General features: G+C 46.7%; 2 protein-coding genes across 12 annotated transcripts; one reads left to right on the forward strand and one right to left on the reverse strand.

Annotated features, from left to right (window-relative positions):
- The first annotated feature begins 4,429 nt into the window (after positions 1 to 4,429).
- Positions 4,430 to 22,728, forward strand: IGF2 (insulin like growth factor 2). Its single transcript, XM_072865664.1, has 4 exons — positions 4,430 to 4,909; positions 12,645 to 12,807; positions 19,916 to 20,082; positions 20,538 to 22,728. Exons 1-4 carry the CDS (start codon positions 4,805 to 4,807, stop codon positions 20,778 to 20,780), a joined length of 678 nt encoding a protein of 225 aa, XP_072721765.1. The 5' UTR covers positions 4,430 to 4,804; the 3' UTR covers positions 20,781 to 22,728.
- Positions 22,729 to 22,869: 141 nt separating this feature from the next.
- On the reverse strand, positions 22,870 to 238,599 carry LOC140653512 (uncharacterized). 11 transcript variants are annotated; one of them, XR_012043139.1, is made up of 6 exons: positions 238,182 to 238,598; positions 237,779 to 237,838; positions 148,323 to 148,421; positions 128,452 to 128,533; positions 123,575 to 123,668; positions 81,090 to 81,568 (listed from the first exon to the last, which is right to left on the reverse strand). XR_012043139.1 is itself a non-coding variant. In XM_072865660.1 (6 exons), exons 1-6 carry the CDS (start codon positions 238,234 to 238,236, stop codon positions 81,424 to 81,426), a joined length of 900 nt encoding a protein of 299 aa, XP_072721761.1. In that variant the 5' UTR covers positions 238,237 to 238,598; the 3' UTR covers positions 81,090 to 81,423. The 11 variants fall into 11 exon arrangements, 3 of the variants coding, with proteins under 3 accessions (XP_072721761.1, XP_072721762.1, XP_072721763.1); XM_072865660.1 differs by lacking the exon at positions 128,452 to 128,533 and adding an exon at positions 161,146 to 161,592; XR_012043142.1 differs by lacking the exon at positions 148,323 to 148,421.
- Positions 238,600 to 256,254: the final 17,655 nt, after the last annotated feature.

Below are 256,254 nucleotides of genomic sequence, written 5' to 3' on the forward strand. Positions count from 1 at the left end.
GTCCCTCTTTGGCTCTGAACATGCCAAAAAAAGTCCTCTGATGATGCCTAAGGGCATCCCGCTTTTCCCCTGCCCATATAACAATACTGCAGCAGAAACTCTCTGGGCTGGGAGCACAGCCCTGAAATGCTTTCCCCACCCAGGGGTGCCAGAATCCCAGAGCAGACCTGCCCAGCCTCTGCTCTTGTTTGCTCCTTGTTGACCAGGGGCCCCAGGTGAATTATTTCTCCCACTTCTTTGACACAGGGACCTTCCATATATCACATCCCCTTTTGCAAATTAATCTCTCCTGTTCCAACAATTTAGTGTGCCCCAGGATCAATATATTTTAGCAGCACGCAAGGACACAGTGTTATTGCCAGGTTCCTGGGTTGTACAAAACAAAAGGTATCACTTTCTTCAAGCCGCTGAAAAATGCTCTGGGCCAACTACGATTATTCCTCTGCCATTAAACAGCTGTGTATAGGATTCTGGCTAATCACTCTCCATTCTCACTAGGGATGACTTTTTCTCCTAGTCTTCAACGACAGGAGACCCAAACCCATGGCCCACCCTCACCCTCCTTTTGTCTCATTTTGGACATCTCAACCTGCAGTGCCCAGATCTGCTGGGCATGTCAGTAAAGCCGTCTGATTTCTCCTGGTTGTCCTCACTCTTGACATATGAGAATATAAGGTGCTTTACAAACTGGGGTACCTTTGTAATGCTGTAGGCACAGCACCTGAACCATGCACCTCAGATCCCCATTCTGCTCACCTTGTCATTTGTGGTATAATTGTGAAATAAGCCAAATGAGCATCTCAGGGTGTCTTGGTTGGGCTGGGATTAGGTGACCTCTCCCCTCTTTGGATTATAGGTAGAGAGGAAGGGAAAAGTCACCTAAATGTCCCCTTCCCTGAAGGTATCTGCTTGGCTCAGCTCACCGGCAGCATCGCTAACATCCACCCTGGCCCGTGACCACTGCATCTCTGCAGCTATTTACATTCCTCTGCCTTTGCTGAAGCTCACATCCCTGCCTGCAAGGTCCAGGCTGGCCCAAGCTTTCCTGTTCTTCCCCCTTTCCCTGGAAAGCTTTCCGGCCCATTGCCACGTGTTGGTGGCCACCCACGAGCCGCTTTGATCAGCTCAGATGGGCAGTGCCGTCAGGGGCCTTTGCAGCCTGCCCAGACGCTTCCACAGCCGCTGCAGCAGCAGAGGTTTTCTCCCCGAGTCCCGGGCATCCCCTGGTTGTTTCAGGCCACCTTTCAGATGTCGCTTTTATTCCAGCTCCTGCTTAGATTCATTTAGTTTCAGCTCGCTTTGGCTGACTTTGCTTTGCAAACGCCGTCCTTGCTCCTTGTGAATTTAACGGGAACCCATGACCACTATTTCTCTCCCGAACCGTGCCAATGACCACGGAGGTCAGACAAATGCAAGACGCGGTGGGCTATTTTTATTGCATTTCCAATGGTTTCAGGTGATGCTTTGCTGCAGCCCCATCCACTTTCAAACCAAAATGCCTCCTGGGATGCTGTGTTTTTGCAAGCCCCTTGGCGGTCAGTGCTGTGGTCTAGAGACCCTCCTCTCCCTCTCTTTCTGCCTCCCCGTCGTCAGGTTAGCTGCGTCCTTGGCTTTACCGGTCCTCCTGCTCTCCTTCGCAGGCCCTCCTTGCAGGCAATGCCAGGGGCTGGAGGCTGGGGTGGAGGCAGCTATTGTTCCAGCTATCTGCAGTGTAATGTTCCTTATGACTGTATTAAATGAAGGGCGGAGGTCACACATCCCCAGTTTAAATTAGGTTTAGGCTGACCTTTAACAATATTACACTCGTGGATCCTCTCATAACTCACCGAATAAACTCCCAGAGGGTTTTACCACCTCCCTCTTTTCTTCCTACTGTAAGGATGCCCGAGGCTTAATGTGCTTCTCTCCAATTTCGCTTTGATTTCTAATCCTATCCCCTTCTCCCCCGCCAAATACAGATATATTCACTCCTTTAAAGGTGGGGGGAAAGAACCTGTTCCTTTTCTCTTCTGGGCGACAGCTCTTTCTTTTGTGTCTCTTTCTTCGCTTCCCCGCCCCCCTCCTCTTTCTTGACACAATGCACTATTTATTTGCACTGAAGGATAACTAAGAAGCAATTAAAAGATCAAAAGGCACAAACACAAGTAGATCCAGTGGCAACTTGTGGGGTTTATTTTGCTGCTGCTGCTGAAGCTTCACCAAACTGCTGCCTTGTTTTTCCCCCAGCCGGAGAGACACCTCTCTTACTGGGTCGCCTCTTCCTCCGAGCAGACTTTTTTATGATCGCTATTTTTCACCCCCATTGTTTGCTATTGCAGTTGTTTACTGGAAAATCACTTGTTTTTCTCAGGGAGATTAACCCTCCAAGCTTTCTTTTGTCTACTCTCAGGAGGTCCTTGTGGTGAGCTGGGGGAAGGGAAGGGAGCTGGGCTCCTTCAGCTATTAGCAGTAGCTTACAGCCCTGCTTACCCCCCTGCCAAGGTTGGGTCCTTTCCTTTGATGGGCTTTTGCTTTTGCAGTGAGGAAAGGTGGTTGCTCTTTGTTAAGGAGAGCAGCTCTGCTGAGTGGTTTGCAAGGACCCACGATTGGGATTTACTAAGTCCTGGGCATCTAGGAGAAACTCCTAAAGCCAAAGGTAAGCATCGATGGAGATGCCTCTTTTGAGGAGAAGCCTGGAGCCCTGACACATACCGGCAGATGCTGTCTCTCTGACGGCCAGGCCACTTCTTTACATGCTTAAATACCGAGGTAGGAGCTGAGATTTGATGCTTGTTTGATTGTTTGAGTCTGGTGCGCACAGAACTGCTTTCTCAGCATCACGTCTCTCTCCCGGGTGTGCCCGATGCTTCGGTTGAAGCCCGCAGCCCCAGCACCAGGTCTGCTGGGTGGGATACGCAGCGACACAGCCCAGAGAAGCGCAGCGCAGAGGACAGCCCAGAGAACAGAAGGATGCTGGGGCGAGAAGGATGTCCAAAGCCTAATGAGAAAGGACCAGTCCTGCTCACATTGTCTTGGGCGTGTTGAGAGCAATTCCGACTGTTCAGAGCTGCACCGAGCCCCCCATCCTTGAAAGAAAAAAGTGCACACTCGAAAAAAAGAGAAAAAAAGTTTTCTTTATTGCATGTTGGGGTGAGGGCTGCTGCATCCTTACCTACGGCACCGCATCCACTACCTACGGCAAGCGCTGCCCGAGACGGACCAACCTACTGCCCGATCTCAGGCTGCCCCTCTCCACTCCGAGGAGGGTGCGTGCCCGTGGCGCAACCTGGGCTGCGCACCCCTGCAAGGGGGCACCCACCCGGGCAGCGGTGAGGGTGCGGGCACCTGGGGGCTGGCTGGGGCTGCCTTTGCCGCTGGTGGAAAGCGAGTGGGGTCCCTTCTCCTGGGGCAGCCGCTTCCCCGGCAGGGCAGACTCGGCGGGCAGGTCTTTGGCGAGTTTTGCTTAATGCAGCAGAACGCGACTGCCGTGCGGCACCGGCGGAGCAGCGGGAGCGCGTTCAGCCCGCGCGCTGCTGTAGAGGCACGGCGAAGCCTGGGGAAAGTCCCTTTGGCTTAAAGGCGACCGTGCGGGCTTGCAGAAGCCCGCGGGAAGCAGAGGCGACCTAGTGAGCAGGAACCGCTCCGGGAAGGTGCTCTGCGGGGTGCAAAATCTGAGTGCCGCTGCCCTGTGGAGGGGGAGCGTCCATGTTGTCTGTCCACGCGGACGTGCGCGGGTGGACGCGGGGACTCGCTTCTGCTGAGGCGGGGGCTTGCCTGCCCGCGCCGGGGCACGTAACACGGGGCAGGGCTCCGGGACAGGCGTGCGAGCCCAGGGGGGCCGTCCGGCCGGCACCCCTGAATGCCCGTGCCTCCGCCGTGGAGCCCGTCGGAGCAGTTTGGGGGCTGGCGCGGGGCAAGGCGGGCGGCGCGGACACCTGTGCCCTGCGCGCACCTAGGGAGAGCCCCGAAAGCGGGGCGGGCAAGGCAATCTCCCGCTGCCCCCTCTCGCCCCCCCGGGCTTGGGGCTCGCCATCCGGCAGCGAGAGGCGCTCAGGGGGTGCCCCCCAGCATTCTGGGCAGGGGTTCGGGGCGCGGACCCCCACCTCCTCCTCTCACCTGCGGGGGCGGCGGGGGATGCGCGCAGCCCCCTACCCCCGGGGCCGGTCGGGGTGGGTCAAAGCCCCCACCCGGGAGCAGCCCGCGAAGAAACCGTGCGGCAGAAACTTTCTGTCCCTTCTTCCCTCCCCGAGCTGGACTCCGGAGGGTTACGAGGGAGAAGGAGGGAAGAAAGGAAGGGAGGGAGGGAAGAGAGGGGGTTAGACCGCTCTGCAACATTATTGGCTGCGTGGCCGGGCTGGTGCTCGTTGGGGAAGTCAGAGCATGCCCATTGGGGGGGTATAAAAGGGGGGCAGCCGGAGCGCCCTGCCTGTCTCCTCGCTCGTGGGGCAGCCAGCCGGGAGCAGCGGGCAGTCAGGCAGCCGGCCCCTCCGCCCCGGCCAGGGGGACGCAGTCAGTAAACACAAAAGTGAGAGCCACCCAAGGGGCAGCCAAAGCAGGAGGAGAGAAAGAGAAGGAAAAAAAAAAGGGGGGGGGAGAAAGCCAGAAAAAAAGGAAAAAACAAGGGGAAAAAAAAGAAAGAGAAGGAACGCGCTCGCTCGCTCGCTCGCTCTCTAGCATAACAAAATACCTGATCGTAACAAAATAACATCCTTCAGACAAAATCAAGCAGGGACTTGACATACCAAAAAGGCAAGGCGAGGAGAGCGAGCCAGGGCGCGGGGAAGGCGAGCCAAAGCCGCGATCGCTGCCAGGGCAGGAGAGCAGCATGTCAAGCGCCGGGGCACACACGGATGAGCGCTGCCGGCAGCCTGCCTTCCTCCCCGGCCCGCCGCCGCCGCCAGAAGTTGAGAGTAGCAGCGGCAGCGCCAAGGTAAGGGCCGCGCCGCGCCGCGCCGCGCCGCTCCGCGCCGCGCCTCCGCGGGCAGAGGCAGGAGGGCTGCCCCGTGCCGGGCCGCGCCGTGCCCCGCCGGGCAGAGCCGTGCCATGCCGCGCTGTGCCATGCCGAGCCGCGCCGCGCCGCGCCGGCCCCGCTGGCCGCCGTCCCCACGCGTGTCACTAGAGGGACCCCGAGAGCCGGCCCAGCCGCGGGCCGGCGGGGCGGCCCGCCGCGGTGGGGTGCGCGGGGTATCCCCGGGGGGCACCCCGCGTCCCGGCGGCAGGGGCAGCCCGCCGGCGGCCTGCGCCTGCGGCCCCCGCGCCTTGCGGGGGGGATGCTGGCAGCGGGACCGCTTGCGCGCGGTTTGCGCGCCCGGGCGGCGCGGGGAGCCGGCGCGGCGCGGGGCGGTCCCGCGTGGGCAGCCGCGGAGGGGCGTGCGGGGCCGGCTGGCAGCAGCGCGCGTGTGCGGGAGCCGCGGCCGTGCGGGGGCCGGGCCGGGCCGGCGGCGGGGCCGGGGCTATGCGAGGTCACGCAGGGCTGCGCGGCCCCTGGCTGCCCGCGGCGCTCCCGCTGCTCGCGGGGTCGTTTTGGGAGCGGGAGACGCTCGTAGCGGCGCGGCGCGGGGAAGGGACCGAGAGTTCTCCGGCTTCGGAGACCGGGGAGATTATTAAACTCTCTTCTGCAAAACACTGCGGCGCGTTCGGTCTCGGAGGGATAAAAATACGGAGAGGAAAAACAAGAACGCGAAGCCAAAATGGAGTGAGAGTTTATGGTTGGCATGCAGCCTTCGACTTTGTGTGATTTTTTTTTCTTCTTCTTCTTCCTTCCCAATTGCTTTTCCCTACAGTAATTGTTTTAAGAGCGCAACTTGGAAAAGTTTTAGCACTCTGTGGCGCGGTAGGGAATTGGGGCACATGAGGAAACTCAGATTTAGCGTAACTGTACCAGCAGATGTGGCTGCCTTGCCTCGAGCCAGTGGTACTTTAGCAGGGTTTCGGATACGCCAGGTCTTGCTCAGGCGGCGTGGAGCAATCAAGTGTAAAAACAAGGTTTGTGTGGGTGGTTTTAAATAGACACCTCGGGAGAACCGCTGCTTTCAACCCTCGAGTCGAGGTTTCCTATATAAAGTCTGTAGTTTTCGTCCAAATGCTGGGATGTGCTTGGGAGGCCAAGGCCTGCTTTTCTTTGGGTTTATTTGTTGTCAGGTTGCATGCACACGTGTGTGTGTTTTTTCCTTTTACTTCACAGGGTTCAGCGTGTTGGGTTTTTTATTCCTCCTCTTGTCTTCATTCAGAGTGCAGTTGAGGAGCCTGGGTTGTGGGGTTTTGTGAGGGTGACTTTGTGCTAAGGACATCTGGAGGAATAAAACTGACTGACACTTCTGATTTGAGCTTCACTGAGCTGTTTTGGACCCAACTTGACAATTTTGGTGGGGGTGAATGGGTCAGAGCTGTAAATCTTTCTCCATGTTGTCGACACCCACACAAGTTCACTCAGCCTTTCAAAGGGGCTATCCCAGCTCCTGTGAAAATTCATTAAGGGATAAAAGATTTGACACCGCGGGTCCCCTCCCACTGCCACATGAAATTTGAGAGCGAAAATGTGTCTGCGTGTGTGTCCCAGTGCTTTTTCTGACAGGTGATCCTTTTTGCAGCCCGGCTGGAGGGCTGCTGCTTTGACCAGGCAACCCAGAGGTGTCAGTGCGTGTCTTCCCATTGATTCCTATAGGCTTCAGAGCGAGCCCAGCTTGCCTCGTGGAGCACAGAGAACAGCATTTCTGTACTTTTCTTTTTTTAAATAAAGCAAACACAGCAGGTGAGGTCTTATTTTTAGAGGGACCGAGGAGTTGGTGTGTTTCCAGCAGTGCGTACGAGCACTGTAAGTGGCCCACCCTCTCCCTGCTCGTGTCCTGGGACTGACCTCCCTGATCCTTCTTTGGGTTGTCTTTGCTTTTAAAGGCTGCTGCGTGTCTTAACAGGGCAAAGAGATACTGGCCTCCCTTGACACGTTTGCGTGAGGAGTAAGGAGAGAGAGGTGCAGGGCACTGGGCGAAGAAATCTGCCGTGGCATTGCAGCCTGGCTCTGAAAGGGTTAAAGCTGCTCTGCCAAGACATAAAGCAAGTTCAACGTGTTGTGGGAATATCACTTGCCAGTAGACTCCAGTCACCACAATTTCTGGTTTAACAGCTTAACTTGCTGTTAACTTTCCCTGATATACTCCAGGTTTTGGATGGGAATGCAGAAAGGAGAGAGGAACAATAAAGAAAGGAGTTAAGTGAGGCTACTAAAATGGACTTAAATCCCTTCCCTGGGTCCTGCCAGCTGTCTTTAGAAGAGTTAAGCAAGATTGCATTTCCTTTTTTTTATGCAATAAATCAAATGTTTCTGGGCTGCATACCAAAATTTGTGCAATACATTCTTACTCCCCAGTGGGGTGAGTAAATGGTACTGAATACCCCATTCACCTTTTTCAGCTTGATTTTTCCACAGCTACGGTAGTCCTTGCTGCAGCACCAATAGATGCGGGGTGCAGGCAGCGCTCCCCTGCCTGCACCAGCCCCTGTCCCACAGGCAGAGGAGGCAGGCGTCTCTCCCCACTCGCAGGATGGGAGGCAGAAAGGTGACCCCCAGCATGGGGCGGAGTGGGCTGCTGATGGGGACAAGCAGCGAAGACAAAAAGTGAGGGCTAAAAATAGCAGCAGCATTGCCAACCTCAGCCATATAACTGTCATGCGAGCCAGGTGCCAAGAATCAGGAGTTTCTTTTTTTTTCAAGCCTGAGCTAAACAGCAAACTCCTGGTCCTGGGTTGGTTTTATTTGCCCGACAGCTCGATGGTCAAAAGTTTTGTGTTTTAAAGCTTGTTTCTTCCAAGCTGTGGGTTGGAAGTCCTTTCTCTTTTAGATTAAAAGGGAAGCTCTTCTGCAGCACAGCATGCGGTGGCTCCTCTCTCTTCGGGTACCGCTGGGCGCCTCATCCCGGTGCGTCTTCCTAAGATGCAGCCCCAGGGTGGTTTTTGGCTGCCAAGGCACCTGCCTCTCCCCACCAGCCTCCGCTAGCCCTTTGTTACTTGGCACCTCGGGGCGTCGTGGCCCTACGCCCTGTGTGAGGTTGCCCGTGGGCAGGGCGGCACTCGCTTGGCACGTGCAAGGTTGGCGTGTGCCTGCGTCCTGCCCCTTTGGGAGAGCCACGCTCGAAACCGGGTCAGCTCCCTGCTCTCCTGGGGCTGCCCTCCGAGAGGAGTAATGCAGCGAGACGCTCAGCATCTCTCGCAGGCAGTCATCAGAGCAGCGAAACATCAGTCTGCCCGCTTTTTTTTGGAGGGGTGGAGGGTGATGGAGTCTGGGATGTGCAAGCTGGGGTTTTTCCCTCCTGCACATGCCACTGGGTTTGGGCCCATGACTTTTTGCTGTGCTCCTTTTTAAACGCTGCACTGCTCCACAAAGAGGCAAGATTTTTTTTTTCTTTTTGCTGTCCAAATCCAAATTTTGCAGACTGGGCCATCTGTCAATTCCCTCCTACGTTGTTCTGTTCATATTAAATTGTAATGAAGGCCAGACTGAAGAAGGAATTAGGTCAGACAGGAGGTTTAGTCTCCATTTTTGGGGAGATGTTTGTTGCCCAAGAGAGGCACCGTGGTTTGGTTGGCTCAGCACAAGCCTGGATGCAAGGGATGCCTGAGCTGTCCTCTGAGATTTGGCAACAGAGCCTTGCAGCACATTGTGGCCTCTTGGCCCTCGACTCCCCAGCAGCTGGACAGAAATTGTCGATCCAACTGATTGTGCAGCAAATCCTGAAAAAATCCTTTAACGGCCTCAGGCGGGAGGGTGGCTCCTCTGTAGACCTGCCCTTGGGCTCGCTCCCGGCACACTGCAGCCGCTCTGAGAGGACCCTGTCTGTTGGCGTGTCCCTGTTGGCTGGGGGCTGCCAAGAGGTTTTTGGGGGTCCCCGGCCATGGGTGCAGCAGCCTGTGCTGCGAAGGGGGGAATATGCAGGAGTCCCAAGGCAGCCAGGAGCATCCTGAGCACAGAAGCTCGCGGCTGAGCTGGCTCCAGCAGCAGCCTGGCTTCGTGCGGGGATCTAGGGATGTGGGGGAAGGCAGGAGAGGGACATGAAGGATGGAGAGCAAAACAAACCCTCTCCAGGCAAGGAGAGGCCAGCATTGTGCTCTGATGGCTTCTCTGAGCCAATCCTGCATGGAGAAGGCTGCTCTCAGGTGCAATTCCCAGGATGGTACAGGACACCTGTGCAACCAAGAAATTCCTTGCATCACCCTCTTGCACGCCACATGGGGTCCGAGCCCTTGTTAGGAGGAATTCGGCACTCAGGTTGTTGGGCACCCGGCATGTCTCACACTGCCGTTCCCACCACCCCTGGTTAAAACCGCATCCTGAAGCGTTTGAGCTCTCTGTGGGCACATGAGGGGGAATGGCAGCCAGCACGGCTGATTCAACCCGCTTTGGCAAGAATGAAACTTTGGTGGGCGTAAACTCTCTCCTAGCAGAGACGGGACCTTGTCCTTTAGGAAAGTTCCCCGCTTACCTCTCGCTGCCTTATTTCTGTTACATCTCGTGTGAGAGAGGCTTTCTAATAAAAACTGAAGGTTTTGTCCAGCCGTTGGTGTGAATTTACTCCTGTCCCACAGCTGAGGGGGCCATCCCCGTCCTAATGCTTGGACTAGAAAACAAAAGCAGTGCTGTCCCATGTTTCCAGTGGAGAATGAAGGCTTGAAGGGCTTCGACTCATGATGCTGAGCAGTATTTGGCCATGATGACTGAAGCTACATGCAACCTGTGCAGCTGGCATGGTGCTTGTGCCAGGTCGTGGGCTGTGGGTACCCAGCTGTGCCGTGCTGCCCTATTTTGGGAAGCAGCGCCTGCTCCGGCAGCCATGGCGGGGCAGGTGCGAGCTCTCCTGCATGGGTGCTGCTCATCCCTGCTAAGGAGGAGCGGGAGCAGGCAAGGATCGATTGAAAGGTCATTGGGATGCACTGAGCTGGTGACGGCACCCTGGGAGCCTGTCTAGCCCTTGGGTGAAGCCTGGGACTTTTCCTCTGCAGGGTCAGTAGGGCCAAAGCAAGAGGGAAGGGCGTACAGGGCTGGGTTGGGTTGCGGCTCTATCAAGCTGGAGAGAAGCTGCAGCACCGGGTAGTAAATAAAGGTGCTTTTTGCTTTGCTGCCTGGTTTCTCATTACATGGCTGCTGGAGGGAGCAGGGAGATGGCAAGGTGACAGCGGTGGAAAGAGCTGGAGGTTGATGCATGGGCAAAGGGGGACTTCATCGCATTGCACACCTCCACGTTAGCCCGGCTCTGGCTGACAGCGTCGGGGCCATTCCTGTCCTCATGGCTTCAGGGGGGCTTCCTGGCTGGAGTTATGGGCTGCGTGGGCACCCTAAAAGAGCTCGCAGTGGAGACAGGGAAGGCTGCCTTGCGCTTGTGGTGCAGGTTGCGCAGGAGTGGGTATTTTCCGAGGAGCACAAGTTTTTTTCCACAGAAGGTATCAGGTCTCCCCAGCATCAGATATCGCCCCACTGACAAAATCTCACTCTCCCCCTGCTTCAGAGCATCTCACCCCTTTCTTTGGACTGAATGTGGAGGGAAAACTGTGTTTGTCACCCGTGCCACCAAGCAAGCCCCTTCTGGGGGGCCAGCTCTGGCTTGGGGGAGGCTGGTACGCAGGCTGCTCGTTAGCCTCAGTGCTCGCAGCCAGCATCAGCTTAATTGGGGACAGGGGATTATTTGGGTGTCCTGAAGTCCCGTGTCAGCAACTTTGACGGCGGCACTGGCTAGCACACATCTGCCGCTGCCGGCTCTACCTGCGCCCCAGGGACACCAGCAATCAGGAGCTGCACGTAAAAAAAGAGGAAAAAGGGAAAAAAAAAAAGGAAAGGGAGCAGGATCATTGCTGTCTTGTCGGTCGGAGATCTGGCTGCCGATGGTCCCACACCAGGGGCATGACTCAAGCAGTGCAGGTGATGCTGCGGTCATGCTGGGGAGGTCCAGTAAACACCCATTGGCCACTTGATAAAAAAATCAAGGTGAAAATGTATGGGTGGCAAAACGCTGCAGCTTGGCAGCGTGGTGCAATCACAGCCCGGTGCCATTCCTCTGCTCGTAGTGTAATATAGACCAAAGCCCCCTAGGTGGGCCAAAGGGACCAGTGCTACTGCAAAAGCTGGTCCCGGTCCCATCGTTTGCTGGTTTGAGCCCATTTTGTTCCCAGGGCAGCTGCCTTTCTTGTCCAGAGCCCTGGAGGGGTTTTGCCAGCCTTGCTGGTCTCTGCCAGCACAGGCTGAGCAATATGATGGGCATCGAAGCTTATGTGTGTGGGATGCCCCCCTCAGCCCACCCAAACCTTGCAGCCTCCGTTTTGGCTTTTCTTGCTGCTGATCCCTGTCCTCCTGCTGCTCAGAAGAGCTCGCAACTTGTAAGCATGGCGCGTTTCTAGCAGCAATGATTTGAGCTACGTGCTAGTAAAAAATTGGTAGCAAGGGTGGCTTTATTGCTGGCAGGACCGTAGCGGGGCCCCAGGGGAGCTGGGCTAATTTCCTGGCTGCACTGCAGACTTCCCCCGTGACCTTGGGCGAGTCATTTAATCTATCCTGGGCTTCAGCTCCATCTCTGAGCATCCCGGGGGGGTGAGGTAATATTCATTAACTGATATTATTCTCGAGTTGCTCAGATGCTATGGTGATGAAGGCTGGATGTGAAACCCAGCGTCTTGGCTGAGCGTTAGCAGGGAGAGGAGATGCTCCACTTGAGATTTAGCATTGCCCCACGCTGGCTGCTATTTTGCCACACTTCCCCTCTTCATTTTGAGCTGACCTGTCTGGCCACCATCATTATTTAGCTGTATATGTACAGTGATGCTCATCACTGAGGGACTACAATGCTTGGAACCATCCATGGGTTTTGCCTTATCCGGTGAGGCAATAGCACCCTCACTTTACACCTGCAGAAGCTGACACGGAGGTAAAGCTGTTTGCTGGAGCTGAGTCAGGGGAAATCTTTGGGTTAGTTAGCAAATATCCAGGGAGTTTCTTTATTAATCCTCCATGCCGGCTGATACCCCCTTGGCCCTCCTTGGTGATGCCTCAGGCGTGTTTCCTGTGGGACCGCTCTGCTCCTGAGGGATGTCTTCTCGGTCCTGGCTCTCGTCAGCAAATACAGCTTGTGCAATCAGCCCCTCAATTGCCTGAGCCTCGGCCATGTGGGTCTCTCACATGCCTGGGGTGAAGGCTGCCGCTCCCTGGCAAAACCCAGCTTTCCTCAAAAGCGGTTCTAGGACAGGTTGAAACTTCATTTGTTTCTGCTTTGGGGGAACATGCGTTCAGGTAGGGTATGAAAACCTGTCATCAGAACTGAAAAAAAAAATACCTCCCGGTAATGATTTGAATGATTTCCCATGTAAAGGAGGGAAAAAATAAAAAATCATGCTGTTGAAAGAGCAGGGGGAATAAAAGCCCTTCAGAGGTAGGCTGAAGTGGGATTTTCCAATGGAAAAACTGCTTCAATGCAAACCTTGTCTGGCTGGAGTGGCTGACCGGCGGGGTGAGCGCAGGGAGCCAGCCTTGCACCAGCAGCCGGCTCAGCACTGCCAGTCCTTCCCTGCAGCATCCCGACATGTCCGGACATCAAACCCCAGGCGTGCTGTGGGCGGGGGGCATGGCCCGGGGGAGGTGGCAGAGAGGGGTCTCTCACGCCATGTTAACGCTGTGCCTCTGTCCCCAGGTGCAGAGGATGTGTGCGGTGAGGCGGATGCTGCTGCTGCTGCTGGCTTTCCTGGCCTACGCGCTGGATTCGGCCGCGGCGTACGGCACGGCGGAGACCCTCTGTGGCGGGGAGCTGGTGGACACGCTGCAGTTCGTCTGTGGGGACAGGGGCTTCTACTTCAGTAAGTGCCAGGCAGCCACCGGCAGCTGGCAGGATGCTGCTCCCACCTGCGCCTTGCTTCGGTGGAGCCAGTGCGGGAGGGAAAGGAGGGGTTTCCCAGCCTGGTGCTTTTTGTGATTGCCTTGTACATGGCGGTAGGCCAGGAAAGGAACGAGAAAAGTGACGTGTTAAGGGTGACATGCACCCACCTTGCGCTGGTTTTGGGGACTGTCTAGTCCCATGGGGAAACTGGGTCCTGTATTTGATGCTCGGGAAAGTTAAATATCACTGGGGAGCCATAGGTGGTTGGCTCACCGGCAATGCAGGCAAGTCATTAAAATAACGAGGATGTCTGCAGCCAGCTCTCTGCTGAGCTTGGGCCCTGGCTTATTTTTAAAGCTTGCTGCCTAATTGCTGCATCCTGAGAGCAGGCAGGGAGCTGAGAGCTCCCCCTTTCTGGGCAGGCTTTGCTTGGGTATAGCAGCAGCTTCTAGGCTGCTCCCAAAATATGCTTTGCGGCCTCCCGGCTACCTGCTGGTGAACCTGTCACTGAAGAGTGATGTCTTACCCTTTTGCAGCACAGCTAGTGCCAAAAAATGCAGCGTTGCTGTTGTCCGCAGAGTGCAGGTGGCTTCAGGACCTGCCACTTGCAGTTGGCTGGAACAGGCTTTCCACCAGGATGCTTTGGGGGTTTGGACCATTGGCATTAGCAGTACAACGGCTTAGCTGGTAAACGAGGAGGAGGAGGAGTAAACCAGTAGCAATGGATGCTCAGCAATCTATGGGCGGAGGTTTCTCGAGTGTGACACCTTGTTCTGGTGTTTCCGTCCCCTGCTCTGCTTGGGAGAGGGAAGACCCTGTGTCTTGCTGCCCACTGAGGACTGAACCGCAGTGACTGACTGCGGAAAAGAGGCAAAGCCAAACTGGGGGGAAGAAGATGGAGATACCAGTTGCACATGGCGCCGTGCATTTGGCAGTCTTGCCTCTGCCTTGGGAAAAGGAATTAAAAAGTTGCTTTCAAGTAACAGGGTGTTGTTTGGAGTAATGGAGTAGAGAGCCAGCCTCCCTCTCCTCCCAGTTTGCCTGTGCAGGGAGCGGGATGCTGCAAAGTTAGGAGACGACCCTGGATGTCTCTTCCCAACCTGGATGTCCCTTCCCGTCCTAGATGTTCAGCCAGACTTGGCTGACGCTGCCTGCTGAGGTTGGGCAGGGAGAGGCGCAGGGATCCCGCATCCAGCAGCAGCCAGGGTTCGGGCTGTGTAATTTTGGGCAGGCAGTTGGGCTGCAGGTGGCTTTGCAGCTATCGGGAGGTGATCGCCCTGCCTCTTCCCAGCTGAGCAGCGGGATGTTTTCACGGCCCCCCGGGTCTTGTGGGCAGGCAGTGCTTTTGGGGATGCCCTGGGTGCGCTTCCTTCCTCTCGCCGAGCCCAGCGGCGAGGGTTTGCATGTCAGCTGTCCTTCCCCTTCTCATCTCCCCCTTCCACCCTTCCTCCGCCAACGAGCTCCGGCACAGCTCAGCCTAGGCAACGCGTCCGGGGCTGGCCTTACTGGCCCGGCAAGGAGGCAAGCTCCTCTCCCGCTCTCAGACCTCTTCCTCTCCCTCTATATATAGAGGAGCATCCGTCTCCCTCCCATGGTTTCTCTTCCCTCCTCCCCTTCTCTGGGGAAGAAAGGGAATGGGGCTTTTGTTTTATGGACAAACTGACCTCCTTTCACCTCAAATAACCCAGCCGCCCAGGCCAAAATAAAAACACTTTTGAAGGCAGACAAATTGCTTGGTGCCAAGTGGCCAGTCTGGTGCTTGCAAGGGGATTCTTGCTTTTTTTTTTGTCCTCTCCTGTTCCCCCTTCTTCTTTTTGAATATTTCTGGAGAGCCCAGGTGCTGGGGGATGAAGCAAAGTCCCCCCAGTCCCATATTTTAACCCCTTCAGCATCTGACCAGCCTGTGCTGTGCAGGGCTGAAGACATTTGGGTGATGGCTCTACTTGATGGAGGGTTTGGACATCCCCAGCTCGACTCATTTTTTCCCTCTACCTCCAACAGCTGGCTTCATAAAGTAATTAATTCTCCTGACCATATTCATCTTCACTCCTAAACCCTCATGGCTACACTATTGTCACCATATAGGCTCAATAGGGCATGGTTATGTTGCACGATTGCGGGTTTATGTCTTAAAACCAGGCCTGGGTTTGTCATAAGCATGTCTTAGCACAGGACGTGCGACCTGATGAGCAGCCCGTACTAACAACGCAGTCGTTCGTACAGGAGGTAAATGACTTAGGCAGCCTTGTCCTGCAGGTACAGGTAGGCCCTGCTTGCTAGACGGGGCTTGTTGCAAGCATCTGACTGGTAATCTTGGAAAAAACAAAAATGGTATGAAAATCCATTATTGGTTTTCTGCTGCAGCAGTGATTTAAGTACTTAAATGATGCTCTGCATTCTTACAAGGGAGCACTTATCTAGCGAAGCTAGCTCTGAAATACAGCGCTGTTTGCATCCATGCAAGGGGATGCCGCGTACTGACGGTGTTTCAGCCCCCCGGCATCTGGTGATGGGGAAATATGCAGCCTAGACTGAGGAGGGTGCACCCCCCGATAACCGGGATGCCCATCTGTCCACTGGTGTGGGGAGCTGCCCTTAGAGGCATTGTGGCTGGCAGGTGCTTGGGGCTGAGGATGTTGAAGCTGCCCCTGAGAGCTGGGGCTGCAAAAGAGCTGCACCAACAGGGGCAGAAGCCAGCAGCGCCGGGGTTACCCGGCCACGGGACGCAGGGTGGGCATGGCGATGTGCACCACGCCAGCCCCGCGCCGCATCCTGGGGGTGCCTGGGCAAGCTGCAGCTGGAGCCGTGCATGCTTTGCTCTCCGCCTCTGCCGTGATTCCTCCCCTCCGTGACTTTTAAAGCTTTTGGGGCTGGCCCGCAGGTGCCGGCAAGGTGGTGGCATCCCGCTGGGGTGGCAGGGTCGGGACGCCCTCTCCCTGCTCTCCGGCACCCACCCCGGGGACGGCGGCACGGCCCGTGGAGGGATGCTGAGCACAGCCCTGAGTGAAAAAAGCGGGGCAGGTCGAGAGGAAGCCCCGTCTGCAAAGTTGCTGTCATGCAATGCTGGCAGGGAGGGGAGAAGGGGCTGCAGGGGAAGAGGCGTCCGACTTTTCTGTAAACAACAGCTCCTGTTTCCTCCTTTCCAACAGCTGATAAGAATTTAGCTCTTTGCAGCCGCTTGTGCTGACGGGGCACATTCTTGCGCACCCGCCGCTCCTCAGAATAATACTAGGAAAAAGCAGGGGGGAAAGTGCGGTGCCGGGGTGGGGGAGGGCCAGGCCGGGGGCACTGGGACGGGGCCGGTGCCGCACAAAGGCCCCCTTGTTGCTCCCAACATTCCTGCGACAGGGGCGCGGGGACTGTTTACACCCAAAGTCCCCTTCCACTTGGCTTGCCGCCTGATTGACCGGAGGAGAGGGGACCCGGCCAGGGTGGCACCGTCCGGCCCCCGTGAGGGTGGGGAGCCCAGAGCAGCAGGGTGGCGATTGCCAGGGAAGAGACCCTCCTGTCCCCCCGTGGCCATGGCCATGCCACCGCCTCCAGCGCGGAGGCACCGCTAAGCTGCAGGTACGCGGCCTCTGGGGAGCAGGTTTGGCTTTGCAGCACTGCCGGGATGCCCACCTCTCCCTGCGAGGATAGCCCACTGCCGGACAGGCATAACCCCGGGCAGCCGGAGGGCTTTGCACCACTGGGCGTTGAGTCGCTGGGCTTTGCATAGCAGGGCTCAGCCCCTCAGTAGAGCTGTGGGAGGTTTTGGAGGAGCACAATTTGGGGAAAAAGAGAGCATAGCCATTCATTGAAGGCCGAGAGGAAGCGCACTTCCTTGGGAGGAGGCGGTCATCGCTGCAATGGGAAGTGGCTCTCACGCCCCGGCGGTGCCACAGCCCTCTGCCCGCACAGCTCTCCCCTGCGGGCAAGGGACGGAGCGGCAAAACCCTCCCTGGGCTTGGCAGTGGCAGTAAAGCGAGATGCCATCCATGGAAAAAATCCAGGAAATTCCACCTTTAGTCCGTGCGTAAATCGTGTTATGGAACAAACGCTTTTCCCATTCCAGGTCAGCAGCAATATTGCTGTTAACCAGCAATGTCCTGGCATCTCTTCCCTGGGTTATTGTCTCCAGGTACTTTCTGGGACTACTTCCCTGTTTGTTATGTTTGCCTATTTTTTTTCCTAAAGTAACTCTCCCACAGAGGATTGTATTGGCATTTGGCGAGATCTGTACGGACAATTATGTAATGGGAAATGCGCCCTATCGGACTGTCGCAGCGGAGCTGGCAGCGACACCAGCAAGGGGAACGGCATGCAGCAGCTTTATGCAAGAGACGAGGAGCAGCGTGTCGGGGCCGGGGGCCACGCGTGTGCCCGCCTGCTGGGCAGGGGCAGCGAGTGGGGAGGAAGGGACTGTGCTGCCGTGATAGTCCCTGCCGGGAGCTCACCCTGGCAGTGCCACACCTGGGCATTTGCAAACACATGCTGCCGTGATCTTCCCGCACGTTCCCATGCCAGAAAGTGCCCTTGATGGCAAGACAGTGAAAATGGTCCTGCTTTGCTGCTTGTTTTTTCCCCCCCCCTCTTCTTTCCAAACAAACACATAGCTGCAAGGGGGCAACTTCTGTTTTTGAGAGGAGACATGTAACCTTTCAAAAACCTCAACTTCTCCCGAACTGTGCGTGTTGTCACTTGTGCAACCTTCTGTTCAGCGGGAGTGTGAATGCAGCCCTCTGGGGATGTGCTAGCAAGAGGGGGTGACTTGAATTTTTTCTCTTTTCCTTCCAAACTCTCCTTCTGCCTGTGCTCAGGATGCCTTTCTGGAGCAGCCTAATGCTTCAGCAACCTGCCGCGCACATTTTTGTCGATAGGTGCTGAGCAGGGACCATATGCGGTGCGGAATGTTCGTGGCAGTGCATGTCTCCCGTGGACCTTGCTGGGCACCGCATGCATATAGAAGAATACATGCACCTGGCCCCAAGCTGGCTCCTCTCCCCTGTCTCCCTAGGGCATTGCCACTCGGATTGCCTGCACCGGCATTGCTCATATGGCTGCAGGCACCCAGCACACCTGCCCTGCCTTTAAAGGGAGGGCCCAATCCAGCATGCTTGTTGTCCACAAGCATTTATATAGAGAAAATTAAACTCCTAACAGTGCTCCCTTCGCTGAGCCTTTACCAAGAAGGAACCATCCTTCTCACCTTCCCACAGGGGTGGCTAAAGGTCATGCCTGAAATTTTTCCAGAGAAAAAGAAAAAGAAAAGGAGGGTGGTGGCGTGGGGGGGACAAATGTGGAAAATAGAGCATTTGAAATGACTCCCGAAGGCAGGCTGCATGGTATGAGTCAGCTGCCCCATCACCCTGTGCTCCGACGCCGTGTTTGCTCTCACAACCTCCGAGTGCGGCGGCAATGCACCAGCGTGGAGCAGAAGGCTCCCCGCCGATGGGGGCATGGCTGATTTTAACAGAGAGCGGGTGCCCTGCTGCCAGTGGCTTCGCTATTGCAGAGCCCATGGTGAGGTACGGTCATGGGATTTTGCATGCCAGCATCGCACACACGGGGCTGCATTGTGCATGCAGGGCTGCGTTGAACATGCATGTCTGCATTGCACCCATGGGGCTGCATTGAATGCACAGGGCTGTGTTGCACATGCATATCTGCATTGCACATGCAAGGCTGCATTGCACATGCATGTTTGCATTGCATATATGGGACTGCTTTTCACATGTGGGGTTGCACTGCATGCACAGAAAACTCCTGTGCTTTGCACTTTGTTCTGAGGCACTTTGGGTTGGCACCCAGATGGGGTACCTCCCGGGGAAATGGGTCAGCACCTTGCAAGCCAGGGCCCTTAAATCTTCACCAAGGCCAAATACTTAAGCGCCTGCTTCATCTGGAGCGTGTGAGGGGATTGTGGGTTGTGTATGGGGCCAACGTGGGCCATTTTGTGCGTTCCCGCAGGCCTGCTGGAAGGCGGGCGCTCGGCTGAGCGCAGCACAGTGAGCAGCGTTAGGCATCGCGCCTCCACCACTCACTCTCAGTTTTTCCCGTGCCCAAATCCTCCCAGACGGGATGCAGTACCGGATCCTGTTTGCAAGCCCCGCTGGTGCCAGCTTCTGCTCCCCTCCCTCAGAGCACCTTTGGCTGGGAAGAGGTGCTCATGGCAGCATGCAGAGCCCCTGCTGCAAACCCCACAACAGCACAAGCACATAACACGCCACGTACGAAGGCCCGGAGGGAGTCCTTTCGTTTTGGGCCGGTTTACATTTTGGAAGTCGCAATTCCCAAGCAAATTTGTTTTGCATCAGAAATTCAAATTTGCCTATCTCTTATTTCAAGATGGGGAGGAAAACCAGTAAAACTGATGTAAGCTTTTCCTCTGGAGACTTTTGGCCACCATTAAGTGGTGACATGAAATGCACTCAGTTGTTGCTGCACCGGACATGGGCTTTTGCATCCTTCTGCAGGCAGGAATGGGAGAGGAACCCTTATTAAAAGATAAAACCCTTATTAAAAGTTTAATAGCTATTCTTGGCGGGTGCGGGAGCCTGTATTCTTTCTGCAGCTGTCTCAGAGCTGTCCCATCTGGTAAAATTTAGCTGCCTTGGTTCGTTTCACCTGCCTGAACATCGACCCGACAGAGGGAGATTGGCAGCCGCAACACCATGCTGCTTCTTTCTAATAAAACTCACTTGCCAGGATCAACATCAGAGACGGTCACAGTAATCAGCGCAGCACTGGTGGCCGGGCTGGGCTCGGCCTTCCTCGCTTTAGCTGCGCCCAGAAACGCTGCCCGTGCCGGAACTATAGGAGGGGAATAAATCACCACCATATAAAGCACCTTTAATTAGTGCCACGTGCACGCAGGGAGCCCTGTTGGCATCAACAGCATTTGTCTGGGAAAGTCTTAACGTGAAACTCACCGGTTTGTGGGCGCGTGTCAGCTGGTCTGGGAGAAGCACTGCTGTTTTTGAAGTGTGTGGGACCCACCGGTCTCTGGTGGCTGGTGGAGGGATGCCTGCAAGGGGACGGGTGCTGTGGAGAGGGGAAGAGGGTCCAGTCCAGGTTGGTGGCTAACACTGGGGTCTCTGCCATTGCAGGTAGACCGGTGGGACGAAATAACCGGCGGATCAACCGGGGGATCGTGGAGGAGTGCTGCTTTCGGAGCTGCGACCTGGCTCTGCTGGAAACCTACTGCGCCAAGTCCGTCAAGTCCGAGCGCGACCTCTCCGCCACCTCCCTGGCGGGCCTGCCGGCGCTCAACAAGGTAGCGGGGCTGCGCCGGGATGGCGGCTCTTCTCCAAAATAAATAGCAAGAGAAAATATGGGAAGGCCATGGGTGGAAGAGGGCAAATCCCAGCTGCAAGGTCTGCTGCTTCTGCAGAGCCTTCAAGAGCTGGCAACTGTTGGCATCTCATGCCAAACACCCTGCAGAAAGTCAGCTTTTAATAAGGTGGAGGACCAGAGGTAGGCTGGATCACAGAATCATAGAATAGTTTGGGTTGGAAGCCTTAAGGGTCATCTAGTCCAACCCCCCTGCAATGAGCAGGGACATCTTCAACTAGATCGAGTTGCTCGGAGCCCCGTCCAGCCTGACCTTGAATGCTTCCAGGGATGGGGCAATGTTTCCATGGGATGGGTGGAGCTCAGGGAGGGGCACCCCCATCCGGAGGGCGGGCAGGCTTGCAGCAAGGCTGATGTTGCTATCCTGTCCCCTTGCAGGAGAGCTTCCAGAAGCCCTCGCACACCAAGTACTCCAAGTACGACGTGTGGCAGAAGAAGAGCTCCCAGCGGCTGCAGCGGGAGGTGCCCGGCATCCTGCGGGCTCGCCAGTACCGGTGGCAGGCGGAGGGGCTGCAAGCAGCTGAGGAAGCCAAGGCGCTGCACCGTCCCCTCATCTCCCTGCCCAGCCAGAGGCCCCCGGCGGCACGAGCCTCCCCCGAAACGGCTGGCCCCCAGAAATGAACCCTAACCAGCCGTCTCGATTTTTGATCTCCCGGGGGAGGGCGGGAGGACTGGCGAGACCCGGCCCCCGAGCCCCTCCGTCCCCGGGGCCACCGAGCCGAGGAGTGGGGCGGCGGGGCACCCTCACGCCGCTCCGGCCCCAACCAAACAACTGACACAGCAAGGAGGGGATGGCGGCGGCGGCAGCGGTGGCAGTGAGCAGCGCTGCTCCTGCGGCATCGTCCTTTCGGGGTGGGGGGGAGGGTTGTTTCGTTTCCCAGGCCTGTTTCGTTCCCCGCACCCCCAGTATTTCCAAGCCTGTACTTGCAAAGGGACAGTTTGGCACTTGAACTTTTTTGCTGCCGGGCGCTGCGTGACATCCCTGGTGCCAACGCCAGAAGACAAAAGAAAGAGCAAGAGGGAAAAAGGATATGAAGTTAAAATTTTTTAAATCTTTTTTTTCTCGAGAAGAAGAGTCCATTCCGTGTCTTTCTTGACAATAAAGTGAAAAAAAAAATAAAATGGGGAGAAATATTGAGGGATATAATTTTTTTGCCTCATTCCCACCCCACTATTTTCTTCTTCTTTTTTTTTTCTTTTGGTTTTCTTATTTTTATAACTTTCTTTTGCACCTTTAAAAGAAAAACGTACCTGAGAAGAAGTTCTGAGGAGCCCCCATTTGCATTTTTGTGTGTGTGCTTCATTACAAGATTCCAAATCGACTTGCACCTTTTTGAAATCATCGATGACGTGAGAAAGAGAGGAAGACGAGAGAGAGAGCGAGAAAGAGAGAAGAAAAAGGAAAGGGGAAAGAAGAAAAAAAAAGAAAAAAGTGAGCTGATGCTCACTTTAAATGGAGGAGGCGTCTGCATTGCACATTTGCCACGGATTTAGTTGATTTATATATATAATATATTATATAACTTTTTTGGCAAAAAAAGCACTATTTTTATGGGACATTTTGTGTAGTATCTGAAGAGGGATTGTAATGTTTAAAATGTGTTATGGTGCTAAAGTAAGTTGGAAGGGAAAAAACCCAGAAATAGCAAGGGAGGGTGGGGAGGGAAGGACAAGATAGCGAATACTGAACTTGAAATTTTAGCTTTTCGTTTTAGGAAAAGTGTGATAAATGTGTTTCTTTTCTCTTCTGAAATATAGCTTGGTCATGACCATATGAGCTAGTTGGCTGTTACTCATGTACACAGATGCACGCACACACAGAAATACATCGACACGCATCCTTTTTTAAAAAAAAAACAACAAAACCACCACAATTTAGACTAAAAGGGAACTGTTCTAGAGACAAACTATTTTGAATGGTGAAGGTGTTGCCAGTTACAACTCGAGGCCCTGCTTCTGCACGGACCCCCGGTGGAGGTTGGCTTCCTGAGCCACGGGGGACCTACCGCTTTCTCCCCATCCTGACAGCTTGCTCGCGTGCTGATGCTCCGGCGAGCAGGCAGGCAGGCAGGCAGGCGGCAGCCGGCCCTCGCCACTGAGCCCCTGCAGAAGCACCAGCTCCGCGCCCCACCATCTCCTTTTCCTTCTCTTGCCCTTTGTGTCCTTCTCGCCAGACCCCCCCTCCCTGCCCCGTGCCCCCCGCTCTCCTCCCCTTGCCCCCCCCCGGGGCTGCGGAGGAGGAGGGCTGCACCGGGTGGCTGCAGGGCTGGGACTGCTGCACGGGACTGGGGGGGGTAAAAGGCAAGTCTCTGACTTGAGGCTCAGGACTCGGTGAGCGGATGGGTTTGAGAGGTGGGCAGAGGGCTGTAAAATAGGTTGGTTTTAAAATAATATATATTATCTGTCTAGGAACCGTAAAAAGGGGGGAATCAATTACATCTCCCTATGATATACTCTCACTTGCTAATAAAATGGGGACACTCTGTTAACCAGTTCTGTACTTGCTTTGTCTTATATATCCATACATTTAAAACATAAAAAAAAAAAGACTACTTGAATTGTATTCTATTTCGTGGTTTGGAGGGGAGGGCTAGGGGGCGTCTTGAGAGGGGGAGGATTTTAATGTATAATCCTTTTGTTTGTTATTACCTTGCAATGTTGAGCCATGAAGCCTTTGTTTAAAAAAAAATGGCACTGCAATACACGACAAAGAAAATCCTTTATTTATTTTATTAAATATCTATGGAAAAGAATGAAAATTGGTCCAAATTAAGAGGGGGGGAAGGGAAGTGGGTGGGGTGGGGAAGGCAGAATAAAACCAGAGCAATTGCAAACAATTGACTTTTTTTTTTCCTTTTCATGTGTCTTTTTTTAAAAGAAACCTAGTTTTTATTTTTTAAAAAGAGAAGTAAAAGCTTTCCTGGATGCTTTGTACCAAAAAAGAAAAATTAAAAAAAAAAAGAAAATCTGTTAAGCAAATAAATATCCATCCAGAATATGAAGCCTGACTTTTTCTTTTAATTTATTTTTTCTCCTGGGGTGAGAGTTGGGTGGGAAGAAGGCCATGCCAAGCGCCACTCTTCATGGAGGAACAGAGTGCACTGCAGCTCCTCTTTTCGGGGCTCAAACCTGCAAGAGAGGGTGAGGTGCCCTTAAACACAACCCTGAAACCTCAATCCCATGTGGATGCCCTCCAAACCCGCCGAGATAAATACGTGCCCAGTGATTCTTGGCGAGATTTGGGGGTGTTTCCCAGTGGCCATTGGGATTTGCTTAACTTTTACCGGTTTGGGCTGTTCCCAGAGACCTGAAAGCTGGATGGGAGCTGAAGATGCACCAAAGGCAAAAAGGAGAAAAAAAAATGTTCTATCTAGGTTAGGTTTCCTGGTACATGGTGCTTCTCTGGTTTCTCGGGGTAGTTATAGCCTCCCTTAAGTTTATAGGGAGCCCGATAAGCTGCTTTTCATCACATATAATCATCGTGCACCAGTGCAAATGGGCGGTAAAATATTGCAGTTCCAGTGGTAGTAGAGCAGCTCCTGGGCAAAACAGTGCCCAAGCATCCCTAATCCCCCAAATCAGCCAGACACTGCATTGTCTACACAGTCCCGCTGGCATGGCCAAGACCTGTCTCACTGTGGGCTAAGGGACTTGAGTAACGACCTCACCAAGCCCAACCTCCTGCCCCAGACCACTTGGGCTGGAAAAGATTTTCCACCTCAGAAGTGGAGTTGCGGATTTAGGCACTTAAAATTACACGTTCTAAACCAGCTTCTTTTTAAATTTTGCAGTAAGCAAAAAAAAAAATTAATTTTTTTCTCAGAGAGTTTTTCTTCTTGGGATTTTTGTGGTTGGTCAGGAGGGTTTTTGTACAGATGCAAGGCTGGCTGCTTCCTTTGGACATGTACATTATTGCAGGTGGAGAAAGGATGTGTCTGCCTTCCTGTCCCCATCCCGCCACCTGCTGCAGACCTCTGGTTTTCTTTGCTGTAAAAGGTGTCCCTATGAAGGTTGAGGACTGACTTCGTCGAGGCTTCTGGTTGGCACTGCTGGAAATTTTGCCTTTGGGAGCTTTGGTCCCTTTCTGCTCTTCGCTGTGTAAAAATTGTCATGGGGGACATTTAGACATGATTAAAAACCAAGCAAAACTTCAGCTAAATCTCTTGCCTGCATCCCCCAGGCAGCAAAGCAGCGATGCTGGAAGCAGCATAAGGGTGATGATGCTGTTTCCAAGCACAGCTCATCTTTAACCCTCCTTTCTGCCTTATCCTGTTGTGGGTCACCATGGGGCCAGACCAGAGCAGCTCATTTTTTTGGATGCCAGGAGACTGTTCAAAACGTGCCATCCTGCCTTTTGGCTTGGCAAGGACTGCCTTCACTTGCAAGGAGAGACCCAAGCAGCCACAGGGACCTCTGAGCCTGGTCCTGGCCAGTGAGTGGGAGACTAAGTGAAACTGGACCTTTGCTTCAGCTCAAGTTTCTTCTGTTACCTGCAAAGCCTCTTTGCAGGTCGGCAGAGAAATCACGGGCTTAGCTTGGAAATCCCAGACTGCAGGCTTGGATATCCCAAGATGCCATGTTTGCTCAGATGGATGGGCAGAATTGACTCCAATTTTTGTTACGATGCCTCTACATGCAGACACAGCTCTAAGTACTTAGCTGCTGGATCACAGAAGCATGGGAGGCTGCAGCAGCGATTGGCAGTGATCGCTGGGGAGGGACAACTGGCAGGTCTGGGCACCCAACGCACCTCCAAGTCCAGCCCAGATTGTCCAGGGACCTCCACCCGCTGCCCTACTGACATGCAAAGAGGGTGGGGAGGCAAAGGATAATTTCAGCAGAGAAGTCTGAAATGCTGTCTAGTGCCTCAGGAAGGACTGGGAAAGTCACCCCGTTGTCCTAGCCCAGCCCCAGCTCTGGCCCCTGGGTCTCAGTATTATCATGTAGCTCTGCAGGAAGCAAAGGGCAAATGTTTTTTGCATAAAGCATCTCTTCAGAGGGCATTTTCCCAGTATGAAACACACAGGAATACTGGGGAAGAGGGAAGGTGCAACTTGTACAGAAGTGGCCACAGTCTTTGCAAGGTATGTAAATCAGTGTCTCTGGCTTTGTCCGGATAGAGGGAGATACAGGGGAAAAAACCCCGCCAACCAACACATACTTTTCCCTTTTTTCACGCTTCTACATTATTTCTTAGCTTTTTTAATCCAGAAAGTAGCTGAGCTGTTTTCCTAGCTTTCAGTGAGTTGTACTAGTGCCATCAGGACGGACTGAGCCTCCACACTGGTTCCTCTACCTCTGTATCTCATAGCAGCTTCATCCCTTTCATTCTGCCTGCTCTCAAAAGCTCAGTCTTTCAGTGATGTACCTAGCTGCACTAAAGGAAGGGAAGAACTATATTGGTTCTTTTTAAAAATATACCTGATTTCCTTATTGTATGTATTATTGTCCACTGATGTTTTACGTGGCTGTGGGGAGGCCTGGGAAAGGTGTTGATGTATCATGGATTATTTCACTTGCATGCACTCAGCGGTACGCAAGACTCAGATGGTTTCTGCACCTGTTGCACTTCTCATTTGCAATGCAGTACCAATAAAGCAAAGCAGTTACAATAACGTTCTGGCATGTGATATCTTTATTTTTCCCCCACTTTATTTATTTTTTAAAGAGCAGGTAGCTGTAAAACACCCCAAGGCTGGGGTAGCACAGCAATTCCATGGCTCCCAGTGCAGGCGAAGGGGGAACCCCGGTTTGCAAAGACAAAGAGACCCCATGTCCTAGGAGGGGTTCGTCATTGCCACCAAGGGGCTGGGGGTGGCTCTCACCCCCCAGGGCACTGAAGGATGCTCTGGCTGTCAGTGGGCAGCACGCTGCAGCAGACATGACTTCAACCTGCTGGAAAAGCAGGTCCTCGCAGGAATCTTGGCCTGCTTCGCTGCTGCGCTCCCAGCTGTGCATGTCCCGAGGAATGCACTTGCTCATTAAAATCATGTCAGCATTTGCAGAGAGCCCTGTGAGAGCCTCCTTCCCTGGCTTCTCCTTGTATCTGCCAACAGTGGACTGAAAGCTGAGGTTTCCAGCCTGCCAGGCTCTGGCTCAGTGACCAGCAATAGTCTGGAGACAGGAAATTTCTGAATGAGGGTGTTTTTAGTTTGGGCAGAGTGGGAGGTCAAACTTGACGCTCAAAATGGGCCGTTCTGGTCGTAAGCCGGCTGTTTGCAGCTCTAGGTTTGGGTTTCCAGGACAGGCACAGCATCCAGCAGTGATCGGAGGTAAACACCACGGTAGAGCATCCATCTCTGTGTGTGTTCTCCAAAGAGCAACATGGCAAGCAGCATTGGCTGGAAAGCATTAAGCATAGCACCGTTTCGGATGGAAAAAAGACACTGTTCAAATATCTGAGTAATTCACAGGTAGCAGCAGCAGCAGAGACAAGTGCAGAACTTGCATACTGTCACCAGCAATAAAATACCTGCTTCACTTTACAAAATTACTAGAGATAAATTCATCTTGTACTGACTTTTCAAAGCTCTTGCATCTGTTTCATGGACAGGTTTGTGCTTCTTTGTTGGCCAGCTTTAGAAAGAGCATAGCTCACAATTTTAGGACAGTGAGATGAAATAATGCCAACGATTATAATGTAAAGCAAAGTATTTGCATGCTTTTCCATGGGAGAAGTGCTGGGACAATATCTTTGCCTCCCTGTCGTCCCACCAGTTTGTTTAGATGAAGGCCATGCTCCTTCTGTACAAGACCATATCCTTCAGCTGTGTCAAACTCAAAATAACTGATTTAGGAAGGCAGTCAAGACCTGGGTGTCTTGTTATAAAGCTTCTTATTGCAAACAAACATTAAAAGAAAATTTAAATCATTTATTAATAGAGATCTTCCCCCAAAGCACCCCAGTTTCTTGTCTCATTGCTTCTACTGGCAGGTCAAAGGTGTCATATCACTTCTGGTGGCAAGAAACCATCTCCTAATGACCAGACGAAGCCACCCATTATGATATCTGTTCTAATGACAGCCCTATCTTTTGTCTTCTCTCCCTGGATGGAGGAACCATCTCCTTCATTTCACTAACGTGCTAATCCAAGCTCTGCCAGCATTTTGGGTACAATTTTCTTAAGCTCCATGTGAGGAGTACAGGGACCTCTGAGGGTAACCCTCCAACTTCTAGGACAGAGTATCTCCCCATCATTCCCCCTCACTAAAAAAAAATCACCAGGAACAAGAATTTTGGATGCTTGATTTTCCTGTCTCAAGCCAGAAGGGCACACCGATAATGGTAATCTTTGTTTTCTTCACAGCTGGGGCATAGCTGCAAAGGAAGGGAGGCGATTAAGAGAATATTAAGACTTCATCTTCCAAGATGTTGTTGCTTCTGTTCCTCCTCCCTCTCCCCTCCGTTCCTCATGCTTAGCAAAGAAAGCGGCAGGAGTATTATTTCTCAAGGCCTACACTGACGTCAATACGCAGGGTATTTATTTATGAAATTGAATCTAACAGTGGGGGAGAGAGGAGCGGAGGAAGATGGACGCACAGAGCTAGCAGCTGCCAAGTTATAACAGAGCAGCAACCTCCCAATATTTTTCTACCCTCTTTCTGGGGGAGGGGTGCAGTGCCCAGAGCTTCGGAGGCCCAGGGAAAGCAAGACAGAAGAGAGAAACGGATAAGGCAGGCTTAGTATTGAGAGCAGAGGAAAGGTTCGGTAAGGGGAAGACCTAAACAAGGTAAATAGCACCATTTCTGGTGCTGGGATATTCAGGTTCAGTCTTTATGCAGCGAGGGTAAGCACTGCAGACACTTGCCTTCAGGCAGACTCTGACCAGGCTCTAGGAGCCCTTTTCTCTCAACCTCTTTGGTCTTTACACAGAAAAATCAGAGGGCAATTCCAGACCATGAAAGAATTTATCCTTTTGAATCCCCATCCTTGCTCTCTGTTTCAGTCTCAGGCAGCAAAATGGCTCTCTGGGAACCCCAGCACCGAAGCTAACATGAAGATTAAGTTGTCCCCTGCAGTCAATGAGAAACAGTTTTCCAGAGTAGAAATTTTGTCCATTGATGTTACCATGTGCAGAAGCACAGAAAGATGAAACACAGAAAGGGAGAGTAGTTTCTTTTCTTTCCCAAGGAGGATACAAGCCCCAGCGCAGAGCATCCCCAGTGGGGAGGAAAGCCCGAGGAGCCTGAGGAGCACAGATGACCATGACAACATGGTGCCTTCAGCTTCAACTCTGGCAAGTGTTGGGAGAAGATGCCTTTGGGCACTCCTCACCAGCCTGGAAGTCATGCATGGAAATGCGCGCCCTCAGGGATGGAAGTAGAGGAGGACAGTTTTTGCCTTTCCCTCACTAGCAGGTTAGCATAGGGTAGGGCTGGGCAGGGGGAGGAGGGAAAGTGAGCATGGAAATCAAATTCCTCCTCTTTAACCCTCTGGGCTCTTCCAGGCTTGTTGCTCGAAAGCTTTCACTGCACAGCTCCTCTCCTAGCTCAAGGGAAGCCCACTGCATAGCACGACATGCAGCAGAAGGAGCCCTGCATGCCTCCAGGTTTGTTGTTAAAGCCCCTGCCTTTCCCGGGATTCCCCTGCTGACTTCCCATTGCCACGCACAAAGAGGAGGTGATGCCCTGGACGAATCCCTCCCTGCAAAGGCTTGGTTCGTACCCTTGCAAACAGCGTCAAGGTGTCAGCCAGCCCCTAGCTTATTGTTTCTCCAAAATAAGGGAAGAGACATGTTCTGGAGATCTGTTTACAAGTCAGACTATCTCTAGTTATATAATGACACAAGCCTGGCTGCCAGCAAATTGTTGCTCTGAGACGGGGAAGACAATTAGATCGCCTCTCAGGGCAGCGAGCGTGCACAATGCAGGCTTTGTGCCACCCTGCCACCAGCCCCGGCATGTGTGAGTGAGCCTGGCTCACCCGTCATCTTTGGAGGAAGAGGTGGCGGAGGGAAAGGAAAAGCCCCGGGCCATGGAGAGGCAGCGCCAGCACCTCGGTGGGTGTGCCCGCGCCGGGGCGGGCATTGCCGCCAAGGGCTGGGGGGTGCCGGGGATGGAGCCCGTCTGCCAGCACTTTCCTGTCCTGGCATCGAAGGGATGACGGTAAATTGGTCGTCGTGCCACAGGACAGAGACGGCTCTGACCCCTCCACTGAAAATGGGATGGGAAGTTTCAGTGTTTGGCTTCCTGCACTTCCTGGTGCGTTGACGGATTTAGGCTCTCGCTGAAACTCCTGGCACTGCCTGCAGAGTCAGTGGAAAAAATGTGGTATCTAGAGATGGGAAATACCAAACCCGCTCAGAAATGCACTCACTTAAAAGGGAAAGGTGGTTTCCGGGTGAACTTGCATTCCTGTCCTCAATGGATGTGGATGGGAGCAGGGCTTTGGAAAATTCAGAGTCTGGACTGCTGCAATGCAGCCTGTGATGAACGATAGCTGGGTCCCGCTCAGAAACGCACCTGGGCCTCAACGTGCTTCTAGTAGGGTTATCCTGCCAAAACTGCATGCCTGGCCAAGGGGAAAGGACCTGGCACTGCTGTCCCCTCGGCACAGTGGGGCTGGGGCATGCCATGGAGCTGCACGTGAAAAGCATCTCCCAGCTCTCCTATATGCAACAGTGGCCCTGGTTTCAGCAGGCAATGACGCATGGAGAGGAAAGATGGTCTGAAATAAAATACCCAATGCCGTCAACAGCCACAGATTAATTCAGTGAAATTACTCGTTGCTGCAAGGAGTTAGTGAAAGAAAAACACTGGGAAGAGAATGCTGTCTCTGTGATGAATAAGGGTACACATAGCTGCATTTCACAGGGGAAGTGTTGATAAACATCGCTAAACCCTCATGCTTCGGAGGAGCTGAGTGCTGATAGCCCGGGGGGCAGAGGAGACTTCTGCTGTCAGCTTGCTAGGGCACGGCTGCCCACGCTGAGCACTTTTACCTCGTCCCCTGCAGTGTTGCCACTGACTTCATGGGAAGCTGAGTGTTTAAATACACCACTGCTCTGAACCAGTCAGGAGCTTCCTACTTGCCTGGACAAAGGTGCCTTGTAGACTTTTTTCTGTCGAGAGCATGGCAAGCATCCTTATGTTAGTGAGACTGGTTGCAAAAGCTATGTGTAAATCCACACTGCAGATAAACAGGTGCATCCTCTGGTTGCAGAGGTCCCTCAGTGTTCATGAAGCACACCTGCTCTGCATGCCCATCATAGAGTTTACTGGATGTCCAACCCGTCCACGCGGATGTCAGTAAAGCCCTAATGGCAACCATGTACCTGCCTAAGACACAATACTACCCTCAGCCCAGCCCAGCAAAAACAGTTCCTTCTGGAAGTGAGTCATATTTCTTCATCTTTCGAACCACTTCAAGCAATTTGTCTTGCAGACTTTCTGACTACATTTACATAAAATGCATCCTTCCTTTCTTTCTATTCCTGGTTCCATGCATGAGGTTATTTTAGATGGTGTGCTCAGAGGTCACTGTGACACACACACACACACACACACAGAGCAGCGAGCACGCTATGCTTTCGGTAGGTACTCAGCAACATTTATGCAGGTGGCAGGCTTTTGGTTTCCCTGGGCACTTGCAACAAATTTACATGCCAGCACAATGAGAGAAAAGGCTAAGCTGCTGGTCACTGCCAGAAACTCCATGAGTTTGTCTACAAAGTGCAGCTTGTAGGCATGAATAACCTCACAAGACCCCTGGAAGCAAAGCTGGGAGTATGGGTTACTGGCAAAGTTGGGGAGGTGTAAGGGAGTATGGGAGCATGAAGAGGCTTCCAGGAATGGCCTGTGCATGTGTACGGCATGGTTGGGAACTGTTCCTCCCTGGGATTTGAGTGCAAGCTATTATTTATATCCCATAGCTCTGCCAACGCGTGACGCTTGCAGCGTTAGAGCTGGAACTCAAGCTCTGAGCAAGCTGAAGGCTTTCATTCACAACTGCAAGACGCAACAAGACCCTTTGGAGTCTGAGGGCAAGTGAGGCCATACATAAAAATAGCCCAAGTCCTTCACAAGTTCCACCTTACAGCTTAGTTTCCATACCAACTAAAACAGGTATCTTCAGATTGGAAAATAAATGACTGGGAGGTATATGAGAGAGGTTTCTGAGCTTGTGAGTGGCATGGGAGCAGGGATGGGGCAGGCTTTGCTGTCTCTTCCTGTACAAGAGCAGGCAATGTTACATGAAGTTAGTAGGAGCCAGGCTGAAAAACAAACAGAAGGAGATGGCTCTTCATGCAACAGGTAGCAGATCTGTGGGTCTTCTTACCAAAGGATGTTGTGGATATGAGAAGTTTACATGGATTCAAGGAGAGTTCACGGAAGAGAAATCCACTGAGAGTTACTAAATACATAGAAACTGTATCTGGCTCAGGAAGTTCCTGAGCTGAAAATAGTCGGAGGCTGGGAGAGCACTGGGGGGAAGTATTGTATACGTTTGCCCTTGTTCTTACTTCTCCCTAGGCTTCCACTCATGGGCTCTGTTGGGGTCCGGATGTTAGGTTAGACAGACCTTTGGTCTGACCCAGTAGAACTGTTTTTATGTCCTTATGTACCTTCATATTCACGAGGGATGGCTTTATCCTGTTCTTGCATGGTTACTTCCAAAGGGTCACCATCTTCAAGCATCCTCACCCACTCTACGTTCACCGCAGCTCAGGCACTGCACACACCTTTTTCCATGTTGCAGTTGAATGAGCAGCTTAAGATCCTGACAGGTGGTAGACAAATCTGTTGAACAACTTAAGGTTTGCGATGCCTGCCTTATACATCATCCCCAAGTAGTCCATCACTCTCAGGTTTTGATGTTAGCAAATGTTTGGCAATAATATTGATGTCAGCCACTGCTACTCCTCTTGCCTCCTTGTTGTCCCACCTCAGCAAACAAGGTCAAAACTGTTGTGAACCAGCTGTTTGCAGTAAATGATAATTCTGCTCTGGTCACCAGTTTGGCCACTTGGTTCTGAGTTTGGCTATGGAAATTGAGTCCTTATTGGCATCTGTGTTAAAAAATGCTGAAGCTGCTGAGACAGTGCATATATCAGATGAACTGCTTTGGAACTTTATTCATCCTACTTGGGATATGTTTTAAAGGGTTTATTTGTAGCGATAACAGACAGAGCCTTTCTCACCCCTCTCTTCCCTGGAAAATAGTATTTGAAAGATGACTCTGAATAACAACCAAGCAGCCTTGTTAGCCTTCCATTCACATCTTCCCAGCTGCTCCTTTGAGGTCTCCTGTCCTGGGTCTCTCACTATGACTTTGAGAAACTGCTGTAAAGCAAAAGCAATCAGGATGGCAGTGACCCACGAAGGGGAATTAGGAAAAAATTGTCTGGAAAAAAAAGGAGAAAAAAGGTATACCTGGAGCCCATTGATCCTGTTCTCTCTCCCAGACAGTTAAGGGGCAAAGCATGCATGGCTACAACAAGAGCTATCTTCTGAGATAAATACATCAGTTCAAGATTTTGGGGACTTCATAGCAAGCCATCTGTTGTGGAAACAAAACACCTAGCTCTGTCACAGTTCAAAACTCGCTGGGGTTGATGATGTCTGAATATCAACATGTTTGCAGTACTGCAGGGATTACTTGATGCAGAATGATTGCCCTAACTTTGCTATCCCTTTTGTCACACCAACTGTGGATCCCACTGAGGAAGCTTCAAAATTAGCCAAGCGCCACCCAGGGATTTCCAAAAGTGGACTGCTGTCGCGACGGGTGGAGTGGGATTTTTACCTCCGGTGACATTCACATTGTTGATACTCTTTTTACTTTTTGCTGCTGCTCCCATAACGGCAGAAGCTATTCTTAGCCACGGGGAGCCTAATCTTTAAGGAAAAAAAAAAAAAACACCACCCTTCTGTGAGCCATTTCCACAACAATAACTTGTAGCAGGGAGGAAAGAGGGTAAGCCAAAATATGTAGCCCTCTTCACCAAATAAGGACCCTTGTAAAGGCAGCCCCGAGTGCTGCAAGGCTTAGGAAGGACAGGGAGGGCTTTGGAGTGGAAGAGTGAATCAGCACAGCCATCAGGTCACACCCACATGAATAATACCTCTCACTTCCCTTGAATTGTACATTGTGATAAAGACCTAGCTGCCTTTTTCGGTATTCTAGTGTCTGCCCGAGAAGAGTTCAGATGTGAAATTAGGTTTCCTGTACCTTAATAGATTAATTTAGTTTGAACTAAAAATGAGGGCACATGTACTGTTGGGAGCCAAAAGGCCTCAAACGACATATGCCTCCCTTTTAATCCTTTTTCTGTGTGTGCTTTGTGAGTCTAAACATCAATTAAAATGTGTTTTCTCCAAAGTTTCAAGTTTACCACTACAAGCAACCCCTCTGATCGCATGCAAGTGCACGCAAAACCGAAGGTGATGTCCACATTGCCATCTGCTCAGTTTCTTGAGACCCTGTGGAGGCGTTTCTGTACCACTGGAGAAATATTAACTCCTTCTTTTGTTGTCCTTGAAGTTTTCTGTCTTAATAGCTGGGCTTGCCCAGAATACATCAGCTCTCCTGACTTCCCTCTGAGCATGTGAAGGAGAACCCCGTGGCTAGTGTTATCCTTCCAATGTGCCTCATGGCAGGAAAGATGCAGACTCTACATCTTATCTGCTAATGGATATTACAGCATAGATCCTGGGTGAGAACAGGCAAATGAAGCCAGGGACAAAACTGTACTTCCGTTAGGGAATCGCAAAATCCTTGTTGAAATGTTATGTTTTCTTTCAGAGACCTATAACAGGTTTCCCTCTCACAGAGGGGACATGGATGGGAATTTCCATGGTGACTGTGAAGACATCATCTTTATCTGAAGGTAACTCAAGATAAACTTTTCCATGGAAAAGTTTTGCATGAGACCTGGTGAAGGCTGCTAAGCATCTTGGACAGTCCTGACTGAACTTTCTTACACTTTTAAGCTCTGTGCTGCGTAAAGCAGCATTTGCAGTTTTACCATGAGATTAGCTCTGTCCCTTTAGAGTTACAGATATAGGACTGGCAGGAGACTCCTGTGCCCAGTTAAAAATGAACATGTATTACTGCTCACTTCACTCAGAGGACACCAACTTGAGCTTTTAGGACAAGATATAACAAGAAAAAGATGGAAGAAAGCTTGTATAGATAATAGGGTCACTGAGTGCAGAGTGAAGGGACCATGTCAAAATCTTCTTCAGGTCCAGATGCCTTATTGTCTTCCCATCTTAAAAGCAACCAGTTGTAGAAAATTTTAAGTCAATGTTGGTGCCAGCTCTGATTCATGGACAAGAGTCTACAGCATTACGTCTTTCTGGAGTTTCCAAACCTTAAAGGATATAGAAACTGGTATCTATGATAGTCTGACGATACCTTCAAATATCAGAAGGAGTCATAAGGCTTGTCACCAGTTCTTCTGCCATCTCCTTTTTCACCTGTAAATCCCTGCCACATTCAGCAACTCAGTGATATGTTTGGGAGTGGACAGAAGGCTCTTTTCCTGCCAAGTAGAGTCTCAAAATCTTACAAATAAAACATAAAACTTGTTTATCCCACCCACTCTATATTTTTGGAGGTGGCACTGGCTAACCCACTGGTTTTATGGCACAGGTTTTTCTGCACTGGTTCTCTGGTTGCAGTTATAAAAACTTCCATTAAGCCACTCCTGTTACAATCAGCACCACCAGCCACCCCGTATCACCTACTCAAGCAAATGGCAGAGCACCAACTGAGGGTGCATCCCAAGTCTTCTCTCAGGGCCATGTAATACGGTTACATATTGACATTGTCTCCTGAGACGGAGCAAACTCAAACCTAATTTTTAATAAAGTGTTATTTCACACTGTTAAGAAATGCACCTTCCCCAGTGCACTGCCACGCTGTATCAACTTACTGCTTCACCCAATTGCAATAAAAGATAAAAACTCCTAGCTCTTGTGCTGCTTGTGGCTTTTGCTGGCCGTGGTTATCTCCCCTGGCTTCCTTGCCTCTGACCAATATGTTTTTGTGGTCACCCACAGGCTCAGCTGCTAAGCCCACAGGGGCGAGGTCCCTCCACCTCTGGAAGCCCTGAGCAGACCAAGCCCCGGGGCCACCACAGGAGCCCCTGCGTGGTACCACACTCATTGCCACCACCTCCTCCTCCCAGCCGCCTGGAAGGAGCCGAGAGTTTCCAGCTCTCTTGCCCTTCTTCCTTCTTAAAGTGGAATTTCAAGGAACTGTGTCAAGTCAACAGCCTGGGACAAAGACAAAAAAAAAAATCAGGAACACTCTGGAATTTCCTAGTGATGGCTGATAGCAGATGAAAGCCACTGAAGAACAGCATCAATGATTATGATGATTAATGTTTCTTTCCATGTGAATACTACTGAAGGAGGAGAGCTTGTGTGCCTTGAGAGAGCAGCATTCCTTTGTCTTGCTCATCTGCCCCTCACACAGACCTTTCTCTGTTTTTTAAATCCAAAAATGGCTCATAAGAAAATAAGTCCTCCCAGCCTCACAGCTTGTGTCGCTATTCTAAGCCTGTCCTCTGAAGGCTGGTCAAAGTTAAACCGACTATATTTCAGGTCTTTTCCCTCCCCTTTATTCCCCCCTCTGCTAAGGGGACCCCATTTTAATTATTATTTAGGAAAAGACAGCTGCTTCCTGTTTGTATCATTAATTTATTTTGTTTCCTGAAGGGAAGCTTCGGTGAAAAGAATCTGTGGATAGCTGGAACGTCTCACAAAATATCACTGGCTGCACGAGCCAAGGTTAAATACAATAGCTAGGTTTATTTTTAAATGATTATTATTTTTCTAAGTCCATGCCAAAGCAGAGACTAAAATTCTAGCACACATAACTAAGCTTTTACAGTAAATTCTGCCTTTCCTACATAACTCCCCAGAAGGGAGACAGGCATTCTTAGTTACAACAAAAGCTAAAACACCAATTTCCCTCCAACTATTATGAAAACTAAGGCTGAAGGGAGACAAGGTGCGGTTCCCTTTCTCCAGTTTCTCAAAACCTCACACTCTGGTGAATTTGATATGCTGAAATCATGCCTGGCCATCGTGATAGCCTACAATAAGATGAGTGGCTTGGTGGATGAGGAGTGTGCAGTGATGTTGTTTATGCCAATTTTAACAAGGCTTTCAACACTATCTCCCATAACATCCTTACAGACAAACTGATGAAATATGGATGACATAAATGGACTGTGAGGTGGCTTGAAAGCTGGCCGAACTGCCAGGATCAAAGGGTTGTGATCAGTGGCATGAAGCCCGTCTGGATGCCAGTCACTAGTGGTGCACCCCAGGAGCTGATACTGAAGTCAGCACTGTTTAATGTCTTAATTAATAACCTGGATGATGGGACTGAGGACACCCTTGACAAGTTTGCAGGTGATACAAAAATGGGAGGAACGGTTGATAGAGCAGATGGTTGTGGTGCCATTCAGAGCAACTTCAGGAGGCTGGAGGTATGGGTCAACAGGAATGTCACAATGTTTAAAGGGAAATGTGATGTCCTGCATGTGGAAAGGAATAACCTCAGACACCAGTATGAACCAGGAGCTGACCAGCTAGCTGGAAAGCTGCTCCGCAGAAAAGGACCTTAAGGTCCTGGTGCATGACAAGCTGTCCGTGAACCAGCAATATGGCCTCATGGCAAATATGCCAAGAGCATCCTGGGCTCCATTAGGAAGAGCATTGCCAGCAGGTCAAGGGAGATGATCCAACACTGGAGAGCTGGGTTCAGTTCTGGGTGCCCCAGTACAAAACATGGATGTGCTGGAACAAGTCCAGCAAAGAGCCCCAAAGATTATTAAGATATTGCAGCATCTGTCATAGGAGGAGGGGCTGAGAGAGCTGGGACTGCTCAGCCTGGAGAAGAGAAGGCTCAGGGGGGATCTTATCACTATGTATAAATATCTGATGGGGGGAAGGAAAGATGGAGCCAGACTCTTCCCAGTGATGCCCAGTGGCAGGATGAGAGGCCATGGCACAAGCTGAAAGACAGGAAATTCCATTTAAACATAAAAAAATAAGTTGGTTTTTTTTTTAGCTGTCTGGGTGGTTGTAGACTGGCACAGGTTGCCCAGAAAGGTTGTAGAGTCTCAATTCTTGGAGATACTCAAACCCCAACTGGTCACGGTTTTGGACCTGCTCTAGCTGACCCTGCTTCAGCTGGGGAGTTGGAGTATATGATCTCATGAGGTGCCTTCCAACCTCAGCTACTCTGTGATCTTGTGAACCCAAGACTGCGACAAGAGGACCAGGAGCAAATGAGGTACTAAAGCTGTTCCAGACCGGCGGTGAGACACGAGTCATCCCACCGAAGCCATCATTGACTATGCGAGGAGCTGCGAGCTCCACTTCGCATGCAGCCAGGTCTGTTACAGCATTTTTGAAAGCTATTAACACTGTGTGTTTCCAAGCCCTCCACTCAGCCCCTGTTCAACGTCTCACTGTTTTGGCAGCCTTGTCCTTTCCATTCATTTCAGCTGAGAGGCGCCCACCAGCCCCAGCAGCCTCACTGCTGTCCAGTCTTCCTGCTGCAAGGAGTTATTTGGCACCAGCACTATTGACCTTTTCACAAGACCAAAGATTATGGGAGGTTTTATTTATTGCACATGAAGTAACCTCTCGCCCCCTGCCCTGTTTTTCCTGGTTTCCTTTCTTATGTTTGGGTCTCTCCTTCACTAGGGGCTTTCACATGCCAAGTTGCTTTGATGGAAACCACTACTTGAGAAAGAAAAATTGTACAAGCCCTTTCTTCTACTCCCTCTTCCTATACTGAGTATAGCTTAAAATTGAATAATGAGTATTTGTTTCCTTAGAAGAGTATTTAACACTGCAAATTCAGCCATGAGAGGTAGGATATGCTAAGATATACTCCAAAGAATGGGGTTGTAAAGGCTTAATAACAAAGTGGGTGAGGTTTTATATATAGGGAAAGCTACACATTATTCCTTGCACATCCAATGACTAAAATGACTGAAGGTTTGCTGCACCCTTCCCTTGGAAAATAACTTCATCTTGAAGTGAACACTTAGTTTGGCAAAGTTAAAAACTACTGAAAATCAACCATTTAACAAAAGTACCAGATAACTTTTGGTCTAAACTAACATTGCTGACAGCAAGGTGGTGCAGAATTTTCAGCAAAAAGTGATTGCTGCACATGGGCTTGTGTAAAGAAAGAAAGGTAGGGTGAGCAATGTGCTTGATAAGGCATGTCCTACGCCACAGAAATGTGGCACCCTTCAGCTGCACATGATGAGCAGAATGAATGAATGAGTACTGCAACTGCACGCAGAATTAATTTCTGTCACATCCCAGGAAATGGTTCTTTCCCCAGGAAAGAAATAATATTACAATGTGCATTAACGAGCATTCAGTGCGGGCAAGAACCGTTGTTTAAAATTGTGACTGAATTTGAGGTTCGACCCCTGGGGCTAACTGCAACCGATTGAGATGGTTTCCAGCGTTGTCTGCAGCAGGCGCTGGGTCGCGGCTTGTGCCCCACCAGTTAACACATGCAATGCTGCTAAGCCATTTCCCAATAGTGCTGGTGTTGAAGGCTGGGCTCCCACTGCACTGCCGCGGCTGGGTGAGGCAGAGCCCTTGAATTATAAAAGGCTTGAACTTCTTTTTATCCGGGAGATGGGTGGGAGTCTTTTGATGGTACTATTTCCTGCTGGAGGGACAGAATCAAGAAGAAAAACAAAACTTTAACCTCTTCACTCAACTATGAAGAAGAGAGTCTCGCCATTGGGCAAGGTTTATTCTGCTGGGAAGCTTGGGCTATTCCCATCCTGGGTATAACACAAGGTCAACAGCAGCAGTCTCCAGGAATACTCATCTTTCACCCCTCAGACCGTGCCACGGGTAATTAATCACTTGATTGCATAACTTCTTGTAAGACAGGAAAAATAAGCTGCCTTTGCCAGCTTTTTGGACAAGTTATTTCACATACATTTGAACTTTCTTCCAGTACTTGCTGGGTTTTGATTGCAATTAATGAATTGCATCTAAACCCTTTCCCAGCCGCAGAGGAGCCAAACAGCATGGAGGTGCACGATGTCCCAACGCAACACTGGGGAGTGGGTCACTGTGCTGTTTTGGGGAGGATGCCTCCAGCCTCCCAATGGCATCCAACATCCAACAGAGCAGCTCAGCCCAGGGGGCATAGCAGACCACCGCGTTACCCTATGTTTTACATCTATATGTAACTGAAAGCAGGATCTGGCCAAGTTGCTGTTGACTCCAGAGAGCTGGAACTTGCTTAAGAGAAAGGAAATCCTGGAGTTTAATCCTAGAAAGTGAAGTTTTGTTTTGCTATGATCACCTGGGACGTACTGCTGTGATGGGCCCAGCTGCAGGAGACCTTCAGGCCCTGGAGATCACATAAAGCTACAAGGGGTGTTGAGCCAAGTGCATTGCTGGAGTGGCTGAGTATCAGCTAACCCCATCTCCCCAACATGCTGCAGGACTCGCTCTTCCTTTCTACAGCTTTATTAGATGGCAGTTCAAAAGCAAGATTTTCTTTAAAAACATTTTATATCATATGGTAATTAAATGGGAAGCAACGCCCAGAAGCTACCTCATGCCTTGTGCTCGTGGACACCAACCAGCCCACTTCCAACACCGAGTCTCCAGCTTTGGCTGGAGGAGAAGGCATCCCTGTGTGCCTCAACACTGGTGCACCCTTCAGCAGCCCTGAGCATCTCACCACCTCACTTCTGCCTCCCAAAGCAGGTGGTGGCCATCCTTTGGCTCTTTGGATTGTCCCAGCTAAATATTCAGTGAAGCTTCACCCTCACCTTTGAGTGGCTCAGACCACTTTCTCCCTGTTCAGCCTGAGGCTAGTGGTGATACAAAGGGGCTAAACCATGGAAGAAGTAAAGAGTTAAGTGTCCTCCTGAGTCCTAAAGTGGAGAGCCCTTGGTGACGCACTGAGAGGGAAGCTGAAAAAAATTTAGTGGCCACAAGAATCAGAACTGGACCGCGCAGATGGATGAAAGCACTATTCTTTAGCAGCTCCTGGAAAAGCAGTCAGGAAGCTTGGTTTGAAAGTGTTCCTGTGAAGATCACTTTATCCTTTGGCTCAAGGTAGCTCTTTGGTAAAACTGAGAGAAACAGTTCCCTGTATTAAGTGTTTTGAGATCCTTGCAGGAAAGATGCTAACAAAGTTGCTTAGCTATTAAGGGTTACTGCATGTTACAGGTGTTATGGGTGACACATGGGGAACCAGCATGGTGAAATGCAGTTTTCTAAAGCCACAATGAGCGGGGATAAGAGAGCAGAGCAGAAATCCCATGAACACGCAGGCATGCTGCACCCACTGCTGTACAGGGTTGTGCTTGCACCTTGTCTGCTTAACCTAAGGCTTCTTGGTGCCCCCTCACCCCAACCTCATTGCCCCTAAACGTCTCTGGAAAGAAGGAGACAGAGAGCAGCTCCTCACCTGTCCAGGGCGCTGGAGACCTCCAAGAAACACCCTACGCCTTTTTAGCTGGTTGCTCTGGCTTATGCTTCACGGAGGAAAACCATCTATCAAGTGAGCTGTGATGAGAGCTCTGACATCTTCCCAGCCATGCACATTAACATGTGCTCCTCACCATGCAATGTGTGGCCACAAGTGGCTCACACTCCATCTGGCCATAGTTAAAGGGCTATCAAGAATAGGCCATCCACATGCATTTCCTCCAAATCTGGTATTGCACCAATGTAATGACATGACGCTGCTGAAATACAGACAAATTAAAACCAAGACCAGGCGCAGCTATTCCCCAGGTACCATTCATATGAATAAACAAGATAAAGCCTGGGAAGAAAAGCACAGGAAATGGTTCTATTTACAGCTTGATCACACATCTTCCAAAAGCAACTGAGCCAGCTGGACAACTTACTATCTTCAACCACTCTCCTGCTGCAGGATGCTGTCCCTCCAGATTGGTTGGCAATGAACTGAAAGTAGCTTAGAAAGCAACCGCCCAGGCAGTTCAGACAGCATATCAAAAAAGATAATAAGTTCCAACAGAGGATGGTGAGATGCAGGTAAGGACAGAATAGAGGGGCTGATGCCTTCAGCCAAAAGGCAAGTAACACAGCAGGCAACTAGGTGATTTTGAGGCAGCAGAAGAAGAACCAGTAGGAACCAGTTCACCTGAATATCTCATGGCTCATGGACCATGAAGCATTCCAGTTTCCATCTGTGGAAACCCTGCTGCCAGCTCAGTTTCCTGGAAGGAGAATCTGCTTAAACCAAGGTTTAGCTACTCCCATGACAGGCAATGCAGAACCAGCTTAGGACAGAACTTAGGCGGCTCAAAGCAACTATAAAACTTCTCAAGAAATAATATTTCATGTTCACTTGATCAGTGCAAGAAAGCTTTACCCATCCTCTTCCTCGCTTTCTCTACAACTAATGGAGGAGAATGAAAGAGGAACAGCATAGTCTAATCAGCTGGGGGATCGCCTTATCATAACCAGCTACAGAGGCTTTGGGACAATAATATGCAATAGATGGGTGCAAATCAGCTAAGCTACATTAAAAATAAAGTCATTTTCAGCAGACTGAATCAGGAGACAGCCATTTCAGTTCACACAGTTACAGCACTTGCACTTGGAGCATCCAAGCTGAGCAAGCCAAGGATTGTGTTTTCCTGAGCAAAATTAAAATAGACAGCTGAAGGTGTGGTTGCTGGTCACTGCTGAGTGGCACCCTTACCTTGACTTTTGACCAGTGGTGAACAAAGGTGGCTTTCAGCAAGGTGTCCACCAGCACCAAGTCCCTGTGCCTCTTCTCCAAGAGCCTGAATGTCAAAGTCCCATGATCTAGGTTTGAAGGAATTGCCTTGCTAATGTCAGGAACTATTATTTTTTTTTCCTAGCTGATTGCAAACCAAACGTTCCATTTTGATAAAGTAAAGGTTAAATAACCCTGGATTTTGTAATGTACACACTTGTGAGAGTGTGTGGACATGTGAATGTAGGCAGGAATTGTTGAGGACAGCATAATTAGGAAAGCTTCAGGTTGCATAATGTCTGGAGCCTGTGAGTTAATATGGGACTGCTGCTGCCGCATGCATTACAAATTTTCCTGAGCAACTTTGTAAAGCATTGGTGGGGTAGAGGAAGATTTTGCTTTTCTTATTTACAGAACAGTTTAGCCAATGAGGCAACTGAATTAGTGGCTTTGGTCGGACACCCACTGCCCATAGCAGTGTCCCAGAAATAAAAATATCTCTGAAGTCCATTTTGGAAGTGAGAAGAGAGAGCTGTGAGTGCACTGTAATGCTTGTGTCTGAAGATGCTGACATCTTCACAATTCTGTGAAGTTAGCAATACAATGCTGACTTTACTGATTGTTTTTTCTTCACTCCCCTCTCCCCTCCAAGATGGTTGCAAAGAAATTCCAAACTCCTTAGGTTATTATTGTCTAAATGCCTGCCAAACATTTTCATTGCTACCTGTTTACTAGGGAATGGAGAAGAAATATCTCAAGATTATTTCCAACTCAGACAACATGAAGTTGGATATCCCCTATAGAGGACGCTGTTTTAGTTGGGCCTTCAGATTGTATTTACGTTCTACTCTTATTTGTTTGCTTTGTTTGAGCTTCTAACAAGTATTTTTCCCATTCCTACTAGAATTTTGCTGTTTGTATGAAGGTTTTGACACAGAAACTAGGAAGGATGTGAAGACTTATCAGTAACCTGCTAGTACTAGACTGCATGGCATTATAAGGCTTTTCCTCTCCCATGGTTTGCACAGAAGTGGAGAAGGGTCTTACATGGCTGGGCAGTGAAGACTTCAAGAAAGTGAATGTCCCCATCAAACCAACATGCACATCATTTAAAAGAGCAAAATAAATAGTTCCTTGAGCAAGACCTTCAAGGGTGTTACTATACAAGCAAAGGGGTGTTTGGGTCATGATTGTCACTGCTAGCTTCCTTTCTTCAGGCAAAACTTATTGCTAGCAATGGAATTCATGAAGGTAGAAGAGGCTTTCCAGGAACACATATAACTTTCCAGGGATACCCATTAATTATCTTACCTCCTATATATTCTAGGCCAAACAGTTGAAAATAATAAAAAATAAACCCTCAGCGAACTTTGCTCAGAATGAGCCAGTTGCTGCGAAGACGTCAATGCACTGGGTTGAATGGGTGTGCTGTGAATTTGGGTTCAGTAACCAAGAAGAATCGATATTTTGGTTGGGAAATATTCAAGTTGCTGCTTTGGTTGGAAACACTAGACATCCAGTTTTTCTGCTAGGTGCCATTAACCCTCTCACCCTCCACACCCCAGTCTATGCCCATTTGAACTGGAGGTCCAGTATGCAAGTTGGATGGGGCACAGCTGTGCAACAACATGGTGGGTTGGCCAGGGTGGAGAGTCCTCTGCTAGCTTGGCCATGTGGTCACCATTTGGGTGTCTCGGGGTCTTTAAGTGACTCCACTGGTTTTGGTGGCATGGTATTCTGCAAAAGAAAATGTATTTAGCCCACCAACCTGACCTTTACAGAGCAGCTGCTTCCTGCCTCCACTCCTGGCTGCTCACTAATGGGCTCTGAAATGTAAAAAAAAAACCCCTGTCTCTTGGCCCAGAGCTTTGGGTATTCATAAGACAAGGTCATAAAATTGTTGCGATGTCAATCAAGGGGAGTCTAGGATCTAACCATAACCTTGGCACTGTGCTCCCTCTGTAATGTCCCCCACCACTCCAGGGTGCGGTGCCTTTGCTTCCAGCCCTTTGCGTGCCAGGAAAAACGGAGGCAAGAAGAGTAAAAATAGGCATTAAACATAGGACAATTGTTGCCATTGCATGATAGCAACCTCGCCTCCCTGCTGCTGCGGAGATGGCACATGGAGGAGACTTGGGCTGTCCCACAGCCTTTCTTGGATCACTTCATAGGTGGCTATATTTTCTGTGGAGTGATACACATGCTTTTTCAAGGAGAGAGTTTTTGTTTGCCAAAATGCTTCTGGAGCCTGTGCAAACCTTCCTGTCAACCCAAGTGCTCACATACATGCTCACATTGCTATTCATACCACCTTGCAGTCAACACAGCTCCTGTAGCACCAAGGAGAGCTTGGTGTGCCAGGCTTTCAAACATGAAACCCATCATGAGCGGCTTGTCTGCCAGCAATTCATCTTTGACAAAAACGTCCATAGGTTGTCCTATGTAGTCATTCATCCTGTCATCCTCTGGCTATCAGACCACAATCAATGTATCTGCAACCACACATGAAAAAAAAGAAGCTTTTAGTTCTTTTTGGCACCCACAAATTGCTGAAAAGTGACCAGCAAAAGAAGAAAACAACTCCACTTGGCCAGTAATTTTTTTTTTTTTTCTTTTTACAAACCATGTGTTAAAAATGCTTTCCTGCCCAAGGAGACTCCATACAAGGCAAAAGTAAGGCTAAGTTACAACTTCTTAAAAATAGGACATAGCGGTTTATAATTCCTTCCCTCCCCCCATTACTGTGCAGAGCCACCCCACCCACATGAAACTGCCATCTGACTCACTCCTGTGTCTCGCTTGGAGAGAAAGGCTTCCCACCAATGGGGGCACCTGGTCAAGAACATCACATTCAGGGTGGTGTTGCCTCTTTACACTTCAAATCATTTTAAATAACTTTATATCTATGACTACAGGGACCTTCGCATAGACATAAGCATTACCAATGGAAGAGACATGTTGTCATATCCTTGCAGTAAGTAAAGAGATCAGATCTTCTGGAAAATTAGTCTTCTTGGGCCAAGCTGACTCAATGGCTTGGACAATAAGACATCTCTTCTGTATCAGTTCATTTGCAGTGTTACGCTCCTCAGGCAGCGAGTTACCCTCTGCTATTCTGGGAACACACATTTGACCTCTGTTACAAGGGTTTATTGTCAATATGTGTCCACTGGGAGCCTCAGCAACTTCTCCCATTGTCTATTGTCTTATAAACAGGCTTATAAAAGCACTGCAGGAAAGCCAATAATGCACCAAAGTGGAAATTGCTGGTAACTCAAAAACTGAACTTTCAACTTCTACATCTTGCAGTGGTAGGAGAGGTGAGGCAAGGAGGAGGAACACGCAGCTTGCTCTCCTTGGTGCCCCTATGCCTTCACATGTAGCTGTGTTGGGATGCAGAGCTGTCATGCTGCTGCAAGCTTGCTCGGTGCATGGTGAGGAGGAGTCCACTGACACCAAAAGCACTGTGTGAACTGGGGTTACTGCTCTCCCATGGCTTCAAGGGGTAAAACTTAAAAAAGAGAGAAAAGCTGGTGGCAAAGAAACTTTGCTGGCTGACCCTAAAGCAAAGTGTAATTTCTTCTTTACCAAAACTCCCAGTTTGTGGTTGGGCTATTGTAGTAAGCACAGAAAAGCTGGGTTTTTACAGTTAACAACACTGAAGTTACTCAGCTTAATGCATGAATGAAACAAACCCTTGGGAGCATGTTCACCCAAGGGAAGGCAGCATCCTTAGGAAATATCCCAGTGAGATCAGTTTAGTCATCTTCTGTTTCATAACATTCAACCTCCAAATTGTGATGTGCAGAGGCAGAATCCCCTCTGATTTTTGAGATGGTCCCACCACTTCCAATTTGCTGCTGTGGCCAGGCAAAGACATTTGTAGGCATTTTTGGGAAAGAGAGCCAAGTTCTTCCCCACACAGAGCAGAGCAGCATCCGGCACCCAAGCAACAGGCAGGGACGAGCCAGCAGCTAACTGTTTTTCCTCGGCCACCAGACCTGACAGAGGGGGCAGGAAAGGAGAAAATGGGACAACCAAAGACATCGGCATTGCTGCCAGAGGCATCCTATCCCCTCTGGTGGCAGGGAAGGGGACACTGCATCCCTCGACAGCCATCGGTAGGTTCCAGGGCTAACCAGACACCAGCTAGTGGGACATGCTGCGCTGTCAACCCGTAATGCTCAGCCAGAGCAAGGGGAAGCCATCAGTGTGACCAGGGCTACACAAGCATGAAAAGAGCAGAATAAAAAAAAAAAAATCACTTAACAAAGAGGAAAACAGAGAGGAAACCCTAAAGAGACAGGCAAGCCCCTGTGGACTCCACTGGCCATCTCTCCTGCATCTCTTCTCACATGCCACCAAGGATGGTGAGGTCAAGGAAGAGTTTTGAGCCTCTTTTTGTATTTTTAATGCACCTGGTGCTCTCCTGCCCTTGGTGAAACCTTTGCCTTCCTCTGAGTGCTGTTAATGCTGACACAACATCCGATGCTGCAGTAAGCACCCTCACTGGGTCCGCCCCTGAACCGGGCCTAGTGGCGCCATGGTTTGGGAGAGCAGGACTGGGGTGCAGCCCTGGGTAGCTCTCCCGCCTACACTGTGCCCTCTCCACTGTCCCTGAGCTGTTTACTGCCCATGGTCATGCCTCTCACCAGGAAAGCAAAGGTTCCCATCCCAACAGGGACCATTTAAAAGTTGCTCAAGAGCCTGCAATGGTTATGTTGCCTTGCTCTCTGAAGGCAAAGCAGTTTTAGCTGGAAAAGAAAGAAAAACACCCGACAGCAGCAGCAACAACAAATAAAGAACAACCCATGGTGTTTGTTTACAAGAGCATATTCATTGGTGTCTGGAGGGTTGACTCAGTCTAAAATGAAAAGGGGTGGCACCAAGCAAGCTGTGCTGATAAACAAGTCCACCTCCCATTGTGGGGTGGTCTGAGAGCTGGCTTTCCTCATCTCACCAGGCAGCCCCAGACTCCTCCTTCAACGGACCCTTCCCACCCATGAAACCCTGGGGAAGCATGGCTTTGGGGTACTGATGGGTGAGCAGCTTCCACCCTTCACCATGCAGCCCCCACAGGGTGGAGAAGGGTCTTGGCGTGAAGCACTGGGTTGGTGTCTGCTTGGGCATTCCCATGGAGGAAACAGGGGGCTTCACACCCCGTCTGCTTTGCTTTGCAGGGCTGTGCCCCTCCTTGGTGCCTTGCATGCCTGACTGCGTGAAGGAGACCTAAGCTAAGCTTGCTTGGCATGGAGCAGAGCAGAAACTCCCACGAAGCATGCCAGACCTCATCCGACTCTGTTTGTAGCCATTTCACCAACCACAACCGTACAGGCAAGACAGAAAGGTTGTGCTTCGGCTGCTCCTGGTGCTTTAAGGCATCATCACATTGTGCAGTGATCAAAGGGACACGGAAATACTGTCAGGACGTGCTAAGATGGGTACAGCATATGTATAAGGAAGGCTAAATAAAAGCATTTGAGGGCTCTTGAAGTCTCAGAAATAGCATCTGTGATTGACTGTCCATCCCAACATACAGTTATACTCAAGTACAACTCACCCAGCCAATGTACAATTACTTCTACATTCAAAACACATCCGAAAGATTAACACCAGGCACTGTCTAAAGTGCCTCTTTTAGCTGTGATTAATATCTGAATTTTGGAGTTACTAATGACCTGTTATTTACCTGTCAAAATACTATGTTGCTTCTCAAAAGCAGGGTCAACTTCCTTAAATTGGGGCAAATGCAGATTTGCCTTAAGCAGTGAAAAGAAACACTTTTAAAATTGCAGAGTTGTAATGTTGCAAAAAAAAAATCCCATAAAAGGATAGAATTTCTAGAGCCATCAGTATTTTCACACCTCACTGTACCTACAAAGAGAGAGGAATCCATTTTCTCCCTAAGTCTGGGCAGCGGGAGTGTACCTTGCTGATATGCCTTCCTCTAGAAAAATGTCTTCTTCACATCCAGCCCAACAGAATCTATGTCCATGTCATGACACGGGTGACGAGGAGGGGTATGGGCTTTTGGAGGGGAGATATTGCCTGGCTTCAGGACTACTCCCATCTTCATGACCACCATATCACTCTCTGGTAAGTGGGTATCCAGCTTTGGTCCTACAACTGCATTATTCAGCCGATCCTCTCTCATCTCTGATTTCACTTCTCCTTAAAACTGCTTTGCTATTAAACCATGGAAGTAAAGCAGCCGTTTGGACCCTAAAACTTAAAAACCTCAAGAGTCACAAATCTTCCATTTATGCCTTTCTTATGTGGTCCAGACACATTTTTTAGGCTTGTAGCATCGTCTGAACCCTGTTTTCCTTTATTTTGCCTCTGAAATTGGCACTGAAGTCTGTTTGCACTATGTAATCAAAAGGTATATTTGTCACCACAGCACTACATCTCGCATGGAAAATGGTCTCTCTCATTTCTTCCCCCTGTAATTCTCGGAGTGGCTTGGCACTGTCAGGGACAGGTGCTTAAGAAATGCTGATATATGGCAATTTTATATTATTGCATGAAGCTGAAATTTGTTTGCAATACTGATATAACAGAGGACTACTGCTGTGCTTCAACTAAACCTTGGATTTATTAACAGCACGCAGGCTGGGAACGTGAATGGCTGGCAAACCTGCATCCTCTAGCATCTGTAGAAAGACATTATGAATTAAAAACCCCTTATTCCATTAAGAAATGATTTCAGAAATCCAGAGCACAAGTGGCAACTGCTGGTTGGCTATCGGTGACGTCAGACACATGTCAATAATATTACTTAATGGGTTTTCCTGGTCTTTATTCATAAGTTCCATTTCATGCAGCCGTTGCCCTGAAGGGTAATTATTACACTTTTTGGGTGATTTTGCTCTTTTGGCCTTTGGCCTCATGCCTCAGAAAACCACCCAGGGTATCCAATCTCATAGAAAGGCTTTGTGGCCAGTTGTGCTTTCTGGAGTAAGTTGGTTTTTTTTTTTCCCCTCCTAACTTAAATCATGTAAATGTTTCAAAATATCCTTGGTTTCCATCGGTCCTACGATGTCATTGCCCACCCCAATGAAAAGCTACGCCCTGCGTCTCTGGCCAGCTGAGGAAAACAGCACCGGTAGGATGCTCATTTTTCTTGGAGAGGAATAACAGATACGAGAGCATGTTTTATGCGAAAGGACGTTTTGGAGCGACTGTTTTACTTAACATTGCATATTTACACAGTTCTAGTGTCTTCAAACATATGACACAGTTAGGAGCCTGAGAGTTGATATTTTCCTGTTTTAATACATGTCAGTATATATTTGGGGTTTTTTATTGAAGTTGAGTGATAAGACTCTTTACCCGTGCACTTTCAGTTTGCTTCAAATTTGAAGTTGATTTTTATACCATATTATAACCATATTTATTTAAGTTCCCACATTCTGTCAAAGTCTGTTTACACAAAGAACATTTGTTTTCACTACTGCTTGCGAGGAATGAATATAATAAGTGCCAAGGGATTTTAAGAAGTTGAGAGAATTAGTATTTGGAAACAATACATTCGGCTGTTTCTTAGGGGAAGATTCACGGAGCACAGATTCTCCACTAAATCTATCAGGATGAAGTAGTTCTCACGGAAACAAAGTATATCCAGTCTCTTCTCGAGTTTCAAACATTTTATAAAATCAAGAGAGTTTCTGGAAAACACAACGGCTTTTTTTTTCCAGAGAAAAATGGATAAAGTAGGCTAAGATAATTTTGCTTGTTGAAATTGAAATCTGGAGTCTGGCACTGAAAACTAGTGTCCACTGCTGCCCAACAGCATCCCTTTCCACTTGCACTGCTTCGCCATGATGTGTGCTGAAATAAGAGTTACGACCAAATTATTTGTCAGAGGTTGTTTGTCGTAGCTTTAATGCATCTCTGTAAATTTCAGCATGTACTAGACTGGGTAATTCTGATTTTAAGACTATCATAAAGAATATTTTAGCTCATTGAATACTGCTTGCATCTCTGAACATGTAGGGATTTGCTTCAACATTTCTGTGTCTCAAAGGCTGATGTTACAAAATATCAGGGGTAATTTTGAAGCTTTGGTTTGTGTCCTGGTTTTGGCTGGGATAGAGTTAATTTTCTTCCCAGTAGCTGGTATAGTGCTGTGTTTTGGATTTAGTATGAGAATAATGTTGATAACACGCTGATGTTTTAGTTGTTGCTGAGTAATGTTTCCACTGGTCAAGGACCTTTCAGCTTCCCATGCTCTGCCGAGTGCACAAGAAGCTGGGAGGTGGAACAGCCAGGACAGCCGACACCAACTGGCCAAAGGGCTATTCCATACCATATGACGTCATGCTCAGTATATAAACTGGGGGGGGCTGGCCGGGGGGTAGCTAGCGCTGCTTGGGGACTGGCTGGGCATCGGTTGGCAGGTGGTGAGCGGTTGCATCACTTGTTTTTTTTTTTCCTGGGTTTTGTTCCTCTTTCTCTCTTTTGTTGTTTTCCTTTTCATTACTATTATTATTATTATTATTATTATTATTTATTATTTATTATTATTATTATTATTATTTTCCCCCCCTCTTTTTCCCAATTATTAAACTGTTCTTATCTCAACACACACATTTTTTTACTTTTGCTCTTCTGATTCTCCCCCCCATCCCAACAGGGGTGGGGGGAGGGTGAGAGAGTGACTGTGTGGTGCTTAGTTGCCGACTGAAGCTAAACCAGGACAGTTTGCAAATAAGGAAAGGTAAAAAAGAGGGTTCTAGCTATGCCTTATGTTGTGGTATTATTTAGAAAATGAACAGAGCAACTGCTTGTAAACCAATCCTCATCTCATTTGCTACTGAGGTACAGATGGAGTAATTGCTCCCCAAAAATCAGCATTAGCATTACCAGTTGCAAATGCTGACACATCATCAAAATTCATGTCATTTGATTTTAGATATTATAATACCCTTTACATTTCAAATATTCCTAGGAGATTTCCTCTGCTATCTGGAAAATAATGAAGCATGTAATGGGTTATTCCCTTCTTGACTGTGTCCTAACAAGCTAGAAACATAGGGATATTTCCATTGAAGCATTAAAAAAAAAAAGAAAAAAGAAGAAAAGCCCTTTTTACCAAGCCTTCGATTATGGATTTATTCTCATGCAAATATACAGTTGAACTGATGTATTTAAGCTATGTGTGAATACTGGACAATAGCCCCATATTCTGTACTCTATATGAATGTCTTTAAACATGACTGTATTATACTGTGATCCATTTGCATGCCTTCTATAAGGGGGATCTCAGTTATTTTGTCTTTTAAAGTCCCTAAGCACCAACCAACCACAAGCTGTTCCTGGAGGTTTGTTGTTAGAGGCTAAGCTAGAATATATTTATGATCCATTTCGTTTCCCTGCCACCTTAAACCTGTCTGTCCATCACGAGCCAATGATGTTTTCCTGCAGAAAAAGCTTTGTGGCAATTATCGTTTTCTTTACTGCTCAATAACAAATGGTTTAATGGTTTATCTACTTACCCCAAGCCCCACAGCCCTCTCCTGTCCTGCAGTACACTAATTCCTACCACCCCATCCTGTGCCAGGCTCCTCACTAACACACTTTTAGCTTGAACTGCATTGACTGTAAAGCACGAGAGGTTGCAGGAGACAGGCAATGCCTCCCAACAAAAGCACCTGCAGAAGACTAAATAATTATCTTTTATCCATGGCCTTTCTTGGTTGGAGAAGCAACGTGACTCGTCTCCTGCTTTTCCCAGAGCAGCCCCCAAACACCTGTAATTACTGTCAGTCTTTACCCATGGAAAAATGAAAGTCATCCCCACTGGGAAGCCTGCAGGAACATAGGCATCACAAAGGATGTTTGCAATGTAGGATGGCAACAAGAGACCTCAGTGGTCCAGAGAAAGTCACCAGAGAGAGGGCCAAGTCCCCAGATCTTCCCCTTTGAGGTGTGCTATGATGCTTGACATCATATTAAATATTCAGAGATAATTTCTATTGCTGGAGGACAGTTTCTCTCTGCACTCAATACTTGGCCTCTCTCCTAATCAAATTTGCTCAGGCAATAATTAGTGACAGTGCATATGTCTCATTTTTAATATATAAAGAACATAGAAATTTAAAAGGTTTCCTCCTTGAGTTGCAGGGTAAGAAGCCAGGTAGGTCCTGCTAATGCCTTGGCCAGGGTGTCTTATGAAGCTTGGAGACGAGCTTGCTCCATCATGGCTGTGCTCATGCCCAGAAGGGCTTTTGGTCTGCAGCTTATTTGCTCTTCATTTCTGGAAATCAGTTCCTAAGAGGTCTGAGCAGGTATCTCTGATATTTTCCACCACATATTCAGCACAAAACCCATGAGGCAGGAAGCCTTTCAAGATTACAGATGGTGCACAGAAAAATAATGCAACTTGCATGAAGCGTCAACTGAATTGAAACTTGCTGAGTCCCGGTCCCTAACCAAAAGCGCTCACCACCTCTCGGAAAGCCAGCGGAGAGCCCCGTCATTTAAGCCAAATCACACAAGATATTTGTCTCATGACTAGATTGACATGAGCCCAATTCAGGGATGCTTTTTCTAGGCCACAAGCTGGTGCAAAGCAAATTTAATTGTTCTATGAACAGTCTCCTGCATTTGTTTAGGGTTTGTTGTTTCCACGGGCCTCTCATTAATAAATGAGTATGCAGGAATATTCGCGTAACATTAATAGCCAGAGGGCATTTGCTGGAAGATTTGAAGCGACTGGTCACAGAAAAATCATGTGAAGTCTTTCCATGGGTTAAGCAATGAGCCTGCTGGCTCCATGAGGCTGCTCCGGTTTGCTTTGCTATTGTGCAGGTTTGTAGAGAGGTTGCACTGCCTGGCAGCGCCTTGCGCTTGAAACTGACAGCCACGCTTAACCACAACAGTCGCGGAAATAAAGCTGGACAGATGCTGCACAGCTTCCCTGTGGCCCTGGCTCCAGGGACCATACTCCGGGAGGTTGCATTGGGAAAGTGCCCAGCGCCAGCCAAGGCTCCTGCCACCCTCTCCCAGCCCCATGCACCCATCCCTGCCCTTCCTGATACCCACGGCCCCCTCTCAGCTGCTGTTTATTTATCTATCTGAGCTATAGCTTAAAAGCTATAGAATAAATAGCCTGGGTGGCAGGAAAGAGAAGCACCAAGCTAAAATAAGAAAACTAGTCTCAACAAGGAAGGGAGAGAGGCAGAATTCTGCAGCTGGGCCTAGAATAATTCTCAGCATGGCCTAGAATAAGCTAAATCAGGGCCATCAGGAGGTGTCCCCGGGGGTCTGTGCTGCCTGGCTCTCCAGGCGTGAAGAGAGGCAGGAGGAGCAGCCGAAGAGCTTGTCTAGCTGGACAGATCCCATCCACCGCTTCGTTGAAGGGCAAGACCCCTCACTGCCAGAGATTCTGCGTTAAAAAAGGGAAAGAGATTTGGGAAATCCTCTAGTGGTGTGTGCTCCAGCCTTTCGGCATCTGCTTCACGGCAGCACTGGCTTCAGGACCTCTGGCAACCCAAAACAGGGCAGACACAGCAGAGGAGCGGATTTCCCTGCGCTCAGCATCCCCACCCCTACCTGCCACCTTTCAGGAGCTGCAGCCCTCTCCCCTGAGATGTCTGTCTCTGCAGGGGCCAATCCTGGTTGCGATCCCTTTGGTTATTTGGGTAGGAAGTGAAAAAAAGGGCAATAGTGCTGGAGGACGCCGAGGAGAAAGCATTCTGGGACCAGGGCTGCTCATGACACTGGTGTTCCTCGAAATTGGAGGCAGCCACACCTCTTCCCGCATGTGGCTGGACCCCATGGCAGGCAGTGCACCACTTCCTGTTATTAGAAAACCTCGGTACGTTCTCACAAGAGGTGAGCTTATTAGCGAGCGAGTCAGGAAAAAAGAAAAGAGCATTGCCCTGCGCAGCCCCAGCAGTGGGGCAGCGGGCTGAGGCCACCCAACTCATCTCACTTGTGGGCTCATGCCTAAGGAGCAGGGGGGAAGAGAGAGAGCAGGCGCACAGTGCTGGAACCACAGTGGCCAAGCGTGGCGAATATCTAGCTGCACGAATCCATCCAAAATTCACAAGAATAACAGGAAATCCAGATGCTAATTTTCCATCTTGCTTGCTTTGGGGCAGGCACACACCCCGCAAGGCCCGGAGCCGGGGAGCCCCACAGAGCCTTGGGGTGGGGGACACGCAGACAAGATAACCATGCAATCCTGAGTCACAAGAGAACAAAATAATAACGATAATTAAAAAAAGAAGTGGCTGCCCTGGCAAACAATAGTGGGGAGGCTGAGCACCCGCACAGCCACCCCGGGGAGGGACGACCCCAGCCCTGTCACCCCTGGAGGGGACCGGGGAAGCAAGAAGCACCTCGGCTGCTGCTGCACTCGCTCGCTGCACGCTAGCTGTGCTCGCTTCTCCCCATGGCTGTGCATTATCATCATTTATTCATTCCATGACCTTGAAATCCCTCTCCCTTACCAGCAAAACAACGAATCCCCATCAGAAAAGTGGGGTCTACAAAAGAGAGGAAAAAAGAAAAAAAAACACACCCTAAAAAAAATAAAAATCATGCAACCTCCCATGTTGCTTGTATTAGGTCAGATGGGAGAACTTATTTAATTAGTGACTTTTATAGGGCTTTATTTTTCGATGCCCAGTGGAGTAGTTAAGATTGGTAATAAGAAAGAAGTCTGGTCCCGCGCCAGCCCTCCTAAGACAATGGTGCAGGGAGGAAAGAGCCGAGCAATATATTTGAATGTTTTCAATGCCTTGGGTTTTTGGTTTTTTTTAAACTTTATTTTTCAGTGCCATATTCTAAAACTGTTTGAAGGGTGTACATGGAGGGGAAGGAAATTGTTCAGGGTGGCCTGAGGGGAGGATAATGATGAATAATGGAATGAACCCAGGGAAACCACTTCTTGCTCCGGTTTCTCCACGGCCGGGGAAATTTCCCCCGAAAAAGACCTGCTCCAGCACAGAAAGAGGATGGCTGGCGGGTGGCCAAGCACCAGATTTTCAGTGTAGATGAAGGTGGATGGGTCAGATGCATAACCATGATGGATAACTGGGAGGACAGGGCATAAGAAAAGTGCCAATTCCCGCTCTCTTCATGCTACTGTCCCTTCTCATGACCCGTTTCTGCTGCTCATCCCCATCATAAAAAAATTCTGCAGGCTTTTTCCCTCCGTACTTTCCACTGAAGCAATAGGGAAAGAGGGTTCAGATTTACAAATTTCCCACCATGGGACTGTGCATTTCTCAGCATGTGGAACCCGCTGCGGATGCTGGGAAGTGGGGCACATTCCCCAACAGCCCTGGACCACGCAGCACACATCCCGAGTGGCTTGGGACCACTCTCCCGGGATGAAATACAGCACATAGAGCATAAATCAAACCAGATGCTGTGTTAGAGATTTTACGGCAGTGGGGTTTTGCTCTCTTTGGGCCCAAGAGCTATGCTACCTGCTCACCACCCATTGACAGGGGAACTTCCACAGGCTGACAGCAAAGCTATTCAACGCCAAGTGTTTGAAAGACGTTCATAGGCCACCATCTAAGACAGTAGCCTCATCGGTGGCCAAAAAGCCCCATGCAGCCTAGTTGCTCAGTAGCCAAACTTTGCTACTTGGGAGGGGAGTCAGCCTGTTTCCTGACAGCAAGAAGAATAATGTAACAGTGTTCAATAAATTCCTAGCAAATGCAACCAAAAAAAAAAGCCAAAAAAGAAAAAAAAATGAAGCCCTGTTGAGCTTTGTCCTTTGCAAAATGAAAAATATGGTTGTTTTGCTCCACGGGAGGAACAGCGGAATTGGCTTTAAAATTGACAGTGGATTTGGCCAGATGCCACAGCCCTTTTGGCTTCAGCTTCATTCAAATAGTCATCTCCCTGCCAGTTTGGAGTGCACAGGACACAGCTACACACCTGATGATATGCTGAGTAATGGCCTTGGCTTGCAGCTATCTGGTCCATACAGCAGGGAAGTGGGAGGGTGACCATTTATCAAAGGCGTTCATCTGAGCGGTTGTGGCTTCCCCATGGCTGCAGCTCCCTGGCGCGGGGGCCGGCGCTGCATCATGCCAGAAGGGATGTAACTGTTGGTACTTGAAGGATGTGCAGTGGTCCCTGGGGCTCAGCAGGTGACTAGTTGCAGAGAGATAAGCTCACAAATCACCGATGGCTCTACCAGCATCTTGCGACTTCAAAGGAAAGCAAAATAGACATCCTGGCACTTAAAAGTTAGGTGAATTCGTACTGTAGGGATGGTGTTTGGAGGGCATGCGGGAGTTCATCCTTCTTCTGGACCTGTCCTTGGTGTAGGTGCTTGCATCACTACAAGCTCCTGGTCTGCTCACTGCGATGTGCTGACATCCCGCTGTTAATGAGTTTCTCCCCCTACCATGTTAGGGATCCCGCTGTAACATTGGGTGGCTTAGGCTTCCCCACTGCGAAGCGCACGCAGCATGGGGGTTGCTTCAGCCCGAGCACTGCATGGTGCCTGTGCTCCTTCCCAGCACCCAGCCTGCCTCTTGCCGGCACTTCACAAACTCTTGCCTTCTCCTACCTACCTCTTGCTCCATCCTCACCAACTGTGGCACTGTTGCAAAGCAGCACCCTCAACACCATTTTCTGGTCCACGGGGGAAGGATTTGCTTGGGAGACACATGGGAAAGTCAAGAGCACTGCACTGCCACAGCAGCTGAGAGGCCAGAAGGGCTCTTGTGCAATGACAGAAACTTTAGGAGCATGTCCTGGTATCTATACGGTTATTTGTATCAGAGCGCTGACAAGAAGGAGCTTTCAGCACCACAGCTTGGGTGACAATATTTCTTTCCTCACTATTCCTGCCTTGACATCAGCCAGAGAGTTGGGGCTCTACAAGGGCATCATAAGATAGAAAAGACAATTAGAAGTTAGAAATGGGAAAGGACATGTCGTAAAAGTCATTATCAAGCCTTCCTTTCATTCCCTCCACTGCTTTTTCATGGGGAAAAATGTTCCCTCTGCAAAAAGAAATTTGGAAAATTTCCACCCATTCTACTGGCTGCATCCATGAGAGTATTTCTGCCTCTGGCAATAGCTTCTGCTCGAGTCTTGCTGTGCCGATGAGGCATACAGCTCCGACGTATGGCTCCAGTATCTTTCTTGAGCAAGGGCTGGTGTGAGCAATACAGCAGGAGGTGCTACAAATAGGCAGAAAGTTTTGCAAAAACACAGAGTGGGAAGAGTGTGCTCTTGCAGCTGAAACCTGTGCTTGCTACATCTAATGCAAACAGTCCTGTGCTTCCAAAATTGCACAAAGCTAGCAGCTAAAATAACTGCTTTTTGACCTTTTTATCTTCTCCCATCTCTCTGAGCCTTGCCATTCTCCTTTTGCCTGCCCCAGCCACCTGCCTTTGTCATTAGCAATAATCAGCAGCAATAAATAGGCAGCATTTCATTGCTGCGGAAGCAGCCTGAGATATTTTGGGCCAAGCCAGCTGGGCTGGGGCACACAGAGCCTGCTGGCCAGTGAGAAAAGACACCGCTAAAGTCACCTTGCCACCCATCCTGGAGTTACAATGTCTGCTGAGAGCAACGTGCCGGTGGACAGCAGCTGGGAGGCTCGAGGATGTCCTAGCTGGAAGCTGGCTGGGCTGGAGAGGAGTTACCACCTGGCAGTGGCTTCTGGATCAGCAAAGAAAAGAAGGGGGAAAAAAAAAAAGGGCAGCATGGCTGGGAGCAAAACCTAAGTATGAAGCAGCTCTGGTGGGACTGGTGGAAGGAAAGAAAGGAGATCTCCACTGGGGACAGATGCTCAACAGCAGTCTGCACAGGTCCCTGCAGGACTTGCAGAAGAGGCAACCATGAACTCACCGAGAAAAGCACAAATAAAAAAAAAAAGGGCAAATAACAAATAGTTGAACTGCAGTCAGGCTGCATAGTTTACAAGCAACCCAAAGACTGAGAAATGGACAGAGAAACCATTCACGTAATAACAGCGTGTCAAACATCTGTAAAGTTCCTGCAGCATTTGCAAGCAGAGGCCTAAGTTCAACAGGATTTACTTGGAGCAGTTCATATGAGCCCATATGGGCCCGTATGCTTCTTGTTGGGCATTGGGGGATGAACCGATGTGACCGAGAGGGGAGGAGACCCCAGACTGGTGGGGAGGATGGGTCACCAGGGCAGTGGGATGGAGGTGCTCTGCTCTTTTAGGTGCCCAGCTCCACAGGAGCTATCTGTAGAGGTACCTTTAAGGCTCTGGGCCTTGCGTGCTTCAGTCACGTTTTAAAAATAGGACGGGAGGCTTCTACATCACTTAGGTATTTTGGAAAATTTTACTCAGCCTTTCTGCAGCTCCTGTCAATACTTTTCAGCACGGTGCCGAGACACATACATGGCATGTACACAAATAGCATGCTTTCCTGGCCCCTCTCAGCCACAGCTGGAGACACCTCGAAGGACTTCTCCAGCCCTCCTCCACACCTCAGCAAGAAGGGTTTTGGGGGATGAAGCCTCTGGCTCTCCTGGCAGCAGTGCCCTCATGTCCCCGTGATGTCAAATGGGACACCAAAAAGCCCACAGCACCACAGCACCAGGATGAAGGGCATCTCAGCAAGGAGATGCTTTTACCTCCAGTGCGGATGCAATGTTTGGGTGCAACCTCCTCCAGGTCTCCAGGGATGTTCCCACCACGGCAGGTGCTGATCCAACGCAGAGCCTCTGAGGTCTTTGCTGCAACCCAGTGGAAAGATGACAGTACGTGATGTTGTGTGGGTCCCTTCACCTGCCCTGCGGTCACTGCTGGACAAGAGTATCAATGTGTGACCGTAGAGAAGTGGATTAGGGCAAGTGCGCTGCCCGGTACACTGCCAACCAAAGGGATTTAGCAGTGGGGAAGGATGTTTCCTATTTGGGCTTTTTCAGATCAGAAAAATCCACAAAGTTCAGCTCAGATAGTCCTATCCAGATTGTAGGGACTGTTTGTTCCCAGTTTTGGCAGGGTTGTGAATGATGCATGAGTAACAGCATCCCTTAATTAGTGTAATATGCTGTACCAGGTTAGAAAGCACTCTCTGATTTTATTTTTCCTGCGCGCGCGTGTGTGTATTTCTCTTTAAAGGAGAAGGGATTGAACAGAAAACATTGCAGTTGTGTTTTTGTTGGGGCACCGATGAACCCTGTTCCGATTGGGCTGGTTATGAATCACTGGAGAGCCATATCCACACCAAACAGCGTTGCAGCCAACCTGATGTCTGCTTGGCAGTTGTACTGAGCAAAAGCTCCTTAATTATTGTTTTTGCTGCCTGAATCTCAGTGGAATAAAGATATAAAAAAAACCCTTTGAATTTATGAGACTGGGTGCGTAGGAGGGTGTGCGTGTGTGTGCACCTGCGTGTGTACACATGTACCGACACACACACGGTTTGCTTTGACTCTTGGGATAAAGGAGAAAGCTCCATCACCGGTTTTATTTTCCTTTGTCTATCTGACTCCCTTTCTTCGCTCCCTAGCTGTTTTTGTTTGGGGTGTTTGCAATGTGCCCAACACGTCCCAGCCATCAGAAATGATGATTTCATTACTGTGACCACAAAGGACATTGCCTGCCCTCCCACCCTTCCTCCCACAGTGCGTTCCCCCAGCGCTGCTGTACCCAGGAGCTGCCCTGCCAGTCCCCGGCCACCGCCTCTGCCCGCTCTTTGGGGAGGAACCCTTCGCCACGTGCCACCGGTGCCTGTCTTCCACCCCAAGCATCTCTCCCGCTCCCGCGCCAAGAGGAGCGCTGCTGCCTGCCCCGAAATCCTGGGCTTAGCCCCTTCTCCTCTGACTCATGCTTTTTCCAGGAAGGGATACCTCGAAATCTCCCTCCTTTTTCTCCTTTCCTCCAGGGCTTGCCAGAGCCACCGGAAAGGTGCCGCTGGACGATGCCAAGCCTTGGCTCGGGTTGGCACCACCGCTGTTTTTTCCCATGGGACCTCCTCGGCCTCTCCTTGCACAGGGACCAGGGCGGCAGGGGGAAATCGCCAGCACTGAAGGCTGCAGAGCAGAGCAGCACCAGGGTCTCGGACCGGTGCGGAAAGAGAAAGCTCTCTCCCACTGGGTAACCCGGCAGCAACTGCTATTTCAGTAAACATATCATTTTGTGCTCAGTAAACACACATTCCAGAGGAATGCTCTCATTGTTTTTTTGCTCTGTAATGCATTAATGAAGAAATAAAGTTTAGGTTGTGTAATGGTGACAGCTTGAAGTCATTTTGCCTAGTGTTATTTCTCAGCAAAGGCTCAGCTCTCCCTGGAATGGGAGGAAGAAAAGAAGACCAGATTTTGCTTCAAACTCACCAACATGTGCAAAAAAAATCAAAACACGACAGCAATTAACTCCCCTCCACATGCCCCAATAAAACTACCTCTCTCACTTGCTCCGAGCTTTGTCACGTATGGGGCTGTTTATGGAGGAGACAATACAAGTGGGTTTATACAAGGCTCTTGTTTTAATTTTTGTTTTATATCCACTGGAACCCTCAAGTAGTGAATTCATTTCCTGATATAGTAAACATTTCTGATGGCCAGGATTCTTTCTCTTTTCCCAAATGAACACAAACCCCTGGTCTAACTCACCAGCAGTGCAGTCTATACAAACAGACCCATCAGCTACATTTTCAAAGAATGCATCTCAAGCATGCAGCTAGGAAAATAAACAAACATCAACGCCTTCATGAGAGCCCGGTGGACCCCACCACAAGCAGGAAGCTTTTCTCCCCTGAATTTGCTCAAGCCCTCAATTGCATGTGGAAAAACTATCAGCTTTTCCCCATATTCCAGAAAACAATCTTGTTCTCGCAGTTGCACACCGATGGCTGCCGGCTTGCTCTTAAATGATCCACGCAGTCCCTCTGATTTGTGACCCTATTTGCACTATGCAAATGTCTTCTGACAGCTCTCTTTTCCTGTCATTAAAACAAACAATGGCCCCTGTAACCAAAAAGGAAATCAGTAACAGGCGAAAGCTGTTCTCTCTTTTTTGCCTTTTTTTTTTTTTTTTCTGGTTCTGGGACTAACTGTTAGTAATTACTTTGAAATATTCACAAACCTTTTCCTCTCCCAAACTGTTTTACTCATCCTAGTGGCCAACCCAACATGTCTAATATAATTGCTCTTCTGAAAGACCTAAAAATGAAAAAAACCCCAATGATCAACCAGGTAAAAAATACCTCCTGTCTTTTTTTTTGATATACGTATTTGTCTATCCATATACATATAGAAAAAAACACATTATATTGACTGATTTGAGGAGCTTTTAAAATAGTTCCTAGTCTGCCAGGAATAATTTAAATATTGTTCTGAAAAATGGAGAAACATGATTGGTGGCTGAGGGAGGATGTGCATAGGGAGGAAGACACACCTTTCTCTGTAGTCATCTCTCCATTCTGCAGAGCATCCATCCTGTTCTAAACTATGCATCCAGCCCAAAAAAGTGCATTGCTGGTGGCCATGCCTTCCAAATGGTAGGTAGGGGACACCTGATTTCAGCCCCTCCCAGTACACGGATGCTCTGCCTTTGATTTCAGTGGGAAAATGGCTACATTCAGAGACTTCAGGGTACTTACACACTCCTGGGATTTGCTTCTTTGTCTTTTAAATAATACGGTATACATAATCCTGAACCGGGCCAGTTTTCCACCCCATCACACAAGCTTTGTGCCTGTAGGGCTCAGCTGAAGTCAATGGTGTTAATGGTGACATAAAATCATGATGACCAAGTGGGAAATTAGTCCCGTAACACTTGATTGTCTTTTGCAAAAATCGTCTAAATGGTCTTAATGGTTTTGTTTGTGGTACGTGTTGCTCACTCCTGATTGTACTTCTGCCAAGTTGTATTTTTAACTGTAAACACTGGCCTCTCAGAAAATTTGAAGGAAAGCAAACCAGAAAAGATGTTCAAAATAATGTTACAAACTAATTTAATTTATCCCTTGGTAATTGCATTTGTAGGAAATGAACAACGCAAACAAAACAGAACCCAAGCCTTTCCAGCCATTGCAATTGCTTTCACATGCGGACGCATTGGTTACAGCCAGCATACGGTTAAGTCACCGACTGCATCAGAAGTGTTTGGAAGCTTCTGGGGTGAGGGGTGACACCTGCCTTGGGTCCCTGCTCGTAGGTGCCACCTATTGAACATCAGCCCATCTGCCCACCTTGGTGAGCCAGCCTGGTCAGCTCTCTCATTGCCCTTCCTTTTCCTGCAATTCCCATCCTTAATTCTTCCAGTACCAATCAATCCATTCCACGCGTCAATCCCAGAGGAAATATAGCTGGACGACTACTCGCCAAACTCAATTAACCATGCAACTGTAGTCCAGTCTCCTGGCCCTGTTCCAGTAAGATATTTACATGCTCGCCTAATTTTAATCGTATGAACTGCTCTGAGTAAATCCTGTTGAACTTAGGCCTCTGTTTGCAAATGCTGCAGGAACTTTACAGATGTGTTTGACATGCTGTTATTACGTGAATGGTTTCTCTGGCCATTTCTCAGTCTTTGGGTTGCTTGTAAACTATGCAGCCTGACTGCAGTTCAACTATTTGTTATTTGCCCTTTTTTTTTTTAATTTGTGCTTTTCTCGGTGAGTTCATGCGTGTGTCCCTGTTTACCTCCGTCATGTGGCAGATCTTCTCCACTTTGATTCCAGGAGTCCTGAACCCACAAGCAGCTCTCAAAACCAGTTATGCAAACCCCTCACTGCACAGACCCGTGTGAACACAGATTTGCACAAGCGTTTGTCTGATGGTTTATATTTATACAAGTTCTGCAACATGTCCCCGTCCTCTGAATATTTCAGCAAGTTTTGTTGTACCTGCCTGATCGCTTGCCAGAAGCAATCACTAGGAGAATCACTGTCAGTGCCAAAATAAACTCATGTTTTTTATTTGAAGGAGGACTTGTAAATAGTATTTTTCTAGCGTTCACACAGTTCTAAGTGGAACTCCCTGTGTGATGAATGCTGTTTACAGTGCAGCTCTGTTTGTTGTGAAACAGGGAAAAAAGGCAGTTTCTTGCACTTGCTGGCAGCATGCCAATGAGGTGGAGGAAGGTACATCCCCTCCTGCTGTCACTTTTGCACGAAAAGCCAATGCCCCATTTCTTGCTCTGCTTCACACTAAAAGCCCACGTGGATACACAGGATTTTCATGCTCTCAGAGTGGCAAATTGTAAGACAGATGAATGGGAAAGTCCTAAACTGGGTGGAGAAATTTTGACATTTTCCCTACAAGTCTTGCCATGGCTTCACTGCTCAAAGAGCCATTAATAGAAAGACATGATACACTCTCCAAGGAATGATGAGCCGCATGTGTTAGTAGATTCAAAGGCAGGGAAAGTTCATCCCCAAATAGGGGAAATGCAGGTAGTAGGTGAATTTCTGAAAAGCAGCTCTTCCTGGGCCAGCATAAAGCTGTGGGGACACAAGGGGCTCAGGAATGGGGCAGGACCTGGTATAGCACAGGAAGAAGGTGGACCAGAGAGCCAGAAGCCCCATCTCCACCACTTTGTCTCTCCAGGTAATTGTGGCTTCTCCTACACACCCAAGAAACCCACACTTTGCAATGATGAAATCACACTTTTCTCCCGCAAGGGAACAGGGAGTATTTTTCTTTCTGCTTTCTCCCATTTTCACTGTGTTCAAAGTGAAAGGGAACTCTCTTTGCAGATGGAGCGTAGGAACGGGAGCATTGCGGTGTCTCTGCAAATGCCACGTAGTCCTTCTGAAACCCTGCATCTTCAAGCATTCAAGACCTGCCATTTTCCTCTCTGTACCATTCTCAGGGAGGAGGAAGAAACATCTGGAAGCTACTGGTGGCTCCAGGGTGGTTTGTAAAGCTGAAGGATGTTGAGGATTATACAGGAATGCCAGCTCCATTAAGGCCAATGCTGTTAGAAATCAAGAGCTACTCTAGCAGTGCAAATGGCATCACTCCAGATTTCTGAGACCTGAAGCTGCTTTTGCTCCTGTCTTTGACACAGCCCCAAGGTCTGATCACTACCCCCCTCAACGCTCAAGTCTTAAATGAGAGCTGGGTGCAAGCTCCTACTGCTCCGGGGAGTCCTTTGGTCCCCAGGCTGGAAAGTGGTTGCCAGCTTTAGAGACACTTTAACCCTCTTTTTCCATTTGAGGCATGTCCTCTCTCCCCCTTCACTTTTTTACTTTTTTTTTTTTTATTCCCATATTTAAAGCTGATTACTTTTCCTGCTACATTAGCCATTCACCTGTTCCTGAGACTGAGGAATGGCTTAAACACGCTTTTGACGCAGTCCCTTGAAAATGGGTTGCTCTGCTTCGGTCAATGAACATAGCGTGGGAAAAATGCATTAATACTTTCATTGGTAACACTGAGGGTGGCTATAAATAAACCCTTCATTACAGTATTTATATATTATTACATCACATAGCCACTTAAAACAGAGTGCAATTGGAAGTGTTGAATAATGTAAGGATAATCGCCTCTACATTAGTTCCACTGTCATTGGCATTATGTATTGCTTGGTGATATTGCCACGCTCGTTGCTTCGCCCAGTGTTGCGTGACATTGGTGGTGACGTTAGAGTATCAGCAGGCCCTCTGCAAATGACATATGGTACTTTGCACAACACATGTAGCTCGGTATTATATAATAAGGGTGCTTCACTGGAGAATTTTGGCAGCACATGCTTTTTTTCTGACTGTTTCATTCAAATGAGGTGTCCATTTCTTGAAGGTTTGCTTTAAAGCAGCCATCTGAACATGCCCATTGTGCAAGGCTCCAGCACCCTCATGCATGGAGGAGGGAGGTTTGCATCATGGTGGCCAACTGTGCATCTTAGGAATGACCCCATGTTGTGTTGATGAGGCATGTGGGGTCCAAGGTGGCTCCTGCCTGCTCCGATACCTTCTCCAGCCAGAGACATAGCTGAGAGACATGGTGAGGGCACAAAACTGAGATGCTCAGAGCTTGGCAAGAAGGCATTTCAGTGGTGAGACTCAAACTTATGTAGCCTGAATCCCATTCTGGGGCATATGGAGGACTTCCTCCCAAAACAAATCAGAATACTTAAAAGTGCTATTAGATGATACAAAAGTGTCATAATTCTTTTGGGTTTTTTTCTTGTTGCTGCTATTCTTCCTTTTTCAGAGGAGGGGAGTGGGTGGATACATGCTTGGTGTGACCGTGCTTAGACCATGGCTGAGTAGCTTTCTTGCTGACTATGGATTTCAATTTCCTCAGTTTTGACAAGCTTCCCCTTAAGGAAGTCCAATAAAACAAATCCCCTTTCTCTTGACTTGAATGTCTCACTGCTGGTTTTCATGGCAGGGATGCCCATCTCAATTACACTGTGGTCAACAGTGTTCAGTGCCTCATTGATCGTCACTTGTCAAGCAAGCTCCTGTGTGGCCTTGAGGACCAAGTCTGGAGGAGGATCTCCACCACAGTGCTTGGAAGGGGATGCTCCAAAAACCCAGTCATTTCAGATGTTGAGAAATCACTTCTCTGAACCTTGTCCTCACATGACATATGACCAATTTCTGCACAAAGATCTGCAGTCGACTTTTATTACAGCTCTGATTTAGCTGCTTCTTTGATTTATCGCAACAATGCACATTCAATATCTTTCTTCTGATCTGGAGGCCAGAAATATAACTCTACTCATATGTTTGTATTCTTAGGACTTGGGATTTCACAGATTCAGAAACTCATTCATAGATTCACAGGGTTTAAGGCCAGAAGGAACCATGAGAACATCTGGTATGACTTCCTATATTTCAAAGCCATTCAGTTGCAGCCAATTAGCCCAGTACTGAGCCCAGTAGCTTTGCTGCATCTTCCAGAAAAACATCCAGCTCCGGACATACCAAGATATGGGAATGTGAACACATCAGAAGTTGGAGACTCACCACCTTACTTGATTTTGAAGCTCACATTAATGAAAAAAAATGTGCCTCGTTTCTAACACACTTTTGTTTGGCTTCACATCTAGCTATCAGATTTGCACCTTTCTCCACTTTATAACTGAGCAGCATTGCCTGGCGTTCTTCAAACTTTGGAGTTGGGGTTTTTTTTGCCCGACATCTGGACAAAAGACTGATGTATCAGAAGTATTTGTAAGTCAACTTTACTGCAGTTTTGGCTATTTAAAAAACTTTTTGCACTGTTGCTTGCATTATTATTTGTTCTTAAATAATACAGAGAAAATCCACTTGGGACATTTAAAAAATATTTTTCAAAATACTTTTATTTAGAAAAATGAACAGAAATTGAACTTGCTGATACGAAAAACAAACTGACATTTCTTGCTGAAACAAGGGCTGTGACCAGCCTTGTCAAAGGGCTTCTGAACACCTCACCCATCTCGCTGCATAGATGCATTGTACGTTATTACTCTCTCCCCATCCCCTTTTGACATGGAGATGGAGATAGATCTGTGTCTCACACCATCAAGCCATATTTGCCAACTTTGAAATTAGTTGTGCAATCTTATTCTGCGTTCTTTCTATTTTTCAGTAGCTATACCATTTGCTGAGACTCTTGAACCTGAAGGGCTTGATTGCTGCCGTGGTTTGTCCTTCCAGCTATTTGTCAAGGGCATACTTTTCTCACTGTTGCCGATTTACACCAAAAGCTTTTAAGTTTTGTTCAGTTCTTCTTTCTGAGTGGGCAGAAATTTTAATGCTAGATGAATGGCCTTCTGAAAAAGGCTCATTTCAATTTCATTTTCTGAACTCCTCCTGACTTTCTCCCCTCCATCCAAAAGTCATTGGTTTTCATTATTTTTAGTGCACTTAATGAATAGCAGTGGAAGAGCTGGGAGGAATCAGATGATACTTGTCTCACATGGATTTCTCCATCTTTTGCAGTATATGAAATTCAAGAAAAAAAGCTGCTGTTTAGTCTGAGGAATGCAATAGCTGCACGCTGGCAGGCAGAAATGCCAGTGATGCTAGTGGCTGGAATGTGGGTACCACCTAGCCTCTGTGTTGCTAATACTTCTAGCTTTTACCTCTGGGCCTGAAGAACCATCTGTCTAGCTGGAAGTCATGCTCTGAACATGTTTTGGAGAGCTGGTGCGTGATTGTAAAGACTTACAGCTAAGGAATGTGGCTGTGTCTCATATAGCACCGCGTAAAAGTATCCAGACTGGGGCAGGAGGGACTGTTAGCCTCCCAGCAACCAGAGTGTGGAAGGAGAAGAAAATAATTAATATTAATAGCACCGGCCTTGGAGGAGCACCCCTGGGCTCCGTCAGCGAGCGCAACCCCAGCATGCAAGGTGCAGAGCAAACAAGAATACTGTCCCTTTGCTCGACGACGATCATGAGACCTGAACACTACAGGCACGGCCAGTTACTGCATGTTTGTAGGCTTCTGGAAATGAGCTATCACCGGCCCCTTCTGCAGGTTAATTTCATCAATTGAAGGTATCCAAATACAAGGCTACGAAAAACAAGTCTTTGCCTGAGACCACATTTTTGCTGGTAGGAGGAGAGCGTTTGGACAGAGGCAGCCTGCCTGCTTGTAAAAAAAGAAAAAAGGATGTAAAGTCTATGGCAAATCTTGTCATTTCTGGAAAATTCTGACTTCCTTCTTTCTGGGTATTTCTACAGATCCATCACTTATGAAATAGTTGCACATCCCATGCTGCTAATATATGATCCCCACATGGCTTCTACCAGTTTTACAGGCGAGGAGCTGAGGTACAAAAGAAAACAAGAGGAGCTGAAGGATTGAGCCACAGGGGAAGCCTCTGGTGAAGGAAGGAGTTAGCCTGCTTTCCCCTGGACACACTCACTCTCTCTTCCAGTCTTGCAACAGCCATGGGAGAGAAATAGCCAAGCCAGGCAGAGCTGCGACCCACTCCTGGGGATCTAGGCTCAGAGGCCTCCAAATGGCGAAAGCATTTTGGTGTGGGTGTGCAGGCTCAACCTCTTCTTCATAGGAAAAAGAAAGAAAAAAAGATATAAAACTGCTGTGAGGGAGCCAAAGGGGATTTTTCTTTTTTTCTTGGCCCTCTCTCTACTTCTGTGGGAACCCAGCAGTATTGTTTCCAGAAGGCTTGGTCTCTGTCACCCAAGTCTTTGGCATGTTTGGGGACACCCTTACTACTTCCCTTTCCTCCCCAGCAGAAGAGTCCAACGCAGCTTTGACCACAAAGCCCAGGAGGCCTTGGAGTTTGTCTGAAACAAAAGAAAAAGATTGCGAAAGGCGGTGGTGTCAAATAATGCTTCCATTTAGTAGGAATTTTGCTCCCCTTGCATTCCCAGGCAGCACCTGCTGTGTGAGGCTCTTGGCCAGCTCCTCTGAGCCTCTGTGGTAAAACAAACAAAAACAGCAGGGGAAAAAAATTCCTCTTTATAACGCCTGTTATCCTCAGGCTACCTTCCAACACTGCCTCGCCTCCCCATGTCAACGGTACTCTCCAGGGAAACAGGCTACTACGGGGCCAGAAAGCCTTGTGCAAATGGGCAGTTGAGCAATGGAGGAAGAGACCCTGTCTTATTGAAAACAAGACTGTTTTCCTTCTCTTCCTTCATGTCTAAATGCAGAAGAGTCCTTATTGATGTCCCAGCCAAAAAAAAAAAAAAGGAAAAAAAAATGACACATTGTTACTTCCATGGCAAGAGCAATTAGGAGTTACCCTGCATTAGAGGAAAGCATGGTTGGGAAGGAAATGGATCAGTAGTCTGTTTGGAGGGGCTGGGGGACATGGTCTTTGGACCATGAGAGTTTGTAACTCTCTGCTCAGCCCTTGTCATCCACACGCTCATTCTCACGTGTCTTACCATTTCAGGGTAGTTTTGAAGTCATTTTGTGTTTCAGAGCATGGTGGAACCAGCTGTGCTGGAGGTTGTTCATGTTTATCTGGTGTCTGGCCCAAATGGCCCACCTGCCTTTTACCTGCTCAGCCCCCAGCGCTGCTGCACCACCAGCGATGCTGGTGGGGACTTGTGCTGCCTTCGGGAAACAGGCTAACCTCTCACAGGGGTTTAACAACATCTTTCTCACCTCATGCTCACCCTGTGACCCCTGCCTGCTCTGCACACGCTTGATCGAGGAAGAAAAAGACTTTCAGGACCTTGTTTTTGATCCTATCTTTAGGCAACACCTTCCAGATAGCTCTTCCTAGGCCAAATAGCCCTGCGTTTGATATGGACAGAGATTCACAGGATGTTGTGATCACCTGGCCTGACCGTTGTAGCACAGGCTATTGAATAACTGCAGGCATCCAAAGCAGATACAAGGAGCCTGTAACCTTTGCTCTGTTCACCCACATTGCCTTGATCTCACCTCAGATAGAGTTCCAAGTCAAATGTTCTCAGGAAACCTTCGGGTCTACACTTTGACCAGTCTCTCTCCCTTCCTTTCCTGTTATTGCATACCTGATTGAGGGTAAAGAGAAGAGCAAAGATGCAGGAAGATGGAGGTACATGCTGGGGAAAATACAGAGTTTGTGGAAGTGATGGGAGAAGTACATAGACCTTCCACTTTCCTCCTCATCAGAGCTTTCCCAAGGTGTGGGCCAACACCTGTGTACAACCCACCAGGGATCACATTCGGGAGAAACAGCTCAGCTCTTAATTTTGCTGGAAGCAGTGTTTTAGCTCTGTAGGCTACCAGTGTGTCTGCCAAGACGTCTCTGCACCCTTCAAATGAAAGATGCTCTACAAAGGGCTCCCATTCCTTCTGTGGACTCCAGTTCTGAGCAGCTGTGCTTGGTGTCCAATGTGCATGTCCTTATTTTCAAATGTGCTACTAAAAACATCACAGAAGAAATGCAGGTGCCACCTAGAGACTCTACATGGTCCAAGAGTGAGGTCTTGCTTCACTGTCTGTAAGACTCTGCCTCAGGAGATAGCTTCTGTTTCTGTACACAGTCCCTGTACTTACAAGGTGAGACATCACTCTTGTATTGGCCAAATCTAGCAGTGGTGATGACAGAGCTGCAGCCTCTGAGACACAGTTATTCTCCACGAAGTTATGAGACAGTTCCTCCAACCAGGTGTAGGTGTCCACTTTAGGATGACATGAAACACTCTGCAAACTTCTCTGTGTTGACTAGACCACCCTTGACTATAATAGGAGTTTGGATGTCCAGCTCATTTGTGAAGACCTACACTGGAGACAGCTGAAGTGAGACAGGATGAGTAGAGGATGCCTGATGTTGGGTCCCCCACTTCTGGACTGAAATCGTAGCAGAAATGACTTCAAAATTGGCACTGAACTGCAGCCATAAGTCTTATACTTGGTAAGGACATCAGTAAGTGAAGGTGAACTGCCTGTGTGAATCTAGAGTGAAACAGGTCCATTTGCCTGAAGCAATCTTGACATTATTCCTGTGACATTTTGCTGGCATTATTTGCTCACATCGTCTTGAAACTCTCTTGCCTTGTTAACACAACCCTAGTGATTTTGGTGCATTTTGCGTTGTTGACATAGGAGTTTTATCCATCACTTCATTTTCTGTAGCAGAAAGCTTAACACTAGCATTAACACTGGAATTACCACAAGTGCCACTGCCAAAGAAGGTCTCAAGTCACCTGCCATAGTCTACTGCTCATGCTTGCAGAAGCAAACATCCCACCCTAGTGTATGTCCCCCAGCACAGGGATCTTCACTAAACAACAACCCCCTGGTTGTGATTCCTTCTCCTTACCCCCTTCCTCCCTCTACACCCCTAAAACCAGCCACAGCACATTGGCTTTGCTTGGTGGCTTTGCGATTTCAGGCTAGAGTTAGCATTTAACTAGTCAGAACAGTGCAAGGAGCCCATATAGTTACTGCTGGGATTGTGCTGCATAGGCCCCGTGTAATGAACTCGCCTCAAATAACCCAGCTTGAATGTCAAAGCCCGTGCTGTATTGTGTTTCACATTCTGGCTGTGGGAGCGCTTCCCCAGCAGGAGTCAGGGTAACAAATCCCTTGCTCTTGCAGGAGGGCCCCATAAAATGAATGATTCTGGATCTCACGCTCCTGAGGAGGTCTCGGTTACTCCAGCAGTCGCTGCTTGTAGCAGGAGCAACCGTAGGGGACGGAGGGAGGGAAGGGTGGTCTGGCAGGCTTTGCTGTATCATCGCTCCTGTGTTAGAGTGAGAAGGAGCATCAGGACTCTGCTCTCCCCTCCAATCTATACATTTGCATAGCTGTTAAAGTAAAAAGAAACCAAAAAAGAGAGAGTGGATAAACCTCGAGGCTGAGATTGAATTGAATGCATCCACTTGAAATCCTGCATGGCTGCTGGTGACAGGAGGCTCCTGATTCCTCCCAGCTCAGACTTCCCTGCAAGCAGCACCGATGTCAGTGCGTTTATGGAGTTGCAAAAAATGAGACAGTTGCCCCCTTGCTCCACGTGCACTGGGGCCAAAACCCTCTGCTCCCTCCTGGAGTAGCTTGCGGCATCCCCTCCGCCAAGTCCTGCAGCTCGGCAGCCAGTGCAGCCGCCTCTCCATCCATGTCAGAAATCTGAACTCCCCCACTTCTCCTTGGGAGAGGGAGGTTGTTCCCTGAACTATCTCCAGTCTCTTGTTATCTCGCTTTCCTTGTCAGCCAGTGAACTGTGAAGTGGCAGCGGAGAGAAAAATGAACTCTGACCTCATTTTTCCCCCCTACAATTAGCCAGAACTGTGCCTTTTATTTTTTTTTCCCTCCCCACTTTTTAAATGATTAATAAGACAATTTGGTCCTTAGCTTCTGCAGTGAGACAAGTGTGCTGACAAAGCACTGCGATGCCTCTTCCAGGTCACCCGGCAGCAGGCCATGTCTTTATGAAAACATAAAAATTGGAGGGACTTATTTGAGGAATTTGGAGACTGACGCAGGAATTTCGCCCTTCAGACCCTGGCAACTGCATGTCTGCAGTGGTCTCTGAGCCACAGCGACTGCCATGGAAAGGAGTAGCTGCTTAACAGCAACCTGCGAGCTCTGAAAAACAGATTTTTTTATTCTTTTGTTATGTTTCTTTTAAATATGCAGCTGCTGCCCTTCGCCTGCTTTATGTGGTGATGGCCTCAGGGTGTGCAGCAATCTGGATCCAGTGGCAAAACACAGATCTGTAAACACCCTCGATGGCAATGCACAGAGAGATCCTCACTCCCGCTTGCCCTGCACCTGAGCATTGCTCTTCCACATGTGCTCATCCCTCTGCTGAGTTTCCTAAGCTCCTGTTGGAATGTGGAGAAGGGAATTAAGGCCAGGTGGAGCCTATTCTCTTAGATCGTCCTTCCTATGTCTGTGCGTGCTTCATGCCACCTGATGCATTTGGAGACAGAAGAAGCCCCTGTGCGCTCCCAGGCTTTGCTGGGGTAGGAAGGACTCACACCACAGGGATGCTCCTGCAGTGGCGGGCCAGGGGTGGGCAGGCAGGGAAAAGACCTTTGCTGGGGCAGCCATAAACGGGCAAAGCACTGGAGAACGAAAACAGCACTGGGGGAAACAGTCCTGCATTGGCCTCTGGTTGACTGCTTAATGGCTTGCTTCGCTTTCTCCCCTAACGGCAGGCAGTGCCTGCCCTCCGGTCCTGTCAATTAGAAAGTATCACTTCAGGAGCTGTTTTTCACACTGTTCCCAGCAGACCCCTTTGTATCATGGGGGCTTGAGAAAACCAATACCAGGCCAATGCATGCAATACATTTAAGACATTTTAAAAGGAGACAAGTGCACAAGTGGAGTTTGTCAAGCTGCAGGCTGCTGCCAGAAGGGTAGTGGGATTTGAGCCTTTTTGAAAGCATCCTTGGCACATTAGAGAAACAATCTGCTCTTAGCTATTGCTGTGGAGTGGCCTGTAGAGTAAATGATGTGATTCTTGCCATATCGTGATGTCCTTGTGTCCTGGCCATGGGTCACTTGGCGGGAGGAGGAGGCCATGCTCTTGGCTGAGGGGCAGTGGTGGCACTGCCAGGGGGACTCGCTGAGTAGAGGAGAAGCCAGCGGGCAAGCATGGAGTCTCCTCCAGAGCCATGAATGCAATGGCGAACCTTTTATTACACCTTTTGATACCATCCATATGGTTAAACAGATTTCAAGGCTGCAGCACTTGCCTAAAAGAGGTATATTCTGGGATCAAGGCTCTTGTGGTTTCACCCAAAGACGATCTGCCCCTTAGGCTTTCGGTGGCCTTGGTTTCATCCGTTCTATCCCCGACCTCTAGGTGACAGGGGCTGCATTAGCCCCTGCAGCCTCTCTCAGCCTTTCTGCCCTTGGCGCTGACCAGCTCCAAGGCAGAGTGTTTTCCTGCCCTTTCCAGAAGACCTCCCTGTCTCTTTCAATCTTTCTCAGAAGAGCTGTTATCTGTCCAGATGTTCACGAGGGGGAGGACTCCAGGAGGAGCCTTCTTCATTACCTCCAACAAACTCTCCCTTTTCTCCGGCAGATACTTCCCGCTCCTCCCACTGTGCAGCTGAGGCAGGGAGAAGATGTCAAAATTTACAGGGCTGGTAGATACGGCCTTCGGTGTGGCCACGGAAAAGGAAAGAAACAGCAGTCGCTGCCCCTGGACAACCGCTCTGAAGTGCCAGAGACGGCCCGCTAATTCATGTATGCCACTTAATAATTAAAAACTCCCATACAATTGTTTAGCAAATGCTAGTTTTTAGTCATCGTTATGAATTTTTTACTGTAGTACCTCCCAGGAGCAAGTCCAATTGGGCTCCCATCATGCTATGCAATCTGCAAGCAGCCAGGGAGGCTGAATTCCTTTCTCTAGGAGTTGACAGTCCAAATAAACAAGGCAGACAAAGGAGAGGAGGGGAAACAGAAGCTCAGGGGAGGTAAAGTGAGTTGTCCAAGGTCATGCAGCAGGTCAGTGCCAAAGCTGGGAGCAGAACCCATGCTGCCAGCTCCTGCTCTCATGCCCTATCTCCCCAGGGAAGACTGGGCCAAAATAATTTATGAGACAAAGAACTTCTATCACATTTCTCCTGGCACCATGAAGTTCTTCAGCTTGTGCAAATAAAGCACAGCCAGATAAAGAGGCAACTGGGCACTAGTTATATTTTGGTTTGCTAGGTCTTTGTTTCTTCACATTAGTAATGTTAGAAAAATTCTTTACCAGCTAAACTAAACCCATCGTCTGGGTAGAAGTATCAGAGTCAAGGAGAGCATTGCTTTGGGTCACTTGCTTTGGGTCACTGATCTGGAGATCTGGATGGTGGGGTTCAAGGTTGGATGGTATCTGCTGGAAAAAAGGTGCTGGCCTCCAGCCCCTAAGCCAGCATAGCTTGGAGATGAGATCCCCTCCTGCTGCATACTGGCACCAAGACTGCGGTGGAGGTGCCGACAAGCAGCCTGGGCAGCTGCAGGGAGAGAGAGGAGAGAAAGAGCAGTGAGTTGAGATGAAGTAAGGAACCAGCCGTGCTCCATTGTGATTTCCCTCTGGAGGGAGATGAAGAAGCTGATGAGGCCCCAACGAGGCATATTCTGTGAGTGCAACCAGGCAGCGGACCATCTCGATCTGATTTCAGAGCACGGTGGAGGTGGTGTGGCTGCTGCTTGCAGGGAGATGATAATCTCGGGACTCACACTGTCTCCCCTGAGAAGTAAGAAACGCCAGCAAGGAAGCAAAGCAGCATCCTTAGGGACTTGCCTGTTCTTTGCCTGGGGCAGAGCTGTTGAATCCAGTGCTCTCTCAATCCCACTGGAGGCATCACTGCTTTAATGTTCCATAATTCATCTTTCAGCTGTTTCTCTGGAAACAGAGGGTCCTGCTGTACACAGCATCCATCCAGGTGCATGTACCTCACCATCAAAATGGTATTGGCCAGCTCTCCCTTTACTCCTTTAGGCAACAAGGTGTTAGCATAATACTTATATGCCTTTTTTGTTTTTTTACTGGCTTCTACTAAACTCTAGCTGGTTTGTTCTTACACTGTCATGGTAGGGAGGGAGGGCTGGAGGCTGGACTAGGACATCTGACATGCATGTGAGGGGCTGTCAAGCTCAGACTCAAGCCCTCAAATCCTTGTCTCCCCTGTGCTATGAGGCAATAACCTTCCTGAAACTAAACTGCCCTCCCTTCCCGGCAGTGTCATCCTTTAGGGAGCACACTTCTGAGAAGGGCTGCAGCATCATGTGAACACGTGTTTGGGAAGCTGGAGAAGTTACTATTCTTGTTTTTGCAGTTGATTAAAAGATCTTTCATTAACAGATGTTAAACACAAGAACTTCCACCTCCACTTCCCTCTTCCCCCTCAATTAATTTTCTTGCAGTGCAAGGAGGGCCTGATCTTGATGGCAGGGCTAGGCAGGTGGAAGCCGCTCAAGCCATCCTGGCTGGCTGAAATGTCGCTCACTGATGTTAATTATCTGCAAAAGGTTCGTGATCTCCTGCATAACGTTTTGTTGCTCAGCTGCTTGACTGCTCTAAGGACATGTGCCGCCCATGCCCTGGATGGCCCTGATGCCCTTGGACCTCCCTCAGCCCATCTGAGGCTCAGGCGATTCTCAGGGCAAAACAAGGACCACAGCAGCACCTGCAGGAGCATATGGTAGTAAATCAGGGTTGGAATAGGAAAGACAGCCCAAGAGACCCCATTTATGCCATATGATATGTCTTTGCATGGAAGAGCACTCATATCAGCCCATCTTCCCAGCGTACTGTCCTGTGAACCAGACTGCCTGCCTGATAAAAGAGCAAGAAGGAGAAAGAAAAAGAAAGCATAAAGCTAATTAAGTCGCACAGCAATTTAGCAATGGACTCCCATAAAGTCTCAGTGTTGTCCCTGAGGTCAGGTTTTCAAGTGCCACATCTGATTGAGGGGCTGCCACAGCTGTCTAACATCGCCTCACCTCTGGTAAAGCTCATCGCAAAACCTCTGCCTGCTCCCAAACACAGGCAGTGAAAACTGGCAGGACCTGCTCATTCTATTCTACATCAGGCTTTGAAATGGCGACGCTGGTGTGGACAAGCAATGAAAAACGCTGGGCCCAAATCTTCTGTTGGTGTAACTTTGATGTCGGTGCCACCAAACTCAGCAGAGAGTTTTCTGACTGATCACCTGCGAATGAGAGCACTCGAAGCTGCTGACCTGGAGGTCCACTTGAACCTTGCCAAAATGTTTTTTTGGCCTGGAAATGGTAAGAGTTAACCAGAATCAGAAAGACTGGTTTCAGCAGGGTCAGAAATTACTGCAAGACAGCATTCCTCAGGGTATTTCAGTGCCTCTACCTCCAGTCAAATCCCAAAGAGGGCAGAGGAATGCGAAAGTTGAAAAAAATGTTGACTGAACTTTTCAAACTCGACAGAAAGGTCAAGTGTTTGGTTCAAGTCTCAGGAGAAGGCCGGGTACAGGTTTTCATCTACCAGAGGAGGTTCACACGTAGCTGGTTCAAACATAACGTCATGGCCATTGGGCAGGAGGGACAGTGAGGCAGTGGACTCAGCTCAGTTCTCATTGACCATCTGACTGCAACAGGAAAAATATGTGGTTTAGCAAATCCGTCACTCTCAGCAGTTTCAGTTCAGTAAAGGGCTGAGACGTCAGTGGCCGAGCAGGGGCATGAGTTACCTGCCTGCAGCACCGTGGCCAGGCAAAGCCCCTGTGACTCCAGCCACACCATACATGGCTGCCCATGGGGCACACAGCCCCATGAGGGCATGAAGCTGGCACGGCTTCATCCCCCCCGTACAAGAAGAAGGGCAGGTGCCCAAGGCCAAAGGGCTGCTGTGAGATTCGGGGTACACTAGAAGGACTTCATGGTGACCCACCTGTGATGCCAACAAATCGTCAACTCAGTCGCTACAAGTTTTTTGTGTGACTTCAGGCAAGTCAGTCAGACCTCATTTTTTAAAAAGTCCTCAGGAGACCATGGAGATAAATAAGCAGAAAACTGAGGCTCTGAGATACTGTGGAGATGAGGGAAGGATGCCACGTAAGTACAAAGGATGGGAGTTATGCACAAATACCCGTTCACCCATTTCAAGGCAAGCCTAAGGGCCTTGCTCGTTCATGCTCTTCTGAATTCACATCCCTTAACAGGAAAGCAAATGCCACTTACAGGTAACCTGAGATGCAGTTTAAATGGGTGTCTTGAGGAATACAAGCAGGTCTTTGAGGTTGTTTTCCCTCCATTATTCACTCTCCTTCCCACTTGAAAGAGTTTGAATTGGACAGAAACAGCAAGCAATGACACAGAGAGAGTTTAACCATTAATAAGGGTGGACAATGGTTAGGCAGGTAGCTAAGTCCTCTTGTTATACCTAACCAGCCGGCTTCTTGTCTCTGTGTCATTGAGTTTTGAGGGTTTTTTTGGCAAGCTGGCCCTGGATAAAGTATTTTCAGGGGTTAATGAGCCAGAGGAGAGTCATCTTCCCCATCAGTATGTTTCGAGCCTACGGTTCTTGCAGGTTTTCTTGGCTACCACGTGCAGCAGCGCTGCTGCGATCGGGGTTGTAAATGCTGGCGCTCTGCTGAAGTGCTGCACAGCTTGGAGGAACCCTGGCTCTCCTCTCAGTAGTGCATCAAGGAAGAGCTTGCCTTAGATCTAGGCCAAACCAACTGGTGTTTGGGCAAAGGCAATGTCTGACTCAACACATGAGCTTCAGGTGTCATCAGAGACATTTCAGGGCTACTGTAATGTACATCCAGCTGCCACGGCTGAGCTCAGTTGTGGGCTGTTGGGGGTGTAGGCACATTACAGCCTCTCCTCCCATCGTTTGCCTTCATCTGAATCAATCCCTCCTGGGAAAAGGGCTCAGAGTCCTCATGGCACAGGAATGGCTGATCCTTTGGCTGCCTGGCCATGGCTGCATAGGAAGGACAGCCAGCAAAGCTGCTCACAGCAAAACCATCCCTGGGACTCCCCCTGTTTCTCAACCTGTTCAGAAACATCCCAGGATCCATACACTAACACTCATTGGCACTAAAACCTGGGTTTGTTCTTCAGTCGTCTGTTAAGGATCCTCAGCCTGTTAGTAAAAGAAGAATAAAAAAGGTGCTCTGATGTGCACCTGATGGATTGTGTCTGAGTTGATAGTTGCTGTATAGTAACAAGAGCAGAGAGAGCATCAGACTCATTGATCTAAAAAAAAAAGAAAGAAAAAAAAGCCATAATATCTAACACTTGTCAAAAAGCAGGGATGGGGTAGGAGGGAGAAGCTGGGCAGCTTTTTTGGGGTTGGCACCAGAAATCAGCATTTTGGGGAGGGGTCAGAGTTTGCGGTCAGAGAAGTGACTTTAACCAGTTCAGGTCTACTGTCTTTCTGCCTCTGGAGTAACATGCAAGCAGCTTTGAACAGTGACAAAAAAAAGTTTTCACTAAAGTCAGCACTCCCAAGCTTGTGCAAAGCTAAAAGAGGGAACTGCAGGCCAGTTTTTGCTTCTCCCACCAGCAAGGCTACCAGCTGAATTCTGCCCTCAGCATGTTTTTGGTAGGTGACAGCTTAAAAGCAGGAAGGACAAGCACAGGAATATGAACGTACCAAGAGCCACCTGAATCCTCCTCTTCCATGTGAACTGAAATCCATAATCAACTGTTTCAGAAATTACAGCAAAGTTCAGAGCTCTGACATGGTCCATATAGTCTGGAAACTTTTAAATAAACATCCTGACTTCTGAATTGCATAGAAGACTGGAAGCAACTTCACTTCTTGCTCAGATACCATGTGAGACTTGCAGTGTTGCCAGGCAGGGGAAAAAAACTACCTTGGTCTAACCTATAAACAGTGTGCAATGTGGTAAAGGCAGGAGTCATTCAAAGGAAATGTATCTGGGACATAAAGCAGTTTCGCTGAGGTCCTCTTTATTGATTCTGATCTGTCATGAGGGATGCTTGAGATACTGGCCAAAACCAGTTGCTATGAGCATTGCTTTCCCAGTTTTTTAAAACCTTGTTCCCAGCTTTTGTGTGAGCCACAGATCTGCTCCTACTCTTGTCGGTGTTGCTGGACATGGTTGCGTCCTAATGAAGTGACGGAACTTGGGAAGTTGTGCTTAAAATAAAAAGGGCCTGATAGGAATAATCCCAAATTGGGCTCAGAAAGAAGAAAAGTGAGCAAGCCATGCTACATCGACGGACTGGTGGTCTTCCTTTCTCAGGGCCTCATATAAGGCACTTAAGATCCCTGCAAAACCTAAGAAAGGAACACTCAGAGGATTTATTAATACAGAAAACAGTCTCAATCTCTTCCCCTTACCACCCTAAAATACGATTGTATTTTAAAAACAGTTACCAGCATGGAGACAATCTTATGCCTTGTGTAAAATCTAGCATTTCCCAAGTGGCATCTGAAAACATGCCCTATTTTTGTCACACAGGTCTCAGCCTGCTTAGCAGCTGAATATCAAGACGAGAAGAGCTGTAGCTCTGATCCAGTATCTGCGTGTATTGCTATGAAGCACAGCATGAGGGCAAAGAGCCTTGCTGCTTGGTGAATAATCAATAGATTAAGTGGGAAACTCTGCTTCCCAATGTTTTGAAAATTTCCAGAATATCAGAAATGTTTGTTTCTTTTTCCTGAATCAGGACAAAGCCAGAACTTGGAAAACTTTATCGAAACCTGAGTTACAATGAATATGTGCAGAGAAGACCAATTGAAACAACACATTTCAGTGTGGACCTTTCCCAACTTTTTGAAGTAATACTATTACTGAACCTAAAATATTTTCGGTGCAGGATTCCCCAGAGCTGAAACTACTGACAAGAGACTACTTGCATTCGCTGATATCAAAACTCAACTTTTTTTCCGCAGGTAGTTTTCTTTGGAGTAAGTTGCATTTTCAGGTTAAAAAACGGAAACTCTTTCAAAGGAAAACTCCTGACCGCATTGAAGAATGAGATCAAACAAGGGCCCTGTAGCTTGCACACTGAGTTAGCCTGGAAAGGTTTGTTTCAACCTACTTCCCTGGGCAGGAGTAGCTCAGACCAGCTGTAGAGGAGCTGCTTGCTGCGCCTTGTCGTCATCCCTGTGACTTACTCAAGACACCTGTGGAGGGACCTCAGGGAACTGGGACCTGTTTCTTGGCCAAAGCAGACAGGTTTTGTGTTGCAGAGGGGGAAGCACATGCAAAACAAAAGGCATACGCCAGCTCCTTCAGATGTGGTTCCATGTGCACCTGGCAGGGCTGTGACAACTGCTTTGGGATGCATGGGATCTGCCCTTCCAGCGTCCACCAGCTTCCTCGCAAGTTGCCGTGGTGGCTCCATCTCCTGCACCAGCGCGCCCAGGGAGACTTTAATTTGTCCCCTCTCCCCCCACTAGCTGCACTTCAGGCCAGGGAGAAAGAGCTGGGGAATGTGCTGAAATACCTCTTTCCCCAGACTGCAATGTTTGCTGCTGCTGTTTGGTCCTATCTGATAAAACAAAACACAAACAGCGAAACCTGCTCCACTCGCTTCCTCCCTCTGACGGGGAAATGAGCTCAGCATGTCCTGCCATCTCAGCCAAATCCCGCAGGGGTAATTTAATCGCATTCCTGCTCCATCTGCCTCAGTTACCCCACTTGGACGTGTTATGTCTCTGTGCTTCCTGTTGTGGCATCTTCGGCATTCCCCACCACACTCCCAGCCACATTGCTCTTCCACGTACGTCACTGCCCAGGACTCTTTGCCGGCGCACATGCAAGCTGTCAGAGGCAGTGGGATACATTCCTGGGACAGAGAGGTAAAAGCTCGTTCAGATCTATTCAACCCAGGACTTCTCAACCACGGCAGATCTGGGGATGTGTGCATGTTTGACTTTTGCCTTGGCACCATATTGAGAGAAGGGAGCCAAGAGGGAGTTTAGATTCAGGACTGATTTTAGGTGATTGATGAGATCTACAAAATGGGTGATTCCCTCCTCATGAAGTTTGCTGTCGGAAATTTAGTAAGAGTTTTAGAGCACAAAACTCACGAGTGCTGAAAGCCACTATAAAAACACCTCCTAATGAGCAAATTAACAGCAGATTCCCAGACCTCATCAGCCAGGGTTCTGCATGCGACCCTAAATGATAGAAAAATCTATTTTAAGAATGTTCAGGGAACTTCTCAGGATGTGATTTTTTTTTTTGGTGTACTGAATGTAATATTTTGTGCACTGCTGCAAGTACAACCTCTGCTTGGTACCCAGAGTCCAGACACACAAGGTGCTGAAAGATGGTGGGTAGGGGTCTCTTTGGGGAAGTGTAAGAGATGAGACTCCTGTTGGAAGCATCTACTTTCAGCCAATATCAGTGTCCTGCCTCATGGGCGGAAATATATTAAACAGAAAAGGCTTGATTTTCAAGGTCCAACTGATCTGTATTCTTGTCCATTTAATATGTGGGTGAATGAGGGAGTGATTCATGAGTGATTGGGGTAAGAGGTGGGAGATGGTGAAAATAAGGGCATGGGACAGAGTGCAAAGAATCCCATCAATTATGGTACTCTTTGCTCATCTTGCTGAAAAAGACACATAGGCAAAATACATTATTATTATTATTATTGTTACTAACTTGCAAACTGTCAAATGTTTTTTCCATTAGAATTTCCAAATGTCTTCAAATCTGTTCACAAAATCTTCATCAATTGCCGGCTTTTTGCTTGTGTGGTTGCATCTGGTCCTGGGGCTGCATCCTGCAGGCAGGGCTGAGCTGGTGGGCAGGCTGTGTCCTCATCCCATCCCCACAGAGGACTCTGGTCCCGTTTTTGTGCTGCATGGATGCTGGGAGGTGTAGTGACATTGCCTTAGCCTGGAAACATGCAGGAGCGTGCCATGTTGCAGGCCACAGTGATGCTCCTTGGGCTGTGTTCCCTCACTGCAAACACAGTAAATGGATTTAAAAATGGGGGAAACAGTCAAAACGAGTGGATAGAGGAGGTCTGGCTTAAACAAGGGAGGTGTGGCTCAGTCCGAGCTACTATGGACATCACTGGAGGTAGCCAGGGTCAGGCACATGAAGATCACCAAAAATATCAGGCAGCAAGAGGGGAGACCCCACTGTTTGGCTCTCCTTCCCTCCCCTCCTGCTCCTGTTTGTACAGTCCCCATAATGACACACCTACCTTGGCCTGCCAGACTTCGGACTCGTGTGTGTGTTTTGGGCACCGAGTTCAGAGCCCAAAATTAGAAAGAGGATGAAAAGAAAACAATTTTCCAACACAGCTTAGCTGGAACAAAAGTGCTACCCTGCCTGACACCTGGGCTGGGGAGAGCACCCGCCGGCTTGCAGACCCCCTGCCCAAGCACGCATCCAGTCTGCCCTGCGAGCATGGGAGTACAAAAGCCCAGGGGGAACCCTCATTACAGAGACTATCTGCTTCCAGACACCCCTGTACCAAAGCCATGGTCGATGCCGTACCCTTGTCAATGCGGTTGTGCCACTGCGCGGTGTGCAGCTACACCGCCTGCTTTCTCCAGCTCTCTGCTGCTCGCTTCCCGGCCGGTGCTGCTTACTGCTGGCACAGGTGCTCCTCGCCGAGGAGAGCAATTAATTGTCACTTTTATGGCAGAGCAGGGACTCAGCCTCAGCATGCACACTGGGAGAAGCAGATCCCAGCCCTGCTCCTGGCCACTCAGAGTAGCTAGGAGACCCGGGGGGAAAAAAAAAAGCAAGCTAGAAGTAGGCAGAATAACCTGCTGCCAAAACCACTGTGAGATGCTCAGCCTCAGATATGTGCCAACTTTGACAGTCCCAGAGCTGCAAAGCGCAGGAGGGGAATGGCTTACCTGCAGCGTGAGTTTGCCAGCCTCCGCAGTGCTGCCTGAGCAAAGCCCTGCCGCATGGGGAGAAGCTGGCCACAGGTGAGGGGGATGTTTGGGAGGGCTGGGGGACCTGGGAGAAGCACTGCCTCAGCTTCTGACTAGTTGTCAAGGCTTAAGAGCTGCAGGAGTCATTGCTGAGAACTTCATTCGTACCTTGAAAGCATCCTAGTGTCTGAGCTGAGCATCAGCCAGCAAGAAGCCATGCCAAAAGCTGAGCCAGAAAAGGGGATTTCTGCAGAAAGGAAGAATCAAAGAGATGAGTCCCTCTGTCCATCCCATCTACCTCTTCCAAATGAGCTGGCTCGTGGGCACCTGCGGCATTCACCGAAACCTCCTGGGAAACGGCCACCCCAGGCAGCTCCAGCATTTCTGTCCCCAGCCCCAGGCACACCAGCTCCCTTTTCACTGTGGCAACTTCTTAGCACATGCTCAGTGCTTGGAGTTGATTGCCCTTGGATGGGAAGGCTGGTTTGGTTTTATCAAACCCAACGCTACATGTCTCTTACATGTGCAAGCCAAACTCTCTGGGGCTTCACACATTTGTTGCTCCAGACCATGCCAATTTTGGCAATTCCTTGCTAATAACGTACCCTCAGTCTCTGACCTCAAGCAGCTAGCTCATTTGGGAATGGGGAAGGCTTTTCATTACTGAAGACCCTCTTGTACCAAAGGGAAAGGACCGCTTTCTCTGGGCAGCATGTGAATAATCCCAGGCAAGCAGAGCCCAGGCTTGGCAGCATGACCTCTGAGGCAGTAGCTCTGTAAAAGCAAATGCAAAGGGCTCCTCCAGCCCTATTACGCAGAGCGGAGATAGTGGGATGGGTCTTCTGTGAACCCAGGAGCATCCTTGCTGTGGCCTTTGAACCTGGTCGGTTTGGCAGCTGAGGAAATAACTGCAGGGCTGTGAGGAGGGAAACGGAGAGCAGACATGGGAGCAGGCAGCATGCACGAGGCTTCATTTTTGCAATGGTGGCAGAAGACTTGCAAGTGCAGAAGGGAACGAAGATGCCTGGGGTTCCTCATGGCTCTCCAGGGTGGAGATGAGAAGCTGCCGAAGGGCTCAGCAGAAGTGTAGCTATCACTGAGGAGTTCAAACTAGACCCAGCAGCGTCATAAGGCAGGGACTATCCTCCCTTCTCATCTCCTCAACCTGCAAAGTCCCAGCAGCCAGCTGGGACTGGAGACACATGCAGATGGAGAAGGCTGTAAGAACTCTGTGGACTTTGCCGACCTGGGCTCCAGCAGCCCTGTCTTTCCTCATGTTAAAAACTCTAGAAGAGAAAACACATGGTCCCACATTTGTATTACATGAGTAGCACTGGAGCAATCAGTGTGGAGTTTTGGGGAAGGGGAGGGGGGCATAGGCACAGCTTGATATGCTCAGTTATTATAAATCTTGCAAGATGCATGTAATGGCCAAATTAGCCTTACCACAGGATTCTTTGAAAATAATAGGCAGTTCAGAGGTGATGCGAGCTTTACATTAAACATAAACGTATACTGAATATCTATGGCATGAAAGGAAGCATCAGGACACTGAGAAGGCAATGTCAAGCCCTCACAGGTTAGGGAATTAGAGAATTGAGATGTGTGTTGCATATCCCTCACTTCAAGTTGCCAAGTGCAAGATATGAGAGATTGGATGTGCAGAGGTTTTCAGCCTTTGGGACTGGACCTGGGGCCAGCCAAAGCCATGCTGAAGATGCGTAAAAAGCTACAAAAAAGCTCATCAGGAAAACTGAAATTTATATGACTCATGCTAGGTATCAAAATGAGTGGTTACACTTTGATGATAATCTCTTGATACCTCATTTCCCCCACTATGAAATTAGGGTGATAGTTTGCTCTTATCTCACAGGTAAGCCACAAAGATATATTCATTAAAGTTTGGGTAATATTTGTAAAGGATGCAGACACTAGGGTGAGACCATCACAGAAACACCCAGAAACTAAAGCCTAAGTTAAGACAGTATTTTCTAAGTGGGAGATATTGATCTTGTGACAATGTTTAGTTACAATGATTTTTATCTCGGTCATGCCAGTCAAGCCACTTAATCATTGCATTTGATGGATGCTGGGGCAGCACAGCCACAATTGCTCATTGTCAGGCTGATACAGAGGTCACAGGCTTTGCTGAGCTTTGGATCAAAATCCAAAACAGCCCCTGTCACGTCTGTCAGGTTTAAAAGAAGAATAAAATTACAGCTTTGGTGTTGGGTAGTAGCTGGTGCCACCTTTATCTGTTTCTCCTGAGAAAATAAACCCAGCAGCACCGTCCCCATCGCAGCACAGTGATGCTGCAACATGCTGTTAATCTTCACAACGTGAGACGAAGGCTTGGGGGGAGGTGACGGAGGGCATGAATTTGTGGGATGACTCAAAGGCTCTGCAACACCTCCCTTGCCACACTAGAGACGGCTTTGTGGAAGTGGCCATGTGCCCCTGAGCTTTGTGAGGGGTGGTGATGCTGGTGAACCAGACCCTGGATGCTTGCCAGAGCCTGCCACAGCTGTGGCTCAGTGGCGAGGACACTGTTATTGCAATGACAGAAAAAAAGGGATCGCCATATTGTGGCTCACCCTTAATCCTTTAAAAATTAGTGTGCAGTCTCCAGCATTAACTTGCCCAGATAGTTCAAGAAAGGTGCAAGAAGTAGGCACAGATTTACCAGCTCTGATCCTAGCTGTTAATACCAAAATATATTTTTTTTTTAAATTCCCTTTCCCAACTTTTGTTAACATTTGCTATCATGAAGTTGTCGACACCACCGTTTCCTACAAATCCCCTCGTTCCCTTTTGAATCTAGCTGTATTCTTGGAGGAGCCCAAGGTGACTGCCGAACCACACCGCGCATCCAGATCAGAGATGGACAGAGAAGGGTGAGGATGAAGCCGGAGGAGGAGCGGATGGGACAGGGGAGATGGGAGGCTGGGGCCAACGAGAAGGTACAAGCGCAGCAGAGACAGAGGGAGCACCGTGGACTTTATTCTCTGGCTGCAGAAACATCAACATCGAAATCTCTGCTTGGATCTGGATTTGTTGACACAAAATCCACTGCCTGAACGTGGGGGGTTGGAAGCAGTTTACCTGTTACATTCCCAGTGCTATCTCAGGAACATAACTCCATGGGCTGGAGCAGTTGTAGTATATCTGCCTGTCTCTTATCTAATGTGTAACCTCCTGGACTGAAGACATAATGTACTGACTATCCTTTCTATGATAAAAATAAAGCATATAAAAACACACACACACACACAATCCCAGGCCAAAAATTCCCTTAGGGGAACATACTGTGACTAGATAAGAAGGTACTAGCTGGCACATAGTTACCTCTTTGCTTCGTAACTGGGACACTCTGGGAAAGGGTGGAGGTGGGGCTGGTGGGGGGCCACAGGAGGAGAGGGGGGAGAGAGAGATGTCATGGGAGGGATGACAAGGGGAAAAAAGTGCCATGGAGAATGACTCAAGGAAAAAGAAATCAAAACCAGACTGGACTTATTCAAGGTTTTCGTAGCTCTGCCAGCCAGACTTAAAATCTCATCTTTTTGGGACTGTGGGCAGCAAACCCTGCTAGCGCTGCCCTGAGGGACCGAACAGGGGGTCTTCAGGGATCAGAGCATCAACTTCTACACAAAATAAAAACAGTTCCTGGAAAGCTCCTGGAGGGTCGGCACGTGTGTCGTGTGTGAGACTGCACGCTATGTCTTCCTAGTGCTCTATCCACTGCACCCCCTGAAGGTCACCCTTCCTGGTGGGAGCGATCTGGTCTCTTCTGGGGGCTGATTTTTCCATCTCTCCTTTGCCACTGATTCCTTTCAGTGGTCCTGGGCAAATTTCCTCATTACCCTATTGCAACATCATCTGCCAAATGATGGGTGTGACTTGCATCACCTCCCGGGCACGTGGGGAGGCTCTGCCACCAGGTCCTGCGAGCTGTGTTCGACCCGTCAGAGGCTGGTAGGACTCAGGAAATGCTGAAGGAAAGAGAGCTTTGAGAGAAAGGTGGCAGTGAAAGAGAAGGGAAACCAGAGGCTCAGCATCTCTATGAACCAAGCCTTGATGGAGCCCCCAAGCCCAGGTTACCATCCAGGGTCACCAAATGCAAACCTTCTGCTCAATTTTTCACTCACTCCGGGTTCTCTTTGTATACCCAAAGCAATATAATGGACAATGGAGAAAGGCAATCGTATTCAATACTTATAGCCAGTATGTATAGAGGAACTTAAAAATAGTCAGAGCTACACCGGTGCTTCCTATCAACACCTGCTGGCCCCATGGTTTAGGAACAAGCAAGGCAGTGGCAGTCCCCACACCGTGCTCTTGTACCACTCTGCATCTAGCAACCCCCCCCAAATTCCTCCCTCCCTCAACTCTTCTTGCCCTTGAGCACCTTCAGAGAGAACAATTCTTAGAAGTCCAGCAGCTTGATTAAATTTTCGCTTTATCTTGCTTTCAGAAACGAGGCGATAACCTGGGTTGTAGCCTGCCTCTGCCTTGACGCTCCTTATGCAGGGAAGCCAACGGTGCTGGTACCCTGCCAAGGATGCATTTTGCAGGCATATGCACGGCTCAGCTGGCAGGAGGCTGGCGACAGCCCAAAAGATCACCAACCGTGGGCACGGCTCTTTGGAAACATTTTCACAACTGACTGACTTAGCCAGTGGGGTAAAACACATATTTCCCAAAACAGGGCATCTCATTTTCTCTTTGATGGATGGGCTCAAGTCTTGAGTCATGTTAAAAATTTAAAATTTGTGGAAAGCCCAAGTACTTTAGAAGAACTTAAAACTTCTTTTTCCTTTAGTCTCTTTGTAGTATTTTTATGAAAAAGTTAATTCAAATTTTAAGAACTGTGCTAGGATGAAGTAGCAAAACATTTGGTTCTGAAAATGTCAATATTACATATTTGGACATTTTCTGTGTTTGTGTTTTTTTAAACAAACAAAACAAAACATTGAAATTTATACTGGCTTTGCCAAAAATGTCAGTTCCATCAAAATGACATTTTGCAATGAGAAACTGTTTTATGCTTTTTTCCCCTCCTTTTGCTGACTGCTTGCACTGAACTCTTCAGTTCAGTGGATGCGGAAGCGGCTGTCCGGATCATACTGGGAACAAACACTTTGTGTGTATGCAGGGGTGTTTGCACATGCAAAAATACCTTTGGTTGTTGGTGCCTGCACGGGAAAACGCAGCCCCTGGTCAGCGAGCTTTTGCCTGCGACTTGCTCGGGTTGACTGAAGGAGCTTGCAATCAGCTCAGGAAATAAATTCAAGCATCCTCTGCCTTGGCCATGTGGACCAGCCTTCCCGGGAGGGAGATGCAGCCGTTTACACCCGTGCTGCTGGATCCAGCGCTGGTGCCAGCTGGACCCTGCTGCTGCCCTGTGATAAAGCCACTCGGCCAGTGGACCCTCGGGCAGGGCCAAATCCATGCTCTCCCTGGGCACTCTGGCAGGAGGCTGTGAGAAAGGACAGCTCGGGGACAATCATTAACACAGGTCGCACTGCGAACACCAGTCTTCAGACCATTTGAGTCAGTGAAGTGTACTTCCCATGGGAACTCTTAGTCCTGGCTAACTTGAGGCAGGACCAATTACAGCAGGCAATAAATACACTTAGCATGCTCAGGAAAATACATCTAAAGCTGTTTATACGCATTCCTTTGGACCAGTCAGCAACAAAAATGTCCTTACAGCTGTTCCCTCCTTCCCTTCTTCCTTCTCTCTCTGTGCTGCTTCAAAAATAAAACTCGCTGGCCTCACCTAACCCTTGCTGGGTTTACTCCCATTCACTCCCAAGTCCATCAGATCTCGTGTCGCACTAGCCCCTTGACTTGTGAGCTTCCTGCAGAGTCCAACTGTTGTGTTTCTTCTCGCTCCCCTTTAGTCTTTAGTAATACAATAGGAGTCAAGAGGAAAAAGGCTTGCTCATTTCCTTATCATTGAGCTGATACCTGGTACCAAATCACCTTCATCACCTCCTGCCACTTTCGTCATCAGGCTGGGGCTTTGCGTACATAGTGCACTTAAGTGGTACTAATGTTACATTGACAGCCATTGCCAAGGCAGTAATAGCCGTGGGGGACCACTATCTAACAAGGATGATGATCTCAGGTGGTGGGGTCGTGGCCACAGGGACAGTTTGCAGAGAACAGAGAACCCAGATCTCACATCCCAGACCACTGCCCTACCGACAGCGTCATTCCTCTTCCTCACTGATACCACGCTTGATTCGATCTGCGTGTTGCGTGATCAGTCACATCAGCTACATGGCACTTTTCCTGTTTCCCAGGTGGAGGACTGAGCCTTTTGTAAGAGGACTCCAACTGAACGATGTGGTTATGCAGCATTAATAGGGTTTGAACCTAAAGCAAAATCTTCCCACTAAGTTCCACGGTGGACCAAAACTTTTTTCACCAAAAAAGTGAGGGTCCGTAATTTGGACTCACTCAAGATCAGAAGGATTTTCTCTTCAAAGCCAGGATAAAACCTGAATATGACTAAATTCTCTGTGGAAAAAAAAAAAAAATCTTTCTTTTCAAATCTGGTCAAGACTGGCTGAACTTATTTACTTTATATTTTATATTTCCTAAAGCTCCACATTTTAAAAAGTTATTTCAGGATAAAAAAATAGCACTTTTCATCCTAAAAATGTTTCAAGACATTTGGAGTTTTAACAGAACTGCATTCTCCAAAGGAGAACCCCCTCTTCCTGTGTTTCCCCTACCAGCTTTTTGGCGATTTCGTGCACGGCACAACAGAGGTGTTGGAGTGAAGCACCAACTGCCCCAAGGTTCGCACTAACCAAAACCAACTCATGTGTCCCCTTCCCAGTGCCAATCGCAGGGACACAGACACATGAGACTGGAAGAGGACGCAGGAATCTGAAGACCTCTTCTGGCATATTCGGTTGTCATTATCTGGTTTATGGCCCTGTGGCGCTCTCCCCATTGCTGCAGTGTAGTGGCTGGGGGGCCTGCAGCATCATGCCCTCCCCAGCATGTCAGTCTGCAGCTCGCCCACCGTTTCCCTCTACCTGTGCTGCCTTGTGATTAATCCTGAAGTTACCAGCCAGCAATGAGAGAAGAGGGTGGTCAGGCACAAAGAGACGTGGTGAGATGTGCCTCTCTCCCTGACCTCTTACTGCTTCAGCTGGTACTCTGTGTCCCCCTGCTTCCCCTTGCAAGAGCAGCTTGTATGGGGCTGGGATTAAGCAAGCATGGAACAGGAGAGGCGCCTATCCCTCTCCCTCTCCTACTGACTTTGTCATGATCAGTCTCTTGGAGTCAAGCTACTTCAGAGGTACTGGAGGACAGAAGACAGCTGATGGACATGCCCTCTAGGGACAACAAGGAGCCCTGTGGCCAACAGGCCATGCAGCACATACAGCCAGGGAGCAGCAGGTATTTTGTTCCTGGAGGCTTGCACCTCCAGAGCAGGGCAGGCAAGAGGGAGAGATGCATCTCCCACAGCCAACAGGTACAGACAAGGCTCTTTGGTTTCCAAAGCTTTCTCCTACCACTGCAGCTGCTCCCAGAGTGGATGTGTGGTTAACTGACTGGCTGATATCTGCCAACCAAGCTGGAGACCAGCTCAGAGGAAGCCACTTGGTGCTGAAGCCACAGGTCCAAGTTTCTGAAAAGAGCGCTCTGCCAAGCTCAAGGAGGCTGAGCCAGAGCATCTGGCTAAAACACACACACACGCGTGCACACGCACACACGCACAAAGGCAATTCTCAGAACTGGGCTAGGACAATATTTGCTCAGAATATTTTAAAGCTTAATTCCAGTGATCCCAGTACCTTTATGAGCACATCTCACTAATAGAGCAGTTCCAGGCTTTATCTGATCAACCCTCTCCACCTTCCCTCACGCTTGTACAGCAGAGCAGAGCCTAATGAGCTGGATGTGATGCAATGCCTCACTTTCTGGTCCATAAAGTAGGAAGCCCATGGCCTGGATAAAATCAAAGACATGCCCCTGTGTGTGTGTTTATGACTGGAAGGGTAACAGTGAACAAGGATTTGGTGGGAGGGGAAGGCAGGACCAGATGTGCTTGGATGAGCAAGAAAGGACAATGTTGTGGTCAAAATGCAAGACTAGACACCTCTGTTAACTACCTGGCTTTGTCACAGATTTCTGCACATCTCAAGAGCAAGTGAAGTGAGACCCCCTGTCTTGGGTCCGAAGTGGGTTCCCTCTCCATTCAGACATTGTCTCTCAAACACAAAGGAGCGAAGAATGGTTATGGCTTACATGACCACAGCTAGTCCACATTGGAAGAAGGAAATGGCAACTAGATCAAGGTCTTTACTGAGAAGAACTTAAGCCACACAATTCCACCTGTCTTCCAAATAAATAACACCCCTTCTGAAACAATGCTTGAAGGCCATCCGGATGATCAGACAGCCAAGAGACTCCATCAAGAAAAGAGGTCATTTTCATATGTGTCCAGTCAACCAGCAACGTAGGACAATGACGTGTCTTAAGGGGGTGGCAAGAAGTAACCAACACTGTCCAGAAAAGGAGATGGCAATGTGTGTCACAGCAAGCCTTATAGTCATCCTGCAGGAGCACCTTTGTGATAGGAAAACCATTCAGTCACTAGTGAATGTAAGCAAAGAGCGGTCTTGCTGGAAAGCTGGGCTTCCAGTGAAATCCATGTTTTCACAGTGATTAGTGCCTTTCCTTGAAAATTTTCAATTATTTTTCTTTTATTGGAAATTTGAAAAGCCTTGAAGTGAAAGATCTTCAACAGCTGAAAACATCTCTTTCACTTTCCAATGGAACCTGTAAATTTCCATGGAATAAGTCAAGGAAAACAAACATTTTGTCACTCACATCAACATTTTCCAGGGAGGAGGGAGAGGAGAAGGGGAAACATTATTTTTGACAAGATCTACTGATTGGCAGAGTTCTTTAATAAATAGATCAGGCCAGAGTGCAGGACTCTAGTCCACATGTCAGAACTGCTGGTCCTTGAAAGGCTGATAGAGATCTTGTTGGCTGAGTTTCCCCCTGTGGTTGACAGAGCATTAGCTAAAGACAGGATACAGGCAACTAGTCCTGCTGAGAATGACTGGATGCCAAACCAATGGCTGGCAAGATCTCTAAAGGCTCAATGACAGAACGCAAATGCTTGCATAGAGATCTGACCAGCAGAGAATTTGCTAGCTGGGGAACTGCAGGCTAGCCACATACCATAACACTAGTTTCCCCTCAAGGAGTGAGAAAAAAAATAAATAATAATAATAATAATAAAAAGATAAGATCTGCTCTGAAAATATTTCCAAGGTGGCTATAACCTTCCTCCAAAGAGGCAAGTGCAACATTAAACATCAGGAGAATAAATCAGTTGCAGGGACTGGCAAAAGGCTGAGAATCTAAATTACAGCAAGGTCAAGAGGAAGCAGGGGGCTGCTCAGAGGGAGCCAGAGTGAGAAATTCAGCACATCTGGTAGGTACAAAGTGATGCCCTTTGGGCAAACTCAGCCCCCAGCCCACCCCCACGTGGTGCCTAGAGCTCGGCAGAGGGAACAACACGTGCCAAGATGGCTGCGGGGAGGTCCTGTCCGAGGGAAATCCGGCTGCAAGAGGGTGGAGGGGGAAAAAGAAAAAAAAAAGCAGGTGAATAAATGAGAAGCAGCAGCCGTAAGACGGTGCACCTCATGCGGCTGCCTGCGCTGCCCGGAGCAGCTGCCTCCGCTGGCTCAGGGGACGTTCTCCTGCTCCAGAGCCGGAGCCGGTCACGGTGTGTTTCCTTGGCCTGGCTGCGTGCATGCCACTGGCGCGGCTGTGCATCCCCTGGCAAGGCCTGCTCCACCGCCGACCTCGCGTGGGAGCGCCGGGACAGTCATGCGCGGCCCCACCGTAAGGCGCAACATGCTTCGACAGCCCTCTGTTTCCCAGGGCTCCCTGGGACCTAAAAAGCAATGCGGGGCATCCTTAAAGCTCCCCTAAATGTCCGTGGGAAGCAGGCAGGCCTGAGCATTGGCTCAGAGGAGGAGGGAGTCCAAGCGGATCTCTGGAGAAGAAAATAAAAGAGTAGCGTGCAGTCGATTTTCCTGTTGATTCGGAGAGACTTGCCAATCAAGTGTCCTTTGGATGCGTAATGGGCAGGTTGCAGCCAAAAAACATATCTACAAGAAAACATCCATAAAGAGAGTATACGCCCTGAATATACATGCAGAGGCATGGCACGGAAAGCAAGCAGAAAACCAGGGCAAGGAGCAGGAAAAATAAGAATAGAAAATGTTTTGTTGGAGACAAAAGTCGGTCAGGGACTGATGGAGTTTTGGTGGGGGGGATGTATGGAGGCACAATTAGCTGGCATTGCAACGCTGAGCCTACCCAGGCTGTGGGGCCACCAGAAGTTAGGTGGTCAGGCTCCCCTGAAAGCGTCACCGCTGTCTGCACGCTGGTTGGGAAGCTCTGCTCTGCTGGGGTCCGGTCAGGCACCCTCATGGGAAGGCTTCCCAGCACCACAGCACTTTGATTTGCTCTTAAGTTCGGATGGTCTCAGGCCAATCCCATGACCTCCGCCTGGGTTTAGGCTTGAGTTTGTCACAACATAAAAAAAGATAAATTCAAATATTGATCCCAAACACCGCAAAGATTGGGGAAATGTTATCAACACTTAGAAGTACTCCATTAACATTTGAGTACTTCACGGTGTAAGCTCCTTTTAACAGTGCATCTATAATTTCTTGCTTGCATTATTTTCACTGTTAATTATCACTTAGTACCATATCTAAAGAGATTGCCATTTGTAATTTAATGCAACAGGAAGGGAATATGCTTTGAGGGGGACATGGATGGGACAGAAAAAAAGAGAACAATAACATATATTCAAGCTGGATCAAATCTGGAGTTCTGCTTATTCCAGGAGCTTGTACCTGATGGTGGCAAGGAAGGTGCAGGAAACATTGCAGATGGCAGCTCCTGTGTGACATACCCCTGGGGATATCCTTTTCCTAGGTCCTAAGAAAGCTGTTTGATGTTTTGTGTCCTTCCCACTGCTCCCAGATGCAGGTGTTGGTACACAGACAAGCCACTGTCACCCATGAGGGTGTCACCCAGCATGAACCAACACCAGGAATGGATCCTTTCTCCCCAGCTCTTCAGCCTAGCTTTGAACTAGTTATTCTCACCGGGATGAGAATAATATATATATTTAAATATATAGAAACATATAGGGATATCCATATATTATTTAAATAAGAATATATATATATTTAGATTACCTTTTTGTTCAGCCGTAGCTCACGCTGCTGACCTCCACTTAGCCCATCCTGCAGTGACCTACTGAAACAGTGGCTCAGGTGATCGCCTTGCTCAAGGGTTCGGAGGAAGAGGGGAGCTGCTGCTGGCCCCCCCCCAGACGCCCTCCGTGCGGGGAAAGGGGAGCAAGGAGTGAGGCTGAGGCGCTCAGCGCTGCCAGGACGAAGCCAGTCAGGGTCAGCGTCCAGCTCGAAAAGCTTATAAAGAAGCATTTATAAGTTCTCCAGAGCGGATTTAAAGCTGGCTGTGGATGCAGTGACTAAAGCTACGATCCTCAAAGGTATTTAGGCATTTGATTCCCCAGTCAAGCCAAACCTTTGAGGATCTGGGCTCCAGTGCAAGGGCTTTCTACCTAGACAAGCATGAATAATAGTTTGGGCAAAAGTGCTGGCCACGTGGCCCTCAGGCCGACCCCCCCAAGGGATGTGGTCCTAATTAATGGCTTAGATGCTCCAGGCAGGTGGGTCCTAATCCCCAAAGCCTGTCTGAACTGCGTGGGTTTCCCATATGTCCTGACGTTTGCTTGTCTCTGCCTTCACTAGCCTGGCTGTCCCCCTGACCTTATGTTTCCACAGCAAGGCTGAGGTTTTGCAGCACTAAGAAAAGTGGGGAGCCTTTCTGGGAAGACGGAAAGATATGGGAACATGCGGAGAGTGAGAAAAGACCAGCTCAGTTAAGGGACTCAACCAAAGATCTGCTTTAAGGCAGGATGGTAGGTGCATCTTGGGGATGGGAAGAGCCATTAAAGTACACAGACGATGGAAACATTTTAATTAGAGGTGGCTACCACCTCATCTAGTCAAATAGACTGTTTGGCTAAAGTTGACGCATCCCTGTGGAATATTTCGGCTTCAACCAGTTTTATCAGGAGGCTTGGGGAAAAGGAGAGAGAGAGACTGACTGATGCTGTTTAGTTGGTGTTTAGGACATTGGCCACTCTTCAAATCCCTGTTCTGCCTGATTCAGAATGATCTCAAAAACCTCTGCAAGCAGAAAAAAATGAGGCTGGGAGGTGATGGTTTAAAAACGTTGCATTGGAATGTTTAAAATATGTCAAAACCTTTTCTTTCTTTCCTTTTCTTTTTTTTTTTTTTTTTTGAAAATGGGAAATTCATCAAACCTGACACTTCCCATGAAGAGTTCTGGCTCCAGCGAATCAGTATATTTGGACACCCCCTGAGTCCCCCCCTCCACCACCATTTCAGCCAAATATTCTTGGCTGGTTCTAATTATACAGCCATATATTTTTATACACACACACACCCAGCGCATACACGTGAAGGCTCAGTAATCACGGCTCAGATGGAGGGAAGTGTTGATAAGACCTTAGCTGCTCCACAACACAAAAAAAAGTCTGAGAACCTTTTTTTTCCCCCCTCTTCACCTCAACCTCGCAGGAAAAGCCCAGCACCAGGAGCTGGGGACTCTGCAGATGGCAGCCACATGCACTGGCTGGCCGAGCCCTGTCTCGACATTTCTGCACTTCTCTAGTGCCCTCCTCAGGTTTTGCAGAAGTTCACCTTCCTCCAGACGCGAGGCCACATCTGGCCCTGCTGTCCCGCTACCAGGCACCCAGTACCCTTGTGGGAAGGTGAGAACTGGTCCTTTCCGCACCCAGCAGGAGGCCAGGGAACCTGAGAAGCCGCAGGAAGCTGATGTCCTCAACGATGAAACTCATTGTCAAGAGCTTCAGGCCTTCAGGGTGTGTGCACGACCCTGGAAAGGGTCCCTGCCTTGAGTCCTGGGATTGCCAGTGAGAGCCGAGGGCACTGAGTGTGCAACAGGATGCATCCAGCGTCTCTCAGGATCAACCCATGGGTTCAGGGCTGCCCAACAGGGCTGGTAGGAGGCATTATCTGAGCCCAAAGCTGCTGATAAGGTTTCAGTGGGGCTTCTTACGCCACATGCACCGAGACAGAGCCTCTTGAGGAAGGGGAGTAGGGGAAAGGGTTTTCTCTGCAAATGATGAAATGGTTAAAGTTGAGAGCAAACAGGCCACCCAGCTCTCCCTTTAACCCTCCTGCATCAGGAAAGACCTGAGGGCCAGCCAAATCTACCAGTTCTAGGAAACTATTTTTTAAAAAACAGACATACACACATTGCGGGGGGGGGAAGACCAATCTTTTTTCACAAGAATCTGTCCTTGATTAGAGCAGAAACATGGCAGTGGGGAAAGAACTGATTATTCAGCAGTGAGTTCAGAAGAACAAATAAAAAAGAAAAAAAATGGCGTATTTGTTCAGGGTGTGATTAGAGAGACTTCCAAAGCGCGTGGAGACAATTGGAAATTATGTCTATTGAAGCAGAGGCATTTGCAGCTCAGGGTGAGGAATCAAAGGGCAAGTCCTGGGGAGGCAGGAGGGTGGGGTGGCCACCCCCGGGTGGCCGGTGACAGACAGGCTCGAGTGTGTGACCCCTCATAAAATCCTTCCAGGGAGCTTTCACATATTGTGTGGAGCATAAGCTGATTTCCACACACAGAGGCTCCTAATGAAGATGTCCTTCAGGAGGTGAGGGGAGGAGACGTAATGAAACCAGACTGTTTGCCAAGCAGACGCTTCCCCCCCCCCGAAGGTGGCATGGATGTATAACGGGAGATGTGAAGGGATGGGAAAAAACGTTGTTGACCGCAATGCCATATAATAAAAAAAAAGGACTCCATATGCATTAAATCCGAACTACCCAAACACCAGATGTTTGAGGGAAGGTCAAGGATCCGCACACCCTTGGTTTCTTATGGCAGACCAGACCTAGGCAGCTTCCCGCAGCTGGTTTGCAGAGCGCCTCTGATTAAGAAGCAGTTATCATCTGCCTCAGATTGACCTGGCCAGAGTTTGAACCAGTCTGAACAGAGATTTATTAACCCTCGCAGTCAGAGATCAATAAATAGCTTCCTCTCGAGTGGGCAAACTGCCTGGAATACAAAAACATGAAACGAGCCCACCACCAATCTGCTCTCCCCCGTCCAATAAAAGGATGGTCTAATTCCCCAACAGACAGCAATTTCTAATTTCTATAGTGTTTCGAAGCCAACTGTAATATTCACATCTAATTACAAGGCCCTGGATTGCTGCCATGTAGAGTAGGGTTGTTAACAACATGATTTCTACACTTCTCTGGGGTCATTTGGAGACTATCCATACTTACACCCTCCCCATCTCCTCTGCTGAGTGTATGCTGGTCACTCAGTCTTACCACATTGTAAAGGGCAAGGTATACCAGTGAGATTTATGTGCAGGAGAAGAGAGAGTAGATGATGTTCTTCAGGGACAAAGCCACACTGAGTTTCATCTCTCTAATTCACCTATTCTGCTAGGGAGAGGGTAGAGATAAGGTTAAAAGTGGGGTGAAATAAATGATTTAAATCTGCAGTTTGAGACTTTTTTTTTAATTGAAATTTCAGTGGAAGAAAGGGTGAAGGTTTACTCAAAACCATTTTTTGGACAAAATTCAAAAACACAGGGCTTGCGTGCTTGGTCTAGAAGGCAAACTGTGGATAAATGAAAGGTGAGGAAAAGAAAGATGGTCTAACAAACAAGGTGCCACAGGATCTTTTCCATTAGCCCCAGTGAGCAGTCCCACTTGACTTGAAAAAAGTCACAAATATGAGATTTTTATCTGAATTCACATTGCATTTCGAGATTTCCTAGCCATGCCTTTAAACAAAAAGGTGAAGCTCCTGGATCAAGAAGTCCCTGAGCTGCAAACCTCTAGAGGCTGGAGTCTTCACTGGAGACCCGCTCGTTGTCTGCTTCGAAGCTCCCCGTGCATTTGCTGTCGGTCGCAGACGATTGCTTGGTGTGGACCTTCACACCGAGTCATCCCTAACTTATTTCCCAATCCTTTCCTATGTGTCATTATTCTTATTCATTGACTCCCATCTCACATAATCCTGTTTACAAATCCTCCTAGCTGACTCTAATCTCCTTAACACATCTTCCTCTCCACAATACGATATACTCTATTTCAGAGAAGTTTAAGAGCTCGCGCAGGTGGAAACCATCAGGAATAGCTCCCTGTTATTCACTCTTCAGAGGCTCTTCAGAGGGGTGTGACAACATAAGAAAATCCTCCCTGGTAAATCAGATCACAGCTTTTGACAGTCAATGTTTAAGACGCATTCAAGCCATAGCTAGAGCTTGGCAGGGAACACTTTCGCTTTCTCATAAAAGTTTTTGAAATTTCAATTGATGTTCCTCTCCACATCAGAAAGAAAGGTGGAAGGAAATATCGAAAATGTTCATAGACCACCAGGCAAAAACCAAAAACAAATCATAACAAAACAAAAATTGGTACAGACAAAAATAATTTTTAAATATTTTATTTGGACCTTTTCCTCTTTGTTTAATCTCTTTTCTAGTAAAAATTAAGTTAAATTTTAAAATGAAATGTTATTTCAATGTAAAAAAAACCCAAACCGCTAATCTTTTTAAAAAAAAAAAAGGAAAATGGTTTTAGAAGACTTGTAACCTTTTTGTAAGCTGGAAAATCTGTTAAAACCATCCCCTTTCCCACAAACAATTTCAGTTTGAATATATTTGCCTTTTGTGGCAGAAAAAAAAAGGTAAAATAAATTTTCCAACCAGCTCTAGCAATGACTTCCTGGTTTTGTAACACTTTTCAAGGTGAGAGATGCATCAAAATAAACTTTTGACCTTGCCCAGCCCCTGAAACCGGTTGGATCTGAGGGTGTTGGTCACCCTAAAGAAACTGGTGGACCCAAGAGTGTTGATGGGGGAAAGAGAGAGGTTCTGAACTGAACCTGCGCCAGCAAGTGACAGGTATCCCTTCTTTCCTGAAGCTGGCTGGTCCTGCTGCAGAACATGCCCATCAACAAGGGGGTGCGGCACAGACCTAGCAGCCAAAAGTGGCCAGCTGACCCTGAGCAAGCATCAAATTCAGCAGGGGCTCAGAGGATGGCAGGGGAGCTAGGAGATGTGGTACTTGCCCTGACACTGGCTGCGGTGTACATTTCCAGCGGCTAAATAATGCTGCTTTCTAGCAACTTCCACCAGCTTTCCAGCGTTTTTTTAAATCCATGCTCAGTTCTCAACAGGACATCTGACGCTTCATAAATTCTAAAAATTTATCTCTTCGGGGCGTAAGGGTTAAGGAAAAGAAAATGGTCAGCAGATAGCGTGCAAGCCAGCGGCAGTGTTGATGTAAGGGGAAGGTTGCCAAATAGCTGCTGAGGGATGGGACAGTGGTGTGGCAGTCATTTCTCCTTCAGCAGAGCTGGCAAACGGAGTCAGAACATATCCAGACTCGCACTTGAGGGCTTCCAGGATTCACTGGCCCTGACATCTTCTGCCAGAAATAGAGGGAGACATTCTGGCAACCACATCCCCGTCGAAAGGCCATTGCTGTACCACCTCAGCTCCGCTGCATGCCTCTCTTTCCACTGCCCTCTCCTCTGCCAGAGACTTATACCCACCTCCTGGCCATTGTTGAGGAGGTATCCACATGCCTTTTCCAACACAACCAAAAGTGGCTGGGATCAAAGCAACAATTAGCAGAAGAAATTTTGAGGCCCATTTTACATGGAAGATCAGATTCTGTGATTGTAGGAGCTCCTTTTGGTGATTAAAAATAATCAGGATTTCAGCATCTGACGTTTCACTTGCACAACTCTTATTTATGCTAGTGGGACTCATAGCCCTATGATAAATGCACAACATATACCTAGTAAAGACTTTTAGGGTGGCTGGTAGAGAGCTCAGTCAACTGCCAACCCCACTGGAGGCAGGATTGCATCTAAGAGAAAGTGTTTAAGAGACACATTTGGCAAAAATGCTGAATTTGCTGGGGTCATTTTGCATGTTGCCTACTCAGTGGAGACCACAATGAAAAACAGGAAAGCTCCCAAACCGCATAAGAACATAAACGCCATATTACATAAGACCAAATGTCCAAGCAGTGCAGTATTTTGGGTCTGACAGTAGCCGGTAGTGGGTATGTAGGGAAGGATGTAAAGAACAGGGCATGGACAGATATTTAGCTTCTAGGAAATAGCAGTATAGAGACCAAGCAGATATGGGAGTCCGTGTCCCTTAGAGATATTGGGACATACTAGGGAACCTTCTCCTACCCTGAAAAAAAAAACCCCAAACAAAATTCACCCAGGGAAATGTGCCCAGTGGCAGTGAAGAAAATGTTATAAACGACTTGGAGCCTGACTCCAGCTAACCACGGGGCAAGACATTTCATCTAGCCTGTGCCTCAGTTCCCACCATGAGATAGAGATGTTGCATCATCATGGGATGGAGACAATAAAACCATGTCATGACTGAAAAGTCCTGAGGTGCAAGGGATGAGGACCAGATGGCACAACTCCGGATGGGTAGGCTGTATGGGTGTCCCCTTTCAGTCACTTTCCCTTCAGCGTCTGGATTTTAGTCCCAGTGACGTGGAAGCATTGCAAAGACATTGTTCATTACACAAATAACTCGCAATTGCCATCCATTGTACATTATTTCCTCTCCCTTACTCACTATTTCTTCTTTTTAAGACAGATAAAAACTGCTGCCCTTGTCCAGGCAAGAGAAGGACACAAGACTTTCAGCATTCAGTCAAAATGAGTGAGTCATGTTTGTACTCAAGTCGTTATTAATCTGGGGCTGAAACTCATCTGGAGGAATGATTTGACCTAGCATTGCACAGTGGGTAAATTTAGGATGTTCCTCAAAGCACCTGAGCACATAAAGGGAAAAGACATCTAATAAATGGTTCCCCATAAACATTTCACCCAGCTGTAATATCAAATGTGATTAAGTAATACAAAAGCCTGAGCTCTCCCTACCCAGCTCATTGCTTAGTGGGTAACAAGAGTTAGGTGTGCTGCAGGTGGGAAAAGAGGATTTTTCATCCTCCCAGCCCTGACTCAACAAAACCAGGGAATAGGGCTTATACTAGCATCTTACACTTAAGCATCTTACACTTAAGCATCATACCCATGGCATATGGAGTGAGTGCCAAACCCTGCCCAAATTGCTTACAAGCTGAATAAGTAAGAGAGGCAAAGGGAGCAGTGTTGCCAAGTGAAGAGCTGAGGCACACACAGGGGGTTCAGTGCTTTGAGCAAAGTCCAAGGGAGATTTGACAGTCCTGCACCCAGTCCCTCACCACCACAATGGGAGCACTGACCACAAGTGCCCTGCCAGCTGCCTGGTCCTCTGCAGCCATCTACCAAGAACATCTCTGTGGGTGCTGCTGGGTCTACAGACCCCTGCTAGCCCTTTCTCCCCATGGGAAAGCATCATGACTAAAAAAATATATTGATTTGCTCTTGGTGGGGGAAGTTGAGATGTAAACACCTTGCTGATAGATGGGGAGGGATCGCAAGGCCTGAAGAGCCAAACTGTTCTCTAAACCTCAACCAATTTGCATCTCTGCTGGATCCTTTTTCCCAAAAGTAAAAGGGGCACTAGATTAAATTCATCCAGGTATTAGAGGAATCTCAGCTGTGCTATAGATAAAACCAAGCATCGCTTTCTGGTTTTAGGTGGATTATTCTAAGTACTCATAAACCAGCATGCCTCAGCATCCTAAAATGCATCCTCTCTCCTGAGCATGCCAAGGTTAGCAAGCTAACTTTGTGGTGACTGTGCAGGGGAGGAGCAGAGCCAAGACCCCCTAAAAACAACCAGACAATAGTTTCTCTGTCTGAAACTACTGCACTCAAGATCTGAACTTGTGCCTTTGTTGAAGATGCTGTGGACAATGTCAGTGTATTTGGCTCAACAGAGATGAATTAGAAGAAGTCTGAATAGGAATAGGTATAGGTATAGATAAGGTCAGACAGTCTAGCAAGGTCTTCCTGGCTTTAAAGCCTATGAACTTATAGGAAGCAGGTATGAAGAAACTTAAGAGAACACAGTGCTTCCTGTTCCATCTCTCTTGATGGGATATGCTCAGACAGAGACAATATTAGTCTGTACTGGATGCTTTCCTGTGCCTTGTTTCTTGAATTTTCCCTGAGACTCAGTCTGTATGAGCATATATAGCAGCAATTCTGGAAGAGGGCAGAGTTAAGGTTATTTTGACAGTGTAGTATAAACCTTTATATTTCCTACTTTTCAGAAGTTTAAATTTGCATTAATTTTTCATATCCTGCTGAGGATTAATCCTCTATGCATTCTGGAACAATACAAGACACCATTAGGCAACGTTAACTTTGTGCTGAACTTTTTGGCGTAAGATGCTGTATGCTCTAATCTATTTGCAAATCAAAATCCAATGCTTTGCACACTTCAGTGAAAAGCCAGAGGCAGCCTGCCCCACTAGAAAGGTCACCAGATTAGGACTCGAGGGAACTCTTCGAAGTTCTGCCACTGATTTACTGCTCAATCTTGGCCAAGTCATCTCTTTTCTTTGTGCCTCTAGTTTTCCTCCCATTCTTTGTTTTCTATTCAGGCTGCAAGTTCTCTAGGGCAGGAGCAGCCCTCTCGTTACGTGCTGGTCCTGTGCCTCACACAGCAGGCCCCCCCCCCCCCCAGCTGGAGTACAGCTACTAGATGCTACTGCAACACAAAGAATTCAGAGCCTTAACAGTTTAAAAGAGTTTGGCTTTCACTCCCAGGTTCTTCAGTCTCTTTCACTTGCTTCCTTAGCTTAAAGCTTTTCAGAAGAAGTACCAGCCACCGAGTAAGTTCCCAGTCAAAGGGTTAAAATAACCAACTCCATTAGATAAAAAGGAGAAAGGTGTAAGAGGAACTCAGATCATATGGCAAACTAGGTACTAGTTAATCAATAGCACTCAAAGGTGAAGGCCGTATGGAGGAGCCAGGAATCATTGCACAAGTTAAGCAAAGTTTAGCGAACAGCAAGCCTGATAAAGCAAAGCTTTAACTATTTTCTGTGAAAAGTTCCACCTTTCCTCTAACCTGGCTCTGGAACAGGGACCACATGCACCAATCTTCTCTGTGACTGACTCATGCACTAAAAGGTTCAGTGGAAGTTTTGAGATCAACCCATGGACAATACCACTTTATTGCCCTGACAGTTCATATACTACATGTTAGTATAATTCTCCTATTCACTGGACTCTCAATCCAAACTCTTCTGGTAAAAGGGCTTGTGGGCAGTTTACTTTCTGTCCAATGACTTCATTGCAAAGGATTTTTCTCCTCTGTTGAGCTTGCCATGTGCAAGCTTTCCTTCCTCTTGTTTCCCTCCTCTTGTTTCCCAGTTTCTGGAAATAATTTGTGGTTTGGAAATTGAAGTGCCCTTGTAGGCTTCAAAGAGCTTAAAGCCTGCCATACCAGATCAGTTCATTGGATTTGGATCCATTTAATCTACTGTCCTCTTTCCAGCCATGACCAATACCTGGTACTTCAAAAGACAACACAACTTCATAGTAGCAACAGCTTCAGCTTTAGACAGACTCCCTGCTCAGAATGGGTGAGGAGCTGCTAAAGCATCCTTCCCACTTCCACCCTGAAATGCCCCAGATTTTCTGGGAGGGTTCCTCAAGGAATCAACTAAAGGGCAGAGACCCCTCCACAAGAATAAAGAGACTTAAGGGGGACAAAGTACATCGACACATATCAAAAGAGAGCTTCCCAAAACATAGCACAACAAACACAGCTCAACCCCTTCCAGGACTGGCTTGGCTTGCTTCCCCTGTTCAAAGAAGTTGGCAAGCAAATCTTTATTGTAAGAGACAGAACAGAAGCCGTAGGGGAGGTACTGAAATCTGGAGATAATTCACAAAATCCTGGCCTGTGGTGTAGAAGGAAGCTAGTGTTATGTATCTATCATTTGTACTTCTTTTGTTATTGCTGCTAGATTTAAACAGATATAAGCAACGTGTTGATGATCACATCTCGTTTTCAGCTAACATCTTTCCTGGCTGCTTTTAAATTAATGGGAAGCAAGTATAAGCTAGGGCAGACATTTTTTGGCTTACTCATTCATGTCAAGGTGGTCTTGTGCTTCACAGGTATTCTACATACTGCAGCAGGATTATTTGTTCAATAAAGTACAATTTAGTATTACAAAAATACCAGATTAGGTCTCTTAAAAGTCTGCCATTTTCCCCAAAGAGCACCACCACCATTCTGCAGGCCTGGTGACTCCATACGCTCATGCCTTGTCTTTTCCCCATGGCCAACCAGGAGTGGCAAAGCCGCATAGTTGGACTTTGCTCTCTCTCTGGAGACTTGGCAGAGAACCATCAGGCAGACCACCTGCATTCACCTCAATCTGAGACAGGCTTGCATTCCTGCCTGGAATGGGTGCACGTAACCAAGGGCACCACTCTTGGGGTGAGGGAAACTTCAACCAGAGGACATCTGCCAAAGGAGATGGTGGCATGTGTGGTGTTACATTGCCACCTTGTGGAGAGCTCCCACTGGAGATGAATGAAGAAAGATGGCCGACTAACGAGTTGCGGGCCATTGCATGCCACAAGAACGTCTCCCACTGTTGTGTGCCCATGGCTGGCTAAGCACTTGTGCCCTTGCTGTGACCGAATGGGCCACTACACATTGCTGTTATTTCTCCTCCAAGTGGTGAAGCACAGGAGCTCCATGCAAGGCCTGGAGGTCCTACGCATGGGCAACATCAACCCATTGCTTTAGTGCCTGGATTTGCAGACTGGGTATTAAATTTGAGTACAGATGCAGCCAATGTGAAACAGGAGTCTGGTCCCAGGTCAGCCTTCAGGAGGTAGGAGTCTGTGTTATCACAGTTGCCATTAGCTCTTGCAGTGCTGCTATCCACAAAAGAAGAGCATAGCTAAGCTCTGTGAATCCAGGCCTCCACAAGCTCAAGGAGAGAATGAAGGAAAATGTTATTTCCTTTTGTTAAGTGCAGAAGAAGCCTCTGGTGGCAATGCTTTTTATATTAGTGGTGTCCCTAGAGAGGTTCAAATATACAAACCCACAGCATGCTTCTCCTGTTTGTGTGATGGAGTACTGCGTTGACAGACTGGAATAGAATTACTGACAAGTGCTACCATGTGGACCCTTACAGTGATGCCATGTATTGATTTCCATCTGGTGATGATGTGCACTTTTGTGATTGCATTGACACTACTCTCTCTCTTAAGAATCTGCAGACTGAGTTTTTGGAGTGAAAAGGATTAGCATTATTTATTATTTATTCAGTACTAGAGGAGGTCTGTGACTTTACGGCCCTTTACAATTACAAAGAGAAAAAAAGGGCAAAAAGAGAAATCACAGGTCGCTGCCCCAAGGCCCTTAGCAAGAGAAATTAAAGATGACAGAGCAAGGCAGGCAAACCCTGAGAAGATGGGAAGATGGGTTCCAAGAGGACCAACATATGAAAAGTGTGACACACGGATAACTCCTTATTGCCTGTGCATCATGTTGGAGAGCAGTAATGGCTTGGGAGGAGGTAAAATACATCCAGCACTGATTAGACGGAGCAAGCTGTCCTCCCAGGTTGTCCACTGCCAAACCAGTCCTCCACTGAATATCTGGAAGTAAATAAGCAAATCCCTCAGATTTGGGGAACGTGGCAGATCACACTTAAAAGTATCTGAAGTGCCGGCTGGCTGAAGTTTTCAAGACCTTGAGAGAGGAACAGTCTTTGATTTCAAGGAAATCTGATACCTCCTCAAAGAAGGGGTCACATTCTTTGAAATGCAAGATATGGACAACTATGGAGATACTGGCCAACAGCAACAGGACATGAATACCAACATCTCCTGATGGGAATAAAGGCAGTAAATTTGAGCTCCAGAGGTTTGTGATGGGACTTTTGCTAAACCCCAGTTGCCAGTAAATTCACTGTCTCTTAGAAATAGACCTACAGAGATGTGAAATTGTCCTGGTACTCAAGAGAAGCACAGACTGTTACCTTTCTTTGGACAAAGGTCTATATCTTGATAAAGGCAATGGCACTAGCAGAGTATATTTGTTTTTCTCCAAGGCATATAATTTGATATCTCATGAGATCTTTGTTAAGAAACAAATACTTTGCACTGTGTGGAAATAGTAAGGCATGCATTAGACTTACAACATGTGTTTCAATGACAACTTTCAACACATAGTTATTAACGGGGAGCCATTATAATGAATTAGACCATTATTAGTGAGATGCTTTAGAAAACTGGTTGTTAGTGCAATAAGGTTTAGCATTTTCAGCAATAATCTAGATAATACAAAATCTGCAATAGTGGGATTTGCAGATAGTGTATAAATTCCTGAGATAGTAAAGAAGAAAGAGGACAGGCTGGATTAGGGGGGTACAAGAATTACCTGCTTAAATTACCACAATTCAATATGCACATTTTACTAAAGGCAAGTGAAACGTATCACACCTGGCAATGAAGGCTGAGATTCAACCCCACTCATCTCCTGCCCCTAACAGAGGCATCTAAACTAAGAGCCTAGTTGGCCTCAGCTTCCTCTACAGTCAATGAAGAAAAGATGGCACCTCCAGAGGGGAAAATCTGGCTGAAGTTTGAAGGGATGAAGCCAAGGCCCTACATTCAGGGTGAAAACCTCTATCTTGTAAAGCTGTGCAAAAGAACATCAAAATTAACCACCTCAGCATGAGATCTCAGTGCAGTGTTTGATGACTAATACGATACTCAGGTGTATAAAAAAGGGATTATTGAGTAGAAACAGCGAAGTGGTTTTGTCCCTGCGTTCGTCACTATTAAAATCATTAGAAGAATGACATCTTCAGTCTTGCCATCCCCAATTCAGGAAGGATACAGACATCTTAAAGAGTTCAAACTAAAGCCACAAAAATGATCTTGCAAGAGAAAACAAGTCTTGCAATGTGATGAGTATAAGTCTTTAATGTACTGAGATTAGTCAAAACGTGACTTGATATTTTTATATGTAGGTAAAGACACCTTACATACCTTTCAGATCTTTCAGCCCAGAGACATAAAAAGATTCAGGAGAATTAAGGCTAATGTTAGACAAATGCAACTGTGAAGCAGGATATAATTTCCTCGCTGTGCAGGTAGTTTAATATTAGAGATGTAATGAAATCACAAACCATTTGGTGTTTGTCAGATGCAAATGGACATTTTAGCACTTTGACACATATGATTACATGGGAGTACTTAGGTTTAAGAGCATGTGCTTGGACAGTTATTGCAGAGCAGCTGATGCATGGTAACTCATCATTTTAAGGTAACCTGTTCTTGGATCAATATACTTCATAGAACATTCACACCGTAGCAGCTCCTACAAAAAATTCTGCAGCCTAACTATACCTGAGGAGAAAAATACAGAGGCTCACCACAGTCTATTTTTACCTAGGGATCAAACAAAAAGAAGCCTACATTAGAAATAATAGCATATTAGGAAAAGCAAAATAACCACGCTGCACTTCTTTATATCAAAGCAGTAAAAGTCACTTATGGAGGGTGGACAGCTCCATTACTCTAGGCTTAGTCTTCTGCACCGCAGGAGCTCCATGCTCTCCTGAAAAACCCTCCTGGGCTGCCAAACTTTGATTTATGATCTTAGATACCCTCATAAACACTAAAATAATGTCTGCCTGAAGAAGCAGCTCTGAGGGATGGGAACTCTCCTTTGTATGAACCAATGGTCTGGCAAAACCTAAAGGCATTAATGTCAACGGCAGTTGGTGCATCCTTACCATTACCCCAGCAAGAAATGCCAGTTTTACACACTTCCCTCTGTTCCTAGCCTGCTTCTTAAGCCTCCCAAGCCCTACAAGCCCTTCCTATTCTCTTTCTCCATGGCTGAGCCTCCAGCTTTTTCCGGATAATCTCTACAAAATAGTTCCACATTCACTACACATAAATCTGTGCGACTCTACAAGTCCATCACGCAGGGACAACATAAAATAAATGGAATTGAATACCAAGATGACACAGAGGAGATTGTACTTGAGCGTATTATTAAGTTCCATATTTAATTCATTACACTTCTCCTCCTTTTTTTTTTTCCCTTCCCCCCCCTTCAATTTATATGGAGCTGCAACACATTTTCCAGCCTGCTGTGCTGGAACGCTGCAGTGTCAAGGGACTCTGCGGTTAAATGTAAGACCTTGTTGTCATATTGTGCACTGGGCCTTTGTCCTCAGGAAACCGACAGCTCCAAGTTAGATAACAACTGGTAAATCATCATCTTTGCTAAGCATTTGCAAAGGCAGGTAGGGGGGCAGGAAGGAGGTTTCTTTAGAGCGGGAAAAGAAATAAACCTCTCTCCTAAGGGATTAAGAACTTCTCTGACCACCCATCTTTGAAGTCTCCTCCTAAATCTTTGTCTTTCCTGATACTGCTATTTCTTGACCTGCTTTTCGAGTTGGATATCTGTCTGGGTGCTCTCAGCAGGGTGTGAAGGACAGAGGAGATGTGGATCAAAAAGAGGAAAAGATGCCTTTTCTGGTGGGGGAAAAGAAATTTTAAAAAATCCAGAAGCCAATTTAATTTTGTACTTCAGCAATGATCATTCATTTTTCTTTAAGGGTTAAACTTGCCTGGAAAGCCCATGGGAGAAAGCCTACACTGGTTGGTTGCAGGGACCAGATAAGATGACTTAATACAACATGTTTTCTTTTCCAGCCCTGATTCCCATGATTTTGTAATAAGCCAGCCTTAAATCAGCTAGTGAAATTTCCCTTCCCTATTCTCTAACTCTTCTCTAAATTCACCCTCGCACCTCTGGAGTGACCCAAAGTTTTACATCCTCCCCCAATAAGCAGAGAAAGCTGCTGACTTCTTCCCCCTGCCTATGAGTCAGTGCTGTGCTCTTCACACCTCTGCTTCAGCCCTGAGCAGTTTCTACCTCAACCCAGCTGAGGTTCCACTTGAGCACTGGTAACTCTTTTTTCTTATTTTTGTTCATCTGTGTATGAAGTAATACAGTCCCATGGTGGCATGTTGATGCATGTAGAAGAGCAAAACAAAATACTTAATCCTAGCCAGATAAAAGAAAGAAAAAAAACAACTACCCTGAGTTCCTTCACACTCTTGCTTGGTAAATTTTTCTTCTGAAGCCAGCTGTTTGACAGATGGCTTTAAAAGTGAAGTTGTGTTCACTACTTTTAGATAGGCTGAGGGTCTCATTCTGTTTGTTCTTTTTTAGTTTGGAAAACTGCAGTGACAACTGAATGGGAGTCACTGCTCTCCAGGTTCACTACTTCACTGTACAGCAAAAAAACCCACACCAGTGGCATAGGTTGTACTCAGGATACAGCAGTCTGGATCTGGAAGCAGATTAGGATGGGGAGGAGAGGTAAGTCCAAACAGGGCTTTTTAATTGCATTTCCTGCTCTTGAAATGTCCACAGGTTTGACTTTCAGATGGTAGGAGCTCAGTGAGAACAAAGATTTCTGTCACCTTAAAAAATGATGTTATCCTCTGAGATCAGTGGGTTTTTTCTTTTTCAATATCTCCGATTTTTTTTTTTCAGTGGAGAAGAGAGAATTGCTAAATCTCCAAACATTTTGCAAGCCAGCAAATTCTAGTTAGATCAGTTGCAATACTTTATTTCAATAATGCCAGGACGTTCTACTTTGTTCTTGGGACTTAATCTCACCAGGGTCCCAGACACTGTCAGTCTCTGTTCTCTGCCCCTTCCATTACTTCCACACACTTGGGTCAGGCTCCTCACCCTCTTCATAGCTTCCTCCCATTCCTGCATGTCCTCCTAACAGCTGTATTTCTTGCAGAAACTCCAAACAGCCATCTCCCTCCACACCTTCCCTTGGCCACCTCCTCCTCAACAGATCTGCACAATTTTGGTTGAAGGAACAATTAACCCTAACCATTCATAATACCACCAACAGCTACCTGCTCTTTTGTGCTCTTGGAGGCTGCCCTGCTTCCCACCCCAGTGTCTGTGGTTCACCTGATTAGATCACTAGCTACTCAAGGCAGGAATATCAGATTCTTATGTATGCTCAACACATCAAAAAAGCAAAGTGCTGGCCCTGGGGTAAGGATCCATTAGATTCATATTTCTACTGAGCACGGTAAGGTGAACCATCACTTGGGTAACAGTAAAACAAGGGGACTGAGAAGAGAGAAGGATGATGCAATTTAGCTCTTGTGATAAGGAGAGAAGGTGACCATATTACTGGCTTTGGCTTCTGTCTTCGTTCAACCTGCCATTCAGTCCTGAAAAAGCACCTTTCTGAATCTGATGCACCTTCCCCCCCCCCTTTCTAGGCAAGGGCTGTCTATTAGTTTGCGCTTGCACGTCATCTGTCCTACCCGAAATGCAGTTCTGAGCCGGTAAATGTCAGTGTAGTACTAGCGCTCATCATAGAGACGGGAGGGACAGAGAGCAGGAGAGGGAACAAAGATGGCACAGATAGCGTGTGTCTGTGGGATGAAGAATAGACAAGGGTAGAGAAGAGAGAAAAAAAAGCAGAACAGAAAAGCGATGGTGGAAAATTCTCTCAGGACAGCCTGAACGGGTCTGTTTGCACAGTGTCATACAGGGACGGATAAGTGTCGCTGTATGGCCAGCCAACAGCAATTGCTATCCACCAAATAAAGATGACAGCTGGTATGATGGAAGAATATGGATCTGACATCTCTTGGGCTTTCTCTACTCACAAGGCTTTTTAAATTGCAAGATATGTCTTATTTATTGGCCACTGGAATCAAGAAGACACTGAAGTGAGCCACCACACACCCACACATTTTCATTATATTTCCACACTCTATTTCCAAAGCGCTCTCATAACTATGTGGAGAGATACTACAAATCACTTCAAGAATATTATATGACGGTGAAAGAGTTACAACACAAGACCTGTTTCTAAATGGTATTTATCACACCTAAACTCATCCTCAGTTCTAATAAACAATGTATTTTCTTGCTTGCATGCTCTTACAGATGCACATCGGTGCATCTTGTTTATCCTTTAATTGACCCACGTACAGTTCACTGGATGAAAGTGTATCACAAAGCAATACAAACGTTACACAGGATCAGCCGTGCTTAAAAGCTTTGTGAAAGAAGTGTATTTTGCAGGAAGTACTTGAAAGATGAGATAAAGGTTGTTTAGCATGCAAGGGATTTGCTCCAAAGCCCACTGAAGCTAGTGGAATGACTTTGGTTGATTCCAATGGTCTTTGGATCAGAACCAAGGAGGGAAGAACTAGTGCCAGACAGAGGGCAACATAAAAAGCGGCACAAAAAGAAAATTCAAATTAAAAATTGTATACAGTGGGAGAAGTCCTAGCCATACTGCAAATTGTTAAAAGGTACTGTTATGGATCTATTGCTCAAACGGACCCCAGTGGTGAAAGGTGCTAGATCCAAACCTTCTCCCTTACCGTGATTCATACACTGATACTACAAGTCATAGCATGTTCCTCAACCAGGAGATAAGGAACCATGACTCATAAGAAGAACAATAATCTCCTGCATCTATGAGATGGTGTCTCTGCTGAGATAGCCAATGTGTGCCAGCTGTTGTGTTTTTCATCTGTCCCACTATACTGGCATACATATTTAATACAGACCACTGCCATCAGATGCCAACAGCTGTAGCTAATAGGCCTACGGTTGTTTCTGATGAAGTGCTTTTCAGATCAGAGTATGCCAATCCATCAAGCCCAAGACTTTTGATGGGGGGAGAGAGTTCAACGAACTCCCTCCAGTTTTAAATTCCACTTTTGTTTTTACAATTAAACCACTGGTAATAGAAGTTGTCAATATTGAAATCAAATGTTTTAGCTGATGCTAGAGGAAAAAAATTCAGAACCTGAGTTTTCATTTTGCAAAAATTTCTGAAATTCTGGCTGTTGGCCCAAGTTTTAAACCCAGGTTCGGTTAAAAAAAAAATAAATCCTGAAAATGTTCACAGGATAGGAAAGCCGTTTCCTGCCAACTCTATATTGGCTTACAGTTCTGACGCATGCAAGCTGGATTTGAATTAGCAGATTAGGCCCAGATCCAAAAAGGGACCTAGGCACTTAAAGTGGGACTGAGGTATGCAAGTCCCAGACAAAGGTCCTCAGTCCCTGGAAACCACAGAGTTTTCAAAATTAATAATTCTGCTTTGGAGCATGCCCCAAAGCACCTCAGCCTTGACAAGCAGCTCTACGCCCACCTCCCCTCTTCACCTCCAGCCAGACCTTCCCAGGCTCCCCTGGAGCATGCCCGCCAATGCTAGGACCCTTCAAACATGCAACAGCAACTCCATTTTCTTCCAAAACACAAACAGAGGAAGAGGTGGTACCACCTTATCGTACAATAGCTCGGTGCTTGGAGCACACACCCAGGCAGAGCTGGTTTCCCTCTCCTGCTTGCCTGTGAGGACTCAGCCCCATGCCACAGAGGGTGCCCTGGCTGGAGCCCTCCCTCTCCTTCCCCCCGTACTTCAGTCCCATGCAAAAAAGATGTTCCTGGCCCTGGTTTCCCCTGCTGTTTTGTTTAAATACCTGATCTCATTGTTTTCAACATGTGAATATATAAAGCACCGTCAGAGGGAAAACAGACCCAAAAGCCATATGCTTTCTCTTCAGGAGAGGCTTTTCGATTTAAGACATCCTTCTGCCCTCAGCATTGCTTTTTGCCTGTCTTGGGCATCTACACAATCAGCATCGGCCTTTCTGTTTCCTACCTTTCCCCACATTTTGTAAGAGGGACTCAGGCCCCCAGCATAGAGGGTCAGGATGAGGCTCTTTGGGTCTCAACCCTTGCACCCTATGACAGACATGGGGTCGGTTCAGCTCTCCATCACTTTTGCTGGCTGGCAACCCTGGGAAGAGGACACAGCCTGCTGCCAGGCCTTGGAGGCGTGCAGCCCCACTGTGCTGTTATTCCTGCCTGTGCATATACAGAGCAGGGAATTAGGCTTCCTTGTTTACATCTCCTCTTTTCTTTTTATCTTCCCCACCCCCTCCTTTTTTTCCCCCCCTTCTTAGTAAAGAATGTTTTTAAAAACAAGTGTCTGCATTTGAGCTGCTGTGAACTCTAATTTCCTTGGAGAAATGTTTGTGCTCTTTAACTTAAAGAATTTCCGAAACATATAGAAAAGGAATTTCATAAACTGCTCATTGAAAAACATTCCATACATTCCCCGCTCATCCAGAGACACCCGTGTGTGGTCTCCGACAAGGTCAGGTTTGGGGCTACGTAACGGGGACAAAGATTCCAGCGCTCGGAAAACAACAGATACCGCAGACCATGGGATGGGGGGGAAAGGGCCTCGTGACTCCCGTTGCTGGAGGCTGGGAGACCACCGGAAAGGCGACAGACAGTAAACACTGTGCGTTATCCCAGGGAGGAAAATCCCAGCGAGAACCTCCTGCATATCTGTTGAGAGAGTGACATCAGGCTCTGCAGTGCTAAGGAATGGAGAAGGGCGGGGAGGGGGGAGAAGAAGAAGGGGGCGGGGCGGGGGAGAGGAAAACAGGGTTTCCCACTTATTATTTCATCCAAGAAAGGTGAAGACATTGAAGGAGGTCCTTTAGAGGCAGATTGGAGGCCTATTGCAAATGATGGGCAGCCAGACAGGGAGATGATTAGGGACGGATGCTGGGGTGGGAAGAGCACCCTGGTTTTATGTTGCCTCCTCGCTGTTTTGAAATCAGGGAGGCGCATTTGCCAGCCCTGCCATCCCTCAGGGCACTCTGAAGCTCTAGGAATGAGCGCTCTGCACATCTTCAGTTTACAGTGTTTGCAGAAACCATAACGTTATTTCCAAACCAAGTACTCTGAAACATGCCAAAGGCACCATTCCTAATCCACTACGATGGACATGACTCACGGCAGGTCTTAAAACAAAATTATCCAAAGTGAGGAAAAAAAAGCATCAGAGAAATAGTCTCTTGGAGAAAGTCCTTCTCTAGTACCTGATGAAATGTCACAAGATGTGTTTTATTACACAATTTTCCACTAAAGTCTACATGCTAGAATTGATTTCTGAGTTTAGATCAGCTGGAGACATGACAACTCACAGGAGATGTTCTGAGAAAGTCACGTATATCAATAAGCCTGAACTGGAAACTTGTGGAAATTGGAAAGCAAGTCCACACCAGGACCATCATTCATATTGCCCTGCTTATCTTGTATCACTATGCACGTTAGCATGGATTATATATGACCAGTAGCACTGTAAAGTGCAATTGTTTCAATTTGGTGGGGTATTGCTATTTTTTAGAGCTCATTAATGACCACACCAACTGTGGGGCTCACTCAATGCAATCAGGATCCAAACCTTTTCACCTGCTCCTCACATCACTCGTATAATTAAGCAAATCTTTCATCCTCAGCAGTCATCAGTACATTAGAGAGACTTGAACCTAGGCTACGCATTCTTGCTTGGACTGAGCTCCATTCATGAGTGGGGAAAAAAAATAACCTTCGGCTGGAGATGTCAAATCTTTAGTCACCTTTACAAAAGTATCACATTGCAATAAACTGACAAACAATAGCCTTTCTAGATTTCTGTAGCAAACCATAAGGAATGAAAAATGGCTGACAACGAATATGCACTCATAATATTACAGTCACTAAACCCTTTAAATCTGGGATCCTGAGTCAGGAGAAGAGAAGTGCAAGGAATAATTACAAATACCCAACTTCATCTTGTGCATCACCTTGAATAGATGAAATGGCTGGCACGAATAAAGCTCTGCTAGCAAGGCACAATGGATTGCCCTCACTGCTGCTGCTGAAGGTTGTCTCTGCTCTCCTGTTTGTTCTCTCCTAGCTCTTTATAAATTCAGTCCAGCTATTAACAATATCCATTAGCTTCTCCAGAAGATTATCTCAGCTTTAGTGACTGGAATGCAGGGATTAGAAAAAAACCCGTTTGGTTTTGTTTTTAAGAAAAGTATATGTTGATTTAAACTGATGGCTTTTAACATCTGTTGTGCAAGTCTTTGTGGTAATAACCCTCAGAGATTGTTGGAGAGAGAGATCATTTAGTAGGTAATAAACATCAGTGATTTCATTAATAAAATATTCTAGCATAGACATTACAAACAGGAAGAAGCAAGGCTTCCACCTGCTTAATAATTGCATTGCTGAGGCTAAAACTGCAGCTGCTGTTGGCAGGGCAGGAGATGCCCTGGTACCTCTCACCCCAACTGCAAGCATGGCTACATCAAGGCATGTGCAGTGGAAGAAGAGCTGCATCCAGGGCCCATCGGGAAGCTTCTGACTATCACCATATGAGCACTGATTTCGAAATGCCTTACCAATAAGGGGTTGTCCTTAGTTCCTGACATTGCTGTAACCCAGCTGACAACACTTTCTTGGAGCACTGGATGCCTGTTAGCTGGAAAACGGTGACACAAATTGAGCAGGGAGTATGGGAAGCTGTTTTGCCAGCTGATGGGTCACCCAAGTGGGTCCAAAGAACCGCAGTTCCTGGCAGAAGAGTTTAAAACCTTCTGTAGCAATCTTTTTGTCTTCCTCCATGGGGAGAGGTTTTGAATGCAGTTTCCAGCCAAAACAAAATTTCTTCTGGAATTCTTTTTATTGATCATCTGTGTGAGTGTGGAGGGGGGACCCTTGACAGACGAGCTTTTTAAACAACAACAACAAAGTTGAAAACTTCAAAGGCAAAATGATAATGGGGTAGGGGAAAGAAGTTATTTTGTAGATGGGGCTATCTTGCAGCCTTTCAGAGAGCCAGACAGACCAAGTGATGGGGAAATGCCCTAGCCCATATGAGGGTCCAGGTCCCCCAGCCACCCAGGGCACATTCTGGTGCCCATTCACATCAGGTGTCCTTTCCCTGCAACACCAAGGATCAGGGCATGAAGGAGGAGTGCTGTGCATTTGGATCCCAACCCATCACAGGACCTGGGACCCATCAGTTTAGGCACAGCCAAAGAGGAGCAGTATGTTTTCTCCCTCTTCTCCCCTTTATCTCCTGGTCAGCAGGAGCAAAAGAGCTGGTTAACCTACTCCTATCCTACCTGAGATACTTATCCTATCTCAAGCAGTCCAAGGGAATGTTCAATCCCTTTTTTGTACCCTGCTCTCTCCTCAGCGAGAAGGAAGGGGGCTTTGGGGTGCCTTTCTCCAGCCTTGGCACTGCCCCAGAGGTCAGCCCTGCACATGCAGCGCCAGGGAAGGCTCTACACACCGGGGAGAAGCACCGAGCTCAACGTTCCCCTGGAAAAAGCACATGAAGAGAGCATGGTTTGGGCCAGAGCATGCTGAATCAAAAGCATCTGAAAGGTTGTCCTCCTCTGTGGCTTTGCGGTGAGCGTAAACATAACAGCTCGGGAAACCCTTTCTGAGCTGTGCTGAAGGATCCCTTTGAGACTTCCTGCAGCATTTTCCTCACTGGCAGCTGGCTGAGAGGATCCTGCTTGCTGCTGCCCTCCTCCCCCCCCCCCCCGAAAACGTTGCTTTCTGGTTTTTGGGGGCAGGGGTTCCATCTCTCCTCAGTGACCAGGACGTAACCCAGGCTCCCCTACAAACCTATGGTTGTGCAGAGGAAAGAGCTGCTCAGGTCTGCAGGAAGAAAGATCACCTGCCTTGCCTGCACCTGCGGTCTCTCCAGCTCTGGTGTCCAGCCAGAAGGACAGAAGACACTGATCTTTGCTAGAAAAAAAGAGCATTACCTAACGTTAATGAAAACAAGTTAGCATGGGTGAGACCAAGTAAATGCCTTGGGAAGACAGGACAGCTGACACATTTTCAGATGAGCTAACAGGCCAGCCCAAAGACAGTATTTTCTTGACCTGGAAAATTAGGCAAAAAATACAATTTCTATGACTTCCCTGGAATTACACCTCTTGTTTGTTTTTACTGGTTACTTAGCACAAGTTCAGCATGTACCATCCCATTTTCTCCCAGTGAAGACAAAGCCAGATCTTGCCATCAAGGCTACAGCTAGGGAGGGGATGAGAAAGAAAGAGAGAGACGGATCACTCATTTTCTTTGTTTAATAAGATCTGACAAACTGTCAGTTGTCCCAGCCATTAAGGAAACTCTTACCCAACATGTTTCATGCACTGGGTCTGTGACCTTTTTGTCACACAGTTTTCAGAAAGAACATGCTGTCCCTTGACTCAGAGATGGGTGTATTGAGGCTGTATCTAAACTGCATGGCAGACTCATGCCATGATGTAGCCTGAGGTCATGGTGACCACAGACATCCAGGACAGAGGACATGGCTAGAGTAGGACCAGCCCATGTGCACAGGTTTCCTGCCCATGTCTACTAAGATGTGTGGAGAAGACGGTGCATGGCCTGACTCAAAGTCAGGAAACTGAGGCGCAGTCCCAAATCCACTAGTTAAGATAGATCTTATCTGGATACATCATTTACATGCAGCAGCTTCTCAAGGACCACTCATGAACTAACCTCCCCGCCTGTCCTAGCCAAGTTCTGGGCATCCCAGGTGGCCCCACAGAGTGACCATGGCCCTACTGTGATATTTTCCACTTCCTGTGAACAGGCAGCTTTAACATATATTGACTAGCAGAAATATTCTTTATCCATGAAAGCCAGACCCATTTGAGGCTAGACTCAGTGTTATCCATACAGCTGTCAATAATTTTTCACAGGTTTTATCAGGTTTTCTGAGCTGGACGAATGACTCCTGAAGGTTTTTGGGAATGAGGCAGGGAGGGGAAATCCCCATTTTTCTGTCTGACTGTAGAGAGTTTTCACATTTCAAGATGTGGGGAAAAACTGCCACTACTTTCAACAACAACTACAAAAAATCAACGTTGGTTAAAAGATGTGATTCTTGTTTGTTGGTTTGAAAGATTTTTTTTTATTCTCTCTAGAAGACTAAATTATTTAGGCATCTAGACCATAAATAAAATGTTGGTAAATATACAAAAGATTACATCATTTGCAACTACTTCTTCTGGTAGCTATCTGCAACGGCAGCTTTTGCCATCAATGTTTTTGCCACCCGGGTCCCCAGTTGCTCCTGCAAGACTCTGCACTCAGCAGCATGGCAAGTAACGATACAAAATTCAAAGAGATTTTCCATTTTAACAAGCCATTGAGAGGGGTCACTGGTATGCAGCAATTCATCCCCCAAATACCCAAGTTGCAACCAAGCTGCTGATTTTCTTTCTTGATACCTATAGCTTAGCAATTGTTGCTTTGTTCCTGTTCCCACAGGAATGACCCTGACGAAGGGACAGCCGCAGAGACCCCAAAGCAAAGCTTGCTGCAGAGACAATATCCATTGCCTCGGCTGCCCAATGTGTTAAGCCTTCACACTTTGCAGCAAGGAATCTACATCTCAGAAATGCATTTGCTGTTTTATCCGTCACAAACTGCAGAGAGGAGAAGGGGACCAGAACAATGAGGTGAAATGGTGAAAAAGTGGTCAGTCACAATGGGAGATGCACAAAACCCCCTTTGCTCTTCCACAGGGACTGGGCAAAGCCCTTTGATCTGATCATGGCTCTAATGAAAAGGATGCCTCAGTTGTCCCCAAGCAGACAACACCACTGGCGCTGGTGGACTAAGATACCCAGGGACCCAGGCCACAAAAGAGAGAAGGAACCTCAGGAAACAGCAATTGAGAAGGACGTACAGTTTTGCTGCTTCTTTTATCTCTTCTTAACAGCCTAATTGGAGTGTAATGAACTTAGGGTTGGTGCTCGCTGCCAGACTCGTTTCTTTGATGTGTTTTTGGCCTCTGCGCTACAAAAATGCGATGGAAACCCAAACCAAGATATTACACCTCCATAAAGTGTCTCTGGGTTTACCATAAGATTCCGCCGTTTGGGCCAAGTGGCCAAAGCCACTAACAGGCCCCTGCTCGCCAAGATGTTTGGGTAATGAATAAGAAGCAGAGAGAGATGCCACTGTGAATCAGAGTGAGGAATGTGCGCTAATGGCAACAGAGGCGGATCCTGGGCTGTAACATGGAACAGAAGAGCACTGTGGTTGTGCTCCTCTGCGGCTGCGGCCGGCAGGAGCTGCTGGTGATGTCCAAAAGCCTGTGGCGGGCGAGGAGGATTTTGGGAGGTAGGTAGAGTACCAGCAGGCCAGGGACACACTGATGCAGCACAGTAAGCTGGTCGTACTGCCAACAGCCAGGTCACTTTTGGGTCTAAGATTCTTTCCTCCACCGTGTGTTAACCATTCCTGCCTTAGCTCTTTGCAGCAAAATCTCTTTCCCACATGAGCCTACCATGCCTCTCTTGGCTCTCAGCAGGGCATTCCCACTGGCAAATATTAGCCACTACATGATATGTGTGCCTCCAACGCACGAACTGCCCTGGTTTGAACGGTACATGCTCAAGAGGAAATCACCACCCACTGCCTGCTGTACCCTCCTGCCCAGGTCACTGTCCTACCAGTGGAGAAGGCAGAGTCAGCAGGATGCGGGTGCAAGTGGCAGGCGAGGCTCTGACAGGCCTTCTCAGGGGACATCCCACCCTGCAGGCTGGAGAGGCATCCCCCACCACCTCACTTAGACTCCCCAGGTCTGTGATAACCTGCCCTTGGGCACACCTGAAAAACCTGGTGATGCTGAACGATCAAAATGTCCGAGGGCCTCATGTACAATTTGCTCTTAGAGACAAACAGATAAATTATGGAAGGTTGGTTCTGAAAAAGCTCCATTAAGTACGGATGTTTACCTGTTTCTATTCAAACACTGACTAAACAAGCTCATGTTAGATGAACCAATGCACGTACCCCAAAAATCACAGCTCAAAGAAAAATTCAACTGCTTATCTGTTTATCGTGATAAAAAATGATGTGTCTGCTTAGAAAAATCCTGGCCATTGATGGTTCATGTGCTTGCAGAATATCCAGGGCTAAATTCCCACCCTATTTAAATCAATACAGCTACATCCATTTTAGGGAAGCTACCCCCAATTGACAGATGCTGGGAACCCAGCCCTGAGTCTGCCTCTTACTAAAACAGCCCTTACCCTTTGACTGCATGTTTGAGACATGGGCTGTTGGTAAGACACACTTCTAGTTAAATATAGCCCTCCTCCAGCGATGATTCACATTTAAGAGCAGTTAACTAGTACAGCTGTTCTGGACACAAGTCTGCCCTCTGCAAGAAAAGCACTTTCTGGAATAGGTGTACATGCTGGTAAGCAAATTATATACCCAAATACCAGGAACCATGCTCCCAGAGCCTGACGATAGAGGCAGGGACAAGTCCTCTTTCTGCCTTGCAGTGCCCACTGTCCCCTTAGCTCTATCAGATGCAAGTGGAACTCCACTTTCCACCTTGCTCATTACTCAGGTGGGAGTCAGGGGAGAAAGCAGAGAGGCTATAAGCAAGCCTCTCTGTGCTCTGGATGCCTTAGCCACCCACACCAGCACCATGTGGGTAGCATTTAGTAGACTAGTAGTAAATTAGTGTCCCCTGGGATTAGCAAGACAGCTCCTGTGACCAAGAGGTGTGCCTGAGTCGAAGTGTCTTCAGGGCAGAAATGCTCTGGGGCTTCCCCTGCCTTGCCAGTTTGTGCTGTAGCTTTGGATGCAGCTTCCGTGATCAGAAAGCATCCTCATCCTCTCAGTGAAATACAGCTGTGTCAAAGCAAAACAGAAATGGGGCACCGCCTGAACATTAACCCTGTGGTTCCTCTGAGTCCCGCAGGGGACTCTGCCCCATTCGCTGCTCCTGGGGACAGGGGACCATTGCTCGGCCAGTGCCACGAGCGCACCAGACCATACACGTGCAAGCAGACATACACAGCTGAAGAGTTGGAACAGCTCCTTCTACTGAACATCTGGACTTACACATATAAACTACTCAACACTCTCGTCCAGAATTACAGAGTCTTTCATATCTTATCTCTCAAAAACCACTTATCAGCCCACGGCTTTCAGACTGCAGTCTCTCCTGTCTGCCAAAGTGGAACCCAGCCATGTAAAAACATGAATAACAGCAGCCCCTCTCTCCTCTCCCACGCTGATGGCTGCAGCTCCTCTGATCGGGGCTTGAACTTCGGGGACAGCAGGAATAGCTCCATCTACCCCACTGCCATGGACTCACAGAGGAAATTTAGCAGAGTTTAACCACAGGGCAATAGCTCACTGGAGCACAAATGCTTCCTTGCATCCCAAGCTGAGGAAGGCAACAAGCTAAATGTATGTATTTATGCTCTGCATTATGATGATAGACAATAAGGAAATATTTGTAAGCTAACATTGAGGCGTGTCACCCATGCTGCTGCAGCACTCAGAAGCTTCAGGCATGTTCTAGAGCCTCCATGTCCTAGATGCTGTTCAAACATGGGCAAAAAAAGACAGGTTTGTACCCATAAATGAACATTTAATAATGGGAACTGGTCTGGATTTTTTGTCAAATAAAGATTTCTTTCTAATGAAATATCCCTTTTGTTTTTAGCTCTAACAAAATGCTCGAGACAAAGTTTCATTTATGAGTTGACATTTTGCAACCCTTGCCCAGGAGGGGAGAGAATACCTTTTTTTGTCCTCTTCTGTTTTTCTTCTCCCTTCTTTTAAAGAAAAGAAAGGCACAGAGGAGGAAGTGCAGGAAAGGCTTTTCAGCTTGTGAGCCATGAAAATACTCTGGGTTTCAGATTCATTGGGCATCAAAACTTCCCCCTCCCTCCCCAAACTTTTCAAATCTTTCCACAAAAATTCTGAAATTAAATGGAAATTTCTCCCTTTGAGCCATAGGAGATGACATCATTAGACTTCAGCACAGTGCTAAAAACATGCACACATACTGTGGTGCGAGATACCAGTCTAGACATCGCAGTAACAAGAACTGAAGCAGACTAAGCGGGCTCTCAGCGGGCTGCTGCCACGTAAGGCAGGAGGTGGACAGAGACGGGGCTGGGAGGAGGGAGGCAGCAATGTTACGGAGGAGGAAAGCTTAACATAAAACAAGATCACCGCTAGCTCCAGACTAGCTTAGCTAACGTCATATTTCTCAGCTGTATGGACCGCACATGTGTCATACAAGTTTTGTTCAGTCCAAAAGAGGTCTGTCGCAAGAACAACTGTCTCTGCATTTGTTATGAAACCAAAGTTCAGGCACAAATCTCAGCTGATGGGTCTCATTCCAGCGGCTGATGATGCAACCCAGGGAATAAACACAATCATCAGGCACCTATTGGAAAATGGTGGGAATAAGATCCCTAATAGTGGTGGCAGGAAGAGAAGGTACAGGTGCCTTGCCTTCCCTTCCCCGAGTGTCCCCCAAGCCCACATGCACTTTGGCCCCCATCAGCCAGTCCTTCTCTGGCAAAAAAAACATGCTTTCAGATGCTGCTGCCAAACCTCAGAAATGTATATTGCTGTTCTGGCTATGTTCAGGAGGAAGGGGAAGGGAAAGCAGTGTGCAATTTTCAACAGTTTCTCCTCAGAGAGGGGCCCCCTAATTTTCTGAAAGAGGCCATGGAGGAGGGGGGAGAAAAAGAGAGAGGTTCTGCCCCATTTTAATCCCTTTTCCCAAATTAGTTATACATGGGGAATTCATGATGGAGTTCTCCCTTTGGGCTTTGAGCCTCAAAACATTTCATAACATGCAGAGCCCTTCTGAAACCTTTTGATAACGTCACTTCTGAGGTTGCCGTGTTTATGCGCATAGCTGTGCATGCAGGCAGATGCAAAAGAGAAAGACAGGGAGCAGAGGCATCCTGCACTCGTGGCACTGCAGGTGGGGTTTGCAGGACAACACCGGCAAGGGAAAAAACAAAACAAAACCAAAAAACAGAAAACAACAACTGCGGGACAAAGACCACTGATGCTACTGTGAGAGCTCAGCAACATCAGCTACAAATCTTTTGTGCCGCTGTCAGGATGGAGCTACCTGGAAACTTGCAGCCCGCTATTCACCTCGCTGAAACCTAGCGCAAGGACCGCTGAGTATTTTTTATTCAACCGGAAATTACCCAGGCTACACAGAAACAACCCCAAACCAGGGCATTCACTCAACCCGATGGGCTGCATTGACTAAACAGGTTTGACATCAAGCAAGCACTATTAAGGCCCCAGGCAGCTGCACATGGAGATGATTTCCACAAGCCCACGAGCGACTGGATAGTTTGGGGTTATGGAGCATCTCCCTGCCCTATGTGTTTCAGTTACAGTACTCCATAGCCTTGAAACTGAAAAGATAACATAAATTGCTACCAGGCTTAAGTAATTTAGGATCCCACAGCTCAAAGTTATTCAGCTGACCGAGACGAGTGGAAACCTCCCCTCAGGTTAATAGGAATGAGGTCTGCGAGCCAAGATCCTCAAAGGCACTAGATCCTCTTTGAAATCAGTGGTGCTTTAGACATTTTAATAAGTGCCTTGAAGGATCTGGACCAAAACACCAATGGCCCCCCAAAAAAATGATGTTAAGGGTCTGGGAAAGTTTACAAAGGTGACTGGGAGACCCTCTGCATTTCTGGGAGTCTAAGCAGGGGTATCAGTGTTTCGGCAAATTTTACTCACTGATGGTTATTAAACCAGAGCTCAACTGGTTTAATTAAAGTTCACAGTAAATAGATTTACTTTCTCCAGTGCCAGTCCTCTGTATGGACACATTCAAAAGCATTTACTTCTATTTAGCTAAACTTGGTAACTGACTCTTCTAAATGTTTCCACATGGTGGCTTGAATTTTTTTTGTTTTGTTGGTGTTCTTTTTGGGTGGGTGTTTTTTTTTTTTTTTTTAACTAAATCAATTTTAAACCAATTTTCATTACATTGGTGGTTTTGCATGTCCACAAGGCCTGCGGGCCTCTTGGATTTGAAAACTTGGCGTGAAATTCAGCCCAAAATGCCAAGTGCTGAAACCCGATGAAAATGAAACCGCTGCAATCTATAGGGGAAGCTGCCTGCCACTCAGCCCTGCCCGCACTGCCGGCTGGGCCGAGAGCACCTTCCCTGGGGCACCAGTCCTGCACAGGACTGGGGGCTAGGCGCAGCTGAAACTTGCCTCCGGACATCGCTGCTGCTCCATCCCAAGCAGGTTTGGGATTTGGCAGCGGTGAGCTCAAATCCTGGCTGGTGGAACTTGCTTGAAGCGTAGCCTGTGGGAAGATCAAAATCCTGATCAGGAGCCTCTTTAAAAATGTGGCTTCAAAGCTAACTGGAAATGTGGCCCAGGGCTTCTTCCAAACCTGGCCCAGGGCTTTCCTGCAATTCAGCCTGTGTTTGCAAACTTGGCTGGCGTTAGGTTTATTGCACCTAGTTTGGGCTTTGCTGTGAACATTTCGTGGAGATTCAGCTCTTGAAATTAAATGGGCTCTGTTGTTCAGAGTCTGGACTAGCGTCCCCAACATCCATAAACTCCGCACTGATCTATTTATCTTCATGTAGAAATTAACAGGGGGTTGGACACTTTATTTTCAAGGGAGAGGTCATTGCTGTGTATCATCAGTACATCAAATCATTAAAATCAGATGTATGAATGGATGAGATAAGGACTACTTACTGCTGCATACTGGAGGGCTTTGACTTATCAAAGCAACCTTTTAAATTGGTGAGGAGCCAGGTTTGTTACAGTCCTGTTTCCCCACCACAGTGTCTATAGTAAGCAAACCTCAGAAGTCTTGTAGAAGCACCCAGCACTTGGGATGCTTCAAAGCAGAGGCAGCAGCTTTAGAAGAGACATTTCTCTTGAAAGACACCAGCAGAGATGAAGATTTTCTGCCTCCTGGTAGGTTTGGGGCAATGAAGAAAACCAACAATACTTTTAGTTTCCCAACTCTACTGCTTTTAGTACCTCTAGAACTAGAAAAGAATGGGTTTGTTTACTGTTGAACTGCTATTCTTTCCCCCCAAAAAAACCTCAAAAATAGTGACCATTCAGAGCAGAGCCAAGCCGGTTCTTGGCAAAGATTCAGCGTGACTCTTGTAACTGAGGGGAATGTGGTCATGTTGCTAAGATAGTGGCCTGGGAGTCAGGCCACTGTTCTTGGCTACCCTGCCACCCCACTGTGTAACCTTGGAAAGTCACGTCTCCCCTCTGCGGCTCCACGTTCCTTGCCATCCTGCGCCTCTTGGCTATTTAGGCTGCCAGCTTTATGGTCCAAGGTCTGTCTCTTGCTGTTCTAGCTACCACCATAATTATGAGAATTTGATACACGCTGCTTTCCAGCACCCCTTCCCACAGAGCTTCGTTAGAGCAGCTCTGTCTTCATGAGCAGCAAGGCAGAGATGGGAGTTCAGGCATTTTCTCCATGGAGGTTTCTCACCCCCATCTCGACACATCCCTGTACTCAGATCACACCTAGGGATACTGTTGTCCTTGTCACCTTTCTCATTCCTACCCAACAACCCTTGGAGTCATTTGCATTTAGTGTGTTCACATGGTTTTCTCCTCATTCACATGTGTGCCCAGCTGGGACACCATGCCAGCTTCTGCCATCTGTTCCTGGAACATACATGTGTTTTAAGGGACAACCTGCCCCCATCACCCACCAGAAGCACCCCAACATCCCAGCCCCAAAGGGACTATGACCCAGAGAAGCACGGTTTAGCAGGGACAGTCAATGCAAAGGTATACACTTGAAGCAGAAGAAACCTGAGGTTTGTGCCCCAAGGTGCACCTCTACCCTGGCATACATTTGTCATGACTGCTTGTGTAAGGCAAGGGTTTATACCTGACCTTGGAGGGCTGCTGAGCTTGCTGGCAATCCCTTGGACCCTGCAGCCTGACGTGTGTGTGCCCTTTTGCAAGCAGTACTGTATTACATGCACTTACAGGGTCCTTTCTTGACTGAACAGTGTAGCCCAAAGCATCAAGAGAAAGTCTGGGCATGACACTAGCATCTCTTTTTACCGGGGCTAAACCGTTGCTGTGCCAGAGGCAGGACTTCTGCAACAAAGTAGGGCAAAACTACTTTTTCTTCACTGTTTTGCACCAAGGATCCTTAACTCCAGGAGCCACCACACCACTAAGAGAGCGGGGTCCTTCTGCTCCAAAATTTCTTTGGAGGCCATTCCCCAAGGTGCCTTAAGGCAGCAGCATGCTCAGTAGCTGCTAATTCTTACCTCTGGTATTACAGAAGCCCCAGCTGGGGTCAAGGCCTCCCATGCTGGGCACTGGGTATGCAAACATGAAGGGACAGTCCCTGCATGAAGACCTTTCAGTCTCAACAGAGAAGTGACAAAAAGGGGAAGAGGTTAAATAGAATTAGTGAGATCACCCTGCAGGGAACTGGTGGAGCTGGGATTAAAACCCACAGAACACCAACTAGCTGCCCTGCACACTGGGGCACTCTCTCTTCACTCCTTTATATGGCACTTCCATGCATGTACATCAATATAGATATGTATATATATAAAAAAGTACACACACTCATATATCTATAAAGACTATCCAAACACATGGACACACATGCATGCTAGGTTGACAAAGACTAAACATGCATGTACATGCACATCACCACTGCAAGTGGCACGTTGCAATTTGCTCTGTGCTACCTGTCAAGTGCTCACAGCCCCTTGGTGGAGTGCCCCTCCTGATCTTACCTAGCAGGAACCATGCACCATTTCAACTCCTGCAGGTTAAGCCAGCACAACAAGCTGGGATTTCTGAAGGTGCAGGCAGGGCACGCAGACGATTGCACTGAGATACCATCTATCTCAGAGTTTGGCATTGTGTGTTTTATCAACAAATAACATGTCTTTACTACTGCCAGCCGTGCTGAACCACTGTAGTTTCAGACAAGCAAGCTGTGTTTGCTTCTCTTTCATTTGTCATCAACACAATGGCCAGCCAAGTCCTCATTCCAGCATCTTACTTGTTGGTAACAACAAACACAAGCAAAAAGAGAAAAGCTGAATTTTGGCTGGCTGCAGGGATGCAGAAGCATAGGGTTGGATAGGTAAAGTGAAAAAGCCCCAATACGAAAATCACTGGGGAAAAAGAAACATAAGAAAGCAAGAGTTTAAACCCCCAAAAAGCAGCCTGGCTCAGGTTCTCAGACTTCCCTCTTTCTGCTCTTTGGGATAGTGTCGCATATAAATGCTCTTTCCCTCACCAACACATGGCCAAGTCCAGTTTGACTGGCAACTCCAACAAACACATGGGATTTGCAAGTAGTTTTGAAGGCGTTCACCCATTTGTTCTCAGAAGCAGTAACCTTTCCCTTTCCCACCCCTCTTACTGCCGCCAGCCCCCAAAAGCTGTGAGGAGCGAGCTTATACCCACACCACATCAGGACCACCCTGAGGTTTGTTGACACTTGTGAAGCAAAAGATATTCAGAAAGTAAAGGAAACTAGGGTCACTCCCTTTCTACAGCTACCAGCTTGGATTTTGCTGCTGACTGCAGGAGAGGAGAAGGGGGTGGGAGAGGCATCAGGAATGTGGCATGTTATCATCAGAGACAGGACTGTATCACAGGGAGTTAGGCAGCTTCACCCCTGCATCTAAACCACCCAGTGTGCCACCGCTTCCTCCCCAAGCAAGCTGAGGAAAAGCAGTGAGACCTGGTGAAGAACGAGAAGGAAGGGGCAGTTGCCTACAGACTCCTCCGTTCCCACCATCCCACTTTCCTAGTCCCACTTCTGTGCCCAGAGAAGTTCCCACTTGCAATTGTGAAACCAGGGTAGGCACCATGGGCCCACCAGTGGTGAGTCGCTGATGGGCCAGGGAGCTCTGGACCTAGGCGAGAGCCAAGATGAAGGAGTCCCTGAGAAAAGAAACTGTTCTACCCAGTGCTTCTAGACAGGAGGGGTCTCCTGGCCTGAAGCATGAAAAAAACAAGACAAGAACAAAACAAAGGCAGAACCTCTCTCCCTCCCCAGGGTAGCTGTTCTTTGCCAGATGCTTTACCAGGCACAGAAGGGAAAAAGGGCAGATGTACAGATTGCTACAGACACAAAAGAGAGCGCAAACAGCACACCACGGACACAATCATGCTGCTTAATGTGTTTATCAAGTATTTTGGGGCCAGTGTAAGAATAGTATATACAGTACAGCGTAAGAGCAGAAGAGGGGCTCAGATTTAGGTGACAACTGAACTCGGTCAAAAAGAGATCAAGAAACCCTCTGCAAATGCTTCACTTATCAAGGGCTGCACTCAGGGGCCATTCCAGGTCTGGATCACAGTCCCACTGTTTACAGGGCACAGGCCTCAGGGCAGACTGCTAGGGGAAACAACACAGGGAAGGACCACAACAGACACCACCAACAGAAAGATCTCTGGAGTACGTTAGTAGGTTGCTGAAAGGGAGGAGCAGTTTTGAAACATGAGCACAGAGATAAAAATCTATTCTAAGGTAAGGATGAGCTAAATATGTCAAAGGCCTTTCGGCACAATCTGGGCACATGTGAAACCATCTAAATAGTAAACAGTGCATTTACTACTAATGGCCTCCTAATTTATTTATGGAGCCCCATCGCCTCGCAAATCTCCGTCATCTGATTTGCGCACAAATTGCCCCAGCACCAGGGGAGTAGTGCAGGAGCTCTTCTCTGCCCAGACTTTGCTACCTGTTTTCAGAGATAAGTGCTAAATAACAGAGCACTGCAAAACATGATAAGGCCCACACTTCAAGATGGTCAACTGAAAATACTAATTTCCCAACTCGAGGACGTTTCAGAAAATTAGTGCCTTGGAGCACCTCGAGCAGGGGAAGGAAGAGGAAATACAACCACAGAAGCCGACACAATCAACCCCAGGGTTGGGGAATCCCTCCTCACATATATACATGCGCATATATATATATCCACGTTAGTCACTGCTATGGCAACTAAGACAACAAAGATATCCTTTTAAAGGGCCTGCGGTAAGGAGGAAAAATATTTTGCTATATATATCATTGCCTATTGACGTCACAAAATAATTTGAAATAAACTAACCTTTAAGTTTGGATCACGCTGGTCCTCATTTCTCCTCTGTAGATATTGAAATAATGTTCACATCACAATGAGCATCTGTTACCTTTAATGGAAAAAGTAACCAAAGAGAGCTGAGCCAGAAAGTTTTCTATCAAGCCCTCTCCCACACACTCACTGAAGCAACACATAAAACTCCTCTCCTAAAACCTATGGAGAGCTGTATCCTGAGGTTCTCGTTTAGTCATTCCTCAGGCAAAGCCAATGCTGACATCAGAGGAAAATTGCTAATTTTGGTAATTAGTGAAAATTAAGAACCTGAGGTCAGCTGTGACAATTTAATTCAGCTGAGCATCTAAAGAGTTCACTGGAAAGAGGCAACCTGACAGGGCTGAGTCTGGGCTGGATTGTAAAAATAAAACATTCCATATGAAAGTGATTTTAGGAAGTTTGTTTCCACAGCCAAAAGCTTGTAGATCAGTGTCCCTACCTCTTGTGCATGCATATGTAACACACTGCACCGTGGGCCTTTGACATGACTTGCACTCTTTGCACTAATGCCATCAGTGCAATAATTATATTAACAGTACTAATAAATTAGCTGCTGCTATACATCCAAGAAATACAGGTAAGTGGATTTAAGAGGCAGAGAAGAAGGTAGGGAGTTTAGGACCTTGGTTTGCACTGGGCTGTATCAATACCCCCCTACTGAAGTCAAAGGCCAACATAATCAAGCACAAACAATGCAGTGGGGCATCAGCCCCCTCATGGGAACAGGCTGGATGTTGGTGATGGTTCACATGTGTGAGGCATGGGGGCATCTTTGGCATGGGACAGCTCTACAGATCCTTCCCCAGTGCCCAGAATCAACAAATACAGCATCTCCCATCCCCTGGCTAGCAGGAGGAGGGGAGAAATACACCTCAATGCTCCTACTCAATATCATCTACTTAGCTCCCCTTGGGAAGATCCAGGGGAGCTCTCTCAAGTCACTTTTAGCTCAGTGAGCTTTTTAGCTGGCTTTAAGGATGCTGATCTGCCTGCATGTCCTACCAGAGCCCTGAAGAGTGGGTTGAGACATTCTCAGAGCACGAGATATACCATACTTCTCTCAAAAGCACCATGGATATTCCAAAGCAACAGAATTTATTAGAGTTTTTTTGATGGTAAATCTCTCTTACTCAGTATGGTGAGCTTGAACAGATATAGCAAAGGCAATGAGTCACTTGAGCATTGTGGGCCGTTATATATTATTAAGTCATCTGCAGTCCCATGGTGAACCCATTTGAAATGTGCTGTTACATGGCCACTTGATGTGTTGTAGATTTGGGTCTGTTCACCTCCTTGTTTGCTTTTTTTTCTTTTCCTTTTTTTGGTAAGCCAAGCTACAGCCTACAAATAAGAGCTAACACAATTCAAGCAGGTTTGAATCAGTCTTGTGAAGAAGAATCGGCAATCCCATATGTTTTTAGAGGTTTAGAAATTTGCCTTCTCCCATCTTCTCCCAGGTCACTTGTTTTCCAAAACCTGTGGAATTGCTGCAGTTCTCACCCCTCCTGCCCATCTGTCAAGTTTCCCTCGAAGCACAGGGAATCAGAGAGCTCAATTTACTCCTGGGCTGTTGAGAAGCACTGACAGCCCACCCCTAGCAACATGGTGCTTCAGGTAGATACAACATCCTCATATTACTTAACTCCTAATTGCAGTGCATTAAGATACACATTCTCCTTTTCTCACATCTCCTGTTATCCCCCAAATTCTTCTGCAGCCTCTTGTGCCATCAGCCACTTCAGCTCTCCCCTACAAAAATTTCCTGAAGTACTTTGCCTAGAGATTGCCTTCTGTGGCTCAGCCTGCAGGCCTTCACCTTGCAGACTTGCATAAAAGACACAATGTAAGAGCTCCTACTTATTTCTAGTTCTTTACATTGTCCAGTCTCCCTACATATTTTCTCTCATGACAGAGAAAGACAGACAGGCACCTTTCTGAAGATCTCATCCCTACCTTTCCTCATCTGCCTATGCCAGCTTAGGAACACAACGTACTAATATTTCTACTAACTATAGTCTTCCTCAGCCTTGATCAGAAGCTCAGAGAAGCACCTCTGCCACATCCTTTTCCCAGAAAACACCTTCCTTTGCTTTCTTCGTCTACCCCCATTCCTAACTCCCTCCTTTACAGGAGGTCATGCAGACACCAAAAAGCCCTTCTTGCTGCTTCTTTCTCCTTTTATTAATGCCAGGTGCCACTCCTCCCCACCACCCTAATCAGGTCCAGATGGGATGTGCCAGACTCTCAAAGGGCCCCTGCACCTACCTTTTCAAAGGGGGAGCCGCCCTTGTCAAGGGCTGTTGTTACTGTTGGAAGGAGATGTAGCTGCAACAGGTTTATGTAAAGATTATGCAAGTGCTAGGTGGTTGCTGAACCACCAGAACAAGACGAAAAGGCTATAGTCAGTGGCTGAACAAAGTAGTTGGATGTTTTACCAAGGCTGAAGTACTAAAAATACAGAAGGCTTTTGCAGTACTCCATGCTGTACCTAGAAAGCTATAGGATCACTGTGGGACAAGTCAGACAGGCAGCCTTATGTCTGACAGCTGCTAGTCCTGAGGTGCTTGATCTACTTGGCAGGGAGAAAAGCTAGCTCTGATACCACAGGCCAAAAATCAGAGGAATGCCTTTTTCTCTACCCACAAAGAAGAAACATATAAGTAATATGCTCTAAAGCAGAGATTGCACAAAAAACGCTGGCCACAGAATAACTTACAACTGATCTCAAGCTAAAGACTGAAACAGGTTGCTTTGAAGATGTCTGTCAAAGCCCCTGATTGCAGCCCCAATTGTGGTTAAGATCCAAAAGAAAGAGAAACAGAGAGGGGATATGGGGAGGCCTAGATTGAACATAGCCATTTGTCAAGTGAATTGAAGTAGAAAGGCAATGTGGAGTTCAAAGCCAGCGTCCAGCAAAAAAAAAAAAAAGGTATGTATAGCTACAAACATGGCCAAAACAAGCCAGAACAAAGACTTGGTGGGAAAATGCTACAGTACAACCCCTGCCACGCATGCTCAGTGTGAACAGCAGCTCCCTTACTCTGCTGAGTTCCTCCTCGGCTGCAGCAGAGCTACCTTGCTGGTGGAGGGAAGCACTAGGCGAGACAGGCAAGCTTGGGTGGGATGGTGACGAGGAGCCAACTGTAGACATAGTTGATGTACATAGTTTGACACTCTCTCGATCTTGGGAAAATCCAAAATGGGTGGATTTGGGGAGGTTTACCCAAAGAGGTTCACCCCAAACCTTCTTCGGGGTAAACCTCAGTTTGGCTGTGGACATTTTTGAGGGCTAGCATGCTGTGGCTTTCTCAGCCCAACAGCAGTACTTTTCCTTATCTTTCTGACTCTAATTCACAGCATTACAGCAGAGCACTGGTTTGCTCATCTAAAAGCAAATGGGGTTTGTGTTACCTGAAGTTGGCAACGCTATTAACTTAGACACCAGTGTCCAGAAAAGAGTGGCTTATGCTGGTAAGGGTATTTCTTTTAAAGCTGTATGCAGACTAAATGCATACGTAAGTACAAACTGTAGCTGTACCGGGGAAGGGAGTGCTCACTGAAGGACTGGATGATTGTCATGCCTTGATGAGAGAGCATCAAAGAAATTGAGGAAAAAGTTGAGACTTGCCTTCAGTAGATAAGAATGCCCTAAGTGGAGGATGGATGAGCCTTGAAGGCACCACAAACGGCACACACAGAAAAGCTCCCCCTGAAGGCACAAAGGATGGGAATTGGATCCGTTCAGTCTGGGAACAAAACAGGGAAGAGAAGGACTAACCGGTTTCTCATAAAATAGAAAAAGATGGAGCCCTCTGCTTCTGCATGCTAAAGCATTAAATATGTTAGAGGAGGATTATCCAGAAACCTTTCAGGATATAGTCTATGCTGGTTCTTTTTTTATGCTGGATGTGTCAGCAAGGTCTTGGCAGGCTGTGGGGAAAAAAACACAGTGTCTATAGGATTTCAAGGTTGTCACAGATCAGTAACCTCAGTCAAGGTCTGTTATACTCATTCAGAAATGACCCCATCTCTTCTTTCATCTTAGGGATTCCACTAGTTTCATCCATTTGCTTGCTTTTTTTCCTTTTTGTGTTTGTCCTGCAAAATGAAACACCACTACCATGTTCCTTCGCTGGAGCTTCACCAAGACTGGACCTTCTCAGTGGAGCTTTGCCGGATACGTCACAAAGTTGCCACATGGCAACATGACGCTGAGGACCTGACATAAAGGTGAGGCACTTTAGTCAAGTTGGTTTATAAGATACGGGTAAAGCTCCACAAAACCAAGCCCTCCTGGGTGGGTGTCAGTTGAGTTGGCCAGATCCTCAGTGGATATAAATTGTCATAGTTCCATGCAAATCATCTGGAAAATGATACCATGGTTGGCAAGCTGCTAAGGTAACGAGTATACCACAGGGCAATGCCAACTAATGCTGGCTGTGGATCTGGTCCATTAGCTGTACTGGTAGTATCAGTTATGTGGACATATTTGCGGCTCTGGTAAACCTGGAAAAAATGACATTTCCATGGGTTTGATGAGAAGTGAAACATTTGATGCTTTGGTCTCAAATTTTCTGCTGTCTTCCACAAGAAACAAAGGGCAATGTTTCATGAATGGCCTTCTCTTTTTTCCTCCTTTTGGGGCAAATGTAGGAAAATGTGTTATCTGTGGAATTTCAGAACTTGTTCTTTAATGCAAAACACCAAAACCACCAGAAATAACATTCTCCTGGAAAATGTAAGATTTAACTTTGCCCTAAGCCAAAATTGCATACTGATTGCTGTTCATCATTCTGCTCCCATCCTATGTACTCTGTACATCTCCAAAAGCCTTACCATGGCAGTCAAGGTTCAAGGAAGAGCTGGATGAAGCCTCTCCTTCTGAAGCAGGTATTCCCCACATCTGTGTTCAGAAACGTCCTTCCCTGGAAGAGACTGGACAGCTGTTCTTTGTTGATATCCAGTTTCCCAGGACCTTCAGCAAACACATCCAGGAACCTGGATATAGGCTAGGATAACATTTCCTACCAGACTTGTCAGGATATGATAGGTTTTTTCCAAGTTACTGGTGCATGCATGCAACCTGAAGTCCAAAGCACAACTCCATAGCCCTTGTGCTGTTTGTCAAGCCTGCAACTCACCATACCTATCTGGCTGCAGGAGAACCCACCAAAGGATGATGCTCCAGTATTGGATCTTGGAGAAATCCAGAATGTGATCAGCTGCTTCTCCTCATCCTGGCAGTAGGAAACTTCAAAGGGCAGGTGTGCATTACAGCTTTCTCCACCAGCTTCCACCAGCAGTGCTTTTCTTTGTTCCCCTCTCCCTCTACTTCAACGTTTTTAAAATGGGAACAGGAGTATCTTCCTCCCTTCAAGGAGACTAGATTAATTAGTGCTCTCTTCCCATGTCTTAATTCTTATTCATCCCTGTGAAAGGATTCCTACAGGTGTCAATATAGCTTGAGCCTCAAGGAAGGGCCATGCACATCTTTATAGGTGTGTCCTATATTATCGTTATTTACCCTAGGGAGGTCTGAATCATAGAATCATAAAATCATTAAGGTTGGAAAAGACCTCTAGGATCATCTAGTCCAACTGTCAACCCAACACCTCCATGCCTACTGAACCATGTCCTGAAGTGCCACATCTATACATTTTTTTAACTCCTCCAGGGATGGTGACTCCACCACCTCTCTGGGCAGCCTGTTCCAATGCTTGACCACCCCTTCAGTAAAGAAATTTTTCCTAATATCAAATCTAAACCTCTCCTGACGCAACTTGAGGCCATTTCCTCTCATCCTATCGCTAGTTACTTTGGAGAAGAGACCGACACCCACCTCACTACAACCTCCTTTCAGGCAGTTGTAGAGAGTGATAAGGTCTCCCCTCAGCCTCCTCTTCTCCAGGCTAAACAACCCCAGTTCCCTCAGCCGCTCCTTGTAAGACTTGTTCTCTAGACCCTTCACCAGCTTCGTTGCCCTTCTCTGGACACGCTCCAGCCCCTCAATGTCTCTCTTGTAGTGAGGGGCCCAAAACTGAACACAGTATTCGAGGTGCGGCCTCACCAGTGCCGAGTACAGGGGCACGATCACTTCCCTACTGCTGCTGGCCACACTATTCCTGATATAAGCCAGGATGCCATTGGCTTTCTTGACCACCTGGGCACACTGCTGGCTCATGTTCACCCGGCTGTGAACTAGCACCCCCAGGTCCTTTTCTGCCTGGCAGCTTTCCAGCCACTCTTCCCCAAGCCTGTACCATTGCATGGGGTTGTTGTGATCCAAGTGCAGGACCTTGCACTTGGCCTTGTTAAACCTCATACAATTGACCTCGGCCCATCGATCCAGCCTGTCCAGATCCCTCTGCAGAGCCTTCCTACCCTCAAGCAGATCGATACTCCCACCCAATTTGGTGTCATCTGCAAACTTACTGAGGGTGCACTCGATCCCCTCATCCAGATCATTGATAAAGATATAAAACAAGACTGGCCCCAAAACTGAGCCCTGGGGAACACCACTTGTGACCGGTCGCAAACTGGATTTAACTCCATTCACCACAATTGTCTAGGCTCGGCCATCCAGCCAGTTTTTCACCCAGCGAAGAGTCCACCCACCTAAGCCATGAGCTGCCAGCTTCTCCAGGAGAATGCTGTGGGAGACAGCGTCAAAGGCTTTACTAAAGTCCAGGTAGATAACATCTACAGCCTTTCCCTCATCCACTAGGCGGGTCACCTGGTCATAGAAGGAGAAAGTGGTCCTTGCTTGAGGCCTGGCTGCAATAAATAGTGTGGATACGTGTTGTCTGTATAACAGGACACAATGAAGGGCTTCCAAGGTCCAGCTTATTCAGAGTATATTAGCTCAGCTCAGCACTGCACCACTGTACCTCTATCCTCTGGGCTTTAGCACATTCACTGGGGACTGGAGACCTTCTGCATTGCACTGGGCTCAGTTGTTCTCTTGGTGCTTAACAACAACTGAGGACAGATCTATGTATCGCTTTGCTCTCTTCTCCCTGTGTTTATTCCTAAGCCAACCAAAACACTCTTTATGCTGGAGAGTAAGTCACCTGTAACATGGGATCCTTATTTTTGAGCTAGAGGTGAACTGAAGATATGAGTCTGCCAGATCATCTGTAGAACATGCTGGTGGCAGATGGTATATAAACATGTGTTTTCTTATTACTCAAGAAGGGAAAACAGTTGGGAAAGCAAAAGTTTCTTCATTTTTTGCAAAAATTTAAGTTAATGAATGGAAAAAATCAACAAACTTCTGAAATTCTTTTTGATAAACAGGATTTTGTCTTTAAAAAAAAAGGGGCTTGGCAGGGCTGAAGGCTGCTACTTTTCATTAGGACAAGATGATGGTATGGCAGGAATGCAGGACAGAGGGGTGCAGATGTGTGAAAGCATTTAGGAAAAGACACCCAGGGATTAGAGAATTGCCTGTTCCCAAAATGGGTTGATCTGAGGTAAAGGAAACCTTTGGGATAGGAAGATAGTAAACCCCCACCCCACTCCTTTTATAGTGGATATAAACAGTTTTACGGTATTTCCACCAAACAGAAGAAGCAGCAAAAAAACTAAAAAGGTTTCTGCAACACACACATGTTCCCCATTAATTAGGAGGACTGCTGTTAACAACACGTTGCGCCAGAGCTGCCAAGAATTGTCAGACGAAGGACAGGGAAGCCCATGGCGGAGGCTCTGCTGCCTCCCCGGGGGGGCTGGCTGCCTGGCCAGCAACCCAGTCCTGGCTCTCCGGCTGGGTCAGCCCCCCACTGTGGCAGGGTGGCGGGGGATACAGTGGGCAGCAGGGCTCGGGGCAACACGAAACGCCCGGGCAGCCCCTGTTCAAATTCCTCCCCCCCCGCCCCACTCCAGCTACAGACATTTTCCACAGAAATCCTGGCTAAGTTTGCTTTTGGTCAAGACTTTGGGACTATTTTTGGCTTTTTTAAAACATGCTTAGGGGAGGTGCCTTCTACTTTTATTCACGTAAAGGATCTTTATTTTTATGTATTACGGAACACAAAAAGAGGAGGGGAGGCAGGGCGAGGGGAGAGCTGCCTTACGCTTTGATTCAACTATACAACACCACCACAAATCTACGTCCAAGCCGCCTTTTCCCCTTAGCAGGCTCCAAATACACACTTTGCTGCAGCAGAGACCACCCCTAGCATCCTGGTTTTCTCCAGCCATCAGTGGGACAGAGTGCTGAGTGTTGGCTCTTTAGCATCTCTCACCTCCGCACCTCCTTGAAGCCACTTCGAGGGCTGGGAGCAGCTTTGTCCTTCTCTTACCAGATCCCCTCTTCTCGACTCCCTCCTGAACTACACCCTTCCTTCAAGCACCCTGAGCACCAGTTTGGATTTCCCGCTGGATGTGACCAAGGTTGCACACTGTTATGTACACACAGGACTGACTCACATTGGGATGAAAGTGGGGTCCTGAATTTTTTCTTCCTCTTTAAACGAGCGTAGGAAATAATGTTGCAACAAAGCAGCAAAGTTCATCGCAGGACCTTGGAGGAGGGGGAGATGATCTTGTTTTAAAATAGAAATGATTTCTCTCACACTCGCGTACTCACGGGCACCATGACATGTCCAAGCGGTCAGTCCCTCAGCAGGCACCAAGACGCTTGTCTCTGAGTGGCCAGCTCAGGATTCCTTGCAAGGACGCCAAGGATAAGAGACGCCAGCTATCGTGGTCTCCTCATGTCTCCTGGACTCTTTAGGGGTTGGTGATGATGTGCTTGTTTTGGATCTGCCTTTTTGTACTCTTTCGGAGCTGACAGGGATTAGCCTCTCCATCCAGTCCCACCGCGGTGAGTCATCCGAATTTACTCACTGTCCTTTGTCTCCTGGTCTGGGCATCCTGAGAAGTTGCACATAGATGTGCGGAGATCTTGATGACCTGCTAATCAATGGGTTTTCTTGCAACCCTTCTGCTGCTGCCTCCACACCACACAACCCCTTCAGCCTCGCTCAGACCAGACAGCACCTCTACTAGAAGTCTCCACAGCAGGAGCAGTCAGAGAGGGAAAAGCTGAAGACCACTGTCCTTTCCAATAACTGCCCCACAGATGCCCATGAGCCTGTGGCATTTCTGTACAAACTCCAGCCCTCTCAGTGCTGGGATGCAGGGCTCTACGGTTGCATACCTATGTTTCACAAACTGGGCCAAGCAAAACATCTAAAGCACAACACTCATCTGTGGTGAAAAGTTGGGGATACCGGGACACTTTGCCGTTCTCACCCTTCCTTTCAAATCCCTAAAACGGTGCTGCAGAACTGCAACCCTGCGGTTTTGTGAGGCTTTATAGCTGCAATGATGCACATGGTTTTATGCCAAAAAAGCACCACTCTGTTAACTAAATACATTCAACATCATCTCTACAAATACTATGTGAGGAAATCCTTGTAGCCGTTGTCCAAAGCATCGCTGACTTGTTCTTGGAAAGGAAGTCCTTTCAGACATGCAGCAAAACACCCTGGTCTGGATTTTCAAGAGCAGGTAGTGATATGAGTGGGTTCCCTCTTACACATCCAAGGTGAGGACATCCGAAGGGCTTTATTTTTGGGTTATGCTAAGAGTGCCTTTCTGCTAACAGCTTTCCTTCTAGGCATCTTGAACTAAGAGTGGAAAAAGCCACCAGAAGCATAAGGACTCCTGAATGATGAGAGCAGACTGGACATTTTTTCCGGGGTGTAAGTCAAGAGGAGCCACTTGACAGTGCGAATATAGGACTGCTGGATCTCGGTGCGTATTGCGAGAGCTCCTCAGACCACCTGCTCTAATCCATGTGAGATAAGGGGAACATTCAGACTGAACTCCAAAAGGGCACCAGAGTGCTGTTTTTCAGAACACATACTAAGGGTTTTGGTTAAAATACTTCAGTTTGGGGTAGTTTATATTTTGGAAAATATAGACAATTTCTGTAGAAAGCTGACAATTTTTCTCTTATATACACCTAATCCTTTTATTAAAAAGGGATTTTTTTTTTTTCCAGGGAGAAAAAAGCAGCCTATGTGAAAACTTTCAAATATGTCTTCAAATACCCCTTCTAATGACATTTGAAAATCTAATTTACCATTTGGGACACGTTGCAAGAATCGACGATAGTAACAGTTTGACATCTGTCTTGTTTCAGTCCCGCAGGGGGGAGGGAGGTTTGGCAGAAAGCACTATTGTCATGTGGGAGTCTCAGAAATGAGTTGTCTCCTGGCTAATATTCTTCCACTGCAATGGTAAGTCAAATAGGCTAGTAGCCACGGCAACAGCCCAGAATCCTTAACTATCACTATGGTTATTTCACATCACTTCAGGGCTACCCCAGTTCATACTGCTATCACTCAAGACATTATTTCATAGTGATTTCATTAAACAAGTGCAATTTGATACATGAATAACACCCACATTCATTTTAACAGGGATCATGTTAACTGCACTTCTGCCTGAAAATGTAGAGAAGTCAAGCTAAAACAATGTCACAGTTTTAAAATAAGTACACAGAGATGGGCTATAGTCCATAGGTGCAGAACAGCCATGTGACTTCTCTCCTTTGTCTCACCTACAGTACATGTCCTCCTAAGGAAGGTATTGGGAAGAAAGTGAGGGCTACACCGTCCTTAACCCCACACCTCTCATTTACCCTGCAAGGAGGGCTGCCCTGGGTGAGGGCACAATGTGTGAACAGTCAGCCTGACAAAATGAGGAGGAGCAGAAGAGGTCTGTAGCTCCTGTCAGCCCCACCACCACCTTTTAAAAAACTAACAGCTTTTTAAGTATCATAATTTGATGTGCATGATTTGAAGAAGTTACAAACCACTACCAGCCCTGAACAAACCCTTAGTTTAGGAACCTTTCCTGATAAGAAAATGCCAATAAAGGACAGAGGTAACCATGGCTATAGCTGATGAAGTAACTCTTGACCATGGACAGAGAAGAGACCAGGAGCAAAATGACAAAAAGAGCCCAAGTTTCCAGGCCACCATATTGCAATGGCTCAGCACTGATTTGTTGGAGGCCTAGCACGGTCTCCTACATCAGAGCAAGACAGAAAATCCAAGAGGCTTCCACACAGCACTTCTTGGTGGTGTTTCCAACCAGCGTTTGCTTTCCTGTCTGATGGCACTGATGCCCAAGAAAGCCATGACACTCCTGAGCTGGTGTTTCATGGCAGCGCTGCACAGCTGATTAAACAACAGGAGATTCCTGGTTTGTCTCCTATGTCCTTTTGTATTGCCATTTGTTACTCTTTAAAAATGTAGACCAGGTTTCCCAAAGCAAACCTTTGGAGGACTAGGTGTCCCCCTCCAGTGTCAAATTACATAATTTGACTGTAATATCTGGGCCTTCTCTGACCAAGAAATAGCAAAAAAACCAACCAAACAAACAAAAAACCCAACAACAGACAACAGCAAGTTCAAAAGAGGAGGAACCAGACCCATGTTTCAGAGAATTGAATAATGATGTATTCTGCAAAGTCAAAACCTTTAAAGTGTTTCTGGTTTCAGAAATATTTTTTAAAAACCCAGTGTTCCTGGTGCTTTCCAGAGTTATCCGAATTCCTTCAAAAGCCCACTCAAGGTTAAAGAAAAACAATGTTATTCTAACTGAACAAAGCATTACATTTTTTGTATTATAAGATTAGAAATACAGTTATAAAAGAAGAGATAGAAAACCAGAAAGACTCAAGTTTAGAGTTTACCTTGTGTTGATCTCCAGCTCTTGTGTCACCTGGGATTTTTTTCTGAGGTGTTTCTCCTCCAGAGAGGTGCTTCAAAAAGCAGCTCTCAAAAAAACCCGTTGTTTTTTACTACTGTAGGGGACCTCGTTTTATTCTGCAGCCTTGTTTTAGCAGCTTGAGAATACGCAGGGTGGTGATTTTTCTACCTAAGCTCATAGCTTCTTTTAGGAAGTCACAGAAACTGCAGCTAGCAGCTCATATTATAAATATACTAATTGCATGCCTTAAGATCATTTCTGTGTACCAACAATTTCAGTTCAGTTTCAGCTACTGCAATTTCCCTGATAACAACTTCCCATGTTTACATCCATCTGAAACGTTAAAGCTCACTGTGTGGGTTTCTGATTATTTATCTGTTTGATCGACCTGAACAACCTACCCAGGATATTTTCAAAATGCTGACTTCTCGGCAGCTAGAACACTGGGGTTTTCAGCATTACTTGTCCTTTCCGCAGCTGCCTAATCTCCCTGCCTGCTCCTTAGCGAAGATATTAATTCAGAGTAGAGCTGGCAGCGGTCCCCCTGCCACCCCAGGGGGTTCCTCCTAGCAGTATGCAGGCAGTCATTAGTCTCTGACTATAGTCTGTCAGCCAGTCCAAGTCACTGGTCCCTTGTCCAAGCCAAACGAGGATGTCGCATCATGCCAAGTCATACCATAAAACAACAGCAGAAATAACTTACGTTTTAAATCCCTGAGGGCAGCTACCACATCAAGCTGGCTGATTAGAAAACAGACACTACAGCGTAAGGAATGGTACTGGGTACTCTTTCTTACACAGAAGTGAAACGGTTTAATACCAAACAACGACAGAACAAAAGAAGTGCTTCAGCCAGGTTCAGCCTAAGCCATTTTAGGCACCTAACTTATCTGACTAATTGAGGACCTCATTTAAGTAGGAGAATAATATACCGCCTCAGCTGTCAGGAGTGAGACAGCTACAGCCAAGGCTCATCTGGATCTTTGGCGGGGGTGGGGGGATGAATCGCTTTCTAAGACCACCCATCTCTTTTCAGTGGCTATAGGGATCCTTGGGCATTTTGTGGCATGCAGGACAAATCCAGGGTGAATGTGTATTAGAGTACTCCAGGCATTTTAATATACTAGAAAAATAACTTGCAGTTAGCACAAGGACATGGCCATAACCTTCAACATGCTACTGCTACAAGCAGCATCCCACGGAAGGACGTACCCATTGTAAAAGGAATACATGACAGTAAGAGGAAAAAGGGGAAAGAAATGCAACTTGGAACAAAAAATATTCCAATAAAGTTCTATTTTTCCCCTCAAATTGAAATATCTTTTCAGAGTTTTTTAATGGGAAGCTTTCCCAAAGTCTACAGGATTTCAAAAGCAAACCAGGTACTATTGAAAAGGGATTTTCTGGTAGCAAACTGTTTCTGTAAAAATGTGTACATAGCTCTCCCAGGGATCAGTATGATCCAGTGCTGCTGCAAATGTTTAGTAGTTATCTGTAGTGCGATGGCAATGTTTAGGTTATTTAGACTTCTTACGAATATGGATCATTACAAATAGCTCATTATGGAGCATATAAAATGAGGTGGTAACTGGATAACTTGACAACAAATTATTTTCACTATATGCAAGTGCAAGACAATCTATATTGGAAAATTATAAATTAAACCATTCATGTGCCCTGAATTCTCTGTAATCTCTCAAGGGGGGGGAATCTAGGTTAAATAATGGGCAACTAAACAAAGACATATGTTCAATGTGCATCACAGATCAGAAAGGCAACGAGACATCGGAAATCCTGCAACAATAGCTTTTCTCAAGCTGGAGCTGCCAGCTGAAACTGAGAAATGCAGACCCTTCTTTTTCCCTGATAAATCCTCTGAAAGATCCACCCGTCCTTCCACTCTACTTAGGCACCAAGTTGCTAGTGCCACGGGGTGCCGGAGGAAGTGTCACTTTGATTTCCATACTGCTGCGTGCAGCACTGGCAATCCATCCCCGTTCTGCACACCTCATGCCACAACTCCAGCCATCTGTCCAAGGCTGCTCTGCAAACTGCCAGGTACTCACAGGTGAGAAAGCAGGTGTCTGACCACCTCTGCCGAAATCACTCGGATCACTTGTGCACACTACTTGCCTTTGTAAGGAAAGGGTGCAGAGCTGACCCTTGGAGAAAGAGGGTTCTTGCTGCCCGTGGAGGCAGCACTGTACGCTGACGCTAGAGGCAGATGCCGTCCAGATTGCTGGGGGAGAAACAGGAGAGGTGGCTCCTCCAAAAACAACCCAAGCTAACGGAAAACGTCGCAATTTTTTTCTCCATGCCTTCTTGCGGGGTGCACCTCTGGGTTGCCCATCTGGACAGAGGGAGGGCTCCAGAGGGGAGTGGCACAGGCAGGGGCGGCCACCTGAGGGGCAGGCTGAGCAGCGGGTGGACAGGGTGAGCCAGCCCCGAGATGCATGCGTGGCTCTGGCCCGGCGCTTCGTCTGTGCAGGAGGGGGGCCGGTGGCGGCGGGCGAGCCAAGTCAGAGCATAGCCAAGCGAGAATGTTCTGGCAGCCCTTCCTGGCGGCCTGAGCAAAGTTATTTATCACTTTGTGCATTTTCCTTCTCATCTGTGTACAGCCGGCTCCAATGGCTCAGCTTGCGTTTTGCCTTCCAGAGCCAAGCCAGTCCCTTGGCTGTGCTCGGTCTTGGCTGTCCATTCACGCCTTCTGTCTCCTCCAGCTCTGCCTGGAGCAGCGCAAGATCCCAAATTAGAGGTAGGTGTCTATAGCCAAGGAAGAGATCGAAGCATCAGCAACCTACACCAATGGCAAAGAGCACATCTCTCCCCCAGATGGGCAAACACCTTGCTGCCATTTACTCTGGCTGAGGAGTCACGCGTGGTTGTTTCTGCTGCTCCCAGGCAGCCTCTGCTGGGGAGCTCCAGTGCCTGCCGGCAGCTATGAGACATTTTCTTTCATTTATTTTAGGGATTGTGCCTTCATGCTGATTTTTTCCAAATCAGTGGACGTAACAACAGTGAATTTACAGCAATTTTTTCCAGTTCTATGGACCCTTTTCCGTACTGCTGGTATTGCCAAAATTGCCAGACATCCATTGCCAAAATGTCTAACACAGGCGTCTAAATTGGGCTTGAAAATAATACCAGCTGCATTCAGGTATTATAGGGCTCACATTTGCTCTTGGTAAGGGCACACCACACTCTTCTGAACACTAAATATTGTAAAAGCAGGTCAATACTAACTCTATTAAGTCTTGCATCATCAAAGGTCCAGGCTATAGTCTGTCCTAAGTTCCAGGACTTTGCCTAAAGAGAGCACCCCTGAATTCAGCTGTCATTCCTCTCTTCCTCCCTGAGTCACCCGTGCAGTTCTACCTGGGGCTGACAGGTTCAGCGGCAAAGCCCTCTCAGTAAACAGCAAGGCTACATTTGACCTTGCCAAGCTTCGGGCAACGGACTTAGAGAGTTATGTTTTTCTACTGGATGTTGCACTCCAGAAGTTGGTAGATAATTCCCACCTATGCAAGGCCAGATCTTGACTACCTTCTAGCTAGCTTGGTCCCAACAGGGCAAAACCTCCCATGATTTTGATCAGACACTTTTTCTGATGAAAGGATATGAATCAGAACACAGTGGGGCTGAAGGAGGCACCTGGTCTGCAGCAGATTCCCAGAAGCACACATGACAACAAAGTGTGTTGAACAGCAGCTTCCCATCATGAGCCCCTAATTTGCACATCCTGAAAACTTTCCAAAATTGGGCTGCAATTTCTCAGATTTGGTCTCTGCCTGAAGGTAGAAGAGGAAGTTGAGTAAAATCCCTTCAGACCTTCTGAAAAGAGGAGAGAATGAAAAATTGCATTTTCTTATTGTAATAAAAATTCTAACAATTTTTTGCTCTGCAAAAGACCACATCAAACTGCTTGAAATTTGAAGCTTGGTGTGGGTATAGCTCTCATTACAGGCCAGATCCAAAGGAAGCTGAGGTCAACAACTGTGCCTCCCTTGATTTTGCCTGGCTCTGAAGAAGACCCAACAGGTAGGCAAACAAATCATAGAGAAAATGGTTCAGAACACTTGTGCCTATTTTCTACTTGGGAGTTGCCTGGGAACAGGCTCAGATTGTTTGCAATGTGTCTAGGGTTTGGATGTATTCACCAAAGCCCAGCTTTGCTCCATCCTCCTCAATTTTTATTTTAGAACCTTGCTCCATGAATAATCTCCTCGAAGAAAATATCCACCAGCAGACGAGAGGACATCTTTAGGTAAAGAATTTGTAACTAAATAATTTCTACACCATTTTTTATATAGCTAGGTCACAAGTGGATGATTTGTCAGTATTATGCATCCCTCATGCATACCCTGGTGTATCTGAGGTCCTGAAGGCTACTAACCTTTCAGTGCCCTGCAAGGTAGAGTGCTCCTATGTGGGGAATTGAGATGCAGCACTGCTGACTTCCTACCCAGCAAAGCCTTTGGTGGGACAGAGGACTGACCTCCACATTTCTAACCTCTGGGCCACCCTTTCTCTTGGCATTGGACCTCCAAAGTCTTTCTTTGTTAAATTCTACTTCAAGTGGCTTAATTCTGTTTTCTTGCTGGAGGAGGATTTAGAAAAACAAACAAAACATCTTACCAATGTGAATATTCACAATATAATGACAAAACTCTAAAACAGGAAGGTCATTTCTTGGGGAGGGAGACTGGTATTATTTTGAATGAAGGAAAGAGTGCAAAGATCTTGCAATATTTGCTGTAAATGGGTTGTTATGGTGAACATTCCTGTCAACGAGTTCATTAGCTCAGAGATCCATGAGTGAACAGAGACCAAAAAATATGTTTAAAAATTCAAGAACAGATTAATGGACAATATTTTGCAATCTTTGTCTAGCTCTGCTTCTCACTGAGAATTAGTAACTTTACTCCAGGACGGATTCAAATAGTCTTACTCATGCAGAGCAGCACCATGTTTTATGAGTAACCCTAGTGATATTTAGGGCTGTTTTTTGGAATAAGATTGGAATCAAAGAAAGACAGTGGGAGGCATGGGCTGAATCACCTTGATTAATAAGTGTAAGATTGTTGGGTTTATATGTGTCTATATAAATAAACATAACAGGAATAAGGAGGGATGTCTGGATTGACAGGCATATGAGGGAATTTATAAACATCTTTTTGCAACATACAGCAGAGTCCTCTTAACAGAAGAGGACAACACCCAACAGTTACTTAACACCAGGAAAAGAGGAATTCGCACCTTCGGAAACAATAGAAGATCAGGCCACTTTGCGGGTTTTAATCTCAACAGTTCTGGCTTCCAGCTGTGATATTACATAAGGTCTATGCTGCTCTTCATAGAAGTGATGGATGAAGTTTTCAGAGCTGCCCAAATGCCTTGAAAGCATATGGTCCATTTTCCATAATAACAGGGTCCTTGGGATTCTAAATCCCATTGAATTTCAGCACTTCTGGGAACAGTTTCATTAGCTTCTAAATCAGTGTGCATTTTCCAGTTTGTTATGTTCCCCATTTCATCCTATCTCAGGACTCCAGCCATCACCATACATCAATAACAAGGTCATCAAAATGCAGTATTAAAAATCAAAAGCACAGTTGTGCCTGACTCCTCTGTCAAAATGCCTCCAAGACCCATCATGGACTCCTGACATTACCAGTGAGTGAGGAAGGAACCAATTCAAAGCTCGCTGATGTAAAGGAAAGTCCACTCATTTCTATGGACTTCAGTGGGGCTTGGATCAGGCCCTGGAAGAATAAGGATGACATAAAAATAACATGACGTCTGCCAGATTCACCAATATGCTCTGATGTTTTGCCCGGCCCAATGATGCAAAGCAGATGGAGCGTACTGACAATCCTGGCCCACTTCAATCACTTATTCCATCTCTCAGATTAGTTTTCATCAGGCGTTTCATTCATGGCATAAATACATTTATCTCATTAGTGCTTCTGCTACAGTATTTCAGAAGAAAGATCACCACTTTTTAGCTTTACAAAGGAAAAGTTTCCATATTTTATCACTTGGTGACTACCCATTTTCAATGGGGTTTCTAAGATGCTTATTAGTGAGTCTCTGAGTTTTGCTGTACTTATGTGGGGCTTGTAACTAATTGGGTTTAGCTGTCTTTGTCTGCCATACTACTTTGGCCCAAGCAGATTGCACAATTGAGCAGTTTCACAATTGCAGCCTCGACTACAGCATTAGGACAATTACTCTGCAAAATACAAAGCTTATCTTTAAGTTTAAGCACATGCTTAAATCACATCAAAGCTACCACAAATAAATATCTATACATTTTGCTGAATCAGTGCCAGAAGATGCATTTAAAAGAAACTAACCCACTGAGAAAATTATCCTGTTCTGTCTCTACCCTCTCCTGCCTATTGCTACACAAAAAGGGGCTAAAATCCATGGGGGAATACTTACACATGAGGAGTTTGTGCACTCAGTGTCTCAGAAAACAGAAAAGGCATTGCCCTGTCTAACCTTATATGCCAGTAACAAGCAAGAAAGACGTAATACAGGCTGGTCTTTTAGTATGCATGATTATAATAAATATAGGGATTAATACACATTAAAAGTTGCTGAATGACTGCGAACTTAAGTAGATTGGATGATGTCCCTCAAAATGAAATAATCTATATTTGGCTGGTAATTCATTTCTTCCAAGATGTTTTTTGCTTGACTATGCACATATTCCTCATTGCAGAAATAACTTGGGTGATTGCTGCCTGGCTCTAATCTCAAACCAGCTAACCCGGGAGTGAATATTAGTGCTGAAAGGCTGGATCTGAGTTTTCATATCCCCACCGGACACATCTCCACAAAAATGTCCCAAACTACCTGGATAACGGCTGCACTGCTCAGAGCTTGCTACCCGGCACAAGGACCTTACCACATTCACACCACATAAGGGTTGAATTGGCCCCCATGTGAGAGCCATCCTGCACACGTTTGCACCCACATTTCACAGGCGTTTCCAGTCCACATCCTGCTCACCAGAGCTGAGTGTGGCTTGGTGTGCCTTCTCCCTGGAGGGACAATGTGCTGCCAGCTACAGCACAGATGACCCACGTGTTTTGGCCTAGAGTGGCACGCGTATAACCACACTTGAGCGCATGAAGGGATGAAGGACAACATACAAATGCACGAGATCAGGCACAACACACACGCACAAGCCTGGGTTACCTCTAAAATGAGTATTTACTTTACAATGATCATTCACATTTAAGAGGTGAAAACTAGACTGCATGCAGAAGGATGGGTAAGGGATTGAGACGGGACATGCCACACACACCTTGGCCAAATGGCTTACAATGAAACTCTACTCGTGGCTGTAGCAAAGGTCCTGCTGGTTTACAAAAGCAAAAATTTAACACTTTGTATCCAAATTGTCCCTCTGAAGAGAGAGGATTACAATACTTGTCATTATCTCACTTGTTGTCTCTCTGGACTGTAAATGGATGTGAGGCAGGAACTGTCTCTCTATGAGCACAGCCCCACCACAGTCAAGTCCTAGCCATGGCTGAAGTGTTACACATTATAACTCTTCTTCCTTCGGACTGAATTGCAATTTTGCCATGTCTAATTTTGTTCTATCACTCCTAACATTATAGTACTTGTTGATACTTCCTCTCCCCTCCATTCCTTTTATTTGTAGAAAGGAAGAAATGCCACAGGATAATGGTTTCGTGCTGCTACGTAAAGGCAAAGGCAGAGTCAAGATACTGGTGGAAAACAAATAGTGAGACAAAGCTGAGATGTTTATTTTCCTGCAGGGGTGCAGTGGTGCTGAGATCATGTCTTATCGCAGTGCACTTTAACTCTGCTGCACCAGTACCACCATCTAGACCAAAGCAACCAGTGAAAGTCCAGTTCCTCAGTCTTTTGGGCAGATCTGAAAGTCCTAGTCTTGGGTACTTCACACAAGATGCGATGTAGGTGCAGTGAATAAATGGTTGAAATACAATGGAGCTGTCCTAAATAGACCAGCAGAAAGTCCCTTAACTATGTGAATGAGCAGACCATTAGCAAGGGACTGTGACGCATTACCTCCATGTAAGCTAATGGCATGGTCACTACTTCTAGGAACTCACCAATTATGAGGAAATCCAGCCAGGAGAGTGATTTCCCGTCTGATCTCCTACAGAAATCTCTCTTCTGGCTTCCACTGTGCCTAGTCCTGCTCCTGGGCACTATGGAGAAACAAGAAAAGCTTCAGGAAAACACCTCTATGTGACAGCTACACTGTAGTCTCTGGTCAATTTGAAAGCAACTCCTCAGCCCCAGATGCCTCAACGACTCCTGCTTCACGCCCTGGCCCAGCCATATTTATATATCTTGTTTATTTTTGGAGGCAGAATATATTTTACATGTTTTGCATGACCTTGGGTGAAGCATCCTCCTCCAAGGTTCCCCCATCCAGACAGGACTATAAAACAACTGTCCCTGTTTTCCATGAAGACTCTGCCCAGCAGCAAGAAAAGCGCTATCAAGAGATTATTCAAAAGCTCTCAGGAACAGCCACTGGGGTAGATTTAACAGGCAGTGACGCAGGGACTGTAAAACATGTTTGATGGAGCATTTTACACCGCTTTAAATTTGGAATTCTTTGGAGAGTGTCTGAGGGTTTTTCAAGAAACAAACACAACCCTCGTCCCCCATGCACATACATGTACACACAAAAAGCTCCTTCATTGCACAGGGAGCCGGTATCCTGAGGCTCTGGCCTCAACTCACTCCTCGACTTTATCAATCACGTTATATAATCAGTGCAGACTGAACAGCATTTGGAAAGTGGGCTGGGTTGGGTTTTTTCTTTCTTTTTGGTTTTCTTTTTTTTTTTTTTTCCCTTCTCCCCTCCATCTAGGGTATTCGAGGAAGAAAGTCTGTAGCTGGGATGTGGCTTGGGAAGGATCTAATGAGAGCTCTTAGCTCTCTAAAATGAGGTGCTGTGGCAGTATCTTAATTGGAGGTTTGGAGATTTCCTTCCCCTGGGGTAGATTCTCAAAATATTTTGAGGTTCTCTTTTTGGAAATATATAATGAAAAGGTAGTTTTGCTGCTTCACAGATTCTTCACATCCTTGCCTCTCAGTAATCAAGTGAGAGCTAAAATCACCGGGCAGGATAAAACCCACAGGGACAGTCCAAGTTACAATAGCACAAACCAGCGAGATGCTCAGTGTCAGCACGTCAGGGTAGCACCGCAGCAGGCACAGCCCCCTGAGTCCTGCAACTGGGAGGAGCGAGCCCCACCACCTCCACTTTCACCTCCAGCTCCACAGTGTTACCAAACCCAAACCTCCACGCTGCTTGCTGGAGGAGCCAGCAGCCAAATGTCCATTCCCTATTCCCATGACATTTTCACAGGAAAATCAAAATAAATTGGCTGAAGACGAGAGATGTTTTGACTAATTTTCACAGCTCACCCTCACTTTGTCCTTCCCCTGCACATCCATTCACAGCCACTCCAAAGCCTTCCCAAGCCTCATCACTCAACTTTCTCGGCTCTTCACACTCACGACTTGGTACATTTCCCACACACTCTCCCCTGCACTCTGAAAACACACTTCACTTGAAGTCCACGCTCAAGCCTTGTCTATGGCAAGGAGACTAACTGCGTCTCAGCATTCAGTGCTTTATTAGTGGCTTTCCCAAATCAGGGATCCCCTTCACTGTGAGCAAAGTGCTCACAGTTTTAATCTGGTGGCAGCTGCCTCAAATTATGTACTGCTGTATTTCAACCACTGCAGGTTGATTTCTCTGCTTAGCTCAATTCACCAGACATTAACACACAAATTAACAACCGATACTTAAAACATGCCCTCTCCATAGAGCCACCACTATTACTGTCAGTGTGGGCAGCAGGAGTGATGCTCACTGCAGAGCAACACAGACCTCTAGCAACCCTGCTTAGATCTTGTAGTTTATTATGCAATTAGAGATATGAGACTACCACAGACAAAACAAAATCAGAGCCAAAACTTAACTTAAAATGTCCAAAAATCAAATCTTTATTATGAGTCAAAGAAGTTTGACTAATTCCATTGATTTTAAACACATTCTTTGTTACTTCCTCTCAGCTGGAAGCAGATACACAGAGGGAAAAACCCTTCTGATAGGGTTCAGCCTAAGTTGTTCTTACAAGATTTCCAATTTCTGTTCTGCATCAAAGACATGTATTATCCATGAGCCATCAGCAGGGACAGAACCCAGGACTTCGAGCAATAAAAACCACAGGGTTTTTTTTGCTATTGGAGTTAAAGGACTGAAAAATGGGATAAATCCTTACAGCTTCCTCTAGGTACTAGAAATGAAAACCTTAATCACTACAGATACTAATGACTACAGGGGAACCTGACATTTTTAACTAATAGATTTGGTCACTATATTACATCAGTCATCCTTATTACAAATGGGCTTTTCACTCAGGTCACTGGGAGTGGTCCAAGAACATATATATGTATAAAATTGGGCCCTTAAACCACATGCAGGCCCTGTGAGGTCACACTACCGTCTCCATTTTATAGGTGAGGAAATATAGGTATGCATCTGCAATTACAGTTTTGGATACTTCTCTGTTTCTGATTTCTTTCTGTCTTTGCACATTCTGTTGCTTCCCAGAAGCATCACCTTCACCCCCAGCACAGCACCCACCTTGGCAGCAGGTCTGCCTGCGCCGGGCCACCAAGTCCCCCGTTGCCAGCTGAGAGGTGCTGAGCAGTCACCCAGCTGAGAACCTGCTCAGAGCCAGGGGAACCTGAGCCCATTTCTCAGGTCTGCTGTTTCCCTCTCCTGAGTGGCCACCGATGGGACCTCTGTGCTTCAGCCATATGGACCAGATAGTCCTTCATTTCTCCTGATTTTTACATTGCCCATCTAGATGACAAACTCTTCTCTTCCCTGCTTTTGTACAGCAGCGGATGAAATGAAACTTTAATATCAGCTGGAGCCCCTTGGCACTATTAATAAAAACAATGATAATAACAAGGGAGGTTTGCAAATTAGCAACCCTTGCTACAAACAGAGATACACCCAATTTAGCACAAATCATCGCAGGCTCTTGCTTGCTTAGTGGCTATTTTAATCACTGGTGACTAATGCCTGTGAGGGCTATTCCAGGGTTTGACGTGCCTCAAACACAAGAAAAAAGGGAAATCTTGTGGGGAGAGAGGAGAGAAGAAGAGGGTGAGAGAAGGAATTGGCTGAAGCCAAAGGTTCATCACCAAAAAGTGTTCAGCTCATACCACCCATTTCACTGCCGTTGCTACTGCATTTGCTGGGGTCACTGGCTAATTCCTCCTCTGAATAACAGCATCGTTTCTCTTCTTTTGGTGCAAATCTAAGAAAAACAGTCATGCTCTGGAACACAAACAAAGGCTACCTGTCCCTTCCTTGGTTATGGAAATGGGGGTCAGGCTTTTTATTTTCAAAGGGGGCAGAGTAAAGGAGCTGGAATGCTGCTTGGCATACCACCAGAAAGGAAATCTCTGCTTAAATATTTGACGGGAAGAGAAAAAAAGAGAGGAGAGAAAACAATGCAAAGGGGGGTGGGGAGAGGGAACTTTTGTTTCATGTGGAGGAAAAGGGCTGCACAGCAAAAGAAGCTGCGGCTCACCTCTGCACCAGGCAGTGTTGTGCTTTGCCTTCACGGAGTGAGCTCCTTTCGGTCAGACCAGTCCACTTGTTTTTTCCATCCTAACTTTCTAAGGACTAAAGGAGTTTTCCTAGTTGAGTAAAGCTGAACAAAGAGCCACCGAGCACCAAGTCCCCTAGACGAGGCACATGAGTTTACCTAAGCCACACTGATCTTTTTTCCTGGAGTAGGTTAAGGCTTACAAGCACTTGCACCCATCTGACAATGTCCAGATCACATCAAGCAGCACTTTAAAAAAACTTTCTGAAAAAGTTTTGAAAAAACATTTTGAATTTTGAAAAAAAGATTGAATTTTGAAAAAAAAATAAATTGCAGGGGACAAAAAAGACATTCTTTTGGAGCTAAAGGGTAAGAAAATATTTGATAACGAGTGACCCAAGTAGGATTTGGCCTACAACATCCAACCATCATCATTATTTATCTGAAGGCCATCTGAACAGGAGACCAGGACTTCTGCTTTCTCTGGTGTACTTCATCTGACCAACCAGCAGCATAAAAGCCCTTTACTCAGGTCATGCCTGGATAGAAAGCCATCCTAGAGTACCCAACACCACTTACTTCAGTACGTGCTAATTTCATGACAGCTGAGGAACCTTATGAACTCTCCCAGGCTAAGGTGGTAGAGATTCAGCAAAGTAAAAAGCCTGGCAGACAAATATTGCAAATGGTAGGACAAGAGTTCAAAAAAATGCAGCATAGCATTCCTGTCCTTTGAGGGCTAATGTGCAGCACAGCTTTTAAATGGAAGATGTGGGAAGACTGGTTCAAGTTCTCCAGTTGGCTTCTCCTCTCTATTACAGCATTGCAAACATGCATATACCTTGTGGCCCTGTAAAATCTTTACGTTCACTCAGGTCACTGCAGGTTTATTTTTACAATGTTGGAGGCTCCAAACAGGACTGATCATAAACAGCTGCTTCTGGTTTCTACTAAGGGGGAAATGTTTTTGGTTTATTGCTCTTGTGGCTACTGAGTACTAGCACTGGAAAGCTAGTCATCTAAGTTGCCTTGGACCTATTTCTCAAAGTCCTTTTTTTTTTTTTTTTTTTTAGTACGTGTTTGTTTACTAGTGTGGCTCCAGATTGTTGGCTAAGATTTGTAGACCCCTGGTGTAGCTACAGGAAATATTTCTGAAGTGTTCCTTTTCTGAGAAGTCTGCAGCTTAAATAATCATCTCTTTCCATGAGGCTTCTGCATCAGCTAGTTGCACTAGAAGGGCTTTCTCTCTCCTTTCCCTCCTCTCCACCTCTCTGTCTCCCAAGATATATTTTGGAGATAGCGAAGGTATCACCTCTGTAGATGTTGGTAGCTTGGAGCTGTCTCCACCCGTTGTGTGGCAGAGCCAAAGTATAAGTCCAACTTTCGCTCTTGCAATTCTTGAGCTGTTTCACTTGGCTCTTCCAGTTGTTACTCCCCGTATATTTTTCCTCAAACAGTAGAGATGACAGGCTGCCTGCATGTACTTGTACTTCACAGATCAGACATGAACCTCCTAATGAGACAATAGGAGGAACTGGAAGTTCTGTGGGTGGCTGTGGTTGGGAAAGTTCACATGTTCACTGATAACCTCTCCAGGGAAACGTACCCCACAGCTTGTTCTGGCCTGCAACTTGCCAGGTACTTCTGAGTACAGCCTCTTCTGTGGTCACTCCATCCTTCTCCTCAGGAGAACTCAGTGCACTGAGATGTGGCGTTTGTGGTTTCATAAAAGGACCCTTTGAAAACCTGGCCTATATTTGAGTGCAAAGAGGGACACTCTTGGAAATCTGGTCCTAACAATTATGGAGAACAGTGGAAAAATTCATTTTGCTTCTTTTGACATAAAGCATGACTTCTGCAGGTGCTGCAAGCTCTAATTTAGCTGTTTCATGGAGGCCTGTGCTCTGCAAGGTGATAACGAAAACTCAAATTTCTCTTTTTTTGCCATCCAGAGATGCAGGGGTTCCACATACAGAACTGTATCAAAACCAGGAGGTTCCAGCCCTAACTCAGCTGAGCTTTCAACTGCTTGGAAACCTCATTCACATTAAACTTTATGGGAACTGGACATCCAAATTCCCTAGGTGGCTTTGCAAAACACAGCTGTAACTAATTGCTGTGCAGAAAGGTTTGGGGAAAAGATTTTGATCTAGAAAAGGAGAGAGAGATTTCAATGCCAAAAAAGCTTTTGCAATAGATCCTCACATGGTATCCACAGAGCCGATTCTGGGCTACCTCTTCAATGAAGTAAACGGAGCCATTTTACAATAGCTAATCCTCTCTCTGTAACTCTTCATGCGCCTGCAGAGGTTATAAACTAAGTGGGAGACAGAATTTCTTTTGCGGAGTTTCTAGTAATCCCTGCCACTGCAAACTATGGGGCTTAAAGGTTGAATAAATCAAAACAACTGATGAACAATTCACGCCCAACTCATTCCCATTGAAGAAATTGTCACATTCCATCAGTGAGGCTGGTAAATTATGTGACCATCTCAACCTTTATCAAGCCTTAATTTCTTCTTCCTGTTTTGGCAATAATTTAACGTTAAAGGTCACAGAGCGAAATGCTCAGAGTCAGAAAGCGGAGGAGTTCTGATTTGATAACAACATTATTTAGCCCCACGAAGCCCCACTTGGTATTTTCTCCTCCTTTGTTCCTTTTCAAGACCACGATCCATCTTCCACTGAAGACAATGGGAGTGTTTCCACTGAATTTAATGAGACTTGGATCAGGCCCTAAATGTCAGTATTACTCTATTAATATTTATGCTGTTGGAAATATGTCAGAAAATATACAGGATGTGCAGAGTGGCTGAGTGAGCTATGAGAATCATAAATTTTCCTGACTTAGTCATTTCTTCACAAATCCTTAACATTTCTAATCTAACCATGGTAATAATAAAATAGCAGGATTCTAACCTTCTCCTCTTACTGTACAAACCTTTCTCCTCTATAATCTGGCTGAGTTGGCTCCAGAGCTGAAAAATCATCTGCATTGCAACTCCCTATCTAGCTCACATCTAGCCTCTCTCTCTCTCTCTGACACACATATAAAAAAATAAAACTGTTATTTTAGAAGTTGCACATTAAGTGGTCAAAATTAAAAGTCTCTCAAAACCAACAAGCTGTATGATTTACAGTCTTTAAAGGTCCTTAGCTTAGAAGCCATGACAGTCTTCAAAGGGGGGGAGCCGAGGAACTAAACCTGTTATTGCAAGGCCCCCACAAACATGACAAGTGGCAACCGCTCTGAGAAGGTTTCTCCAGGCTGTTTTCCTTGGGGTTTCCTCTCAATGTGAGGAAAGGGCCAAGTAGTGTGGCAACAAGGGGAGCCTGCTAGCTTGCCATGGGAATGCCTGTCACTGTAGGGTGTGTGGCAACTGCAGCAGTCAGACCCTCTTTGTGCAGCTGCTCCAACCTCCCCATTGCTGGAGAAGTGATGGGCAAAACAGTCCCAAAGGCCTGGAATTTCTGTTTCCCTTGAATAAGTCCCCAGATGGTTGGATTCCTCCCTGCCTCACCGCCCCTTCTCAGCGGGCAGTGCTTGCCTGAGTGGGTGGAGGAATGTGGGCAAGCTCGCAGCATAATAGTCAACTGACCACCAGAGCTGTAGAGTAAGGTCACTGGGGAAAAACAGTCATTGAAGAATGTGGCTGAGCTATGCCCAAGCTATGCGGGAGGAGGCTTTGTCTCCTTTGGCATGCTGAGCCCGGCCAGGGCCACAGACAGGATGGCAAGGGGCTGGGAGGCACTGAGAAATAGGCAGGATCTGCTCTAAAGAGATGACCTGGAAGGGGTGGCTGCCAGATGTGTTTGCAGGGCATCACCTCCCAGCCCTGCTTAGCTACCTACGGGTTGGTCTAGACTGAAGCATAGTATGAAAGAACATGGAAATTATGTACAAATGAGCTAGGTAGAATATTAAAAAATTAATACAAGGTAATTCTGGGATACTGTTGGAGATATGCTGCTTCCAGGATCCAGATTAACCCATTGCAGACCTAGAAATACACTCCAAGTTAAGAGATTGAAGCACACCATGGTTGAGGTGGAAAGGGGCCTCTTGAGGTCATCTTGTCCAATCCACCCTGGTCAAGCAGACTCAGCTAGAGCAGGTTGCCCAGGACAATATAATGAACTTCAAAAGAAAGCTGTTCAATGTGCCCAACTGTCTCAAAAAAAATCCAGGAGACTTTCAACGGCCACAAGACACTTCTGCAGTATCTAGCAGTCACCTCAGGGAAACGGGGACACTGCCACATGGTTGGAGAGCATGGAAGAAGTTAAAATGAAAGAAAGCTCTCCATAACCTCCTCTCAAGGGTGCCAGAAATAGAACATGAGCACTTTTCTATACCACAGCTTGATATTTCAACCACCTTTATCATCTCTTGAGATCCCCCATTTGTTACTTCTCTAAATCTTTAGCTCTCCAACCTCCAAAGCACAATCTTAAGAACACACCAGGAGAAGAATATGGGCTAGGCTGGAAAGGGTGGCAACGTGGGGAAAGCAACCAGCAAATGTGCCTTTGCACATTACTCTCTCCATACCTTGCTGATTCAAACTCCCCCCTCAAATCAGCATTCTTACTCTCAAGATTACCAGACCTTGCCATCAGGATAGACAGCTTCCTTCTCTCCCCAGCATTCAGCAGCTCGAAGGGTAGACTTCTCCTTATGTGAGCTGAAACATGTACACCAAGCTATTTTTTCCAGGCTCAGCATTATTTGTTATTTAACTTGCCCTAGGAGTACCTTAGTTTATTAAGTGAGGCAAGGTTTGAAGGCAAAGGTAGTATCTTTTATTGGACTAACTGATACTGCTGACCTTGTGCAAACCTCTCCTTGCTTATGATCATAGACAATCACAGCTACAGCGACACTTCTAGGACAACTTGGCTTATCAAAGCAGTCTCACAGTTTGCTGTGAACAGAAATATCACACAAACCAACTTTTCCTACTGGACCCACAAAAGAGCTCTACCTACAGAGCCCTGGATTTAGGGAAACAGAAAAACAACCAAACTGGAGAAAACCACTCTCTCTCTAATCCAATATCCTACCTCCAACAGTGACCAAGATCAGATGCTTCAAAAATGCCAGAAAATCCACATCTGGGTGGATTTTCTTTTGTATCTGGGTGGTAATCTGTTCCTAGGGGCAGTTCCCTCTGCTCCTGTGAAGACAGCAGTCCAACTTCTCAGCTTGAGCCTATCAATCCAAAACCCCAAATCTGAAGGATCCATTCCTTGAGGGACATTTTTGTCAGTGCAAACATGACAGTCCCAGACCATTTCTCATGTTGCTAAACAGCAGTCTATGCAAAAACAAAATCTAAGCATTGAGGCTGGTATTTTCATCGGAGCATAAAAGATTTCAGACACTGAAACTCTTGAGATGCTGGGCAGCTCACATCAATATGGTCCCTTTGAAATTCCCACAAAAACAGCTTTTGCAACATTACTTTTAATTTCTGAAAGTATAGCAGTGCAATCACTTCCACAACGCCTTTGGATGGGTGTTTTATCACTCTGGTGGTGGGTGAAAGGGCAGGAAGCAGAGGGACAGGATGGAATTTGGAGCGTGACCCAAGTCCTGCCAGTACACAGGGGAGGGACGCTTTCTGAAAAAAGAGAAGCTTTGCCATGGGGGAAGTGGGCTGCCTTACTTCCATATCCTGTGGATCCAAACTTCCCCCTGAACGTGACATCTCTTATAAAAATATACATGCAGACTTCTCCAAACTGCTTCCCACTCCACTCCAGCAGAAGGGCCAGTTCTTGACAGCCTGAGTTTTGAGCAAAAATAGGTCTACCCCTGCCACTCAGACCATGTTAGTGCAGTGGAAACACAGGAAGAATTGAGCTTAATATTATGGTTTGGCTGGAGATTTCCTGCGGAAATCTTCAACAGGAAGAAAATAAAGCGTTTGATGAGTTGAGATGTGTCACAGAAAGTATCAGCTCTCTCGATTTCTTGAAACCAAAGATTCAAGTAATGGCAAAAGTCCCACAATGGTTCATATCATCTGGGCATGAAGTTTTTCCTTCTTTCTTCTACTGAGTCAACATTTTCTTTAGGAGAAAGATCCCAAACCAGTCCTCCTCATTGTGTATCTCTTAAAAGATACTGGTGCTTCACAAAAGCAGTCTTTGTTCTTTTTCCTCTCTTTTTTTTCATGGAAAATTGTAGTTTTATGGATCTCATTTTGGAGCATCTTACAAGAGCTTGACTCAGAAAGCATTAAAAGCCTTTCAGAAGTCTTGGCTAAAACTAAATCAAATTTTGAGAAGTGCTTATGTGACTTGGGTTAGTATTTCAGCTCCTACAATAGTTTATAGAAAAATATAATTCTCCTTGAAGTGTTCTATTTAACTAAAACTTCTGTTTTCAGCAAGAATAGTTTGGAATTGTCCATTGTAGCACTGAAGGCCAGACTGTTAAATAAGTCATTTATTTCTTAGTTGTTTTGGAGCCCACCCTCTCTAACCATTCACTAAGTATTCAATGAATCTCCCTGAAGTCCTTATCAGGCCTGAAATTATAACAAAACTTTAAATTTGAGGAATTTTTGCCCAGTTTTCAAATTTGTGTTGAGACAGAGTCAACATTTACAGTCACTCTGGGCCACCAGTAGTTCTTTCAGGCACTTTTTTTGTTAGAAAACATAATATTCTAGGAATTTAAACAAAGGTGATGTATCAGCAAATGACCCTTAGACAGTGTGATCTCATCTCCCAGCCACTCAACATTTGGGAACAGGAATGAAGTTTCTTGCCCTTTAGCAACAGATCAACAAAGCAGACTAGTTAAAATACCCATACCATTTGAAACACAAACATAACTTCTCAAATCTGCCTCCTCCCTTCCTTTCCCACCCCACAGAAGATAGAAATGGACTATTTGGCATCTAATAAAAGTTTTGTGAAGCAAGAGGAGGGACATAGGCAATCAGTTTTGGTTTAGACATGGAGTCAAATACTCAGCACCTAATTTTTCAGGCATTAGCTGCAGGACAGTATCACCAGCATCACAATAAGCTCAGTTACAATCTGGGCAAGCCTTTGGGGAGTTCTTACAAGGGCAGCTGGAACTGCATGGCCCCAAGGGCTGTTGCTCAGGAGAAAGCAAGTTCAAAGCCCTCAAGCCTGGATGCAAACCTGGTGTGTGAGCTGGTGACCCAGTTTCGCTCCTCAGCCTGCATTGGAAGTTTTAAGCACTTCAGACCAGGGATACTCTATTATTGTGTATGGGATGGAAAGCACCCAAGACAATGGGATCCTGATCTGTTTGGGCATCTAAGATCTATTGTAATACAAGTAAAAATAATAAATATAAATGTTTTCCTGCTCATTTTGAGACTCTGCTTCCATTTGGGGCTTGAACCTTGATAAGTAGGGGTCCAGGGAAATAACACAAATAAGAAAAAAAGCAGTAGAACTAGTGAGACTTGGTATCCGACATACTTGCTGGGCCCAGGAAGCTTTTCCCATGGCTGAGGTTCTTCCTAAGATCTTCTCCCTGTGTGATTTTTTGTGTCTGAGTAAGTGCTGAGACTCATGCTCATTAGTGGGACATGTCTCTTACCAGCTCTAAATTTCATTATATTTGTAGAAACTGGATTATCCTTGAGATCTCTACCCCCTTTCCAAATTAGGTTGAAACCAGCTAAAGAGTCCTGAGGAAGGAGATGGAGGGACAAGCAGGAGCACAAGTTCATACACAGAATACATTCACATAAAGCTTACTTCCTTAGGAAATTGGCTAGAAAAACATGCAAAATACTTTCTCAGCTCTTGGATGCTGGAATTACATCTGTCCTGGTTTGCCTACATCCACCAGCCAAAGCAGCAGGGTTATGAACATACCCGCTAATACACACTGCAAGAAGTTGTGCCTGGTTATCTCCTTCAGAGAGGGGATCAGGCCACAGAAAGCTAAGGCAGATGTAGAAAATAAAGAGTGGTCTTAATAAGCCAGACTGAAAGTTAATCTAACTTGGTATCTTGTCTCTAGCAGTGACCACAATAGAAAGCCAAGGCGGAATAAAGTTCAGCAGACATATTTGATACTTTCCTCCAGTGTCTTCCTCGCTTCCAACAGTTTTTGCTCAGCAACTTGTTGAGAAGAATGCAATCGCTACACACTTAGAAATCTCTACAGATTTCTCTTCGATGAAATTCTTCCCTTGAACTTACGTAAACTTATAATTCAGAGAAGTTTGCTGGGATATGAAGTTTTGCTAGGTTTGCTGAAGACATGGGCCAGTTCCAAAACGTAGCTCTTCAGCTTGCTCACTTCTGAAGCCTTGGCAAGGAAGCAACGGCTACCATGCCACATCCCAAATTGCTCCTGTTCTCCTGCAATGCACCAGAGGAGAACAATTCACAGGTAGCACAGTGCAGAGTGGTGCTAACAACCCTCAAGCTGGACCAGGCTAGGAAGAATTAAACCTACAAAGTCTTTCAGACACTAGACAATTTATGAAGATAAGAAGAGGTCTTGCCCTTTTGCACGTAAACTGTCTCCCTGGATTAGATAAACTAAACCAGTTAAAGGATTCTCATCCCAGCGTAGGCTGCACCTACAAAGGGTTTTCCTGGCACAACCAAGCTGGTTGAGGCTGCGACTCCCTGCCATACTTAACTCGTGTAACCAAGCAAGTAAACCTCTGGAGTAGAGACCTGGCTGTGATTCAGCCAAAAAGCAGACATGAGCTCTGAGCGGGCAACTGAGCACCTACATTTGCTTTCTGCTTGTTTTCCACAAGCCTTTCCCCAGACAGGGCTCCGACCCAATTCCCACTGAAGTCCACAAAGGCAGTCGACCGGCGTTAGGAACTGGATGGCACCCAGTGCCTAGCCGAGTGAATCACTGTCCCACAGCTCCAGGCTTCCTGCCCCCGCAGCTCAAAGCCACCAGGACTTCTACATTCCCCCCCAGCTTAGCGGGATGACCAGCGCCAGCCCTGGCACAAATACAGCTGCTCAAATCCGATGTCACCATTCACACAGGGCGTGATTGCCACTGTCCCCTGGCACCCTGACCTCTCCCTCCCAGCCAGCTGCAAGAGTATGCCGCATCTTGTGCCCACATTTTCTTTCCTAAGAAAGCCCCGAGGGGCTTCTTTGGCACGGCTCACGTTGCTGGTGAACAGCTCCCTTTGGCTTCCATGTTTACATCCTTGTGGTTGTTAATTTGCGAGAAGCCTTTTATTTTAGACACGCCCCCCCAACCCCCTCTGCAGGGGGGGAAAAATGTGACCTTTAAGATTGTTTATACCAATCAACAAGAAGCCCTCACGCTGCCGGATTCCAAGAAACACGAGACCATCTTGGAGCGTGGAAGAGGGAGGGGAGCACGGGCGAGGAGCAGGAGCAATCAAGGTCAGGAGTTCACAGACAGGATAAAGCAGAAGGCAAGGCGAGCAGGCGGGGTGGCAGGGCATGCCCTCTCCATTCAGAGAGGCAAGGCAAGCACTGGCAGCTCTGTCGACGATGTGCGGTAGACCAGCCTTGTGGTGCAGGGAGCCGACATCCCGAGGTGACACAAGGAACGAGCTGGTTGTGGTGGCCTTGGAGAACGAGGGTGGTCGTTTCTTCCTCACAAATCCCTTGTGGGTCTTCTCCCAGCCTTGTAGCATTTCACTGAGGACCAAGAGAGATCCAGGACAAGGAGAAATTATCACAGTCCAGTTTTGCGCTCTGGTGCCCGCTGTGAGGAATAAAGCTGTTTGACAAGACAAGGAGGAAGATGAAAATATTTTCCCACTGTTGAATGCAAAAGTAAATAAATAAGTAAACAGACAAGCATTCAAATCCAGGAATTTCCTTTCATTGCCAGCATCAGCCTTCAAGGGAGTAGCACCACACATTTTTTCCTACCATTGTACTGAACCAAATGAGCAAAGGTTGTGGCTTTGAGGATCCAAACTTCAAGTGTCCTAATAGGCACAGGAAGCGCTGGCAGCTCAGGACTGGCACGAAACCCACGGGTGCCTTGTGCACAAAATACCAATACCGACAGCTAGGAGGACTTGCTTCAACTTCAAAGGCGACACCGCCACCATCTCAGTAGGTTCAAGATCGAGGCGTTGAGGGCAAGAAGAAAAAGGGCAAAGGATCAATAAAAACCACAGGAGGACAAATGTGGTGGGACAGACAGAGATGCTGTGATACAGCACACCACTTTTGGGCAGCCAGCCCAGTTCAAGGCAGGGGTTTTCAGGACAGAGGTATGTTTCTTCCTTTGAGTCCTCTCCCTAACCAACACATCACAGTGGATGTCAAATTCAGCCCCAAGATATCTGGCACGGAGTCAGGAGTTTGACAATTTCAGTCACTTTTTTGTGGTCAAAGCTTTCTATGAATCTATATATTTGCAATTACAGGAATGCATCTTGTTCTCATTTACACTTATCTTCTCCATTGGGTTACACAACATAACCAGAGGTGGTATTTGGCCTATGCATCGCTTTTATTTTTGATGTTGTCTGCCCAGATATATTATTTATGACCCATTAGATACATTTGTTTGTTAACTAATAAACCTCAGAAAATATTTTTAATGCAAGACTGTATTTTTTAAACAATCATGTTGCCTTTCCTCTATTAGCACTCGAGGATTAAATAAGACTGTGAGTAGTTGTTAACTAACAATTGGTTACTGAAACACATGGACTGAGGTTTTTGTCTTTCCATTATTGAGGCTAAAGAAACAACGCTTCTACAACCACACTGATGTTGCCCGGCTGAGTTCTCATTTCAAGGCACATGCTGAATTTTAAATCACCACATGGATTTCTCACCCATACCTTCAGCAGTGTTGGACATGCTGTGAAGGAGAAAAGCAGATGGATGTCACAGCTGGCTGTGCAGACATCAAAAGCAATTCTCTTTTTAAAGATAATTAGTTAGTTGTTCTTGGGGGTTTTTTTTCTTTTTCCTTTTTTTTTTTTTTCTTTTTCCTCTCTTATTAAGCAGTGCTACCACTCCAGTTTTTCTGCTGGGTAATGCAGGGCTTTGACAGAATCTGGGATTTGCATGCTAGGACAACTACCCTGTGCAAGCCCTGCACAGCTGCACTGCTGGTGGAGCGACGATTGTACTCACTTTCCTTGCTTGACCAAACTACCAGAAGTCAGCTTATGAGTACGAGCCTGGAGTAACATTTGTAGGCTAAGGTCAGTCATGTCATCTCTGATACTTTTATCCATTCATCTGCCAACATGCTGTCTGCAATGTGAAACATGCTTCTGTTTTATTCCTACATTGTCTCATCGATGAAAGAAATTTTCAGGAGAGAGAGAGAGGGCCTACAGAGACAGCAGTTACTTGTTCTTCCCTGGGTCCTGTTTTCAATATAAGTCCTTGGTTTAGGTTATTGTTTCTCCTTTTTCCTCTTCATTCATTTTAGCATTCCATCTTGCCATGCAATTCAACTCAAAGATAAAAAGGATTCATGAAAACGCTCAAAGACCAAGCTGGGTTGCTCACTAACGCGGACTCTGTGTCCTGTTCTTTATGACTTAGGGAATAGTAGTTCCTCTGAGAAATTATTCTCCATTCAGATCCTCAGGAAATGTGTCCTGATTAGATGCAAATGAGGGAAATGAAATGCAGATGATTCCTTTTTGGCTACAGCTCCAAGGAGGCCCATGCAGCATGGATATCTTTGGTCAGCTACCTTCTTTTTTCTTCCAACTCAAGCATTGTTCCTACCTGCTCATGTTTGCAAGCATCACCTATGTTTTCTCTGACTACTGCCCCACCAAGATGCACCTCTACCTCTCTGGTTTTCAGGGTCTAATTCTGTCAAAAACCTTTGAAAGTCACAGTAACTCTGTTCCAGGAGTCAGCTCATCCTTACAAATGAAAATGCAGATTCAGCCTGCCTACATATTGCCAAACTCCATGTACGCAGCATTTCCCATTTGCTGGCACCGTCTGTTTGGAAGTGCCTGTGCAGTAAGAAATACCAGGCACAGAGATTTAGCTGGAAATCAGCAGCAATCTCGTGAACTGCCATTTCTGCTTCTCTTGCTATTTTGACTTCTCTCACAGCATTGGGAAGTCAAAAGGAAACAACGTAAAAGGAAAGAACTCTCAAAAAACCACAGACATTGACACAGCAAAAAATCAGGTTCCTCCTTGTTCCCCAAGATACTAAGATATCAAACCCAAAAGCACACTCTTGCTATTTCAAGACAAACATTTAATGGAAAATTTTTACTCCATTCTATGACGCTTGTCCATCATGTCACGAGACAGCACATACCCCCATCAGAGGAAAGATTGTGACAGAAAGGTCAAACACTATCTTCTCTTTCACTTGTTACCCCGTTCTATTGGCCTCTCTGATTCGGTAATCAGCAGGAAACACCAGAAGAACTTCATTGATGAATGAACCTTTTTGTTGTAAGAACAAGGATGCCCTTCTCCCACTCCCCGCTCTACTCAAAAAATGCCAGACAATCTTAAAGAAACCTCCTGAAATAAACCAATGTAAATAGCATATAAGTAAATCTAAACAAAACAAAGAACAAAAAAACCCCAAAAATAACAAAAAAAAAAAACAAACCAAAAACCAAAAGAAAAACCACAACACAAACAAAAACACTCCCTCCCCAAATCAGCATACTAATAAAACCATCCCCAAAACAGAGTTTGAATTCCCCAAAAGCAGAACCAGACAAGGGACTCCATGGACTCCAACATGAAGTTCACCCCACTATTGAATTTGAAAGCATTTCACACAACATAAAGATGGATGGTAGCATAAAACTAATGTAAAGGTAGATAGATCAGCAGTCTGGTCCATGGCCAAAATCTGGTTCCACCCCTGGAAACCCAAAACCGCAAAGGACTAAAGTAAAAAAATATACTAATATATCAAAGCTACCTGATACCTCCCAAGCTCTCTAGCTCAATGATCTTTATAGCCAGTGAAGGGGCTCAGAGCTATACTTTCTTTGTGGCCATACTCTTAAATGTCCAGTTTAGGTAAAAGAGTTTATGATTCCCAGGCTATGATGGATATCCTAGCTGCAACCACAGCTGTAAAGACAGAGTCAGAATTACTTTGAGCATCCATCACCTACCCGACTTGAGCCTTGTTTCTCATCTGTCACCTAAGTAGGGAGTGCAAATCTCATTATAACCACCAGAGTGAGTCATGTGTTACAACTTCTGTGCATGTCCATTACATTCAAGAATAACCTCCCAGCTCCTCCAGACAGGATGGCAGAGATAGATGGACATCTCTCTTTGATCTGGGGAGTTCTTCCTCTACCTCCAGTTTGTCTCCAATTGCCTCCAAGGTCATGCTGTCAGGACAGGGATGGCACCCCCCCTTGCATATGAATCTCATCTCCCCTCCTCCAAAACCACAGTCTACACGTGTTTGCTGTTACTTCCAGATGTGTCCACAACTTGAAAGCAGTGATTTGAGAAGAAAAAAAAAAAAAAAAAAAAACAAACACCCCCAACAACCCCACACACACACATTTAGAGCTAGCAGAGCTGAGTACCCCTTTCCCTCAGCATCTGTCCAGGTCGTCTACGCAGGCAACACCAAACAGTTCTAGGGGTCTCAATAATGCACCACAGAGGCATCTGCACATGAACGGATTAGAGAGACAACGCAACTCCTCTTCTCCCCATTATACTTAAAGCCTCTTTCTCAGCTCACCACTCAGAATTCACTCCTAGAGATCTTTGGCTAAAGCCCTGCTAACAGATATCTAATAAGAAACCAGTCTGGTGTCCTTCCCCATGCTGGAATGAAACGGATGCCTGCAAAACAATGGAATTGATGGCACTGACTAGGACTTGATTGCCTCGATAGATGCAACAGCACGTACAACACCAATATATTTTAATCCTACTGTTCTCACTCATGCAACCCTGGCAAAAGGCTCTGTCCTGCAAACATCTCCAGCCCTGGGTCTTTCTTCAGTAGCCAGACTGGGGGTCTCTTTTAGTGGCTGGTCATGTGGATTGTGACGGGCAGGCACACAATGTCACTTCTGTGTGGTACTGCAGGCTTTGAATTTTCCCTTGAAGAGGACAGAAGGAGGAGAGAGAAAGGATACAGCCTGACTCACACCAACACCTGGAGCATTTGCTCCATAGCCAGAGTACCACCGACATGAGAAGGGTTCACCCCTGGTTTTGGGAGTTGTTCTCAGCGCAGCACTCTTCCCCATCAGCTGGTGACAGCCCACCCCCTCCACGCCCTGTGCTGTGGGAAGTTAATTTAGAAGCCAGCTTTGCCATCTGTGGACTACCCCATGCTGGGAAAACCCTCAGCTGGGGAGATCTGTTGTCTTTCCAGAGCAGTGCAAAGAAATCGGAGCGTGGGAGAGAACATGGACCTAAGAACCCTTCTAAGTCCTTTGCAAATTTCTCCATGCATCCCCTAGACTCCACCTCTTCCATCCCAAATACCTAAATGTGTCCCTATAGTGATGTCTGCTGTTGACATCAGAGCAGACTTGCAGCAGCACTCCTGCTGCTGCCCTCAGCTGAGTCATGACTCAAGAACAAAGGGGATTTTGACCATTGTTATTTTATTATTTTCATTATTTCATTCATCATCTTAATTTCCCTCTCTCACTCCTGGCCAAAAGAGAAAGACACACACACATACAAAAGAAAATAGGAGGGAGGGAAAGAAGGGAAAAACCGCCAACATGGTCCACATCTGGAAACTGATTTCCCAACCCCAGAACAAAGAGCTCTGAAATTGTGGCTCCAAGTCTCCTGTTTGTGTTCTCCCATTATGTAAAAAGTCCTGTAATAAAATCTAATGGAGAAGAAGCCCAAGAGTCAGCAAGTATTATTTGGAATTTATTAGCAAATGAGATCCATTCAGAAGTTCTTGTTGAACTGTGTATTGGACTTACAAAGCTATTAAGCTCGAAAAAGCTGCAGGAACATGACAGCTTTTGATCGCAGAAAACTTCTCCCCATAGATCAGGCTTGGCTTAAATAACTTCTTTAATCCCGGCTAAACTACTGTGCCATTTCTGTTACTTTCCATGTTCAGAAATATCACTCTTACCAAAGTTTAGTGCTGTGCAGGAATGGAGAAAAATTATGGAGACACAAAGGGAACACTAAGGGGAGAAAAAGGAAGAAAAACAATTTTAGAAATAATCATTTTTCAGCAAGGGAAATGGAGACAAAACGGTTCCTAAGAGAATTTAGGATGTCAGTCATTTCTAACAGCAGGAAGTTTCGTAGAAAGGGTTAAAAAATCTACTACTGACACTTTTAACAGAAAAGGATTTTGCAAGTCAACAGAAATGTTCATGTGGGGAAAAAAATTTCAAAAACATTCAGTTTTTAATTTGAAAAATTGTAACCCCATAGCATTTCAATGGAAAAAAAAATACATGCATTGTTGAGAAATGGCACAGTGCACCCCACTGGGACAGAAAGAAAAGCATTATTACTTGAGAATTGTTGAGGAGAGGACAATTATTTGAGGGCTTCAGAAGAAGATGCTCCTCTGACCTGCTCAATCACATACAGATAGACCAAGAGCCATGTGTACTTCAGCTTCCATTTCCATCTCAGGTCTCCTGAATGGCAGCCCAACACACTGGCACTACATCGAAAGTCAGGGCTTACGTACAGCATGGATTTGTCCTTTAGCTGCAAGCCAAAGTGATCTAGGAAGAGACACCACAACTGGATGCACATGAAGGAGGCCACATTGTCCAGTCTCCTGGTCATAAACCCTTCCCCCCCCTCCTTTTCTTTGATGTTACTTAGCTGTGCTTATGTTCGGTGTTGAATCATTGGAACTAGCCTTTCATCCAGACCCTTGGGATGCATTACAGGGATGGAAAGAGAAAGGCACTACTTAATAACACTTTCCAAGTACAAGAGAGAGGAGATTCCTGGAAAATCAGGTTAAGACTGTCCAAAAAACTTCGAAGAAATGTGGCAAACTGTATATAGCTAACTATTTATGGTGGAGATGGAACTTAGACTACCCTTGAAAGCAAGCGGCTGCTGTCCAGACAGAGGTCTTAATCATCATTCCAGTTTGTCACTGAAAACTAAACACATCATAAGAAGGTGGGAAAAAGGGCTATTCCAAATAAATAGCCTCATTATTCTGCAGGAACTGTTCTAGCTCATATATGTTTACCTACATTCATATTTAAAAAGGCGGCGTTGAGCCAAACCATGGATCCAGAACTTGAATTCTGAAAACGGTCTTCTTTCTCCGTGAGTGGAATTGCTCAAACAAGAACAGAATTGGTCAAAACATATTTATTTTTAAATGAACGGTGGTTTTTCTTCAAAAGAAAATTAATTTATGAGTATTTTCTTCTCCCCTCCCTCAAGTTTGTCTCATTTTTCCGTAAAAAAACAGAAAACAAGAAACTCTTGTTCAGCTTTGTTTTTCTTCATTCTTCTTCTGTTGCCTCCCTTTTCATGGCAAAACAGAATTAAAGCTGATGAGAAGGTGAGGGGGGAAAAAAGAATACTTAAACTAACAAAATATTTATGTCTTTTAAAACTGGAAGTTCTCAGAGCAGTTTTCTGAGATTGTTTCCAATTTTTGCCTTGCTTGCATTTTTACTGTCAAAGCAGAAAACTGAACTTTTTCTTTTGAGCAGTGCTCAAAAGCACTTGCAGGAAACACTATTAGGAGACAATCTGTATTGCTCCTGCCTCCCTTAACACACCCTATGAAACGTTCTTCCTATCTGCAGATATGCCCAGCTCTCAAACACAGCCCAGATGTGGTCCTGTGACTCAACTCACTGGACACCACATGCTATCTGTTTTTCTGTGAAGCATTTTAATGCTGGATCACAGAGGAGCCATCAGTCTCTGTAACTTATGATGCAACCTTCTGTTACCAGACCTACCTCTTTCATAGTTACCCTGCCCAGAGCAATGCAACTTTAGCAGAGCATACGCTCAGCCTCAGGCCTCCACAGCCTGCAGCCTCTTTCTCTCTAAAATCATCATTTCTCTTATTTATGAGCAGCAGAAACATACTCAGAGCACTGGTTTGCAGCCCAGAGACCCTAGTTATCCAGCTGAAGACAAGGTCTTGCTTCCCCCCATCACTTCCCTGCACTACTTGTGTCCCTTCCAGGCTGCCAGCTCACCTCAGCATATGGCAGCGCTCTCAGTTTTACCCGAACTGTTGCAACAGTCAGTCCATTTCTCACACTCCAGGTCTTGCAGCCAGGTGAAATGTACAATTTTTATTAATAAAAATACTTTCTAGCCTTCGTGCTTGCACAGGAAAACTTGGAGATGACATCTGAACATAGTTACAGGCTCACAAACCAGGTGGCAGCAGTAAAGAAGTAGATACATATTTCAGCCTCATGATTTTTCATCCAGCATCATGGTTTGTCAAGACTTGACTCATTATTTTTGAATGCTGCCGAGGCTGGCAATACAGACCATGAACTTTGAGATTTTTCGACGATTTACTGAAAGGAAAGTGGGGACTCAAGCTCGTGATGCTGATGCCTTTCAGCACTGTGAGCAAGTCAAGTCTCTTGTGCATCTCAGCAGAGCACTGTCCCATGGAGACAGCACGCACAAGTCCCATCTCACCCGCTCTTGTCCAAGTCAGCCCTCTCCCTTGAGGACACATACGGGGTAGAGCAATCCTCCACGTGTGCAAAAGCAAGACCCAGTCCTGCTCCTCACAGGAATCCATGAGAGTTTTTGCCTTTAGCACATTCATGGAGACAGGGTCTTGCCCAAAGCACATACCAAGGGAATGAATCTTCCAAAAATATGAATTCTCTTTGCCTCATACCAAAACATTCATAGTAAGACCAGGTGGCACTCTGCAGCAAAACATTGGCAAGAGGAAATGCTAATAAAAAACTAAGACACTAAAAAACACCAAGAAAAACCTCCCAGAAGAAACAAACATAAGAAGAATATGCTGCCCATTCAGTGAAAAAAATGCTAACAAATTAATGCTGTCTCATGATGGTATTGAAATATTTACAGGAAGAGAGCACAGAATTTTGGCTGGCAAATGCGAAAAGTATCTATCACAACTATTTTCTGTGCAGAACAAAGGGGAGAGGAAACAGTGGAGGAGAAGTGGGGGAGTGAGGGGAGGGTGAAAGAAAGGGGACAGAAAAGCAGCGAAAGGAATACGGATTAAGAAACTGATGCAAAAAAAAAAAAAAGAAGCAAGGGAGAAGAGTAAGAGGGGGACAGAGAGCAGAGTTCACAACAGGAAGTCGTGCTGCTCCCTATTTACCTGCCGGTAGCCAGATTCATTGGCACCTCCCTTACGCAACAGACTCATTCACTTCCTCCACAAAAGCAGCGGATTACTAATGGAGCCTGCTAACAGCATGCATAAAACGTTAGGCTGCCCAATGGGACAACTGGGGCCAAATGAATGGAAAGAATATGTCAGTTATTAATTAATTTGTTCTATATTCATGTCATTATAGATAATTACATGAGTTGGTTCCACAGCCTGAGCCTTCCGCAGCCAGTAATCCCCATGATTCATGACCGACAGTTGCATAATGCGGCTGTCAATGACTTCATCATGTTGCATGGAAAATGCTCTCTAGATGCGTGCGTGCGCGGTGACTCACTTTGACACCTTGGGTTGACATTTGCAACCTGGGCCAAGCCTGTCAGTAAGACAAAGACGCTTCTTGTGAGGTTTCCAAGCCATAAGGGGAGGTATTGAACAATGGAGTACACAGGAGAAGGCAGGAAAAGGTAGCCCTCAAATATTCAGTTCATGTATGCAACTGCCGAGTGTGTTGGCACAAGAAAATACTCAAAGCAACAGCTCTTCTCTGGCAACAGCCAATGACGGTACTAAAGAGCGCAAGGCATATAGTCCATTTTGATGCCATAAGCAAGGAAAACAGAAGAAATACTCTGCACAGTGCTTGAAGACCACGAGAAGGAACATCGCAGGAAGTTCTCAAGAACCAAGACAGGTCTTTCCATTTAGAGAGAAGATGATATTTCAGAATCGAGAGTCAGCAGAGACAGCAAAGTGCTGTGGAACAGCCGGAATCAGAAGAGGAAATATTATGTAAAATAGCACTCGGGCATCACTTGGGAAGAACAAACAAGATACACTGTAAATCCAGGCACATGGGATATGGAAACTTCCAACCAGGGCCAGACACCAGAGCAGCTCTCTCAAGCCATCTCCATTCTGGAGTCACACTAGAAATGGGAGCTGTAAACAGAAGATTAAACAGATGCTTTCTCCTCTCCATTGGAGGAACTGGAACCGAGAAGTTGTTGATCAGTTTTCCCAACTCCTTCTGCAATCCTTTGTTAAGTCTTTAAGAAAAATCAAAAATAAAAGAAGGATCTTGGAAGCAGGGTGTAGCATGAGCCCAGTCATGCATCCTGCATGAAGAAAGGATGATGCAGAGACAGAAACCCAAAGTGAGCATTAAGGGAAATGGTTCAGGGAAACATTTTCACTGAGCAATGGTTTTATACAGTGGCTGAAAACAATCACCACACTCCTACTGGTTCTGGTGACTTAGTTCTTTCTGGAAGAAGATAAGCATGAGCAGGTAAAAATCAAGCCATTTTGTTTTGCTGAAGAAAACCTGAATTTTCTGTTTGAAATAAGATTCTATCTTGATATATACTTTTTTTTGAGTGTTAAGTCTTTACTCAAGAGCCTTGAGTGCTTCATTCAATGTGGGGAAAAAAAAAATCCTTGCAGTTTTTAGTTCAGCAAGGAAGCCAGGAAAAAAAAAAGTTTCTAGATTCCTCCCATCGTCCCTGCCATTTCAGTCATCCACCCAATCCCTAGTCATCTCTAAAGAGGATGCACCTGCCTCCCAGGCATCCTGGTACTGAGGCACCCACAGGAGTCTCTCAACCACAAGACAAAAACTTCTGGCAACTGTGTAAGAGGTTGCAGGTAGCACATAGCACCAGGACCTCTAAGAAACCCAGAGTTTATGCTAGGAAGATAGGAACAAGCAAGACCTGTTGTAGCTGCTAGGATTTGCTGCTGCTCTGGTTGTGTCGCCACAGATGCTCTCCAGCAATGCAGGGAGGACAAGTTGATGGAGGACATGCATTTCCTAAATGAGGGTATACAAGGACCCTGCTGCTCCTTCACAGGCCTGCTATTGATAGCAGCTGGACTTGCAGTTGTCCTCACCTCGTCATGTCATATCTATGGGGAAATGGCTTTTTCCATCCAACTTGGAACCCTTCCAAGCTGGCCTTGACCCCATGGGGAGAGAAATCACAGCTGCTGATCACAGCACCTATTTGTTCCCATTTTGCCAAGCTAACGGTGAGCCAAGGGCAATATGCAGTCACTTCAGGGAGCCTTAAATGGCACTTTAAGGCTCTCACACCTTCATAAGGGCACAAGAGAAGGCATGACAGAGCCACATCTCCCCACTGTCCCCCAGGGAATACTCTACTCACCACAGCCATGCCCATTTCTTCCTGCATCCCTCTGGCCCTGCTGCAATAAGTGACACCCATTCACATGCCAGGCAAGCCATGCTGCTGCTCCCCTGACTGGAGCTACTTGTTACCTCAGATCAATATTAAAAAAAAAAAAAAAAAGGGCAAAAAAAAAAGCATGCTCTCCCTTGGGTATCATGCAGTGCATTCCAGTTCCTCCCCAGTCAGTGTTTGCGCAGTGTTTTAAATACGTGAAGTGTTATATAAATGCTAACTATTATTATAATGTTCCCCTCCTTCCAGTCAACTCCCCCCGCAGACCCACAGACACATTCCCCACCTCCCGTTTTAGCACATTCACGGCATCAGAAATTACCCTGTTTTCATTTACCCTGCCCTTTGCCATATGATCCCGGCCCTCAGAAGCTTTAAATAGTCTGCATTATTATGAAGGCTTGTTAGAACTTGTCCCTAATCACTCCAGGAATAATCCTTGATGGCTTGTTTCAGACTGTGTGTGTGAATGTCTGTGCAACAACAGGGCTCTGCCTTGCTTAGGTCCCTCCTAGAAGGGGAGTTAAAACTTCGTGCCCAATACGGGATGAATGGCACATCGTGGGGGCCATGCACGGCACTGAATCCGTTGTTGCGTCTGGGTATGCTAAAGCTCTTTTCAGTGAAGACCTGAAATTAAAACCCACATTTCAGAAAAGAACAGGCTGACCATATTATGTATTGATAGATGCTGAGCAGCAGAAATCAACCTGCCCTTTAAATGCAGGGACACTAAAAATGGTGCAGTCAATGCTTCCCAGAACTGTGCTTGTTACAGCTGGTCCCAGGGCTCGTGCTGTCGGCTGCACAAGAATTACAGTGTTAATATACTGAAATATAAGCTCTCTCTCTGCTGGGTTACAACCCCTGTTGTCTACCTTATGATGGTGATACAGATTGAGAAAAGAGAGAAATCTGGTGCTTAATAAATCTGTTTCTCAAAGGTTGGCAATTGTGATTTCAATGTCATCCACAGGAGAAAATCCAAGGCAGAGATAAACCTGCTTTTCTGGTTTGGGTTCCAGCTACAAACTTAGAGGAAAACAAATCACCCAGTAGCATGATGACACTGAGGCTCATGCCATGTAGGCTGCAACAGTCTCTACCTTGAAGATGGAGTATCGGGCAGGGCAAACAGATTACCAGATCTTTGTTTGCCTGGGGTCACATTAGCCCACAGAGATAAAGCTTCTGGTGTTTGGAGATCTGTATTCATACTATGCATTGACAATATTATCTCACCCATTACGTTCTCATGACACCATTCGTACCAAAATGATAAGCAAGAAGCAGCTGAGAAACACCTGCTAATGTAATATCATGACAAAATGCCTTTGCACCATAGCTCAGCATCCAGTCTGCCCAACCATGTGGCCTTCACGTTTTTGGATGATCTTGGAAGATTTTGCTAGGCATCTCACCATCTCTAGGGCACTAGAAGAGGTATCTGAAGGAACTTAAGAACAAGAGAGGAGGGTTTGGTGCTTGTCTTTCATCTCCTGAACTCTTCACAGGTATTGAAGAAAAGAAAGACTATACAGAGTCCTTTGGAATTAGGAGATGCTGACCATCACATCAGTGGGATGGTTTGGGGATTTTAGCTGAGATTAATATCCTGTAGCTTAGTGCTTGGTCAAAAAAACCAAAAGGCAAGCCATTTGCAGAACTTCTATTTATTATGTGGGCTACCAAGATGAAATCGGTCCTTGACAAAAAGGTAACAAGGAAAGCTGCCTAAATGTCTGGGTGGAAAAAGGGCAGCGAATGGAAGGAGGTGCTACATGAAGCCATATGGACTGGAACTGAGATAGGTGTTAAGCCCCGAGACACTGGGCACCAGGGCTGCCCATGCAGTGGGACTATTGAGGGGACCATAGGCTGCTAAACAAAGACATTTGGAAAAGCTTCCAGCCATGCTGGAGAAGGTCCATTTTCTTGATGTGGAGTTAGCTCACTCACAGGAGTGCTCACCTAATATGGACACAGCAGGCAAAACTATGAAATAATATTAAAAACACTCTTTAAAGGGAAAAATCCTTACATTCCTGTAGTCCATAGAGGATTTTGCAAAGGAAGTTTCATTGTTCTGCACTGCAGATGGCCACACAGAGGCAGGGAGAGGTGAATTTATCTTATCTAAGAGCACCCAGCAAAATCAGTGACAGAGCCAAGTATGGAGGAGCTTTGATACCCTGGTCATGGAGCAAAATGTGGCTATTCAGTCCCATTTCATGCTTTGCGTCCTAGGCCAACCTGGAGTCACAGGAGTGGGAATACTCAGACTCTTTAGTAAGCCAGGAATTTGTGCTGTAGAACAAAGACAGGCTCAAACCAAGTTACTGCAGAAGATGGGCTTGGCTTCCTGATGGGCAGAACCATCTGAGGGCCAGGACTGTCTGCCCCCCTTAACTAAAGGTGTTGGCAAGCAGGGAAGGAACTCAAGCACTCTCAACACTAAAGCGCAAGACATTTCTCCAAGGCACAAAGTCAAATTTTGCACAAGGATAAACCCAGAGCAGAGGTCAGCACAGCTTGCAGCTGGGTCTCCCCATGGAGACACAGACTCCTTGCAATGCTGCAACAAGCGGGCAGTTACAGAAACTATAGCAGTGACACGCTCAAGAAAACAATGTTCTTCAACATATGCAAGGAAAACCAAGCCTGAAGAGGAGAGAGAAAAGAGCTACCCATAAAATAAATACATAAATAAATCTGTGAAAGCAGGTCCTACTTCAAAGTTGGACCTCGAGATGAAAAATACAGTAACAAGCAGTCATTCCTAGAGAAGCTCCCCTTGAAGAAGAGCCTGAGGACACTGTGAGCACAGCCTTATTCTAATGGATGTTCAAGTAAACATGCAGGGGGGTCCTTGTACTATTTCACCATGTGGACCTCACTGAGATGTCCAAATTAGAAACTAAGACTCCCTGCAAAGTCCACAGAGAGAGGCAGACATTTTTTAACATGATTCAGAGCCCAGAGGGTAGGAACCTAGCTCCTGTTCTACTTATGTGGTCCAAACCACCCCCAGAGGTGCCTTCCCCTCTTCTTAGTCCACACTCAGAGTGTAGGCAGCCTGACTTAGGCTCCTATGCTAAATGGTGAATATTACACAATGACAGCGAAAACCCTGAAATCTCCTCTATGTGGCAAGCATGGTATGAGCCTAGAGGAAAATGATGGAGAATCTGAGACTGGGAACCTGATGCTGCCTCATAAGCTGGAATGATAGAGCTGTGACAAACGCCACTTTTCTTTATTATTTTTATTTATTTTACAACTTTAAGTCTGGCACATGCTAAAGATGGAAGAAGGAGAATCAACTTCATCCATCACTAGACATGCATATAAAACAGAGTCCTGTTCTCAGTGGGAGAGAAAGTAAAAGCTCAGCTAGACCAGATGATAAAATCGGATCTTCTGTAGAGGTGCTATGGAGAGAGTGTACAATAACTGGAAACAAGAAACAGAAAATTTTACTGAGCTCGAAGACTAAAAGGTGTTGACTAAATCCATGCAAACAGTTGTGGTGGTCATGGCTGAATTTGAAGAAAGAGCAGTTTCAGCTCTGGATGCATTGAGCATCAGTTGCCACTGCCACACAGCACATTAACTATTTAGTCATAGTTAACTATTGTGCTCTTGACAGGTTATCCATCAGGAAAGCCACATTCTCTTCAAGCATAAAAAGAAAAAAAATACAGGAATGGCAGAGGTAAAACTGCTGAACAGGATTTTGTACATTGGACATTGTAACACCTTATCAGGCCCCAGACGCATGAGATCAGAAATGCCAGCTGGAACCCACAGGGCTTATCTGGGCACTCAGAAGCGTAGAAGGAACAAGAGCCAGAGGAGTTTTATTCTACATGAATCCCTGAATGCTGCCACTGTAGATAAGGAGTGAAGTCCCAGGTTCCACTAAGTCAATGACAAATCTGTTTGACTTCATTTGGGCTGGGATTTCCTGCCCAGCATCCAAGGGTAAAAATCACACTAAGCACAGGAAAAAGGCAGCAGAAACTACTGAAGCCATGCATGGCTCCCGGCTGCACTCGTTTTGAGGCCAGGGTGAACCTAACTGCATTAGATGGGAAAGGTGGCTAGGTTTTTTTGGGTTTTTTTGTTTGTTTTTTAGTTTTTTTGCTCAGCTACCCAACCTGGTTGTCTGAGGTTTAGGGCTGCGCTTTTTGAGGGATTAGGGATCAGTTTCAGTATATGAGGATGCTTCCCTATGCAGGAAGTGACAACGTTTAACAGCTTGCCTGCTGTTGGAGGAGGCTCTCAGCTCCCAGGGCAGGAACCCCATATGATGTGAGTTGGGGAAGCGTCAAATCCCAGCGACATGCCAAGAGGAAAGAGCCGTTGGACCATGAACAAATAAGAAAATTAAAAAAGCAAGCAGCAATCTGCCAAAGCAATAGCCTACCATCTTACACAAGGCACCGGTTTGCTGGAAGGAAGACCACGGCTCATGGCGAATCATGCCAGACTCAGTCTCCTGCAAGTGGAGGCTCGCAGAATCACCCATGGGCTGTGGTTCGGCCACCCTGCTCCCAGCCAGGGACAACCCTCTGTCCAGCAGGAAACAGAGGCGGTGTTCACACAGAAATAAGGAGAACAACCTCCCTGTCCTTTGAGGGCATCCAAAATGCTGCAGGCTACACTTGCCAGTGGTAAGACATAGACCTCAAAGACAACAGGAGAAACAAAATAGGTACAACACTCTAAGTATCAAAGCAAAAAATCCACCTCTCATTCAATGCAAATATGCTATCTGCTTGGGGGGGGCCTTACGCACTGCCACATGAGACAACATATAACAAACTTCAACCTGCTGTTGGCTTTGGGGCTGCTTTTGAAAATAGTCCAGATTTCAAGGGAAGGAGAGGCAAGCACTTTTCCAGTTTCTTCTGCCTGTTTCTCACAGAGTATCAGACCTTGACTCTCCTGTTGTGGCTGCGATAGCAGAAGGAGCAGAGGAAGGAGGGACCCCGCAAGGATGCTGCCTGCGTTGCCCATGACCTGTGCCAGCAGAAGCCGCACCGGGGCCAGCAGGGATCTGGGGAACCTCTCATACCTCTTCCCAGCCACCACAGCGACCTTCCAGCCTGCTTCAGCCACCTCAACACAATGCCTCCCAGGAAGGGGGTCTCCCCCAGTCACATCGCAGCTGCCCAGAGGGACACGGGGCACCCCAGTGCCACCGGGAGAGACAGACAAGGGCTTGTTTTTGCCCTTCATCGGTGCCCCCTCTCCCTCGCAGCAGGTGTGTGGGCTTTTTGTGGTGCCAATTAAGTACACGCTGGGGCCGGGGTGGAGGTGCAGCACACCAAGCCCCCAAGTTGCTGCCTCCGTACTGTCACCTTCCATTAAGCAGCTGGCGGCTGGGAGAAGGGGAGGGAAAAGCCAGTGGCGTGTTTGGTTTGCTGTTTTTGTGGGCACTTTACAACTTCAAAGGCTTCCCTCTGGTTCATAGGGGGCAAGGGGCAGAGGTCAGCAGGCACGGTTTGACCTCCCTTTCACCTCCTCCCCAAAAGGGAGATGCACACACACACACAGAGGAAGAAGTAAAGGAAGACAAGATCCTGGCAAACACTTTTGTCCTCTAATCTTTCTTCGCTTTAGTGCTGCGGAGGCTTTGTCCAGCAGACAAATTGCCCTTCGCAGTCCGACACTTCCATGCTGGACTTTTCCTCCTCCACCTCCTCTCTGAGGAGGAAATAAAGCAAAACAGCAGCACCACAAAACAGGAAAAAAAAAAACAAAAACACAAAACCAAAAAAGAAATGCTGCTCTTGGGGGCTGGGTTTTATCATTTTTGATTTTGGGTCGGGTTTTTTGGTGTTCCCCTCCCCACCCCCCCCCAGCTAGATATCTATCCATCTATATATAAGCCTCACAATTGCTCATGAGGGAGGGAGAAAACAGGCATGATTGTTCAAGATCCAGCCTGGGATGTGAAAAATGCATTTTCTTGTCTTTAAAGACAGCATTGTTTTATTTATTTATTTGTTTGTAATGGCGAGGTCGCTAGCCCTGGGGCACTGAGGAATAAGTTCATTTCAGAAAGCTCTCCACAGCTGGTGATTATATCCCTTGCAGTGCATACAAAGACATTGAGAAAGCAGCAGAGAAAGTAAACAGTATCACTTCTGGGGATGGGGGGGAGAGGAGAAGGGGGGCAGAGGAGGAGGAGGAGAAGAGAGGCAGATGAAATTTAAACTGGCAACCAGCCCAGCCACCAACTTAAAACAATACAGCAAGAGGAAGCCAAAAAGGAAAGAAAAACAGAGGGGTGTGTGTGGAGACACAGTCTGTGTGTGTGCACGCGTGTACAAGAGATGGAGAGTGTGAAGCAAAGCAAGAGCAAAGAAAGGAAGGGATGAGGTTGCAAGCTGAGATTTTAGGAGCCATCTCTGGGGGTCCATCATAGAGCAGAACAGCTTGCAGGGGGAGGTTTTGGGGACATAGTCATCATCCCCGGTGTAAATACATCTATGAGCATTTCTAATCAAGCTGGCAAAGCGTAGCCATTCACTTCTCTCAAGAACAAGAGGAGGAAAACCACAGGGTCTAGAAATAACAGTCCCAGCCTTGTCACCTCCTGGCGTCCTCAAAACCAAAAGGGACAAGAAAGTGGCAGGCAGGTCCAGGACAAGATCTAGTGACTGATGCTCTCCGGGTTGGCACAACACAGACTCAGGCTATGCTTGTCTTTCAGCTGGCTCTGGAAATGATGCTCCTACTCAGCTTGAGGCAATTTCATGTTAAGCTAGCGCCTTTCTCAAGCATTTTGGTTTGACAGTATGGGAGAGAAAACAGAGTCATGACCAGGTGGTGCTCTGGAGCTCCAAATGTTTTGTATGTTTACAGCACAGGGCACAAACTAGATGCAGTTTGGTCCAAGCCTGTACAAGCCCTCCTCACACAGACTGGTCCTGGATGCTGGCTGAGGCTCAATCCTCACCTTCCAGAATAGGTCTGGCTGTGTTAGATCATCTCTGGTCACGTTGACCGCGATCTCACTGGAATGAGGTTAGTCATCTTAGCACGGGGGAAGGGAGAGGCAAGCGATTTTGGAACATCCATCTGCCTGGGAAAGGCTAACAAGCCCTCCTTTATAGATGTCTATATGTGGACCTCAGCAGAAACACACTTGGAAAGCCTGGGGAGAGACAGTGTACCTTAAAAGGACCAGACCAGCCTGTTCTTCAGGCTGCCCATCCAGCTTTCTGCTACCTTTCACACCAGGAGGAGTCAAGCATCCTGCAGGTTGATGTGTCCTTTAAAGCACTCCATCGATCACCCTCTCCTCTAAGAAAAAGCACAAATCTTAAAGCCACAGCTGCAAGCCTCAGCAAACCATGGCTCTCACCTCACATGGGAGAGCAGCAATGCAGCCACATTTCTGGCTGAGCTTCAGGACCCTTCGTGGTACTTGACAGGACAGGTTGGTCAAGTACCATGAACTCTGAGTGCTTACTACTTAGTGTATTGCTCCTTTGAATTAAAGGCCTCCCCAGGCAAGCTCTTCTGCTAACCTCACTGGCCTCCGGTGCATCAAGACTAGCTGGCACTGCCCTTCTCTGACCAGCAGTTAACCCCTTCACTGTCTGTCACCAGTTTGGGGAGAGAAGATACACCATAACAGGGGTCCATTTGTGCTATGCTTTGCAATTTCTGCATATGGCCTAGACCAGAACCAGACAAAGCAGACATCACTGATAAATACAGCAAACAGCACTGCACTCTACAAAGGATTCCTCAATTACCCCCACTTCAAGTCTTCATGAAGATCTGGTATGGATTCAACTGATCTAGCAGCTTCTCTAACAGTTTCTGGCCCCCTGCCTCCTTGACACAAGGTATATTTAAAATCTGCTACCAGAAAGAGTTTCAACTGTTATGAATGACACTTCAAGGTACAGGGTGATGATAAATTGGATCCTTAGCACCCCATTGGGAATGACCAATAGTTTGACATTTCTTACAGACCTAAGTATAGACTGATGGTACTGAAATATCATTTCGTTTCCACCACAGACACTCTAAGTTATGCTATGGTTACTCACAGGTAGCTTTGTGCTTGAAGGATGCAAGTTGCAACAGGAGAAAATCTAGTTAGATATCAAGAAAAAAGATTAATATTTAAGGTTAGTCAAGCACTGGAACAGGTTGTTCAGAGAGGTTGTGGGATCTCCATCCTCAGAGAGGCTCAAAATTGGACTGCACAAGGCCTTGAGCAACCTGAACTCATCTGGCCGTGCTCTGAAAGAGCTTGAACCAGATGACCTCTGGATGTCCTTTCCAACCTATATTAGCCTGTGATCAGGAAAGCCACGTCGGAACCTGCCCAAGATACATACAGTACCTCCCGTCCAAGTACATCAGCATGGAGGCACCCCTGTTGTGGTGTTTCCAACACAAATATTGCCGTGGTTACCTTTTGATTATAACAAACTCGGTGCTACTTGTCTGCTTCCCAAGGGTAACTATGTAGTCGAGCTGAAATAAGAGATCCCAGTGCATTAAACCTCCACGTGTAGAGTCTGTGAGCCCACAACCACTGTATTCGTCACCAACTGCATCCAGACCCTACAGAGGGGGAGTCCAGATGGCTGAACCCAGCAGACCGGCACTAACACACTTCAGGTGACCCTGTCACCCCAAATGGGCAGAGCCTGGTGTGCACATGAAGGACGGGAGGAGATCACCAGTCTCCTCTCCATTCAAACCTTGAGCAAAGACAATCTCACTGTCTAAATGACAACTCCACTCCTACAGTAAGAGCAAATTGTTTTAGTTTCAACCAAGTGGGCCCATGTTCACTTTCCTTTCTGGAAGTGCAGTGAGGCCTCTTAAGGGGCGGGGGGAAATTTTATAGAAAAAGTAGTGTCTTTGCCTACCTGGGCACGTGGCTAGCATATATAAAGATCACCATCTAGTGGCTTACAGGGAAGATACCATGTCGTATGCCTGCAAGTTTGATGACCAATAAAGTTGTTGTTACAACATATTACAAGTGATTCTTGCATTCAGCTCTTAAGCAAGCTAGGCACCTACGCAACCACAGACATGGACAAGTTTCTGACTCACAGAAAACTGATATTCATCCCTTCCCCCACTCAAACATTGACCCCTTCCCTATCACCCTTTTCTCCATCTCCCTTACCTCAGATTTGGACACATGGTAAGGGATTTGCAACTTACTTTAAGGCCCAGAAGTTAGGTGTCTAGTGTAAACTAGGCAAACTCTTATGGCAGTTAATACAAGGAGTCAGATACAATCAGAGGTTGATGCATCCCATCCTTTTGCATGAGGGAGAAGGCAGATAGGATGAATCCTATTTATGAGATCCCACAGCCTGGAAAACCAATTACCCAGCAAACATGAAAGCCTCTGGAAAGCTTGGCCTGTGAGCAGCCCATGGAATAGTCTACGCCAACCCTTCTCCATTTGCCTCACTGGAAATCATTCAAGTTGAAAAATTCCTGAAATACTCCCCAATGGAAAAACAGATCTGCAATTTCTGACACAACCTTTGTTTCACTGAAATAGTCCTGATGAGATCTACTCCTTGTTCTTTGAGAAAAGATGAGGAGAGTCATCATTATAGGTACCTCTCTAAAGCCCTACTTGGCCCAGGGAGTGTATTACACTAACATGACTGTGATGCTCCTAGTACCAAGGTGAGCTAGTCCGAGTGTTTCTTCAAGTCTTTGTGCTGGACCACGTAGACCATCCCTAAAATACCACATGCGACCATTTACTGCAGAGACGTGTAAAGAGATTAAATACTAACAGGGCATGGGTCAAACATTTTAGTGGCATTGAATGACACCAGGCAAGACCAGATTTGAAGCTAACAGAGGACACAGTTTAGTTCTGGACTGCATCCTCCAAGTACTCCACAGAAGCAGCCCACCACATTTTACCAAGCCAATACAGTGTCTTAGTACCAGCAGCAAATATATATGTCTGAAGTGCCATTTTGGTACACCTTCATGTCATGTTCCCAGTTTTCCAGGGTGTCAAAACATACGCTGCTTTGCTCTGGGGAGAAGAGAAATTCTCTACACAATCTCAAGCTCAAACTACAGACTGTACATGCTTCCATACACAAACTCAGTTATATTTCACATTTCTAATGGCCTCCTTTAAAGCTTTAAGCATACTGGAAGCTTTAATGCAAGTAGCTGGCGTCAGTCCGCTGACTCCTTTGCATTGCCCAAGATGAAAATCCAGCCACCCATTACACAAATCTGTGGTTAGCTGGAGATAAAAGAAATCAGAGTTTCAAAATCCATGTTCCTCTGTGAACACACAAGATAAGGAGACCTATGATCACTAAGACACAAGAGAAACCACTTACAGAAGCCACCAAATTGGTATGGCATTCTTCATATCTATCTCTAGCTGACAAAAATATATACCTATGCTAGTCAGCTAGTCTCCTGTTACAAGCTCTGGAGAAATGAAGTCCTACAGAAGGAAGTTATCTTGGACACTTCATGTAAGTTGGCACAAACTAACCTCTGGGGGTGCTCATCCCCTCCTCCTTAGGGGGTAGAAAGCCTAGATAAGCAACTTTGATCTAACCTTTGATTGAGGTTAGAGAGGAACTCCATGCTTTGAGCTTTGAAAGGGATATGGTATCTCTTTGTGGTCTTGGGATCTGAGCAGCAATCAGCATGAACAAGGCAGCTATGCCACAGTTGATCAGCACTTCTAGTGACTACAGTGGCCTCCAGGGGGCTTTGCATCCGGCCGAAGCAATGGACAATTTTCCATAGTCTCAGCAATAGCTTTTGTGGGGCTTAAAGGCAGGTCCCCTGCAGACTAGAAGTAAGACTCAACTCAGTAGGCCAAGAAACCACTGCATGCCTTTAGCTAAATTTGGCTGCTGAAGGGCAGCTCTACTGGAGTGAGGCAAAGAAGTGCTATTTTCCCTCAGGAAAGTTAGCTTTATTTTCTAAAGGTTAATGAGAAATAGAAGAAAATTAGGCTAGCCAAAAGAATGAAAATAAATGTTTTTTTTCTTCTTCTTTCCCCCTCATTTTTCAGAAAAATGCATGGCTTTGGTTTTTCTGCAGGCAGTTGCTTCATATCAGTGTACCATGTGGTGACTCAGACATTTTGTTATTATAATCCAAGCCAAAGGGGAGATACATTTTATGAGATGCATGTCTCCCCCTTGTCTCTCCATACTGTATGTTTTCCTGAGTGAGGAGAAACACAGTCAAAACTTTGAAGACAGTTCATAGTGTCTCTTGGCAGGTTGTAGACTGCCTTTGCTTTCAGCTAGCAAAGCTAAGAGGAACCCAGGTTTGCAGTGAGCTCACATGCAGCATCAAGGGCAGAATTTGTTTCTAAGTCCCATAAAGCAGGGGCAGCAGATATACCGGTAAAGATTTAGAGCTCCTAACACAAACCCAAAGAGGACTACAAGGAAAGGTGCTTTGGTGAGAGCTGGGCTAATGCATATAGCCTCACAACGGGGGTTCAGTTACTTTTGCTCAGCTGACAGGCGATAAAGCATTCAGATGCAGTAACTCCGATGCACCCAAAATGCATGTCCAGAAGAGCCAAGACCACCTGTAAATCAGATTTCTCCTCCTATACGTCCCCCTCCTAGGAAAACCTTAACTGTGTCTCAGTTGCATACCCAGATAAGAATACCAAAAACTGGTTATATATCCTGAAAACACTCCATAAAGAGCTGCAAAAACTCTCAGCAATTTGAGTGCAATGGCCAAGAGTTTGCCCCAGATCCAACCCTCCGGTGTAAATCCACAGTGAGTGACTACTGTGCAAAACTGATCCAAGGCAGGGGAAAAATCTGGCCTCCAGCTGACAAGTTTGTTTCCTAGACACAGGTCCGCCTTTTGAACTCCGAAACCTTTGAACATTGTGAAGCTACCAGGCCCCTGGAGCACATGGAATAAAAATAAATAGAAGGCTTGAGGTACATCTGGTAGGCCAGTGGTTTCAGAGAGAGGTTACAGAAGAAACATTTTGACTGTGCTGAAGTGCTGCACAAACCAAAAAGGGTTAACAAACACCCATCCTCAACACACAGGTGGAATACAGGAGCTTTTAAAGTTAAAAAAAAAAATCATCGGATCAGAGGAGATATCAGATGGCTCCAAGTAACAGACATATTCCTCTGAGTCAAGTTATGAGTGTTTCCTAAGGGAATGCCATACAAACTGTCTGATCTACTAGATGTTTGTGGCACTTACCACATGCTTTATGTTCCTTCCCAGAGATGTTGTTTCTCTGGCACTAAGAACATTGTCATTCTCTGCTGCTCAGCCTATTCTGACAGCCCAGATATATGCAAATAAAAAGAAAGTTCAATTAAAAAAAGAAGTACAATTAAAAAAAAAATCTAATTCCCAGACTTAGATGCCCAAGTTCTGTGGGGGGAATAGAGGAGAACAAATTCCTATGGCATTTCAGGAGGGCTGGGCATCCCACCACATATCTGCGCAGGCCAAAGATTTCAGATAAAGAGCAAAGGAAAAGTTTTGAATTATTCCAGAACTCCTTCCACTACCTCACTTCCAGACAGATATGAAGTGACAACACCCTGAAACAAAGCAACACAACTGAGGAGAACATTATCAGATTATTCAGAACAATTCCCATTGTTAGTGGCCCAGAATTCCTGACTTAGAACAACCTAGAATTGGGATCTCAGCAAGTCCTCAAAGCCACTTAACTCTTTCAATGGTATCCCCTGCACCACCACCAAAGGGCTTTATTAAGTAGGAATGTAAAAGGAAAGCATCTCTTATCACAACTGGAGACAGACTGAAAGGAGGGAGTAGATTACTTTTATTAGACATAGCACATTCTCCAAGCAACATCACTATAACCTGAGAGTGAGGAAAAGCCAGTGATTCCAGGCCTGCCAAATTATTTGGGATTGAATAGGATCCCACATTGTGACAATGAGTGATAGTATAGAGCTCAAAGACACAGAAAGAAATACTGTATGTTTTAAGTAACTGGCAGAAGCAGATTCCACATTTCAGGGTTTTGGCAGAAGAATACAAGCTTGTTCTGGGACTAGGTATTCAAACCCCTCATTGATTTAAAGATACAAAGTATTGCTAATGCAACTTCAACATGAGGAGGACAGTTAGCAAACCTATCAATAACACTATTTTTTCACTGTCTTTTGCATAAGCACACATACCAAAATATTTTTCAGCTGCTAACTTTCAGTTAAAACTCAATTAATGGTAAAAGAAAACACTAAGGGACTTTATTTTTTTATTTCAAAAGGGCCAAGCATTAACTTGACATCCTGTGAAGCACTAAGGTGAAGGCTGGCAAAACTGTAAACTTGATGTTATTCAAAGCCAAAGGTGAAGAGCAAGGAAGAGAGCTACAGCAAAAGCAGCCTGTAGTAACCCAGAAGGAGAATGCCTGAAATAACCTAGTTTTGGCAACACCCTTTTCTGTGCACAAGAGGGGGATCAGAAGCATGCTTCTGTGACTTGTTGCTCCTCAACAGGTCGGTAGCACACAGGTTCTGAATTCCAGCCAGGACACCTGGACTTCAGCACTATGATACACATTACAAATGAGCACTGACTGACACAAATAGAGTACATTACCTCACCTCTTTGAAGACTAGTGGCATAAAAATTTAAGTTCCCTGGAGACTTCATGTCAGTGGATGTATTCATGACCTACTTGTAGGTAACACAACAGTCACAGCTGTTAGCTGAACAAGCTTGTTAGAGTGGCATGTTTTCTGTTGCATCTATTCAGTTCTTTGGAACAGGGGAACTTAGTGCATATTTAAAGCCAGTAGGTCTTACCCAATGTGGTGCTCAACACACAGCTTGAACAGCCTCCTCACTCGAAGCTAAACCCAACACCCATAAAAGCTTTAGGTACAGTAGGAAAGTTTCACACCAGCCATTCTCAACCCATCAGTAATCGACTCAGATACAGTTGGGTACTTGGCACACGCTCCCTGTTCACCTTCAAAATGGTTTCCAGCAGAAGAGACGATGGACTGTGAAACATGAAGCACTCACACCAAGATCTATCCTGATGAATCAATGTAGCTATGTAATAATGCTACAAGACAATCACAAGATGATGCAATACTATGAGCCGATATCAGGAAAACCCCAAAAAGATTAATTCTCCCAAGAAATGCCTCCCCCTTCCCATAATTCTTTACAGCATGTTAATTGAGAGGGTTGACTATTACTCGAGTATGCAGAAGACACATACACAATAGACATGGATGCACAAGACAGAGGAACAAGTACTTGATCCAAGCCATGGCAGCCACCAGCAACAGCTGCCAAAAGCAGACCAGTCCACTGTGACAGGTGTCTTTGTCACACTCCCTTGTTAACAGTTCATAAGAAATTAAGATCTTAATGGAGAGCAGCCAGAGTCATTCTATCTAGGACTGACTCTGGGTCGTGTATTTTATTAAAGCAGTTCCTCAAGGAACCCGAAAACAGAGCAGAAAAGAACAGAACCCTCTTAAGAAAGATTAGTGCAAGAAGTTAAAATGCAAACACAGCACAACTGCACAGCAGACTTCTGCTCCTCCATTGGCACATGCTGCACTCGCATGAGTTAGATCTTTCTGCACCCAAAACGAGTTGATATGTGAATAAACAATGACAACAACAGGGACCACAAGACCAAACAGTGACTGGCTAATGGCTCCCTCTAGTATTCTGCCTCCTCACATCATGTTGCAGTAAAGACCTTCCTCAATAAAACCCAGAAGATGCCACAACTGCCACCTTGCCAATACATGGGAGACATCTCATCACCCATTCCTCACAGGAGGCCAGTGTGGACTACTATCCTGAACCCCCTCCCAGAGGGAAAGTCACATTGTGGTGAGCAGAGTGGAAACAAACTACTCTCTGTAAGAAGTGCCTTCATCTTTGTACAACCTGATGAGAGACTGTCTGACTTCAAACAGCTGCAGCATGTCTGGGGCACTTACAGCTATTTCAGATGTGGGGTACTGAGTCACACAGCAAACATACAAACAGGGGATTGAGAACAACTTTTCTGTGCAGCTACAGTAGAGCTGAGGGCCCCACATATTTGTAACATGACTGCTAACCAGAGAGGCTTCCGAGCCTGCCTTGCTGCCTGAGGCTAGGGAACGATTGCAGCATGCAATGTTCAGCCAGGCCCCCCAACAGATTTTATTTATGCATCTCTGCTTTCATCTCCCCACTTGTACACAGTAGCTTGAACATTGTCTCCATCCTTAACCATACAACTTGCATATTTGCAAACATCTCTTAGTCTTAAGACTACAGACAGATCACTCTTGGGTCATTAAATTCAGTCTTATTGTATGAACCAACTACCATATAATCCCCCCCCCCCCCTTTTTTTTAAGGAACAAACCAAAAACATGATTTTTGGTCTCAACAAACAATCCCAGAACCCGATTTCTTGACTGTTTAGGAAACCCATGCATATCCTCCTTTTGTCTTGGGCAAACATTCTCCATAGCTAACCAGCACATGCTTTTTCTGCATGCGTTAATTTAAGCCCAGAAACCCTTTCCCAGCCCTCTCCCCTCACCTGAGGCATGGATTCCCAATAGCTGCAGTGCCCTGTACTTGGAGAACTCTTCTACATCTAAGTGGCTGAGCCCCTTAATCCAGCTGAGCATGCTAACCTCTATGAGAAGTTCACCCTTTTGAAATCAATAATCTGAGCTGCAAGGGTAGCTTTATTTAGTCTTCCATTTCATTTAAAAATTAATCATCTCATAGTCACTAGCCCTTCTATAATTTTCTAGTTTCTGTACCAAAAAGAAGCAGTACAAAAACTGACTGAAGGAAGAACTATCTGGAAAAAAAAAAAAATCAGCCATTTCAGCCAAAAGCAATCAGCCATTGTTGCTAACAATTTCTTGAGGCTTTTCAATCTATAGCTGAGAAATCAAAGCCACCGCAACACATCAAATGAGTCAGGGGCCTATGGAAGAGTCTCAGCACTAGAAACTCATAGCCAAAATTATTTTGACCAACACACATCCAGTTTTCATCCATGCTGCCCTTACCAGTTTCTTCACAGAAACATAGCAATATTTTTATGGACAAGGTTGCATTCCATCTCTGCCTTTCCTGAGCAACTGATCACATTCAACAATATTTATGTTTCACTGTCCTTTTGTTTACCCCAAGATGCTCACTTTCACACCTAGTATGATTAATTCAAGTTCCTACATTTTGTTACCCAGACTCACAACATTTTACATAAATATATTTCAGCTGGAGTATGAAGTTGGATCAATAAGAGACAAACAGATTAGGCACTATCTTACCACTAACATATCACCCACTCAAACATAAGTGCTTTGTTTCTCCCATCCATCTACCCACTGATATTTGTCCACTACCACATGCTTATCTACCTGATTTTCTTTCCTGAAGCTGTAGATATTCCCCTCAGTCTTCAACATCCTAGCTTCTCTGTGTCACTGTTCCTTCTTAAGCTCCATTCCTCAGCTATCACTGTGCACCACACCTCTCTTCTTGTCAGGTCTAATTGCTCTTCTCCTTTTCTTTACTGACATCTCTTTTGTTTCTGCTTCTTTCACCTCTTCAGCAAAACCACCCTTTATTTTTAGGTATCATCCACTAGTAATCCCCTTCCTCTGTTTTGTCCTCATAATCACACAAGCACACCTGCCCCTTGTAGTCTTCTACTTGTTAGAAGTCCACCACACCTGCAGCCTCCTCACCTCTCTAGCACATCAGCTGAAGACAAGTAGTCTCAGCTACAGCTCCAGCCTTCAAATCTTCTCTCCCATGCTCTCCAGCTGTTCCAGGCCTACATGGCCTCTGCCAGAAACTCTCAGTAGGATAATATCCATCCACAGCACCCTCCTCCAGTCACACTCCTGTGCTCCACCAGCCTTTGAACTTTCCCAATAACTGTGACTATAATCACTGTCATCTTCTTCTGAAAAGAAAGGTACAGCCACACCATCTTCTTCCCTACATACTCCCTTAGCCACAAGCCCTCAATGAGCCGTAGCTAGTCAGTGGTAAAAGACTTTTGCGTGGGTCGGCTCCACCCCTTAATTAAGCTCATCTAGGAGCAGAAGTAGTCCCTCAGCAGTCCTTACTGCTGTCACTCTCCAAAGACCCAGCAGACAGACCTGTGACAGTCTGTGTATCCCCCCAAACTAGAATTGTTCCATCTCCTTGTTCCCAAGAGCAAGTCCCACACAGCCTTCTTCACAAACATTACACCACTTACTAACCTGCTTGTTGGCCCTCATGGGTTAGAGCTTTTTCTACCTCTTAGTGCCACAGAAGGGACAAGTAAAGCTGAGGTTTGCTGGAAAGATATATGGGAACTTTCAGTCCTGTCTCACAAGGAAATATCTCTCTTTCATGAGGCAGTCCCCAGGCCCTTCTGATTAGGGGAACCAGAGAGGTGGCAGTACCCTCTGTGACACCTCTTCTCTGAGCAAACGGGCATAAGTCTGGTGCACACCATGTCTCTACATGGGCTTCAGAGATGACCCTGTGAATGAATGAGGACAAGTGACACCAGCTCTACCTCCACTAAGAGCTGCTGTCTGCGGACCAGAGAATACAGCACCATCATCCAGCACGATTACCAGCTCAGACCCCATCCATCATCCAGCAGTTCAAAGTTAGATGGATGTTCTTGTTTACAGGGATGACGGGAAATGATTGCTTCCATATCCATGGTCTTCTTGACTCATAGTCATAATTGAGTACTATCATCACAGTCAGTACTTCTTCCTAGTATCTCCAGCTGGAAAATGAGAAAGCAAATACCCTGGCTCCACATTCCTGGCATGGCCCACCACTGTCAGCAGGCTCCTTCCAAGCAGAAACTTGATCGAGAGGAGACAGGAGCTTAGACAACCCTCGAAGAGGTAACCACCATGTCCATTGCTGCGTGAAGACCCAGGAAGGAATCAGAGGGGAAGGATGATGTAATGAAGAGAAGCTCCACAGTACAAAGATATGTGTGTCAATCTGCTCTATAGGAGTATTTCAGTTCAGTTAATCCCAGCATCTTGCATTGCTAAATGCAGCGAAAGGATGAAGAGGTAGACGAGAAGCAGGGGAAAAAATGAAGAGAAGGCAACCCAGGCAACAATGAATGGAAAGGATACAAAACAGAACCAGAAATGCTGAAAATGTGAAAGAGAGACCAGCCTCTCAATGCATCCAAAAATTAAATAATTTTTTAAAAGGATGGCAGATCAGAACGAATGTAAGAGTTAACAAAAGCAAGGCAGTTTTTAGGAGGAAGTTCACTACAATGTCGCCATCAATTGCACGCACACAATAAGTCAGATTCTCCACTGATACTATTCCATTGACTCCAATAAAACTACTAACTTGCACTGCTGATGAGATTATACCTGGCCCTATACCTAGCTACCCCTTCTTATGATCTAAGATTTACTGGCGAAGCTCTGTTGAAGTCAATAGGGCTGTGCTGCTATGCATTTACACAAGGATCCAGCCCAAGTCTTCCCCTCTTTATCTGGAAAATGTAGAAAATGTGTCACTTTTGATGGTGAAGGGGCAATCTGAGGAAATTTCCTCTTTTTTGGTATGGCTGGGCTATGCCTGTTCTCTTCTCTTCTCTACATGTGGGTAATTGCATTTCAAGTGAAGGCTTTCTAGCCAGCAAAAGGAGGCCCTGCAAAATGAGTTAGAGGAAACCACAAGTTTGGCATCAGAGCCAGCATCCTTCTCTGAAATCTCACGCCGAGTCTGGCTGTCTGAAAAGCTCTGCTTGAAAAGAAGCGCAAGATTTCTTCACATGCATGTGACAACAGCTGCAAATATTTTCCCTTGGTCCATCACGTGCACACAAAGCCATGCTCCATTGAACCCCCAGACATGTGAAAATATAACCCATGTTAATAGATTCAACAAACACCTATGCACTGAGGAAAGCATGCAAGTCCATAGTACCTCCTTGTGAAGACTTGTACCCATTTATACATAGAGCTTTCAGCTCAGATACAACTGGCAGTCCAAACAGTGAGCACACACACAGCATCTGTGGACACCAGGCTGGACCATGACCTCTATCGCAGCCTAACTTGTGCTGCCCAGGTGGAGCTTTCATCCTTCTGAGTGGCAGAGGGGTACACAAATGAGGCTGCTGCTACTGATGTAGGAAAGGATTTCAGCTTCTAGCTCTAACAATAGAGGCTTGTCTTTTCAGATCCAGAGGCTCCAGGTTCAGTTCCCACAGATGATCCACCCAGAGTGGTTGTCAGAGCAACCCTGGCCTTAGAGGTAGGGACTTACTGGAAATGACCTTGTAATTATTTGAGCTCACTCAGGGGAATAGTCCAAAGTTGCGCATATGCAACCCTCTCCAGAGTGGAGTCGAATGATCTGAAATCCCACCTGGCCACCTATCTGCACAAGCTTTTACGCAGACCAGAGCCAGAACAAAATCCTGCATGATGAAGCAAGAAATCTGTCCTTGGCACCTTCCGCATCCTTCCCCCCCCTGCATTTACTTCTAAGTGAATGCCGTGGTGGTGGAACCTGCCAGCCCGGTGGCATTGACATTTTGTGTTTATCCACACCAAGGGGAGCTGCTGCACCTGATCCTCTTCTACCGACATCCAACCTGTCCGAGTGCGGAGAAAGCTGGGTGACCTCTAGGATGAGCCAGCCACTCAGTCACCATAAAAATAATGGAAGGAGCTTCGTGAGACAAACCGAGCTGACTTAGGAAACCAATGGACAATCTCTCAAGGGAAAACAAACAAGCTACAACAAAACCAAAAAGACCAGGGTTAAAAATCCCTTCAAAAACGTGAAACTGCTAGTGCTAAGCATGCTGTGAATCTGTTTACTGTGTGTTTTGATCATGTAACTGATCAGTCCACTGCAACATACACCACATGTTAAGATAGATGCAGTAGATTATATAAAAGCAGTCTGATTTCACACAGTAAAAATGTGTACATGCAAACAGAAATATATTAAATGCATTTCATACAAAGCATTTCTTCTTATCATTTTAAATACATATCCCAATTGTTTTGCCCAGTTTGGAGCCCACTTGAACATTCTGAGACTGTCCCAAATCCCATATGGGTCAAGAGCTCACTGACTCCAGTGGGTGTTGGATCAGATCCTACGAGATCAAAATTCCTGTAAGGACTAGTGTTTCAGTGTGGTTGGGTTTGCATTCCATACAGAATACACTGTAGTTACACCATCCTTACGGTGTAGCTACAGCGTAACATTAGAGCTGAACTGCTACAAACATGGCCTGGGAACAAATTCAGCAGTCTGGATGATGAGCAAGTCCAAAATACGATATATCTGTTGTCCACCTCTGCCGAAGCTCCTGTGAAGCATCACCAGTGACTATTCAGCTAGCGTGTTTTGGCCCCTTCTTAACCATTCGAGTCATTAATCATTCATCTTAATTATCTCGGTGGTATTTTGTGCTCCTCCCCCACCCACGCCGCCTGTCTGTTTGTGGTATCCATCTGTTGTTCCTAATCATATACTTGGACTGCAAGATCTCTGGAGAAAGGGCCATTTACTCATGACGTGTGCACAACACTTGATGCACTTCAACCTCAGCCACCAGTTGAGACCTCACATTATGTCTCACCACAAATCACAGTAACTAATGATAATGGTCAGATATGCTGCTCATGCATAGACACACACACACACACACACATATATATACACACACAGCATGTATACTTGCTTGTATATTAGGAATGCACACACACATAGAAGTCTACTGGAGACACAGATATGTCTGCAATTAAGGCAGGTGCCACTGAGGTCTGGGGAAGAAGGAAAGAGAGGGGCAAGATGAAAAGTTTCAAATGTGAAATTTTAGCTGAAACTATCTTCTGCCTGCTCACCCCCTCTAGCTGCAGTCCACAGCTTTGCAGCACCAAACAGAGCAGGAGGCACTCGCTACACCTCAGTTACAACACAGTTACCCAGTGCATGAAAATACTTTTCTGAATTGAACCTACTGCATTGTGCACAACGTAGGGGAACATCTAAAGCGTTCTGGGGTCTGGTGAAAAATACACTAACACTTGCATGGACTTCCATGGGAGCAGGGTTAAGGAAATGTGTGCTTTTGCAAAGCTCACCATGTGCACTGTGGCACAGAAGGGAACAGCAATGTCAGTGAGACTGAACAAGTCTTCTCTTAAGCTACTTGTCATTTCAAAACTCCCTTTTGTTTGTTGGATATAGTAAAAAAATGGCTTGAAATGCTACTGAAATGTATTTGTATGGGATCTGTACCTGAAATTGAACATTTAGATGGATCTGGCCTGGAATGAATGATTAGACAAAAACTTCCAGAACTAGTTGTCCTCCCTCGATACAATTTTCTTCCATGTTTTGCTTGCCAAGATGCACTTCTCCTGCTTTCCCATATTCAGAGACACATAGATATCAAGGCAGGCAAAGATAAAGTGATCTTCTTTCTTATTCATACTGCAGATCAAACTAAAGCTCACCCATATATCCTCTGCCAAGCCCCAAGACTTAAGTCCAGTCTAATATTTCAAGCAAAGACAGGCAAAGTCTAGAAGGCACAGAGCATCAACAAAGTTTAAGCCCTTGTATAAACCTGTGTGCACTGAAGAGGAGACATTCCCACAGCTAGGCCTAGGTGTGCCAGCTCCCTGGAAAATCCTGTGCTCCACATCAGCCATATCTGGGATGTGCATGCTCAGCTCTGGTGGGAGAGGCTGTGATTCTGCATTTCAGTCAGGGCTGAGCACCCAGCCAGTGCTTGCAGCCTGGTCTGATAGGTCTTCCCCCAGAAAAGGATGTTGAGGCACTCTTCATCACTTGTGGTACCATCTCCCATGATGGAAAAGATGACTGAAGGATCTGTTGGCAGGGACAAGGAAATTATTATGTTCCATGAAAAGACTCCCTCCAACACTGAAGTCAGTTCAACAGAGATAGACCCAGGGATTGGAAAAAAAAAAAAAAAAAGCATCAGGCCAAGGCATATACAATGGGTCTGTCTGGTACATTGCTAATTACTATCATCTGGGTGCAACAACGATAGGATGAGAAACTATTTCTTAATGTACACAGAGCAAAGGAAACCCCTTAAGCAAAGATACCAGCAGAATAATTAGATGGTTAATCACAACGTTGGCCATGAGAGGTTTTCTCCATTTTTCCACTTCAAAGAAGCAGTGATTAATAAACAGTGTTGCCTCTTCTGGAGAGATGAGTCAGCCCCCTGCCCACGCTGGGGTTGTCCTCACACTGCTGCTGCTGCTGCTGTTCAGAGCATGTGAGTGTTCCCCAGGGAGAAGAAACGCTTCATTTAGCTTGCGGTGCTCCACACCAGATCACACAGCATTGCTCTCCACGGCCTCCCTCCTAGCACTTCCGGGACAGCACCATGCATGTGGATGGAGAGGGATCTCCAAGAGGGGGTTCTCCTACACAGCGAGTATTCTCCAACTCCAGGTGAGGACAATGGAAGAAAAGCCACTGGATGGATCAGAGGAGCTATGGTACAGTTCAGAGATTTTGCTACCTGTATCTGGCTTTGATCTAGGACAGTAGCAGATTGAAAGGCATCGGCATTCATCCTTAAGTCTGTGAGATGAACTGATTGCCTCCTGCTTTTTATTCAGGTCAAAGATGTTGTATGAATGCTGGGTAACAGAGTGGACTAGCAAATGGAGAGAGTCCCTCCCTTGGTTGCGGCTAGCCCTGAAGGAACTTACGCAGACCCAGCAGGAGGTGAGCTCAAGCAGCTGTGCACAAAGGGCACTTTACACAAGTCCACCTAACACTTCAGAGGGAAAGGTCCGATCATAGACATGCTGTGATCACAGAAGACAGGCACATCCCACTCTTCTTTCCACCACGAGGAACAAGTGCCGGTCCATGGTCTGTATCAATCTCCGCCTTTCTCTCAAGGAAAGGTGGATCCATCTGTGGGGAGGATGACACCAGAAGCCCAGGCAGAAGCAGCAGATGAACACACAGTGTTGCTGTTGCCTGTCTCGGGAGACACACCAAAAAGCTGAGAAATGGAAGGGGAAGCATGCCTGTCCTGGAAGGACCAACAGGTCTGTGTGTGTGTTTGTGGGAATTTCACAATGAGCAGGGGTCCCACAAAGTAAACCCTCTTTTCCCCTCACACTCCCTTTGCTTCATGCTCTTACACAAGCAGTAGTTACAGAATGTCCTACCTGGGTTTGGTGATGACACCCATGTGAGCTATACCACCAGTGTATGCCTTTGTAAAACTACTTCTGCACATCACTCATCATCCACTGTGCCAAAGGCACAACCACCGAGATGGCACACCTTGTCAGCCCTATTCCTGCACTGTCTGTGCTCAGGGGGTCCCACCTGGTCTAAGGTGCTCTACAGGGTGCTGCCAACAAACCGGGTCCTCATCCAGTCTCTCCCACCATGGAACTATCACAATCAGTGGAGAAACACCAATTCACACCAGCTGCAAAATTAGCCTGATGCTTTAATGCACTCTGGTCCTATTACTACCTACAATAACTGCGAGATAGACATCAAGTCTGCCACAAATTTCTTCCCTGCCTCTGCTATGAGGGCCCTCAGCTCCCCAGGGCATCACTGCCCCAAGTGCACTTGCCTAGCAGTTCCTTGGCTCTCCAGAGGACACTGCACTGCAATGGCACTTGTTCCCTTCAGCTGCTCTCATTCTCTTAGCAGGGTTTTTCTTTCTCTGCTGGAGCTCCAGGTGGGAAGGAGCAGCCACAGAAGAGCTGGCTTTGCTCAGCAGGGCCTCTGCTCATTTCCTGAGCACTTTTTGACGTGTTCCATTTGTGACCAAGCTTGGGCTGGGATCCCAGCTGATATTTTAACTCCAGCCTCAATAGATTTCAAACTTCAGCCACTGTAAATAATTCCCTGACATGCACTCCGCCTGCATTTTGGCACTTTTTCTTGTGTACAGTATATATTTTTTTTTTTTTTTAATGTTTCTTAGCTTTCTCTGTGTCAGCTGTCAAGAAGATGGCATTTTGGTGAAACTGCCTGATCCTTGGTGAAGTCTGGAGACACCAGATTGGTTTGACAACTCTGTGCATAATAGTAGTAATCACATTCTCTACTTAACGGGAGACAGATGAAGCAGTGTGCAATGTTCTAGGAGATGTTTACAGGACAGAGAACATTGGAACAACCATATTACTTCAAACCAGGGAGCAATCTACATGAGGAACCTGGCTGCAGCAGTCACCAGGACCAGAAACTAAGCAAAAACTGTAAACAAAAAGGATGCAAAAATTCTCTGTTGTGGTAGTCAATAAGAAATTTTACCCACTCAGGCTGCTTATTCCTAAGTCTTCTCAGAGTTGGCTTATGCCTTAAGACATGAGAACTCCTCACTCAGCCTAGAAAAGCACTTACTAAGCATTTATTAAGTTTATGCTTAATTTTACATATGCAGCCAGGTCCAATGGGATCATTAGTGTGTTAAAAGTTTATCAATTCATTGCTTAGAAATCATTCAGGCTGGATTTTGCTTAACAGAAGTGAGAGAGCTCTTGCACTTTGTTTGTGTGTCTTGTGTTTCTGTCTTGTCTGCTAGACAAGAAGGAATCCTCTCATACAACATACAGATAGGTACAGACCGCTTGGTCTCAGCCTTTAGGCTCTCCTGTGATGCAGGTGACAACCATCATTGGGGAAATACAGCACTGAAGAGGTTAACAGTGGTTGGCCTTCCCCTTGTGACCACCTTTCCTAGCCATCACAAGGAGAGTTAAACTCTTTGGCAACAAGGATTCTACAGCAAAAAGCCATCAAAAGTGCTGCACACACCTCTCACTGGGTGTCATCCATCCCACTGCCTTAACCTTTCATCAGAGTTCCTTTCACAGCGTTTAAGAGCTGCACAGACATCTGAGGCCTCCTTCCAGGCTCCCCCTTCTCCTGGAGCTTGATCTGAGGGCAAAGAGTGGAAATTCAAAACAAAGAGTAAACAAAAACAAGCTCTCCTAAGTGTAAGCCACACATTTGTTTGGAAGCTCCTTGGCTAATTTTACTCCTTGTCTCCTGCTCACTCTGGAATTTCTTTTTTCTTCTTTTTTTCTTCCCTGCTTCGGTAACAAGAAAAACAAAGGGTCAGAGGGGGGGAAAAAAAAGAAGAAAAAAAAATTACTCCATCAAGAATCCTTTGTCCTGTGTCAGGGACCTGCCCAGCTCTGCAACTGTAGAGTCAATGGACGAGGCAGGGTGGTCTTGTCTCCTACTAGATAGATGCCCATTAGGTGTCTGATGGGAAACCACTTCAAACATTGCTGCTTGCTCCAGATTCAGTAGGTAGATCTGTTACTGGATGGCCCAAACTGAAGCCCCAAACATCTGGAGAGTTTGGCACCAAGTCAAGGTCTGATCTGAGCTATCCTAGAAATTCCAGTTTTGTCTGGCCCAGAAGTTGTTGGCCATCTGCAGAATGGAAATGGGAGTGGAAACCTGTCATCGCAAGATGGGGGGAGTCGGGAGTGAATACTAGGCAGGCTGCTTTAAGCTCTTCAGGCTGGCTTCCCAGCTGGCAGAAATCTAGCTTAGCTGCAAGACAGTCAGTGGAACCACATGGATTCACACCACCCAAGAGTCTAGCCTTCAAAAAAATTCATGGCACTCCAGGGTTTAATGGACAGCTGACAGAAAATCTGACATTTATTAAAATGCAATAGATCTATGCCTTCAGCTTATGGTGGGAGGAAATTCCCAGTACCCATGACAGAACACCAATAAGTCCTCCAGCAAGCTCAGATTCCTGACACCTGTATTGCTCCGTTTCCCAGGCACATCATCTGGGAACTCGACACCCATTGTGGTTGGTGTGGCTCAAGCAGACAGCAAAATGATGATCTCCTCCAGAGAGTTTGAAAAACCCGATTTTCAGGACATTTCTTTGAACATCATAAAGGAGCAAAGAAATACACAACCTCTACTCTTGTATCAGTTGCATTACTTGAGGGTCTGTCAGGCAGTCTTTGCCCATGGTATTAAACCATTCCCTTAAGGGAAATGTGGAAAGGAAAGGAAGGCTTTGGAGGCAGCTATTTTTAAGCCAGGACAGTGCTGCATCACACTGTGTGGCTTCCAGTTTCAGTCAGAGGTCAAAGCGTTTTGATGCCACCTTTTTCACATCTCCTGAAGCTTGTGCTGTCCCATATGAGGCTGTCACAACCTTCATGCCTCCTAGCCTACATTTGTCCATGATGGGCAGAATTATTTGAATGAGGATTCTCAGACACTGAAAAAAATCTCTAAGGTTTTACTTCTTTTTAAAAAAAGAACCAAAACAACCAACTATACAAGGTGACTCTCCATATATGTTATAGTTGTTTGCATAGGTTAAGACATCATTAACGTACAGAGTCAGGAAGAAAAGATGCCTGGCATTAAGCTGTCATTGAAATGAAAAGCACAGACAGAGCCAGCAGTGTTGAAAATGAAGGGGAATGGAGTGTGCAATTATTTTTTTCTGGGGGTAAAGGGTGAGCCAGCAACATATCAATGCCACTACCATAAGTCTTCCAGGATGTCCTTTACTACGTATTTCTGTGTCAATTGCTTCTTTCAAAGTTTGGTCACCAACAAAGAGGTGCAACTATTCAGTCTGCCTTAGCATTATATTGCTTATGGATTCCAGAGGAGCTAAGCCTTGCAGAAGTTATCATGAGCTGCTTTCATTACCCCTGATTCACCAGCAGGGAAACTGAGGCAGCAGGAGGTAATACACAACACAGTAGTAGATGAGAAGAGAATGTCTCACCCCAGACTTCCAGCCATTTGGCTCTGCCTACCAGACAAAGTTGGCTCCTAGGTAAATAATGGAGCTGTCACACCCAAATGTTATTTTTAAACTGCGGGTATTGGGTTTGGCACAAACTCCAGCAAAGCACAGCATGACCAAGGGAGTCCTGAGGAACAAGTGCCCTGCACAGATGGAGCTGCTTTGGGGAAACCTTGTTGTTCTGCTACATTTATGCAATCGGTTGAATGGGAGCCCAGACTCCAACCTATCAGCTGCACAAGAGCACAGGGAGAGCCTGAACGAGGCGGAGGACGTGGCAGGACAGTGGAGCTGGCTCCACCAGCCACCACCTCCTCCACCCTGGTGCCCTGGCCCAAGCCGCTCCGGTCAAATCCATAGGGGGGCAGCAAACCCTTTGCAGTCATGGGACTTCATTCCCAAAATGATCCTCTTCCAAACTGTCCCTGGGCAGCTGGAGAGCCCCACACATACACAGCACCCTTAGGGAAGGTCAGCATGGACTCTGCAAGCTCAGGGGAGGGAAGATGGGTGTGCAAAGTCTCTTTGAACTGGACATGGGTGGCCAGTTCAGCTCAACAACTCAGCTAGGGGGGATCATCGTGTGTGTGAGCCCATCGGTAGGGCTAGCAGGGCTCTGGGGAAGCAGGTGAGTTGTGCAACACACAGCTGGGTTCAGGTTTTGATATGAAAATGCACACTTCCATGTAAGACTGCCAGACCCTTTTGTGGTTCAATGGATGCAGGCTCACTTTGAGAGATTTGGAGCGTACAGGGTCCAAGATGCTCGGGGCTTTTATAATTGCATCAATATGGTAACAACGCAAGGACAGCCATACGGGCTCAGAGCAAAGGTCCATCTACCTCCGTATCCAGCTCCCATGGTGACCAACAACAGAAATAGAGGAAAGAGTGTAAGAAAAAAGCACACATGGACTTAATCCACCCCAGGATGCTCCCCTGCCTCCAGAGGTACACAGCTCCAGCCAACTTCGTGGTACCCCATGCCCATATGCTTACCTCTCACAGCTGCAGCTTTGGCACAAAGTGAGCCTGCATTTAAGAAAGGGGCCAGAATTTGCATTTAATCTGTTTGTGTAGACAGAGCTCAGATGCAAAAGTAGGTGAAACTGTACTACAATGAACACAAACCCCTTATCGATAACTAATTAGCCCCCAAGTGACCCTGAATCTCAGGGCACAAGCTTTGTTTCGAGATCCACTCTAACTGTGCCCTCTCTCTCCTCTCAGAGGTCTCCAGTCAAGCAACTCTAGAAACTTGCATTCATGCCATGGAGGGCAGGAAGATACCATTGTTGCTATCTGTATTGTGGTGGTGCCAAGAACCCCAGCGCAGGCAAGCGTTTGCAGACCCAGCACTAAAGGACCACTGCGAAGAAACAATGCGCAGAGAAGACCAAACAAAACACTTTGCTACACGCAGTCACTCAACAAAACTGAGAGCCGGATTTGCTCTCCGGACAGGCAAGGGAGAACAGACTAGGAAGGCACACAGGTGACCTACCCAATATCCCATAGGCAGCCAGTGGTGGAGCTGGGATTAGCTCACAGCGTTCCCAACTTCTCCCCTCCCAAGCTCTAGCCACACTGTCCCTTTCCTGCTCAATTTTGCTTCTCTCCACCCAGCTGTCTTTACTGAACAGGCTTCCTACAGTGTCTTTTAGGCAGCTGTCAGGTTTGGATGAGTGTCTCCACTCCATCGAATGGGCTGTCCCCCTCTGCGCTGTGCCTGTGTGTGCTGGTAACCCTGATTTCCCACTGAAGTAAATGAGAAAAAAGCAAGACAGATAGCTCCATGGCAGCTGGATCGGAGCTCACCTCCCCTTCTCTACAGGAGACAGTTTTCTCCCCCTTTTCCCCTCTCCACTAACAGCTTTCCTCAGAAACCCTTTTGTCTTCAGCTCCCTCCCAGGAAAAAGAAAAAAAAAAATTCCTCCTTCTCCCTCTGCCTTCCTGACAAAGAGCTAGTTCCTTTCCTCCCAGCTCCTAATCCCTCTGACATGCTTCAGACACAGGGTTAACCCTAAGGAGTGGTGGACAGGTGACAAAGGGGCCCACGCTTGTTTGTACTTTTCTCCTTAGTAGGGGGGGGGGGGAATCTGTCCCACCCATTCCCTCAAGCTGCTCCATCTTAAAACAGACGTTTCCCTCCCTCAGCCCCTGAGCACACTCTCCGGTTGCTGCTCGCCTCCACTAATAGCATCCCAGACTAAACAACTCTATCCCCCTTTCCCCTGCTCTGGCTACTGCCTGCCTGAGCTCAGGGAAGAGACACAGTTGGTACACCATTTCCTAACCTGTACTGGGCTCCCAGGGAGGGGATCAGAAAAAAATCCTGGGAAGTGAAGAGAAAGGAAAAGGGAGAGGTTTTGGGAGCAGGTTAAGAAAAGAGCCTGCAGATGCAGGGAGATGCAGCCCTAGCAGAAGCCAGCCTTGTCAAAAGACCTCTCCATACTAATGCTTAGCAGAGGGGTGCCTGCCATACCCAGGTTTATCTCAACCCCTCTGTAGCAGTGACCTACCCAGCCACGTCTCCCATCTCCCTTTACCTTACCAACAGCACAGCATCCTTCCCCCAGGATCCCAAACAGTGATGTTTAAAAAGCCTTCTGTCTGGCCCAGCTGTGCAGATGCCCAGGACGAATGTAGGAACAGAGGGGAAACTGCCTGACCCTGATACGAATGTGCCTCGCTCTGTGATCACTGCTGCACTACGTCGGACTAAATTACTTTCATGGTTGCTTCTGGCCATAAGGATCTAAGCACTGAGGGTAATGATGGGAGTCCATGTAGAAAGCTCACAAAGCATTTGCCTGAAGATACCTGACTTGCAATCCCCCAAAACTTCACAAGCAGAAAACTGCCCTGAGAAATTCTAAAATAGCAAACCCTGAGCTCTGAGGTTCAAATAGCAAAGGTTGGGCTAGATAAAATTTTCCTCAGCATTGCTCCCCGTGGTGGAGAACGAGGCTAGCTACCTGGCAGATGGGGGTGAAAACAGCCTCCAAAACTCAATTGCAACAAAACCTGGGGTTGGATCCAAGAGGAGGGCTGTACAGAGTTCTCTGCAGGAAAGAAAGGTTTATCAAGGTCTTTTCCATCTATTCCGAAGCTGGTTTTGATTAAAGAAGGAATTACCACCAGTTCCCTTCCCTTGCCCCAATAACACATAACACACCATCCCCGTTTCCTTCACTGCCAGTTTGCTCTAATAAAAAGCAGAATTAAGCCTGAAAAGCACGTTGTACAAAGATGGACCCGCCAAGCACTCAAATAGATGCATTTGCCAGCAGTCAGTCAGATGCATGCATACACAAATCCTTTGCTTGCCTGTAAACAAGACAGACCACTTTTTCAGCTGCTGTATATGAATTTCAAGCTGCTGTGGAAGAAACCTCTCTCCTCCCGGGTTTTAGTGCTGTGCTCAAGGTGATCTGGAAGGGCAGACTTGCAGAGCTACCTGCCTTTGCAGATCCAAAGTCCTGACACCTCCTGGTCTGTGAAAGCTTTCCACGGATGCCAGTGGTTTTAATTTCAGACTCTAACATTTGAATGGTCTTTGTCTGAACAACCACAGGTCAGCACCAAGCGGAAGTAACCTCACTGGCATCCATGTGACAGCTGGCAGAGTCACCCCAGTATTAGAATAGCACCCCAAATGGTGCAGCAAGACCTTGCCATCATTTGAAGCAGGCTTAGTGAAGTTAAGCACTTAAAAATGTCATGCTTCTCAGACACCAGCTATTTAACATATTTATTATACAAAGAATTACAAAGGGGCTGAAAGGAAAGTGAGGGATGGTTTCCTCCAGGGCTCTCCTGAGTAACTACCAGCAGAAAAGCTTTGACAGACTCGGAGAGATAGAGTAAAAGCCTTGAAAATAGCCATTTCCACCATGCTACAAGTTTACAGCCCAGGGTATAACTTCTGAAAACCATTCAGCATCATCTGCCAGGGAGGAGAAAAGAGGAATGAATCCCGCTGAATCCAGACCTGGTGCCACTGTAATGCATGGCAGTGAATCAACGAGGCAGAGAACAGCCTCTGAATTATTCGTAGCACTATGGCGCACAAACATGGGGCAAGACAGCCAAGTGGCACGAGATCTCTCTTGCAAGGAACACCTGTGCAGGTGGCAGCAAGCAGCAGAAAAACTTGGCAGGACAATGGGTGCTCCCAGCCCAGCCAGGCAGAGGGAAAGGTGAGAGCTATGAGCCGTGCATGCTCCCAAGTGCCGCTACCAGCCCAGACCAGGGTTTGTTCTCTCCAGTCACTAATGGGGCTAGAGATGCTTCAGTGATGCAGGAGAGATGCTCCCCGAGTGAACGCCAGCTGAACAGCACAGGGACAGACTCACAGAAGCCACATCCTCTTGCTCAGGGCAGCCTGCAGCTCCTTGTCCCTCGAGTGCCACCAGCAGAGAAGTAGCTGCCCATCACATGGAGGTGGGGACAGTGGCTAGAAGGGGCAGCAACTTGCATGCGAGATAATGGCAGCAATAGGCACCACCAAAACTAGCATAAAATAAAGATGCATCGTGCAGTTTGCTCTGATCCACCCTCCTGCCCTGGATCTCAGCCCCATGGTGGGCGCAGTGCAGCCATGGCCAGCTGGAGGCTAAGGGAGGAAGGTTGGGGCAGCCCAACTGCAGAGGCTGTGGGGAGCCCAGGCAGCCTGAGAAACCTGGCAGAGCTCTCCCTTCCCTCCCATCCTTTCCAGCTTCTCTTCCCCCAGTCCTTCCCCCTCCGCACCAGCAAGCATATCTCAGCAGTCGGGAACTGATCAAAGCCCTCCGTCCGGCAAGCTGCCTCTTATCCCATGGGACAAGCCCCGAGGCATGCTGCAAAGGGCGTTTTTCCCCTCCAGCTCCCCTTTTCTGCAAGCAGGCGGATACGCGGGGTCTTTCCTCTCTTTCATCTTCCAGTTTGATTTTCCTTGCTCTGGTTCTTAGAGCTTGAAGTTGGTAGACAGTTCATTAAAAGAGAGGGAAAACAAGCCATACCGATGCTTGAATAGCTCCATGGCAAGATTCTCTCATGGAAAGCATGACTGAACATAACGGGAAGGGATCTTTTCTGAGAGTTTTTTTAATCTAGCTGTGAAACATAGGTGAGGGTTATACCCCAGGTTTTATTATATTGCCTATAACAAGGGGTGTTCTAGGGAGCAATCTAGGCATTTTATAGGTGCCTGGTTGGCGATGCCAGCTCCACACATCCAAATATCATGAGACACATTCAAAACATTGAGAGACCGGCTTTAAATAATCACAAGCTCTTTATTATTTAAAAGCCCAAAAGACAGACCTTCCTTTCTTTGCCATCTGTTTTTCTGAGGTTTTAAGATTTATGCCGTCAAACTCTGCATGTAGAAGTGTGGGGTTTGGTTTTTTTTTTTTCCGAGCTCAAACTTACAGGTCTCATATGAATCCCATGACTCCAGGAGCTTAGTCCTTGGAGAAGAAAAAACACCAAATACAGGAAGATTGCCCCAGAATTGACAACCTTGGTTGCTAGCTTCCTTCCCAATTATTTTGCATCTTTCTGACTGCAGGTCACAGGTTGCTCTAATCATACAGCCACAGCTATCTAGAAGGGACAAGCGTTTGGGACAAGGTTTTGAAGAGGAACACTCACGTACATATATCAGAATAACAAAGTCAACATGTTCATCCAAAACTGTACCTCTCCTTCCACTATGTCAAGCCACATCATGCATGATAAGATTATGTACACCACATCCATCCTTTTAGTACTTGGGTGTGCCTAATTTCCTCCCAACATTGCAGTTGCACCACTGATAACAGGAGAAATCAGGCTGGACTCTGCTCTCACTCCTGGTACTGTCTTACCAGACAGCTCCACAAATTGTCCAGCCTTACACTAGTGCAACAAGCATAAAATCCATTCTGCCCTGGGAAACACTGCTAAACTCTTTAGGCCACAAACAGGACGTCAGAGTGCCTTAAACAGGAATAAGCATTGCTTGAACTTTGCAGCCCATCTTCAGAAATTTAGAGGCAGAGTGGTGTAACAAGAACCAGACATCATGAAGCAGCCAGGTGATGCTGTCTTACTCCATAGGTCGAGGATCCTCCCAAAAAAAAGAAACCATCAGGGCACAGAGCCACTGCAGTGATACCTAAACTTAGCATCAGCCGTAGAAAAGGAAAGAAGTTGTGGCTGGGCTGTTTGTATTCCCCTTTGATCCTTGCCTGACTCCCCAGGAGTCACTGGCAACAAGGAGTAATTTATAATAAGCTTTAGGCTGCTCTGATTTATTCTGGGAGCTGAAGCCAGGTGCAAGGAAGCTAAATAGCCAGCATTTCTTGGCTTTCAATGGGGGAGCAACACAATAAACATTACAAATCCCCAGTGTGGCATACTTTAGGCTTTGCCTACAATGGGCAAAGAGAGCACAACTTAACATTAAGACAGCATGTAAAAAGGGATCAGCCTTTTTGCAAGTAGGATGCACCAATTGCTTCTGGCGAGTCCTTTTTCTAGCTGCAAATACTGACGCTGGAACAGCACTCAAATAATGCTGGGGCATTAGCAACAGAAAAGTAAAAAGCACGGAAAAAATTAAGGATAGAAAAGCATAACTTTGATGACTTTCAAAAAGAAGAGAATGAGGGTTTTTTTCCCCATGTATTTTCAATTTCCTGAAATGACATGTGAAGAAATGGACAACCCAAAGTTTGTTTCAGAAAGCAGAACTGCAGAAGTTATTCATTATCAGTAGGACTGATTGGAAATTCAGCCGCCAGCTTGGTTTTTTTATTCCACTTACAAATTGTTCACAAACTGATCCTAATTTTTCCCAAGTGAATCTACAACTTTCAAAAGTATACCCCTGCGGGTGAGGAAGTCCACAAACGTAATGGGTCAGCACTACCTAACTCCCTTTGACTTCTTTGAATAACTCAGCCTTCACCAGCCCATTGAACAAAACCAGCTGCTCTCCAATCTTGGAGTTACTCACATGCCTTCTACTTGGATTTTCACTTTTTGCTATTCAGGGCATCTGACTGCTCATCTGCGCTACATGGTTTGATTCTACAGCTCAACTGCATGACCAAAGGCTTTTAAAATAAGAGAACAAGAAAGGCTGAATGTTGAAGAAGTCACTTACAGTTCACATTTTTTTGGACAAAACAAGCTTTTGTGCTAAAGTTTATGAAGCCTTTTAGATTCATAAACATTTTCCCCACTGCCCAAAGGTCATCCGCATACTCATAAATAACCAATAATATAACTCTTTGGAGGCCAGCAAAGCCAAGTCAAACTGAGAGTTTGCCAAGATGTCCACAATACTGTTTATTCCATTAGTGCACCAGACCCTGCACCAGAGCACTTGACTCTGCCCCTTCAAAATGAAATAAAAGAAATGAAAAAAATCAAACAGAAATCAAAATCCATCTGAATGAGTCAGAACACCACGTCATGGCTGTCCCCTTGCAGACTACTCTGCAGCATGTATTTCCACCAGTCTGTATATGAGATGTCAAACCATTCAGTCTATAAACCCACTTTATTAGAAATACTATCATCCTGTCTCAGTGGATTTGAGGATTTCTTTTGTTTTTTTTTTTTTTTTAAGTTTTAATTCAAGCCTAGCTCTATCAAAACATCAATGTTACAATATGTCAGAAGTGAGTGGGTTTGATTCCAAGCATGCCAAAAGGCAGAGGGAGGGAGATAGTAAAGGGGAACAGCTAAATCTTTTCGCTTTCTCTCCTCAGCACCATTGCGAAATCTTTCTCCAAAACATCAGATTCAAGTCAAGTTGCCGTTTTTTAAACAAACCATGGTGTGTTATTGTACTATGCTTCTGAAACAGGGAAGTAGGTCAAGAACTTTTGGACTTCTCAAATTTTAAGGTATACAAACTCTGGCAGCATTGCTATCTGCACTTTTTCTTTCCTTTTCCTTTCTTTTCCCCTCTTTTCCTCCTTTTTTTCTCTCCTCTCCTCCTCCCTCTCCTCCTCTTTTCTCTCCACTCTGTTCCTTTTCCCCCTCCCTTTCCTTTTCCTTTTCCTTCCCTTCCCCCTTGCCTCTCACTTTCTGTTTTCCCTTCCCTTCCTTCTTCCTTTTTCTCTCCCTAGCCTATCCTAACACTGGAAAGCAACTGCAAGCTGCAGCTTCAAACAAAATGTTCTGAAGAGCTCCATTATGTTTATCAACACATTTCCTATTCTCAGGTCTTCATCCAGTAGGACACAAAACAAGTATTCAAAAAATGCATATGTGTGTGCAGACAAGCACGCATAAATATATGCATGCACATATAGTATGTGAAAACACATGAAAAGCGTGTTTGCGCACATGTGCTTATGCTTGCATTTTTTTTTTTTCTTTCGCAGCCTTAGGGAAATTTGCAGGCTGGATGCCACAGGTTGGCTCTGCGCATTACGAACTGTGTCAGTATGAATAATGGGGGCAGGCGATTCTGCCAGAGGGTCATGGAACAGCAAGTGCGTAAAAAGGCAAGATTGTCCAAGAAGTATACGCAATATCGGCTGGGGTTTGAAATGCACTGCCAGACAGAGATCAAGATCAAGTTGTAGACTCTCAGGCCAGGAGAAGCACGATGCCCATTTTTGCTGACCCCTTGCGAGGGCGTGAATTACAGGTTGCCACCCAGGAATCCCAGCAACTTTTTCCCAGCAACTGAAAGTACAAAAGCACTTAAGCAGGTGTTTAAAGTCAAGCTGTACCTCAGACCTTGTATCAGACTGCTTTTGGTCTCATTGAGCTGGAAGATCAGGGACAGATATTCTGCTGATGAAGCCTCCTTGATTTTAACTGTTTGCTGGATTATCGTTTAGACGAAGATCCAGGCATAATGCGGATACCCAGGGGCTGACAGCCAGAAGGGAATGCCTATGTCCTAGTAAACAGATGATAGGCTCTTCCTCAGACTTTCAAGGTTATTTTTCCTGGAAACTATTTTCTTATGTATCTTTCCTCCAGCTAGTGAAAGATGAACACACTTCACTCAGTATTTCAAACCACTTGAACAGCATATGTTTGAGAGTTCAGCAAAAACCTTCTTGGGCCCAAAGTTTGCACATGAAAGGCTGGAAAAAGCAGTAGAGAAAAACACCAAGGAAAGGTTAGCACAAGAAATAGAGCAGAGAGAAAAATTCAGATGAAAAAATACATTCAGTCTATACAGTATTATACCCACAAAGGATGTTATATGCCAGGAGCTGGAAGCCCTGTAAGTGCCAAAATCCAGGTCATTCATGCAGCAGCAACTGGTTCCCCTGAACATGGTCGTTGTGACACAGCCAGTTTTTTCCACAGGACATCCCAGATCATTCTTCCCTGGTCCCCATCCAAGCCTGAATTTTTCTGCCTGTCTCCCACAGCCTGTCCTTGTTCTGCCTCTTTCTGTGCTGCTGCCTCCACAACTGTGTTTCTTGTCCTCTTGGACTTGGTCTTTCTTGAATTTTGAACCTCTGCTTACCACCCTGACATTCCTTGCCCCATCAACAGCCTCAGTTGCTTTTCTTTTTCACATGTGCTCTCCCCATCTCTGTCTCACTTTGTCTTCCCATCCTTCCAGTTCCTTTCCTGGTATCAGCCTCCTCTTCCCTGCTGCCTTTCAGTAGCATTTCAAGTCCCAGGCCTCCTGCCAGTCCTTGCTTCCCCTTTTGTCTTCCCACGCCAGGCTTCTTGTGTCTATCTGCTCCCTTTGCTGCCTTTCTCCACCACATTCAGCTCCCAGCATTCCCTCTGCATTTGAAGTCTGGTTGCATACCTTCTCCCTGCCTCCCAGACACCAGCAGAACTGAAGCCACCAAGATCACAGGAGAGACAGACAGCTTTTTCACCTCCTCCCTAGCATCATGGTACCATGAGAGTCACTAGGAAGGTTCATGGATGAAATACGCCCTCTTGCTTTTGGGATACACACCACAGCGATGCACTATTCGAGTGGACTCATCAAAGCATTTACCAGATTCTCACCACTGCGAGCAAACTGAGATATCTTTCTGTTTTTCTTTTCTCCAAAACATAGAACACAGCTGAAAACAATCAGCTTTTCACAGGAACAACAGCAGGCTCTTCCTCAACCTCAGAGGGTTGAACTCATCTGTCTAAAAATGAGGAGTCTACTTTAAACAATTTTTCTAAACTATCTCTGGCATTAACCTCCAGGGTGCAATTCATTTCACTTCTATTAGGTACCTACTTTCAGATGGGCTGATTGAACACCCCCATCTTTCTCCAGAGAGGATGGAGGAAGCTCAGCTCAGACAAATTACCTGGAATGAATGCCTAACAAACAGCCAGCATTAAAAATGAGGTGAACTCCAGCTCCCCATGGTTCCTCAGTGACATCTCAGCCTCTCATTCAGGAGGAGGAAATCAGGAAATTGCCTCAGTGAAATGACACACACACACAAAAAACCCAAAACAAAACAAAACCACCTTGCTCTTTGTCTTTTTTCAAACATGGAAGAAAAAAATTGTTTTTTCTCCTCATTTCGTTCTTGGAAATGGCTGAACCATTTCAGATGACACCATCCCAAGAAAAATCCAGCCTGACTCACATGTGTGGCATCAAAAATGACAGTGAGAACAGTTAGAGACTGGCAAAGTCATAAGCAACTGAATACAGGGTCTTATGATAGGAAGTGTTGAACAACTTCCCAAAAGGCACTAGTCCCATCTACACCTCAAGTAGGATACAAGAAGGCATGATTTGCAATTGTTCTTCAATGCACAGTATGTCACCTCTGTTTCTCTTCAGAGAGGAGAACGTGGCGTGAAGACGGTTGTATCTTCCTTTAAATGATTGACCCTTTTGAGGGAGGGGGAAAAGAAAGGGGAGAGAGAGTTGCTAACAAACTTGGAATTCAGTTACAAGGAAAAATGTGCCTGAAAAGTGACTTTCCAAAGCCAAGAGCTTCACAGGATTCAACAGTTCTTCCAGCACTATAGGATATACAGATACATATCACTCACAGTAACATTCTGCAGACTCCAGACTCTGCCACATTACTGTGCAGGCTTTCCGACAATTAATGAGGGGGCTGTCAAGTGTTTAAAACAGATCACAGTGACTCCTTCCAGCGCAGCCTGCAGAGGTGCATAGCACATCTGCGTACTTCGGCATGGGGAAAAGAGTGAGCTTTGTTTCTTGTGTGAAACTAAAAGATAGCAAGACCAAGGAAACAACATTCCCCCTACTGCCTTCTGAGCTAAGTCAGTACAAGTAATGAAACGCAGCGTTGCAGGCTCACCCCTGCCTTCAGCTTCACTGGGAAAGGAGTTCCAGTACCAACCTCAGGTGCTTCGGTGGTGATGGGTTTACTTGGCATTACTTTGAAGCCCATAGGCAACACAGGCACTAGCGAGGTGAAGCCATGGGAAACCTACTACTAGAGTCAGTGCAAAAAAAGAGAAAGAGCAAGAAAGAGCCCACTTTGGTGCTGTTCTGCACATGGAGCTGGCACCAGGGATACCCCAGTAAAACACCCAGCCATGGTGGTGAGTCCCATCCATGTCTTCACTGGGTATCCATCTCTTGTTACCAGTAGGAAACAGAAGAGAATAAGCTATATACAACCTGGGAAGCCTGCAACATGCTCGGCACTTCTGGATGCCACCAGACAACACCAGAAAGCTTTATGCATGCTTTGCCAAGCTGAGACAGCCCTGATCTTCAAGAGCAGCTGCCTACGAGCTACTCTGGCAGCCAAGACTCGGCTCCCAGTCTTCTTACCCCAATAGCATCAAACGTAATTGGTCTCATTCAGTAGGAAGTCCTCCTCTATAAGAAGGGACACCCAACACCTTTACAGGGAAAGCTGAAGAGGCTGGGAAATCTTTAGATGCTGGCTCATGGCAGGTTTGAGACATGTTTTCTTCACAATAACAGAGCAAGGGCAACAGGTATGTGGTCCTGAAAGCTGTGTTGTGTGAAACCAGAAGGTGCCAGCAAGGGGGTGACCCACCAACTAGACAGGCTCACAACTAGTGAAAAAGCTTTGGATATAGCCATTGCCAAGAAATCTCTTTTGGAGGAATAAAACTGTTCTGTTAGCAGCCTTCACCTAGCAACCTCGGCTCTACTCTCTCTGGCCACTCCGAAGTGTTCACCTTGGAAGATGTGGCCTTTGACAATCAAAATACCAGACACTTCAGGTTTTATTGCAAGCCCTCCTGCCTTGGAAAGAGCTGATGAAGGTCCCATTGTGCTCCTTGGCCTGTGAGCTCCAAGACCTCATGCCTGTGGCTTGGTGGTACATAGGTCTGCCTATAGCAGCCACGGTCCTCTGCCTCGCCCCCCCTCCCCGCAATCCCACAGCCCCCCGGAGGAACCCGCTGACTCACAGCAGACGCTTTTTTTTCTTTCCCCTCTCCTTCTCTCTTTTCCCCTACATAATTTGCTTGCTGACGTCCAGAAAAGGGTTTTTGCCTCCTGGAAAACAGACAAGGCAGCTCCCACGGGCTGCCGGCTGCAAGCACGGACCATCTTGTCAACCAGTGACACAGCTTGGGATGGTTTTTTGGGGGTGTGGGGATAGGGTGGAAATCAGGCATCAGGATGCCACAGAGATTCTTCAGACAGTGGAGCAAGCTCTCGCAGGCTGTGCCTGGGAGGCACATGCAAGTGCACACGATGGGATGTGGGAGCTGACCAACACCGCACAGGCACAGCAAGAGGGTGCCTCTGGATTGCAGCCTTCATGGCACCTTCCAGGGCAGCACTGCCCCATCCCCTTCCCAGCTCTGCTGGCCAATTTGCTCTCTGACTTTGGGAGAGATGCGAAAGGGCTAGATCACCACTAACTAGCTTAAAGACACTGCTCACCTAAAGGTAAGCCCAGATGTCCCTTCACCATGCTGTAGGAGTTGCCTGGAAGGCACAAGAGCTGCGTGCTGTCTATGTCCTACTATTTGACGTCTTCAAGTCCCAGCTCCACTCTGGTTTTCACCTGCTCCTACACTTCCCTGCAAGGAATTGCCATTACCCAAGACCAGGGGGCTGTGGGAAAAGCCAACACCCTCTTTTTAAAAGGGAAGAGCAATGTCTTTAAGTCTCTCTTTTTTTTTTTTTTTTCTTTTGGTAATCACTCCAAACTCCCTTTTGTATCAACTCTGGGTCATGGCCTCCCTACTTCACATTGCTGAAGTCACGGGACCCTCGTCACCTCCCAGAAGCTGTGCAGCTGGCTCCTCACACCCTTGTTGGGGAAACTTGCCCAGTTGAGTGGACAAAAACTCAGCAAGGGAAGAACTGTCACAATGAGCGGCACTCACTGAGTTTTGCTGCCAGGCTCCATCATGAGTGTCACAGGGACAGGTCACTGTCCTGATGATCAGCCCTTGGTTCTGTCCCATCAAGAGCATATGGTGAGCTGTAAGCAGAAGGAGGTCTCCCCTCATTCCCATGGGCGCTTCATTCCAGTCACTGCCCTGCCCTACCAGAGCAGCACAGGCTGCACATGAGAGGCTGTCGGGAGAGGACTGACTCCCCAGCCCTGCAGTGTGGGCAACCGTAATGCAGGGAGGCTGTCCCTCCTCAACAACAATCCCCCCCCTCCCCCCACAAAAAAGGGTAATTTTTCTTCTTCTTCTCCCCCCCACTCCCTCCTCCTTCCAGAAAGTCTTGGTTTCATCCCACCGTGGAACAAAAACAAATGCTCTAAACCGCAACATTTTTCACGAACCGGAATTTCTTGCAGTCTAGCCAGCCTTGGTGGATCAATACCAGGCATTTCTTTCCTCCTCTGCTCTGGCCTTTCCCTTCCAGCCTCCTCCCCCCCGCCCCACTCACCGAGGGGAATAAGGGAGCCGGAGGTGTCGAACGGAGGAGTCGGGAACACTCCAGCTCAGTTTTAAAAGGGACAGAAAAAACACTGGCGTCAGCCGGAGCACCAGGGCAGGCACTGAGATCTTGTTTTGGATTTCGCAGGGACTGTCCCTGGGGAGAGCCGTCTTTTTTTTCTCTCTTTCTCTCTTTTTTTTTTTTTAATGCATGGTTTTGTTTGTAAGTTTAAAAGTCTCAGGATTTGCAGTCTTTGAAGCATGGTCAGCCTGCCAGATGGAATTAGTCAGTGCCTTTCAGTCGGAAATCCCAGGCAGATGAAGCAGGATGGAAGCACAGTGTTTTTCTCATTTACCAGGAAACTCTCTGCATTGACCCCCACAAATTCAGCCAGAGATCTCCCTAGGACCCCGAAAGCAGGCAGGACTGAAGGCAGGAAAGCAAGCAGAGGGCCAAACCTTTCACACGCATAAATCGGTGTGGCACCACTGAAGTCAATGGCTCCCAAGCAGATTTATACTGCTCAAGATCCAGCCCAGATGTTTTTGCTGGTACTTGCCTGAAGCTATAAGATGTCAGCAGAGTTTCCTCTGCTTAAAAGTAGTGCTTAATTTGGCTCTCCTCGCCCCTGACTCATACCATCTTTCCATCTCTTCCCACCATGGCCTGTCTCGAATCTTCCTATTCATGGACTCCTCAAGGTGAGCACTCCCTCTCCCAGGTGAACAGCTTTCTTCTCCCATGTTCTTGAGCAAGTCTTTGCCTTCCTTCACACATGCCCTCATCTCACATTCAAGACCAGGAACCCAAGTGCCATCTTTTAAGCTTTACCAATCTATTTTCTCCTCTCTCATTCTTTCTCTCTTTCCTGAGCCCACCCTTCACTGCTCCCCAAGCCTCTGCTAAAAGCTTCAGTTCATTCCTCAGGCAGTCCCCTGACAAAATTATACTTGGAGAACATCCACTTATTTCCACATCATTCAAACCACCACCTAAGAGGAGAGTTCCTACAGCTTGCTCCAAACATGCAATGTATGGATGACAGCCCATCATAAAAACACAGAGTGACATCAGTAGATGTGGGAAGAGCTCACAAGTGTTAGACTGGAGCTGACAGCCTCCTTGCAGGAGACCAGTGCTAATCACTCACCAGCTGAAACCTCAACTTCATTTCTCACGAGGGATGGAAGGGGCAGAGAGGCTTGCTGTGAAGTTGGTGCACTGTAGTGCTATCGAAGCAACCAAGTAATGCTATCAAAGCAACCATGCAGACCCATGCACAGAAATAGTCCATTTTACCTTCAGACTTTCCAAATCTCTCAGCAGCACAATGGTTACAGCAACAGGGAGGTCCAAGCAGTGCACCGTTGAAGTGATCATGGTGCTCAAATACTTGAAGGAGGGACTAAACAAGGAGTGATGGATCTCTGAGCAAGGTCTTTTTTAACACGGCAACAGTCAATATCTCAAGAGCAACAAGCATAAGGCAACAAGCATCTGCAAGTAGTACTGGCAATTAGTTCAGTATTAGTAACTGAACAACCAAAATCAAGGCCAGTTTTTGAAGCCTTCTTCAAAAGTCTTGCAGTCTGCAAAGGCAAAGGTACATGGAGAAGCAGAGAGGGGACATAATCATACTGCAGGTGCGCCCTGGCGCCAAGAACCCAGGCTGTGTTCTATCACCCTAGAGAGGCAGCATACCCAAGGGGCTAATGGCACAAGTTTGGGAGAGCATTCAAGTAACAGTTGTGAGCCTCAAGACCTGGCCTGACAAACGTGTGGAAATTACTGCTTCAGGATTTTGGCTGAGTCAATATAGCATAAAATGAGTCCAAAAGGATTAGTACTCCAGATTAATAGGAGCACAAGGAGACATACGAAGCCCAGCCATCACCTGTGATAATTGCAGGAAGGCCAGTGTGCAACCAGACTGAGAAGTGCATATGCTCATGTAAGACTGAGCAGGGTATACCAATTGCATTAGACTGCAGAGTACTTTGATGCCAGCTGAAGCTAAAGAGGGATCTTCCTTTCTAATACCATATAACTGACCAGTGAATTGGGCATCCCCTTCCTAGAGAGCAACACAACTTTTCACAGAAGAGGCACACCACGGACCTGTCCTGCCACAAAAGCTTCCACATTCCTGAGCAGATGGGCAGAGGGGACATAGACACAACAACCCAGAAATCCTGAAGCAGATGTTCTCTTCCCCCACCTCCTGATGGCAGTCCCTGTAGAAAAGACTCATCTTGCTACCATGTGAACCAGGATACTGCTCATCTCAAATAAGAAGAGCTCAAAATGGTCACAGGGACCTTCTCTACAAAGGATAAGATTTTGCCCGCCTTGTCTGAACTTCAGTATCAGCCAATCACTGACAAACATCTCCACTGTCATGCTTGCAGCAGCCAGCCCGTGGGATAAATGCTGGCTATTTGCAGGGATTAACATCTTCCTTCCAGCTCCTATCACGCCCCATAGCAGGTCCCCAGAACCCCCCAGCACATCCACAGAGTAATGCTGCCCTGTGGTAACTAAATGCAGCTCCAGCCAGCTGAACCCCCACACCACAAAGTCACCTGTACCCCTGAGAAGGTAAAAATCAATGCCAAAGAGCTAGAACCAACTCACAGCCATTGCCAGCACCGTTCTTGCTATCAGCAAACACCACGAAAACTACTAGCAATCAAGACCAGTCAAAGCAAACTAAGCTTATTTCCTCTGCTCAGAATACGCGACAACTCAACAGCTCCGTCCACCTTATTCCATCAGGTCTATCCATGAGCCCAAGCTGCTGCTTCTTCACTTTCTTGCTCCTCAGTGTGCCTTCTCTAGGCCCCTGCTGTGCTATTGCTGAGGCCTGACTAGTTCTAGATCTCCAAATACTGACTCCAAGCACAGACAACTGTCTTAGGAAACCTCAATCTTTAAAGAAGTAAAAGCAGATCTCCAAAAGAGGCAACGGCGTGCAGCTGACAGCTGGGCTATTTGCTAGTACAGGAGTAATCTCTGAGGCTTGCTCAACTGAGCAAGCAATGCATGCCCAGGATGGATAGAGCAGAAGCTGGACTCCTGTCTTTTGACTACATCCATGCTGCTCAGAAAGATATGTCACCAGAGAGCACAGTGTTTGGCTTTCACCGACCTCACACCTCCCCTCCACACTGCAGCCTCCCAAACCGCCTGGCCCTACCCACACAAGGTGTCCTTGTGCACACGCTGGGGAAAACCACGGCTGGGCAGGGGCTTCCCCTACCAGGCAGCGGAGGGGCCCACATGGGCTATGTTTGGTCGTTGCAAACAGAAGGGGACCAGGGAGAGCAGCGGTGATTTTATTTACTGGAGATCTGGCCCGATTATGTACTATTTTGTGCACATTTAAGGGATGCTATGAAGCTGCCAACATGGCCCAGGGCTGGGCAGAATATGAGTAACCCTGGTTTAGAGGAAGAGGCAACAAAAGAACCTAAGAGAGGTCTGAAACCAGGAAAACAGGCTTGTTTATGAAGCCAAAAAGAGAGTGCAGCATATTCCAAGGGCACGGCAATTTTTCTCGCAACGTTGCTTTGCCTTGGCTACCTGGCCACTCTCACATAAACAATGGAGACACACCAAGAAAGCAAGGAGACTTCACAGAGGTTATAAAAATATCACTTGTGCAATTAGACTGAATCAAAACTCATGACTTTCTGGTTGGAAGGAATGCTTGTGTTTCCCCTCTCATTTCTTTTTCTCCTCTAACTTTTTTTTTTCCCCTCATAAAAATCTAGATAAACAAAAGCCCTAGGATATTGGATGGTTCCTTACATATTGTTTTAAAAGCAGAAACAACAACAACAGCAACCACCGTGGTGAGGAGAAGTTTCTGTGATTGGCGCTGTGTAGCCCCTGTTTTTCTCCATTTGCAGGAGCTGTTCTCTGCCCCACGGAACGTTCATCTGCACATCCCGACCCAGGACACAATGAGGCACCATCATCTTGTTAAGTGCATCCCTGCTTTTCCCACAACCACGGCACTGCTTTGTCGGTGGGTCACATAAATAACTGTGGCAAATTGGATTTACATTCCTACTGCTCTCCTTGGCTTCAGGGGCGATTCGCTTATTGCCTCCTTACAGACAGATAACTGAAAACAGGAGAGGGGAAAACCGCTTTAGATGTCCTTCCCTACCATGACTAGTTCATGAACTCTGCAAGGCAGGGACTGCATGCCGCCGTGCACAAGGAGTCCACAGGCCTGCGAGACACCGCTTGCAATATCACCCCCACACACCCACATTCACGATAGCCGCTAACATTCACGCACTTTGTAAAATCCTTTGGATAAAAAGCATGAGTGTTGCCAGCTTTCAGCTTTCAAAAATGTTGTGTGTGGCCCTAGAACAGAACGATACAGGCTTCAAAATAATAAGACTTAACCAACCCAAAAGTATTTGGAGTATTTTTCTCATTTGGACCCTTGAGGCTTCATATTTTCAAGTGAAGTTGTTTTCTTCCAGGATCAAGAGAGCTGGAAATGCCAGTTTAAAAAAATAAGAATAAATAGAAAGCTGAGAATCTCATTCAGCCTCTTGATTCCAGGAGCTCAAATAAAGACCACAGGTCTCAAATAAAATCCACAAATATCACAAGCTTCACCATGATATTCAACAAGAGGTGGCAACATTCAGAAGCATGAAATGATAATTCCCACCTTGCTGGATCTGGTTTAATTTTCTTTTTCTCACCTCAGCTCCTGTGGCTATTTTTCTCTTATAGGGACTCTTTTTCTGGGCAAACAAAATTATTTCTTACCATACAGCAGAGGGTGTAATCCTGTTTGTCTGCCAATTGTTTTTAAAATTCTTTACTCCTGGAAGTTTCATGAAAACCAGTGGTTCAACAGAGGAAAAAAACCCAAGTAATGGTCTTAATGAGAAAAGGTGCATCAAGAGTCCTACATTTATCCCTTCTATTAGTTTGCTACTGGTCAGTTAGCTCTTCTATGCCCCTAGGTTGCTCTCTCCTAAGCCAGTCGATGACGGATATAGGGACAGGGAACTGGAGGGCAGACTCCTAGGAAATGAAGAGACCCTGAGAGGGAGGAACCACAGGCTCAGTACCACCTTTGGGGACTCCAAACAAGACAGTGGGTTTAGCGGGAAGTGTCAGGGCTCTCAACCCTGCACAGATCTTTTTACTTTTTGCTTTTTTTTTGCCTATCCATCATAGATAAGGAGGAAAAAAAAATAAAAATAACTCACATTTAGAACAAAGACCTTCCTTTATTTCTGTCATCAGAGCAGCAAAAATTCTTCTCTTAGAAGAGGAAAGGACTTAGAAAAATGATGATTCCTACCTCCCTTATACGTTTGCCCTAGACACACTCTAAGATCATGCTATGTTACTTCGGGGCACATTTGATGGTATACAGAGGCTCACAGGTAAAGGACCCCCACTGAGAGCGATATAGAGACACACATTTCAGTTGGGTGACTGTGTATAGACATATCATCGCTGCCTTCTAGAGGTGAAACCAAGAAAAGATAGCAGGGTGACACACTGTCTCCAACTATTCAACTACAAGCAGCTTTAACTGCTCTCAAAAGTTGTTGATCCAACAAAAACATGAAATAGAAGTCAATGGATCTGAGCAGAAAATATTATAGCAGTCAAATAGGCTGCTCCAATAACACTACCTCTACCCACAGGTATGTTTGAAGGGGATGGGGAGAGAAGGGGAAAAGAGAGAAGGTTCTGTGCTGAATATCTGAGAAGTTTGGGCTTGTTTGGGGATGAAGGTTTTTTCTGCAGAAATCCCACCCACTACTAGGGAACTGTGCAAGTCCCAGAATGCCAGAGACTGATGGGTGATGGAAATATCCATCATGAACTCCTACAAGCAGCCACAAGGCCTTCCCATAAATCACTGCAAACTCAAATTAGGGTTATTAACATATAACAAGGTCATGGCCCAACCATTTCTGAATTATGATGGCAGAGCTGTAATGAGTAAAGTCATGCAGCATCACACCTAGCTGCAGGTTATCTATGCCCACCAACCTCCAGCCTCCCACCGAGGGGCAACACTCTGGGTAAAACAGCCATGTGCAAAAACTTGTGCTGTTCCACAAACAAATCAGAATGAGTTTTAGGCCTAAAAACTTGGTTTACAGGCTCTCTCACTCCAAGAAGCAACAAAATCAGTTTTGCAACCTGTAGAAGTCCCCATCTTTCTAATATCCTCACACACACACTTGCACAGAGACATCCACATCAAGATGCATAAATGACCCCCAGCATACACCATGTGTTTGTATGAAGATGGCCAAAGCACAGCCCTGCAACAAGCCAGCAGGGATGGCTAAGAGACTCTTCACGAGAAGAGAAACTCTGCTTGTGCAGCGTGGAAGCACAGCTGCTGTGGCAATGGCATTTTAGCAGGTCAAATCAGAGTCTAAAAAACAACGCTCCATCTTGCCTTGACCCATCCTTGCCTGGTGGGTTAGCAGTTCATGATAGACCTTGTAGTACGAGGCTGCAATAGTCGTGCAGCACATCCGCTCTGTTATCTCAACATGTGGACAGCTCCCGCTAGTACGATCCATCCCTTATTTTTACATGCACCAAAATACACCTAATTCCTTCCTTCCCCCCTAGAAATCCAGCACTGGCCTAGCTCGCCGCCTCCCTGTTGGACAGCTCAGTCACGCCGAGTTCATCCCGCCAATGCTGGTGAGAGATGAAACCAGATCCTGGGGCTCCACAGCCAAAAGCTGGTCCCTCTCCAGGTCCCTGAGAAATCCTTTGTGGTCGCAGGGACGTCACCACTGAGGTGGGCTCTACCTCAGACCGAGGAGGGTTGCCTCTGGTTGTTATTAGCCGTACTGAAGATTCGAAGGACAAGGAGGCATCAAGCCAGTGTCTACTCCAAAATGCAGTGATCCTACATTTGCAGAACATGCATCTGGCCTTCATTAATTCTTAAATGGTCCAACATGGGTAGAGGAATTGGAGGCAGGGGGAAGGGAGTTAACATGCTGCGCACTGAATGGGGCGGTCCGAGGGATGTTCACGCAATGGGCTGTTTTGTTTTGAAGATGTTTCTGATCAGGGAGCATCTTATCCAACATGGGCACATCGTAGCATCAGCAGGACCATGCGTGGGCCTAGGCGTGTGCGTGGGACAGCCTCCAGCAAGGGCTTGGCCTAGAAATTTCTCATGGTGGTCATCACAAATGTTACGATGATAGCCTGGGGGGGGCAGGCCAAGGAAGGACACTGGGAATTCAAGCTATGAAATGATGATGAGACAGTCTTTCACCCCACCAAAAGGGGGCACCTGAGTTAAGCATGCTGGCACCCTTCAAAAGTAGATCTCAGAGCATGGGTAGGCTGGAGAAATGAGGTGTCAACATTCACCCTTTCTCTCCACATAGCTGGAAGCATCACCATCTTTTCCCCATGGCCCTGAGAGTAAAAAAATGGTTGAGCAAACACACTACAATGGTCTATGTTACCTCCAGGAGGGAAGAGCATCCCCTGTGTTGAGGACACAGGGGTGGCAGATTGAAAGAGAACTTCAGTCTGGCTCACGAGGATCAGAGTCCATCTGCAAGTGTGGCTATGAGTGTGCATCAAAGGGTGATTCAGTGTGTATGAATATCTAGATAGGTGGGTCGCTGAGCACACAGCTGAGTGTGCTTGTGTGGGCAGTGAAGCACATGGCAGAACAACAGGGTGCAGGCAGCCTATGGATAAACAAGTGTGTCAGAAGCGAAAGGACACAGCAGTGCAGGGGACTTGTTCAGAGGGACAAGTCAAGAGCTGTGCCAAATTCTGTCTTCTATTAAACCTGGGACGTCCCATCACCTCGCTGTGGCATGACAGCGTACAGCTAACGGAGAAGGAAGTGCCCAATAGCCTGTATCTCCTGGGTGGCATCAGATGGAGGCACTGATTTGGTGCTCAGAAATGGGCAGACCTCGGGCTGACCTGACCTCTAAGTGAGCAGAATGGGAGCTGCGGGAAATGACGCTGTAAACAGGAAGGCATGAGATAAATAAGAGATGGGGAGGAAAGAGATCTATTTAAAGTGGCAGTTGCTTTTTAGCTCCATTTCCCCTCTTCTGCTCAACTAGAAATGAAGGCCCCCACCCTTGGCTTACCTGCCAAGACGCAGCATACACTTATCACTTAAAACTCTCTCCTAGCCGATGCAAAGCTCGCTGCACACCCCTCTTAACACCACTGCTGAGGCTGTCCAGGAAACTGGGGAGAATATGTCTACATGCTCCAACAACCTGAAGGAGAAGACTGGGGGCAAGGTTTCCAGCTAGCTCCTGTCTCAGGCGAGCCAAAGCTGTTATATGCAACATGACAATGCCCAGTGATCTCCCCTCCACCTCCTCAAATGGAGGTTGGACTAGATGCTGCACACGAATGCTGCACACGATGTAAGATGATGCCACCTCCTAAGCATTTAGGATGGTTAGAAGCAACGAAGCACATCAGGGAGAAGTGACCTGTTCCAAGTGATGCAGTGTGGTGGAACAGAGGAGACAAGAGGGAACAAGTCCTCTTCTAGCTCCATCCAGGGCTCAGTGTCTCTAGGAACTGAACTTTGCTCAGCATCAGTCCAACCTTGGCTTCTGCAAACTCTGATCTGTGCCCTTTAGGGGCATTACTCTGCCCCAGTGGTCTCAGAAAGGAGATCAGCCTTTAGTTTCTGCAGCTCTAATTTTAAGCCACTTTAAACAAAGCAAATCTACATTTAGATATTTGACATCCACAGTTCTGTGCTCCCACTCCCAGGTCACAAGCACACACTTCTCTTGTTCTGATGCACTAACAGCAAGTACAAAAAGGAGGCGGGGGGGGAATCTTTTGGTCAGCATAAGCGTTCTTGTTGCATTCTCAGAACTGGATGTTCCCTGCCTAGAATGAGATTTTAGCCCTGCAATTTCTGATCGCTCCTGTTGGCAACTGCCTTTCCCTTTACTCGGCTCTCCCCTGATCTCTTCCATTAGGGATGAGGCAGAAGGCTGTGCCCTGCATTTCCAGGGCAAAACACAGAACTGCCCCAGGACAGTTCCCGTGTAGAAGGGATTGGCCCCATTTATCTGAAGGAAAAAAAAAAAAAAAAAAAAGGAAAGGAAAAAACCACCAACCAACCCAGTCCTGTTACAGAAACCCAGTTAAGTAGACAAGCTAAACAAAATACAATTAGGTTTCCTTTGGCCAGCCTGGAACATATGGTATTCGTCAGCCAGTCGTGTTCCTCTCTCGATTCTGGCAGGAGATAGGTAACTTGTTCCAAGCACTAAGAAAGCTCCTGGAAAGTCAGCATGCTGAGCAAACTTTCAGAGGGGGGCTAGCTGGGGATATAATAGCTCACACAGACAGAGATTTGACAGCATTTCTTCCACATTGTTCAGCGTGGCTCTAGGTTACAATGCCTCTGGCTTTACTACATTCCTGGTTCACATTGTTCCCGGTGGTATTGCATCTGTAAGTCCTCATTTGCTAAGCACAGACAGAGTTCTGGGGTTGAGGGCTCCTACCAAGTAGGCAGACAAAGGTGTGTAAGGAAGAGAGGTTCCTGTGGATTTGGGCTCATAAAAAAATCCTAAAAAGGCAAATTGCATCAATGAGCAGCGCAGCAAGCCCTTTATTACATTACCTTTCTGAGGCAAGCTGAAAATGGCTGCTGCCATCCCAGAGCAGACGGGCGAGCACTTCCCTAGCAATAAAACAGCAATAAGTACCACAGTGTCATAGAGATCAGTTGCTGCAGAAAGGAATAGCCTCTGAATTTGGTCATCAACGAGAAAACTGTGTGAGGAGTCTGGCTCTATGCTAGGAATATTCTGCTCTGTTGCAGTTTGCAAAGAAGTTAGCAAAGAGCTGATTCACAGAGAAATGAGCCCATGTTTTAATAGAGGGAACTGGAAACCGTGCTGTGGTAGAGTAACATCCACGGAACTGCCCCAGCAAAATCAGTTATGTCTATGGGAAAAGGAAGCTGATAAAGGACTATTGATTTATTCCAGTAACAACAGAGGCTTCAGACTGGAAGTGAGCAGAGTGCTTCCCACCACACACTCTAGGCCTGCATGAGAGTGTCAGCTGCTTTTTGAGTCCACATAGTTGAGTCCTCATCATTGCAAGGCTGGTTTGACATCTCTTGCATAGGTTTGCTTGGTCTGCTATAGGCCTTTTTTCAGCAAGGAAGCCAATTTATTCCCTCCAGTGCAGTCACAAGCCAGCACTGCCTCCAAGTTTCTGCACTGCCTTTTATCTTCCCATATACAGTTGGCCTTATTGCATATCTGTTCCTCCCGTATCCCTGTTGACATACAGCCTGGCTGGCTCAGGCGACTGCAGCCTCAGCCTAGTTTTCCTTGGGCAGTGAAAAAGTGGGAAATGTGATTGTAAACGGTTCTTCTGACTGTTCCTGTGCTCTTTGGTCCACCTATTTGCTGCCAGAGTCAGGCTTCCTCCCTTTTCTTTTACCTGCTAGGCAGTGTCACTCTTGTTCCTTCATTGCAGAAGACCAGGGTATTTCAACCTCTGTAACACATGGCTCTTCAGTGACACTTCAGAATACCTTGACCTTTTTTACCCCCTCCTTGTAATCCTATACCCTTTGTAGCAGGAGGTATTCCCTCACTTCCATTTCCAGCTTTTTGGCATCCCGACCTGGCTCAGGCAATAGGCTTCTGTACATCCTCACTGCATCCACCATAGACCTGCTTGTCAGGTTTACCAGCATTAAGTGCATTAGGAAAGAATTTCCTGCTCTTCTAGGTTGCTATTATGAATCAGCAAAACTTGCTGTGATCACCAGCAATGTGCTGGAGCACATCAAGGACTGAAGTGCTTGCAAAACACCTTTGCATCTGTTTCTATTCCTGGAGTACTTAGCCTCATCACATTCAAAACCTCAGCTGCGATGCACAGCTCATATGGCATTTCTTTGGTGTTACATGTATGCACTCAGTCAGCTCATCTCTTCTGCATGCTGGCCTATCAGATGTGTTACTCTTGCTCTGCCTTAAGATTAATGGGACCGATTCTCCATCGAGGTTAATGTGCATAGCACACTGCTCGCAATCATTTTTGGCACGAGCTGCACTGATGCAGCCAGACAAGCCGCCTGTCCTTCACAGGGAGGGACCGCTGAGTTTTGCTTTCAGGAACCAAAAAATCAACTGCGGCTTCGTCCTTTGAGAACACCATCCATCACCCAGCCAGGAGCTCTGCAGAGTGAGGCAACAGCACGTCATCATCCCCTCCCCACAACATGGAGCCGAGTGTGGCTCGCTTTTGTTCTTACCCACATCACACAGACTTCAGCGGAGCCTGGTCACCGGGGGCCATTCATCTCTTTTGCTCTCCGGTCCTGCTCAGCAGTACCCTACTGGGCTTTCCTCATCCATCATTACTGGCAATTTAATCTCTGTCTCTTGCTGGGCACTTCCTCCCCATGCTTTTGAATCAGAGGGGTTTTTTTCTCCCTCAAAGGAACTTACAACATTTACTGCATAGTATTGGAATCTCTGGACTGAACTGAGTCATAGTTCAGCAAAATTAGACTGGTTTCATCTTCCTCACAGTAGGAAATTGGACATACTGCAGCTGTCTTTCTGTTTTCCTGTTTAGACCGTCCCATCTTCCTGCAACTCTGTCCTCGGTGGCAGAGTAGCTGAGGCACATGGCTTCCAAAACAGGAGATAAAAATGGCTGTTGCCAAAGGTTGTTTGCAAAGCCATTCAAAGCAAGAGGGGACTTCACAAAGTTTCCAATCATTAAGCAGAGTTACAGCATTTGGCTCCTTCCTGCAGTCTCCCAGTATCTCTCATTAACACCAGTTTACTACTGCTCTTCTGGGAGTCAAGAGTGAAATTTCCACTGGCTTCCAGGATGGAGGATGGAGCTTTCTAATGCAAACCCTGTGCAACGTCCCTGCATGCCCTATTCCAGGCTACGTGACTTCACTAGAGACCACGGCAGACCACAGCACCCCCTCAGTGTGCTGCTTTTAGCACCATAGAACTTCATGCAGTATTTAGGTTATTTCACACGTCAGAAAGTATCATGCAATATTTTAAAGGTCTTCAGAACCGTGCAACAGGTAAACAATGAAACCACACATATGCAAAGATCTCAAAGGGCACCGTTATGTTGCCTAAGCCTGTGCTTAGGGTTTTCAACCTGCTGTGCAGCCAGGATTCCTCCCCTTCCCTGTTAGTTCATTGAAGCAACACAATTTTATGCGAAAGAGCGTAGTGCCAAATATGTGGGGCTGCCCAGCATGGGTTGCCCATTGGCACAATCCAGAAGGGCATGATATACAAGCTGCTCTTTCATGCAGGGATCCACGTTTCTCTGCAGCAAGTGAAGTTAGCTTTCAAAGATGGGCATGTGCAAACATATGCCACGTTTGTTTGTTTTCTTGTGCCGGCATTACTTGGTAGTATCTGCTACAGGAAAAGCACTTACAATTCTGTGAAAACACCTAAGCACAAACATTACATTTATGTACATGAACAGAAGAATTTGAGAGGCTGTGTTAGCCACTTGTAAATGACTGTGCCCACCTCACTTTAAAAACTGGCGCAGCATGCGAGTAAATGTAAGCATAATAAAAAATAATAGGAAACAGACAGGCAATAGAATTAAGAGCAGCAGCCAGCTGGGATCTTCTAACCAGTGACATCAAGGGATTGCTGAGGTAATACACTGATGGGTTTTAAATTAACTGTAACCACTCAGGAAAAAGATCTAGGCGTCACTGTGGACAGCTCAATGAAAACATCTGCTCCATGCACAGAGGCCATCAAAAAAAAAAAAAAAAAAAGAACCAAAAAATGTTAGGTTGAATAGGATAAAGAACAATATCAAAAATGTTATAAATGCCACCACATAAATCAATGACACATTCACACTTTGAGAATTGAGCTGAAGTCTGCTCGCTGCGTTTCAGAGCGGGGATAGCAGGAACAGAGGCCAGAGAAGGATGCCAAAAAATCGTTAGAAGCACAGAAAGGTTTCCAAGGTCGTCAGGAGGAGAGATTAAGGTCCAAATGGTTCAAAATAGCTTGTGCTAGAAGTGTATAAAATGATGAGTGAGAGAGTGAAGGTTTTCCCATTTGCCCTTTCTTATGCTAAAGAAATAGTGGCCACCTAAAACACTCCAAAAATATTATTACAACAGGAAAAAGAAAGCTAGCCAATGTTTTGCAGATTGCCTAGTTAACACGTGAAACTTGCTGCCGCAAGGTGCCAGGCTGAGAGTTAAGCTGGTATCCAGAGAGGGATCTGCCATCTCTCACCACACTGCCATCACACAAGAATGAATGAAACGTATATGATATATACGTGCCTGCTGGCTCACATGTCTGGGCAGGCACTGAACTCCTGGGGCTAGGAAAAGACATAGAGTAACCAAAGGCAATGAAGAAAGCCAGGGAAGAACCTGATACTGGTGGGACTGCAGAGAGAGGTTGAAGGAGAAAAAGGCGTCTGGAGGAGGCAAATGGGAGATAAAATACTAGTAACAATCTGGAAAAAGATAAGGGAGGTGTTTTGTGGGGTTTCCTCCTTCACTATCCACATGAGAGAGGGGAAATTAAGCTTCTGCTAGGTTGCATCAGAGCATGTACCCCAGTCCTCTGGATAAAAGGAGAGATGGCAAATGCTGGCCACAGGTGAATGTTTACAACCACAGCCCGTTGGCTTGTGGACAGACTAGCCAAGCCATGACAGAGGTGCCCTATCAACACTGCTGTGCCATGCTCCAAACACCAGCATCCCAGTCCATCCCCTGGCACCGCATCCCTTTCGCATCCCAGTTCACTATTGAAACCTCCAAAATAAACAGGCAACATCTGAACATCTTGCAGACGGGGAAATTTCAGGCCGTGGTGCATATTTTCAGTCTACGGTTTGATTTAGGCTGACATAAAGAGACCAGCTTCAGTGTTTGGCCAGCAAGAAAGGCTAGCCAGCAGCAGAAGCACGCCTTTTGAGCAGCATGCAGGAGAAACCATTTTTTCTATGTTACCCACAGAGCCTCCAGCTGCACCATCCAAGAACCTCATGGTCTTTGAGTGTATCTGGTCAGTACAGAGCAGGGTTTCCCTCCACCACACAGGGACCCATGATGGCACCAAGCAGCAGGCAGGTGCCTGCAACTCAGCACCTCTGTTAGGGCAAAGCTTGCATATCACTGTGTGCAATCCTAGCAGTTACCCAACTACAGGGGCAAACAAACCTCTTCAGAGAACGGGCTCTGTGTTTGCTATAAGGGTTAGCCCGAGCTGCACACGGCTCTGACCCCGCTTTCAAGAACAAATGTATGGGCAAGGATGGCAGAAACACCCTTATGGACACTGAAATAGAGCAAATCTTGCTTTGCATTCAGGGATTTTCCCCAAGTTCTCCCCAGCTGCAGTAACAAGAGCGGTTGGGGCAATACTATGAACACATGGGAAGCATTAAAGCATGACATTACGCAGCACTTAGCCCCAACCACATGTATTACGGAGCACAAGGCTGCCTGCTCCTCTGTCCGTCAGTGTCCCTGTGGGATGTCCATGGCAGGGCTTTCTTCCACTTATGCGGGCCTGGCAGTGGGCTTTTTTGCTCCCCTGTGCATGCCTAGTGGCGTGGATGCCCACCCAGAAACACCACCACAGGCCTGAACTGGAAACGTGTCACCAGGCAAGCCATCGTACAGCTGTATGGAAGTGGATTTACAAGCACACGCACATCGAGCAGCAGTCCTGGACCTTGAATGAGACCATCCACCCCCAAAGGGCTGGCTTTTGTCAGTCACTCTCCTTGGAAACAGCAGATAGGTAAGAACTTGCCTTATGGTCCCAGGACAGCGGGTCTTTTTTTCCTCCTTCCTCTCCCATGTGTTCACCTCCACCTACCCTATTCCCAAGAAGCACAGAGTATCACAACCAGAAGAAAAATCAACAACAACAATGCAAAACCCCCAGACAACCCCACAGCCACTTGCACAACCTTTGGCATCAAGCTGCCTGCTCCCAGCTTCCCCTCCCAGCCTGGGAAGCAGGAGCCCCAGCGCAGCAACCCCCAGCACATATTGCCAGTTGCCCAAGCCCTTCTTCTCCACATCTCCTACTCTTGATCCCACCTGCCCTTTTTCCCCACCACGGGTCTGCCAGTGGGGAACCCCACCACCAACATACCATGCGTACAACATAATAAAGCAACAGAGTCCAGTGTTAAGCGAGACTTTTATGTGCAGCCAGCATTTCAAAAGGCACAGTACATGCTGTATGCTTGGTGCTGTTAGACTCCAAGGCTGAATTCTCCAGTGTTTTAGGAAAAAGGTAGGGCGGGAGGAGAGTGAGAGAGGTGGGAACAGACCAAGCTTTGTGGAATTCTTTTTAAGAGTGTATGAATGACTGTATAAAAGGACATTTTTTTTCCTGACCTCAAAAAGACAATATTATTTCACACAGACCTATTTCCAAGAATGGCCAAGCTATTTCTACATGAACCAGTGCCTGGTTGAGGCAGAGGCTGCGAAGGGGAAACCCTCTCTCCAAGTACGACATGGAAATTCCTTGACCTGAGCTGCGAAGCCAATCAACACGCGTGCAATGGGCCAATGAAAAAGAAATTAAAATACCAGAGTGGCCAACGCAGATGAGGGCAGTGTAATGGAGAAGGCACAGCCTGCTTTTTCCAGGCAAAGGGCCTGACAAAAAAAAGGAGATGTGCCAGGCAGGGAAAAAGAGGAAAGCAGGGCAAAAGCTAAGGTATTGAGACATTGGTCAGAAAAGCAAAGACTTAAAATGCCAGGCAAACAGGTTCTGATTCATACCCTACGGCCTGAAGATAGAAAGGCAAGGTGAACAGGCATGGAAGGCAGAAATAAATATTTATTTTAGGCCACGCTATCATTTGGTGTGCTTCACGGAAAAGGTTGGGTATTCACTATGAGCCCAGACAGAGGCAAATAGGTTCATCATCAGTCTAGACCTGGTAACACAGAGTAGTGACTACACCACAGACCCATACCCTACTCTAAAGTTGTGTTTGCTTCCTCAGGAGGCCACCAAAGAAAACGGCTCCACAGTGAAACTACTTTTCCTGACAGGCATTGAGGACACACCAACCTACTGTCTCCAGCAAGAGTCCCACAAACAAGCCACCACTGGATAAAAAGCTGCACAGCAACAACTGACTGATGTTAACTTTCCAAGCTTTCCAAGTCAAGGGAGACAGAGCCCTTTAGTTTCCTTCTTGGAGGACTGGATATCTAGAATTAATGCATCTGAGCCCTAAAAAACACTTGTGATCAGGGCTGAACCCTTTGAGTTAGGCAAAGCATACAATTTCTCCCCATGGCAGAAAACTGGCATGTACCACAGCCCCTCCATGACTCTGCAACAGGACTGAATATGCTATGCAGTCAGGTCACACGGCACGTACATGAACTCATGGCACTTCTGTAACATGCCAGATGTTTAGACTGCTATCTCCCTGGGAGATATGTCAGTCAAGAGGGATCTCCCACTGCCAGAATAATTTGTCTTTTTCATGGCCTGTTCCCAACTTAACAGCGAGAAAGAGGACTGCAACGTCCGGGCCACAGACCTTCCCAAACTCTAAGCAACCTGCATGAAGCAGAACAGCAAATGCAAGAAGCTCTAGAGGCATCCATAGGTCAGTTTAGGTACACACACAGGGACAGGGATGCCAAGCTTTGTCAAGGATGTGAGCCTCTTCTAAGATCAGCCATGGCTCCAAGCCACATCTATTAGCCTTATTACAATTGTGCCCGTATTTAGGAGGAGAAGTAAGTAACAGCAGTCCATATATTTCCATCCTTTTCAGAGTCCCAAGAAACTCCACTTAACAAAAACCACTCAGTCCTTACAGAAAGTGATGTGCACTGCAGAGAACAAGTTTGCTGGTGTTTAGATACTCTGCATTAAGAATAAAAGCAATCAGGTCCAATGCAAACTAGACCTGTGCTCTGAGAGCTAAAATTGGGTCAAAACCCAGCCCATTTTCAATGAGGTCTCAGAACCCCCACCAGACTGCTCTGCTACTCATTAGCTGTAGTTTCAGTACCTTCTGGGTTTCTCCAGTGAAAGACAAGCCCTTGAAAAACAAGTGTGACATCCAAGGAACTTTGTTCTTACTGAATCTCCAACATGGACTTCTTCAAATGCAACACCTGTTTGGGATATATGGCCTTCCCTATTAGGCATCTAGATGCATCATGGATACTGATCCAGTCTCTCCTTTTCTCCCCTGATCTCCTGCCCCTCTTCTGCTGACATCAAACTTTCCAAGGCCCCCCAGTGCTTCTAGTCTAGGACAGAAATGTATTTATTAGGGCAAAATGAACAGAGTGTGTATGAATTAGAAAATGAGTCCAGTCTGTTCAACTAGGGTTGGGCAAGCTTGTTTTGCCTAATTTAGAGGCCATTCAAACATTGTGGGTTTCAACATTACTGCATTAGTGTTTCACTTAGGAAAAACTGTGAAAAAAAAAAAAGTGAAGAGAAGGGGAAAAAAATCCAATGGAAACATAAATAGCATATAACGTATATGGGGCACCCACTTGTGCCAGCACAGACCTTCTAAGCCCTAACACATCGTACAGACTTCCCTTCAGCTAGAAGTTCCCTTTAAAATACTTTAAAAAAAAAAAAAATACTGAATCACCATACAGAGGTGGAACAGGTCAAAAGAGATGGATACACATGCCAAGGACATCTGGTCCTAAACCCTGAGCTGTCTTCATTTACACTTTGAAATCAAGGTCATGTAGATCAAGAATGGAGAGCTAATTTGCAAAGCTCCAAGCCCCTCAGACTGCCTTGGGTGAATCGCAGCAGCCCTCTGCGTCAACAGGACGTGCTGCAAACTCTCCACAGATCCTGCAGTTGATTCATTAGCTTTATCCATACCTCAGCTGCACTTGGCTTCGTGATAGGACTCCCAACAGCCCAGCTTTCTGGAGATAATTAGCATCATTCATTTTACATCCCTCTTTTTCTTCTGTTGTGTCTTGGTTGCAATAATTTGTGTTTGGGTGACAACCAACAAACTGGGGGCCCCTTCCTCAGAAAAGGTAAATAATTCATTTTGGTGACATTATATCAGCAACCACCAGCTAAAGAATAAGGCCTTCAGGTTTAAAAGCTAATCTTATCTGAGGGGACAGCTGGTCTCTTCCCAAACTGCACCTCAAAAGCAGCAGCAGGGAAAGATGCGAGACATCCTTAAGGCAAGGAGTAAAAACAAACAGAGGACACGTGGTGAAAGACAAAAGTGGGCACCAGGGAAGAAACTTAAGGCACTGCAGGAACAAGGCTCTCCTCACCAATCTGATCACATTAAACCACCTCTGCTGTCACACATCTCCATTTCAAAAGCCAAGAAAGCCACAAGAAACCAGGTGGAAGCCCAACTGAGAGTAGCCTACCTCCAGAGGCACCTTCTTTCTCCTCATCCTAAAGGTTGCTTTAGGTAAAAAGAGAGACAAGAAACAAAGAGATGAGGGACTGGCAATAGATGCTGCTTACATGCCTGCGAGCAAGATCCAAGGGCAGAGAGCACGGCCTGACCGAGCAGCTCTCCCACCACCAGCAACCTGCAGCCTTCACCATGAGATCTGCCAGCCCAGGAGAGACCTCACTCACAGGAATTAACTCCACCTAAAACACCACTCCTTCTGCCTCCCCATTCTCCCCCAAGCCCTTTAAAGCCCCACCACATGGGTGGGTTTATCCCCTGCTCCTATTTACACCTGGGCTACACCCCTCCTCACCAGCAGGTCCCATAAGCTGCACCACTTGGAAGAGATGGGTTGTGTTTTCATCAAGAAACTGCAGATGAGATACAACCACCGTGTTACATGTTACACCATCCTTTCACCCTGGCTCTGGGCTCTTCATGCCCAGAAGATGCCTTCAAGGCTGAAGCGTGGTCCCACAGATGTCAATGGGGCTGCCCCAGCCCTGCCCTCATCTGCAGTGCAGAAGAAGGTGCTGCGAGCCCCGTATGGCAACATCCCCACACAAGAGGAATCCCTTTTCTTCCCCGTACTATCTCTGACTTCCCCCCCACCTAATCTATATTTTTTTTCCGGCCTCATGTATACTTTCCAGCTTGTTTCCTCTTGCGGTTCTCATTTCCCGCTCCTAGGAGGTGAGCTCATACGTTTCTCAATTACCAGCCAAAGAAAGGGAGAGGGAGAAAGCAATCTTATGGAAACAGATGAAGTCATGCCTCTATAATGCCATATTACGGCTTGTGCTCACAGAGCCATGATGCAGACATCACTGCCCCCCAACCTTGGCACGGCAGCCCAGCTTCCCAGTCCCCAGCTCAAGTTGTTCTCCTCCTTGCGCCGAGGGAAGATGCTCCACAGACATGCAGGGAGAGCGGAGCGTGTTTGTCTTGCTGGCTTTTCCTTTTTGTCCCCCCTCCACCCCTGCTTTCGATCCTCCCGCCCTTTTGTCCACCCCCAGCAATCCCCACGGATCTTTGACTCATTCACAGCACGCCACTGAGTCAATAGCGAGCCCACAGACCATGTGCAAGGCTCCCAGCACTGCACGCTCTGCCTACGGCTATGTGGACGCCGGAGAAGTTACACAAGGGAAATCTAAAGGCAATTAAAAGCATAATACAAGTGGTTGTTTAGAAAAGGTGGTGGGGAGGAGAGAATAAAATTAAAATAAATAAAGGAATGTTTTAACGAGTGCAGCAGTGAAAGCAGGATTAGAGGTGCCTGAATGGCATCTCTATATTTCCTGTATGGAAGGGAGGGCTGCCCAGCGCAACGAGAGCTGACAAAAAAAATTAGCTGGGCCTCAGGCTCGGAGAAACATTTGGCTAGAAAGGAAAGAAGGTAATTGCTGCAAATGGAGACTAATTCAGGAAGCAGCCAGCCCTACACGGGGCTGGTTCTTGTGCCATTAGAGAGCTACAGATGCTTCATGAACACTGGGTTGAGGGGTGGAAAAAAGCACAGGGAAATCTTAGGATAAAAACAAAGCAAGACAGAAAGACAACAAATCTCTCCTTCCCACGGTTCACACGTGCTTAGTGTTTCTCTTCCCTCGTTCCTCGCTCCCCAAGGACACTTAGGACCTGCTGGGGGTCCTACTCAGCCTTGCCTCCATCAGTATATCCGATGGCGATGGAGGGAGCGAACTTAGCGGCTCCCAAAGCACAGACCATACCCCTCCCTTCCCCCTGCCCCAGGAGAGGAGCAGGCTGGAAGGTGAGGCGCAGGGCATGGAGGATGTGTTTACTCTCATAACACCCCTGTGAGGTGGGGAAGTCATAGCCTCATCTGACAGATGAGGAACAGAGGCAAAGAGAGATTAAAGGATTAGGCCAAGGTCATGCAGGAAAAGTTTGTAGCAGAAGTGGAAATTAAGCCCAGGTCTCTTGGTCCAAAATCAGTGCCTTAAGCACAAGACCAGACTTTCCTAGAGTTAGTCAACCTTCTATATTTGATAGTTTGTTTTATTTTCAAACAGAAAAACAGTTTATTTTCTAAACACACATTTTCATAGAAAAGGGAGATGGAGGAGCTCATTTCCTGGAGGAAGGAGCTGCTTAAGATCTTATTTATTTCTTTTTAACTTAATTTCTTCTAGGTTTTAGCATTTCTGATGGGGAAAAAAAATGCCGCAGAAATTTCAAAGCACAGGAACATGTTTCTTTTCATTCATAATTCATCATGGGAAATACTTTCCACTTTCCAACCAGTTCTGCCCTGCCTCTCTTTGCCCTGCAAGATTTTTAATACCTTTTCTTTATTATTTTTTCATAGCCTCTACTAGCTTAGAAAGCCTGCATCTTCTAAACAGACACCTTTGTTGGACAATGTTATGGTCACTACAGCCCTATTGATGGGAAAGGTACTTTACAAATGAATACAGGCAACAGGTCCATGCCTTGACATACATAAGCTGCAGGGCCAAATCTGAGTTAGACCTCAGCTGCTGCTGACTCTGCTCATCCAGTCCCTGCCCGGACCATGCCTCCTTCTGCTGCTGGCTCTGAAACTCCCTATTTTCTTCCCTTTATTGTGCCACCAAGCCCAGTCCTTCCCAAAACACATCTCCCCCTTGGCTCTGAAAGCCCCTTGGCAAAGGAAGGCAGTCCCACTCCCCTTCACACACAGGCCAGCTGAGGTCCACAGAGGAGCAACTACTTGTCCACGGTCAACCAGGAGACCAGCAGCAGAGCCAGGGAAAGAAGATGGGTTTCATTAATACAGAGCCTCTCTCCATTTAGACATGTGAAATTCAGCCCTCACAGAGGCCCCTAGGAATCTACCATCACTATCCAAAATGGGAGGTTTTTTACCCCAAGACACTAAGCAGCGAGAAAGCCATATGAAGCAAATGCGATCTGAGGCTGGCATATTTAAAGGTGACTTAAGGATCCAGACACTTGATTCTCATGAAAACAAATGGGAATCAGTAGGCAAAAAAGGACTGGCCTATATTCATGCCAACCAAATGGTTAAAATTAGCTATGATCAGTAAAGCATTTTGAAGAAAATGTAGAACACTTATATAAAAGCTGAGTGTTGCTCAGAAACAAAGATCTTTTTTCCTGTAATTGTGTTTAATGATCTTTGAAGAACAAGAGGACAATCCACAAGGATGACTACCACCATCACACATGTTCCTGTGACAATAAGGGAATTAGGCTGAAACAAAGACTAATACGCTATCCTTACAAGGCAGTTTTCACTCCCAGTTTGCTCCCCCCATTACTTAAAGACTTATTTGCACGAGCAGGCAAACTTCACATATTAGTGAAGTATTTCACCAGCAGAAAAGAAAGCATGTTATAAACTTATGACTGGTATCAGTCCAGCTTATTCCATGTCCTGGAGATACTAAACACCCACCTACCACACACAAAAGGGGTTCGGTCCCCTCCCTGACTCCCAGCACAGCTGGGCTGTGTCTGGCCCAGAGTATATACCCACCACTCTCCCCTGGGCTGGCAAAGGCTAACCTAAGAGCAGAGCTTCGTCAGCATTGCAAGGGCAAGTCTCTGATCTCTTAACTGACCTTCATGCACTGAAGACTGCACTATAAGCTCCAACAAAAAACCCTTTTTTTGACTCAGTCCCAAGGGAGGACAGTTTGTACCCTCTGGGACAAGCTCCTTGAGGTTGGCTGAGTTCTGCAACAGCCCAGAGCACCCTGCACTGCCGAGTGAAGAGCTTGCTTACAAATTTTGACTCAACTGAGCCTGTGCAGCTTAATTAACAGCGGGTGAGAAACTAAATTTACCAGAAGCCCATGTGCTCTCATGCAGGTAGCATAAGGGTAGGGTCTTTCCTCAGCTCAGTTGATTTGTTGTGGTCTGTTCCCCCATGGTCAATGTTTGTTTGCTTCCTGAGGATATGCCCACAGGGAAAAGGTGCAGAGAGAACTGAACACATTCGCAGGGCTGCCTGGGAGAGGTTTGGGAGCAGCTGGTCCAGGGAGACAGATGGGTGCTATTTTGCAGGTCAGGTCTGGATCTAGGACAGAAATACCTGGAGGAAAACTTCGCAATCCTGGAGCTACCACTATAAAGGCTGAATGCAGTTTTCACTTCTTTGTCCCAAGTTCTGGGTAAAATGAAGCAAATTCCTGGAAACTGAAGGGTTTGGACACTAGAGTTGTAGACTTGGAAAAATACTACTTCTGGCTACGACGATTTATTTATAGTTGCAATTAAGGACAAAAAGGCTCCTTCAGAGAGGGAGGATGAAGTGGAAACAAGGCCAGGCCTAGCGACCTAAGACTATGGGGATTCCCAGAGCAAAATTAATCAGGGGACTGAGTTGTTTTCTATTTATTTTTTTCCTAAATGGTTATCTCTTTGTTTGGCTTATCTGGCCCAGAGCTTTGCAACAACTACATTTCTGGCCCCTCCCTAATGGGCTTTGGAGCCAGGCCAAAAACTGGAATTGAGACTGGGGGTAGGTCTCAAACTCACAAGAAGGGCCTGTGAGACCTTAGCTAGAAAGGCCACTCTACACCATACCACTGGAGCTGTTCTCTGCTTGGCCACAGCACAGGTAGTGATGGCTTTGGGATGCGGCAGTGGAGGGAAAGAGCAGAACCAGAAATCACCAACTACACAAAAGAGTAAGAAAGTGCGAGAAGGCAAGAAGGAAGCCAAAAGTCCTTGCATCTACAAAAAGAAACAGACAGCACACAGTAGGATTCTCTCTGTGCAGGACTTTGATTTACAGCCTGCCAGGGTATATATTATTCCAGCTCCTAAAAGAGTGGGTGTGGTGCAAACCCCCAGACAACCTTTTGAGCTGGAGCTCTGTAGGTGTCTCTTCATCTCTTTTAGATCCAGTTTTTGACCCTGCAAATACCCCCTGTTGAATAAAAGATCTGGCTCCAGCTATCATGACCTGGATAACAAAGGAGGTGGGGAACTGCAGACCAATTTAGACAGCAAGACAAGTGAAAAGAGGTGCTTTTTGCTGCCCCAGTGGTTAACAACCCCTTCTGACCAAGGGGTACGATCAAGACCTCCAGGCTGGATAGGACCTCTGATCACTGCAGCAATCAGAAAAGTGCCCAAGCAGACCAGAACAATCTTTCCACTGGGGAAAGTTTCAGAAAAGCGAGGACAGCTTTACTCAAAGAGACACTGAGGTCACCTCTGTTTGTCCATCCCCCAGTCTGGACTCTCAGGCCTCAACTTCCCTCTCTGGAGTAAGAGGCTGGAGTAAGACCCCTAGACGGCCTCCCGGGTCACTACCATGTGTAAGTGCCTTCAGCTAAAAGGCTGCTACAGGATCTCCCTTCAACCTGCATTTCCCTTGTTTACTTATTGCGTTCCAGCCTGGACGAAGAGGCTGCTACTCGCTGTTTACATACACTTTCCTCCAAGAGAGGTTTCTGAGTCCGTTATTGTTGCCTGACTTCCACACTGTGACAAAGAGCTGCACTGCACCATCTCTATGCTACTTTCCATGCAAATTTCTCCCTGTGCTGCATCCATGAGACACTGAAACATGCACTGGACTTCTAGCAGCAGTTATTGCTAAACAGATACAAGAAGCACAGCTAAAACCAGCAGCAGAGGTGCAGTACCTCAACCTAAAAAGGGGAAGGAGCAGGACCTGATGAACTTTAACTCACAGGGTTTAGAGAACTGGCTGAAACAATTAGCAATTACCAATGCCTCTCTTGTCAAGCCAAGGTGCACAGTAGAGAGAACAAAGCAAACTTCATGTCCTAAATTAAGTAAGCTTGTGGATTGCAGAAGAAGGAAAAGTCAGGTTAGCTACGATTCCCAGAAAAAAGTCTGAAATATATAAATAATGAATAAATACCACAAACTATTCATAAGCACAGAAGATAACAAAGAAAAGTCTTAGGCTAATATGGATTTAATCAGAAACAAATTGCATCCAACCAAGCTAATTTCCCTCTGTGACAGGCCATGTGGATAGGAGAGAGGCCGTTGACGTTACATGCCTTGACTTGTAAAGCTTCAGATGCATAACATCCTCATAAGACATCAAATAAATGGTCTCAAATAAACTTTCACATAGCAGATGCAAAACTGACTGGAAATATGATACTTGGACGTGAACTATCAACGGCTCACTGTCAAAATGGAGGGATTAACCCAGCGGAGTTGTATTGTGTTTGTTGTGAGTCCAGCTTTCTTCAAAGTTTTCTCTAAGAACCTGGGCCATGAGACAGATCGCACGCTTGTAAAATATGCAGCTGCTAAAATACGTACCTGGGAAGGACTGCCTGAAGACAGGTTTGAATTCTGATCTTGGTAAAGTGGGGAAAATATCTGAAAAAAAAAATTGGATCCCGTTCAGTAGAGATAAGGATGGGGAAAAACTGCCCACAATTCCTCAGAAAATTATGGAGGGAGTTGAAGTGGACTGCAAGCTGAACATGAGTCAGCTATGTCTCACTGCTACAAACAAAGGACAAATGTCCTAGGTTGTACAAATATGAGTCCAGCCTGTAAACCATGTGGATTAACCCTTCTGCTCTGGTCAGCATGGCAAGGCCTTAGCCAGAGTGTCCCATCTAGTCTCGGGACAGTGAACTTCAGAAAAGATGTGCACTGACTGGAAACAGTCTGGAGGAAAGCAACAGGAACAATCAAAGGTTTAAGAAAACCTCACCTGCAAGGAGATCTTTGAACAAACTGGGGTTGTCCATCATAAAAGAGAAACTCATCAGGAGACAGGATACAACAAGAGTCTTCAGAATCCTGAAAGTCTCACCTGCCTTTCTAAGCCTGGACACTGGACAACCTCCACCTCAGAAACACGCAGCAGGTAATCAATACGCGCTTTAGGGAAGTACACCACCTGATTGAGGGTGGTCCAGTGGAGACCACGGTGGAAGCAAGAACTTTTGGCCACTGCTTGCAAAGAGCACGAGCTACTGATACCATTTGCATCCGACAGCCCACCCAAAATATGTCGCAATGGAAGGCAGTCCTTGCATCCTGCGAGAGCAGCCAGGCCAGAGTGCGTGTGAGACCTTGATTGGAAACAGGCTGCTCTTCACATTTCAGCTCTGCTTCTGGCGATGTGTGAGAACTTCCTCATTCCTAGATGGTCTTCTCATCTCAGATGAGGGAGCTGGTGTCTGGGGAAGACCTTCAGTATTCATTACAAAAATGTTTCTACCCCCTCATTGGTCTCTCCTCCCTTCACCAAAGCATGCGGACAATCTTATTTTTCAGAAGCACCCACCAGCTATCCCTTGACTGGCTCTGGCACTGCTACTCGAATGCCTGACTCAACTCCTATTGCCGTCAAAAGGCTTCCATTGATGGAAAGTACTCCACTGGTTTCAGTGGGACCTGAACAGGACCCCAAATAAAGTGACAGTAGCAAAACGTGATGAACCCACGTCTTCCACAAGTGACTCATCGGATTTGGGAACAGGGGGAAAATACTGAAATACAAGTGGAATCATGCAGAAGGCACAGCAAGACCAAGCTGCATTGCTCTGTGGGTTTGGGAGTGATCTCCCCTCCCCAGACGCCCCAAAGAGTGGAGGCAACGTGGCTGCTCTCCTGGGGAAAGGATGAAATGCTGGTCCCCGCAGCGGATGGAGCATGCCACGCTCCCAGCTGGAGGGGGAGAAGTGTCTCCAAACACAGAGGGAGGGGCGTCTGCAGTGCTTACAAAGCCTAGAGGAAGGTCCAGACGATGAGAACAAACAGCAACCAAAACCTCGTGGAATATGAAAGGGAGAAATAAGTAAAAGCAGATGGAGTTGTGCTGCAAAGGGCTCTTCCCTCGCATTCCTGGCATACCAAGAACGGTCACCTCCCCTGCCCAGATTGTCTCTGTCCTCACTGAACTGGGCAACTCTGCTCTTAGCTCTGTCTGGCAGCCCTCGTCCACAGGGAATGCTAAACCTCACAGCCCCAACACACACATTGCAGACAAACTTTTAACACCTCCCTTGCTCCAAAGCACAGCCAACCGCAATGGAGTCCCAGCATGATGAAATCACAACACAGGTACAAAACTGAACGGATCAAAAACCTTCAAAATTTCATATAGTACTTTGTTATCTTCATTGTTTTTCCAGGCAGGTTCAAACCTGGTCACACATATTCTGGTCTAGTCACCAATTTAAATATCAGTTAATGCAGAATTTTACCTTGATTCAGTTACGTCAGGGCAAAGACCTATCTGAACAGGATCAGTTTGGCCTGCGCCACTTCCTGATTCACCCACAGAGTACTATGCAGGGATTTAACTGAGTTCTTTAACAATAACTTTCATTTAACAAATGCAAGTTTGTGTATAGGTCAGTCCTAACCAGTGCTTGGTCTGGACTGGAAAGATCTCTGTGTTGCATACCCTGGCATAGGTGTGTTCCTAGTATAAAGATGACATCTCAAGCATGCACAGACCACGTCCATACTCTCAGTGAGATACTGGTGTTACTTCATCATGACAAGAAATCATATTGCTTTAAAAGCGGCAGCCCAAATATAGTGGTATCACTTTTTTGCACAAACCCTCAGACCTTTCCCTGAAAGCAGGGGCCAGCGGTTACTTCTGAACCAAGACAACCATGCAACAGTGGCACTGGATGATTTAATTTGTTTTCTGAAAAATGCTGCATTGAAGCCAGGCCGATAAAAGTGATCCAGTACCCAAGGCGTTTTTGCCATTTGTTAAAAATGCCAAATTGTCTTTCCAATTAATTTACTAGCATAAAATCCAGTACATTTTAATTGCTGACTAATTAGCAGAGATCTTACTGGACCTGTCCCTTAGGCCTGCTCTGAAGCAAGAAACTAACAAACAGAAGTGTCTGGGAAAGACAAATGAGGCCTTTGCAGGTTCAGAGCTGCAGCCATCAAGGAAGGACCTCACCAGCATGAGAAGCTTGTCTGTATCTCACTGGCGGTCTATGGGAGGCCATGAAGAAGCAAGTGCACTCATAAATGTAACTCCACGCAAGTCCTTGGCTAGCTGAAGGTGAGGAAGCTCTGCTGTATGCTGCACAGCTGAGGATCTACTTCAAAGAGATCATTCTCTGGTCGAGCATTTTATATGGACACACAGCGTTTGCAAAGTCCCACCGTTACGATTTGGTACCAGTAAAAAGAATGGCTTCTGAGGGATAAAGACACAGGCTCAACACAAAACACTAAATACTCCTTCTTGTCTATTAATCACCTTGCATGGATATCATGGATATAGAGGCAAAATCATTTTTACGAGATTTTAGGTGACAGTAGCTATACTTCTTCCGATCATGACTTAACACATGCATTTTACCAAATGATCAGCAAGGACCAATTGGTGTTCCACTATCTTTGGTGCTGATCTCCACTAACCATCGATACAAGCCAGTGTTTTTATGTAGCTGTCTGTATCCTATGCAAGTAGCTGCCCTAGATTTGACCAAAGCTTTCAAAGTAGGTATACAGAGGCACGATTTATGGTTGTCATGAGGGTAAAGGGAATTGACACTCCCTTCTGATGTTGCTCTCTGCTATGCAGGTGTGGCGAAGATGAGCCCAGGTGCATCAAGTCTAGTACATACACGTGTCTGGAAGACTGAGCCAAGAAATGGGCAGTCCAGGAGAATCACCTACCACCTTCTGGCCATCAGGGAGTCACATGCTCAGCTCACAGGACCACCAATTCCTCACAGAGATTCCCTGAGCTGACTCCAAACAAGCTGGGACATCCTGCCAGCGTGATGGAAGCCCATACGGAGAGACTAGATTATTCTGAAGAACAGGAGAACCATATCAGCATGGCCTGTGGCCAAGCCCAGCCAGCCTCCTGAGCTGCTTGGCTCGGCTGCGGTATCACACAGACACGACCACATTCCTCCAAGCGCTGGAGCTACCTTGGGCATCTCCGCAGGGTACTGCATCACACAGGGTAGAGGCGCTCAGAGGGATCACAGTCTAAACAGACAGAGGACAGGAAAGGGAAGAGAGACATGGACTCACTTGCCTGAGGTTACACAGCTGGTCAGTCACAGAGCCAGGTACTGCGCCCAGCTCGAGCCTGCTGTCCACTTGACCACTCTGTCAGTCTGCCAGCAGAGAGTTCAATATACAGTTTAAGCAAGCGGCTCGCACACATATGGTTGCTGGCATGTTGCTCAGGAGGAGGAAGACAATAACAGACCATCTAAGGATAACATAATACTGTATATCAGATAATGCCGAGAGGGGCCTAAGCCAAGTATGCTTTTTTTCCTCCTTCAATGGAATTTTCTTGTGTATGCGTGCTTTATTCTGAAGAAGACATTTGTTTGCCTAAGAAAGGAGATTGTTCTGTAGACTATTTTCTTTAAAAAAATAAATCTTCCAGATCACTAGAAAAATTTCCTTTTTTTTTTAAAAGGAGAGACCAAATGCGAGAAAGGCACACAATGAGAATAAAGTGAAATAACAGAAATAATGGGAAGAAACTTGTCCTTAAGGCTTGGAGGTTAACCCTGCATTCTCAGCCATGTTCAATTCATGTATATTTTAATAACCTGGTTCTCTTCTGCATCCAGGTCCACTTGGCCCTGCCAGGGAAGTTCCTTTCACGCTTCCCCACTGATAAGGTGAAACCTGAACAGAAACACAGATGAGTCTCACCAATAAGATAAATGATAAGAAACACGGAAGAGCCTCACCTATAAGATAAACAGCCCCAAGCAGTTTTCATGGGTTTTATGTTTCCAGCCAAGATCATACATTCTGCTCTTTCATCTCCACTGCCTGTTCCCATAGTCAAACCACAGACCAGAGACTCACCAGGGAGAGAGATGTTAATGGAAAAAAAAAGGACCTTCTCTCTTCTGTGTATAAGAACAGCCACCCCCACATCACTTTACCAGGGTCATTTGGGCGTCCATGCTCACTGTTGTGAGGCTGTCCCAGCCTGAAGAGTCCTACTATATGTTTCAGCCCTTTTTGACTGCTAAAGGTTCTTCCAGTAGGACACACCTTCTGCACAGTAAATGGAAACCTGCAGACAATACCTTTACTTTTCTTATCAACCTTTCACCCCTAGACTGTAGGTTTTTCAAACATAGGTCAAAAACTACTTATCTAGTTGCTCTCCCTCACATCCTTCCAGCACTCAAGCAATTTAATCCTATTCATTGTGCTTGTCAATTATCTCTGAACCTTGTATAAGTTGGCAATTAACTACTATTTTCAGTCTCATCACATTCTCCCCCTACACCTCAAAAAATGGTAGACCTTAGTATTATTGATCCCACAACACCTGTAGGCCCCTATTCATGTGTTCCACAATCCTCAAAATGATGTTGGTTTTTCTTTTTTTTCCTAATATCTAATTGGAATTGCCCTCTCTGGAACTTGTGTCCATTGCCAGCCCTATCATCGTCCATCTCCAAATCAAACAGCCTAGTTCTCCAGCCTTCCATTGGGTACTTCAAATGAGTATAACTGCTCACACAGCAATTTCAATCTAAACTGAAGACAGAAGTTGAACTTCATCTAGGAAATGAGAGGAGTTCCTTCCACATCAATATTTTTCATTACTTTCAGCAAAGGAATGCTGAATGCTAGAAGGACAGTGCAAAAGAATTCCTTATCAAAAGTTAGTGAAGTAGTGAAGAAGTTAGTGAACTGGGAGTCTTCCCATCACAGTCAATAAGCTTCAAATTAAATCCAGGAAGTGGACAGACACCACAGTGAGAGGAGGTTTAGAGCTGCATTTTCTTAGTGGCTTAAGGCAAACTGTTTTTAAAATTTGTCCCTGCATGCATGGATTGCGTAGCAGATCCCTTTTTAATTCCTACTTGCAAAAGCAACAACAAAAAATATCTCTCAGAAATATCATTTGGTACTCAAAGAATGCTTGGCGTAAGTTGGGGAGGACATGGTATAATTTTTCACAAGTAATAAATGTTCAAGTCAGGCTTGAAGTGCAAAATTCAATTCAACTTTAATTAGAGAGGCGTCACTAAAGCTCTTATTATGATTTTATAGGCCACAGAGGAGATCAGATCAAATTCTCAAGTTACGCTGAATGGGGCAGAAAAGGCAAAGAACAGATCACACACAGGACAATTCAGCTGATCAACACTCTGCTAATTTCTGTGTTACCATCCTAATTCACCTGATCCAGAGTTGACTGCTAGTGTACTCTCTGGTACAGGCACAGTAGTGTACAGTAGTGTACTCTCTGGTACAGGCTGCAATGCTACTGCACAGGAGGGCTTCAAAAGCACTGTTGCCTGGCTTACACTATGCCATGGAGTGAATCTTTGGGAGGAGCTGGGGCATGTTGAGCAAACTCTGCTAGGCTGTTAGACCAAGTATGATCAGATACCTTTCCAGCTGCAGCAGCATCAGCTTTGCTATAGTCTAAAGCTGTTGGTACGTGTGCCTTTTTTTTCTCTTCCCAAAATAAAAAAGACACACCTGCATTAACATAAGTATGCAAATATGCATAAATCATCCTCCATAGCCGTCACAAGCTGGCTCTCCGTGATAACGCAGCAGATCAACTGGCAGAGTGTAACCAAGCAAGTGTAAAACAACTGAGGCGGTCCTCCAATGTGCAGAGCCAGAACTCCAGCAACTGCAGCCAAGGGAAAGATACAGTAATTATACCACAATGCACCGTCTGAATTGTTTTACTGAGATTAGGAAATAATATTTCTGCTTAAAGAGCTGGGACCATAAGGACACAGCCACAGGTATGACATCACTGGTGACCCCCAGAACATGTGCATTAGAGGGAGACAAGGTTCCACCATTTTTCATTTCTTCTGCCACTTAAGGCAATAACTCATTTCTCAACTCTGGCTGAAGACACGCGATTTTATGGGAACCACAAATCAAGGCACTGCATGTTTTAAAGGCTGACAGGATTACTTTTTTTAATAAGATGTCTTCTTTGATTAAATAGTTTTATTTTGCAAAGGCAAGTGAAGTGTCGTGTTTGCAGCAAAATGGATAGGTAGTCACAGCAAGTCCTACAATAATATTTGACAGTTGTGCACTTCTTTGCATGTGTTGCAAGAATAGCTGGAGAATAGGAAAAAAGAAAAAGCAAGCAGAGAAATGTACAGTAAGCCACAGAAAACAGGAGAAAAATGATGTTACAGAAAATACAACTCAGAGGAAATACTTGGACAGCATGAGAAATGTCATCGCGCAGTAATGGCATCAGTCTACAAGTGTTTGCAGCACTGTTACACCAGTAGGTGTAACTGACTCAATCACACGACGATAGGAAACCATACCTTGGTCAGGCCCCATTAAAAATAGAGAGGTTCATGTTGCACAGACCTATTCTGGAGCCCTTGAGAAGTCAAGGAGCAAAGTAGGCTCTCCCTGGCTCCTGGGCTCCAAGCAACACTGAACAACATGAGATAGGAGGGCTGAAACAAAACTAAGATATACGGAAGGGAAGACTGCAGCTAATAATAATAATAATTTTTAAAAGCCTTCTGGAAAAACAGAGGTTTAGACAAGGCTTTCGTGAGGATCTGCCCATTCGTGCAAATCAAGAGGAAGTCAGGGCCTTAAACCACCCAGCTTGCAATAGTGAGGCTTAAGCCTCTGAGGTGGGTCCGGACTATGACTAGGACCTGGAACAGTCAGAGAAAAGCACCCTGGTAAAGTCAGCCAGCCCAGCACAAACTTTGTGGCAGATGGACAATGCTCAGACACTGCTGACAGGATAGAAAATCCAAAAATGTGCCATAGAGAAGGGCACAGAGACAGAAAGGCACAGGGAACACTAAGACAGAGACCACCGAAACAACACCTGGAGCAGGCAGGAGGTGGGAAAGATCAGACATCTGCAGAACAGCATGTGGCTTTGGAAAGCGCCTGCATACCTAGAGTTTGGACAAGGAGGACAAGAGGTCCACCGAAAGGTGAGCTGCAGCAGGAGCCAAATGACTGCAAGCCTGAAACACAAGCCAGGATATCAGCCCTTGTTCTCTGTTGTTGCTGTGCAAAGATACCCAAAGCCAAGGAAGTACCAAGAACCATGGTTGTATTCAGATACAGCAGCCAAAAGGCAAAAGACGGAGATGAAAAGCTCTCATGATGCTCACCAAAGAAAGACATGAACTATATTGGGGAAAGGGCAAGCTTGAGTGGGTTGGAAAGAAGCTCTTTGCTATTAATGCCTCACAAGATACTACATTAAGAAGTTGGATTGTCCACAGGTAAAATCAGGAAATGACAGATTAAAATCCTTCCCTTCATGGTAAGTAAGGGCAGACTACTTACCTGGTAGCAGTAGTAGCACTAACCTATGGTTATCTGTAACATATAGAATCTAGACAGAAAGGTATGGGAGGGCATACAAGTAATTTATTCTGCATATAGGTCCAACCTGCAGAATTATGTCCACTATCTTTACTCTGAAGAAGCCATCTACAAGAAGACACTGCAGAACATTACCATTGCAGGAAGGACAAAAGCCGTTGGAGTTTTTCCTTTTGTTATTCCTCCTTTCTCATCACGTGCCTTTGCAGTTACTGTTTGCTCAGCAGCAGAATTTCTAGCAAATGCTGGCAGCGATGTAGATCGGGAGGGTTATTCCCACAGAGATTTACTCTGAAAGAAGCTAGTCCCCAAGCTGGAGTTGCCTTGTCCCGTTCCACACACAGAAGTAGTTATGCGTGTTCAGCACGTTTCCCTGGCAAACTAAAGTCTGCAAATTTTGCCACCAAAACAGGTACAAAGGCACCAGATGCTATCACACACCAGAGTCAGGAGGAGAATTCAGTGCTTTGATCCATCTCACCCATCTAGATCCCATTGCAACATACCACACTTCGTGATGCCTTCCTCCCCCCACCACACTTCCTGTTTTCTGCTTGGTTACACGCTGTGCTCCTACATCCCCTCTCTGGTTGCTTAGATGAGGAACTAATTAGTTAAAGCAATGCACTGAAACAATTAGGCAACTTGCTCACCTAACCCAAGAGACCTGACTAGTAAAAGAGAACTAACTGAAAACTTTGAAGACAGACAGACATGTAAGAAAGATCACAGCGTTTCTTACCCAACCTTTCTCCTGGGATCAGAGTACAGTTGTGAAACATATCAGAATTCTGTTTTCTTCTTTCCTTTCCTAAGTTTGTGTCCAAGGGCTTAATTTTTATTGGGATGGTGTTGCAAACAAGCCAGCCAGGGGCTTCAAGAACTGTCTCTACCCCTGATCCTTCACAAGCGAGTCCAAACATTCTCCAGTTGGTCTTTGGAAATTATCTGAAGCAAAAGGGCTGTAACTCTGATGTGGACATGGTTAAAAGCTGTAAGAAGCTCCATAGGCTGGAATGGCACCTACAGGCTTAAGATATTTACATTAATCAAGATTCGATCAAAGGCTTATTGGCATTCTCAGTCTGTGTGCCCGCATTACAAATAGCAATAGAGATTTCTGGGAAGGTTTAGTCAAGGCCTTAGCATAACTTGCAGCTACAGTACAAAAATACATAAACCATATAAGGTTACGTACTTCATTAAATGTTAGCAATATGCTTAAAACTAAAACTATGGCATGCACTTTATATACAATTTTGATTGTCTATAATCCGTGTCAACACAGCTGTGCTACAGACCTCCTAAGTCACTGTTAGCAAGTCCATCTGCTTCACTGAACTGTGTCTAGTTTTCAAATAATGGCAGTTTCTTTAACATTTTATGATTCTTGACTGTGAAAACTGCCTCTTGCGTGAGCCAGTGTCAAAATCTGACTAATGTTGCAAACTGTGTGGTGCAATGTGATTTTGTTGGCAGTTGGAGAAACATAAAAATGTTAAGACACTTCGCAAAAGTTTCAAAAAGGAATCACTGAATCAATCTTTTAATCTCAAGTAGCACGTACTTCATTACATCAGCATTTTTCAAGGAATGTTCCTATTGTCAATGAAAATTAGCTCCAAGAATTTGAAAGCATGAGGACTTAACAAGGGAACCAAAATCCCAGAATTATGGCTTTTGTGTCAAGCAATCTGTAAAAAAACAGACTTCTGAAAATCTGGCTCTTCTGCTTTACAAACACAAGCCTTTACTACCCCAGTAAGACCAAAGAAGATAATCTTTACAGGAATATTTTTGATAGTTCTCAGTTAGAGAAATGTCATCACGCCCATCTGTTTTGCTCCGTACTATATCCACAGAAACTTCAATGGAACAGAGAGGACAAAAAAACTTCCCATCATTGGTGACAGGACTAGGTTTGGGACCTTAACTCCCAGGCTAGACTCCCTACACGCTCTCCCTACACTTACAATGGTGCTCTTTTTTTTTTTTTTTTCCTCAACAATAGCCGCTATCCAAGTTATTAAGGAGATTTAACTATACGAAAACTTTGAAGAGCTGGTGATAAGTTGTTTCTGAGCAGGAGGAACACAAATATCAAATTCTTAAATCAAAATAATTTTTCGTAACTTAGTGACTGACAAGCGCACTGGCCAATTTTTTCCTCCCCTGACTTTATTCAAACGTTATCATTTGCTTTCAGAATAGTCTAGCAAGTCTCAAATCAAACCTGGTTTTCCCAAGGATAGAGAAAAGCTGTAACAGAACATTGCATAGAAGCAGGTTGCAACTTGCCTTATAGAAAAGTCAGCATTTCTCCATAACAACAAGAACTTTAAATAACTCAGTCGCATAAGAGGCCATGTAGCTGCCACCTCTTAAAAGTACCCTTTATATTACAAACTAAACAACAAATCTAACCTATTTTTAGACTCAGCAATGGCTGTGGACGTTTGTCCTGCCCGATATATGGGCATTAGCCTGTGCTGTAGGTGTGCTTTCAGAGACAGTCTGTTGTACAAGTTACTGTATGCTTTTTGGATTTCACTCTGTTCTTTACAGGAAGCCTAGACATTTACACCTTCAGTAGACATCTCAGTTATTATTTCAAGTAAAATGAGTAATATCTGGCCAACTCATTGCTCAACTGAGAGAACCAAGAAAAGTGATGCGAGTGAGTCAGCAGCTAGGGCCATTGCTCATAAGTGGATATTACGTTTACATCTGAGACCAGTGTAATGCATGCGTGGAGGTCTGTCTTCCTGTGCCATGTGCACAGTGGGCTGATCATTACTAAAAAGTCCTCCTTGCCAAGGACTAACCTTCAGGGTGACCTTCTCTTGGTGTGAAGGCCAAGACAATGCTGCAAGGGCTTCACAGCTTCAGAGGAGGTAGGGATAACATGGGGACCATCATCCACAGAGCATCTCTGCGGCAAGGGTGTTTCAGTCACCTCTCCACTCTCTCCCTATTTCCTTGTCCTAAGGAGAAAGACTCCATTGCTTCATCCTTTCATGCAAAACAACTCCCCCCACCACGGCCCTCCACTTTTCTCCCTGGAAAAAGAGGGGGCAGAGCAGCCAGAGCAAACGCCCTCTTCTCTCCTCCACCCACCTGGCTCACCACAGGGAGACATCCCAGCCTCCAAGCTGTGCTGCGACCAACCTCGTGCTCAGAGCAAGAGAGCAGAGGTAGCTACTCACGCTTGCTTCCTGGCACAGCAGTCAGGTGTGCCAACACAGCCCTTGACTACATCTGCTTTGTCACACCCTGATTGCTTTGCTGAATGCACACAGAGCCAAGCTAGGCCATTAAAAAGATCAGGAAAAGATAGTTCAGGATAGAAACAATTTAAATGTCCACTTCTCTTCTGCTCTTCTACTGTCTCCACCCTCCCCTCTCATGGGGATAAATTCATCTGTAATTTCCCCCACACTGGCACTTTGGATACCCAAGGCAAACATCTCCTAGTCAGCTGGGGAGATCCCTGCATGGCTGCTGCTGTGCGTGGGGAAAACATCAAGCACCAAACAAAAATCCATTGCGAGCCATAAGGCCACCTCACCAAAAGCCTTTTGCAGTTCTCAGAAAGACAGTGTACTTGGAGTAACTGGAAAGACCTTGACCTGGATGCAACGGCCCAGTGGTACTGCTCAGGCTGGGATCAGAGAGGCAGAGCTCCAAGAGGGCTGTGCTGCGAGCCAAGATACACACTGAGACTTGGGACCTGTTTTAATCATTGTTTCATTTCTTTCACTGCTCAGGAACATGTAACAAGCTGAAATGTGCATTGTGCCTGTAAACATTTACTTTCTTTTGGTCTTGTGCAATGCTATGTCTCATTCTCTTGGATGGTGCCTGGAATGCAGGAATAGCCATAACACATCGGCCGAGCGACTGTCGACTCAACCATCCGTCTCCGACAGTGACCAGCACAAGCTGCTTCGAAGGAAGTTGCTAGAAACCCCACATTGGGCAATTGTGGATTAGGTTGCCTCTGAGGGAAGTTTCTTCTTTCTGCCATGCGATTCATGTTTGACTCATGCCCTAAAAATCAGGGAAGTCTGCCTGTCGATCTGGTAATTATTTTTTTCCCATGCCAATTCACACACTCAGGGTGCTTTCCATTCACGCATTTGCCGGTTCCTTTTGGTGGTGCGCTACACAGGGTTGCACAGGTTAATCGTGCCCTGTACAGAGGACCACATACCTTGCACATTCACACACGTGGGGCTGCAGTTGCTGTAAGCCTGATGGCACACAGACACAGAAATCTGAGTCAGTCTCAGCGCACTCTTTGCAGATCACAGATGCACTCTAGCCCTTTGTACCCACAGCCTGCAAGCACAAGGCGTTTGGGGATCCTGCTCCTCTTGCATGCGAGAACAGTTGTTTTTGAACAGTGCAAGTGAAGGGGCATGCACGCCATGAACAACTTGTGATCTTCTCCAGGCCTTAGGCAAAGAAATTATCTTGCAATTTGGCAAACCTCACCAGATGCACAAGAGGCCAGCTGGGGCAACAGCGAAGAGTCGGCTAGCCTGGGAGCACACCGGCCTCCCCCACCCCTCTGGCAAGGTCATCTGCCTCGTGCTGAAAAGGAAGGGAACCTTTACCCCTTCTTCTCAGTCTGAAGGAGCATCTGCAGGACTGAAACCAATCAAAGCCAGCTGTGAAAAATGAAGAGGGGGAGAAGACAGGGAAATGCTGATTATTATGACTAGGAAAAACGCTATTAAAAAAAAAAATAAAGAAAAGGGAAAAACTGATCCCATATGGGACGCAAATGAGATACAAATGCAAAACAGGCCATTACGCAGTGTCTGTTGTAAGGCTGCCGCATTTGGGGCTGCGTTCCCGTGTCAACATGCAGTGCCCCTGGGACCTCTGGAGACGCCCCTCCGCTCTGCGGCAGGGTTAGTATTACCTTGGAGCATCCCGGGCTGCGACCAGCACTGGGGCCATTGATTAGACAGCCTCTGCAGACTGACCAAGAAGTTATTGGACTCCCCCGCAGATACACACAGAGAATAACCTCAGGTCTCCCAGACTTAATCATTCCACCAGGCCTTTTCTGCCTCAGCCGCCTACTCCAGGCAATTTCACAGCTGGCCCCTCACTCCTTTTAAGTTATTGCCCTCCTCCGCTCCTACAAGGTCACCCACGCAGCTGCCCTTTTACTGTTCCCCTTCTCACTCCACACTTCCCCTTCTTCAGCAGATCATCTCCATCACCCGCTCCATCTGCCTACCCAACACATGCCCTTCAAGCTGTTCCTGAACTACAGCCAAGCCCCTGCGGCCAGGCTCTCTGGGGCAAAATGTCTTCAGCAACAAGGAGGCTTTTGGGGTGCAGGCAGCAAGCACAGTCCAAGGTCTGTCCTCTTTTACAACACTGCCAGGAGGGAGGGAAATGCCCACCCTGTACCAGCCATACCTGCGAGGCTCACTCACAGTGTTACTGGACCAACAGGGCTGAAAGCCAGCTCTTATTTCCTTCTCAGCTGTTTCTTCCGCTGCTCTCGAAGCACAAGGAGAAGCACAAGTACAATGGGGGCTCATTTACTTGGTGGTGGTGGTGATGATCATTCATCCACAGAAGGAAAAACTGGAGAACAGCAACATGAATTCCTATGTCTGTGGGCTGTGCTCTCCAGAGATAAAAGACTCTCCAGATCTCAAGGGACAGATGGTTAAAGGGTGGGTGGCTCAGTCTGCCCTGCTCTTGCAATTCTGTCAAAGACTCACAATATTTGGTACTTTTTTTTTTTTTTTTTAAGATGCCCCTGCCTATATGCGAGTCTCAGTGTCTATTTAAAAGACAAAGTAGTTTCTTGCATACTATAACAGAGAAAACATACAAAAATCTGAACTTCAGAGTTCAAACTGCAGAAAGAGAAAAGAATCCCTTTAAGAAAATCCATAGGAAACCCTCCCATTATAAGCCAATCTCACTTTTTTGGAGTCCAACTCAGCTGTAGTAAAATCCCTGTCTCTGCTAATGTGAGGGCAGGAGGTGCTTCAGCCATTCAGAGGCACTGCTCTACAGACAACCCCAAGCCTGGCTTCTTCACCCACCCTGTGCCAGGGCCTGGGCAACTTGAACCTGCTTTTTGAGAACCATCTCTGGTGTCTGGATTTGGGGGAGAAGCAGGAAAAGAGGGGGCCTTGAAGACACTCCACTTCTCAGTATGAGAGTGTTCCACAACATACCCAGGGCCACAGCCAAATGCATTAGACCTCAGCACTCCCAGTTCCTACTAAAGAGTCTTCATAATTCCTCGTCTCAAGCCAAGAAAAACAAAGCAAGCATAAAACAAATAACAGTGGGCAAGCAGGAGTATTTGTCCCTTACTACAATGGCCTTAAGCAATCAGAGAGGTAGGGCTGATGAACCTTTAATTACTTGTGCAATAACGACCTCTGTTTCCAGCATTCCTTGGCAGGCAGGAAGTGGCTGGAGCAGTCAGGGACCTGTTATGCTCTCCTCTCCACAGGCTTGAAATTGATACGAAGGCCCCTCACCCAGCTGGTCACAAGTTTCAAGACACACTCCACACAGAGGTTGTTTATAGCTATTAAAAGCAGTGAAAAGAAAATACAATAAAAATAAACAGCTCTTTTACTGAGGAGTTGTTACTGAATGGCATGGCTCTACAGCTAAGGTGTTCAAAGCTCCCATACTACTTTTTCCAGATAAAGGACTGATTAAAAAAAGCAAATTATGAAACCAGCCTTCAATCTCAGTATATCAATATTTTGTGTAGTGTGTCATACTCAACCATTGAGGGAACAGAGGGGGCACTTTTCACTAAGGACCCCTAGATGTTATCCAGAAAGACAAGTGGGGGCAGAGGAGAGTGATCATCCCTAGATAGTTTCTATGACACAAAACGAAGGCAGAAAGAGAGGTTAAGGAATTGACCCAAGCTCAGCTGAATACAGTTTGGAAGTTAAGTTCACATTCCTGATTCCCAGGCCACAGAAATTACCTTTCTTTTGGGGGGGGAAATCAAGGCATTCACAACTGACAGCTGAAGAATGCAGAACGTGCTCCACCTTACCACAGAGTCTAACACACATCTAGATGTACTGTAGCTGAGACAACTGCCCAGCTTGCCATCTTTCCCAAGCTCCATCTCGGATGGGATTCTGCAGCATGACAGAGGCTGATCCAGAGGTCAGAAAAGAAACCCTGCAAGAGACAGCTCGCTGGCTATTTCGCTTCCCAAGGAAATAAGTCTCTTCCTATCCCCACCTCCATCTGCTGCAGTCAGCTTGTGCCTTGACGCATGTGGCACTGATGACTTCCCAAAACTCTTGTTCTTTTAATATTACCATTAGCTCTTTGATATCTTGGTTATCCACAGAAACAGCCAGAGTGTGTCTGCATCCAGCAAAGTTCTTGGCCGTGATATTTTGTGGCAAAGAATTGCACAACACTAATCTAACCCAATGCTGAGTGAAAATATTTCTGTGTCAGTTTCTATCTTGCCCTCTTTTTTGTTTCACTGACAGTCCCCACTCACATATATCATCATAAAGGGAGGTACTTCTGGATAGCCCATCTCTAATCATGTTGCCTCTCCCTCCTCTAGAATGAATGTTTACAGGCTTTTCAATTTCTTTTCACAAGAGGCCTTTTTTTGTTTCCTTAACTACAATCACAGCTGGCTCCTGAACTCTCCCTCCTCTTGGAGACAAAGTGGCCAAAACAACATGGTGTGTCCCAGTATTTAAGGGATCCTTTACAACACAGAAAGGGGTCATGGGCTTGCTGAGCAGCTTTCCTGTTGGTTAAAGCAGGAAACATGGGGATAAAAGGAGTCAACTCCCTCTGCCAATTGAAATTTCTCTGTTCTGCTATGCATTAGGGCAGTACAGAAGAACTGACTTGGGTTAGAAAACAGCCACTTCGAACACAAGACTGAGGCCACAGGCAGACCCGTCAGTTCCTGTCCTCTCTCACTAGTCAAAAAGGGTAAGAAAACTCCAAATGGCAGAACACCACATAGCTCCAAAGTCTGCTCCAGCTGAATTACCCATTGCTTTCATCAGCCATTCCCTTGACCTCCCTCATACTGCAGTAAGCCGCCTGCTACGCACCACCACTCTCACTGCCCAGAACCTAAAAGAATGCATATGAAAGAAGTATCCCCAGGAATATGCCCATCTGTTAACCTAAAGACATTCACCCCCCTTGCGCAGCACCCTTAGTTTTCTCCCCACTGTCCTTTTCTAGTTGTTTCAGCATTGTAAGACATAAGGAAGATCCAGCTGGACAAAGCTGCCTCATCCACTGAGATGCCAGCAAGCAAAAGTAATGCAAATCTCCACTTCCCCTCCTTCTGCTGAATCTCCACCCAGGTTGCGATCACTATCAAGCCCAGCTGGGGCAACTGAAGCATTCAGAAGTTGACTGAGTCATCTAACACAACAAAGATCAGCAGCAGCAGGCTGCCACACAGCTCTGGAAAAGTCCCCTTTAAAACACTAAATCCCTGGAACGAAGGGCTGCAGTGGCTCATCCATGAGAGTATCTTAATGACATGGATGAATTCACCTCTAACTTCAGGGCCAGTTCATTCAGAAGGGTTAACAGGGAGGTGGCGGGAGAGAGCAGCACCACCTCGTTTGAAAGCAACCTATCAGGAGAGATCCCATGGGCAGAATGGGGGGCACTGCAGTGTTAGACAGCTACTCAGAGCTTCAACATCAAGTCTTAGGGCTTCTGAGGCCTTCTCACGCTCTACCCTGTAGAGATTTGCCTGATCAGCCCTTAACAGCAGGACCCATCTTTGAAGTCCATGGCTCAGCTATGTCTGCATAAGCAGTAGCAACATCAGGCCCAACATGCATTAGGCAAAGAAGCAAAAGAAACAGCCCACAAACTCTTTCAGCTCTGTTTCAAAAGGGTTGGAAGTTCCTCCCGTTCTCTTCCCCTAGCCCCTTCCGTAAAAGCTTTGCATGCAGAGCAGCGTCTCTTGGGTCCCTCATTCTCTTGAGCAAAGTAAACAGACCTCCCGTGCAGCGACAAATGAACAACAAACAGAGGGGGAAGGAAAAAAAAAATCTTGCTGCCAACTTGGAGATTGTTTTTTCGGCATGTTTAATTTTTCAAAAAAATTAAAATGTGCAAGCTATGCCCCAAGGGTGACCCTGCACAAAGCTTTCTGGCAGCTCCCATGTCCTCCATTCCCCCCTCACATCACCACAGACACCCCATCTTTCCCCATGCTCTTCCCCCAACACACGTGCACACATTCGGAGCCCTAAGAATCCTGGCACCCAGATGGCTTTTTCTTTTTCAAGCATGCCAAAACAAGCTAAGCTCCTAAATCCCTTTTAGAATCTGGCCTTGTGTGGAAATCTGTTTGCCTCCATCCTATGTTTATTTTCTTTTGTTTTCAGGTTTGTTAGTTCCTAGCACCAGTTTTGGGGTTGGGTTTTTGGTTTTTTTTAAATTTTTTTTGTATTTATCTTTCAATCAAGTGTTCCTCCTTGCAAGGATAAACAGGATGTTTAGAGACTCTGGGTATGACGACCAGTCTTTGACAGCTGTTGTGACACACCACACACTGGGTTTGCCATGTGTGCAAGCACTGGCACAGCTCAATCTGCAGCAGGCTCTCTTCATTTGAGGAAATGGGCTATATGACCTAAGAGGCCTTCACCAGCTCTATGTTTTCAGCACAGGCTCACAGGAAATGTGACACACGATCCAGAACAACTCCCTGTCCTCTCCCTCCACTTATGAGGATATCACCTGCTCACTCCACAGCCATTCCCTTTCTAGTCAGCTCATTTCACTTGCTTAGATACACTAAACTATGCTCTGCTCTCTGAGGAATTTTTCTTTTCCAGGTACATACAGACAGACAACAGTCAAAAAACTTCTAAACCACACTGATTCAACAGAGGGAGTTTCCCAAGCCTTTTGTTAGGAAAGGAAGTTTTCCAAGCCTTGAATCACTGACATTGGTCTGAATCCTAAACGAAGAATCTTGGAAAATGAAATGTAGATAGCACTGAGGGCCAGATTCCAAGCAAGATCCACCTATCTAGAATACCGTGTGTGGTCTCAAGATGCTCTCTAAAGTCCCAGTCACCACGGAAGAAAATGCAGTGCCTAATTCTGCACTGCACAAATTCTCCAAAATTTTAATCACTTTTCATTTGCAACATTTACTAACAGCTGAAGGCAGGAAAGGTTAAGAGACTGATAATTAGTCCTGGTTTGTAATTAAAAACAATTAGTTTTGCACCAGGCCCTACTTACTGTGTTCTCAGGTCATAGAATAAGTGACTGTGGGATATCTCCTGAATTCTGCAAGCTGGGTGTGTCCACAACAGCAGCGCACGCTTTGATAAGCTGTACTATACACAAAGAGCTAAATTCTGTCTAAACAGCCATAAATCACTCTAAAAGAAATGTCTCAGCCA

Source organism: Ciconia boyciana, chromosome 6 (assembly GCF_034638445.1).
Source record: "Ciconia boyciana chromosome 6, ASM3463844v1, whole genome shotgun sequence".
NCBI classification, from domain to species: Eukaryota; Metazoa; Chordata; class Aves; order Ciconiiformes; family Ciconiidae; genus Ciconia; species Ciconia boyciana.

Coding starts and splice junctions, on each gene's coding strand:
- LOC140653512 (XM_072865660.1), bottom strand. CDS start 238,236: ATGAGTTTCTCTTTTATGATGGACAACCCCAGTTTGTTCAAAGATCTC. Junction 148,422..161,145: donor TGAGGGCTTCTTGTTGATTG/GTATAAACAATC, acceptor GTTTCTCCATAG/TGCCCAGGAGCAGGACTAGG. Junction 81,569..123,574: donor AGCAGCAGCGATGTCCGGAG/GCAAGTTTCAGC, acceptor CTGTGTTTGCAG/TGAGGGAACACAGCCCAAGG.
- IGF2 (XM_072865664.1), top strand. CDS start 4,805: ATGTCAAGCGCCGGGGCACACACGGATGAGCGCTGCCGGCAGCCTGCC. Junction 4,910..12,644: donor GTAGCAGCGGCAGCGCCAAG/GTAAGGGCCGCG, acceptor CTCTGTCCCCAG/GTGCAGAGGATGTGTGCGGT. Junction 20,083..20,537: donor GCCTGCCGGCGCTCAACAAG/GTAGCGGGGCTG, acceptor GTCCCCTTGCAG/GAGAGCTTCCAGAAGCCCTC.